Consider the following 242,500-nt stretch of genomic DNA (forward strand, 5'->3'; position numbering starts at 1 on the left):
AAAAGTCAGGCTATTGTCCAATCTAAAGTGCGGCACATGTTTAGGCGACAGCTGTAAAAATAGCGCACATACTATAGAGAAAGAAGAGGAAGAAGCCGGTAGGGATGGCAGAGATATCTAATGAAAATTAAACAAATTATCTCCTTTCTTTCATCTGCGATTCTTCATACATTATGGTGCAATATGTCTTCAATTGTTTTTCACAAATAATAATAAATAAAATATTTCTTTGCTTTAATAGTCTCTCACAAAAATTATTGCAAATGTTACTGGCAATTGGTTGAAAAGTACTAATGAATAATAAATCATATAATACATCGTTGAAGCATTTTTGATTGAGTCATTCAAAATAATTTCTTTCACAATTATTCAAATCTATGTGCTTAACATAAGCGATTTTAAACTGAAAAATGCTGGCATTCGTACACAACACAATTTCAGGAGCAAGGGGTAGTAGTTGCAGGTTGAAGGGTTATCATCATCATCAACGGCGCAACAACCGGTATCCGGTCTAGGCTTGCTTAATAAGGAACTCCAGACATCCCGGTTTTAAGCCAAGGTCCACCAATTTGATACTCCTAAAAGCTGTCTGGCGTCCTGACTTACGCCATCGCTCCATCTCAGGCAGGGTCTGCCTCGTCTTCTTTTTCTACCATAGATATTGCCCTTATAGACTTTCCGGGTGGGATCATCCTCATCCATACGGATTAAGTGACCCGCCGACCATAACCTATTCAGCCGGATTTTATCCACAACCGAACGGTCATGCTATCGCTCATAGATTTCGTTGTTATGTACCGGATGTGCGCGGATTTCCTCATCGTAACTGTTATCGGTTTTGATTTTCGACCTTAGATAGGAGAAATTATCAAAGGCCTCAAAGTTGTATTCTCCTATCCTTATTCTTCCTGTTTGACTAGTGCGGTTTGATGTTGTTGGTTGGTTGGTTTCGGTGCTGACGTTGCGACCAAATACTTTGTCTTGCCTTCATTGATGTGCAGCTCAAGATCCTGCACTGCCTACTCGATGCGGATGAAGGCAATTTGTACGTCTCGGGTGGTTCTTCCCATGCTGTCGTTATTATCAGCATAGGCCAATAGTTGGGTTGACTTAAAGAGGATCGCGCCTCTTGCATTTACCTTAGCATCACGGATCACTTTCTCGAGGGCCAGGTTAAAGAGGACGCATGATAGGGCATCCCCTTGTCGTAGACCGTTGTTGATGTCGAATGGTCTTGAGAGTGATCCTGCTGCTTTTATCTGGCCTCGCACTTTGTTCAGGGTCAGCCTAGTCAGTCTTATCAATTTCGTCGGGATACCGAAATCTCTCATGACCGTGTACAGTCTTACCCTGGCTATGTTATCATAGGCGGCTTTAAAGTCGATGGATAGATGGTGCAACTGTTGTCCATATTCCAACAGTTTTAGATCGCTTGCCGCAGAGGAAAAATTTAATCTGTTGCTGATTTGACTGGAATGAAGCCTTTTTGGTATGGACCAATGATGTTCTGGGCGTATGGGGCTATGCGACCTAGCAAGATAGAGGAGAATGCCTTATAGATGGTACTCAGCAACGTGATACCTATACACTTGCTGCACTGTGTTATCTCCCTACTCGTTGCCAATTGTGTTATCTCCCTACTCGTTGCCAATCGTCAGGCATTGATTCGCTGCCCCATACCTTGAGCACAAGTTGATGAATCTCTTGGTGTAACTGCTCGCCTCCATATTTAACTACTTCAGCTATAATTTCATCGGCTCCTGGCGACTTATGATTTTTAAGCCGATGAATTGCACGGACGGCAGTATTTGTCCGTCGTCTTCAGTTGGCGGGAGCTCCAACTCGCCGATGTTCTGGTTGTTCAGTAGCTCATCAAAGTACTCAACCCATCGCTTCAATATGCCCATTCTGTCGGAAATCAGATTTCCCTCTTTATCTCGGCAGGATGAGCATCGAGGTGTATAAGGCATCATCCTGCTGACTTGTTGGTAAAACTTCCGCGCCTGGTGCGGTTGCTCCTTGTACTTTTCTAGTTCACAGACTTGTTGGTTCTCCCAGGTCTCCTTTTTCCGTCTGTGGAGTAGCTTCTCCGCTCGACGGAGTTCGCGATAAGTCTCTTCACGTGCCCGCATTCTTTGAGAATGCAACATTACTCGGTATGCAGCATTCTTCTGCTCCATTACTAGCTTACATTCATCGTTAAGCCAACCGTTCCGACTTTTCTTACGGTTGGGGCCAAGTATCTTTGTGGCCGTATCAATGATAATGTTCTTCAGGTGGTTGTGAAGATCATTTGTTGATGCTTCATCTCCAGGACCTCTGTTGACTGCGGTTATTGCAGTATCCATTTCCCTCTTGTAGGTATCGCGTATCCATTTCCCTCTTGTAGGTATCGCGGAGGGCTGTGTTGTGGACGGCTTCAGTATTCACTCTCACCTGATTATCAGAGGGGATTATAGGTGGTGTCGTAGTTCGAGCTTGGAGAACCATGCCAACGAGATAGTGATTCGAGTCTATATTGGCCCCCCTATATGTTCTGACATTCATCAAGGCTGAGAGGTGGCGGCGTGCAATCAACACGTGGTCAATTTGGTTGAAAGTGGTCCAATCTGGAGATACTCACGTATGTTTATGAACCGCTTTCCGCGCAAACCAGGTACTTCCAACAATCATTTCGTGTTATACTGCTAATGATGATGATAATGGATAATGTGCAATCCGTTATTATTGGTATCTCTATGTAAGCAATGGGAGCCGTCGTATCGCCTGAATACGGACTCCGTTCCTACTTGACTGTTAAAGTCTCCAAGTATGATTTTGATATCATATTTGGGACAGGCTTCGAGAGTCCGCTCAATTGCCTCGTAGAGGGTATCCTTCTCCGACTCTGCAGTCTCCTCTGTAGGGGTGTGAACCTTAATGGCTTTTATATTTCTAAACGTGCCTCGCAAACGCAGAGTGCTTAGCCTTTCGCTTATATTTACAAAGCCGATAACAGCAGGTTACATTTTTCGGCTGACTAAGAAACCTACTCCGAGCACATGGTTTACTGGATGGCCGCTATAATATGATATATGGTGTAGCGGCTCTTCTCCAGGAAACCGGTCCCTGTCCATCGCATCTCTTGTAACGTTGTTACATCAGCCTTATATTGGGGCAGGGTATCGGCCAGGTGCTCAGGAGCATTCGGTCTGTACAGGGAGCGCACGTTCCATGAGAAAATGCGCAAATCGTTAATCCATTGTCGTTGCCGGGTTCGTCGTCTTGAAATCCATCCTGTACGAGGCTCCTTTCGTGGTTTCGTAACATCGGTTTTACGTGTAGGGTTGTCAGCCCCACCCAACCCTCAAGTTGGAGGACCAGTTGGTACATTTTGTCCTGTTTTTAGGCGGAGGAGAGTCTCCTTCATCCTTCTCCGTCTGCAGTTTTTCATAAAGAAAGAACTCCCAGCGATTACCACGTGGAGGTGGAGATAGGGTTTGGTAGTAGAGCTGTTGGTGTTGATTCAGCAGGCGTTTCCCAGGTTTTATACTCCATTGTGGGTACCAATCCACCTTTCGCCCTGGGACCTATACTACCTTTTGATCGTCTGTTGAAAGGTTATAATAAGTAAAAATTAATGTAATGAATTGTCAAGGAGTGTTTTGTTTCGTATCATTTGCATTTTTTCTCAATTTTGTCAATATTACTATCCGCAGTGGGTGGTTTTCGGGGTTTTTAAGGCTGGAAATATTCGAAGACAAACTAATTAACTTTTATATACCACATTCTAATTCAATAAATGGTTTAATGTACAATTTTTTTCTTTCTTTCTAAGAGAGCCGAAAGGGAGGGAGGGACATTTTAAGCGTATATGACTTTTTAGAGGGTAACACGAGTTTAATTAAAAATTCCAAGGTCGCACCCGATTTTCTGCTGCAGTGACTGGACTATTACTATTTCAAATATTTCTACTATATTTTGGTTTCTGCAGTTGTACTTTTTCCCTCCGTTTTGCACTTCCCCGTCTTTTCCACCCGTGTCGATTTCCCATGCACTTCTCTCATATGGCATTTTCCGTCTTTCACCGCCCATTGGTTTGTCTTTATTTACTAAATGTATTAAATCCGGAGGGATGGGTTATTATTGTTATGGCAACAAAACATCACCTTGTGTTGGAATGTCTTTATCCTGATTCAACTTAATCTGACCTAACTATTACCGAAGAAAACTGAAGTAGAAAATTATAGCTTTGTGCTTTCTATTCAGAAAATGTCACATCCTTATTCCAATAATTATCAATAAATCGATGGTACAAAAAGCTAAATTTGAAAAATAAACATGTCTTCAAACTGAAATTATTGCTTTGTATCCAACTATAATTTGTTTCAGTTTATCAAAACTAAAGAATTTAATATTTTCCATTTATATAAAAAGGCTATTTCGTTAACGGCAAGTCATTCATCGAATCAACCGAAATGGCGTCAAAAGTGAAAATTCTCAAGTTTCGTGACTTTATGGGAATTCCGGTCATTTTCTATAAAACAATGGGAATCGAAGCGTTTGCTACACAAGTGAATTACGGAGTTTTTGAAGCGATTTTTCAGTTCTTCATTTTCCACCTGGGCACTTGGAATTTAATACTGATAATAATCGGTGAAATCATCTACTTGCTGAAATCTTTTGGATCGTTTGCAAACTTCCTTCAAATAACAGCATTACTACCTTGTATTGGAGTGTGCGTTGGTTCCGTAGGGAAGATTATGACTGTTTGGAGTAAAAAGGCACAACTCAAACCTATCCTTCACCAATTAGAGAACATGTTTCCGCGAAATCTTGTTGAACAGGAAGAATTTCAGATAGGAACCTATCGAAAACATGTACCGAGAGTGATAATCCCTTGCACAGCAGTATCAATGTTAGCAGTTTGGGTGTTCAATTTGTATGAGTTTTTCGAGTCATCGATTAATTACTTTCTAAAAGGGTACTTCCGGAAGCTGTATCCTTATTTTGTTTGGTATCCTTTTGATGATCAGAGTAACATCGCCTATCCACTAGTTTATTTGCATCAATGCTATGCAGGTTACGTCGCAGTAGGTTCCAGTTTGGCGACCGATTTACTTTTGTGCTGCGTTATCAACCAACTTCGAATGCATTTCGATTTTATTTCCAGACAGTTTTTGAAAATGATACCGAAAGGTGGACGAAATGATGTGCGCCATATGAAGCAGTTGATTGAGCATCATATTAGGATTTTGAGGTAACTACAACCTATATAACGTAATATTTGGAAAGGGAAATACTCTCCTCAATATATTTCAGGATATCGGACGAAGTGAATGATGTTTTTGGCTTATCCACCCTCTACATTTTTGTTTCGTCTTCTTTGATTATTTGTTTGACTGGATTTCAAGTCTCGGCTGGCATAACTAATAGAGATCTGGTTAAATATTTACTTTTTCTGGCATATCAATCAGTTTCGGTGTTTATGGTGTGCTACCACGGAGATATGATCATTGATTCGGTAAGCAATACTTTTAGTAAGCCCCGGAATGAATAGTTTGGAGTGGGTACTTGCTTGAGATAAATAACTTTATATTCGTATTCCAAAATACTATTTGACTTAAATGTAAATGTAAAAGAACGAAAACGGCCCAGTTCCAACATTTACAATTCTATATTACAAACATATAACGGTCAAAACAATTTTGTCAACAAAGCTCGAAAAAATGAACCAAGGCAGGACAGAAATTGATTTCTTTTGCCCCAATGCAATAACCATACGGAAAAGAAGCTTCAACTTCATAGTAAAAAAAAGTATGTCATTATTAAAAATAATGAGATCATGTGCGACGGGACATGGATTCCACCAGTGTTCAAAGGTAACTTGTGCTAGGATTATTCGATTTTTCGAGGAGTCGCGTGAATATTCCGGTCCAATTGGTCCCATCGTTCCTGCTGCCAATTGTAGCGCACCTAACCCGCCAAACAACCCCAAACCATGATATTTCCACCACAATGTTTGATATTCGCATTCATATTTTTTTCATTAATTGAGATTCGTTAGACTCTTACCTTCCCGTCGCTCCCATATAAATTGAATTTCAGCTCATCACAGAGCGGTTCAGAACCGGCACGTATCAGCGAGCTTTTAATTGCTTGACGCACTTTTTAAGGTTTCCTGTGAAATGAAATCTTATTAGAATCGGGTCGATGGTCCGTCCGCCTGTCTGTCTTTTTTGGTTGGAGAAATCCATTATGGATACAGATCTGGAATCTAGGACACGCATGGCGGATTCTTACCGACTGAAACCTCCCATTTTTTCTCCACATTCTCCCCGCGGAACCACCGTTCTGGTATTGCTTCGCGGGGCTGTTCAGTTCTCAGTTGTTCACTCTAAACGAGCTGCTACCGCTTTACGTGGCGTTAATTGAAGTAGTTTCCCTTCTATGTCTCTGCATTTCTTCTGCTTTTAGCTGCTAGTGGATCCGTTTCATCATTGCAACAACCGCAACCCATGCTGTATTTGATTGCACCATGTACTTTATCAGATTTTCCACCGTTAAACGGATATTTAGCTCTGTTTCAAGCTTTTTCCTTGAGCATTTAAATATTGGGCAGGCGAAGAAAACGCATTTTCGGCTGCACCTTCACACGTAGGACAATCGCGCGATTCATTTAGACCGAACCTATAGAGGTAATTTCTGTATCTACCGTGTCCGGTTAAGAACTGAGTCAGAGCGTAACTCGTCTCAACGTGGTTCCGCATAGTCCACGTACTTGTGTCTAGGCCATTCTCTGCCTGGTTCTATGCTATTTGCCATGCAGTCAATGACCGCATACGCTCATTTTGCTTGTTTAGGCTCGCTTCCTGATTCTCGTACTGACGACTTGCCTCATCGGTTAGAATATCTACCAGGATCATCCCCGCAATCATGCATATCGTCTCATAAGATGTTGTTCGGTAGGCGCAACAGAGTACCAACTCCGTCTTGTGTTCGGCAAGCTCCAGCCCGGGGTCTTTGAACCAAGACTTGATCGTCCGTATAGTCTCGTTCTCATATATCTATACTTCGTCGGGGTGATTAAATGTTATGACCACTCCAACGTCTTCTGTGAATCTGATGACAACGTAAAACGGCATTATACATTAAGTTCCATAGCAGAGGGCCCAGTATAGACCCCTGCGGAACTCCTACCGTTATTATATACATCTTCGACCCTTCGTCCGCATCAGAAAATAGCTTCGGCTGTCGGTAGTATTCGAAGTTGTTTATGTCAAGAGTCACCAGTGCGCAGAATTTCCCTTCGTCGTAGGCTTTTCTGGTTAGGTCAAACCAGTTTGGTAGCATCAACCGCTGACCGAGCCTTCCGGAAGCGAAACTGCCTGTTCGATAAATAACCAGCACTATCAATTAATGAATATAGGCGGTTATAGATTACCCGCTCGGGGGCCTTGCCTATTGTATTCAGAAGACAGATAGGTCTATAGGATGTTGGTTCATCTATCGGTTTACCTGTCTTCGGGATCAATACAAGCTTTTGTATTTTCAGTCTGCGGGGAAGGACCCAGTCAATCTGTAAATACTCGTGTGAATATGCTTGGTGCCATTGTCATTGCCAGTTTAAGTGCCTTGTTTGGGATTCGGTTGATGCCGGGGGCTGCGGTATTCCGGACCCTTTTCACTGGGTCCAGTCTGCAGTTACTGGAGGTATGTCTTCGGCGCTCATTGGTATCATTGGGAAGATTGTTTCCGTATGTTGGGGGGAACAATGCCGAAACTATCTCCCACAATAATCTAGGGCACATGATAGGAGGGGACCTTACGCCTTTTATTGCCGACATAACTGACTTGTACGCTCCTCCCTATGGATCTGATTCTACTTCATCACAGAATCGCTTGAAGCACTAATTTTTACTTTTCGTGATGGCCCACTTCAAATTTTTGCACGCCTATATGCCTGTAAATGTATTCCATCAAGCTCTCGATAACCAACTTGTTTCTGGTTTCTTCCGGCGAGGATGTATTGTTCCGGATCCCTTATCAATAGTAATATATATCGCCTGGTGATCGCTATAAGTGTATTCTTCGCTAACATGCCAGTGTAGGTACTTGACCAGCGAATCATTTACGAAAGTAAGATTTACAACGGAGCCTAGATCTCCACGCCTAAAGGTGTTTACGCTTCCGATGTTAGCCAGGGTGACGTTTAGATAGGAGAAAACCTCGAGTAGGATTCTTCCCCTTTCATTTGTTTTCTGGCTTCCCCACTCCATTGCTCAAGCTTTGCGAACTTTGGCGTCTCTCGTCAGTCTATCTAGGATGTTGCGATGCTCTGGTATTGTCATACCTGGGGCGGCATAACAGCTGTAAATGTAGAGGTCATCGATCTGATAATAATAATAATCGTTGGCGCAACAATCCATATTGAATCAGGGCCTCAAAGTGTGTTAGAGCACTTCATTCAAGACCGTAACAGTACACTACAGGATTACAGTACCCTGTAGGAGACAATGTGGTCAGCATTGCGCTCGCCCGAGATTATTATCCTGATTTGACTCAGATACTCATTCACAGCTGAGTCGACTGGTATCCGAGATTGAGTGAGATTTGAACTGCGACCTTCCGTAACACAGCCTTGTGCTCTAACCACTCAGTTATCTGGACATCGACCATGACCCTTACAAAAGTGTGTTCGCGATGCTTCAATGATTGCTGTAAGGCTTGATTACCACAAGTCCACACCGCAGCCTTTCCACTTATCTCTGTTTCTTAGACGCCCTGATGGAGGCTTTTGTATTGCTCGCAGATAATAGCAATATCGATTTCCTCTTCATATACTTTCTGTGCTAGCAGGTCCTGGGCGGCTTGGCAGTGATTTAGATTCAGCTGAATGACTCTCATTTACGTAGGGTACTTGAAGTTATTCTGTAGACTGGACACCTAGTGCTACCAGTTATGTGGTTAAAATCACGATCTTTGATTTCCTTACATAGAAGGCAGTGAGGGTTTTTACTGCAGTCCATCGTCAAATGATTTTCCCCTCCACATCTTCGACACAGTTTAGATCTGTCAATGGTGCTAGTGCAATCCTTCGCCATTTGTCTGAATCCGAGGCATTTAAAATACTTTTTTAGTGGAATTTGCTCGTGTAGCCTGCACACGTCCCAATCGATGTGGATTTTACCCACGGACAGTGCTTTTATGGTTGAGGTCATAGACATGTTAGGGTTCCTGTCTGCGTTCTGCCGTACGCTTTCCTTAGGCTCTTGGCTAGAACCTATAACCGAAAAAATTCACAGTGGCATATCTAAACGAAATCAAGGCTTCAAAATAAATCCCGTCCCGATATCTGCATAAATAATGTTAATAATAGTAAGTTAGCATATTTTAGAATATTAACCGGAAACTCCCCTTTAGTTAGGACGATATAAGGCACAATTGGTCAAGTTTGTAGAAAATCCATCCATTGCTAACAAAGTTATAGAAGGTGAAACTTGGCCATTTGTTGTGAATTTCGTGCATTCTACAATGGGTATGACACTCGTCAATACACACAAAGAAACATTTTCATTTCATTTTCATTTGCATATCAATATTAAGACAGACAGATAAGTGTATGTAGGTATATATACGTGCTGATGAAGTTTGCGGGTAGTTAATCAAGGTAGATATATTTGTACATTAAATTAGCGGTATTCAATATACGTATAGTATTCGGTAATAGACAGTTTGTTTGTTTAGGGAAAGAAAAACATCTGTAATATGTACAGTGTGTAGTTTGTAGTTTGGGAAAATATGGAGGAATATATTGGATTTGTAGCTATATACGGATCGAAAAATGTGCGTAGAAGTTTCTCGCATAAGATGAACACAAAACCTTTATAAACGAAGCGCGAGCTTCCGGTATTCCGACTTGTTTTTATTATACAATACGTTCCGTTAAGAAAAGAGTTTTTCTTCTTAACTGTTCAGCACCTACTTCAGGATTTCACTGAATTTATCATAGAAGAACTCGCTTGGCCAGCAACGATAGTTTCTCAGGTCAAACAAAGCGCTGTTTTCTATCAGTTCTACCCTCGCTTTTGTTAGCTCAGAGTATCTTATACACAGTACATGATTTCATATGCAATAGTTCTGCAATTTTGTAATCTGACAAACCTTTTCCGGAATTGATTATTTTACGCGTCCACTTGACATAAATGCAATAATATTTTGTTGTGTTCTACAATTATCGGCATTACTAATCCTTTAGAAAACCCCATTAGCAGCATAGCGTCCTAACAATTTCTTATGTCGATATATTATTTTATGGTCAATATAGATTATGCTCTGATTTTCCTACGGTTTCCGTTTTTTATTTTTATTTTCATTTTTTTTGTATTTTGTGCGATGCACAAGTATTCAGAAATACTTCTTTAGTATTGCATATATTAAAGCAAATTTGAGCGCGTGTGTGCGTGGATGAGACGGGGGAGAGGCAAAGCCCCTGAGCACCCCTAGTGGTCCATTGCACTCGATTCCCTCGTCTAACGGAATATACCGGATTCGGTTATGAGAATTTTCCTTAGTGGATGAGATACTACCCACTGCAATTGAAGCACATCAGCACCAAAAATCTGATGTCTGATGCGTCCATAGGGGGTACTCACATAAAAAATGTTCCGTTAATCCCATTTCCTCATTACAGGATGGTCACGTATCATTCTGAAGAATACCTATTCTGAACATATGCCCAGATAGTGAATTATCGTCGGCCAGATTGTCCACAATGCTCCTGCAAGTCTTCCTGCTTTTCGACAGGATAAACTTTGCAGTATGTTTGTTTGGTTCTGATAGAAAAAGTTTGGTGTGTTTAGCAGCATTAAGGCTCTGCTACCTGCCATCATGAGAAGCTTCTTCCCATTTTTGATACCGGCAATAGCCTATGCTATTGACACCCCAATTGCTGGTTTCGCACCGGGCATGGGGTAAATTGAGCCTTCTTTTATTAAAGCATCCGAGATTTCATTTGCCTTTACACCGGGCTGGGTACCCAGAGTAGTTTCACCGTATTGAATCTAGAAACAGAGTTCAATCAGTTTCTACAATTCTGCACGATTTTCGAAATGTTCAAAGGACTGCTCAACACACTCAATGCAGCTTGACTATCGCTACAGATTGCGATGCGCCTATCCTTCAACCGATCGTTAATCAGCCTGGTTGTACCCTTAGGATCGTATCCACTTGAGCAAGGTTGAAAGAGCGTTGCATATTGCCCCAAGGGAAAAGCCAATTCTCGTTTCTATTCGAGAGGTAGACCTCCAGAAATCAGTCTGTCTTTGAACCATCGGTGTAGGCGACGTCATTATATTCTGACACTTTTTGAGTCACCTTAACCACCTATATCACACTACAAATGCATAAGTGAATAGCCTAATGATAGCAACGTATATCCACACTATTACCTGAAGCATAAGTTCCCATTTCGAGGCAAAGGTGCGGTTATACAGCCTATAAGCTGCCAGAGCTCCTTTCATCTTTACCTCTACATATATGCTTCTTCAAAAGGAGCTTTTTGTTTAAAAAACACTTCCAGATGTTTCATTTTTTCGGAGAGTTGAAGAGTGTTACCCCTCATCTCTGGAAAACAAAAGTCATTCAGTTTCCTCCTTTTTGTAAATAATGTCATTGTGTTTTTATTTGGATTAATTGAAAGGCCATGCCTAAGGCTCCAACTGTCAATCAAATCAACGGCTCATTGTGTATTTGTACACACCGTTCCGAGATATTGACGAACAGTTAGCACAGTTCGAATATTATTGAGCTGATCAGCATACTCTACAGAATACACACCTCCTTGGGGGCAGCATTTCTTCGCTTCCGTTGTTGGGTAGCGAACACCACCCACTTAAGGAATCCTTCATTGCCCGCCAATACCAGCACCAAAACCAAAAAGTGAAGAGCACACGCCGGTAAGCGATTCATCTTTTTAAGGACTCTACACAGCCTCCCTTTCTCCTTCCAGTTCCCCACAGTATGTTTTAAAGTAATTTCGTCTCAAATGCTTTACTCACGAAATTTTAATCAGACTGTGTTCTTACTGCTTTTACAAGTGCCATTCAGAAGTCGTTTGGTTGATTTCCTGAGTCTTGCATTTCTCGGTTCCACCATGGGGCCGTTTTACCGCTTTGGCCTCGATAAATAAGACAAGCTCATTCAAAGCGCTCTAAGAATTTGCTATTTAAAGTTTGCAATTGATCTTCTGACGTACAAACTGCCTTCATCCAGATTGAGCAGGCGTCGCAAGATTTTGGGCTGCACATCAATGAAGGCAAGACAAAATGTATGGTGGCAACGTCAGCATCGAAAACCAACCAACCAACAACATCAAACCGCACTGGTCAAATGGGAAGAATAAAGATAGGAGACGGCAACTTCGAGAACCTATCTAGGGTCGAAAATTAAAACCGATAACAGCTACGACGAATCCGCGCACGGTTGGTGGCAGCCAGCAGAGCCTATTGTGGATAAAATGCGGCCCAATAGGTCACGATGGACGGGTCACTTAATCCGTATGGATGAGGATAATCCAGCTCGGAAAGTCTATAAGAATAATATCAATGGTAGAAAAAAAAACGAGGCACACCCTGCCTGAGATGGAACAATGGCGTAGGTCAGGACGCCAGACAGCTTTTAGGGATGTCGAATTGGTGGACCTCGGCGCTAAACCGGGATGCCTGGAGTTTCTTATTAAGGTAGGTCTAGACCGGATACCGGTTGTTGCGCCGTTGATGATGATAATTGGTCTTCTATCCCCAAAGGAGTCCTTAATCGTCTCCACTTCATTGCGAAGAAGGTTATTGAACTTTATCCAATCCATTTTTCTAGATTCTGTTTTTGTATTACAGACTGTTCGCCTGCAATAGTCAGGCAAATTTGAAAGTGACGATGATCTGAGAGTGAGTCTTCATCCAGTACTCGCCAGTCTCTAATCAACTCTAACAACTTCGTAGTGTAGATTGTTAGGTCGTAGGGGTTCGAGGTGATCAGACCGGTTGAAATTATAAAATTTAACATCGTCTCTTCTCTAGGATTGCATTTGCCCTCATACTGAATATTAATTCAACTAACCTTGATGTTCGTTGAAATGAGCGTAGTCAAATGTGAAAATCGACGCTAACTGAAGAGTCTGCTGCGCCCAGTGCGATCTCACGGGAGTTATCTGTTTGTCCTCCTTCTACTAAAAGTTCCGCTTTCTTGCGTTCAATTTCCCTGGATATCGCCACACTTGGTGGTGTAGCAATGTTCATGCCTTCGCTTCGCTTTCTCTCGCAATGCCTTCCATTGTCATTCACTGGGAGCCTTCTCAGGTTCCCGGTGGCCGCACTGGATAAACCTTTCTCCACATACCGGTATTAAAACAGTTGCGTCTATATCACCAGCTTCCCTTTCTTCCACTTTTCCAGGTAGAGGTTGAGGAGAAAATTCTAACATGCAAGCTTGTGGTCCCTTCTCCTTTGCGGCTGAAGTTTCGTTGTGCCCAACCTTCCTCTTCCATTTTCTGGAAGAGTTAGGCAGCGGTGTCACCAACAGGCCGACTTTAGTCAGGTTTCGAGGGGGTTGCTCTACTATCCTTTCTGGCTGACCGTACCGTAGACAGTGGGTGGAGTGAAGTGAAGAGATTCCACAGATTTCTTCGTGGGGGAGCATAAATCTGGTGAAGCCTTCAAAATCCGTGGCCCGGCTTCGAAGACCGCGAAGAAGGTTGTCGAATGGAAAGCCAGGCATAGAAGAAGTCCTGAAGTTGGCTGCTAAAATCAGGCAGACATGGTTTATAAGAACATTTGAATCATGCATGGTGAAAAGAGTGTCTCCCACCTAGTAAATGAGGCAGAGGTTGGTTCTGCTAATGAAGCCCCAAAAACCATCTGTTGTACCCTCTTCATGTCGTACTATCTGTTTTAGACACTATGGAGAAGATGTTAGAGATGGTGATATACAACAGACTGTTTCCGCTAGTTAAGCTAGCGGGCTATCTGTCGGAGCGGCAATATGGGTTTCGGAGAGCTAGAGCAACGGTCATTGCTTCCGCTAGTTAAGCTAACGGGCTATCCATCGGAGTGGCAGTATGGGTTTCGGAGATCGCATTCTATGAATGCAAGAGCAACGGTCGTTGATCTGGTTCAGGAGGCATCGTGCGCGGTGGTGACGCTGGATGTCAGAAATGCCTTTAACACGACCAATTGGGTTTGGATCAAAAGCATTCTGGCTAAATTGGGTGCTCCTGGCTACTTAGCTCGGACCATTGAGATGTACTACTCGGGGAGATTGGTACCTGATGGATGTAGAGCCGAAGGAATATGTTATGAGACCAGGTATTCCCCAAGGCTCCTATTGGGACCCTTGCTGTGGAACATAAGATATGATGGAGTGCTTGGCCTGCGCGTGCCAAAGGAGGCAACGTTGATTGCTTTTGCAGACGAGATTGCAGACAGACGAAGACGTGAAATTATATGGAAATGAACTGGGCCTGGGCGGTCCTTATTACTAATTACAGGAAAACTATATTGTCAAAAAATGGGTTACAAAATCGATCATTAGATACCTGGGGGTAGTGAACGATACCAAGTTGAGCTTGAAGAGCACCTAAACTACCCGCGAAAAAGGGAAGCAAAGGCTAGTTCATCTTTAGAAAGGATGATCCATAATATTGAAGGGCCAAAATCTTGTCGCCCGCTGTTTATGGCGAGGGTGGTGGTTCTGCTATACGCAGTTCCTGTCTGGACGGGAGTTCTGAACAATATGGCGAACCAGAGAAAGGTTAGTTCGGGATACTGACCATATATATGATAGTATTCGGTAATGCAGTGTGGCGGAGAAATGATTCTCTTGGATATTTTAGCGAATGAGGCAAACTGTCTGTACCGGAGATGGAGGGCAGAGGCGGCTGCAGACTTAAGAAAAGCCACTAGGAAGGAACTGTACGGAATATGGTAGCCACGGTGGATAATTCTGAGAAAGGCTCCTGGATATATACACTTATCCCTTGCATTGAAGGATGAGTCGGGCGAAAGTATGGAGAATTGAATTACCACCAGTTCCTTACGGTAACCTCAAATGTCTGCTACGTACACGGTGAACATAAGAAGTACTTGGATTACTGCACCCGAGGACCCGGAGAATGTCATGTAGCAATATCACGATTGAAAAACAGGAGGTTAAATAACGTCCTCAACATAGTTATCGGACCTGATAATCTCGTGGAGAAGATGCTGAGGTAGGAAGCAAATGTGAGCGTGATAAACGCAACAATAATGCAATGCACGAGAAGCTAGAGGAACTGGATTGAATCCGGCAAATGCGACGAGACGTAACTGAATTTTGCTGGTGAAAATCAGAGCCCCTTCGCTTAATCATAGAGTATCCCGGGTAGGCTATTCTGTTACGATTGCGGCGATGAAGCTAGACACATCGGGCAACCTGCGCGGTTCCACAAAGATTGGTCCTCGGTCATCTTCTGTGGATAATAATATACGACAGAATTTTGAGGTTACATTTTCCCAAAGGTTTCACCATTATCGGAATGGCACAAGACATCACGTAAATTGAGATTTTGACAAATGAGGAAATTTTTGAAATTAGATGTTTACTAGAAGGCGCTAGTCTGGTCCCCGTAAAAAACGGAGGACGTTTTGACCACTAAAGGAAGAAAGCAAACATCGATAAAGATTAGTATTGGCGAACATTACACAATCGCAGCGAGTAATCAAATATCTAGGAGTTATGATCGATCAAAAACTAGACTTCAAGCGACATCTTGAAAGTTTTGCAAAAAACAGCCGTAGTTACTACATTATTGGTAAAAATGTTTGCGAATATAGACGGCCCAAGGCAAAGCCGTCAGCTTATCTCCAGAATTGTTGATTCGACTTTGCTTTATGCAGCTCCTGGCAGGACCCTGGCGTGGGAACACACCTAAAACAAATAGCAAAAAGATTGCAGGCCGATGTCGATTGAGTGCATAGTGTCTATGTTTATCACTTCCGGCGTGACAACTTCCTATATTACCCGACATGCGATATGTTTTTGGAGAATGTGGAGCATGTTGTTTTTAAAAGGGCACAATTTTGTGAATTTTTTTGAAGACACAATCAAAATCAATTTTTTAAAAACAATGTTATATTAAGTTATGGCATTCGATGTATATTGTGTAGAAGTATTAAAAAATAAAGTAATTGCAGCTATTATTCAGAAGGGTCTCGGGGAAAAGTAGAATTGCGGTGCTCATCATAACTGGATCATCTAAAATCACAAAATCAAATTTCTTTCATTAGATGATCGCTTTCCTCAGGTAACGCTGGAAGGGTTTTTCGAAATTTCAATTTTTCACTTTCTGGGAACACTTTGAATCGGCTAATTTATTATTGCCACATAAAACACTTTAACAAATTCGAAAAACTTTTCGAACAACAAAATTTCGAAAGAATCGGTCCAGTAATTTTGGAGTTATGAGACGAGCCGACTTTTAAAACGTGAGTTGTGGGAAAAACGTTTTGAAGTCTTGAACACTAAGAAATTTGGAATAAAACTTTCATAAGCGTACACTGAATCGTCGATTCGAGGTTCATAAAGGGTATTGCTATCATCCATGATGGCTAACGCACGTTTTTGCTCCGTTCTACATCGAATCCTGCCTTCTTTAGTTTGTTTTTCGGCCCCCGGCTCCACTTGACGACTTCAACGATGACAAAGTTTTCATTTAAGTGCTTTGTTGAGGTCCATAGAATATCCAAATAAGCTGGTTCAAACTTTCATTGTTATTCTACGTAAAATATCCGACAGACAGATCTTCAAGGATATACGTCTGTTTGAACAAAGCCCATGTATTAGCAACCTCAGCTTTCTGTCATTTGAACCAGAAGTCCGCGCTGAGTCCACTATGAAGCGCGGTTGCTCAGACCGCTCCATAAAAAAAAGTTGAATAACATCGTCGGGACGCAGTTGTCATTTGAGAATATCGTGGACCACATACTAGCTTCTGGAACATTTTGGAGGACAATGGAAAAACTAATGAAGACGATCCACAATATGTAAAGGAAGTTGGAAAAACCGATATGAGCCGTGATTCATTACTGATGATGCCCTGAGAAGTAATACCGAAATGGTAGTCCTTTGGGGTATGCGAAGGAGAAGTAGGTGGTTGCAGTGAGTAGGGTTTTCATATAATTGTATGCCCGGACCCACGGAAGCTTTTGAACTTTTTCACCTTCCAACGACACAAAGAAAAAGGCAGGCAGACAATAAACCAATTTTAATAAGGTTTTGTTTTACACAAAGCCACAAAAACCAACATCAATTTATATGAATCCTATTAAAACATCAAATTCATTGTATGTTTGAAAATAACTTTATTATATAGTTCGAACATATTCCAAATATTGAGAGAAAGATTTGTTTGGTAGGGACAAGTTTCATTGCCATAAGGTCAAATCAAAAGGTCATGGACACCGGTAAAACAGGAAGTATGCGTATCAGTGTATCTGCTCTACCACCCCACATTCCAGTGAAATTGAAGGGTTTGTAATGATTGGTACATGCACTACTTACTTATTTAGATGATACGACAACAAAAACAAACGGCCAAAGGACACCAGATCCTTTTCCTGATAATTTGGTAAACGTAAATATACGTTCAAATTTAAATGGTTGGTTCTCACTCAACTATAATTTATTTTCAATTGAGTTTAAACTTATATGAACTATTATGTCTTCCTTGAATACGAAATCTGAGTAAACATGTTATTGAAGGTAAAGTTATTCGTCGTATCAGTCAAAATGGGTTCACAAGTGAAAACTGTTCAGTTCAGCCATTTCATGGCGGTTGCTCTTGGCTTGTATAAAACTATGGGAATCGACACATTTACTTCGCAAGTGAAATATGGCACTCTTGATAGGTTTATCCAAGTTGTCATCTTGCACTTAGGCACATGGAACTTGATACTGATAATAATTGGTGAAATCATCTACCTGCTAAAATCCTTTGGATCTTTTGAGAATTTTCTGCAAATAACAGCAGTACTCCCTTGTATTGGACTGTGCGTGGGTTCAATGGGAAAAATTTTGACCGTCTGGAACAAAAAAACGCAAGTTAAAACTATCTTAAGCCAACTTGAGGGAATATTCCCGCGAAATCTTGTCGAACAGGAGAAGTTTCAAGTCGAAACTTATAGGAAACATATAACGAAAATGATAATCCCTTTGACTGTAGTGACAATGTTTGCGCTATGGGTGTTCAATTTGTATGAATTATTCGATTCATCTGTTTATTACTTTCGCAATCGGCAGTTCCAAAAAGTGTATCCTTATTTTGTTTGGTATCCTTTTGATGACCAAACTAATGTAGCTTATCCACTAGTATATTTGCATCAATGCTATGCGGGCTACGTAGCAGTAGGCTCTACCTTGGCGACTGATTTACTTTTGTGCTGTATCATCAACCAACTTCGAATGCACTTCGATTTTATATCGAGGCAGATTGCAGAAATAGTTCCCAAAGGAAGACCAAATGATGTGCGAATTGTGAAACATTTGATTGAACATCATATTACAATTTTGAGGTATAGATGATATTTTGAAAGCGATATGTAACGTAAGTACAAGTAAACAATCTATTTTAGAATATCGGACGAAGTGAATGATGTTTTTGGCTTATCCACCCTCTACATTTTTGTTTCTTCTTCTCTGATTATTTGTTTGACCGGATTCCAAGTCTCTGCCGGCGTAACTGACAAGGATCTTGTTAAATATATATTATTTTTGGCGTATGAATTATTTACGGTGTTCGTCGTGTGCTACCACGGAAATTACTTAATTGATTCGGTAAGTGATTGTTACGAATGAACTAGTAGAAGTGACTTTGACCTGAATCAAACATCTTCTTGTTATAAAATAATTATGAAAAGCTACTCTTGAAATTTCCTGTTATGTTAATTTCAGTGATTTTCATTCTTAGCAAGAATGGCATTTCAGCGAAAGCGATGTGAAGCTAATTTATTTGAAGATTTTCCGGCATAGAATAGTCATCATTTCCCGACTAAGGTATGAACATTGGTCTAACCTTCTGGTGTCCAGCCCAAAGCAAGGTCTGTCAGAAAAATTTTCCTAGAAGTCTGTCCAAATTCTCCGCACCTACTTTACCACTGCTGGGTAAATGCCATTCATACCAGGTATTTCGAACATTTCAAAGAATAGTATAGCATTTTCACTTTTCCTCTGGCAACCACGGCGCCCGTATTTTCTCTCGCCACAACTTCCATTAATATACTAAAATTCGCTGATGACGAGTTGAACTGATCCTGGAAATGTCAATATTTGAAAAATAAAAAATCATGTTCAGGGCATTATCGAAAGGATTATATATTTTATTCTAACTATAACCTAGCCAAACAAAAGGACAGGTGCAGGTAACAGTAGGATTATCGGTTATCGAAACGGACATGATTGGTTTCGCTCCTCGACAACGGCAGCGAGGGTCCTCAGAATCCTCGCTCCAACTTGAGGGAGAATTCCAACGATATAAGATGTTGGCATTTTGGAGAATACTCCTTTCCCTCAAACCACACCAATAGCACTACCCTTTCGTACTATGGACACGAATTCGGTGTCGAGTTGTTATTGACGACTATCACAAGGAGTGCCTATTCACCGGTTTCCGGCAGGATTCTGATTAGAGAAATTCTGATCTAAGATAAGGAGCATCGTATGCAACGACCTACTTATCGGCCATTTTGGGAGGGTGGCTTCCACTGCATGGCTTAGCCCGCAATGCAACTATCGTCCATCCGATCACATCGTTCACAGCTAAAGGGCCTGTGCGGTGACAATTTTTTTTTTCGAAGCAGTATCAGGCCAGTGTACTTCGTTGATACCTTTGTGTTAAGATAACTGCATTTCTAGATCTTAGACAGGGTAGCAAAAGCGGATCTAGTGCTGTTAATGCGTCGAGCAACATCCAGATCAACGCTACCGCTAGAAGAAACCACGCTTCCTAGATATAAAAAGTAATTGACGCCTTTCATACTCGGCCCATTAATGTAGATAAGAAGCGTGCGACGACCTGTCAGCTTGAAGACCTTGGTTTTGTTGGTGTTTGTCTCGGTCCAATTCTACTTGCCTCATTTTCCACACCAGAGCCATTTGACCAAAGTCCATGCCCCGGTGAGAGAAGACACTAGTATCATCAGCGCAGTCGAAGTGTTTGAGGAAAGATATCATCGTCCATTCCACTCCTCCACGTCCTCTGGACAAGAACGACGCCGATGACAAGAAGAAATAATATCGGTAACAGGAAGCAACCCTGGTGGTCTCCGCTTGTCACCTCAAATTACTCCAAGTTTTTACCTCGACCCAGAACATGCCATGTTGCACCGAGGATCTAAACTCGCACACTATTCCAAATTAATCTATAGAATATTGATGAGATAAATGCAAGAGGAACAAAAGCGGAAATCTGTCTATTCTCTGTTAATCACGCTTTCGAGGTGTCTTTCAATGCATTCCTGGATTATTGTAGCTTTTATGCAATAGCAAGGAACACACAGAAAGCCCTCCAAATGCCACACTCAAAACAGGTCCCTTTCTTGGAACTCTGTAAAAGGGCTCATATTCCCAAGATATCCATACGAGTGGAAGCAGTAGATCTGCAGTGACTGCAGGTGCAGCGATAAATAACTATGCGGGAAGACCGTCACCCCAGCGGCTTTACTTCGCTTGAGTGCATTTTTGCCCGAAACGATTTCTCTTCTGCTTGGGGGACTAGTCCGTATCCGCATGTTACGGTGATTAGCCATTTTGTCCACAAGAGGCGGAACCTTACTGGATGTGTAGCGGTTAAGAATCGTGGTGAAGTGTTCTTTTCACCCCTCCAGCTACTCGTCATTGTTGACGTCCTTCAGAGGACCATCGAATGATTTGACCATATGCAAGATATTTCGTGATGCGGTATACATTTCTGAAATCATTGCCTTCTGCGGCATCTTCCGCGTCCCTAACCAGCGCAATAGCAAATTCTCACTTATCACGCTGTACCTTTCGGGATTTCGCTCAGTAACGCAGTTCGAGCGCGTCATCACTCGCAGCGTTCAATAGAAGTTCCGCAGTCAGTCCTTCGAGATGTGCTCGACGACCTTCGAAGCACCCGAGACAAGAGCATTTCAAATGCGGTCCCATGCTCATTTTTATTTCGCTCAGACCTAGAATATCCAGCTTGTGTCGATGGAATTCCCACTCAAATTGGAGAAAGCGAACATTTTGAGTGCTCACGTCGAAGAGCGTGCGCACGTTCCAGAAAGCAATCATAGTGCGTTTTCGATAACCAGTCCCTATTCGAGGCGTTCTTGACGTTTCGGTAGTAATAAAGTTTGAAAATTTGTAGGTTGCCAGCCCACAAATGTCTATCCCATTTAGACGTCTCTTACGATAAGCAGGGAGGACTTTAAGAGCATTCTTAACACCCACAGGGCTATTTTCCCGGTCTCGTTGAGTCTGCGGGTGGCTTCTCTGTTTCGTCTTACTACCTGTTTTCCTGTCTTTAGAACTAACCATTTTGCTTTTTCCAGAAACCACTTTGCATTTTTTTAGGTCGATGATTTCGTTGCTGCGACTACCTCTCTGACCTGGCTGCGTTCTTTATGAATTTTTTGAAGGCATTTGATTCTGGGCAGAGGGGCGTTGGATATTCTTAGTTCACAGAAATTCATCCACTACACATTCCATATTAGGCAGCACGAGAGCAGGGGGTCTTCTTGCAGTTGGTCTAGCGTACAAATCCTCACAAGTAAACACTTGGCACATTGAATTACGTTTTTCTGTAACTCAATTCCTCGGAGTTCTGAGTAGCTCTTCTAAGTAATTTTTTCGGTGTAGTAGATATTGTGAATCGAATGTGTTTTTCTTCTTACTAGGTTTGCTCCTATCCGGTTCAATTTCCACTTGATAGATATATAGTTGTCATTATCCCTAAACTCCGCGATAGACGGCCCAAGCCTGCTTGAAAAAAGACCGATGAAGAGTAGCGATATCTTGAGCAGATATGTAACACCACACATTTCAAGGTATTTACCGTTGAGCTGGGATACCAATAGCTCCCTGAAGTAGTTATTCCTATGTGAGCTGGGGGTGTAGAATTCAATCAAAGTATTCCCTGCTTATAGTCAAAGGCTATGGATTTACGAACAAGCAAAGTGCAAATCTCGGCTATTATTATCGTTCAGAAACCGTTACCGTACCAAGGGGGCAGACTGAGTTTTCTAGTTGAATTTTTTGCGAACGCTCCTTGATGACGGTATCGATTCTTCAACTTCAACTTCTGGGCTTAGACGAAGTAAGATGGTGGGACCCTTAGAGAGCAGAGTTTTGCAACACAGAACAAAAGAAGGCTTTCTATGAGCAATATGAGTGATGGACAGACAGACTTCCTCCAGGTGATGTGATAGGTGTTCATAATACTCACGTGAGTTTTTATAATATCTTACTCACACATGTGATTGGAAATATGGTTTGATGCTTTCTGTAGCTTCCACCACCGCCACATTGTCGGTATACTGTTCGAGTACAGAGACTGCCATATAGTTTGTTGGATTTGAGCTTATTGGGACCATATGGAGATCTAATCACAGCGACTGCATCATGATAAGCAGTAAATTTAGGAGTTGTCTTCTATATGTGTAAAACAAAAAAGAGACTGACATAGGTCTTTAGATAGATCAGCACTTAATAGTCACTTGCCTTTTCACAGGGTTAGTTGTCGATATAATTTCTTCTAATCATTTCTTCATAATGCGTTGTTCAGAAGACGTGGAGAGCTTGATTGACCTCGCCCTATAAATGACTCTGGTTCCGAGAAGAAAGCACACAGATGCGGAATGAAGATAACTGGCCATCACTATATTGCATTAAAGGGCATCAATAGAGGTCGTAGATCAATTTGTCCACCTGGGTAGCGTTATTTCCACTGTTGACACACAGTTCTGGGGAGACTTTCTAAAGGTGATATTCTGACGATGAAAGGTGATCTGAATACCAAAGTGACCTTTACCAATACCACGCTCCGTCATGTCCGCAAGAAATTGCCATAGCAACTAGCTGCTGGACATGAGCTTTGTGAGGGACATTAGTGGCAGACTTCCTATCTACGAGGGCTTTGCCATGATTTCTAATCGTAAAACATTCCGTGGAGTTACACCTTTTGATGTGGGAAGTCATCATACTATTATATCGGTCCGGTCTGCTCCCCCAAACAGAAGCGGATTAATTTTTGGCATCAACGCGCTCAAACGGAGTAAAGCCACCGGTATCGACGGTCCCCCTGCACAACTTTCCCGAGCAGCTCGTACAGTATCTAAACGGTTTTTACTTTTACTTATTCGTAACTCCAGGGAATCTGAGATAACTCCCAATGAGGGAAGAAGGTTCCGAAGAAGAGTCAACTGGAGGGATGTTTGCATGCTTCCTGTTTTTGCGAAAATATTAACAACACATTAACGAACTCCTCAAAAGCTGAATTGGCAGAGAACAAGCTAGTTTCCGCTCTGGATCCTACTGTACCGACTGTTAAATTGAAAACAAAAAGAATGCTTTGCGTGGAGAGATGGAACCCTTTGTGGATGAGGTCATGGACACTGCGGCAATTCGCAAAAAAACATGGACGGCGCATTGTGAAGGAAATCTGGTTACACATCCGTGGCTTATGTTTATAAATGTTCATTCTGAAGCTTCTGTTTTCCCTTGAGCTTATGTCGAAAAACATAAAGTTGCTTAGAGACATTGGGTTTGATTTAACATCTAATCTGCGGACTTGAATCAGTTCAAGGAACTAGAATCTTTTACTATGAAAGATTTATGAGATCGAGAGTCTATGTCCTAATGTCGCAATTGTTAGAAGCATCCATGCCCAGACAATTCTGTTTTAAGGACCGAGTTACGGTTATCTTAGAATACCAGATTAATGGCAAAGGTTGTTTGCGTGCACCATTGATGCAATGGCTAAGGCATCTGGTAGCGCATGCAGAACCAAGTGATCTTGAACTCTTAATAGGTCGTGATGCGATCGCTCAGCAAGTTTGTTGCGGAGTAGCAAATGCAATCCTAGGAGAAAGAAGCTGGTCTTGGGGCCAAGAAGAAGTGAAGTAATTGACCTAACAGGCTGCACTTTAAAGATGTTAAAGTTAATTAGAGACTGGCTTCATTGTCAGACCACCGGACGCTTCAGGTACGAAAGGTTTTGTGTATTTCTTAGTACGTAGCACGTAATATGTACATATATTATGTGAGGGTATCCAGTTTCGGCTGATATTGACATTCATAGTTTTGAATTTGCAAAGAAGCAATAACTTTGATGTATTATAACTTTGTTAGTAATAGTACGATTTTGACCAAACTTGGCAAGGTCATGTTTTATATTATAGCCTACATCACTGCAATTTCGTGGTGCTAGGATGGAATTAAGGAGGGTTTTGCAGCCAATTACTAAAAATTATAGTAATATACTATTATTAACTGTATTTGAACGGATATCGGAGTGGAAGGTATTTCGGAGCCCAGGCACCAAACATTGGCAGCCTCTTGATTTTTTCAAATTTTTCGGTTGGGCAGTTTCTGAGAATGGCCCCCTTAAAGGAATGATCACTTTCAACCCCCCGCACTCTCCACTTTCCCAACAAATGCCAAAACTGAGATCGGCTTCGAAAAGTACTTATCGAGACCTTTAATTTGATACCCCACATGACTACATTTGATGAAAAAAATGTACACCCCCCTTTTGCATGTATGGGGACCCCCCTTAAATTCGACGTAAAAGGATGTAACTTACTATATACGTGAGCGTTCACCGTTCCCACCTTTCTACCAAATTTGGTGTCAATCGCTATAGCCGCCTCCGAGAAAAATTCGTGTGACGGACAGATAGACAGACAGACGAACGGACAGATAGGCAGACAGTAAACCGATTTTAATAAGGTTTTGTGTTTACACAAAACCTTAAAAAGGGAATAAATTAAAATTTTCAAAAATTGCCTTGGGAAGTCATAGCGAGGTGTCCACTAAATAGCTGATAAAAAAAATAATTGAATTTGATAAATATTTCTGGAGGAAGTGATGACCCATTTTTAAAAAAGTCAACTGTCGGGGAAACGAATGCAGCGCAACACGATAAAATCTGCAATGCCAGAGCCGTACAGTTCTCCTTCCTCATTAAGAAAATATCCTCGGCTGGCCGCACTTTCCTCTTTCTGTTGAATTCGGGCGCTTTCTGCAGCGTCACTTACCCTAAGCTGGGCATGGTCGGTGCATTTCTCGCCGAGTTGAGTCTCATGCATCTGCTCCTAAGCAATCTCCAATACGTCCACGACTTGCAAAATGGACAAAAATCCTTCGTTGAAGATCATTACTGCTAAGTGGGTGGCAGTTTCAACCACCCGTTTGGCTGAGTCTAAATATTTGGGAACCAAAATCCAAATGCAGCTACTGAGGGATTTGTTGCTGTTTTGAGTGTGTGCATTTAAGCATCTTTCAAATAAACTCCAAGTAGACTAGATTCTCGTATGTTGGTTTCATGTTCAATCTTAAGATCGATAGGAATTTTGTCATACTGTTTCACTTGTCAAAACCCTTGTTCCTCGGCCTGACGACATTTGTTGAGTGAAGCGGTCGCATCCCATTAAGCGCTCGAAGAAGCCGCAGGTGTTCATGTTCCTCCTCCGAAATACCGACGAAGGAACCTGCTTTCAACGAAATTCTATTGATGTCGTTTTTCTAACATCATTTAGTTTCAAAATATGAAAACAAAAAAAAAACGTTTTTTTAAACCACGACGGCAAAAGACCCTCTTAAATCTGTACACACTCTCTTTGCAGCATCCGGGAGAATGGAAGACAGAAGTGAGAGGGAGTGAATTGGCGGTTTCTGCTCTGCAAACCCTTCGACACAAAAGTGTTGTAAGGGTGAATTAAGGCACTACAGGAGCAGCGATTACCAATAAAAAAGCGTGAACTATTATACTGTCCTTTGATCACTTCAAATCACCATGCATGCATGGATGCCATCTAAGAGCGACTACTCTGGTTTACGTACATACTCTTGGAAGAAGGTTAAGGTAACCTTTATACCTAGCCTGGGAAAGATGACTATTCAAATCCAAAGAACTTCAGACAAATCAGCTTAACATCATTTTCGCTATAATGTCTGGAAGGCTTTTTGACCATCCCATTCGCAAGAAGCAGCTAAGGTCGTACCCACTAAAAGAAAACCAACATGCTTACCTGCGTGGAAAGTCCTGTGAGTCTGCTATTCACTCTTTGGTTTCAAAAATAGAGGATGCAACTCTGAAAGGCGAGTACACGATTGGATGTCCGTGGGCATTAAAGGGCCTTTCACTGTGCCCCTTTCCAAAAATTCTGCGCTGCCGGCAGAGAGCAAACTTTAATTAAATGGATCATTACAACAGAAGCAATAAAAGGCTGCATTCAAGTGGGATGTTATCGATACTTGGAGTATGTTGACCGACTCACTACTAAACGAATTGCTAAATTTGCCAATATACGGGCGAGCTTATGCGGATGATGTGGTTGTGTTAACTGTTTATCGAGGTCTAGGAACGGCGTGCAGAAATGTAAAGCACATCGTTGATTTGATTGCCTCAAGCATTGGCTTTCAGTAAATCCATGGTATACTTTACAAAACAAATGAAACTGAATGATTTATGCCTTATACGGACGAGGGGGAAATATTTCAACTTTCGGTAAAGGTGAAATATCTGGGAGATACTGAAGAAGCTTTTTTGCCACCAACAAATAGAACCAAACATAAAACAAGCTTGGTGGTACAGATAAATATTTATCTCGATTTGAGAGCATAGGCCCTATGTAGTAATGTGGATATATGATACATTATATCATTATGTATGTTCCAATCATTAGGTTGATGTTCGCTGAAGGTGAGACAAGGGATGTTCACTCAAAACTAGGTTCATTACGAAAAACTGCATGGCTTGGTATCATTGGGGCCAGGAACACGATATTGGGCGCAACACTAAATGCACTAAATTACAGCCCATTATATGCATTATATGTTCAAAACACTCTACCGAGGCCACCTTATAGACTAATTCGTTTAGATCTTTGGGACAACATGGGACACAGAGCACTGGAAGAGTAATTGGGAAAACTGAATTCAGTTTTTATTCTTGTAATGCCTTTCTAAATCTCGGATCTCCACAATCTCTTTGGTCTTCAACTTCAAACCTAGAGGATCGGTGCGTCGTAATCTGCAGCTATAGTCAAGCTGCGCTAATGGCATTGGACAGTCCTTTGTTCATCTCAAAAACCGATTGAACTTTATTGCAAGATTAAATAGGGTGGATTTGCTTTGGGCTCCTGATCACTGTGCTATATAGATGGACATAAAAGCTCGGATGTCTTAGCAAAAAAGATTTCGGTTACCCGCATGCCGGGACCGGCACAATCAATCGGATTATAAGTAGCATCGGCTAACGCTACTATCAAAAACCGAAAACAAGCCTCTTAAGAGAACAGGTGGTGGAGCCTAAATACAATACCATACCACAGTGTTCATGTCAGAGCCAAACAAACATACTGCAAAGTTCAGGTGTACCATATATTTGTCACCTTTTGATTTCATTGAGATAAAATATTTTTTTATTTTTTCTTAGGCGGACAAACATTTGATTTCCAATTGTTAGTGAATCCTGGCTAAAATGCGCTCTAAATTTCTTTCGCTTTTCCTTTCCTGACCTTCTAACCAGCCTTTTGATTACACATTCAAAAGTAAAGTATTTATTATGAGCTTGAGTTTTGATTTCACCCAACAATGATGTTCTACCCAGGAAATTTGCAATATATTTGCTTCTAACAGTGGAGTATTCAAATCACACTCGTTGATCCTTTTGTTGATAATATCGATAGCATTTCCACCTAAGTTACTTCACCTCATATTTTCAAGTGAAAGAAAGGGGATGGTAATGATTAGTATGCTGCTTGATTATAATATGTCTGAAGCTTTAGCTCATGAACTTTAAGGAGTAAATTATGCTCGATATAAAAGCACGAAAAAAACTACTTGAAAGGGAATATGTTCATTTTTAAACAATTATGTTGCACGCAACCGTCAAACGAACAGGGCACGGCTGGAAGCTATATTCCTATATTGTTATTACAGGGAATGAATAATTTGGAAGAAATGCAACAATCTTAAATCTGCATAAATGAAAACCGTAATTATTTCTTTGAAATTAAATTGTTGGTTCGCATCTATTCATCGGTTGGTTTTAATTAGATTTGGACTAATATAAAGTGATACGTTTCCTTTGTAGGAGACAAAGTTATTCCTCGCATCAATCGTAATGGATCCAAAAGTGAAACTTGTTCAGTTTAGTGATTTTATGGGAATTACTGCATTTTTCTATAAAACGTTGGGGATCGAGGCGTTCATTACAACCACGCAAGTAGAGCACGGAGGTTTTGGAAATATAGTTCAAGTTCTTCTCTTCCACCTGGGCACATGGAATCTAATTTTGTCGATCATTGGTGAAATCATTTACTTGGAGCAATCGTTTGGATCCTTTGCAAATTTCCTGCAAATAACAGCATTGTTGCCCTGTATTGGATTGTGTATTGGTTCAATAGGAAAAATCTTAACTGTTTGGAGTAAAAAAGTGCAGCTAAAACGTTTGTTGCTCGAGCTCAAGCATATGTTTCCGCAAACACGTGCTGAACAGGAAGAATTTCGAATCGAAGCCTATCGAAAACACATACCAAGAGTTATACTTCCTTGTACAGCTGTGTCCATGGCGACCATATGGGTGTTCAACTTGTATGAATTGTTTGATTCGTTGATAAACTACTTTCGCTATGGGTACTATGCAAAAGTGTATCCTTACTTTATATGGTACCCTTTTAATGCTCAGACAGAGTGGGCTTATCCAATAATTTACTTACTTCAGACTCATGCGGGTTACGTTGCAGTAGGCTCTAGTTTGGCGACCGATTTGCTTCTATGCTGCATTATCAATCAACTTCAAATACATTTTGACCATATTGCGAGGCAACTTTCCAAAATGGTACCCGAAGGAAAACCAAATGACGTACGACATATAAAACAATTGATTGAGCGTCATATCACAATTTTGAGGTATAGATATTATACATATATTAAAACTATTATCTAAAAATGGAAACGCTACTCTCACTCTGTTACAGAATTACAACCGAAGTGAATGATGTTTTCGGCTTATCTAGTCTTTATATTTTTGTCTCGTCTTCCTTAATTATTTGCTTAACTGGATTTCAAGTATCAGCTGGCGTTACTAACAAGGATTTAGTTAAATACATACTGTTTCTAGTATATCAGTGTTCTTCAGTGTTTATGGTGTCATACCACGGAAATGTACTTATTGATTCGGTAAGAAATTGTTTTGAAATAATTTGAATTCTGAATATTAAGTTCCGGTCGACTTTTTGGATAATCTTAACTAGTGAATTCTAGTTAGCGCAGATATCCTTTGAAGCGTCGGTTGCAAAGGACGCTCGCTATGGAGTGAAACCTCATCCAGTTTAAGCTGAGTGTCTGAAGAAATTTCTATGAAAAATTAAATTATACATTTTCTATTACATTCGTAAAACTGTTGCTAATGATTCCGTCTATCTGTCTCTCACACCGAATTAATCAGGAAACTGATTTATAGTAACATCCTCATCAAAGCCCCAATAACCGGTATCCGGTTTAGATCTGCCTTAGTAACGATTTCCAGACATCCCGGTTTTGCACCAAGGTTGACAAATTCGATATCCTTAAAAGCTCCTTGTACACTAAGAGCTTTGACCCTATGGTGAAACGATTTTGGCCAAACAGTTTTTTTAAGCCCCAATAGGCTTTTTTGGCTGCCAACAACGTTGTCATAGCTGTTATCGGTTGTGATTTTCGACTCTAGATAGAAGAAATGGCATCCATGGTTTCAAAGTTGTAGTCTTCTACCTTTATAGCTCTCATTTGGCCAGTGCGATTTGATGTTGTTGGTTGTTTGGTTTTTGGTGCTGACATTGCCACCATGTTGTTCGTCTTGCCTTCATTACTGTGCAGCCCAAGATCTCGCGCCGGCTGTTCGATCTGGATGTAGGTAGACTTTACATCTCCGGTTATTCTTCCCATAATGTTGTCAATAACATGAGCATAGGACAGTAGTTGGGTAGACTTGAAGAAGATGGTGCCTCTTGCATTAACATCTGAATCGCCGGTAATTTTTTTCAGGTCCAAGGTAAAGGACACTGATGATCCACTTGTCTTAGACCATTTATAGTATACCAGCGCCATAATACAGTAATCATCTTGAAATACTAACATTCGGGTGGTTGCTTAGGATGAACGTGTTGTAAAAAGTTCTCAGTTATTCAACCACGTATACACGAAGAAACATGTAAGCGCAGTTTCCAATTTGGTGACTTATTTTCAATTTTCTTTATAATGCGCTTTTTCCTGTTTGTTGTTCCATCTGTTTCGCTCCTGGAACATAGGGTCTTTACACAATATTCTCATCGAAACCTGTCCTGTGTTTTTATGGGAATTTCAACAACTTTCGCCACCCATTCTCTCTCTCTCTCTGTCACCAAACCTAGCAAGCGAGTCAGGGTTAGATGGAGCTAAACTCATGAACGAAATCTGTAAAAGCGACAAGACGGGACACACAGCTATATGTGAAAGACGAATGGCTAGGATAAAACTCTCAGTTTCGGTTGGTTCATCGACTGCATTATTGGTCATAATTTAACACTATCTAAATGTGAAAAAGGACAATAATAAGAAGAGTAGCCCCGATGAATATTATAATTACTGTCTGAATCGATTACTACTCCCCATAAGAACAAGACGCGCATTTTCGACACCGGAAAAATTACGATAAACGAAGAAGAACTTTGAAATAATAAAAACTTGTTTCTTTTTCGTTGGTGTAGATATTGATTCTTGAAAACACCGATATTTCGGGAACCACTTGTTCCCTCCGTCAGTGCTAACAAGTCTAGCACTGATAAAGGAAACAAGTGGTTCCCGAAATATCGGCATTTGCAAGAATAAATATCTACACCAGTGAAAAAGAAACAAGTTTTTTATTATTTCAAATAATTAATCGTTGGAAACACCGCATAATTACACTCAGAAGAACTGTGGCACTGCCGACGCAATGTACGCCGCGCAGTTGTTCATAGAAGACATTGTGAAGAGCATCGTTCTCTCTCTCTATGCATTGACATTTTGGGATGCACTGCGGCAATGCCAGAGAGTATGGTCTGAAATCTGGTAGATGCACTTACCCTGCTCCGCGTTTCCATCAGTGCTCCTCATAAAGCACCTTTTCAGTTCTTTGTTCTTTTCATGGACACTGTGCGAGACATCAAACGTACCATTCTACGCAAATAACGCGTTCCTTGCGCCTCACCATAAAACTGACTCAAATTTGAAATCCTCTGCAGCGTCGTTTACCCGGTCAGCTCCTCTTTAATTCTAATGGTGGGCAGCATTAAATGCCGCCTCGCGGTTATAGAGACGAAGATATTGCGTTAAAACGTGGTGGAAACATTTTAGATGATACAGTCAGAGCATACACGATGAAAAAGAGCCAAAAAGCCCACCGAAACGGGGATTCCCTGATACGTTAAATGGTAATGATGATTTAAAGGGCACTCGACTTCCCCCGAACCAAATGTATGACAGGAGAAGTAAAATATAAGATTAAGTCAAACCGATCCATCTATCGAACAGAAAGGCAAAAGAACCTATCCTGTAGTTGTCAATTTTGCTATCTTTATTGATCGTCTTCACAGACTGTGCCCGATCTAGTGCCACTTGCATTTCCTAATTTCATCTTCTTTTGAGTCTGCTTATAGCTGCTGATTTGTTCGTAGTTCCGCTTAGCCAAAATATCCTACCTACGAATATAAGTCTTACACCATTGTAGATAAATACTTGTATTTTGTATTCTTAGTAAGTTACATTATAGAAGCATTGCCTTCATACAAGGGATAGACAATCGGAGCTGCGTTATTTTGTTATTTGAGTAAATCTGCAGACAGTTTTCAATATGCCAGAAGATTAAATATGGGATCGAACCTACTAAAATAATCCAGTTGTTTTCGAAACTTTTAAAGTCACCAAACCTAAAAAGCGAGTCATGGTTGGACGGAGCTGAAACTACGATATCCACGTAAGAGCGTGTGGGAAGTTGAAGGGGTAATCAAATGAATGAAATCAGGAAAAGCAACAAGACGGAACACGCAGCTAGTTATGAAAGGCTAAAAGCAAACCTCTGGTTCAGTTGGTTCTTCAATATACGCCGCACAGTTGTTTACAAAAAAAAAACATTGTGAAAAGCATCGTTTTCTCTCTGCATTGGCATTCTAGGATGCGCTCCAGCAACGCCAGAGGACGGAAAGATGCTTAACTGTTCTACCGCAATCCAATCAGCAGGGTTTGAAATCTGGTAGATGCCCTTCTCCCACTCCGCGTTTCCATCAGTGTTCATCAAAAAGCACCTTTTCAATTCTTTGTTCTTTTCATGGACACTGTGACGCGAGACATCAAACGAGCCGTTCTACGCAAATAATGTTTTCCTAGCGCTTCACGATGAAACTGATAAAAGAAAAAAACTCAATCAGCCTCAATAAAACTGGTATAATCTATATCAACGGCAACATCCTGTTCAGAACTGTGCGATTTATTATCTTGAATTGGTGTTCTCAGGCCATATTGAAGTGTGTTATAAAAATGCTTCGTACATCAGTGCAACCTGGACGAAGGTGCGCTTTTTGTATAATAATTAATTCAGGAACGAATGTGTCAAATCCGCTGCAGCGTCGTTTATCCGATCAGCTTCAATTGGATTCTAAATGGTGGGCGGCATTAAACGCCACTTCGCGGTTATAGAGAAAAAAATATTGCGTTAGAGCAGTGGCATTACTCGCGGAAGACGGAAACATTTTGGATAATGCAGTCAAGTTATGTATCTATATGCCAATGAACATCTAGTTGGATGGAAAAAATCAAAAAGCCCACCGAAACAGGATTACCTGGCACGTTGAATGGGGATTGAGGAGCCTCTCTCAATTTCACGTGAACCACATGTATGACAGGAGAAGTAACGTATCAGATCAAGTCGAGCCCAAAGGGACAAAGGCAAAAAAAGCAAAATAAGATATCGGTTCCATCAGTTAAAGCAAGGTTGTATTATAGCTCAGCTAGTAGAATCCTTCTGTATCTTCTATTGCACTACCGCTTACTATCATTGAGGTCGTCTTTCGTATACTATTCTTGTATTTACATATTAAATTTTCTTTCTGTTCATTTTCAACCCGGGTCTTTGTAGATATATGGCGAACATGCCTAGCTTTTCTTTATGTACTTTCGTGTGCGTGCAATAGCACTATTTTATTTCTATATTCCAAGACTTTCAGTCTGTTGAATTGTATCTAGTTCGGTGGTATCAGCTAGTACTTGGTCCAGTACTGCATTAAACAATATTGAATTGGCCGGACATCATGGTTCGATTTTCACGTATAGTCGAAAAGTTTCCCTTTTCCATTGTGTGACACAATTATGACCAACATAACACGTGAACCACGATTTTCGAAGAAGTTTGCACTCTTCCTCTATTGTTTTCCAACTCGTGGGCCTAAGGCAACCCACTTATTGGCAACTCCGGGATAGTGAATTCCGTTACATGGCACAACTTGCAATGCATTTTCAGATTTTAGACAAAAAAGCACAGTCAAAATAAACACAGTTAATGCGCCAAGCGACATCAGCTTTCGTGCCGGCGTCGGCAAAACAATCTCGGCATTTCGTCTATTAATGAAAATAGGAAAGATAGTGGAAGTGTTTAAGGAAAGATGACGGAGTCCATTCAACTCCTTCAAGTGGACGACTGATGGTTTCGTCCAGGGCAGATACAACTCATGAGAAGCTTACTTCTGCGTTGGGATACATATATTCAGACAGAGTAGGTTCACTCAGTCCATACTCTAATATTGCCAACGGTCTTATCCTCAAAAGAGCAATGTTTCAAGCGTTCTTCTCATTTCTCCTCTGGAATCTCGTGTGATAACTCGATTACGCTTTACTGTATGTCAAAATCGAAACCTTAAATTTATAGTGCCGTTGGTGAGAGTGAACTCGTCGCAGACCTCCAATTCAGGGTTTAAAAGTACTCCTTTGCATTTAGACCCGTCAACGAACTGTACATATAAGTTGTTCCAAGAAAAGGTCTTCTCTTTCGACTGTGCAATAATTCCAGTCAACTCTGGTTTAGCAGTGCTTTCACTCTGAAAGAAATTATCACCCAGGGCGAAACCACTGCTATCTTAACATATGGGCAACGGTTTGGTCCATCGCCCTCAATATCAGTGCTGAAATTCAACGAGATTTTAATTTCGCAAAGATTTTTGTTTCTTTTTTGCCTATTTCCACGAAAGGGTCTTTGTTAGTTCGCCCAAAGGACAGGTGTGACTAGCAAAGTCCTCTATAAAACGACGATACCAACCCACAACTTACAAGAACAATTCAAATGATGAATTGATTCAAGTTTTGCGAATATACACCATCTCTCACTACAGACGCCTACTCCTGATCGATCAATTTTAGGATAGTTTAAACATAATTTGAATTGTCTCCACCAGTCGAACACTTTTTTCTGGCCTCAATATTTTATTTTTCATTTTCATTCTTTTACTAACAGAGCCTAGGAGTGTGTAATGCTGCTTATGGTCAAGAATGGTTTCAAGCCAATCAAGAATACAAGAAAATATTATTGTTCCTACTAACCAGAGCAAAGAAACCTAAGACGTTAAATGCTACAAGCATGCTATCTGTATCTCTGATGACATTTAACCGGGTAAGACAAATTCAATTTATAACAAAATGGCTTTTTCTATTATTTTATATCATTTTTATATTTCAGGTTATCAGCTCTTCGTATCAGTTTTTTGCTCTGGTGAGATCCATGTACACCAAATAATGAAACTTAAAGGCTTTCCTTCAAACCAGGCGTGTTATTTATATAATATAGTACTGTTACATCTAATGCACCAATAACTATTGTCCCACAGAATGGAATATATGTTAGAATGTGAGCAAGCAAATACGTTGTTTCCGAAATATTTTGTCACGATACCGATTTATGGTACTTACTGTATTTTTATTCCTGGCATCGAAACCCTTTTTGGGCATTTGTTTTCTTGATGATCTGCTCCATGTAGCGCTCTTCTGTGCTGTTATTCGAGTACTTCTATCTCTTAATGATTTTAAGTTTTTCCTCCACATTTTTCGAGGTCTATATCTACGAGTACTGTGATAAACTTAAGACAACACAAGCGGTTACATTTTGCTCGGTACGGCTTTGCCCAAGTCAAGGAACCAACCAACCAAACAATGTTGTGCTAATTTCATAACTGAAGGATTTCGAAAGAAACTGAACTTGGCCGATAGAGAGAATAAACCTCAATATTGCTGGCATTGGAAATGCCAAAACCGCCTCAATTTGAACCGCATGGTATCAACACGCTTGGCTCGCTTAATAAGGTTTAGATACCTTGAGTTCCAGGCCAGGGTTAGATGGCAATGAGGTCGGAGCTGGTTAAGAAGGAGTGGAGATGTACTACACAGACCAGAACCAGCACCTTCTGTGGAATAGGAATTGGATTCAATGACATTGAAAAATGAAGAGGAACGGCTGAGGGAACTCTACTCGGCGAGCCTACCAGGAACGAAGCAGTCCAGGGTGTTCATTTGAGGATACTAATTCAAGCGCTCGAAGGATTGTTTAAACCTTACCAAGAAGAGTGAGGTGGCAGAGGGATTTGTTATCGTAAGTGGATGTCGGATACCAATCAACTCAAGCAAACGCAATGCTGATCACATTGCCTCCTACAGTGTACAGTAGTCTACCGGTAGTGCTCTAACACACTTCAAGGCCCTGATACAAACGGAGTGTTGCATCAATAATTATTATTTTTATTATTAACTAGAGCCTCCGGATGATAGTGTGAGTATTCACTTGTCATTGCTGGCTAAACTCTCTCCTTGGGAAGCTAAGGATATCTACGAACATTATCTGCCGATTTTGTGTGGAGAGGGACGAAACCTTACCACATGTTCTTGAACAGTGCCCCGCATTTGTGGAAAGTAGGTTGACGCACCTGAGAGAACACTCATTACCAGAATCCACCAAGTGAACGGCGTCATGTTACGTTGAGTTTAATTGGTCGTAATAAATGCAAACAAGGGAGTAAAATGTATTTTCATCGAAGTCATGTATCAAACGAAGGGTCTTCATTAGCCCTTTTTGATGCAAATCAAAATTCTAGATTAGATGGTAAAAAGAAGGGAATGGGTGTGAAAAATCGCAGTATTAAGTAAAGTGCCCATTCTTAGGAACTGTACATCCCAAAATCTGAAAAAACCCTGAAGCTAAAGTTAGTAATAGTGTATTCGTCATCATTAGCAATGCAATAACCGGTGCCCGGTCTAACTGTCTTAATAAGGAACTGCAAACATCGCGGTTTTGGGCGGAGGTCCACCATTTCAATATCCCGAACAGCTTTCTGGCACCTTGAACTACATCATCGCCCCATCTGAGTCAGGGTCTGACACATATCCCTTTTCTGCCATAGATACGGCCCTTTAGATTTTCGGGGTGAAACGTCAAGTTCAGGTATCGGAGGTGGGCGCACGTTGCCTTCAACCCCTTCCATTCATCGATCCGTTTCCACCATTCCGCAGTCTACCAGATCTTATGACGTCCCTTCAGAACGTAGCCAACGATCTGTGTAGCACCCAAAAAAAAAGCATTTTGATGGTGGCCCAATGCTCACCGATATTCTTAGGTGGGCTAGTGAGTATATCTGACGTCCGACCAGCAAGATAACTATCCCATTGTCGAGCGACAGGTGGCTCATACAAGCGGTCGATGCTGAACTTAGGGAGTCGCAGCTCCCCAAGGAGTGGTGGACACAACACGCAAGCGAATGTAAGCGACCATCAGATGGTGATCTCTTTCGTGGACGATGTCAGGGTCCTTCTCCACTACGTCAAAAGTCTCCTTTGGTACGTAGCATTGTACAATTATGATACTCGTTGACCTGGATTGGAATCTTGCAGTTAGAAGTCTGTCAGAAACCGGCTTCCAGGTCAGGAGAGCGCGCCTTATGGAATTCATCAGAAGCAACCCGACACCGGATTCACGTCTGCTACTACTTGGCTTTCCCGACTACAAAGCACACACAATGGCAATATCACATCTAAGTGACATATGATACATTATGAACCTAATATTCCTACATAAGTAATACACTAAACTTTTAATAGCAAAAGTTTAAATCTTCCGTTTTTCGACAAATTGTCCGTATATTGCTCCTTCTAATACTGACGAATTAGATATTGCTTACCCTAGTCCCTGCTTTACTTCATCTCTCCCCTCTGGTTTTCCTTCCTGTATACCCATTTCAACTTTATAGTCAGGAAATCTGAGAAATTTCCTAAAGTTCGTATGCATCCTTTGATAGTTAACTTTTTGGATATGTGACCGGATCGCAAGAAAGTGACTAAAAAGTACTTTTCCCTGTCGTAGACGAAGAACCTAATAATTGTCTATTCTTATTGTTTTTATAATGTAAGCTCGTATTTTTAGGGTTTTGTGTGAAGCAAAACCTTATTAGAATGGAGTCGATGTCTGTCTGTCATAATCGATTTATTCGGCTAGGCCGATCGTCATGAAAATTGGTAAGAGCGTGTGATCTGTTGTTCCCTTTACAGACAGCAAGTGGCGTCATTTTGTGTTAAGTTTAAGGGGGGAGTGAATGGAGGGTGCAACATTTTTTTTTTATAAAATTTGGCCATGTGGGATATCATATGAAAGGGCTCAATTAGTACTTTTTCCATATTTTATATTGGGTGAAACATAGGGGAGTGAGGGCTCAAAATATAACCGTCAAAAAGTGTAACAGGTTTCGTTCTGAGAACCCATCCAACCGAAAAATATGAAAAAATCACAGTGGTGCATCTCTACGAAATCTAGGCCTCAAATGTACATCCAGTTCTGATATCTGCACAAATAAAGTTAATAATATAATAGTATATTTCCACATTTTAGAAATTTACCCGGTAACCACCCTTATGTCCATCCCAGAAGTACAAAATCTGGCATGGATGTAAGGGATGACATAATGCACGAGTTTGAAGTTTCAACTAGTATTAACAAAGTTATAGGGGGTGAAACTTTGCCATTTTTTGTGAATTTCGTGCATTCTACAATGTGGATGACGTCAACGTCATATATCAATTCATCAATACCACAACGAAGTAAGTTAATGTGAATAAGATCATGAGGAATTATTTTGTTTCAGTTTTTTAGTCATTTGTATATGAATATCAATATGCACATATCTATGTTTTTGTGCACGAAGTAAATCGGGAATATGGGTACGAATCCATATACGTGCATATATATGTACAGTATTCGAAAATAGACAGTTTCTTTGTTTAGGGCGAGCATAATATATCCTATCTAGGGTCGAAAATCACAACCGATAACAGCTACGATGATGAAATCCGCGCACAGTCGTTGGCAGCCAACGGAGCCTATTTCAGCTTACAAAAACTGTTCCGCTCGAAACGTCTCACCATAGGGCCAAACCTCTTACTGTACAAGACAATGATCTTGCCAGTCCTTATGTATTCCTCGGAAACTTGGGTTCTTAGCAAGAAAAATTGCGAACCCTTATCCGCGTTCGAGAGAAGAATCCTTCGAAGAATTTTTGGCCTCCTACATGGGGATGGACGCTTCCGTAGCCTACACAATGACGAAATCTATGAGCGATATCATGACCGTCCGGTTGTTGATAAAATCCGGCTCAATAGGTTACGGTGGGCGGGTCACTTAATCCGTATGGATGATGATCCCATCCGGAAAGTCTATGAGGGCAATATCTATGTAAAGTAGAAAAAAAAGACGAGGCAGGCCCTGTCTAAGATGGAGCGATGGCGTAGGCCAGGACGCCAGACAGGTTTTTGGGTTTATCGAATTGGTGGACCTCGGCGTAAAACCGGGATGTCTGGAGTTCCTTATTAAGGCAGGCCTAGACCGGATACCGGTTGTTGTCCCGTTGATGACGATGATGATAATATCTATGGCAGTAATATGTACGTACGCTTTGTAGTTTGGAAAAATATGAAGGAATATGTTGGATTTGTAGCTATATATGGATAAAAAAATGTGCGTTGAAGTTTCTTAAGATGAACACAAAACCTTTATACTCAAAGTGCGAGCTTCCAGTATAACGACTTATTAATACAATTTATTACGACCTTTTTTGAATCTGCCTTGTTTGCTTTTTTTTCAATCGTTCATTACACGTCAACAACAATTTTTTAACCTTGCAATGATATAAAGGAGGAAGCCTTATAGGTATGAAAACTGTCAAAATCTGAAAATCGACATTTTAAGCATGGGGGCTCTTTCTCCTCCACCTTTTTTTAAACTGTACATTTGATGATGATTTAAGTAATTATAAATCTTAGGTCCTCCGCTGCATTGCTCACCAAAGTTTCTTCTTCTCTAACAAAGGAGCACGACAGCATGCTGCAGTCATCAGCGTGGACTATCATTTGCGATCTTACCTGAAAAGGGTAACATACATCTAGCATTCGCGGACCCTTCCATATTACAAACTAAACAGCCAAGTTGTACTGCATAAGGATCAGTTCTTCTATCAACTTGAAATTGAATTCTGTAATGGTTATTTTGCCATGGTCTGTCTATTTCGGCACCGGATATATGACCATTGTGAATATCACTTGTTTGTAACTACGCACCTCTATACCGTAGTCGACATTTTCTGGAAACTTTTTAAAAAAATGTGAAAGGTATAATAGTTTGTCCACAATTGAGTAGATCGTCGCCAATTGAACATGGACTCAGCATTTCCTAACAACAACAAGAAGAAGTACCAAAATCATTTTTGTAAAAGTCGTTTAATGATAAATAAAGCGTTTGCGATAAATAATGGTGATTCATTCAGTTGAAAATCTGAAATTTCAAATCAATTTCAATTGCCAAACATAGGGCTCATTTCTTGTTATATTGATTAAAAAATCAGGTAGTAAGGCACCACTTTATTAAACCTCCGCGAAAAAAAAGTAATAATAGGAAGTTATTCTATAATGGTTCAAAAAATGAGCACTACTAAATCTGTTTCCAGTACTTGGATAATTTTATTTCCAACTTTTTAATATTTTCGGAATACTTATCCTCAATGCACTGTACACCTATTTAAATACTATATCATTAATTCTTGATAGAATTCAACACAGTGAAAAATTGGTATGAAACACTTAAAACCTGAAAGAATAAGACAATAACCAATTACTTCGAGAATTTTCATAGAGCTAATTTTAATATCAAAGATCCAGCAAATGATTTATTTAGTTTATTCATATACACACATACTTACAATATCAACTGAGGTCGAATTGTATCTACTCCTTAGAAAGTAATTTAGTGTGGGGGATCTTGCCTAACATTAACGTATAAACCTAAGCTGCATACTTTTGCATTTTTTGTCAAAGCGAGATTATATATGTAGGCTCTTCAGTAAGCTGCCTTCAATATTTGCCAGAGGCGTAAATTTAGGCAGCCATATACAAATTACAAGTTAAACAAAATCAAAATACTGAAAACATTCCAAAGTCCCAAACTCAGCTAGACTCAGAAGTAAAGTATCTTAAAAAATTGGGTCACTCTCGCTCTTGGGGGCTCTCTCTGGGACTCTTGAGCTACTACTTCATATGTACTTTTGCGCAGGGGAAAATAACTGCGGATTAGAAGCTTCTTTCGAGGTTATGCAATCTAGGTCGCCAGAAAACATTGGATTGGTTCTCTAAAAAAAACAACTTTCCTGTATAGTCTCCTAGCCTAGATGAGAAGAAACAGGCTACCGATTTTCATTTAAGAGTTGGCGCCATAAGACTCCCACAAGGGGGTCAAATAAACTGATTGAAGGCATGTCCTCGGGGAATTATGCTGGAGCATATGTTTTAGAAGGAGCACTAACTGAAATTATATGCCGCAGAATGTGAACCTGCCATAAGTCCAAAGTGCAAAGCAGCAGCAAAGAGCTTCACCTCCCTCGACTGAGTAGATAAATACTGTTAGTTTCTTTTCTCTCGATGCGACGTGAATTGGACATTACTAATAGAACTGCATATTAAGAATGTAGACGTAGTTTTCTATGGTTTCAAACAGTCAGTGCTGAAAAAGTGGGAGCTACTCTCGAAAATATTTAATTCTGTGGATGTACACAGCAAGTGGAGAAAAGAATAAACTGAAACCTTTATTTTGATACTCTGCATGATTATATTGTACACCACCTTGCGTTCCGAAGCCAGGTAAGACATTGGGTGACCTCTCGTCATGTAGATCAATACCATTGGCAAACTATTCCAACGCGTGTTATACAGCAAGCTGTTCCCAATTGCAAAAAATGAGGGGAGGCCTTTCTGAAGAGCAACTCGGATTTCGCAAGGTGCGATCAACCGTCGACGCAATCAATATGGCTCGGTCATCAGACGATACTACCAGAAACCCCTACGGTGAAGGGAAATATTGCGCGCTGGTAATTCTCGATATCAAGACCGCGATCAATTCTGGTAGTTGGAACCGTATCATCGAAGCGATCATCGCGTCACAAACGCTAAACTATATATTAAATATAATCTTCTAGTAGGGCGAGGATATACGATATAACGACGAGAGTTCCGCTGGGATCTGTTCTGGGCCCTTTACTATGGAATTTATGTATGATGGTGTTCTACAGCTCCCAATACCTAAGCAAGCAATTGTCGTCGGATTAGCAGATGACGTTGGAGTGGTCATAACACCCCGACGGAGTAGAGATCAATGTGGACGACACCACACGGACGATCAAGTCTTGGTTTGAAGACTTCGGGCTGAGGCTTGCAGAATAGAAGACAGAGTTAGTACTTTTTTCAAAGGGTCTCAGCTCTCAGCCATAGCTGAAATACCTGGGGGTAATATCTGAGTCCAATAGTATGCTGGTCCCAAGCCCAGGTAAAGGAGGAGGGTTTGAGGCGACGTACTTTGTACTATCCTCAGTAACACAAAAATAAAATACGGAGATCAGGGAAAGAGATAAATAGAGTATAGTTGCAGTTCTTCCACTATGCTAAATCCTACCTGATCTCTCTTGGTGACAGGTCCCGCGGCAGGCCAATCAACAAAATGGGTACAATATTGTTACAAACATGATGATCGGATTGAGTCACAAGCCTCGGAGGAGCCGACACCGCTTGTGAACGGGACAAAGGCTGAAGAAAAAGAAAGAAGAGAAGTTAAACTTTAAACCCCACTTGAAGCTCACTGGGCAGAAAGTGGCGACTGTCAGCTCAACACTGGCAAAGATTATTCCAAATATAGGCGGCCCGAAACAAAGCCGACGATTGCTTTTATCACGAGTTGTCAGCTCTGTCCTTTTATATGCGGCACAAGGGTGGGCATCGGCAATAAAAATCGTGGAAAATTACAGACAGCTTCAAGATGCATATCAGTTAAGCGCTCTCCAAACAACATCTTATGAGGTAGCATGCGTAATTGCGGGGATGATCCGAGCGAATATTTTAGCCGCTGATTGATGCCGCGTGTACGAGAATCAGGAAGCGAGCCTAAAGAAGCAAACTGAGCAAATGAGGTCATTGGCTGCATGGTGAACAAGTTTATCCAAAACATAACTTTGCGAAACATCTGTGAGATAAGTTGCATTCTAACTTAGTTCTTAACCGGACACGGTGAGTACAGGAAATGTTCTTTATAGGTTCGGTTTTGATGAATCGCTCGATTCTCAAACGTATGAATGTGATTCATGATGGATTTCCACCGGTCAAAAAAAAGGCAGTTAGACAAACATTGAATGGGTTTTCACAAGGCTTTGTTTCACCCAAATCCTTAAAAATGAAGAACTTGCTTCCAGGATTTGCCCAATGGAAGCAGTTCTCGCTGCAAAAGACTTAAGTTGAAAGCACGAAAAAGCTGCAAGTAAACAGTAAAAAACGAGCGCAGAAGGGTGAAATATTGCTTGAATTTAAACCAGGTGAAAAGTCAGAAGATCTACAAAAGAGCATTACTTACATCTTCACTGGGGAGAACGGAAGAAGTAAAACTGAGTAGAAATCGCGAAAGGACTTCGATAAGATTACTATGAAGGGGACAATTTGTCAAGCTTTATGGGCCCAGCTAGGAATACAGTCTACTGACTAAGGTGGACATTCTTCAGCCTAAGGAAGGGTCCGGTGATTGAAAATTGATGAAAATTTTTGAACATGATGAAGCGAAATAAATTGTATATCCATCCGCAGTTGCTATGCAACACCAAACCGTACGAGGAGAAGCTTCAGTGACATGTTAGTTAAGACTACACACACAGTTGCAATTGCCCATAATTTCTAAAATCAAGCACTGTACAAAAACAAATTGGTTCGGGAGACAGTTGTAAAATGAACAGCCAACATGTTTGACGAGGAGACTTGCAAATAGGTTCTGCTGCAAAAGCAACAACAAATGCTGAACTTTTGGTAGAACTCTGAAATCGAGTAACGCCGTAAGGCCAAACATGAAATCAGTGAAGCAGAAATGGATAACAATGTTAGGGTGTAAGAAAGCTGACCTACTTGCCCTAACCTGTTACATAGTGACGAAATTTTTCGCACAATATGTGAGTATCGCTAACCTTTAAATTGTGCAAGTAGACCCTATCGAAGATGTTAAGTCAGAAGCAGGTCCTGGAAGCTGCAAAGAAAATAGCTGAAAATATAGCACCTGGCTAAACTAGCATCCTCAACAAAGCTCTTAAGCCAATAGTCAAGATAGTTGCAAATAAGCTTCCTGAGAAATTTACCACATGTCTTGAAAAAGCAGCACCCTACAGAGTCGAAGAAGCAGAGACCAATACTCATTCTCAGACTAAAAAAACCTATGGCAAATTATTCGATCGGATAATCTATAACAGATGACTTCCATTTACCGAAGAGGAGGGGCGTCTGGTGGCTTCCATAGCTAAATGCAAATGCAATGCAATGACAATTTCCGAAGTGAAGAATCAATTCCACGACAGGCCTTTATGCTGTGATTCAAATAAACGACCCAAACCATATCAAATGACAGTTTATGACATTGTATCCTGTGAGCAGTAAGTAGGAGACAAGACGGAGGTAGTACTTACTACTAAGCACGTCTATGAAGATCAAAGTCGCAACACAGACCATACATCCCTAGTCTGCACTCAAGTATTCACGCGTAATAATCGCTCAGAGGCTCAATTTCAAATTATAATACAAGTAAAGAAAGTAAATGGAAGTAAAATGGGAACCGCGTATTGCCTAAACACACTCCAAACATATTGCACTTACCGAACAATATTTGACAAAGCGGCCTGCGTGATAGCAGAAAGGATCCCGAGAGAAGGACACGCTACCGAAAGATCTTCTACCTGCCAGCGGCAATTCGCATGAAGTTTAACTAAGTAGAAGGAGAGGTGAAACAAGTGAGAAAAAATTCGTTAAGCCTACAAGATCATATGGGATAATGGGGGGGTTGGGTCGAGCAACCCCCTGTGAAGTAAGTTTGGATCTAACACACAGAGGTTTTCGAGCATACTTCTATAATTTTGGACATGACGATTAAATGCTACAACGGGGAAGCACTTAACACCCGAAAACATCATAGAGCATATGTTTCAACATGCAATTAGAAAACAGACAGACGCTGACAATAAACCGATTTTAATAAGACTTTCCTTCCCATAAAGTCTTGAAAAGTTCTCAACATTTTACACAAAGGCAACAAGCAACCAAATCAATTGGAAACGACTCAACAGCCGTCCGCGGCAACGATGGCTTCACACACTAAACAACAACCTGGAAACTACTCTACTCCACCCGGGTCAAGCTTATCGATAGAACAAGTGAAAAATTCCATCCAGACAAGACCATATACACAACCGAGCATAGTAAGGACTGAATAAAAAAAGTCGGAATACCAGAATACCTTAAAAAGATAGACATAGTAACGATAGTTCGTGATTACTCGTACCTTGCGAAACATTTCTAAGGATACCACAGAGAGTAAAGGCGCACTCAATAATGCAGGATGTTGAGAGCGTTGAATTATTCGCAGCAAATATTTTTGATACTCAACATTTGATTTGAAATGGAGGTGATTAAAGGCAGATATTCCAACATTAGTGCTCTGTAAAAAAGTTGAATTTCCATTATGGATAAAATATTTGCCCATTTAATTATTATATTACTTACACATTCAGTTAAACGCATCCCCATATAGCAAAGATTAAATATCTGCAGCATTTGGAGAAAAAGAATCAAAAATTGCCTGAAGAAGTCCACTAGACTTACGCCTTCGACCACACTGAAACCAAGCATGCACAGATTTAGGGAAGATGTTGTTAGGGTCAGCAAAACTGAGATGCTGAAAATATCATTTACCACAGCACTCATTCTGGAATAATCCTTATAGAAACATTGTAGCTATGGAACAAAACACATACAAGTACCTCAAAACTCCATCATGGAAACAGACCAAACTTCGTATCTTCCCAAAGGGATTGGAATCAGGATTAGATGAAACTTGATCGAATTCATTGGAAACGTAGGCAAAATCCATACAAAGTAAAATCACTAGATGAATAACGAAGACATCCGCAGCCATTATTGCTGTACTACAAAAGTGTATCCCATAAGATTGATGAACATAAAGGACAGCGTACACTAGAACCGAGTCTAATTCAAATGTTCTCCACATCGGAACTGGTGTTATATACACAAAATTCCCGCTTTTGAGAAATCCGTAAAATGAACTCAAAAATGAACTTGTTATGAAGATATTAATTGTAGTCAATTGGGAAAATATAGCCATCCGGGAGACAATAGTTCGCTCCTTATAAAATTGTCGAAACTGAAAAAGCTTCCTATGTTCCGTGCTTCGTGGAAAAATCTGATCCAAATCATCAAGAACCTGAATCAATTTGTCCTTTTTTAAGAAGATTGCAACAATCTTCCCATAACATATAATTGTATATAAAATCGCGACGAATGATGGAGATTCCTCTAGCAAATTCGACGAACCGTTAATGAAAATAACGAAAGTTTGGCCCAAAGCATATAAAAACAGATTCACGAGTCCAAAATAGAAAATCCTTTGACTTAGGGATGAAATATTACTCTTTTGGCAAGGATTCCATCCTATGAAAGCAAAACACCGCAAGGGTGTCTTGATGAACTCGTTGAAATCTTCCGGAATATGTTGCCTAGCCATCTTTCTCAAGCGAGCGTTTAGACTATTGTGTAAGATTTAGTGTCCTTTCTGTAAATAATTCAATAACATGAAGCACGTTTCATCGTTTAGTCAATTTTTAATAATGTCGTTAATCACCCATCAAATTATTATCACATTATCTAATGGAGGAAATATTCAGTAGGAAGAAGATACTTGAATGGGAAGGAAGCATTAAGATTGCAAAGAAATACATATACAATATTATAGTACACAGGACGGTCGAGAAGGGGTGATTCCCTCGGGGCAGAAGGTTTCTTGTGGGGCGGGAATGGAGTGTTTGACAAAATTAAGCCAATTGTGCAATTTAGGAGTGGGCCCGCATGATTTTCTTTCCAGCTCTGCATTTTGTTTCCCAGTATATTATGTGTGTATATGTGTACAAAAGGTCTCTGGGAGCATTTCTACCATCACCGCCGTTACTCTATAGCTAAGAACAATCCGGTTATCATGGTTATGTGTAAAACGAATTAAATTCGCTTCAGTATATATCTGTTCTATCACGCACTATTCAATAAAAACCTTTTATCATAAATTTTAATGTATTGATTCTATGGAACTGCCTGAAGTGAGTCGGCTCATTTTCCGCCAAACTTAAGAAGGGAAAAGCATATGACATTTTTCACAATCGATACCCCCATGGGACGTGCCCCTTGGTGTGGACAGAGTACTGATCATAGGATAGTTACGGAATAATGCACCTGGAAGATACCTAAAGCAAACAGACATTATGGAGAATATGGTGCAGAGCTCCCCTTAGAAGAGAAGAAAAATGAGGTCCGTTACTCTATGGTATAACACTATTATGTCTAAAAGTCTTTGCACGGAGTCGCAAGCTAGCCTATCACGAAAATAAATGGAATTGCTCCTGCGTTTGCGATAGATATTCATTACCCCTTCCGGTGAACTGCCCACTCAGATTCAATCAAATAAATGATATGAGGATGCCATAATAAATTGAATAGGTTTTGCTCGTGTAAGATACTCTGGGTTCTGGGCCATACTGGGTTAGTAAATAACGAGACAGCAGATAAGCTGGACAGGAAAGAAGCAAAAACTAAATGAACCCTTCTATGGAATCGGAAAAGCGTTCATGCTCATGACAAGAAGGACGGAATAGAAACGATTGGGAGAATTGGACGAACTTACCAGAAATCGAGCAGTCCAGGCTATCCATGTGAAAATATGAACCTAAATACTCACAGGTTTGTATAAATCTCACCAAGAAGGATAATATTGTGAATACTTAACTACCGCTTGGGGAAACTAGGGTTATATGCGGACAGTGTCAACAGATTCTGTACTGAGGGCGATGGAACCTTCATATATAGCATATATTGGGACAATATGCTAAGTAGATTTAAGACTGGGGCCCTCATAAGGTGGCTACAGCAGTTTCCGCAGAGCGTCCGTCCTAATTAGGACATGCGTACAGGATTCGAGATCCCTGAGCACGTCAGCTACGATTTTCGCATGATTGGTGGGTGGTGGCGGCTTCAGCTTTGGCATTAAGTCCTTGACCATACGCAATAGACCGGTAGTATTGAGCCCCGACTTGATGTCGAGAATAGGGTCGCTGGGGAGTTCTCGCAATTAGCTGTTTGGAGGCCAAGAAAAACTAGTGATAAGAATAGTCATTATCGCGGCCTTCAGCGTCATGTGCCACATTTCGACCATCCCATTGGAGTACGTGTGGTACGCGGTTGTCCAGTGGCGTTTAAAGTCGAGATTTTGCCCAACTCTGAGAAAAGGAGGACTCAAATTGCATTCCCTGGTCGGTGATTATAATTATCGGCAGACTAAAGCGTGGAATCCAATCTCGACAGAAGGCCCCTGCACAAGATTACGCAGTAATGTCTTTCGGAGGTATCGCCTCAAGCCACCGCGTGAACGTATCGATGAAGCCGTGCGAGTCTCGCGCTTCTGGCATGCGTCTGGCCCAAAAGTTATTGTCCTCCAATGATAGCCAGAAATACTTTGCGGTGACTAACCGATTTGTTGTCCGAATGCCTGAGTGCCCCAGATCGTGACCGGCACGAAATACTTCCTTACTTCTTTTCGGAAATCGGCCGGAATATATGGTATTGATCCCTTGTCTCAGGTCGTGCAATAGATACTGGATATTGAGCCGAAGATAGGAAATTCCCTAAATGTGCATTTGGAGTTGGTCTTCAAGTTCTGAAGAACTTCGTCGTCCTTCTGCGCCTCAGCGATTGTAGGCAAATCGACGGTGGCTGGGATCTTGAACTATACAACTCGCGAAAAAGCGTCAGCAACCACGTTATCTTTTCCAGACATGTGTGGAATGTCGAAAGTGAACTGGTTCGTAAAGCTCAAGTGCCGAACTTGGCGAGGACACGCTTTGTTGGGCTTTTGTTTCAAATTAAAAGTGAGTGGCTTATGGTCCGTGAACAATGTGAACGGTCTTCCTTCAAGCAAATACCGGAAGTATTTAATTGCGGGGTACGCGCGAGTAACTTAGGATCATAGGTGCTGAAGTTCCGTTGAGCGGGATTGAGCTGTTTAGAGAAGAAGCTCACCGCTGCCAGATCTGATTCACTTTTTGGCGAAGAACAGCACCCACGACAATGTCTGAGGCATTGACAAATACGGCTAGGGGTGAATCTTGCTGAGGGAATGCCAGAAGTTTAGCATCCACTATCTGTTGCTTAGCTGTTGCGTTTGGACAGTCTCTGGGAACCACACAATCAGACGAGACTTTTTGCTTTTTCACCCGGCCAAAAAGGCATTAAGGATCGATTGATGAGTGGCCTTGGGCAAGAAACGACGATAGAAATTTAACATGCCCAAGAACCTTCTCAGATCCTTAACAGGTTTTGGAAGCGTGGAGCTTGAAATCGCTTGAACCTTGGCTGGGTCCGGTTAGATGCCTTCGGGTGGCCCCTTGCGTTTGTAAGATTTGCAGAGATGTGGAGACGTCTAAAAATTCACTTGGGTGGGGCTTTAAATGCTCGGTCTCAGAAGAAGACGCGACCAGAACAGCATCCTAATATAAGAAACAGTGGAGGTTTCGCAGCACAAACTGGATAAATCTTTGAAAGGTTTGCACCGCGTTGCATAGTGAATCCTAGTGAACTTGAAATCTCCGAAAGTTGAGTATATTGCCCTTTTTCGAAATGCCTTCGGGAACTACAGGTATCTGATAGTATGCTTTGACTAAGTTCAATGTCGGGAAAATTCGCAGTCTGCGATAAACTGTACAAATTCGTGGATGTGTGGGTTGGGGTAACGGTCTGGAGTCAAGGTCTCCATTCGCCATTGGGTTTAAGGATCACGTGAACTGACGAATATCATGCTTAACAAGCTCAGAGAGACCAATCTTAGCAGTAAAGGATCATTTTTATAATAAAGACCAAACACAATTATAATTTATTCTGCATACTACATAAATATTGATATTTCAGGAACCAGATGCTCCATCAGTGCGTTTCACAAGCTTAATTAATTTTTGATTGAATTTAAAACGGTGAAAAACTGATATGCAATACTCAACACCTGGAATAGAAAAAATGGAAATGGTTTTCTTGAAAAATTTAGTGACAAATTTTGTTAAGTTATAATTGAGCCATTTATAAAACAATTCATTATTTTCCACTATTTGTAGCAGTCATGCTCACGCATGGCTAAGAAACTACCGTAATGTCCTCATTTCTGTATGACTTAAAATAAAACAAGTTACCGAAGATTGATGAAGTGCCAACTTTCCTGGATAAACGAAAAGAAGTTAAAAACCGGAAGCTAGCACTTTACTAGATACCATGTGTACGAACAAACATGATTTTTTTCAGATGTTTGAGTTGAGTAGTTCATGAGAACAGGTCCTTGAAATAGTTGGCCCCTTTCGGACCCCGCACTCCCCTCCTTTGCAAGCAGTGTCAAAACTAACTGCTTCGAAAAGTACTAATCGGGACCTTTCATTTGATATCCTACACGGCTATGTTCGGCGAAAAAAATTGTACACTCCCTTTTTGCACTTAAGAAACTCATTGCATGCAACGGGATTTACATAGCTTTCCACCAAAATTGTGTATCAATAGGTGTAACCATTTTTGAAGAAATGCTTGTGACAGACCGGTTGATAGATGCCGCAAGCCTCGAGACCAAAAGACGCCATCGGCGAAATAGAAGCCGATCTGGATATGAGCAGCTGCTTGAAGAATACAAAGAGACTCGGAAGAAATTATATGTGACTATCATAAAACACAAGAGTGAGCAGACTTGTGACCCCTCTAACCACCGACCAATAGCATTAACTTCAATTCTGTCAAAAGTTTTTGAAAAACTTATCAATTCTGAATTAATGACCTATCTCGACTTAAACCACCTTATCAACGACAAGCAATACCGATTTCGTTCTATGTGCTTGACACTTCTCACTTGATGACACTTCTCCCAGAAAAATGGATCATTGTCTTCATAATCACGACGAGGCCAAAATTGTTTGACAGAGTATGGCACCCTGCACTCCTAGCTAAACTACACGCTTTTGGTCTTGATGACAAGTTCGTCAATGGCCGTTCCATTCGAGTTGTATTGGATGGTGTTGAATCAAAACCCAAAATGCCAGGGTACCCCAAGGTACTGTTCTGTCACCCACCCTCTTTCTCATCTTCATTAATAACTTCTTGACTAGCACTTTCAATCCAATCCAGAGCTTTGCTGATGACAACACCCTTGACTTCGCGTATTCGTTTGATGACCGGGAGTGCATGTTTGAGTCATTGAATGAAGACATATGATTTATTATTACTTGGAATAAACTATGTGCTCCACCCTCTTCACAATCTATTCTTGCCGATGGTGCGAATACTCCTGACTCATTTTCACTCAACATACTGGGTATTAACATCTTCAGTAAGCTTAGCTGGACCGAATACATCTTGGACATTGTGAAAAAACTGATCAAATTTTTGGGGTTTCTGAATCGTTCCAAAAATATTTTTCACCATTCGACCCAGCGCAGATCTATAAAAACTTACGTTAGACCTAGACTCGAATACACTTCCTATATTTGGGCATTACATCACAATTTAAACCCACAGCCAGAGCACAGACGATATGTTGGATGTATTTCTCTCCTCTATCGTTATTATAACGATCACTGCTCTCAGGAAATATCAGGTCTTATCCCTTGTAGAGCCTCTCTTAAACGCAACGCCTATCTAAGTAGCCGCTTTCATCCCCATACTCTAAGAGCCAGAGCTAGCCGCACTGTGAAAAACCACGAATCGTTCTTATCTCGAACCACACTAATGTGGAACAGATTACCATCTTCTGTCTTTCCGTCTGACTACAACATACAGATGTTCAGGCAAGAAGTGTATCGCTACTTCCTTCACGCTCAACCCTTTCCTCATTTCAATGCCTAACTCCCTTCCCCTCGCCAAGGCTATAGCATCAAAGGGCATTTCCTAAGCTTTGGCATCACCAGAAAAAAAAGCTTTGAGCGACTAAGTAAAGAAACTGACAGGGACCCCTGTGGTAGTCAAAGCGCTCACAACCAATTTCTTGCCTAAATTTGCTTAATAAAATAGCAATGAATCTTTTCCCACAAAATGTGAATACCGCTGTCGGGGTAGACACAGCCGAAGTTCCGTTGGTAAGTTAGGAGGAGGTCCTAGAAACTGCGGAAAAATAGTTGGAAATAAAGCACCTGGCTTGGATAGCATCCCCAACAAAGTTCTTAAGGCAGCAGTCAAAATAACGCCAAATATGTTTGCAAAGAAATTTACCACATGTTTTAAAGAAGGAGCATTTCCTACACAATGGAAAAAGCAGAAACTAATACTAATCCCCAAGCCAAACAAACCTTTGGGTAAAGCTTCGTTATATATAAGCGCATCGAAGTAGGTGGCGCCTATCGTTGTTGACTTCTTAATTAATAAGCTTTTGTACTGCAAACCAGATAACGAAATGAAATCATATCGAACGACATGTGTAGTCCCACAAGGGTCCTTGTGGATTATTGCTGGGGTGACTTCCATTGGTTTCGCAGACGACATTGATGTGTCGGTTGTTACATGTCCTCTGAAGAAGCCGAGCTTTACGCGAATGAAGCATGGTTTACTGCTTGCAGAACATAAGACGAACGTACTGCTTACTACCAAGTGGCGAATGTGCAGATCTATGAAGATCAAAGTTGGAACACAAACAATATATTCCAAACCTGCGTTTAAGTACTTAGGCGTGATGACTGGCCAAAGGCTAAACTGCACATCACATGCGGAGTGAGCAGCAACCAAAAAATATAACACCGAAACAGTGATTGCAAGAATGCTAGGTGACCCAAGGCCAAGCCAAGCCAAGGGTGGTCAGTTCGATCCAACTATATGCTGCCCCAGTGTAGGCACATGGATCGAAAAATACAACAAAATTAAGAGAAAGATTGGAGCTGCATATCACATATGTGCACTCCGAATATATAACGCCTACAAAACAATATGCAAACAAGCAACCTGTGTGATTGCAAAAATGATCCTGATTGGTACTCTGGCGAGAGAAGAATAACAACTTCACGATAGAACATATCTCACCGGAGAATCCCCTGTCCATCAGCGGCAGTTTAAACTGTCGTGGAATGGCAGGAGAAGCGGAACAAGTGAGAAGAAGGCCGCTAGACCTACAGAATACTATGGGATATTCATAAAGGGATCGAGCGACCCCACCGTGAGGTAGGTTTTAACCAAACCACTTTTTTGAACGGACACGGAGGTTCTCGAGCATATCCATCTACCTCAAGGAATTTAGAATGATGTTTTACTGTATTGCCCGAAAAGTGCCGAATATTGCAGAAGATGCAGAACACATTTTACTATATTGCCCGAGATTCGCAGTGTAGAGTGCTGCATTGGAAGTTACAACATGTTGAATGTTGAAGTCGAGAGCGATATGGACTGAAGTCGAAAAGGTGATAGTAGCCATCCATAGCAAGCTTAGATAGCAAGAAGTGAAGGAGAGGGGAGCACAATTTTTAACACAAGGATAATGCTACATCAACTACAGGAGAATTACAGCTACTCAAGCAGAATGCAGATACTTTTATTATAGAATTGCTAGGAGAGAGAAGAACAAACATCAATACATTAAATATTCCTAGTAAAAACAAAGCTGATTTTCATCCGCTTCGCTCGTTCTTTAATGCAAAATTATGCTTGATTCAGTCTTTTCCTACCGTCACTTACACCAAAGTGGCCTTTTACGACTCCTTGTTGTTCTTACCATGATCACTCTCATATGTTATATCCAACGTTTGTTTCCTAACATCTCACAACAAAATTGAACTCGAACAGCTTGTCCGAATGTGGAATGATCTCCTTATGCAGCACAGTTTACTATTTTATCTGAATAAAACTTGTAAGAATCGACCACAATGATGCTGCCACTGTCAATGACAACGACGAGAACTAAGCAACTTAGGTATCTCGCATCGGAGCGAATAGTGAACTGCGGCATGAAATTGCTTCAAACATCAATGTAAGCTAGATAACGTGGTGTTGCACTACTGCCATCTCTTTGCAATCAATGCATCATCGAAACTGTCAAATCCAGAACCTATCGTATTGTTGTTCATTCGAGTGTTAACCGGCTATCAAAGACAATGCACGCCGTATTGCAGTTACGGAGGTGAAGATGTTACGTTGGATCAGTGGCATGGCATGCTGTGTTCACCCCTAAAATGAGGACATCTACAGTCGATATTGGATTGTACCCATCATATAGAATGGAAGGGATGTGCTCAATGGTATTCGGATTGTTGAGAACCCACTAGCTAAGATGGGCCTGAGCATCGTCGAGAATGATCATTTTTTTCACCGGTCCTTTCTCAGAAACTACAAATCCGAAAAATCTAAAAAAAACAGGAATCTGCCTGGTTGATGCCTAAGCTTCAAATAAGGTTAATAATAATACTTTATAATAATATTTAGTAATTGACTGCAAAATCCCCCTCAAGTTCATCTCAGAATCATAAATGAAGCAATGTAGGCTAGGCACAGAGTATGGTCCTAACAAATTTGGTGGAAATCGCACTATTACTAACAAAGTTGTAATAGGTCAAACTGTCGGTTCTGTGCAAATTCAAAATTAGAATCGCCTTTTGATTTTAGTTATATCTTGATGTAGCCGCTCTCCTTGCTCGCTGCTCATATCACCCAAGTTTTGTGGAAAAAAATCAACATGTCAATGTAGAAAATGTATCTTGAGAGACATTCGAGCTTGACACTGTTGATTACCCGCTTATAATCCGGGTACCAAGAACGTTGTGGCCAACACTTTTAAACGATGCCCATGCTACTGCTTCGTCAGGCGTTAAACACTTTGTGAACTTTACATCAGGTCCGACAAATATTCCTTCTTTGATTTTTCCGTATGACAGTTTTTCTCTGCATTTTCACATTTTTCAAAGCACACCAAGGTCCAACAGATGTTTATTGCATGCACCACTCGCAAACTCGAAAACTAGAACACATGGTTTGAAGATCTGAGTTCAGGGCATTAAATAACGTTAAGAATCGTTCTCATCTATTCGGGTCCAAAAGTCGACCCGAATTTGTAAACTTGTGTAATAGTACAATTTCCACTAAACTTTCCAAGTTGATGCTCAATATCATGGTCTGTGATATTGTCGTAGGATGAACTTAAAGGGGTATGCATTCAATTTCGAAAATATAATAATATACTATTATTAACTTTATTTGGTCAGATCTTACGGCTTAAATACCATATGCAAACACCATTTTGATTTTTTTTTCAGATTTTTCGGTTGGGTAGCTTCTGAGAATTCTGGTCCTTGATATAAGTAACCACTTCTTACCGCGTGATCATGAAAATGCGGCCCTGTAATTCCGACTGAAGTAAACACTCAGCAAGCACAGCATACCGTCATAACAATAAAAGAGTCAGCGGTTCTGCCACAATGTTCGAACGTATTCTACCTAATCTGCTAACTGTTTGAAAATTGCTTTAACTATAAATTGTACACTTTTTTCGAGTGTAACGTAATGTATTACTTAGACAGAAGATGTTCCTTATTATGTAAATTTACTTGCATAGATCAAGTTCCGTTTCACCCTCAATTTTATCAACATAAAGCAGGTCAGACCAGTTACCAGTGGAAGCGGCAGTGGAAAGATCACACATTAAGGGAGGGGGACCACTGCATTGCTGGCTACACCATAAAATGGAACCCACTACCCCAAAATGACCGACTAGAATTAAATGGTGTAGAACATTAGAGGAGGAATGCAAACGTCTTGGGAAGCCGTAAGCGTGGTTACTAGCAACCATACATATAACTAGAGGACGCGGTCAATATACCGAGAAGATTCATAGCAACCACCAGGGGCTTCATCATCTCTTGCTATTGTTGGCTACCAATTCTGAATCCCTGAATACTGTTCTACCAAATTTTTGTGCCTATAACTTTTTATGAAAGTTAAAGCAATTATATTTAGTTGAAAAAGTATCTAGTAAATTTCACCTTTCGCAAAGTTTCCAAAGATACGACTGATAATAAAGGTGCGTTAAGAATTGCCGGACGTTGAGATCTCTGGATTATGCTCAGCAAGTGTTTCTGGTACGCCAGATTCCGACTAAAGATAAGATGATTAAATGCAGAAATACTGATGCTGGTGCTCTGTAAAGTAAATAATATTGTCATTACAGAATGTTTTTTATATATAGGTACTCGGATACTTTACGTACACATTCACTAAGGCGCATGCCCATATAACAAACGTTGAATATTTGCAGCACTTGAAGGAATAGCAGGAAAGCGTGCCGCAAAAACTCAGCTAAACTTACTCCATCCACTACCTCAAAGCCAAGCATGCATAAATTAAGGGACGACAGTGCTAGATTTAATAAAACTGAAATACTGAATATTTCATTGACCGTCGCACTCATTCTGAAATACCCAACACATAATTCTATAAACAAAATGTTCAATTATTTTAAGAACATACCCCAATATCTGATCGTGAAATTCGATCAGAATTTTTATCCTTCTAAAATGCTCGTTGTCTTGGCGCAACTCCATCTGACTGAATTCATTTGAAATGTACATGAAAAACATACAAAGCAAAATAACCAGGTGAATCATGAATATATCTGTGGCCATTATGGATGCATTGCAAACATGAATGCCATAGGATTGGTGAAAGTAGAGTGCGGCATAAGAAAGGAACGAGTCTATTTGAAATGATTGCCACATTGGAATTGGTGGTAAATAAGCGAAATGGCCGCTTTTGAAAAATCCATGAATCGAATTCAGCAACGAAGTGACTATGTACATGTAGATGGTGATAATCGAAGAATATATAGTTAACCGCGAAACAATAGTTCGCTCATCATAAAACCGGCGAAATTTCAACGCTTTCCTCTGCTTTAGTGTTCGAGGGAATATCTGATCCATTTTATCCAAAAGCTCACACAATTCATTCTTTTTCAAAAGAAGGGTTACTATCTTCCCGTAACATATAAAAGTATAAAGGACACAAACAAATGCTGGTGACTTTTCCAATAGCGTTGAAGAACTATTAATGAATATCACGCTCACTTGACTACTTGCAAAGCAAAATAGATTAATTAGTCCAAAATAGAAAAATCCCCGCCAATATAGTGAAGAATGGAGCCTCGGGTTCCGATCACAAGGATCCCATCCAATCAAGGCGAAATAAAAAAGCGGGGTTGAGATAAATTCGTTGAAAGTTTTGGGGAGATATTCCTTGGCCATCTCTCTTGCAGACGGATCACTTATGACTGCATTAAGTAAACCATCTTCTTAGGAACAGTTGAAACAGTCAGCATGAGTGGCACGTGTTGGGGATACGTTTAATTTTTGATATCCTCATTAGTTGTTCGTCTAATTATTATCTCATTAACAAGATGTAGGTGGGAATCATTCCATGCACAGAGCATTTTCATAAGAGAAAAGCTTACGTAGTTATGTTAGGAAATTACGTTATTGACGAATTGATTAATCCATTAATCGTTAATTAATTCATTAAAGTCTATTATCATCCATGAACTTTTGCATCCTATTTAATATTCAAAATTTAATTTTTGTGTGACTAAAAATCAGAAAGTAAGCATTCAGCACAAGGATGTAAATATCTTGCATTCCATGGTACATACATACTTGGATATTATTCTGTTAGTATGACATTTTCATTAGGATCAGTAGGATACAGTTTGTGCCCGCCTCACACTGCACTGCTTTCTGCGTTGGATTTGAACGTTAACCAAAGAGGTGCACGGATTTTACACCCTTGCGTTTGTTTGGAGCGACTGCCCCTAGTTGGTCAAAAGTTAATGCAATAATAATCAGAAAGTGAGTAATTTTTTTTATTTAGGATATTCACAAGTAGGATGGATTAGTCGTTTTAACTGGCTAGTGTAGTTAAGCAAATGGAAATTTAAAGGGTTGAAACTATATTTTTGGTAATTGCAACAGATAATAAAACGCAACCGTTCGCTTTAAATTGTAATAGCAGTTACAATTGTCATTAATTTGTATTAATTTATGGTTGCCTTTATCCGCTAAATGACTTATGGTACGTCAACCATATCCACGCGTTATTGGCGTCAGCTCGCCATAATGTGCAACAGCTCCCCTAGGTCTTCCCGAGAAACCTACACTCCTGCTCTAAACTAACCCACTCATTTCAGCCTGAGATACTGGATTCAAATACATCCCATAGCTAGCAATGGAGCTGCCCCCTATTATAAAGTGTGACTTATCATCCGCAAACCCCACCTTCTAATCAACGCGTCAAGCGGAACCTGACTCGTATACTTCCATAGTTCTTCGTTCGATATTGTGCCGGGCAAGAGAGGAGTTTTTAAGTTAGTGTTACTCCATGTGCTAGTAAAATATAACAACAGGAATTGTATTCTTGTGATCGATTCATCTAATAATATCACAAATCCGAAACTTAACACAATGTCATCCACCTTGTCGCTCTCCATGGTTCTAAGTGTTGGCCAACTACGAAACATAATGAACGATACTTGACGCACCCGAAATGAGGGCATCCGTGTGATCGATATAGAATTGTACTGATCGTGCTAGTAAAGTGTCTTCGATGGTATTATAATGTGATTCGTTCTGACGAGCGAAGATGGACCTAGGTTTATCAATGCGTCCATTAATATTGAATCTCAACTCCTTCTAATCAGGGATAGTCTGCAATCCTTAACGGGTCCTCACGATACGGGGACTGACGTCCTCGTTGAGGCCAAACAAGTAGTTCTAACCTGCTTCTTGCATGGTGACGTTGAGTAAGTTTCTCACCGAAGAACGAACCGTGAGCGGACAGTATATATTGGAACGTACTAGGGATCCTCAAAGCCGCTGGCAGCTCTCTGCGGATGTGTCGATGGGTTAATGTTAGCCTGGTTTTACCAAGGAGGTAGGTCGCGGCGTGTATCTCGGGCCAGCCTCTTCAAAAATTTAATCGGGTAGTGGACATTGAATCGGTATTAGTTGTTCAGGTACCCTAGAGTAACCGCTAATCCGTCCATATAAGCTTAGCTAGTTCGGGATAAGCTTAGCGATGGTCAAACCTCAGGGGTGAAGAGGGTGCACCTAACTATTTTCGCCAGGTAAAGCAATTAAGAAGGACTTTATACTGAGGACAAGACCCTTGCGAAAGTCCTCAACAAACTATTTGAACAACCACAGCCGAGGGGATGAAGGACCTACAGCTGGCACTATCGTTGATTCAGTTAAGTATCTCAAAATGGCGGTCTGCACGGCTTCCATACCCCGGAAGGTATTAGCCGTAAGATGCCGAGCTATCTAACGCGTCTCATAAGCCCCGCCGTTTGGAACAAAGTTCAAACAAATGAGAGAAGCATGTGCCACAATCACAGAATACAGATAAACTAAATAAAAGCAAAGTTCCCCGCTGTCAAGAATTAGTCGAAAAGGTAAGTGAGGATCCATGGAATCTTGGCCATATACTGGTGACCCGAAAAATCGTTCGCTTAATACTGAACAGATGGACCGTATTGTGCGGCCATTATTCTCTATACACCAGCTTCAGATTGGTGCCAAAATAACTAGTCTATGACCAGTAACGAGGTACCAAGACGCAACAGCACCCCAGCGGAGGTATTATACATGAACTAGTGTTTCACTGTCAGTCGGCCTACTGGTCGACGCATTCAGTACATACGTGGAGCGGGCATTTTTGTTACTGCTGGAAGATGGAAATTATCGCGTTAATCAAAGAGAAAGGAGACACTGGAGTGCGGTCTGTTTGCCTATCACTTTGTACGCTTGACATTGCCGGGAAAGTGATTTACGGTGGATGCTACCACAGAGGTCGTGAAGGTGGTCGATCTCGAGGAGTAGTATTTCTCGTTAAGCTAGATATCAGGAATGGCTTCAATTCCATAAGTAAAGCAGATATGCAAGGCATTTTATCAATGTTGAGGAATGATTTGAGAAACCGCTCTTCTATGAGACACTGGAAGGTCAGAAGAGGAAGGGATCTATCCTAGGGCCGTATCTCTGAAACGCTTTCCGACATTGATTCCCACATGCCAGAAGAGTCGCGCTTGGTTTGTTATGCAGATGATGTTACGACACGGCCGAACGCACAGTTCAATCGACGTAAAGCAAACTGGGCATATTAATGCAACAGGTTAGCAAATGAAAAAAAAAAACAAAGTGGTCAACAAATCAAAAAGATAATCCCGACTTTGCGTATCGTTTCGATCAGCGAGACGATTATAAAGTCGATAATCGACAAATGAATAATATTACTGAAATTTGGCTTAAGGCGCCTAAGATAAAACAGTGCATCATAGCTTATTATAATACAGAGCAAAAATCAAAGGGTGGTAACCGGGATGGTCATTACACAGTATATGGTGGACTAGGACACTAATTGGTCCGAAGTAGAAAATGAAGTAGATCGAAGTAAGAAGCAAATTAGAGAGTTTTTAGTAAAAAGTTGGAAAATATTGAAAACCCATTTGTGAGCCTGGGTTAACTTGTCTTAATATCTTGTAAATGATCTCTAGTGAAACTCTTTTAATAGACCGAATTAGCGATCACCCTCTAGACATTTTTGTAGATATTTAAGCAAAACTAAATCACCTTGCAAATGAAGGTAAGTGATCTTTTTATTTTGAATTGAATTACACATTTTGACTCTACTACATACTCTTTACTACTCAGCAATCAAATGGATTTTGCATTTTTTACCATTGAAATGCAGTGTAACATTTAGAATCATTACTGAATCATTCCATATTTAATTTTTCTTAAGGTAATTCTATAATTTAATGCATGTTATCAAAATGTAGTTGATTTCAGCTAGTTGCAACTATCAATTTTCACATTTATTATATGTTCAATGCGTTGAGTTCAAAATAGCGAATATTTTGTAAGAGTATTGATAGACCTGGAATATGTAAGTATATAAAGATAACTAAACTCTAAACTCCTGATCCAAAAATCCATACTTGACCAAACGTTGCGACAGATAAAGTGGTAAACCCGCCCACGGATAGATGAGAATTGTTTTGACATCTCAACAGGATAAATAGCACTGCCTTCCTATATTCCGGCGTTTGACTGTACCAGTTATGATTATATACAGCCGAAGCAAAGTTGTCACTCTACAAAGATGGAGTTCAATAATCTAAGTTCATTCTCTATGCATGATATTCTATAATACATGTAGTATCGCTGATTTGGCTTAACTTACCGCCTCGTTTAGTTTACTTCCGAAGTAACTGATCTGGTAAACCTGAGCAGAAAGGAACAAAAAAGTCATTACGTAATTCGCTGCATGGACTCTTCCCTCTGCCGAAGTAATTTGTAATGCAATGAAACATATCGTGCAAGCGGATATGAAAACATTCATCAAAATTATTACACTGAAGACCTTGCGTAAATCATCGCTTAATCTGAAATACCATTGAAAATGAAAGAAAGTTGTAAATGAAACAAACTTGTAAATGAAGAAAGAGCCCACTACGCTAAGCATATAAAGAACATGATCATGTTCATGTGACGATGTATGCAGACAAACAGATAGGCATTTGAGAGAGATTGACATCCGGATTCATCTTCTAATCTGATGTCTCCCACATCACATGAAGAGACTACGACTCAAAGAAAGGCAGACCCTCTGTCACTGTACCGACATATTTCAAAATAACAATGGCAGGAAGTACATTTCTTATCAAGTCCTTTATTATTCCGCGCAAACGCCACGCATAGATACTGCCATGGCTAGATACGCAGTGAAATTGCTAGAAAGATGTCTCTCATACCTAAGGCTTTTAATCGCTGAATATATGGGGCCTGAAATCGCTGCGGAAAATTTCCTCCGACCAATTCCCACACTGTATCTGGATAGCTGAGTCGTTAGAGCACAAGCTTGTCGGATGGAAGGTTGAAGTTTAAATCTCACTGGAGGCAGTGGCGTTTATATCGTGATTTGACTTCGGATACCAGTCGACTCAGCTGTGAATGAGTACCTAAGTCAAATCAGAGTAATAATCTCGGGCGAGCGCAATGCTGACCACATTGCTTACTCCGTAATCCTGTAGTTACCGTTACGGTCTTGAATGAAGTGCTCTAACACACTTCGAGGCCCTGATCCAATTGGATGCGCCAACGATTATTATTATTATTTCCCACACTCCCTCCTCCCCTACAAGAATCAACCATATATCACCACCTTTATGTCTAGTATGTTCTAATCCATTTCCCCCTTCCCCTCCCCCTCCGATTGGAGGTTTAGGTGCCGCACATTAACACCATATACCTCTAGGTTAAAATTCCTTATGTTTAACCTAAGAAAATTGTACACAGGAGGAGAAAATCCAGCATCAAAAGAGAACGGAATCTTATTGTGTATCTAATAATGTGTCTAAGAAGTGTCGATCACACTTAGGTTTTCTTGTGTCTGTCCCCATCTCATGTAACTAACCATAAACAGCTGTGCAACATCAAATGCCCGCAGCCACGTAGGCGCACACCAATGTACTGCATCACATACACAGAGCTAACGTCAGACCTTATGCGCGGAATTTTTCTCCCGCAATTACCGTCGCTGGATGCTGCTGGGCAGCTAGCCGATACCCTGCCCCAATATAAGACTGATGTAACAGCGTTACAAGAGATGCGATGAACAGGGACCGGTTTCCTGGAGAAGAGCCGCTACACCATATATTATAGCGGCCATCCAGTGAACCATATGCTCGGAGTAGGTTTCTTAGTCAGCTAAAAAATGAAACCTGCTGTTATCGGCTTTGAAAATATAAGCGAACGGCTATGCACTCTGCGCTTGCGAGGCAAGTTTAGAAATATAAGCCTCATAAACGTTCACGCCCCTACAGGGGAGACTGCAGAGTCGGAGAGGGATGCCTTCCACGGGGCAGTTGAGAGGACCCTCGAAGCCTGTCCCAAGTATGATATCAGAATCATACTTGGAGATTTCAACAGTCAAGTAGGGACGGAACCTGCATTCAGACGATACGTCGGCCCCCATAGCTTACATAGGCATACCAATTATAACGGATTGCGCATTATCCAGTTAGCAGTATCACATGAAATGGTTGTTGGAAGTACCTGGTTTGCGCGGAAAGCGGTTCACAAACATACGTGGGCCTCTCCAGACGGGACCACTTTCAACCAAATTGACCACGTGCTGGTTGAACGCTGCCACCTCTCAGCCTTGATGAATGTCAGAACATATAGGGGGGCCAATATAGACTCGGATCACTATCTCGTTGGCATGGTGCTCTGAGCTTGAATTACGACACCACCTACGATCCCCTCTAACAATCAGGTGAGAGTGAATACTGAAGCCATGCACAACACAGCCCTCCGCGACACCTGTAAGAGGGAAATGGATGCTGCAATAACCATAGTCAACAGAGGTCCTGGAGATGAAGCATCAACAAATGATCTTCACAATCACCTGAAGAACATTATCATGGATACGGCCACAAACATACTAGTTCCCAGCCGCAAGAAAAGTCGGAACAGCTGGTTTGACGATGAATGTAAGCTAGTAATGGAGCGGAAGAATGCTGCATACCGAGTAATGTTGCATTCTCAAAGAATGCGGGCACGTAAAGAGACTTATCGCGAACTCCGTCGAGCGGAGAAGCTACTCCAAAGACGGAAAAAGGAAACCAGGGAGAACCAACAAGTCTGTGAACTAGAAAAGTACAAGGAGCAACCGCACCAGGCGCGAAAGTTTTGCCAACAAGTCAGCAGGAGCAGCCTTATACACCTCGGTGCTCATCCTGCCGAGACAAAGAGGGAAATCTGATTTCCGACAGAATGGGCATATTAGAGCGATGGGTTGAGAACTTTGATGAGCTACTGAATAACCGGAGTTGGAGGTCCCGCCAACTGAAGACGACGGACAAATACTGTCACCACCAAGTATAGGGGAAACAGTCCGTGCAATTTATTGGCTTAAAAATCATAAGTCACCAGGAGCCGATGAAATTACAGCCGAATTGGTTAAATACGGAGGCGAGCAGTTACACCAAGTGATTCATCAACTTGTGCTCAAGGTATGGGACAGCGAATCAATGCCTGACGATTGGCAAGGAGGCATTATCTGTCTCATACATAAAAAGGAAGAAATCACACAGTGCAGCAATTATAGAGGTATCACGTTGCTGAGTACCATCTATAAGATATTCTCCACTATCTTGCTAGGCCGGATAGCCCCATACGTCCAGAACATCATTGGCCCATACCAAAGAGGCTTTTCATTCCAGGCAAATCAGCAACAGATCAGATTTTCTCTCTGCGGCAAGCGATGGAAAAACTGTTGGAATATGGACAACAGTTGCACCATCTATTCATCTGTACACGGCCATGAGAGAATTCGGTATCCCGACGAAATTGATAAGACTGACTGGGCTGACCCTGAACAATGTGCGAGTTCAGATCAAAGGAGCAGGATCACTCTCAAGACCATTCGACATCAACAACGGTCTACAACAAGGGGATGCCCTATCATCCATCCTATTTAACCTGGCCTTCGAGAAAGTGATCCGTGATGCTGAGGTAAATGCAAGAGGTACGATCCTCTTTAAATCCACCCATCTACTGACCTATGTTGACAATATCGACATCATGGGAAGAACCACCCGAGATGTATAAACTACCTTCATCCAGATCGAGCAGGCGGAACGAGGTCTCGGGCTGCACATCAATGGAGGCAAGACAAAGTATATGGGGGTAACGTCAGCACCGAAAACCAACCAACCAACAACATCAAACCGCACTAGTCAAACAGGAAGAATAAGGATAGGAGAATACAACTTTGAGACCGTTGATAATGTCTCCTATTTAGGATGGAAAATCACAACCGATAACAGCTACGATGATGAAATCCGTGCACGGTTGTTGCCAGCCAACAGAGTCTATTTCAGGTTACAAAAACTGTTCCGCTCGAAACGTCTCACCATAGGGTCAAAAGCTCCTACTGTACAAGATATCTTGCCAGTCCTCATGTATTCCTCGAAGACTTGGGTTCCTAGCAAGAAGAATTGTGAACTCTTGACCGCGTTCGAGAGAAGAATCTTCCGAAGAAGAATTGGCTCCCTAAATGAGGATGGACGATTCCGTAGCCCACATAACGACGAAATCTATGAGCGATACCATGACCGTCCGGGTGTGTATAAAATCCGGCTCAATAGGTTACGGTGGGCGGGTCACTTAATCCGTATGGATGAGGATGATCCAGCGTCAGTCGGTGAAATTTTGGTGTCATAAACTTACAGTACTTGTACTCCACAATGGTCGACGATTCTGTTGCAAAGTCCAGGATTCGAGTAGCGTACTCCGTAGTATGCGGGACTGAAGTCATTACAGGAGGATATAGATGATCATTTTTGGAAATTCATCGGGAAATTTGAAACTCTGGCACGCTTTGGTAAACTTACCCTCGACCCAGCAACAGTATTTCTAGAGAAGAGTGCAGAATCAAATAATGAGCCTCGGACTGGATGGACATAATGCATATATTCATTTAAACAGTTGGATATGCACTCGGATCCTGAATTCAATTGGTGCCGGTGCTAGAGATTATCGCCCGAAAATAATTGCAGTCGATTTTAACGCGTGGGTCTTGGTATGGGAACAGCAAGATGCAAACACCAGGGGTCACATCCTTATCGAAAGGTGGACATGGTATTAATTATCGTCAAGTACGTGTTCACCTTCCAAGGTAGGGGATAACCCTAAGTACCTCGCACCTTGTTGATGAGAAAAGATAGCCTGATGAGTGACTAAGGACTACACTCAAAGAGACCAACAGGACATCTTTCTCTCAATTGGAAATGAAAGCAGCAATCGAAGGCGCTCTGCAAGCTAAAAATTAGAATGATTTATTGGTCTACAGGGAGTGAGACATTCCCAAAGATTTTAAAAGAGGGACCACTGTCCTAAGAGAACAACTACGAAAGTGAAGTTAGCTCAGTATGTAACTGAGGCATGCGGCGCATGAATGTCGCGACGACGTTTGCAAGGCAGCAAGAAACCGAGCGGGGAGACTTTGTGAGATGGCAAGGGGAATCTGAATACAGCCAGCTGAAAGAGGAATACGGGAACTTCTGAAGTCAATTGGACGAAGAACAATTTTTATCAATATAGGGATTGACAATCACAAGATTGTTTGAAAGTTCAAAATCATGAAATATCTGGGCTGTTAATCGATGGCAAGCTGAATTTCAAGGAGTATGCGGATATTTCCTAGCAAGGGGGGGGGGGGCACTGTCGCAGGCTGCTTATCGCAGCAATGATAAAATCCATTCTCCTGTACGTGGCTCCTGTCTGTGTGGGAGTAGTGGTAATGCTGCGAATCAGAGGAGGATGAATTCAACATGCCAGTCAACTTCATTGATATTGTACAGAGCAGCTAAAGAACCTATTAGCGAGCAAAAACATGGATTGGATAAGCTTCCCGATAGTTTCAAATGCCCCGCCATACCCAAGGACTAGGAGCACATGATGTCCTATTGTCTGCGGCTTTTCGGTGAAGAAAAGGATGATCTCATAGAGGAGATGTTGAGGTCAGGGGAAAACAGAATCACAGTAAACGCCTCAATAGCCCCTATTCAGAAGAAACCCGAAAGGAAAACGCAAAGCACGACGGCTGCGTGAATTGAGTCACCGGGAGTACAAATATTTACCGGTAGTTCCACCATGAGGTTTTAAATATGATATTATTCCACTTGCGATAATATCAGATTTTACAGCAACAGTTGAGCATTATTTAGCATTTTTCTTAAAACAGATATAAGCGCAGAATCGGTGAAAGTAGCTGCTTCTTATGCGAGTCTTTAGTACTACATGTTAACTATTCACTGTAAATATGACATAATTCTCGCATTTCTGTGGATGTAGTATTATACATTCTCATAAAAATTACAAATTGGGGGTACTTTCACTTTGTCACTAATAATAGGATTTCCACAAAACTCATGAACATCGGGCCGACTATTATCAATTACGGAGGCGAAACTATATTCCCTGAAAACATGGCACGCGAACGACGCGGCCGAGCTACAAAATTTCCTTTTGTTCTCTCCTTAGGAGTGCCCCAAATACAGCGAATACTATAAGTTACAGAAGTTTATTCCGTCGGAAGATATAGAAAGATGTAATGCGTAACTTTGTTTCACTGAACACAATTTGGGTGCCGTAGAAACAATCATAAAAACGTTTGAGTAGGCGGACTGAAAAATTCGGCTAACATACAGTAGTATTAAATCCATGATTTTTAGTTAACTCTAGCCTTGAAAAGACACGCGTACAAATTTCACAGATGTTGGACTATCAGTTTTTGGAATAGAGCATTTTGAGTGAACAACTTTTGTTAGCTTGAAGAAAATGGATAAAAACGAGTTTCGTAATAATGCATTGCTTTTTGGCGAAAAAAAAACTGTTGAAGCCAAAACTTGGCTTTATAAAAATCATTCGGACTTTGCACAAGGAAAATTAACTGGCGAGAAGTGGTTTGCTAAGTTTAAACGAGGCGAAATAAGCACCGAGAACAATGCATGCAATCGACGTTCTAAACGGACTACCGACGAAAATATCAAAAAGGTCCACAAAATAATTTTGGATAACCGCAAAGTGAAGTTGATCAAGATACCTGAGAGTGGAAAGATCTAAAGAGAAGGGAAACGTGTTGAATAAGTTGAATAAGTTGAATGAATGTTTCGGTATTTAAAAGCTCTGTACAAAGTGGGTGCCGCGCGAGCTCACAATCGACCAAAAACCAGAGCAGTATTTTGGGATGCGTATGGTATAGTAGTCATCGATAAGCAGGGAAAACCATCAACAGCAACTATTACATAACGTTATAGAGTGAAATAAAACTACGTATTTCGATAGCTACTTACTCTCTTGCTCAGTACTTTAGCCACTATTATTGGAGCGTTTAAAGGATGAAGTTGCGGAAAAATGGCTCCATTTGAGGAAAAAAAAAGTGCTGTTTCATCAAGACAATGCATGAATCCAGGTCCGGTCCCCAGCGACTTTTTCCTGTCCTCAGACCACAAGAAAATGCTCGTTGGAAAAAAATTTAGCGATGAAGAGGTAATCGCGGAAACTGAGGTCTATTTTGAGGCTAAAGACAAATCGTACTATATATAATAGGTCGGCAAACCAGAGATTAGGTCACCTAGTATATCACACTAACGCAGATTCGAAATTTGCACAATACTTATTTAGATTTTTATTACTATTTATAATCATAAACATCTTATCTGGTCAGTGCCTAAGAGCACTACTTTTTTTCGAGGCAACTAAACTTTCGGCTCATCTCACAGCTGATAAAACGGCTTATTTTCTTGTACGCAGATCTTGCAGCCATCGGACTGACCCATAGCTAATCTTTCTGCACCACAACAATCTACCTCACTTACACGTCATACATTTAATTGTATGCCTGCAATACATAGCATAACAACAACGAAGAGAAAAAAAATATTTATGTTTGTAGCAACTGAGAATTAATGAGCTTAGGAAGGTAATAGACGGGAGGGAATTTTACTAACGCTTAATTCAAAAGAATAGTTCCTGGAATTAATTAGGGAATTAGCTATGAATCAAAGGAGATAGGCATTTGTGATAAAAGGAGGGCAAAATGCTAGGATGAAAGGAAGGATGTGAAAAATTAGATGGATTTTGAGGCAACGTCGACGGGACCAGCAAGTCGTCGAAATAACAGGGAACCTCTTGGGCCGTGAACGAGGTGTACATTGCAATACTCGAAAGTGTAAATCTAGTCTCCCCAACAAAATAAAAATGCTAATAGGATAATATACCTTAATAATAACGCAATAATAATGCAACAGTAACATCTTACCTTGTGACAATCCAGTGATACCGTCCCAAATATCGAATCGTTTCCATATCGCCTTGACCCTTTCCCACTTCCGAGAATTGCTTCCCAATTGAATCATAATGCATGCAGACTTGAAGAAGTGTACTTCCCAGCAATAAATCCGTACAAAGAATGAGGCATCCAATCCAATAGACACCCCAAAATTGATGAAAATATACAATTGAATAAATCAAAGGATCTTTATAATAACTAAACGGATAACATGCACGGACAGGCGTTAAGTACGAGAAATTTCCCGTAAGATAGTAGTCAAAACATGACTGGCAAATTGGTACAATTGTGAAACCCATGTGTGCCAGGAAAAAGTAGCTAATCCAATATTTCGACGTTTTCAGGACAGTTGTCAGATACTTTCGAACCTGAAATTGCTCCTGCAAGTAAGCCGTCTTGGGAAACATTGTTTTTAAATTAAACATGAGCTTTGAAATGGTTTTGCGATAAATTGCTATGACGGTAACTTTCGTGAAACAAAGCGCACCGAACCCAACGTGGGATACCACTTCTGTGAAATCTATTACTGCCAGTTCGGGGAAATATTTCGATACATAAGTAACTTCACCAATAAACTGGATAACCGATATCAGGAAAAGGATTACATAAAACATTCGCTCAATTTTCGAAGGGTATTTGAAAGTATATCCATAGTATGGGGTAATAGCTGCAGTTTTGAATAGAAACAAGGTATTCCTCATCAATCGTAATCAATTCAAACTTTTCCATTGTAAGGGACGAAGTCCGTTTAGGTAACCGCGACAGCTTTAAACTAAGGAATGCTAACTGGATTGACTTTTTCATGCTTTTATATCACTTTTTCCTTCCCCATACTGTCCCAAAAGATTATATTAATCAAAATCAAAAATTATAGTCCTGTATGAGAAATAACAGTTGACTGGGTATAGCCGGGGATGGAACTGTGACTGAGCTTGTTCATAATTGTATATTATTTTGTCCTGAGGCCGCAAATTGAATGTAGGATTCACATGAAAATGGGATACATGGGGCTGCCTCGACTTTGTTAAAAAGTGTGAAAATATGAATTTCTCATTCTGGAAAAATGTTGCTTTCACTGATAAAACTACATCTGAAATATTTGGTGAAAAAAACCATCAAACATGTGGAGATCCAAAGGATAAGCTCTCGCTGAATAAAACATCGCCGCAATTGTGAAGCACGGAGGTACCTCAGTTATGGTGTGTCGGCCACTGGTGTTGGAAATTTGGTGTTTATTGAGAAAACAATGAATAAAACAGACTTCCTCAGCATTTTAAAAATGAATCTGCATGAAAGTGTTGGGAAGTTGTGCTTATATTCAACATAGGTCTTCCAGCATGATAATGGTCCTAAGTTCGCTACTAAATATGTTATAGAATGGCTACTGTATAGAACGCCAAAGCAGTTGGATCATCCTGCACAGTGAAACGACCTTAATCCGATTCAGCATTTGGGAGCCGAAAAATAAGAAAGTGGACCATAACGTGCAAAGGATTCATTAAAACATCGTTGATGGAAGAGTGGCATCAAATTCCACGAAAGAAGACTTGTATGTAGCAGTTAACAAAGCCAAAGAGAAACAAATTAAATATTACTATATATATATCACCTGAATTATTAAACGGCAGCCATACAGATTCATTGAGAATAACCAACCCTCAAAATATAGATATTAGGTCTGCCGTAAAGTTCTGTCCGATAATGTCAGTTCAAGTTTCAATCCATATGCAGATGTTGATATGACTATCTCTCTTTATCATTGCATTTACACACATTTACTCTCCTAAATAAACTTAAACGAAGATGTCTCATGTCATTATTAAGTGAGACACGTTCGTGAAAACATGGCTACCGCGGAATTTGTTTTGCGCCTCTGCATTTGGTTCGAGTCCCAACAAGGGAAAATGCTACAGAAGCGTGTCTAAATTTAGTGAAAGTTTTTGGTGCAGGTGCAGTTCCTGATAGAAGATGGTTTGAAAAATTTGAAACAGGTGATTTCCATCTTAGTAACAAGCCACGTTCAGGACGGTCATCTTTAATGATTAAAATGATGATTAACAAGTCGGGAAACCGGAAGCTGGACGCTTCAGGTAGGAAAGGTTTTGTGTATTTCTTAGTACGTAGCACGTAATATATCCGTATATTATGTGAGAGTATCCACTTTCGGGTGATATTGACACTCATAGTCTTCAATTTTCAAAGAAACAACAAATTTGAGGTATTATAACTTTGTTAGTAATAGTGCGATTTCTACCAAACTTGGTAAGATCATGCTCTATATTATAGCCTATATCACTGCAAAATTTCATGGTACTAGGATGAACTTAAGGAGGGTTTCTTACCAATTACAAAAAATTGTAGTAATATACTATTATTAACTTTATTTAAACAGATATCGGCATGGAAGGTATTTCGGAGCCCAGGCACCATATAGTGGCAGCCTCCTGATTTTTTTCAGATTTTTCGGTTTGGTAGTTTCTGAGAATGGCCCCCTTAAAGAAGTGATCACTTTCAACCCCCCGCGCTCCCCACTCTTCCAACCAATGTCAAAACTAAGATCGGCTTTGAAAAGTACTAATCGAGACCTTTAATTTGATACCCCACATGACTATATTTGATGAAAAAAAAATTTACACCCCCCTTTTGCATGTATGGGGAGCCCCCCTTAAATTCAACGTAAAAGGATGTAATTCACTGTATGCGTGAGCGTTCACAGTTCCCACCTTTCTACCAAATTTAGTGTCAATCGCTACAACCGTCTCCGAGAAAAATGCGTGTGACGGACAGACAGACAGACAGACAGACAGACAGACAGACAGACAGACAGACGGACAGACAGACAGACAGACAGACAGACAGACAGACAGACAGTAAACCGATTTTAATAAGGTTTTGTGTTTACACAAAACCTTAAAAATGAACCTTTTTGGGTCGGATAATAACTGGTGATGAAAAATGGATTACATACGAAGACATCGTGAGGAAAAGAGGATACTGCAAGCCCGGACAGCCTGCCCCCTAGACTTCTAAGTCGAGCTTGACCTTGAAGAAGAAAATGCTGTGTATATGGTGGGACATCCAAGGATCAATACATTATGAGCTTTTGAAACCTGGTGAAAAGCTAAATTCGGAGAGATACTGTAAGCAAATTTATGATTTAAATAAAGCAATAAGAAACAAGTTGGGAAACCGGAAGCTAGACGCTTCAGGTATGAAAGGTTTTGTGTATTTTTATATAAAAATATTTGAGTGGACATTTGCCCCATTAGAATCTACCACGTAATATATGCAAATATTATGTGAGACTACCCACTTTCGCGTGATACTGACATTCAAAGTCTTGAATTTGCACAGAAGCGACAACTTCGACCTGTTATAAATTTGGTGGTAATAGCGCGATTTCCACCAAATTTGTCAGGATTATGCTATATATCATAGCCTACATTACTGCACTTTCGTGGCGCTAGGATGAACTTAAGGGGGCTTTGCAGCCAATTACTAACAATTTGCCATCACGCTGGCAAGAAGTCACAAGTAACGATGGAAAGTATATTCTACAATAAATTTTATTCAATGCATGAAAATTGGACAGAACTTTCCGGTAGACCTTATATTTGATGAAGACCATATGTATACATATGCAATTTCGGCAACAATAGAAAACTTAGTCAGTGTTTTCTCAATTTGGTATGTTTCGCGGTATTTACGCTCTAACACTTGCCCATATGGATTGTGTAAAACAAAACCTTATTAAAATCGATTCAATGTCTGTCTGTATATTACAGCCGATTTACTTTAAAACTGCTGAATCGATTGTCACGAAGCGCAAGTGGCACAATTTTATGTTGAGTTTGAAGGGGGCTCCCCATAGATGCAGAAGGGGGCTGCACATTTTTTCACAGAATATAGTCATGTGGGGTATCAAATGAAAGGGCTCGATTAGTACGAAAATGTTCTTATTTCTGATATTGGGTGAAACATAGGGGAGTGAGGGCCCAAAATGTTCGCACCAAAAACTGAAGCAGACCTTGTTCTCAGAACCTATCCAACCGAAAGATTTGAAAAAAATCACGATGATGCATCTATACGAAATCTATTTCTCAAAATACATCGCGTTCCGATATCTGCACAAATAAAGTTAATAATAGTATATTACCCTATTTTGGAAATTTACCTGTACCTGCTGTAAGTTGGGTTTTACATTCATTCTAGAATTACAAAATTTGGCACCAGTATAGGCGATAATATAGGACATAATTTTGGAAATTTGAATTTAAAGGAAATCAAGGGGTCCATTGACAGGGACCTTATGTCTAGTTCATTTGCCTTGAGAATGCCTAAGCCTTTCGGCCAAACTTCCCCAAAGAAGAGACGGCGTTTTTCTGACAAGTCAGATAGAAGATTTCTCGAAGGGTAGGCTCTTACGAGACCCTCACCGGGGGCGCAACTGTAGCAGGTTGACTTATTTAACCCCACAGCCACCTTGAGTCCAACTTCACCATTAAGCGCATACGAAACATGCCTGGACCGCTGCTCAACCCCGAGGCATGCGTTCGCTAAAAATTCCTTCTAAGTCGATGCAATCGTCTGTTCAATTCTTTTATGGATCTGGTGGACTTGGAACGCACTCCAAGCTCCAACAGCTTATGCCCTCCTCCGGTAAACCGGAGAAAAATATAATATTTTCAAACAAGGTGGATGCACGCAATGAGGGTGACAGACCTATAATCGATTTTGGGGCTACTCACGACCTCTTACTTATGAATACATTGTTTATCAAACGTCATTATCTTCCTACATTTTATAGTGAAAGCAATAAAACGCAAATCGATTATATCTACATAAGGCGCCGACATTTTATCACCGTCACTGACTGCAAAACCGTTCCGTATGAGATTATCGCACCTTAACATGGGCCGTTGATTGCCATCATGCTAAACAAGCCACTGATAAAACAGCTTGAGGGGTGCACTGGCCCGTCGCACGTTAAATGGTGCCGAATTCATGAGAAAAAAGGGCTGATTTCATTTACATTTAAAATGCGTTAGAGCACTTCATTCAAGACCGTAACGGTACACAGTAAACTATACACTGTAAGAGGCAATGTGGCCAGCATTGCGTTCGCCGAGATTATTACCCTGATTTGACTCAGGTACTCATTCACAGCTGACTCGACTGATATCCGACATCCAGTCACGATAACAAATCCATCTGCTGCCAGTGAGATTTGAACTGCTACCTTTCGCTGCGACAGCCCAGCGCTCCAACCAGTTGAGCCATCCGGACATGCGATTACCAACGATTATGATTGTTAAAAACGGGATTCACAAAGCGGCCCATCCAACCCTCACAGTGAGCCTGGTAAGTAGTTCATCAACCAAGATACCTGACTTTGGAATGATGATGTCCAAATGAAAGTCCGTGCAAAGAAACGCCTCTACCACAAGTTTTTCGACGATAAAACGCTGGCCAATTGGCAAATTTACAAGAATGCCAATCGAGAAGCAAAAAAGCGATGGCTGTTACACGACCGATCCTTTAAAACCATCTTTACAATAAACTGGACACAATATGCACAATCCAGCGAGAAAGATCTATATTGACTTTTCAAGGCCCGACACCAACGCATGGTGCTTTGCTTACCGATCGACGAGCCGTGACGGATAGATGACGAGAATATTTCGAGCAAATTCCACCTATCAACGAAGAAGCAATCAAAGGAATGAAATCGGGGAAAGTAACATTGATCTGATGATATCACATCTGAACTCTGGGAAGCGAACAGCTGGGACCTAACACTCTGACTCGGTGAGTTCTTAAATCCGGTTATTGTGGAAGACAAAACCCATCTGACTGGCAAGAAGGCTTCATCGTTCTAATACGGAAATAAAAGGTAGTCCAACAGTGTATCCAAATTACCTGATACCAGAAGAACTCGTACGCTGGGTTAAATTGCTCTACCACGGTTCGAAAAGGAAAGTTTGAAGTGTGGCCCGCATATCAAAACTGCTTCATGTTTCGGTCGGTGTTCATCAAGGACAAACTGATCTTGAGTAACTTGTTTAAAAATGGAATGATCGCCTCATACAACACGGTTTCAGAGTGCATCTGAATGAAACAGAATTTTTGGCGACCGATCCTAATGAAAGAAGCACCATCACTGTTGGTGGCAGTCACTTGTCCAAAATTGAGCGATTTAAATATCTCGGAGCAATGCTATCAACCAATGGTGAACCGCCTTATGAAATTGCTTCACACATCAATGCAATATGAATGAAGTAGCCTTCCTTGTGATCGTTGTATCAACGAACGTTTCAAATCTAAAATTTGACATACTGTCGCCCGTCACGCGGTAATGAAGACGAAAATGTTACATAAAACGCAATGATCACATCCGAAATGAGGATATCCCCAATCGATATGGGGTTGTACAGTTCGTGGAAAAATTGAGAGAGGAGGAGTTAATTAAATGTAGTGAATTTGATAAGTTAGGATAAAAACATCGTCAGTCTTCATTTCGAAATCTGGGGAAAATGGTCATCAAGTGTCTGGAGGAACTGGTTGAACGTCACATTCGGAAAAAGTGCTAACGTCGTACCCATTAAATGAAAACCAACATGTTTACCAGCGTTGAAAATCCTATGAATCTGGCTTCAAAGATAGAGAATGAAATTATAAAAGGCGAGTACGCGATGATGGTGTTCATGGTCATTGAAAGGGGTTTTGACTGTGCGCCATTCCAAAAGCTTTGTAATCCCGCCAGAGAGAATGGTGTTGATGATACTTTATATATGTGGATCTATGCTATACTAACGCAGAGACTGCTGAATGCTGAGATAGGTAGGGCTTCCTGACAACAGAAGAGACGAATTATGATTATGTTGATTAATTCAATACTCTGTGAACTGCAAAATCTGTCCGTACACGCACAAGTTTATACGGATGGCGTTGCTGTGCTAGCTGTCGGTCGAGATCTTGGAACTGTCTGTAGAAATATACAATGCGCCATTGATTTGATTGACAATTGGTGCTTGAGGCATGGGTTTTCAGTATAAAGATAGGAGACTACAACTTTGAGACCGTTGATAATTTTTGCTATCTAGGGTCGAAAATCACAACCGATAACAGCTATGACAATGAAATCCGCGCACGGTTATTACAACAGAGCCTATTTCACCTTACAAAAACTGTTCCGCTCGAAACGTCTCAACATAGGGTCAAAGCTCTTACTGTACAAGACTATGATCTTGCCAGTCCTCATGTATTCCTCGGAAACTTGGGTTCTTAGCAAGAAAAATTGTGAACTCTTGCCCGCGTTCAAGAGAAGAATTCTCCGAAGAATTTTTGGCCCCCTACATGAGGATGGACGATTCCGTAGCGTACACAATGACGAAATCTATGAGCGATAACATGACCGTCAGGAGGTGGATAAAATCCAGCTCAATAGGTTACAGTGGGCGGGTCATTTAATCCGTATGAATGAGGACAATCCAACCCGGGAAGTCTATAAGGGCAATATCTATGGAAGAAAAAGAAGACGAGGCAGACCTTGCCAGAGATGGAGCGATGGCGTAGGTCAGGACGCCAGACAGCTTTTAGGGATATCGAATTGGTGGACCTCGGCGCAAAACCGGGATGTCTGGAGTTCCTTATTAAGACAGGCCTAGACTGGATACCAGTTATTGCGCCGTTGGTGATAGTAATATGGCTTTACTAACTTTATTTGAGCAGATATCGTAATGGAATGTATTTTGTTTCACACAAAACCTTAAAAATGCAAAAGAAATTGCTTGGATAGTAGACTCCTCCCTTAATATGTGTATTCGTCTGATGGTTAGCTCTGCCTCTGGCGCATTGCCTTCAGTGGCGCGGATATTTTTTAAGTTCCTTTGAGCCGATTGCCCTCGACTCTGTCTAGAAATTTATTTTTTGCATTGTTCCCACAAATTATATAAATACAGTGCAACTCACTTATAATGAACTTCAAGGGACCGACAAATTTAGTCCATTATAGCTGAGTATCCATATTGTCCGAATGTGTAAAAACACAAATGAAGTTCTAGTTCTTAGTTGAACAAAGTATATGTAACTTTGGATCAAAAAATAAGAAAGCGTACAAACATGACAGTACTAGACTAATCCAAGACGGAGATTTTGGATTCGTAGGGCCCAAAAAACCCTTTGAACACAATTTTCAGCACAGAATTCCGCCGAAGCCCGAGGCATTCTAGTCTAATGCCAGCAACAGGCCAACCTTCAGAGTGAAGACCTCACTCACTAGATGCGAGCCATAGTCCAGACTGCGACACCAAAAGGCAAATCATTGTTAGGAAAATAAATATCTTAAATAGATTTGAAAAAATTTGTTAATTTCGTTTAAACTGAATATGAAATATTTGAATTTCTAGATCGTTTTTAAATTGATCGTTTTCAAATTCGATAAAATATGTTTGCTATTTTGGATATGCTCAAAAAAGTTGATTAATTTTTTCCAACATGCGTAAGCTTCCTCAAGGGTTGTAAATATCCAACCCTCTCTGGTTCGGCTTCGTCGTCATCATCGTCATAATGTTGCGACATTTGTTTTTGATTTTCTCTTGCAAAATAGATTCTACGATTTCCTGATCAGTAAGTTTTTCTTTAGTGAGAACATGGTTGTCAGCGTCGACATACTCGAAGAATTTTTCTGCACACATGGCCAAATCATCTGAATTATTAGAATTCTTTGAAAGGTATGCATCATTGGAATCCGATGGAATAATTGTTATTAAACCGGCGTTAGCGAAACAATTTCGAATAGTGGTAGTTAAAACGCTATGCCATCCATAGCTTAAGATATTTACCGCATCTAATAAAGTAATGGTAACGTTTTTGTAGTTATCTTGCATATCTAATATTCTAAGTAACAATATCTTTCTATAATTAACGTTGCAATACAGATGTTGTATTTGGAGGAAAAAGTCAACTTTATGTTAGAAAGCGTAATATCGGGATGCGCCGAGTAATTATCGATCAGTAATAAAATTTCGCGCTTTTGTTTGAGTAGCTCTAGATTCCATCTCCTCAGATACTTTTCGAACATAGAAAAATCGTAATCAACTGGGAGATTTTCAATTTGTTTGAAACATCTTGAATTTTGAAGTTTTCATAAAAAACCTAAAAAATTAAAACTTGGTCGGAAAGCATAGCGGGGAAAGCACCTATAACTGGCAACCGGCGTTTTTCAGTACAGTCAGGTTCGCGTAAACTTTAGCAGTAATGCGATCTTTCGATAGTTTTCCACCGGTACAAATGTCGTTCGTAAATTTTAACGTTTTGTCAGGAGGTAATTTGTAGAAAACTCCAGTTTCGGCCGCGTTAAAAATATTTTCTGGATCGTAATCCTACGTACGACATTATTGTCAACCGATGCGCTTTCTCGACAAATTCGGCCAATACGATACTATGTCTTCGGTTAAATCTATTTATCCAACCACTACTGCAAGTAAATTCATCACCTATAAACCTTCCGAATTCCTCTGCTTTTAACATATGCATAGTACTACTTGTATCCGGATAGCTGCGTGATTAGAGCACAAGGCTGTCATACGGAAGGTCGCGGTTCGAATCTCACTGTCAATGGCAGTCAGATTTGTATCGTGATTTGACGTCGGATACCAGTCGACTCAGCTGTGAATGAGTACCCTAGTCAAATCAGGGTAATAATCTCGGGCGAGCGAGTTACATCCGGCGTAACAACCTAAACCCACATCCGGCGTCACTGCCCAACATAACATTTTGTCCCATATAAATTTTGCAAATTACGTAAAATAACCTGAATTTAATACTGCTAAATGAAACGTTGCACTTCCAACCAACCTAAATATTGCATCCGGCACATGCCGCAACATAAACAGAAATTCTTGAATAAATTGAACGATTGACTGTAAGCTTTGCGAGTAATTTTTATAACTTTGTCCAAAAATAAACGTCTATATAAATTTAATTCGTTTTTTTAATATTCCTATACCTGGATATCGTAATTGGCGCAGTCGCTTAAACGGGGAGGCAGTGATTTCGTGAACGTGGAAAAAGTTCAAATAGTTAGTGCAACGGATTATCGCGAAAAATTAACTATTTTTAATAGAAAAAGAAGTGCAAATAATTAGTGCGACGGGTTATTGAAAAAACATTAACTATTTTCCGGATTAAGTGCGAATAGTCAGTGCGACGGTTCATCGCGAAAGACTTTGGTAACTTAAATTGGTGCACAATTTGGACTCAGTGCGACGGATTATCGCAGAAATAGTGGAATTGTGATCCAGAAGGACAAACACGGCATGTGGTAAGTCTTTCCTTCTTTTTCTCCATTCTCCACTCTGGACAATTACGAAGGTGATATATATATCAGGACGACTGAAATCGAACCAGAAGTCATAATTCCAGAAGGAATCTATTCATCAAAGAATTGGTTTAATGTAATGGAAGTTATCAACCTTTCAAACTCCGACAAAATCATTCTAATTGAACAACCTATCAAAGTTAAAAAATTCTCTTCAAATACATATGCGGAAGTGAATAATTTTAACATAATAAATCACGAGGCAGATGCAGATTCAGACTTAGAGATGAATTCAAAACAGAACTTTCAAAATTTCCGAATCTCACATCTCAACCCTGAGGAAACAAAGGCGTTGCATAAAATTCTTCATGAGTTTAACGATTTGTTCTACAAAGAAGGTGGAGAGCTCTCATTTACTCATTTAATAAAATCAAACATATGATTAGAACATTTGATGAAATGCCAGTGTATACAAAATCCTACAGATATCCCTATACTCATAAAGAGGAAGTAAAGAACCAAATTAAACAAATCTTAGATCAAGGGATCATTAGACCAAGCTTTTCTCCATGGAGTTTACTCGTTTGGATCGTACCGAAGAAGTCGGATGCCAGCGGGAACAAAAGTAGCGTTTAGTAATAGACTTTCGGAAACTAAACGAGAAAACGATCGCAGATAAATACCCGTTACCCAATATTACTGACATCTTGGACAAGTTAGGAAAATGTATGTACTTTTCCATACTTGACTTAGCCAGTGGTTTCCACCAAATTGAGATGGACCCAATCGATATCCAGAAAACGGCTTTTACTGTGGAAGGGGGACATTATGAATTCATTCGCATGCCTTTTGGGCTTAAAAATGCTCCATCCACTTTCCAGAGGGTTATGGACAATATACTAGGTGATCTAATTGGGACAGTCTGTCTAGTTTATCTGGACGATATAATCATATACTCAACTTCACTTCAAGAACACATCGAAAATCTAAAAAAAGTTTTCAACGGATTTCGAGAAGCAAATTTTAAAATCCAACCAGATAAGTCGGAATTCCTTCACAAGGAAGTAGCTTTCCTCGGACATATCGTATCGAGAGATGGTGCTAGACCTAACCGCGATAAAATAAAAGCTATCAGGGATTTTCCTATTGCAAGAACACAAAAGGAAATAAAGCCTTTCTTGGGACTTCGCGGATATTATAGGAAGTTCATCAAAGATTTTCCTAAGTTAACTAAGCCATTATGAATGCCTAAATGCCTAAAAAAGGACAGCAAAGTTGTTTTAGACGAAAACTATAGCAAGACCGTCAAACTGTGTAAAGAGCTCTTGATGAACGATCCAATCCTTCAATACCCTGACTTTACTAAACCATTTGTACTTACCACAGACGCCAGCAACTTTGCGATAGGTGCAGTGCTATCACAGGGACCTATAGGGAGTGATAGACCCATATGCTATGCTAGTAGAACTCTGACCAGTTCAGAAATTAACTACTCAACCATCGAGAAAGAATTCCTAGCGATAGTATGGGCAACCAAATACTTTAGACCGTATTTATTTGGCAGAAGGTTTAAGATAGTCACTGATCATAAACCACTATTATGGATTATGAATTTGAGGGATCCTAACTTGAAACTAATTCGATGGAGATTAAAATTAGAGGAGTATGATTACGAAATCGTGTATAAGAAAGGTCGCTTGAACAGTAATGCCGACGCACTTAGTCGCATTAAACCCTTCCCTGAAAACATAAGGTCCACATTAATGAAAGTCAAATAGATGCTCCAGGTACATCTCGCATGTCTATACAAGGTACCTATGGTCCAACAATCCACTCTGCAGATGAAGATAACCTCGATGGAATCCCAATTTCAGAAAGGCCACTCAATGAATTCAACATTCAAATAATATTAAAGACTTGAGAGAAACGACCTCCAATTAACCTACAAGTTCTTTTTAGAAACAAACAAAGGTGCACCATTCGTATCCCAAAGTTTACTGAAGATAATGTACTCGGAATTTTTAAAAAAACATTTTGCTCCTAATAAACTCAACGCAATCCATACAGGCGACGAAACCTTTAAAATAGTCCAGGAGGTGTACTCCAAATATTTCTCACGAAGTAAAGTCCTGAAGTTAATACGTTGCACTGAGATACTCCGGGATATAACTGAAGACGATGATCGGGACAAAATTATTACAGACTACCACATTCATAATAATCACCGCGGCATCAACGAAACCGTTTTACATCTGAAAAGACAATATTACTTCCTCTTTTTGAATTAAAAAGTAACCGAAGTCATCAACAATTGCGACAAATGTCAAACTTTGAAATACGACAGAAATCCTTCTCGAATAGAATTTCAAGTTCCGGAAACTCCAAATAAAACTCTCGATATACTTCATCTAGATACTTATACTATCAATGGGAAACAAATTCTGACAATTTTCGAAATTCGGTGCCGCCTATATACTTCTTTCATAATTAAAGCTCTGAAGCATGGTATTCCCAAGAAAATTATAACAGACCAAGGAACAGAATATACTGTCAATATATTTGTAGACTTCTGCAAACAATATGGCATTATTCACCATATCACCCCATATCAACAATCTTCCAGTAATTCACCTGTCGAAAGATTGCATTCAAGTCTAACCGAAATCTACCGAATTATATACGACAAATACAAGAATATGGACAGAGATCATGACGAAATACTTGACGAAACTCTGATAACGTATAACAATGCTATCCATTCCGCCACGAATTTGGCACCCTTTGAAGTATTCTATGGACGGACATATAAATTTAATGATCAACGACAACAAAATAGTGTGCGCGGATATCTTAACAAGCTTAACTCTTTCAATCTGAACTATTTCCAAAAATCAAGGAAAATCTGGAAACTCAGGCAATCAAAAATATTAGCAAACTTAATACGAATAGAGATAAACCCGATAAAATAAATACAGGCTCTATTATATTTAGAAAGAAATCACGCAGAAATAAACTAAACCCTAGGTTTACCGAGCACAAAGTTAAACATGATAATAACATAACCTTAATCACTAACAAAAATCAGAAATTACATAAATCAAAAATAAAGAAAGAACGTAAATTTCAGGCTCCTACTGATAATAATATTTCCGATAACCGGGCAGGAAATCGAGGTACAGGACTTAACGAACAGCAAAGGCTTGCTACCACCTAAAATCGGAAATGCGAGATTGATTCAATCATACAAAAACTTGTTGCATATAATTCGACTCAATCAATATGAAATAAATTATAATATAGATCTTCTTCCTAATCATTTAACAAGTATTACAGAAGCAATAGTTATTGCTAAATTAAACGTAATTTCAAAACAAATACTAGATCCAACTGAGCTCTTCAACATTCTGGAAATATTGAAAGCTCAATATATAGACGTAATATCCAATGAAAATATATAGGAACTATTAGAACTACAGGCCTATTATAATGATACTAACATCATATTCAATATTAAGATTCCTAAAATGCCTACAGGCTGGTATTCTCTTTTCAATATAATCCCGATCCCCATAGAGGAAAACAAATATATTATCACCAAAACCTATGCAATTCTGAAACTTCAGTCAAGCCAATACCTTGACGAACCATGCCAATGCATCGAAAAGACATATTACTGTCACAATACATCGGTAAGCAAAGAAAAAACCGAATCAAGCTGTATCGCGAGAATTATTTACAATAAGCCAGCTCAGTGTATTACACATGATCGAGAGATGACGGCCTACACCATTTTAGTTGAACCTAATCACCTGCTATTCATAAATACTCCGAAAGTATCAATAAATACAACCTGCGGTCCAGAAAATATAACAATTCAGGGAACAATGCTGATTAAATTTCGAAATTTCAGTCAACAGCATCACTTATTCCTCAATAGACCTGGAACATTTAGATCAAATTACTATCTACCCAACGAATTTCAACGAAATCAACGCAACGTCTCACAACCAAATTAATCACGAGAGAAGTCTACAAATAGAAAGTTTGCAACAGTACCAGTTTACCAGAAAGCCATCAATAAACATCCTAGCCGAATTTTGGAATCCCTTAAATGAAATACCAACCTCTGTTATTTCCATTGTCGCCGTTGTCATCTTCACCATGGGAATCCTGATTATCTCATCATCCTATTCCAGACGAAATACAATAGTCGCTCCTGTCCAGGAAGAACCAGTGCGATTCTTCTGGCCATCGCTTCTATTCAAAGGGGGAGGAGTTACATCCGGCGTAACAACCTAAACCCACATCCGGCGTCACTGCCCAACATAACATTTTGTCCCATATAAATTTTGCAAATTACGTAAAATAACCTGAATTTAATACTGCTAAATGAAACGTTGCACTTCCAACCAACCTAAATATTGCATCCGGCACATGCCGCAACGTAAACAGAAATTCTTGAATAAATTGTACGATTGACTGTAAGCTTTGCGAGTAATTTTTACCTGGATATCGTAATTAGCGCAATGCTGACCACATTGCCTCCTACAGTATATTGTAGTGTACCGTTACGGTCTTAAATGAAGTGCTCTAACACACTTCAAGACCCTACCCCCTACTGTTATATTGGCTCTCTTTTGTTGAAACTACATTAAAAGCATGCAAATGTTCGCCTGATTTTGCTCATTTTCTATAGCCGAAATTATTTTCAGTTTCTCTTCAATTGTTAAAGCCTTCTTTCTTATAATTGTTTCAGTTTTCACAAAACAATCTGGTTCACATTTGACAGGTAACGTAACGACGGAACATTTAAAAAACCAGTCAAGAAATGAGATTGTCAAAACGCCGGCTAAAATAAAGGAATTTTAGATGTCATAAAGTGTCGGCAATTTTATCGGGGAATTCCCTAGAAAATGTCCGGTTATAATGGACTTCCTCGTAAAAATATGTTTGAAACTGGTTCAATAAACATAGCCGCGTTCATCTTAAGCGAAGATTTTTGCACAATTTCAAAGAGATTTTTTCGGGACCAAAGAAAAGAGTCCATTATATCCGGACAACCATCTTAAGTGAGTTTATTACAAGCGAATTGCACTAGCCTATGGAGTTTGCTTTGTTTCATTCATGGCCTGATAGGCAGATCAATTATTGCTCAGATTAAATAACACATCTACTATGTTAATTTGTAGCCTTAATGCATGGACGAAATATAATAATGAAAACTTTGAAATAAGCCAATCTACTAATTGAGTAAATAAGTAAATAAAAAATCCTTGGTCAATTTCTAACAATCTTCTTTATTATAAAATTTTCACATTTATAATCCATTCCACAGGTAAAATATTGTGAAGACATCTAGGTAGGTTGTTGGAACATTACACTGTGTACTTGCATTTCAACCAAAACAAATTTCAATTCGAGAGCAGGTCTTGAAACAAAATAAATAAATTTTGATTGAATCTTCTACAAAATAAAGAAGAAAACGATGTGCCGGTTATTTCCCCTTTGAAAAAAGTTTACAGATATCGAAATAAACTATTGAATCTCCACTCGTGATTGGGGCAAAATACGCTTGGAAGCAATGTTAAAAACTATTTTCGTAAGCTTGAGAAAACTTTCTCAAATGTGAACTAGTAACGTACAGTTTGCGACTAGATTACTTGTTGTGTAGTGCTGCTGTCTCCAATCTTGGTTCCGGTTTCTTAGCTAATCCAGAAAGGAGTCGCTTAATTTCAGCGATAGCTAAACCGGGGTTCAGACCTTTCGGACATGTTCGAGTACAATTCATAATTGTATGGCATCGATATACGCTGAAGGGATCGCGAAGCTTGCTGAGACGTTCCTCGGTCATTTCGTCACGAGAATCAATGATCCAACGGTAAGCTTGCATAAGGACAGCTGGTCCTAGGTACTTGTCGCCATTCCACCAGTAAGATGGGCATGATGTTGAACAGCACGCACATAGAATACATTCGTAGAGCCCATCAAGCTTGGAGCGATCTTCGAGGGACTGCAAGTATTGTGCTTTTCCTTTTTTCTCAGTGGTTTCGTTCCTAAATAAGAATTGACATGGTTCAGAAAATATGAGCGAGGAAAATAAATTTAAGAAATATTGTGAAAATTATTACGAACTTGGTAAAAAGTCGAAAGTTTTGGATAAAATACTTACTTGCGTTGCAACCACGGTTGGATCATCTTGTACTGCTTGTAGAAGTTCGACATATCGGGAATTAAATCTCTCAGAACGTACATGTGCGGCAAGGGATAGATCTTAGTTGGTTTCGAGCAATTTGTATCAATGTGGCTGATATTACCAAATTTTAAAATAAAAAATTAGGGTTACTATTGCGAAAAAGTAAAATAAGCATTACCTGATGCAAGCAAGGGTGTTTGTGCCACCAATGTTCATTGCGCATGAGCCGCAGATACCTTCACGGCATGAACGACGGAAGGTCAAGGTTGGATCCATTTCATTTTTAATTTTAATGAGCGCATCCAAAACCATAGGACCACATTCCTTCAAATTAATTTCGTATGTTTGCATATGAGGCTTTTCACCGGGTTTTTCTGGATTCCATCGATAGATTTGGAACGTTTTAATTTTAGCCGCTTCTTGTGCAAGGGCTGCTGATGCGTGAATCGAGCGGAGCTGGAAAAAGAATAAAGAGCATTGGAGAGAAATGTAATAATATAACACCTAGTAACCATTACTTTAAATAAATATTAAAATTGAATATTACGCAACTGCTTCTTGTTCGTTCGTTAGGAAGTATAGGGAATTCATTCAATTCCTTACTTTTTAAGTTATCACTCCATTCTATATTCCTAAATAAAATATGTTTGAATTGTACGTGATAAACTTTCAGCAGTAGGGCAAACATAGAGACAGAATCATCAATGAGCGAAACCAGAAATCTAAACTGCGGCAAGAAACTGACTACCATTAGTTGATTCGATGATCAACTCTCTGTAAGCTTTCCTTGGAGTGCTGCTATCATTCATTCCTTAAGTAAAACACAGCCTGATCTACGATGAAGAGTTATTGAAAATTGAATCTTAAATCATACTAAAGATGAAGGCATAGATGCAAACTTGAAGCCATTGCCTCATAATACCATGAGGGGTACATATAGGAATTCAGCTGGCATAATCCCACACGGGCTCTTCTTTTCGAAACGTGCCCCTCTCGTCCATTCTCGAACATCTGATAATACCCTTTCAGATTCTGTTTGAATCGATATTCCAGTTGTGGATAACTATGCTTCCACTCTTTTCTGAGCGCTACTATCGTGGAAAATTTATTGAATAATAGATTTCTTTTTGAAATAATAATACTAAACTGGCCGTAGCCGGTTCCTATGCCGATTGTGAAAGGAGGTGATGCAGATGGCTTCAGTCTGAATGGCTGTTCGCTGCTGCACCGTATCAGGGGATAGATGAGGAAAGTGCAGGAACTATGCAGTTTTGCAGATTAATCACTGAGAAAGTTATCACCACACCTGGCAGTTAAGGATTAAATTATTATCATCAACGGCGCAACAACCGGTATCCGGTCTAGGCCTGCCTTAATAAGGAACTCCAGACATCGCGGTTTTGCGCCGAGGTCCACCGATTCGATATCCCTAAAAGCTGTCTGGCGTCCTGACCTACGCCATCACCCCATCTCAAGCAGGGTCTGCCTCGTCTTCTTTTTATACCATAGATATTGCCCTTATACACTTTCCGGGCTGGATCAGGATGATCCATACGAATTAAGTGACCCGCCCACCATAACCTATTGAGCCAGATTTTGTCTACAGCCTGACGTTCATGGTATCGCTCATAGCTTTCGTCGTTATGTAGGCTACGGAATCGTCCATCCTCATGTAGGGGGCCAAAAATTCTTCGGAGGATTCTTCTCTCGAACGCGGCCAAGAATTCGCAATTCTTCTTGCTAAGAACTCAAGTCTCCGAGGAATACATGAGGACTGGCAAGATCATTGTCTTGCACAGAAAGAGCTTTGACCCTATGGTGAGACGTTTCGAGCGGAACAGTTTTTGTAAGCTAAAGGGAGGGTAGGACAAGCAACTAGAGGCCAAATAACCCTCTCTCTGCTATATCGATTATGCCAAGGCTTTCGACAGCATCCCGTATACCTGACTAATGGATAGCCTACATCTATACCACATCGATTCGAAGCTAATAAGGTTTTGGCGACAATCATGGAAGGGTGGCGTACCACTTTATCAGTGCATTCATTTGGGGGTATCTCCCAGGATTTGTTGAGTCCTCTTTGTTTTTGCATGGCACTAAATTATACTAGAGGACATGGTTTCGCAATAAAATACGGTCTACGTGCTAAATGCGAGCTGACACATTAGATGTACTGAGATGACATCAAGTTGTATGCTGATACTGATGATCACTTCAGAAGTCTGTTGCGGATAGTAGACATGTGATATTCGGATGGAATTAGGTTCAGACAAGTGTCGAATCCAAGCCATTCACAAAGAAGATGCCGGACATAGCTTTGGTGATCTCCACACTCAAGCTATGACCTTACCAGATTTTCACAGGTACTCAGGAATTCTGCAACTAACCCATGCTCAAGTTGGTGATGTGAAGGATGCTCTGCACTCCAAATTCCAGCGAAGTGTAAAATTAAAATAAAATAAGCGCACTGAACACATTCCTTATCCCTTCACTGGCATATGCATTCGCAATATTGCCGTGGACGAAGACCGATTTGGGAAACGTCCAACGGCGGATACGGACTACTATGTCCAAATTCCCAAATCCTGCGGCGGAACGGAAGAACCTCCCTCGTGACATCGGAGGCATGGGCGTGGTTGACATTGTGGTACAAGATTATCACCAAGTCGACTAGCTACGCGCTCATTGTCACAGCAAAGGACCGGTGAGTCCCTTGCATGCTGCTGTTTTTAAGGCAGCTTGCCGGCTGACTCTACTTGAACTTGAAGCATCGATCTTTCAATCCTTTGAGTAGGGTGAAGTCAGACCAAGACCGTATCGATGAATGGAAGTCGAAGGCAGTGCACGGTAAATACGTGAACTTCCTCTGGCCGCCATTTGTCAACCTGCAGCTGCCAAACAGATGGATATGAGATGGAGGGTTAAATGATTCTTCTTTATTAAAACTTTCTTTGATACGAGGTGTTGACAACAGTCTATGGACCTTGGATCGGTAAACGACCCCCTTTTTTTTTTGTGCGTACACGGAGGTGGAAAATCTTAGAAAGACACGTCCGCCGCAGCTCCGCCGCCCGAACGGCGGAACTACAGCGGGCGCGTGTGGGATTCACATCCACTAAAAACCACCCTCGGTCTCTCCAGCCCCAGCCCCGCGGGACCACCATTGAGGTATTACTTCGCGGGGTAGGTTTGCTCTTAGGCACTCATCCTTCTCCTATTTCTATCTTTTCTCCTTCTTTGTTCCTTCAGCAGCTCCTCCTGCATTTGGAGGAATTGCGTAGCCAACCGAAAGTCACTTCTCCTCGGACTCCAGCATCTCAGTAACCAAGCTCTCCGGGGTCCTGCTCCTGCCCAGCACCTGGTTTAAGCTCCTTCTGTCCATCGTAAATCGTGGGCAGTGAAACATCACATGCTCTGGATCCTCCGGTATGCCATCGCATCTGGGACAGTTCGGAGAATCATCCAACCCAAAGCGGTGCAGATACTGCCTGTAGCAACCACCGTGTCCCGTGAGGAACTGGGTAATGTGGTAGTTGGTCTCCCCATGTTTTCGCTCAAGCCACACCCTAATGTTGGGAATGAGCCTGTCCACCGACCTTTCGTAGACTCGTCCCATCTGCGTTGCCAGAGATCAAGCGACTCTGACCTTGCCGACCAACGACCCCCTTATGTTGGTGTATGTAGTTCGATGTCCTGACAACGGTGCGTTGTAAGCTCGTCGGCTGCTTGTATATGTAAAATTCGATACTATTATTTTTCCTTGTTACTTTGACATCGGGAAAGGGGATTACACAGTTTGATTCCTCTTCCGTCGTGAATTCTGTATTAGGGAGCCATTTGTTAACTTGGTCAAGTATATCTTGTTTATCCTCTCTTTCACAATAGTTCTGGCTATTTGTGGCTATTCGCATAAAGTATCCAAACTCTAGGTTCGGCCCTTAGCTTTGGATACAGTTCCGTTTTCTATTTCCGTCCGGAGTACTATTGTGTTGTTCGATTCATTCTTCTAATTTCCGTAGAGCTTCTTTCATTGCGATGTTGGGAAATAGTTCCTTCACATCGTATGCAGCTAAGCTTACATCGTCCTCTACATGGCGCTCCTTCAATCCCTCGATGACTTCTGATGTGTTTTTTACTGTTGCGAATGTTACCAATTCTCTGCATTTCGCATATTATTTGGCTATGTTGTACACTGGAGAATTCATATACGCTATTATCGCTCTCATTTCTTTTTCATACAAACATACGTGGATTTATCCAGACGGGACCATTTTTAACCAAATTGACCACGTGCTGATTGAATGTCAGAACATATATGGGGCCAATATAGACTCGGATCACTATCCTGTTGGCATAGTGCTCCGGGCTCAAATTACAACATCGCCTACAGCCCCTCTGACAATCAGGTGAGAGTCAATATTGAAGCCATCCCCAGCACAGCGCTCTGAAACACCTATAAGAGGGAAATGGATGCCGCAATAACCGCAGCTAACTGATGTCCTGGAGATGAAGCATAAACAAATGATCTTCACAACCACCTGAAGGGCGTTATCATTGATACGGGCACAAACATATTTGGCCCCAGCCACAAGAAAACTCGGAACGCCTGTTTCGACGATGAAACTTGCAACAAAACGGAAGAATGCTGCATACCGAGTAATGTCGCATTCTCAAAGAACGCGGAGAAGCGAGCGATCATTTGAGTATTTTGATTAAAAACCATAAGTCGCCAGGAGCCGATGGAATTACACCCGAACTGGTTAAATATAGAGGCGACAAACTACACCATGCGGTTCATCAGCTGATGCTCAAAGTATGAAATAGCGAAGCAATATCTGACGACTGACAGCAAGGCATTATCTGTCCCATAGATAAAAAGGGGGATATCACGCAGTATGGCAAATTATAGATGTATCACGTTGCTGAGTACCATCTATAAGATATTTTCCGCTACCTTGCTAGGTCGGATAGCCCCATACGCCCAGGACTTCATTGGCCCATAGCAAAGAAGCTTCACTCTAAGCAAATCAGCAACAGATCAGCTTTTCTCTGTGCAGCAAGCGAAGGAATAACTGTTGGAATATGGCCATCAGTTGCACTATCTTTCATCGATTTCAAGGCCGCCTATGACAGCATAGCCAGGGTAAAACTGCACACGGCCATGAGACAATTCGGTATCCTGACGAAATTGATAAGACTGACTAGGCTGAACCTGACCAATGTGCGATGCTAGATAAAACGGCAGGATCACTCTAGAGACCATTTAACATCAACAACGGTCTAAGACAACGGGATGTCTTATCATGCGCCCTCTTTAACATGGCCCTGGAGAAAGCGATTCGCGATGCAGATGTCAATGCAAGAGGCACCATCCTCTTCAAGTCCCCGCAACTACTGGCCTAAGCTGATGTTATTGACATTGGAAAGAACCACCCGAGATGTGCAGTCTACCTTCATCCAGATCGAGCAGGTGGCGAGGGATCTCGGGCTGCACATTAATGAAGGCGAGACGAAGTGAATGGTAGCAACGTCAGCGCCAAAAAACAAAGAAACAACAACATCGAATCGCAGTGGTCAAGCGAAAACAATAAAGATATGAGACTACAACTTTGAGACCGTTGAACATTTCTCCTATCTAGGGATCGATAACTGCTATGACGATGAAATCCGCGGATGGTTGTTGGATGCCAACAGTCTATTTCAGATTACAAAAACTGTTTTGCCCGAAACGTCTCGCATAGGGTCAAAGCTCTTACCGTACAAGATTATTATCTTGTCAGTTCTTATGTATTCCGCGGAGACCTGGGCTCTTAGCAAAAAAAAATGCGAACTCTTGGCTGTGTTCGGGAGACGAATACTTCGAAGAATTTTTGGCTCCCTACATGAGAATGGGCGACCCCGTAGTCTACATAACGACAAAATCTATGAGTGATACCTCGATCGTCTAAATCCGGCTCAACAGGTTGTGGTGGGTGGGTCACCTAATCCGTAGGGATGAGGATGATCCAGCCCGGAAAGTCTATAAGGGCAATATTTACGGTAGAAAAAGAAGACGAGGCTGACCCTGCCTGAGATGGAGTGATTGCGTAGGTCAGGACACCAGACAGTGGACGACAGCTTTGCGCTCTAACCACTGAGCTATCCGGACACTTTTAGGGGTGTCAAACTAGTAGACCTCGGCGCAAAACCGGGGTGTGTGGAGTGTTTTACTAAGGCACGCCTAGACCGGATACCGGTCGTTGTGCCGTTGATGATGATTTCTTTTCCTTCTTTGTGAATTTTTGGATGACACCAAATTGTCGTTCTAAGGCGTTCTAAGCTGTGACAAGATCGGTATAATCAATTTGCATTTCTTTAGTGACTTTTGCAATCGTTTAATCTTTAATGAGAGAGATAATAGAAGATACGAGCTCTCCGAGGTACAACTTAGCCAAATGGTTTTCGTTAGTTGCGAAAATGTTGGAGGAGAGAAATGATAGTGCCATTTATTTGAAGATTTTTGATGAATTTAAAGAATCGAAGATTGAGAATTTCCTGATTTCATTCGGGTGAAAGATTTCGTCGACTAATTGGAAAGACTGTTTTCAAGAGATGTTCATCGGAGGTTAAGTTTCGATTTGTGCGTCTTTAGTTCGAGTTTATTTGTTAGTAAAAATTCCATGGACACGGTCAAATTACGTCAATCGCAACATATTGATCAACGCTATTAAATGTAGGAAAACTAGAACACAATCACGCCCGACTGAAACCAGAAATTTTCGGATCTTACCTGGTTTCTCAATCTGGAGCAAATTTTTTTTTTAGACTTGAGTATTTGAAGCGATTATTTTGCCAGGAATACATGCTAATATTGTGATTTTGTAGGTCCACATTAAGATAGAGGACACCGGCCCTTCCCTCTGTGTTCACCGCCTTTCGAGACATTTTCGGTCAAACATTTAGAGCACCTTGGGTACCCAAAACAGTGGATTCAACATGCAATGCATCGGATATGACTGCCATTTATGAGTTGCTTCACATATGAACAGCATAACCTGAGACATTTTATGCCAGCAGGACTGTGGAGAGTATAGAATGCTCGCACCACAGTGAGCAGAGACCTGGACAGTGGTTGGATATGGCATGACATTTATTTACAACTGCGCGATAGCAGCCACATATGATCTTTTCTAGATAAAAGTTGCGAAGTGTTTGTTTACAAAAGTGCAAGATAAAAGATTACTTCTATGAGATAATCAGAAAAAACCAGCCACGTATTAATTTCTAATTTCAATTATAACAATTAAATGTTTGATGAGCCGAACATACGTTGTCAACTGAATTGGCCCGGAAACGACCAGTCATTTTATTGCACATTGCGTGCCTTTAAATCAAAATCAAATCTAGCATAAGACACGAAATAGATAGAAGCGCAATTTTTATGTAACCACTCAGCGTTCAAAAAGATAACTTTGATCATCAGATGGAGTTCGGGTCAAAATTAGCGGCGGGGATTGGAGGCAGGTGGATGACCCAATGATTTAACTTAAGAACTTAGAAAGTAGTTTAGAGAGCATCATATTTAATTAATTCATCAAATTAGTTGAAGGATCCGGCCGGGCAGCTGGCGAAGCGACAAATGTTTTTGCCACAAAAGTTTACGTAACCATAATCGCCCGTATCTCATGAACATCTTTGGATTGCATTCGACACTCCCTCGAAGCCAACAACCGGCCGTCCCCCTTGCTGCCAATAATGTTGGTTATCATTACTGCATTTAGTCTCTCTCGAGCACCTGATAATTGCACAATGTCATTAATTACCTGCCCAAATGCGCCACGACAGGAGAGAAGTAACCGGGCCTCATGTACTAGAGCCATCCTGCAACTTTACGGGTGAACAATCGATTCCTCGAACCACAACGAATGAGATTAGTTGATAAATTGAAACGACACTGCGTCTGCAATTTATATGGAAGTAGATTTATTTATTTTATAAATAATTGTCGTTTCAAAACGCGGAGCCGCGCAGTTATCGTGCGAGCGAAAATTACAGACGTCCAGTGCAAATCGGTAAACGTCAATCCCAAACAGGCTGAGAAACGTAACGGAGTGGGTATTGGAAATGAGTTGCCGATTGTGTGAAAGTTGATGAGGTCGCTGTTTGTAGTTAAAAAAATGTGATAGGCTTATTGTGGAAGATTATGAAACCAACAAAAAACTGGGGAGCACTATAGGATTCAATTTAAATCGTAGGAACAGAAATCAACTTTTATCAAAAGTAAGAAACTAAAAATATTCACCTGCGACTTATGTTTGAGAGCCACTGACACAATCCTACCATAACGCTGCCTGCAAAGAAGCACCTTTTAACCACTGACAGCGCAAAACATACGAATGTTTGTTGACATTGCGAAATGTCTTGTTGGGAGGCAAATTGTCACCGGACCTTGATAACGAGTTTTAGATTGAAACATGACGAGTGAAAGTTTGTATATATTGCAATATAGAACAGATGCTGCTACGACCGTAGAGTAGATTTACGAGAACCTTTTAGTCACTCCTGGTAAAAGTTTTATATTACAAATTGCTCAGTGCTCATTGTGCGCCAAACGGTAATTGCCTCACCAATCGCACTTGAAAGTCTTTCATAACTTCTGAAATATAAGTCTCGGGTTCAGCACTCGTGTGAAATGCTGAGCCAGCAGCCGCCCCGAGGAAAATTTAATAATTGGTGCAATCGTTGCGGTATTTTCAGCGGAGCTTAATGAAGTGATTTCTGTGAACGGTGACGGAGATTGATAGCGTTTTCTAAACTTTTCCCGCTTGACTGCACGCGTAAAACGAAACAACTTTATTCTTGTCACTAAACTATCGCCGATAAAACCAGGAGGAAAAGGAAGCATTTGTTTTTTCAATTTTTCACCGCCTAACCTATTTCGGAAACGGATTCATTCAACGTTACATTACGGTAAGTTGGAAGTTAATTTTCCTTTGTTTGATTCCTGTTATTTTGTATTTTTAAAGTTAAAGGAAAATAATATTGCCATAGCGGGTTTAAAAAAATCCAAAAGGGAATTACTTTCTAGATCATTCCTACCTATTGTCCCCTGCTTTGCGTCTAACACTTTCTTGTAGGCAGTGCAGGTCCACGAGAACTTGGCTCTCTAGATTTAGGGAAATTTTGCGTCGCCGTAATTTTTCCTATATCGAATAGCTCATTTCGTGGTACCCTGTGAGTTGGTGCTTAAGAATACACTGAAAGTTTTCCCTGCTTGGCGTAAGAGACGATAAAAAGGAATAGAAATTTGTGTGCTAGCAACAACCTGTGAATTTTCGAAGTTTACTGCTACCGAAATGGCATTGTTACCGGATTGGGACTGACCTCATTGCTGCGACCTTTGGCTATCGAAAACGGACTATGATTGTTTCCTGGATTGCGCGCAGGTTCCTCGACAGCGGAGGCGAGGGTGTTTCCAGTGTGTTCTCCAAATTGTTGCGTAGATATTATAATTTTCCTGGCCGCTCAAGAGGTTTGGATAATCAAATTTTAAATTTGAGTCGTCAAGGCTTGGCCACAGAAGGGAAATTGATCATTGTGGCTGCCCTGCTCTGTTTTGCTGCGCTACGTGGCTGGGGAAGTTGGTTCTTGGTAGGAAAAAAAGGTGAAGGAACGAAGAATGTGTCGACCCGATTCGAGGCAAGCAGACATGGAGTTTTCGTTTTGGGATGACAACGGTCATCACTAGTTATCATATTTTCGCGACTATAATTTTCATTGAAGATACGCCTTTGCATCGTTTTTCGTGATTAGCGCGAGGAATCGTGCAAAAGGAAGAAATCATGCTCGATTTACCATCAAGTGGTCCCAGCTACGGTCCCTCTCCATTCGGTAAATTCGCTAAAATAAGTCCAGACTAAAATTAGTGAGAAAATTGAGTCTTGTTTCGTGTCATGCTCACTGACGGAAATCGCAAATAATTTTCAGTGAAAAGCATAAAGTTGGCACCATCTGCCCATTTTGCGAGGCTAATTATTTTCGTGTTTTGGCTCGACTTTTCTAGAAATTAAAGTACTTGTGGCAGCTGATAATATGCTTGATATTTTTGGCTTAAAATTGCATGAGCAATAGCCTGGCATTCCAATCTCTTGGCCACGTTTGAGAGAAGAATCTTCCGAAGAATTTTTGGTTCCTACATGAGGATGAATGATTCCGTAGCCTACATAACGACAAAATCTATGAGCGATATCTTGACCGTCTGGTTGAGGATAAAATCCGGTCCAGTGAGTTGCGGTGGGTGGGTCGCTTAATCCGTATGGATGAGGATGATCGAACCCGGAAAGTCTATAAGGGCAATATCTATGGTAGAAAAAGAAGACTAGGCAGCCCCTGCTTGAGACGGAACAATGGCATAGCCCAGGACGCCAGGTAGCTTTTAGGGAAATCGAATTGGTGGACATCGGTGCAAAATCGCCTGGAGTTTCTTATTAAGGCAGGCCTAGACCGGATACCGGTTGTTGCGCCGTTGATGATGATGAATCGCCTGGCGTACAGTTTGTTCTTATATTTGTTTCCAATTTGCTTGAAGTAATTACATAGAATATAGTATAGATCCCAGGGCGAAACTTGGATTGGTACCCACGATGGAACATAAAACCTGGGAAACGTCTACTGAACCAACACCCCCAGCTCTACTATTAAACCCTATCTCCACTTTCAAAAGGTATCCGCTTAGAGCTCTTTCTTAACGCAAAACTGCAGACGGAAAAGAATGAGGGCGAGTCTTCCGCGCCTAAAAACGGGACAAGTTGTACCAACTAGCCCTCCAGGTTGGGGTTGAATAGGGCTAACAACCCTACACGGAAAACAACTTTTTACGAAAGCACAAAAGGAGCATCGGACTGGACTGACAACACAACGACGAACCCGGCAATGTAGACGGAATTACGATTTGCGCATTTTCTCATGGAACGTGCACTCCCTGCACAGAGATGGAGCTGCCAAATTTAGAAATATAAGCCCCATTAACATTCACGCCCCTATAGAAGGAACTGCAGAGTCGGAGAAGGATACCTTCTATGAGACAGTAGAACGAAACCTCGAAACCTATCCCAAGTGATATCAAATGATATCAAAATTAGCCGAATGCATTTTTTACATCCAGGATTTCTATCACGCAATATTTGCTGGTGCTACCCTTTCTATGAATTGCACCTTCGGCAAAATCAGTAAACAATTTGGTTGTATCAATGGCTAATTTGGCTTTACGTAGCCCATTCTGTCGTCCAACGTTTTTTTCATAGTGTCCAGGAGACATACGTGTGTATGGGAGAATGGCAAGGCTTGGTCTTGTCAGGCTTAGGCAGCAGTACCAACTTCTGCCGCTTCCATACTGTAGGGAATAGTCCCCCGGACATGCACGCTTCGAACAACTCGGCGAACATGTTTACTCTTGATTCCACGTAGATCATACAAACCGTCTGGGCTAATAAAGGTCAGGTCTACGACTGATGCAGGCCCCCTTGCCAAAACGTACAACGCATTAAAATTGCTTGCAATCAATCATCTTGCAATGTGAAACTCGGCGCGGTATATCAGCTGTACACGTACACGCCGTTTGTTTTGCCAACATAAAGCCACTTACCGACTGACTCATGTTGGATTGTATAGCTTCCCTACTTGTGGATAGTCTGCTCAAGTAAATTCTGGACGATCCTGTAATGATTCAGGTTTATTTGAATAAACCTCATTTTTTCATTGCAGTCAATGCCTTACTGAATTTCGGATATTTACTACTTACGGCAATATGCCGGTTACCCTGTCCCTTTTTTTCTTCGTTCAATAGGCATTTGGGTCCCTATTTCATTCCTTGACAATATGGTCTTTTCCACCCGCACCTTCTGCATAGTTCGGACCAATCGATGCTCTTCGTACATGCCTTCGCGAAGTGTCCAAACTTGACACACTTGAAGCACCTCTTTAATGAATTTTCTTAGTTCACACGGCAGACAACCCATCCGAGTTGAATTTTTCCTGTCGCTAATAGCTTCTGCGCTGACCCCACTGGTAGTCGCATTGTGGTCGTTTGAGAACTACCATAAGCTTTCCTCAGGCTCACCAAAGATTCTTCCCCCTGTTCCTCCAATTTAAATTGCTCTTTGAACGCAGTGCAAATTTCTCCTTGGGAGAGCCTTGCATTGTAGATCACATGTTCTTCGGCCCGGGTCGTGACATTCTCCCTAAATGAGTTTGTAACCTGGTTACGAAAGCTATCAGTTTTGCCTGGCTGGATTTTTTCAGCTCAAACATGAGATCGCCTTTCTGAGTTTTTCGGATTTTGCTGACATTTCCGTCTTAAATCTTTTAGGTTGGGATCAGCTTTGAACTTTTTTAGTATTTCCGCGTACGACAGACTGTCCCTGCTCGAGATAGCAATTGCCTCTGGCGAACTCGAATCTTCAACTTTTTCTTCGTCTTTTTGTGAATGACCTTGGTCCATCCATTATTTTCGGTTCCTTTAGACGATCGCACTAAGGGCTCAGGCTTCCTTTTTTCTTTGGCACTCTTTTATTTGGTGGCAGGCTGATGGCACTACGGTTAGGTATCACTTGGGTCGCCTGTGACACTTTTTGGATGGCTGGTTTCCGCTTTTGCTGGAGTGCTTTTTCCTCTTCCTGCGACCTATGATACGGAATCCTAAAGGCTTTCACCATGTTTTTGATAGCTTGAGGCACGTTGTGCTTGTCCTTGATGAACTCGAACAGCTTAACTATTATATTTTTGCTCCATACTGCATGAAGGGTACTTCCTCCATATCGGGACTCAGTTCTCTATGAATCTTGATCGGATCACTTTTCTTAAGCATTCCGTAACCCTTTATCTTTAATGTGCTTTCCAGACTTTCGGTCGTCTTTGACATTAGTGAGATCTGAATGTGTTAATCTCTTGTTCTTGGAGTATATCCTGTGGCTTTCCTTGGACAGATGCGGTGGGTGTCGAAATCGCCTTCTTGGTCTAGCGATTTCTATTCAGCCCGTAATTTTCCACCTTCATTATTGGTGTTCTTGGTAAGGTTTTGCTTCGCTTAAATACCTCTTTCTCCAAATCTAAATCACTTGTAGTATTGGCCAAGTTATCCATAACTAACCCATGTACAGTCAGAAAAGAAAAGTACATGAACACATATTTACACATCAATAGGTATGCCCCTATCCGCCACCTGGGCTCGCGTATTGGGAGGATTCAATGTTTGTCTGCCTATTGTCATGAAATTTGGTGAAAACCTGTGGTCTGTGAACTGTATATAGCAAATGGCGCCGATGTCTTTTGATGCGATAGGGGGATGTACATTTTTTTTCGGAATATGGTAATATGTGGTATCGAATGAAAGGAATTGATTTGCACTTTTCCAAACATAGGGGAGTAACGGTTCAATATGTATGCCCCGAAAAGTGTAACAGGTCTCTTTTTCAGAAACTATCCCACCAAAAAATCCAAAATCGATTTCGAGTAATTTGTATCGAACTGAAGATACTTGGCAACATCCAATCGAACTCGGTCATCGTCTACCCCAAAAGTCGGCGCTGGACACGATACATTATTGTATGAACACGATGCAGTATCGCTTCATAAAGACTTCTTCCGCACTATGTCCAGAGTTTTATAATGTTCCGCGGCTTGGGCGGCAGGCTACAGACATCGCAGGAAGATTCGCTTGTCCCGTTCACTACTTGCAATTTTGCACTTGGAATTTGATAGTGTGTCTGGCAAATAGCTGTTCGCTGAGGATTATTGTTGTTAATTTTTGTTTCGAAACGAAATAGATGGATATAGATATGGATTTCGATTAGTCAAACAGAAAGAGCTGATGTACAGTAAAATAATCCAGCACTCTTATCTACACATAATGCAATTACATCTAAATTTCATTTTTCGTTATTCAAGGGAGCAATTGCAGTTACGGTTAAGTATTCTTATTTTCTACAATTCATCCATACTAATGAAAATATATTTACATACATCTATACATAGGTCATAGGTATTTCACAACAGACCAAAAACCATTGCGTCATCCAATTCAAAATATTCTAAATATTATTCCTTTGATCATTATTATCAATAACGGCAAAACAATCTGTAAATCGGCTAGCTTTGTTTCAAAAAGGAATTTCAATCATCTCGTTTTGTGCCGAGTTCACCGATTCGATGCACCTACCGGCTGCATGGCTCCATTTGCTTCAGTGTTCACCACGTCTTCTTTATTTTTTTTCCCTTTGGACTTGCCGAGCTGGATCATTAAATGAGGAACCCCCCCAAATCAAACAGTCACTACATCATTTATGGTTATAATATTTTCTTTGTGTCCATCACCTATGCCGTAACATAATTTACGGTTGTCGTTAAATACACGCAGATAGCTGGGTACATCGATCGTCGCCAACGACTTCCATATTAGATTCCAATCTGTACAATTGAATGCATTTCACACATCCGAGATAATCACTGCGCTGCACATACTAATAATAATAATCGTTGGCGCAACAATCCATATTGGATCAGAGCCTTGAAATATGTTAGAGCACTTTATTCAAGCCCGTAACGGTACACTACAGTACACTGTAGGAGGCAATGTGGTCAACATTGCGCTCGTCCGAGATTATTTAAGGAAATCTGCTTTCTAAATCTGCGTTCAAATGGTTTATTATGGATTTTTCCTAAGTTGGAGAGTTGGTAGTCCGTTTTTGCTGGTAATCATTTGGAGGCCATCTATATGTCAGCATACGCCTTTCTGAGATTGACGGCAGACGCTTCTTATAGGTCGGCCAATTTAAACCGTATTACCTATATCTGTCTTTGAGGTGACTTCGGTTAAGTGTTTGGACTGAATGGAGATTTTAATCTTTTAATCACGCACTATGGCATGGTTCCTGGGGATTTTACTGACATTTTCCCTCGGGTATTTTAGTTTTTACCTTTCTTGGCAAAAAAGCATTAGGCAGTGTCCATGCTTGAAATGAATCCTTTTCATGTTTTTTAGTTTTTATTGCCTCACCCTAGTGTCAGTTGTGTTGTCTGCGTTATCGTCAGGGCTTTCTTTCGGTTCTTTTTTTCATGGATTGTTGAACGTCACTTTGCTCGTTTTTCTCTACTTTTAATTGCTTAATATCTTTTATAAATTCAGATTATTCAACAAGTGAAATTATTGGCGGCTCCTCCAGATCAGAACTCGAATTACTAATGATTTGTTGTGGAATGATGATCTCTTTTTCTACCATAGACTTTGAAGAGATTTTATAATCGATTGGTTTTTCTTGAATGTACAGGGTGCGGCAGCATAACTTCCTTTTTAAAAATGCGCGCCACTCAGTTATTTGATGTCATAGCGGAGCGCTAGTGGTCTCGTTCAAGAGGGGATACTGTAAAGTTTTGTCCCGACACGGTTCAGTCGCCATCATGCGTTGGAATAGTGAGGAGCGTGCCTTTGCCGTTGAGGTTTACTTTTCAAGCGGATGTTCGGTTATTGCAACACAGCGTGCATTTCGGAATCGCAAATCAATTGTTACATGGGTCACTACATTCAGACAAACTGCAAGTGCGACAAAAGGAAAAACTGGAGTCCCTCGGCCCGTTAGATCACCTGAGAACATTGAAGCAGTGAGAGCGTCAATGTTGCTAACAAGAGTCATGACAAACGCCAGAAATCGGTTTACGCAATGTATGCAGAATGGGGGACGTCACCTAACAGATTTGATCTTCAAAACAATGTAAATAAAAACTTTAGACATGTACCTACATTATAAAAAATAAATAAATATTTTCCGATGCATACAATAGTTTTTATTGAGTTTTGAAAAAAGGAAGTTATGCTGCCGCACCCTGTATTGTTGGTCCCCACCGTTCTCTCCTTGTTGTTTTCTCTGTTTTTGTTATGGGTTTACTAAGGAGCGAGGATCTTTCCCCAAGCTGCTTTTAGCATTATATGCTACGGAAGCAACGCTGTACACCACACTTCTTCCTCTTTTGTGTTTGTCCCGCTTATTATGTTTGATAGTTGGATAGCACTCTGATACATAGAGAGCGACAGGGCGGATTAGACAACTGTAAATTTTCGATTTGAGTCGTCCGTCGATGCGGAATGCCACTTCATCCAGTTTACAATTGAGTCATATTATTGATACGAGATATGTATTTAAATTGCCCAGTTCTCGGCAGGTCGATTTCACTGACAGTGATAGTGCCTGTTTCGCTAGATTTAGTCATCAAAAACTGTTCTATTTGGATTCAGTCTCTGATTGTACTATGTAAGGCGGTGATTGCATTTTTGGACAAGTTGTTCGAGATCAGCTTTGTAGTGAAACGCTGGGAAAACTTCATCTCTATAGAACACTGTATAAGGCACTGGACGTTGGATGGCTCGCGTGATAGTGTTGATCATAAGAACAAAGAAGAGTCACGGGAAAAGCTTCCTTGAGAAACACCGACAGAGACACGAAGCGGTTTTGATATACCTGGGAATCGCCGTGGCGCTCGTCGCACGAGTTCCATTGGTAACAGGTGTTGCCAAAAAGCATACTAAATTATTTGTTTGGCACACGGTCAAACGCCTTCTTCAGATTTAGAAATGTAATGTGGCGGGGTGATGGTTCTCATGTTTCTCCATGAGTAACCCGACAGTATGGATTGCCTCAGTGGTTCCGCAGTTTTTGAAAAACCCGGTTTGGCTTATAATTATTTGAACGATGTCGCAAATACGGTTGTCAAGAATGTGTTCCAAAATCTTCATGGTATGGGACAACAATCCGGTCGGGAAGTAATTGGAACATTTCGCTGTTTCCAGTCCAGCAGACTTTCCTTTTCCATATTATAACGGTGGTGCTTTCTTGTCAGTCAGATGGTGTTCTATTCTCAATATTGAAGGAGTGTTAGGTCTCAGTTCGCCACTTTCCAGTACTCAGCTGTCGTCAGGTCCTGTTGCTTGTTGGATTGCATCTTGGAATTCTTTGGCGCGAACAGGCTAAATGGCTCGAAATGTCGTCAGTGCTTGTGGAAGCGGAGAATGAGAAGATTCTTTCGTTGAAATCTACTCAATGGTTGGTTTTTGGCAATGATAAGTGGTATACAGCTCTCGCTGTTTTGAGTGTCCAGTTTATCATAAAGATCTTTGTAATGGATCGCTCGGTTTACAGCGATCGTCATATATGCTACATGATTGGCGTTCTTTTAAATTCGCCAATTGGTCTTTTATCGACGAGGAACTTATGTTAGAGACGTTTCTTCTCACAGACGTTCATTCGGATATCGTGATTCCAACAACTATTTCGGCTGATGAGCCGCTTGGTGATCTCGAAGGTTGCATTGACTTTTTTGTAGGTCCAGTTTTTAGCTTAACTCCATGTTTCTTCGACGTTCGTAATAGTCTTCAATCGCGTAAGCGAAATCACATCGTCCCTTTTTTCATAAAATCGCCACGATCTACATCGCAGCGAGCCAGCGCATTCCTCGCGCTGTTTTACCGGTGGCTTGATTCGCAAGGTGGCAATCAACGGTCAATTTTGAAGTGCGATGGTCTAATGGGTAGCCGCTTTGCAATTAGTTACCGTGAAAAAATGACGTCATCTTGCATTTTACTGTTTCAATCATAAAATGTGAGAAGGTGAGACAACCATTTAATGAACCATGGATTTAAAGTAGTGTATGTCCGCAAAATCTACAATATGATCACCACCTTCATTGCGTTTTCTAAATCTCTTTCCCCCACGGCAACTGATGCCCTTTGTCTCTTCATTCTCATTGAAATCAGACGGTATGATAATATAGTCTTCGGCAGATACGTTACAGGTTTTTGTATCAAATAGTTACAAGAGGGCATCTTTCTCAGCATCGTGTGGATCTGTCTGTGGTGCGTATGTGGTAAAGAAATGAAACGTGCGATCAGCTGACGTAACAGTGAGCTTCGGTCATGAAATCCTTCGACTTCTTCAATGGTGTGGCGGAAACCCTCAGAGATGGCTATGCCGATGCCATATTAAATGTGTGGGCTAAAAAAAGTATAAAAGTTTTTACCGCATTCGCGTTCTGTGCCGCAGCTTTTGGCACCGTACCATTAAGATTTTTGTAGAGCGCAGATATTGATGCACATCTTCCGAAGGGCTCTTGCGAGTTCCCCCACCTTATTAGTAAGGTTACCAATATTTGGCGTGCAGACACGGATTTGTTTTGCTTGGGCTAATTTACTTACGTCCTTACATCGTCTATGTGTCAAGAACCCTTGCTCGTTTCTCTACAGGACTGAGCCCTGTCCTGCGCGACGACTGAGGTGGGCGCTCTATCATTTCTCTGAGGGTTTTAATCAAGGCCATTGAATGCGATTTTTTTGGTTGTCTTGTTGCGAGAGCTGTCACCAAGAAAGATCACGTAGAATTTAGCATAGTGGAGTTACTTCTACTAGACTTGATTTATCTCTTTTTCTGATCTCAGGCATCATATAAAACAAAACCTTATTAAAATCCGTTTCCTGTCTGTGAATCTGTCTACCAGTTTGTTTGTCTGTCAGATAAGAAAGGTGGAACCTGTGAATTCGCTTGCATGCAGTGAGTGCTATAGTTTCACGTTTTAAGGGGGTCCCTATAAGTGTACAGAGAAGGGGGGTTTGTACATTTCTTTTTACCGAATATAGTCATGTCGCTGTATCAAATGAAAGATCTTTTCTTGACGAGTACTTTCCAAATCTTACATAAGTATCAGAACTTTGACGCATGGGGGGAGTGCGAGGGCTGGAAAGTGATAATTTTTTTCCAAGGGCTCATTCTCAGAAACTACCCTACCAAAATATCACGTTGCTATCACTACGTAGGCTTCAAAATATTCTCAGTACTGATACCTGTTTAAATGAATTTAATAGTGTATTAGCGTATTTATTATGAGTATATTCTTAAGAAATTGACCGGGAACCCCCTTAAATTTATCCTAGAATCATCAAGTTTCGCAGTATAGTCTATACTTTAGAGCATGATATTATCAGTTTGGTGGGAATCGCACTAGTGCTATCAAAGTTATAATAGGTCAAAGTTCTGACTTTTTTACAAATTTATTGCATTCTAAGCTTTGAATGTATCATATTAAAGTATTCTTATATAAGCAATATTCAAAATCTTTCATAACTGAAGCGCTCAATTCCCGGTGTCCGGACTTGTTTATTTTACTGGAGACAGCACAATTCACGTTGCCTCAAGACGAGGCGAGTATGTTTTGTAAATAGGCGGGGTCGGCTCGTCGGTTGCGCTACCAGATTGTCGACGATATTTTCGAAAACCATGTAGGCTACATTGTCAACAGGACAAAATGTGGCACTCCAGAAAAAAAATAATTTTTTTTTAAATTTTGGTGGGATGTGTAAATAATGCGCAAAACGTTCAACTTCCTAATATAAATGTTTTTATTTCCCTATTTCGCCGATAACGTATAAAATAAATACAATACAAATACAAATAAAATACCTTCTGAGCTAAATGTTCCATTCCTACTTTCAGGTTAAATAAATCTATTAAAATGACTAAGTGGGTACCGACAATGGACTTTGACGAGCAACAATTGGAAATGCAACCTGACTGCGATACTACTTTCGGATACTATGGGCGTAATATCATGGGTTTGCCCACAGCGAGTTCTAATGGAAATGAGGAAATGTACGTCCCTACAGAAAACGAAGTGCTAATGAAACCTGAAGAATATAATTTAGTTCGAAAAATCAAATCAGAAATACATGGAGATGCTATAGTAGGACGACGACTTACCGTTGAGGAGTTGGAAGATACCGACACACGGGAATTAGAAATTGTATCGATGATTCGAAAAGCAGGAATGGGCCCGAGTGTTGACGAAGGTTTAAGTAGTAGTCGGACTATTCCAGCCATTGAAAGCGAGGAACCCCACACCAGGCGTAACTTTCCTGTGCTTTACGACGATAGCTATTTCAAGTTAAGGCCTAAAAAGCCATTATCGAAGTCACCTTCAAGCTCGTGTGCTTCAGGGGAGTCATCTTTTACCGAAAATAAAAAGATAAGTGACATTCAAAATAGAAGTAGTCCTGTAAAGAGTAAAACAGAAAAGAATGTGACGCATTCAGTAGTTAGTCAACCAGTAGAAGGACCTTCGTCACATAATTCTGGAAAGGTGAAGCAACGTTTGAGCCCCTCTAAAAAAGGTGATAAAACGAAACCATCTTCATCCGTGGTCATTGATAACTGCCAACATGGTGCTGCTCATACTGAAGTAAACCCTACCATACTTAAGAAAAAATCAAAGTGTAAAATAGCAGCGAATTTTGATAAAAAAAGTTTACAATTGACACGCAATCCGGCTAGTGAAAATAGAATAGAAAAAGAAAGGAATAGTCTGAATTTTGTCACTCCAGCCGAATTATATAGAAAAAAACGAAAAAGTACTGAAAAATCGCCCACAAAGATTTAAATTTTTACATTTATCCCATTAAAGGTAATAGATTGAATTTTTAGTCATAAATTGAAAGGGAGATTGGTGGGTTTTATGAACATTCGTTTATGTAAGACATTTTTAAAGACAAAAAGCAGTTAGCGCTTTAGCTAGGAATTCTTTATTTTATTCAAAGTCAAAAAACTGAAATGAAGTATTTACGGAGATTTTTAGTTCAAAAGTAGGCTTGTGAATTAATTCATTGCAAAAACTGACAGCTTCTTCGGTTTTTTTTTACTTTTTTTTAACTTAATTCTTGACGAAGCAAAATGATGCACGCGGATTCCCAAACTTACCTTCAAGCTGGTTGGCATTATATCATTCGATTTCAAGGTTTTATTATTTAATAAAGCAGGCAAGTGTAGTCAATATTTCATATTGCTGAGATCTAGTCATTCAGTCATGTGTGCTTATTTGTTTGTTCTATAACAGTTTCTTAAAAAAAAACGGTGATCTATCTATAAATAAGGCAATAATTTTCTTAAATTGCTTCTTTCATGTTTATACTGAGCTTTGCCATATCTGACGTGCCACTGGATATGTTATCTAACTTTGTCCGTTATTGATACTGGCATTCATGATGGAAATTTTCACTTCATTTTCCCGAGTACATCGGTGTGTATAACCGCCATATGCTTTTCAACTGAAGGATGAGCTGATTTTTTGTTTTAAAAATCTTCCCAGTTATTCGGAGCGTTATTAAAGCTGAAATATTTTTTATTGGGTTAGCATCTAATGAATGAGGTGGTCAGTCCATTCTGCTGCTTGTCTTAATGAGCCTAATCTCGATTCGTCGTGCCATATAGTTGTCGGCAAACTTCGCCAAACTAGATTCATAGGATTGTATTACTAATTCTGCGTCTTAGATTTTAGTATAACAAGTCAACTGTTAGTACCAAGAGGCATTTATAAATATGGACTTACGCAGGATGTTTTCGGGTGATGAAGCAATCTTTCACCTTAGATCGTCCACATTTCATCGTGTTGGATAGCCAGAAAGATAATTCGCCTGTGAAAATGACTGTCTCCGTTGTGATTAATATTTTCTTGAGCCCACTGGAATCGTTTTTGTTTTTTTTTTTTCTAAAACTGTTTTTTTTTCCACAGTATGTTTATAAACCAATTTATTTTCAAGAAATAGAAGTCTTGTTATAATTAGGCATGAGGTTTACACCTCGTTCTGACAGAATTTCTCTATTTTGCTCCAACCGCACCAGGTTATTTTTCAAAACTAACTTTGTGGTCAGCATTTACTTGCACTTCAGCGTTGCTCGCTTTGATCTCTGCTGGCTTTTTCGCCGATATTACTCTTATCTACTGGCAACTGATGGTAAAACTAAAATATTTTCTTGTCTTGTCGCTTTGGCTGTTTCATCAAGAAGTATGCTCCGAATTGTTTTTGTGATTTCAGCAGCCATCGTCTTTAGTCCTTTAATAACGCTTTCAGATACCTCTTTTACCATTCAGATGTAGTAACACTATCTGCAGTACAAGGAGCAGAAAGGTTGATCATCCTTAATTTTTGAACAGACTAACCACACTAAATCATTTGCAGACTTTAACGGTCTCCATTATTTTTTTATTTCTTCTCATCGATTACAATATCAGTTTTGATACTTTCTCTTTCTTCTTGCTTCGGAATAACTGAAATACAATATTTATTAAAATGAATGAATTGTGAGGATGCTAATCTTCAGGGAGTTCCGCTTATAAGCTGATAGTTTAGAAGAAATATTTTCTTGAATTGATCTCCACCAAGGTCCGGGTCCGGGTCATAGCCTTTCACAAAAATGATCAGGAAATCAACACGCTATAAATGATAAATTAAAACAAGTATGTCTTGTTATATATGAATCAAACTATGTGAATTGCAATGTGCTCTCGATTACAAAGAAAAACACTTCCAATCATATCGGAAGTACAGCAGAGTCCGCATTTAAATTTTGTATCTTCTTGAATCAGTCATATCAAAACTTGTGCGAAGCGATTACGGACATCGATTGGAGTAGTTGCAAAAATTTGTGAATCTGATTGATGTTGTGAATTCCATCGGCAATTGACTCTCCGCTTTGTTTTCACTAATGACGGAAATCACTTCTATAGTGCCACCTAACAAAACTCGTTTTTGAAATAAAAACTGTGTTTTTGAAATTATCAGCATTTTAAATTTCAACCAAATTCAAACAGACTGAAAAGCCCGCGCCATGTTGTGTGACTCACACCTCGAGCTAAGAAATTTCAATAGCACGGCAATTAACAGTTACTCATAAAAATATAAAACTGTCAATATTAATTCCCCGCGTGAAATGCTAAAGAGGACGGGGAAATATTGTTTCGTGCCTTGCTGCACAAATAACTCCATAAAACTCCAGTTTCTTTGGAGTCAGGTTTAAATTGTGAGGATCATTTCAATGTGAGTTTACATTTTTTAAACTTTAACGCGAGGAGAAGAGATACCGCAGAATATTCAATATCCTGCTCAGTTCAAATCAATTTTTTGCGGGTTGTCAATCTTTCAGAAACATACTTTTTATTGCCGTTCAGATAAAAATGTCAGAATTTGCTATATAGCTTCTTACCATTACTGTCGAAAAGTGAAGTAACTTGAAGGATTGTCCATTCACGCATCAATTTCCCACTTTCCTGTTAAAAACTGATTGATTACTTGAAAAGTAACAAGTAACAAACACTAAACCCAATGCCTTCACGTAGATAAGATTCGAATTGCTCGCTCGATGACGGCACTGCGTTTTCTTTTTCGCCTTGTGAGAATTCAATTTTTGAAGCATTATAATTAACAAATGATTGACGAATTGATTTTTTTTAATGGATACGGTAATTTGGCAGGTGGAATTCTTATTTTGGCGTAGAAAAACATAGTTATTTTCTAACGCGGGGAGTCTATTGGCAGAGTTTTGTGTATTGTGTCGTAAAGTTCTATGGAATCTTCTTCGTGGTCGTCGCTTTCCGGTGATGACACACTTGTCAAAATTTGCTCATCGGATAGCTGCTCGGTACAAATAAGATATTGGTTAACTTGGATGTACTCATATTTTCGCTATTTTGTCTGTACCTTAACTCAGCAAGTGGAAGGCCTTCTGAATCAAATCTATCAGAGTTGTAATCTTCCAAAAGTCCAGCATGAGCGAAACAATTTGCACTAGAATCTACTGAACATAGAGTATAGTAAATCATCATTAGAAATATCCAATCTATTTCGCAAATTTCGTCAAGTTTTTGGAATCCATTGAGCATCTCTCTTTAAGGGGACAGCAACCGGTCAATTCGTAAACCTCGGAGTTATTTATTTTACTAATTCTCTCTTATGAAACCCATTGGAATCAGTTTTATTCAAGTTTGTTCAACATGCATTCCATTATCGAACAAATTTTGAGTTAGGGCTCGAATTCGCTTTTTTAAAAACGGAAAATCCCATGTTTTTTGGTGTAGAAACCACTGGCCCAGTTTTTGGTCAGTTATTGTTATCTGCTCTATTTCCAAATTTTCCGTTTTTAAGGTTTTGTGTAAAACAAAACCTTATTAACATCGATTTAATGTCTGTCTGTCTGTCACACGCATTTTTCTCCAAAACGGTTAAACGGATCCGAAGGAAATTTCGTGGACAGATGGGAGCTATGAAATCCCACGCATACAGCGAGTGGCATAAATTTAGGTGGAGTTTAAAGGGGGCTCCCCATACATGCAAAGGGGGGACTCAAAAATTTTTTTCACCGGATATAGTTGTGTAGGGTATCAAATGAAACTGATATTAGTTTTGGTATAAATTGCAAAGTGCGTGAGTAAGGAGTCAAAATATACGCAATTGAAGTGAGACAGGACCCATTTTCGGAAACTACCCAACCTAAAAATCCGAAAAAAAATCAGGGTGGTGCGCCTAGATGAAATCTAGGCCTCAAAATATGTCTTATTCCGATATCTGCTCAAATAAACTTACTAATAGTATATTACTTTTTAGAAATATACTGAAAAACCCCCCTTAAATTCATCCTAGGACTTCCGAATTTTGTACTAGTATAGAGGACAATATTTTCTATATACGTGCTAAATTTCGTGGAAATCTGGCAATTAACGCCAAAGTTATAGCAGTTCAAACTTAACAATTTCGCGCGAATTTACTGCTTCCAAAGCCATGCAAATAAGATGCTGACGTCATAATTAGCGAGAATAATTGAAATTCGAGTGAAATATTAAAATTCCATTCAAGAAAAATCTAATTCTGCCTAGCCCTTTTTTATATTTGATGTTGGCTAAATTGTTGGCATTTACTAATAATATTAAACTCAGAGTTTGAAGCGTATGAGGTTGACCATTATCGGCACGGCGTTCCATCAAATGATTTATTTAAATGGCTTTCTAGAAAATAGAGGATAATGGAATTTTTAGCTATATTACACGGAGCTATCGTGCACTCGTCGCTCCTCACATCTTTTTCTTCAACCTTCAGTTCACAAGCGGGCTCGGCTCGTGGTGATCGGTTTCGTCATTAATCTGCCCTTCGAGATATTTAAATTTCCAAGTTCTGGCAATGGCAGTAACCTGCCCAGAACCGAGCGATTTCAATATCTTGGGTCAATGCTATAAGCCAATGGAGAACTACGTTATGCTCCTTTCATAGGGAAACACAAAACCTTTTATACCTGACGCGTCAAGCTTCCGGTTTCCCGACTTGTTATTTACTGACGACGTATAAAGAATAATCTACATAAGGAGTTTAATAATGATTTTGTTAAATGTGAAAAACTTTCGTTTGGCATAAAGCATCCAGTTAGATTTTGACCTATTTGATTTCGATGAATAAGTCGATATTACCATACTCAGTCTCTCAATCTCGCTGGGTTCGAATCCCAGTCGTCATGGAAGTCTGTGTTCGTTTGTGTTTCTCTCGCTACTATGAGCTTAGCACTTGCACAGTATTAAGTGTGATGATAATGAAACTGAAGGACAGTTCCATTAAAGACTGTGCCCCTGGTGACTGGTTGCACTATGTTTCATTAAAGAGTGAACACGAAACATTATATTATAGGCTATAATATTCACCCTAAGAAATAATGAATGAAATGTATAACTTGAGATTCTAGCATGTAAGAAAAGTTCTACGCCTCAAGTTGACTGTCTGGTACCTTTGAACAAATTTTCAGGATTTTTCCTATTCATGTCATGTACATATGTACATAACTTCACGTGGGCCATATATGATGCGTTGGGATCGAAAATCGCAAGAAGCTACGGAAAACGCCCCAGAACTTAAGGGGATTTTTTTATTTACTAATTCGATAGAATATGATCTCAAGGATTATCCCTCAAAGTTTCATGTCAAAACTTTCAATGATTAAAAAAAAATTGGAAAGTTCAAATCAGGAAATTTGATATAAGTCACTAATTAACAAGAAGATACAAAACAGCATATTTTCCACTTGAATTGTATTTGTGACACCAAGTTTTTCCGGATATTTTTGAAATTGCTCGACCATTTATTATTGGTTTGGCTTGATTTTTTTCTTGTTTTATTCGCTAGGGTCGTCTTTTAAAAACTGCATTTAAACTTAAGATTTTACATTCCGAATGGTCGCAAACATCTTTTAAAACTTTGAACGCGTTTATCTTGGAAACACGTTTCTCAAAACTTCTCATTTTTCTGAGGAACTGCTGGCTCAATTTTAATAATTTTGTTACTAAAATCTGTGCATTTACACTTTCTTCTTCGAGTTCACGGTTTGATAAAAAACGCAGGGAAAGTTGGACCAAGTCTAAAAAAGGCAATTCCAATATCAAGTACCACTCTGGGTTTAACAACAACAACCGGATAATTTCTTTATTTTCATTTGATTTTTAAGGTTTTGTGTAAACACTAAACCTTATTAAAATCGGTTTACTGTCTGTCTGTCTTTTTTTTTCCGATGGAAGGTGGAAAGCTTCAAAAGCTACCGCAGGCTCCTGCCACACGGTTATGTGGGACTCTTACCCACTAAAACCACCTCCTTCTCCTTCCACTCTCCCCGCGGGACTCCCATTTGGTATTACGTCGCGGGGCTGTATCAGAATTTATTCTGCGCTCATGTCAACATTCGTGTTCCTCTCGCGTTCATTCTTTCGGACGACTTCCTCCTGCTTCTTTCCGATGGCTGTAATCACTTTTTCAACTTCGGTTCATATCCCCTTGGCTTTCACCATAAGCTCCATGATATTTTCGGGTGTAAAGTGCTCCCCGGTTGTAGCTTCTAATGTAGCCCTTTGGGTTTCGAATCTGGAGCAGTGAAAAAAGACGTGTTCTGTGTCCTCTGGAATGTTTGCACACTGTGGGCAATATGGCGAATCATCACGCCCAAATCGATACAGATATGCTCGATAGCCTCCGTGTCCGCTGAAGAATTGAGTTAGGTCGAAACCTACTTCGCCGTGAGGTCGCTCGATCCATTTCCGGATATCCCATATGATTTTGTGAGTCCAACGGCCTTTTTCTGACTCGTCCCACTTCTCTTGCCATTCCGCGACAGTTTCAGCTCGTGCGAACTGTCGCCGACGGGCAGGAGATTCTCCGGTGAGGTACGTTCGATCGTAAAGTCGTTGTATTTCTTTCGCCAGAATCTCAATCGGGATCATTCCTGCTATCACGCAAGCTGCTTCATTAGAAACATGTTCGGAGTACACTTATGCGATACGCAGCTCCAATCTTTTTCTTATTTATTATATTTTCCAGTGTATCTGCCCATACTGGGGCTGCATACAGTAGGATCGAACTGACCACCCTTGAAATAAGGAGTCGACGGCTCGGCCTTGAGCCACCTATATTTGGTAGCATTCTCGCAACCAGCGCTCCGATGTTATACGTCTGTCTGTCTGTCCGTCTGCCTGTCTGGTCGTCACACGCATTTTTCTCGGAGACGGCGATTGACACCAAATTTGGTAGAAAGGTGGAAACTGTGAACGCTCACGCATGTAGTGAGTTATATCCTTTTACGTCGAATTTAAGGGGGGGGGGTCCCCATACATGCAAAAGGGGGGTGTAATTTTTTTTTCACCAAATATATTCATGTGGGGTATCAAATTAAAGGTCTCGGTTAGTACTTTTCGAAGCCGTTTTTAGTTTTGACATTTGTTGAAAAGGTGGGGAGTGCGGGGGGTTGAAAATTACCATTTTTTTAACGAACCCATTCTCAGAAACTATCCAACAGAAAAATCTAAAAAAAAGCAGGGGGCTGCCACTATATGGTACCTAGGCTCCGAAATACCCTCCATACCGATACCTGTTCAAATAAAGTTAATAATAGTACATTACTATAATTTTTAGTAATTGGCAGGAAAACCCCCCTTAAGTTCACCCTAGAAACACAAAATTGCAACAATATAGACTACAGCATAGAGCATAACTCCGCCAAATTTAATGAAAATCCCACTATTACTAACAAAGTTATACTAGGTCAAAACTGTCGCTCCTCTGCAAATTTAAGACTATGAATGTCAATATCACTTGAAAGTGGATATTTTCACATAATATATGCATATTTTACGTGCTACATGCTAATGGGACAAATGCACACCCAAATTTCTTTATAAAAGAAATACACAAAACCTTTCATACCTGAAGCGTCGAACTTCCGGTTTCCCGACTTGTTTATCTTAAAAATGAAAAACACGAATCAATATGTTATTTCATTTATGAGAAATCACAAATTTAAAAACGCTCCTAATTGCGCTCTGAGTGGGCAAAGTGCCTAAGGTAGCAAAGTGTTACGTTCGAAATTTCATTATGATTTTTGAACATAAAAATAATACACGATCGTTTTGAAATTTTAATATGATTTCAATGGAGAGGCTTTTCTACCGTCAAGCGTTTTTTTAATTTGTACACTTGACTTTTTTTTTTGAGATGTATCCATTATTTTCCTAATGTCTTTGAAACGTCTTTACTCTAGTCCTTGCCGAAACGTCATGGATGACTTTGTGGCACCTGAAAGGTCAGTTTATCTATCCGAAATCAGAAAAAATATGTTTCTTATTAATAAATGTTTTATTAGCTATGTTTTCCCGAGGGAAATTTTAATTATTCTGAAACTTGGCAAAAATATGCATCATTTTATAAAAAAGTTGTGTTTTGCACTTTATTTTTAAACTTTTAGAGGGTGTTACAACAGAACAAATCAAAATTTTCAAAAACTGACTCGGGAGGTCGTAGTGAGATGTTCGCTGAACAACTGAAAAAACAATTTATTGAATCCGGTGAATATTTCTGGTAGAAGTGATGCCTCAATATTTAAACAAGTCTAATTTCGGAAAAGCGCACATGATTGCGGAAACTTACGATCCGATCTGCAATGCTAGGGTCCAGAGTCCTCCTTATTCAGTAAGAAATTGCTCTCTGTTGGCCGCATTTTCCTCTCTCTGTTAAATTCAAGAATCCTTCGGTGAAGATCATTTCTGTTAATTGGATGGCAATTTCAACCATCCGTTTATCCCAGTGCAAATATTTTGGAGCCAAAATTCCAAATGCAGCTTTTGAGGGATTCGTGGCTGTTTTGAGTCTGTGCATCCAAGCATCTTTCTAATTAATTATCAGAAGTCATATCCTCGTATGTCGGTTTCATCAACTGACTTTGAAAAAATAATTTCTCTCTACTCTCAAGACTTGTACCAATATGTGAAATCTCGAGTAGGTAAATATGTTTCAAAAATACTAAAATGGCGAACTTATGAATTTTTTTTCAAAATTGTTTTTGTTCATGTTAAATTGTTAAGAAGAAACATTTATTATTATAAAAATAAAATATTTCCGAAGTTCCACACATCGGCATGGGGGTATTCAAATTTCAACTAAATCGGTTAAGAAGTTTCTTGTAAACTGTAAATGTGGTTTTGTGTAAAACACGTTAAAGTTTTGACAATAGACTTTTCGTAAAAAATTGACTGATAAGATATTTCTAAGTTCTTTCTCATATATTGCATATTATTTTCTAATATTGATATTTCACCAAGAATATTATATAAAAGGGATGATTGGAGCAGCTCGTCCCGGCTAATTTCAAATCCTACTGAGGAGTGCTCCAATCTTTGCGATATAACTTTAGAACTATTTGGAATTTCAATCTGAGATTTTCATGATTTTTTCAAACTGTCAAAGTGTGATATTATCTTAAGGTGGAGACTGAAAAAATAATGACTCGACTGCGCGCTTCATCGGCATCGGAAGCAGAAGAAACATCGGATGAGTCGCGAAACCACCACCCTCAACCGCGACCTAGATCACGAGTTCCGATGCCACATTCGCGGTCAAATTGATTTTTTTTCAGTTTACTTTCGCATGCATTTCTCATAAATTCCCACTATTTCGCCAAGTGGATATTTCAGATTCTCGTGCGATCCCAACGCTTCATGTATAAGACATGTGAAGTTTTGAACGTGATTTGAGAGGAAGAAAGAAGAAGAATCCAAATTCCACATTCTCGAGCCAGGCTAGCACGAAGGCATGCAAACGTGTGTCGACGAAACATTGCAGTCGAGCTGCATTTAGCCCCTAGTGGATCTGAACAAGCAATTCTCGTTACTTCTACATTCGGAGTCTTTCTGCTCACAAACTTCACACAAACGTGGCTTTTCTTATCAAGAGCACTTGTACCGAATTGACATACCTCTGATTAGCTCGGACAATTTAAGCCGACAATTTTCGACCCATTTTTTTGACGTAATGTACAGTCTGCAAAATTCGTATTCGAACACCTCAATTCGGACATTTTCAAACAGTTTTCTTATCTCACATTACCTAATATTTCAAAAATTAAATAAGGGGAGTTTCATGTTTTGATGAAACCAAAATTTGTATTCGTCCTCTACCCTGCAAAGGAAGCCTCATAATGCTATGATACTTTAAAATACTATTAACACTTCGTTGGGTCGCCTCTCTGTTTTAGAGCGGCTTTCAGATGATTTGGCATCGATTCCACTAAAATCCTTCTCAATTGGCGTTGAATTTTATTTCAATCCTCCTTCAAAACGTTGCTTAGGCCTCTGATGTTATCTGCAAACGATTACGTAATAACCACAAGAGTTTACAAAAAACAAGACGGTTTTACCTGTTATAATGTTTTTATTTTCTCGTAGAGGTTCGGGCTACATGGTAACCATGGGTAACCATGCTTAAATGTGGGTATTAGATTTTTCACACTGAAACGTTAATTCCGTTCCCACTAAATTCTCACTCGTCAATCTGATATTTTAACGTTAAATTTAGGCTCGTTAGGCAAAATTACATTCCGCCAGAACCGAAAATTTCTATTTAAATATTCTTTTGAGAAGAGAAATCTCTTCCTTCAATTGAAATGACTTACGAAGAGTTTGCTTACCGCTATCCTGTTTCGAAATTCGAATGTAATTCGAATGTAATTATAAATAGTTTGAGGTGTAACAGTAACACATTCTCTAGAAGAGCAGAAGAATTGACCGTATCATCCTTGGTAATCTGGCAAAGAAGACTTCTGTTATTTCCAAGGAAACATTCTGGATTTGTTTAATACTTTTTTATTCTATAACTGTGTTAAGATAGTCTGACACTTAATCCAAATAAAACAGACTCTTTGGCAGCCGACCCCAATGAAACAGGCACTTTAATTTTTCTGTGGTAGTAACCTGTCCCGAACTAAGTGATTTAAATATTTTGGATCAGTGCTATTAGCCAATGGTGAGCTACGTTACGAAATTGCTTCACAGATTAGCGCAACTTGAAGTGGCATTCCACCTCTTTTGAACGCTTCAAATCCAAAATTTACCGCAGTATCGCCTCCTATGGTTCTGCGTATTGGCAGATTGTAAAGGACAATGCAAAGGATTAAGAACATTTTTTCTGTAATTCTTTTTAGCTTTTCCGGTATTGAACATTTTTTTAATAAAACCTTAGATATAGGAATACGAATTTTGTATACTGTACACGTCCAAATGTTTTTTCTATTAGTATATAGAAGGCATGAGCATCCAGCCGTTTCTTCAAGCAACATCATGACTTTTTATGTCAGCTTTATCATCGGTTGTACATTCATTTCTGAAAATATCGACGGTTAATGCTAGTTCTAAGCCTGCATGGATTTATTGTGAAAATATTTCATGGAATTTTAAAGGTCGAAAATGTACATTTATAATTCTTGGTCCATTATGTTTATTCATGGAAAATATCAACTTGTGCGTAAAGGAAAATACATTTTCCGGAATTTGTTACAAAAAGGTGAAAGTTAGTTGATATTGGAAGTGTAGGTTTTTTAAAAACAAAGAGCTCTCTTTTCATTTACCTTCCTTGATGAACCGCAATTTCGTAATTTTACACATAAGACAGGAGGCGGTCGTATTAGCATTTGCACATAGGACTAGAAATGAATTTTTTTCAAATAATATGGCTCGAAACCAAATGATGGGCACCGTATGATTTTTCAACATTTTGTTTTTTTTTAAAGTATCAATTTTTGAAAAATTAACCGAAAATTGGTCATATGTATATCTTCTTCATTCCTTAGTACTTAATGCTGTCTACTCACACTTAATGTTGTGCAAGTGATAAACTTATAGTAGCAAGATGGAACAAAGGCAACCCCAAGTATCCATGACGAATTGGAATCCGAATCCAGGGTAACGGATTTGATAGGCTAACATTCAACAAAATCGACCAATGTTGACTATAGATTCGTCAAATTTTTTTGACGTTTGATTAGAGTTTTAGCTCAATCAGATGAAAGCAGAATCTGCCGCAGCAACGATTTCGTCATCGTATACCGCATCACGAAAGAGCTTGCAACTGGTAATATGCCGGTTTTTGATGGTCCTGCGAGGAACGTTAAGAGCAGGTTCCTCATACACGATGCTAAGCAGTTGAGAAGGTGGATGAAACCATTCCGCAGGATCCTGAATCATGTAACATTCGGTGAAGCTGCGTTTCTTGTGGATAATATGGCAAGCCGCCATAACATGCGAATATGGGCCACTTCCCCACACAGAAGTGAAATCATTACAGCCATCATCGCACTCAAATGGAGTAAAGCCCCCGATCTTGTCAGGCTTCATATGGAACTCTTCTGTGTAGCTCCTGCAGTTTCTGTGGAGTTGTTACTTCCAATCATCTGCAAATACTGGGCTGGGAAGAAGGGGATAATCGTTAAAATTCAGAGAAAGGGCATCCGCTTGAAGGGGTTTGTCTTTGCTGCTGAGGGGAAGATATTAGCTAAAGCCATCCTAGAACGTATAAAGGAATGCCTTGAAAGCCTGATTGATAGAAATCAGGCTGATTGTCATTCTGGATTCTACTGTACTAACCACATTAACACACATTGTTGTTAAGGTTTCATCTTTTTACCGATACTTTTTCGTTAATTATCGGTTACATTCTTTTGTTGCCTTGGCAAGACAACGTCGATGGATTTAATGGATCATGTTATTTTTCCTCAAACACTTCGGTTAGGCTGATGACATCTGGTTGCTCTTTTTTCGAGGCATGGACCTTGGACAAATGGTTTTAGCTTTAGAAAAGGAGGAAGGCAGAGTTAGACTGAAGATAAACATATCTAGGAAGCGTTGTTTCTGCCAATGAGGACACCGAACTTGACGTCACCCGACGCATTAACAGTGCCAAATTCGCTTTCACTGTTTTGTCCAAAATTTGGAAATGCAACTATCGCAACACTAACATCAAGCTGAGGCTGAGCTGACAGTAATACATGGAAAGTGACCGTCGCTTTTATACTGGCCTAGCCTAACTAACCAAGAACTTGATGGGCGTATGAGCCAGATACATGTGGGCGTGTTGATCAGGAAGCGGATGTAGTAGTGGATAGGGTTTATATTAAGGGAAGACGACACCTTCATTATGGATTATGCTATGCAATGGAACTTACTATCCCAGGATGGCCTACGTAGAATAGTGATTCCTAAAGGGAGTCGGAGTACATTGCCACATTGGTTGATGCCTTATCCCTTACATGGGGAAATATAGCAATATTATTTATATATATATAGATGAAAATTGGAGGCACTAATGGTTCGTTTGACTTGCATCATATCTTGCATCCTTCCAAATGACAATTATTATTTCTTTTCATCCTTTTTAATATCTCTGTGTCTCTGCATATGATCGTTCAATCCCTAACCTCACAAACCGCAAAAATTACTCTAGAGTTGTAGAGTACACAACAAATATGTATTTTTCGGCTTTACGACCATGTTCGGATAATCAACTTTTTGCATCACTTTAAAATGTTTTCTTCATATAATCAATTGTTTATATTTTGTATTAATAAAAAAACATTTAAAAAGTCACAAGGTGACACCAGCCGAGTGCAGTTTAACCATCAAAAATCACCTGCAGCCGTACAAGTTTGTACTGCGCGAACATAAATAATAAAATCATCAGCATTTCTTTGAAAAATTGTTTCAAATGATATCAGAAACATTTAAATCTCTTAAAGACGACAACTGGATAGATAATGCATGCACAATCAAAAACGGTTGATGTTAGCTAATCATACCGCACATCATCTTCATTTATTTGCACCTGCCTGTTTTCGCAACAATTCGTAAATGTTAAATCACTTGATTTTTAATGTTTATTTGATTTAAAAGCAAGATTTTGGACTGTTTGATGATAGATTTTCATGGTTGCCCTTTTCAGCACTTTAACGCTACTAAATCACGCGTGAGTCCATTAAGAACCATTATCGCTTCTATTCACACAGTCGTCACCTCCCAAAAAACCAGAATTTTTACATTTTGACGGTATAGTATTCGCGTCTATTGCTATCTTCTCTGCAGTTTACTTTCTTACTTAAGTTTGCGTTCCATATTTCACTGGGAACTGTTCTTCAACTTCATTGCTATTACAAGAACAATAAAGAACACAAAGATCGATGACGAAACTAAGATTTCTATTCTGCACACGAGATCGAGATGCGGACGTTCAATCATTTTGGTCGTCACATCTGCAATTTCAATGGTATAATAATAATAAAATTATATAATACTTTTAATGCGCCTTGTGCCTCTGAAGTTCCAACAGGAAGGAAAAAGCGTTGAAAAATATATCCTCCAGAGTGTATTAAACCAAACAGCATGGTTTATCAATTTATTCACAATGATTGAGATAGAATTGTTTAATTTGCAAAAAAGAAACAATCCATCTATTAACTACTTACATGCTATGTTTATTCTAGCTAATCAGGCCTGTTGGATTGATGAAATTTAAAATTACTCCGTTGATCAGAGAGCCAAAATGGTAGTGGTTAGGTTACACATTATGGAATGGCAAAAACTCCATTGCTGTCTACGCCATGCAATGATCCACTATCCAAGTCTTGGAGCGAGCTGAACCGTGTTTCAGCAGACAATGAACGATGAGGCGTACGTATAGGTTGTTGTCTATTGGGGAATGAATGACCACCATATAAATAGTTTTTTACTTTTCAAATGCGTCAAATTGTTAGTCATTTGTGATGCAATGTACCGATGCGTAGTAGCTCAACTATGAAATTTCAGCTAAGATAGCTGTCAATACAGAGCACGGCTTTCGAGTTGATGAGCTCAAGATACAATTGGACATCCAAAAGATGAGTCAAGGCCTGTGACCGCGTTCTCACTGCACAAAATGAAACGTCACTTAATATAAAAAAGACGTAGCTTAGGGTGACGTGAGAGTTTAGTATAGGCTTTGCAAGTCTGAACTTCAGACGTCTCCAAATCAATTTCAAAATTTTCCATTTCAAATTCAGAATTTGATCAATATTTTACTATAAAATTTTATACTTACTTTTTACCACTGGGTAATCATGGAGCTTCCCAAAAATGTTCTATCATTATTATATAACGAACCCGTCTGAGAATATAATGGTCCAATCAATTGTGTCTTCTAGGACGGGTAAGTGTTTGAAAGTAATAACAACGCTACAATTTAAATCTCTTAATACCTGGAAAATCATCTCGGTTTTCAGTGGTATTAATGTTCTACAGGAAACGGCGGAATTATTTTTTTTCCGAATTTTATATCTACAGATCATAGAAAAAATAACATATTGAGGAGATTGTATTTTTTCCCAGATCGACCATGATAGGTCCATTAAAACAAATAATAATAGAAAATTGATGAGTTGCTCAGTTTTTTTTCAAAGGACCCCATATTCATCGTTGTTCAGTGGAAAAAAATTGGTATAGTAAAATTTTGAAAAAAATGCTAAATTGGAAACGAAAAAAATGAATTTGAGATGGAAAATTTTGAAATTGAAATAGCACATCGTCTTATGCGCTAAGGTAGTAGTCCAGTGTGATGCCCGAAATTTCAACGTTATTTCATTATTTTTTTGAACATGAAAATAATACACAATCGTTCTGAAATTTGATATAATTTTATGAACATTTTTTTTTTTACTTAATTTTGCATTAATCAATGTATGTGCTTTATGACAAAGTAGACTCCTTGATAAAAAGATGGTGTAACTCCGGGAAGCATACAGCCTTCTGTGGTAGTTCGACTTAAAAAAAAGAATTTCTTTCTATTCTGTAGGCTTGTCGCAATATGTGAAACCTCAAATATGGAAATATTTTTTAAAATAATAAAATGGATAGTTTGTATCATAAATATTTTTTTCAAAGCCGTTGTATTTTTTGTTGAAAAAAAGTATATTATTATAAGGAAATGAATTTTTTTTGGCGCTCCACATATCGATATGATCTCCGAAACTTTGAAAATGTGGTTCTAAGTAAGGTGCGTTTGAAGTTTTGACAATAAATTTTTCGTAATAAAACTTACTGATGAGATGTTCCGAAATGCTTTTTTGATTTTTTACTTTTTTTTTTATATTTTTAAAAATACCTAGACCTAGCTGACTACAACAATATAAAATCGAGGATATTATATAGAAGGAACGATTGAATTGGATACCTACTGCGGTGAGCTCCATTCCTCGTGCTATAATTTTGTAAATATTTCAAATATCAATCTGAGATTTTCACAATACATTTCCAATATGTTATACTTTCAAATATGTAAAAAAAAAGGATTTTTTTCAAATCGTTACACTGTATTCTACCTTAAATAACGCTTTAAGTGTGGCCGTAGCATTCGTCCGTTGCTTCATTTAATGGTATTTTCCAATGGATTTGCTCTTCTGGGTTTACCAATCCCTTTGAGGCATGATCTTTTGCTTTAAAGGTTAAGTTACTCTCCAAAAGGACAACAATTTATGAATAAACTCACTTTTTCATGATTTCTGTTTTGTCAAATAGTTCAAGAATATTTCTGACAAATTGACGGATTTCTTTTATTAGAAATAAACTTAGTAAATGGAGATTCAGTGTTATTTCGCAACCGTGTTAATTGTTTTATTTGTATTGGATGACGAAATAATTTGATTTAATTTCTGTTTAATTTGAGGACCATTCTCTCATTGCCATAACTCTCAGCCTGACTTTTTATTGCAGCGGTTCCATTTTGTTACGATACTCATAGGTCTGCTCTCAACTCACAAATAGTCTTTTGACCAACCATACAAACCCATGTTCATTAGAACTTCTAGAAATAAGGGATTCGATGAAATATTTCTGGGCGAAACCGCCAGTAAATGCTTGTCTGTCAGGCCATCCGCCTGCCATATACAATTTATTTCATAGTGGTGTGGAAGCTGGGAAATTGAATTATGCGAGTATTTATTTAATCTTCGTTTAGAGGAGAATTCTCCTAAAATGGGTAATATCGATGCACAATTTTTCCTGAGAATATACTTATTTGGGGGTATCAAATACAAGATATCTATTAAAACGAAACGACTCACTTTTACCATTATTTAGAAATGAAGAGAGTGATGGGAATGTAACAGATCTGACCGTAGAAAATATTATTCCGGTCTGAAATCTAAACAGATTCTGATGATGATTTCAATCCAAATTAAGGTTTCATAATACTAGCTAACTCGGTATTTTCTCAAACAGTTTTATACATCATATTTTTCTTTATTTTGGAAATTCAATAATAGATAAAATAGAGAAACTTACTGAAAGCCCTATCAATAATAAAACTATAGTAGATCAGAAGCCCGTTTACAGTTGGAAATTGGAATGCTAATCTTAAATTGGCTATAAAACGTATCGAAAGATTATTGGAGTCACATGTCTAGTTATGTGAATACACAAAAGTTTCACATCTGAAGTTTTCGTAAGAAAATCATAAAATTTTTCATGTGTCAGGCGGAAGATTTCTGGAGCTACTTTAGCATAAGTGGTGCAATTAATGTTGACATAGTAGAGCTGTTGGTTAGGTTGGACGGATGTATACTTATATCCAGGGAATATACTCGTTTTCCATTCACATGTAAATATATTTTTTTTTTTCAAACGTTCAAAAGGCCTCTAATAAAAATAAACAATGTTAAAAAGTATTTTCCAATATAAACTGTTATGTTGTAGAAAGGGTTCCAGCTGACAATCCGGTCGTCGGCATTAGCTCTCTACTTTTGGACGTTTGATCTTTTAGTCGGCGACACGAAGGTTGCTATATCTAATCTTGCCTTTTGAGAGACCTTAAGTTAAGTTTAACATGCCTTTTGACTTTGCATAGCAATTCTCATATTACGTATCTTAGTTCAATCAATTGGTAGCCGATGATCTCAGTTTTCAATAGTTGGGAGCTGAAACCAAATTACATCCAGAACTGCCGAGATACGATAAATTATTCAAAGACAAGTCTGATCTATAATAGTTTTATGTACTCGTAAGGATTTTCTGAAGAGATATTAGACAAAGCATTGCCCACTATGTTGAGGCATTTGCAAATACATTTGCTCAATCATCAATGTTGCCGTAGTTGTAATGAAACAATGTTTTCAAAACTAATTAAAGGTTTATTAATCAATCAAAATAAAATACAATTAAAGGTTGTTATGAATATGCGTCAATTGTATTCCATAAAAGTATAAGTCAGTGGCAGTTGAACTAAAATCTAGATTGAGATCAAATTGTTCTAGATTAAGTTGTAAGCTTCAGATTTGAATACAGTATTTCATAAAAGAAAAGCTATCTAGCAATCAATTTGATGATGGAGGTCGAATTTAATTCACAATAATCAATGTAATTCAGTAATTCAGTAATAAATATCTGGAAAAATTTCAGTCCATTGAAATTACATTGATACAGATGATCCAAAAAAGGTCGAAAATTAATACAGAAACCAAGAATAGCCCGTAAGTTTAATCATAACATCTAAATGTCTATTGATGTGAATGCAATATTTCTTTGATGTGAATTTCCAAAGGACACATATTTTTTGTTGAATAAGTGACCAAATGAGGCTGTGGCACTTCGAAGAAAAAAAAATATATATTTTGGAGACAATACGTAATATTTACAAAAATTGGCGGAGTTGTAACAGCCTTAAATCTACATAGTAGACACTTTCAAACGATTTATGTGAAAATAAATAAATATATTTTTTGAAAAATCCAAATGATTTCGTATTTATTTCATTAGTTATTTAAGGGGAAAGATATTCCGAAGGGTTTTATTCAAATGAGAGGTCCATAGTTTGAATTATTAAGTGGAAAATATACTAGGAGATCACGATCCGCCTGCTCGAACTGGATGAAGGTAGTTTGTACCTCTCGGGTTGTTCTTCCCATGATGTCGATATCGTCAGCATAGGTCAGTAGTTGGATGGACTTAAAGAGGATCGTGCCTCTCGGATTTACCTGAGCATTATGGGTAACTTTTTCCAGGGCCAGGTTAAAGAGGACGCATGATAGAGCATCCCCTTGTGTTAGACTGTTGTTGTTGTCGAATGGTCTCGAGAGTGATCTTGCTGCTTTTATCTGGTCACGCACATTGATCAGGGTCAGTTTAGTCAGTCTTATCAATTTGGCCGTGTACAGTTTTACCCTGGCTATGCTATCATAGGCGGCCTTAAAATCGATAAAAAGATGGTACAACTAATGTCTATATTCCAACAGTTCTTCCATCGCTTGCCACACAGAAAAAATCTGATCTGTTGCTGATTTGCCCGGAGTGAAGCCTCTTTGGAATGGGCCAATGATGTTCTGGGCGTATGGGGCTATCCGGCCTAATAAGATAGAGGAGAATATCTTATAGAGGGTATTCAGCAACGTGATACTTCTATAATTGCTGCACTACGTTATATCTCCCTTTTTATGTATGGGACAGATAATGCCTCATTGCCAAGTCGCTGACGGTCTGATTGTTGAGCACCTCATCAAAATACTCAACCCATCGCTGCAATATGCCCATTCTGCTGACTTCGTAAAACTTGCGCACCTGGTGCAGTTGCTCCCTGTACTTTTCGAGTTAACAGACTTGTTGGTTCTCCCAGGCTTCTTTTTTCCGTCTGTAAAGTCGGTTCTCCGCTCGACGCAGTTCATGATAGGTCTCCGCGCGTGCCCACATCCTTTGAGAATGGAACATTAGTCGGTATGTAGCATTCTTCCGTTCGTTGCTAGGTTACATTCGTTGTCGAATCAGCCGTTCCGATTTTTTTTGCGACTAGGACCAAGTATGTTTGTGGCCGTATTAATAATAACGTTCTTCAGGTGATTGTCAAGATCATTTGTTGATGCTTCATCTTTAGGATCTGGTGGAGGACACACGCTTTTTCGTTTACCATTAACTTGGTATTGTAAGATGATTGTACTTAGGCCGTGGGTACAGAATTGTCTCCGCATGGTTGGTTCTAACATATTTGTCATCAGGAAACATGTTGTCGATCTTGAGTATCGCAGAAGATAATAACCCCCTTTACTAGTTCAATACCACGGTTTTCGTTATACTGATCCATGGGTCTTGTTCAAGAAAGATAAATAAGACAGCTCTTCAAGTTTTGCAGCCTTGCTGTGAGTAGCAAGGAACTTGCTTTGGCATGCTGCAAGTTTAGCGTGCGCCTCACCGGGGTCGCCAGTTTGTCCCCGCCTTCCGCAGAAAACTCTCAGTCCGAACTCTTGATATTTCTACATATGGTAGTGCAACAGCGTCCAAGCCCTCATTTCCAAGAATCTTTGTATTTTTTCGCAGTACCTTCCACTGTGGTCGACTAGGAGCCTTCCAAGGTTCACGAGATGCGGGATTAGACTAGTTGTGTTGAAATCACCGGCTTTCCTTTCTTCCGTTGCTGTACCTTCCTTTTGGGCTCCTCCACTGACGTGGAGGGCAAGTGTTCCATAGATTTGTCTATGTGGTAACATGAATCTGTTTCCTCGGCCGCGGCTTGATTGCTCAAATGAAAATCACCAAATTTGAGGTCTGTAACTCCTTTGCACTTGGACAGTTAAAATCCATAGCTTTTATATCTAAGTGTTGACACACAGCCATTGTAGTAATGACTCCCTTAGTAATGGCACCCTTAGTATAGTAATGAAATAATACAGGCTGTCCCTCTACGACAAGGTGTCCAAAGGAAGAATTACGAACGATAATTGAGAATTTATTATTTAACTTCGTCCGTATAACAATATTTTTGAAAATTAATAATAACCGCAAGGCGGAAGCGTCCTTGACCTCGTCACTACAAAAGTGTTACAAGCGACTCTCTCTGATCGGGGTAAAGACACTATCAAACGAAGTATTTTCCGGAAATAAACATCCATGACAAAAGGTGATTGGAGATTAGAATAATAATGTCCGAAATTTAGAATAATTCAAAGTGAAAACATAATGCTCTTAAAATAATTTTTATTTATTTGAAGATGGAGAAGTAATAGAGTAAGAATAGTATTATGCAACTCGTCGCTCATTTTACCTTAACAGTTATAGGTGGAAGGATGATTACACAAAGGATGAATACAAAATGCAATGCCTTACAAAATGTGTACTGAAGGTTAATGAATGCATGTAAATACATAATTTACCATTTTTCTTTAGCTGCCGACATTTCCTCGATTTCCTTACTACAGTTATGTTTATTATTTTGTAAATTGCATAAGAACAATTTTACTTTTCTGTTAATATTCTTAATTCTCACACTATTTATCTCCTTTTACAGTTTTCTTTGTTACAGTCGACAAAATTGCTTAGCTCTGTAGAATTGGGAGGTCCTTCGCTATAGAGGTAGGTGACAGGCCACAAGCGTGCAGCAGTGAATTCCGTTAAACTATGTAATCCACCTGGTCGTGGAGGTTGTTGATAATGTTCAGGTTTCCTCTTGTCTCCGGGAGCATATGTTATTCCTTGGTGGGTATTGTTGCCTGGGAAGTAGCGATCGCTGCATTTACGCCATTGGTCAGGTTCGTCTCCGACAAAGCACCTATAGTTTGGTGATATTTTTTTTTGTTAAAATAAGATTTGTTAGTTTTTTTTCGTTAGAAGCTTTTTACAAGCTCTTACCATGGATATTCGAACCCCTTAGAGTATCCGCAGGGGTGATCAGACTTACAGCAGTAGTCCCAGGAACCGATTTCTCCGCTTTCGATTTCGCATGAATAGAATCCTGTGACCAAATTCTTTTCGCAAGAGCTTCCCAGGCGGCAAGGTTTGCCCGAGACGGTGTAATGGCGCCATGTTACTTCTCCTTTTTCGTGTCATTTATGTATAATTTTTATATCATATTTGCAAAGATATCATTTTTTTGCTTAATTTTTATAAATGCATATTTCATTTTTTCGAAAAACTACAACATCTACTATAAAAATAATATTTACAAAAATATTAAACTATAAATTACTCGTATTCGAAGTAATCATAATAATATTCCCCTGTTAATACTGTACAGAATGTTTGAAAGTTCCATAACCGTTTTTGGATAGCGACATTTGCAGGCATTACTCGAAAGGTTTAGAGCTTAGACTATTTGTTTTGGTACTATTTTTGTAAAATCCGAAGAAACAGCCATACTACACGCTAATATCTACTACGTGCATAAAGTGTGAATGTTAAGTTTACCGGGCTCTCGGAATATGTCCATTCGTCGATCGTTATTCACACGGCTGCCACCAACTGTAGTGACCTTATCACGGCAAGTCCAATCGAAAGGATTCCATGCGAATAACCAATAATCGCGATTATTGGTATGTCGGTAATGAACGTTTATTTTAAGTTCGGTTTGATCTAGGTCGGACATTTCACAATTGTAAGTACTAGCATGTGATCTAAAAAATAAATAAATATGTGATTTTTTGGAACATCGTGTATACATCTTTGAATAATTGGACCTCTTTATTTTATACTTGGTATGATACTTACCCAAAACTGAATGAGTAACATTTAAATGGGGTGGTCTCTCGCAACCGGACACATTCCTTTTTGCATTCAAGTTCTGTAGGGACTGAAATAGCTTTCTTTATTGCTGGTGGAAGGAGTTTAGCGGCCGAACCATATCCTAAGTAGCACACTGAAAAGAAATACAGTGGATATAATATTTATATAATAACAGAATAGAGACCTGTTTTTCTATAAATTCAAAAGATTATGCTTCTCGTTTCAGTTATATACAAGTGAACCTCATGAACTTCTGGTTGAGAATGGGTTTTCATTACTTTCTTGCTATATCACCACATTAGAAATATGAAAGTAATTTTGCCAGATTTTTGGTATTGAGTAGTTTTTAAGAGTGGACCTATTTACAATTCCCATCCCCTCGCTTTTACAACCAATGTCAAAACTTAGACCTGTGTTGTAAAGTACTCATCGAGATCTTTCATTTGATATCCCACATGGTTATATTTAGAGAAAAGAAGTACGCACCCCGGTTTTGCATGTGGGGACCTCCCTCCTTCCTCCTTAAACTTTGCGGTGGACCGAGCAACTTGCATGTCGGACTCACCCAAGTGCGATTCCGGTGGCCATGACGTCGAAAAACAATAAACTATTTTTGATAGCGAAAATTGTTTTTGGTGTTGTGACAGGCGTCAGTTCGAGATAGAAAGAAGCGAGGAGAAGAAGAACTCCTCTATATTTATTTATATTAAAATTTATACTTAAATAAAAAACAATAATATTAATTTAATAATATAGGAATTTCAGTTACCTACAACTTCAGGACATGCATGGGGTTGACAATTTCGATATTCTCACCATATTTCGTTCCGAATAAACCGCATGCAAGTGACAAATGGATGGACAAATCAAAATGATGAAAAAATGTGGAGGAGAAGGCCACATATTCAAGGAGTGCAAAGCCAGCCTTCAATCATGTTGGTCAACCTCAACCATTGAGAGGCAGTACAGCACCCATTTTTACAGACAATCTATGAGGAGAAAATCAAAGTGACCATAGTCACCTTATGTCTTCTAAGAAATTAAGGACATTCACAGCTATTGTAACTCGACGATAGCTGAATGTTAGATGTGTGAACACGAGATTTCGTAACTTCAAAAGCATAACAGGTGATTTTAATGATTGAGCTGCATTCTGTTTGTGCCTTTGGGTGAGTTGGATATAATGCATAGTGTCCGGAGAGTTGAGTGGTTAGACCACAAGGCTGTTGTAGGGAAGGTCGCGGTTCAAATCCTACTGGTGGTAGTGGAATTTGTATCGTGATTTGACCTCGGATACCAGTCGACTCAGCTGTGAATGAGTGAGTCAAATTAGGGTAATAATCTCAGGGGAGGGCAATGCTGACTACATTGCCTCCCATAGTGTACTGTAGTGTACCGTTACGGTCTTGAATGAAGTGCTTTAACACACTTCAACGCCCTGATCCAATTGGATTGTTGCACCATCGATTATTATTATTAGATATGATGCAGAAAAACATTCGAAATGCATCCATGTAGGAAAGGGTCAGACTCAATAGTTGATTTGACTTATGCGGCATATTACAAGAAAACATGAACCTAGTGACTACGCGAAATTAGCCAGAAAGAATATTACAGTAACTCCCTTAATGAGAGGAATAGGAAACCTGTATCTGGCCAGCATGTCGATGACACTGTTGCCTAATTCTTCCAGAAAACGGAAGAGGACGACTCGGCAGAAGGAGACTCCAGCTAGAAAGGAGAGGGGACTACAGGCTTGCCTGTCAGAATTTTCTCCTCCGCCTCTATTAGCGGAGCAAGACGAAGCTAGTGATGTAGGCGCAACTGGTGTTATTTCAGTATATGGAGACAGATCCATGCAGCCCGGACACCGTGAATCTGGGAGGTCTTCCAGCCGACGATAGCAGAAGACACTACGAAAGAAGGCATGGTTTGTTGGGAATGAGGAACTGAGCGTTGCTGCATCACCAAGTATGGCGATATCTAGAGAAATCGGATGCAAGAAAGGGGAACTTTCGGCGGAGAGTGAGAAGAAGCTGCTACTCCCAGTGAGATCTACACTGTGCGTAGAAGATTTTTTTTAGCTAGCGGTGGTTTTCCCATTATTATGTCTATAAACATAAAGGTTAGTCAAATTAGCCTGCAGCATGTCAAAGGCTCTATCTACTAGCACAGCTGTAAAAAGGACTAGGATCATCTTCGGTGAGAAATCTTGGAGACCAAGAGCCTGCGTCTTGATGTTAAAATTTCTAGAGGCCACCATTCTGAGACAATTCTATTCCCAGAATCTAGTTGTGGTCAACTTACAATACCAGGTCAATGATTCTTCTTGTCCTCCGCCGACGCATGAATTAGGAAATCTGGTAGTGTATGCAGAATCAAGTGGCATTGAATTCTTCTGAGTCGTGCTTGTAAAAACAATAAGAATGAAGACTGGTTACTGGACTCATAAAACTTTCGAAGGGACACTTCTTAAGGGTATGCTGTGAGAAATTGGAAGGGGAAAGCGCCCGGATGGAACTTTCACGAACTCCAGAGTTGAGTCTACACAGACTCTCTTGGAAGTACACCACCCGGGAGAACAGATATTAGAAGTGGGAGGGAAAGAATTGGTGGTTTCTGCAAACCCTTCAACACGAAGGTGTTGCAAGGGGAATTGGGACACTGCGAGAGAGGTTGTTATCATTGAAAAGGCGAGAGCTGCTATCCTATCATTTGAACACTTCAAAGCACCTGGCAAGGGTGGCCAGCGATGCTAAAGGAGGGTATTTTTCGAGGATGTCTTGCTCTAGGTTAAGTGCCTACCTCTTGGCAGAAGGTTCAATTAGTCTTCATACCTAAACCTGGAATTCCTTCCCAATTCATTTCAGGTAGCTAGGAATGGATAAAGAGCTCATTAGTTAAACTGAAAATTTCTCATTTCTATGCGAAGCGAAACTCGCCTCAACGAAACTCTTTGGGATAATATGGGAAGAAAGAGGATACCGTCATAACAGAAGTTTCAGTGCTCAGTTCTCTCACGTGGATCATGATGTGCAATGGGGTTTGAATCCATCGTGTACCGACAAAGCCTACGATAATCAATTTTGTGGATAATTTGGCTATAGTTGTCATCGCCAAATAACCTGAAATTAATGAAGTGTATCCTAATGAGACCAACAATGCTATAGAAGCGTAGCTGGAGATCGTCAAGTTTCATCTAACGGAATAAAAGACGGAGGCAGTTCTGATCACCGATAGAAGGAATGAATTTACCTGAAAAATATATAGAATGCCAGCGAGTGGCAAGACAAAAACCACTGAAATAGTGCCAGTCCCCCAAAGGTGTTTCATGGCCTAACCACTGGGTGTCCCTTTTGTGGAGGGGGCTTCGCGATAATACACAATGCCTGACAGGGAATGGTGGTTACAAGAGGTATCTGTACCGATTCAGGTTGAATGATTCTCCGTTTTTATCCTGAATGTGGTTGCATAGCTGAACACAGAGAGCATGTCATGTTTTGCTGTCTATGATTTTGCTCAGATGTAGGAGACGTTGCGAAAATTGGTTGGTAATGGAATGTATTCGGGGAAGTAAGGAGCAGAGAGTGAAGGCCTTTTTGGTTTTAGTGGACGAGAATCCGAAATACTGCTGCAACTTGCTACAGTACTGTCTTTCGGGATTTCCATTTCTAATCGTCAAAGAAAGACAGATCATCGAAGAGGAAATAATAACCGAACAACCTTCTTCTTGCAACAGGAACTAGGGCATCAATTTTTCGTTTGCGACTTATGGCTATGGTCATCAATTTTTCACATGCTGTGCTCTCCTGTCCCAATTAGAGCTAGAATTTTATTGTTGTACATTAGCAAATTTAGGGAGAGTAAATAAAAGTGGAAACGTTTTAAGGTCCGGAAGAATGTACTCTCTGGATCATATGTTTGATGATTGCTGCTGTAAATTACCACAACAATAGGAACGCAATAAAAGCGAGCGTATTAGCTTTATAAATAGCAGACTGGGATTTTTCGATTTTAATCGGACTTTAATGGACTTCTCTGGAATTCACATGGAGAAAATGTAAAGGGTCTTTAGTGCGGACTATTTACAGTTGGCTAAATTTGAAAATCGGAACCGATTATTTAGCTTTAGTTGGATAGTAACGTTGAATGAGTCCGGGAATTAGCAAGAAGATATCTGCTCAAATAAATTTATAATAGTATATTACTATATTTTGAAAATTTATTGGTGGAAATCCCACCATTATTAACAAAGTTATGGTAGGTCAATGTATCTTTTTTAGCGTCAAATTGCTCCCCCCTAAAAATTAAATATTTCCACCACATCGAACTGAGTAACGGATATAATAATAATAATAATCGTTGGCATAACAATCCATATTGGATCAGGGCCTTGAAGTGTGTTAGAGCACTTCATTCAAGACCGTAACGGTACACTACAGAACACTGTAGGAAGCAATGTGGTCAGCATTACGCTCGCCCGAGATTATTACCCTCATTTGACTCAGATACTCATTCACAGCTGAGTCGACTAGTATCCGACGTCAAATCACGATACAAATCCCACTGCCGCCAGCCAGATTTGAATAACGCTGTCAATCGAATTAACAATATTCGAAATAAAGTTCGAATGTTGTTCACCCTGCTCCGCCACAATAGTGCTAAATCACAAAAAAAAAAAGTTTAACAACGCACCAAAAATGTTGTTTTTAATCATCATCATCAACGGCGCAACAACCGGTATCCGGTCTAGGCCTGCCTTAATAAGGAACTCCAGACATCCCGGTTTTGCGCCGAGGTCCACCAATTCGATATCCCTAAAAGCTGTCTGGCGTCCTGGCCCACGCCATCGCTCCATCTTAGGCAGGGTCTGCCTCGTCTTCTTTTCCTACCATAGATATTGCCCTTATAGACTTTCCGGGTGGGATCATCTTCATCCATACGGATTAAGTGACCCGCCCACCGTAACCTATTGAGCCGGATTTTATCCACAACCGTACGGTCATGGTATCGCTCATAGATTTCGTCATTGTGTAGGCTACGGAATCGTCCATCCTCATGTAGGGGGCCAAAAATTCTTCGGTGGATTCTTCTCTCGAACGCGGCCAAGAGTTCGCAATTTTTCTTGCTAAGAACCCAAGTTTCCGAGGAATACATGAGGACTGGCAAGATCATAGTCTTGTACAGTAAGAGCTTTGACCCTATGGTGAGACGTTTCGAGCGGAACAGTCTTTGTAAGCTGAAGTAGGCTCTGTTGGCTGACAACAACCGTGCGCGGATTTCCTCATCGTAGTTGTTATCGGTTGTGATTTTCGACCCTAGATAGGAGAAATTGTCAACGGTCTCAAAGTTGTATTCCCCTATCCTTATTCTTGTTCGTGCTTGTGTTTGACCAGTGCGGTTTGATGTTGTTGGTTGATTCGTCTTCGGTGCTGACGTTGCCACCATGTATTTTGTCTTGCCTTCATTGATGTGCAGCCCAAGATCTCGCGCCGCCTGCTCGATCTGGATGAAGGCAGTTTGAACGTCTCGGGTGGTTCTTCCCATGATGTCGATATCGTCAGCATAGGCCAGTAGTTGGGTGGACTTGAAGAGGATCGTACCTCTTGCATTCACCTCAGCATCACGGATCACCTTCTCGAGGGCCAGGTTAAAGAGGACGCATGATAGCGCATCCCCTTGTCGTAGACCGTTGTTGATGTCGAATGGTCTTGAGAGTGATCCTGCTGCTTTTATCTGGCCTCGCACATTGGTCAGGGTCAGCCTAGTCAGTCTTATTAATTTCGTCGGGATACCGAATTCTCTCATGGCCGTGTACAGTTTTACCCTGGCTATGCTATCATAGGCGGCTTTAAAGTCGATGAACAGATGGTGCAACTGTTGTCCATATTCCAACAGTTTTTCCATCGCCTGCCGCAGAGAGAAAATCTGATCTGTTGCTGATTTGCCTGGAGTGAAGCCTCTTTGGTATGGGCCAATGATGTTCTGGGCGTATGGGGCTATCCGGCCTAGCAAGATAGTAGAGAATATCTTATAGATGGTACTCAGCAACGTGATACCTCTATAATTGCTGCACTGTGTGATATCTCCCTTTTTATGTATGAGACAGATTATGCCTCGCTGCCAATCGTCAGGCATTGATTCGCTGTCCCATACCTTGAGCACAAGTTGATGAACCACTTGGTGTAACTGGTCGCCTCCATATTTAACCAATTCGGCTGTAATTCCATCGGCTCCTGGCGACTTATGATTTTTTAGCCGATGAATTGCACGGACTGTTTCTCCTAAACTTGGTGGTGGCAGTATTTGTCCGTCGTCTTCAGTTGGCGGGACCTCCAACTCGCCGATGTTCTGGTTGTTCAGTAGCTCATCAAAGTACTCAACCCATCGCTCTAATATGCCCATTCTGTCGGAAATCAGATTTCCCTCTTTATCTCGGCAGGATGAGCATCGAGGTGTATAAGGCTTCATCCTGCTGACTTGTTTGTAAAACTTCCGCGCCTGGTGCGGTTGCTCCCTGTACTTTTCTAGTTCACAGACTTGTTGGTTCTCCCAGGCTTCCTTTTTCCGTCTGTGAAGTCGCTTCTCCGCTCGACGGAGTTCGTGATAAGTCTCTGCGCGTGCCCGCGTTCTTTGAGAATGCAACATTACTCGGTATGCGGCATTCTTCCGTTCCGTTGCTAGCTTACATTCATCGTCAAACCAGCCGTTCCGACTCCTTTTGCGGCTGGGGCCAAGTATATTTGTGGCCGTATCCATGATAACGTTCTTCAGGTGGTTGTGAAGATCATTAGTTGATGCTTCATCTCCAGGTCCTCTATTGACTGCGGTTATTGCGGCATCCATTTCCCTCTTATAGGTGTCGCGGAGGGTTGTGTTGTTTTTAATATTTTCTAATAATCCTAGTTTGCGGACTGTAGTTAAGTCTGCACGTTAAAATGCCGTTTACTTTTTTTTAAAATGATCACAGCCCCTATAGCGTGGCAGCAGAAAACCTCCTTTTTTTGAAGATGGGTGCATAAACTGTTCTGTATTTCAATGATGAACTATGCTATCGGGCTGGAAAAATTATTACGGACGCCCAAGATATTAACAAATATATGGTGAAAAATTCGTATTTGTATCTTGAAGGTTGCTTTGTTTTCTTGACAAATCATGGACTTTGGCCTAATGCCTTTTGATTTGAAAAAAAAAAATGTAAGGAGGGTTGCACAGCTCTTCATGTTTTTCCCATCTGCATTAATAGATGGAATTTCAAAGGCATTAAACAATTTGTATATCTTAGTAGCGTTTCTTCTGCCGATGATAGCATCGAGTTCGATGTTATTCACCGCGTGACAGCATTATAACTGTTTATATAATATAATATCTCGAAATTTAACCATCCCGAGCATCAGCATCCCATCACTTCGATTACTTACATCAGGTTGAGGCTGATCTCCGCTAAAATTTTTCCTCCCTCCCCCTATCGGAGAGAAGAGCAAGAAGCAATGGAAGCTCTCCACTTTGCGAGTAGTGGGACAGCTAATGATTTCCTTTTCATGAAGATCTCAAATAACTCAACCATGCTATTGAGGGAATCTTAAGTCGGAAGGGAGCCAAAATTTCGAAAAAAAGTACTCTGCCATTCTTGTGAGATAAATGGTGTCAGTGAAGGTTGAAGGAATAAGATGTAGTGTATCATAGTTTGCAAAAATAATTTGGCGGCACTTTAGGAATGGTGGATAGTAAAACTCGTGTCAGTTTCCTAAGTCCACTTTTCATTGAATATACATATGTTCTGGGATATCAAATGAAAAGTTTCAATAAATACTTCATGGAGTTAGTTGTAAAGTGAGGAGAATAGCGTGAACAAAATCATGAAGCTGCATCCATTATTTTAGTATTACTTTGCAGTATGTCATTAAGCTCACATGACTTATACTCTTCGGGTTTTCTCGCTCTTGCTTCTTTCAATAATTGGTACCATATTTTTCTTACTATTTCAAGCTAATTTCAGTCCCTCCTTTTGTGTTCGTTTCAGCTTTAGTCAGCCCTCTATTTCTAGTTTCAGTCTCTCTTTTATTTCTCCTTCCGTCTTTCTCTCAGCTCGGAATCTGGATGCATAGAAGAGCATATATTTTCTGTCCTCGGTTTCCAATCGCATCTAGGAAATAGCGCGGAAAAGCGCGCAGGGACTGGTTCTGGCTTTTATGATAGAACTGGTTGAGGTAATAGTTTCTTCTCCTGTGACTCTGCTTTACGCATTCTCTAATAATTGGTGCATGTTTAATGCTGCCGTTGCCTGAATTCACTGCGTCAATTTCTAGGCCAATAAACACACGTACTGAATCCACCGTAGAGTGGAGAAATCCCCATGGCTAGGCGAAATCACTATTTTTGAAGAGAAATCTGCTGTAAATAATGCTTTCCAATTTTTCTCTCAACATCAACATCCAGTAGGCAGATAAAGCGATATGGTGGTAGGTTTCCTGGGTAGTTTTTAGATTTCTTTTTATTGGTGGGAAAATATATATTTTTTTCAGGCATGCCGTAAGGACATTTGCGATTATGGCGGGACAACTCTCCACTGTCAGCTTCAAGCCCTCACCTGGAGCCTTATAATCGCCCAACAGTACAGTACTTAGCAAGTATAGTCTAATTAATATATGACGCAAGTCGTGCCAAAATAAAGTAGTATTTTCGAGCATGACATTGGAATTAGGCTTTAGGATATTTGGAGGAGTAGACAACTAATAGGTATTTTAAAGTGGAAGAAAGTAACATGTGAAAAACAAGGGAGCGATTTGTATAGCGGTAATTTAGGTAAGATGTTACGTTCTTCTTCTTTTTCTTCAGCCTTTGCCCCGTTCACAAGCAGGGTCGGCTCTCGTGATCGGTTTCGCCATTTAGCTCTATCGAATGCCTGATCTGGGTGCAATCTCGAGGCTTTTAAATCCCCATCCAGCGTATCAAGCCACCGTTGTTTCGGCCTGCCTTTTGGTTGTTTACCATCGACTTCGAAGATAAGATGTTACGTTATTGTCCTTAAAGCCTTGGTTAACTTTTAGTTTCATGAGTATCTATTTCGTCCAGGGCTACTTAAACGTTGTTTCCGCCATGTCAATTTTGTACGACACGTTGTGTGTTACATATGCTAGAATTGATAGCCGGGGTTGTCGCTATAAATCTAGTTTATGCATGTATACATACATCTTAATCTAATTGCGTTAATTATATCCATATCTATAGAAAGTAGAATTATAGCTTGCCTCCAATACTTACGTTTTTTATGCTTCTCATCAACGATGGGCTGTAATTCACATCCATGTCCATAGCTAGCCCTTTCGAAAACATCAAATGATGTATCCAAAATCAGATGACGCTCCTTATCCATATCCCTTACTGGCCAATCACTGAGTTGGCAATTATCAATTATTCCACCATGTGTCCTTTGACCATATCGAAAGGCGAAAGCCCGACACGTGAATTTCGACGACTTTATACACTCCAATTCGCATTCGCCAATTGAACGTACCGTCAGTGAGTCACGTACGATAGATTTGAAAAATCGTGTCGAATCGATTGCACGGAAGAAACATTCTGCAAAGCATTATTGGGCATTATTTATATTTTAATTAAGAAAACAGTTATTACGCATATTATTGTTCCTTGGATCAGAAACGGCAGTACTGCCGCCACCGCTACCACCGCCGCCACGTGGAGTATAGCTGCAAATTTTCATATCATCAGCCATTGAATAAATATCATAATCTCTGTCAGGTTGTAGGTCAATATAATAATCCAGTAAATTAACTGGACGATCACATAGGAGGCAGTTATCGCGTCCATTCAATGTGTATCTGGAATATAAAATGAAAGACTTAAGCTAGCAACTTGAATATCAATAAACCAATTTTTTTTGGCAGCATTTGAGTTTCTCTAATTTTGAACACTTTTATTATATATTAGGAGATAGATAATTTTTCACCCTACCGGTAGCTATATGTGTGACAGGAAAATGAGTTTTCCGAGAAGCACATGCGTTCACATTCTGTGATGGATGGTACTTGAAGGGCAATCCTTACTACAGCCTTATGAAGTCGGAACCCTTCACCGGATTTTACAGAACATTCTGAAAATTGAATAGAAATTAGCACTACTGTATGAAAAAAATCTCGTTCATTTTTGCTTACCATCAGGACCTGGCCGTCTTGTCCACTGGGATCCGTAGTTCGGACGATCCCTCGGAGGATATTTGTCACCGTGACCATACTTGCCTCCATAGTTCCATACAAAATTATCGTTGTAGTCAAATCTGTCACGATCATGTCCATAAAGATCAAAGTAATTGAATCTGTTCCCAACATCTGTTCGTCGATTATCTCCTCTTAGGCCCCAGTAGTCAATATTTTTACTGTAAGAGGATGATCCTCGTCCATAGCTTCCTCCATAAGAACCCCAAGACCCATTGTCACCAATTAAATAGGGCACAAATCTAGAGCTGGTATCGTACCTTGATCTATCTCTTCCCGAGTACTCATATGATGAGCTGGATGGCGGGAAGTATCGATCTGGTTCCCGATACGGAGAATAATCAGATCCAGGTCGGTAAGGTGGACGATAATTTTCATGGACTTCATAACCAGAACCAGAACTTGTAGGTAATTGCACCTCCCATCTACTTGGGCGTGGGTAGTCATCAGGTCGCTCTATATCATATCGGTCAATGAAACCGCCGCCAAAGCTAGTTCCGTGATATTCAGATCCATAGGAGGAATGAGACGAAATTGACCCTTCATAGTGATGCTGATAGTCTGTTGGTGGACGGGGAGGTGGAGGTGGGCGAGGTTCATATATTGGTCTGGGTGGCCGATATTTGTCAATTGCAGTATCTTGACCAGGCCGGAAATAATCCGGTCTTGGTCCATATCCACTAGGACCGCTTGGAGGTGATGATGGAGGGAAAGGTTCGCCGGGATATGGTTTTGGATCAGGGCGGTAGTAATCGACGGGACTGAATGGTTTTGATCCGCAGTCATTACATGATGGGCGACAACTTGATGGAGCATTGCGGTCTCGTTCATAATAGTCGTAATCCGGATGTCTTAGAAGATTTGAATCGCGATTTCTGGGGCTAGAGTAGAGATCCATTTGTGCAAGTGGAACTTCAATTAACTCACAATCACCCTGGCCGTGACCTGACGGGTCAAGTCGATAGTTGAATCCTTCGCATGTGAATCGTTTCTCGTGCCCACATTCTTGCATACAGTCCTCAACTCGTTCACAAGCTAATGTCCGCCGCACCCAATGTGGAGCTATTCTTTTACCAGCTAAGACACGTCGGAAGCATGCTAAAGTGGAATGAAAAATATATGTATTATTCAAAAAAATATTTGGTAATGTAGATGATAAATATTTTTCGGGATAAATTTGAATTATACGATAGAATTGTAGCAAAATGGATTAAACGAATGAAAGGTCAAATAAATATTACAACTTTTAATATCCTATAGTCCTCGCTATTTTAGTAAGTAGTTTAAGTGGATAGCACATCTATAACGAAGCGGTAGAAGTGAACTTGGCATTGAATGTATGACAGTGTCCCGAAGAAAATTAATCTTTTTAAAGTCACACCTGATTTACTCGAAAATGGCTAAAGCTACGGTTTCGAAATTTGGTGAGGATATGTGATCTGTGAAATTCTTATGCAACGAGTGGCATCATTTTGCTTTGGGTTTCTGAAGGGAGCTACCTCTATATGCTATCATCAAATGAAAAAGCTCTATTAATACTTTTCGAAGCTGATCTTTCTTCTGATACTGAGTGAAACATAGGAGAGGGACTTAAATATGTGCTCCAAAAATTGAGCCAGGTCTAGTTCTCAGAACCTATTCAACCGAAAAATCTGAAAAAATTACCACAGTGCATCTATATAAAATCTAGGGCTTAAAATACAGCCCATTCCGACATCTGATCAAATAAAGTTAATAATGGAATATTACCCCAATTTACCCGAAAATCCTCTTGAAGTTCATTTTAGAAACAAAAAATAGCTTTAATAAGAATGATAACATAAGACATAAGGCAATCCAATTATTATTACACAGTTATTGAAGGTGGAAGTTTTCTATTTCATGTGAATTCATTACAATCTAAGACTTGTGTGACGTCATCATCCTGTTTTATTCCTAGGTCGGGAATTTTTCAGGTAGTCATTGTAATTAGATTTTCACGTTCTGTAAATGGTGCCCTGGTGGCGCGACACACTCTTTAATTCTAGCAAGCATATTTTATAGATGCAATTACATAGAGACTAGGAAGAGGGATTAACTCTAATTCTAACTCTTTCTTTTACTGGTGTGAAAGTGCCCGCATTTGTTTTGTAAACGACCGATTTCCTCCTAAGAGTAAGTCACGCGGACTGTGGTATGGTTGCTATTTATCACTTAGTTGGGTAAACAACACGTAAATCACACTTACGCGCCATCGTTAGCAGTTCGCTAAAAATGCCCCTCAACTTTTTTCAGGGCTTCCAGAGGCGCCTGCGCTCCTCCTCTATTGTTCTGCGCCAAATGTGCTTGGAGCGGCCAACTTGTCCGCCATCTTGGGAGAATGGGTTTCATTTCATGTTGAAGCGAGCAATGCAATTCGTCCCTCTTTAATGTGTGACCTATCCACTGCCTCTTCCGCATTTTCAGATTTTAGACAAGGCAGTGACAGCGGACATAGTGCTGTGAATGCGTCGTGCAACATTTAGTCCGGTACCACCGTCGGTAGAAACCACTCTTTCTAGATTCTCCCCTCGCCTTCGATGCTCTGCTCATTGACACAAAAAAGGAGAACGCGATAACCAGTTAGATTGAGAACTTTGGTTTTGTTGGTGTTTATCGTCGGTTTAACTCTATTTGCCCCTCCTTTGCAAATCCAAAGCCATTTGTCCAAGGCCCATGAACACAACCTGGTCTCTATCAACCAAGCTTTCGAGATGTTCCTTGACCTTATTCAGGATTATTTTAGCCATTATCCTTACGATCAAAAGGAGCACGCAGATACCCCCTCCCCCTCCAACTCTGACACTCAAAACGGGTTCCATTCTATGCGAAAGGACTCGAATTCGCAAGATTTCTTTAGGATTGTAGCAGGTCTACAAAAACTGCAGTTGCAGTGGTAAATAACTCTGCGGGGAGTCTCCAAAGTTCAGTGGCTATACTCCTATTGAGCGCATTGATGGTCTAGATGATTTCTCTTCTGCTAGGCGGATTAGTCCGTATTCACAAGAGGTGGAAATTCACCAGATGTGATATGGGTAAAAACCGTGGGGAAGTATTTCTTGCACCCCTTCAGCTGCACGTAATCGTGAATGGGGAATTAACGTCCTTCACAGGAGCATCGAAAACTTTGTGACTACATGGAATTTCTTCCGTGATGCGGTATACACTTCTGAAAACATTGCGTTTTCCTGACCATTGCAACAACAAATTCCCTTTTGTTATGCTCCACACTTCATTGAACTTCTCGACATTACGCACGGTATCGGTTCGAGCCAATTCCGTTCTTCAATGCGCTTCCGCAATCAACCAGATGTTGGGATGCCTCTTCGAGACGTGACCGACAACTTGCGTACCGCCTGAGAAAAAAGCATTTTTAATGGCGGCCCAGTGTCATCAATGTGCACAGGCGGATTACTCAGTGTAACTGCAGGCCCGTCAGAAGGAATGTTCTCCCATTGGCGAGTGATAGCTGGATCATACAAGCGGTACTTATTCAACTTGGGGGTCGCATTTCTCCAACCTTGCGAGAAGTGGTAGGCGCAACACGCAGATGGTGATCCCTTTCGATGTGAGCGCCTCTCCTGTTACGCACATCCAGGAGCCAACTTCTAAATCTACTTCTGTTCGCAAAGTGGATAATTTGATTGCTTGTACGGTGTGTAGTTGAAACCCAACTGACCTTATGGTAGGTTCTGTGCTAGAATAATGTGCCACCAATGGTGAGGCGGTGAGAGCGGAGGAAATCCACAAACCTCTCACTATTATCGTTAAGATCGCCAAGACCGTGTTTCCACATCACATATTTGAGTAAGGTGTAGTCAACCTTGGCATTCGGATCCTTGGGAAACCTCTCCTGAATTGCATGTAATCGCTCATAGAAAGTATCATTCTCCACTATATTGGAAATCCCCATTGGTGCATAGCATTGTATAATTGTGACCCGATACCGGGTTCGCGGCTACTACAAATTGGCTTTCAAGAGTACATAAGCACATTGTCATCAGTGCGCCTAGAAGAAGAGAAGTACCATTGAGAGTCATCATCATCATCAACCGGCAAAAACCGGTATCCGGTCTAGGCCTGCCTTAATAAGTAACTTCAGACATCGCGGTTATGCGTCGAGGTCCGCCAATTCGATATCCCTAAAAGCTGTCTGGCGTCCTGACTTATGCCATCACTTCATCTCAGACAGGGTCTGCCTCGTCTTCTTTTTCTACCATAAATATTGCCTTTATAGACTTCCCAGGCTGGATCATCCTCAACCATACGGATTAAGTGACCCGCCCACTGTAACCTATTGAGCCGGATTTTATCCATAACCTGATGGTCATGGTATCGCTCGTTATATAGGCTACGGAATCGTCCATCCTCATGTAGGTGGCCAAAAATTCTTCGGAGGATTCTTTTCTCGAACACGGCCAAGAATTCGCAATTTTTCTTGCTAAGAACCCAAGTCTCCGAGGAATACATGAGGACTGGCAAGATCATTGTCTTGTACAACAAGAGTTTTGACTCTATGGTGAGACGTTTCAAGCGAAACAGTTTTTGTAAGCTGAAATAGGCTCTGTTGGCTGCCAATAACCGTGAACGGATTTCATCGTTGTAGCTGTTATCGGCTGTGATTTTCGACCCTAGATAGGAGAAATTATAGCTCTGAACCTTGATATCGAAGACAGGACTAGGGTGATCGATGGCTTACCATGTAATCGACAAACACTGCAACGATCACTGATGTGCTTCAGACAACGGAAAACCACTCGAAACATATGTAAATACAAACGCGTGGCGTTCCCCACTCGAATGATCCATTATTAGTAACAAGTCCGTATTAATGAAATTGTGCACTTAACAACGTTCTCAGTGGTCGTGGCGAATTCTGAAAGTACGGTTGAATCTGGCGCTAGAAAATGTGATCCATGATGTGATGTTTGATCTAACGCGAAAGCTACCATCCTATGCTACGAAATCGACATTATGAGAACAATAATCAGCGATGTAAAAACTCTTCTCATCTAGATCGAGTAGGCTGCGATCGGCGCGTTCACTTTGGCTGTATCAAGAAGATTATACACAGAAGGAGCGACTATAGCAGCAAAGGAGCACGAAATTTATTGTGCCCAGGTAGGGACAAGGTAGGTAATTGGTATTGGTGTGTCGATGTCTCGATGTCGCCTAGATGGTTTTCTTGTGGTGTTTCATCATTCTATGCCGGCAAAAAATGGATGGATCCGAAAGATTGACCTTAGATTATTACTTATTTCCTCTTCACTTCTTAAGAGAGCAAACTTGGACCTACTGACGAGGTTGTTGCGCGTATTTGCTTCCATAAAGAAATTTTGAAGCATTATTCGCTCAGTGAATCCATTAAGATCCATTACCACTAATCCGAAATGAATTTTTAAGAAAGCTTTGCCTTTGGTTTCCGCTGGGATGTGTCATAAACAGCTTTGTTATAACAGGTGCTGCTACGTGCTCGCAACAACTCGCAGCTATATGCTGGCAACCACATGGGCGCACACCAATGCACTGCATCACATACATGGCCCTAACACCAGCCCTTTTGCGCGGAATGTTGGTCGCCCAACTCCCGCCGCGGTCGAAGATATGTAGGACTTTTTCAATTCCATAAAATTTCAAAGAATGTGATGGGACTTGAATCTCCTGTGTATAGTCCTCTTGGGCTGCATGTTAATGAATGTAAGGTGAAATACATGCTTACAATGTCAACACTGGAAATGGAAAAACAATGACATCAAATACCACTGGTCAAATGAGTACAAAGAAGATAGGAAAATGTAATGTAGATACCGTTGATAATTTCTCCTATCAGGGGTCGAAAATCACTACTGATAACAACTATGACGACGAAATCTGCGCATGATTGTTCCTAGTCAATCGAGCCTATTTCGGCTTATAAAATCTGTTCTGCTCGAAACATCTCCCAATAGCCAATCCTTATGTATTCCATTGAGATTTGAGTTCTTAGCAACAAAATTTGTGAACTTTTGATCGTGTTCGAGAGAAGAATCCTTAGAAAAATGTTTGGTCTCCTCTAGGAGGATGAAAAAATCCGTAACTCATATAATGACGAAGTTTATAAGCGATACCACGATGGTCGAGTTGCGGACAAAATTGGACACTCTGCCTTAGATAGCGGGATAGTGTAGGCCAAGCTGACAGACAACTTTTAGTGATATCAAATTGGTGGAGTTCCTTACTAAGCCAGGTCTAGACCGGACAGCGGTTGCTGCGGTTTTGATGATGGTGAATAAACGTCTTTACGCATTGTGGTAATTAACAACTAGAAACTTAAGACTTCCACAAAAGATTTCAGAGTTTTATAAAATTGCATGAGAGGTGGTGGGTAGGGAAATTTCTATGAGTGTGACTAATATGGATTCGATTCAGTCGCCAGCATGTGCATATTTGTGCCATGAGGTTAAAAAAGAAATATTAAAACCACGTATGTCGAGATACTTTGGGAAGTAACAATTAATTGCGGAAACAGTAAGAAAGGAAGGGAATCAATCCATTCCAACTAACAGCGTTATGTTTAAGATCAATAATAAAAGATAAAAGAACAGGGATTCCTAGTTGATAAATTATATTGGAAGTGATGCAGTTTTTTTGCATTTTTTCATTGAACCCGGAAAATATAAAGATCCACAATATTTTGTTGGTGTTCGCTACAAATCATTAGAATACAATGCATGATAATTTATAAAAATTTCCATGAAAAAAAAGTTCCGGAATCATAAAACAACAAATGAATATATTTGCAAAAAACAATTCGCAATTAGTTTCATGAAAGCTATTTTATGCTTATAATAATTATGTGTTTTTCGTTAGTGGGCGGGAGATTAAGTAATTCAAAGTTTTAAGGTAAATGAACGTCTAGTGAATTTTTCCCGGCAAAATGTTATATAACGATACCCATGTGCTGAGAAAATTTGGAGGCAACAAAGTATTGTATTACAAATTCGATTCGGTAGGTTTCCTGGGATCTTTGTTCTAAACGGTATAGTTAATAATCTCAATCATGAAAATTGTCTTTCAAGAGATTACGAGTATTAAGGAATGGTTTTGTACACGCAAGTCGAATTATTATTTGGTATTCAAATGTCTCATTGTCAAAAATATGAAAATTATAATTATGAGGTGATATTACATTTTAATCATGCTAATTTTGAGGAATCGTGAAAAACCGAAAAACTTGTAGACATTCTACCCAAGCTTAATTTTTCGACCCTGCATATTATATCATATTTCAATCAACTTTAAAAAATAGAATTATTGCTATTAAACTGCAACAAAAAGGTGAACATATACCAAATTTGATGTCGAAACTTCCAACATATTCCAAATGTGAAAACTTCACAGTTTATCAATTACCATTTCTCACTTCTTACTTGCGTTGTTTAGTATCTACGGAACACGAAAAATTGTTGTTTTTTATTACCAACCTCCCCGTATGAGTGTCTTTGAAAAACTTCAGCAAGCGTCACGTGTTAAAGTACCCGCGGTAGTCACCCTTTTGCATTCTTTTCAGGACCCAGGTGAAACTTTTGGTGACAATAAAACGTCTCGAGTTGTCCGAAGGGGGGAGTGAAGCTATTTTTATTCTGCCTACATCAAAGTCGGCTTCAAGCTCAAGTCTAGCGGGGGAAATCATATTAGAAAGCTTGTATGTTTTCAGGCTTTTTGTTAGTCGGAATTGGAATTCAATAAAATTTGGACACTACATGTATTAGCCATATTCTTTTTTAAATTTAAGCGAAAACTAAGAAAGTTACGTGACATAATTCCGTTGGAGCTCATAGCTAGAGTTCTTCAACTACGGGACGTGTAGCGACTGCAATTTTTATTTGAAGCCAAAAAGCTTTTAATTCTACATTATTAACTTATTTTCTAAGGATATCAACTTCAACTGGAATGAAAATAATCAACATTATAAATTTTGGAGTTGTTCAAAGAAAATTTTTTAATTTTCACCACGTTTTTTCAAAAACACCTTCAAAAATATGATAGCATCCCAAATGTTGGTTTATATTTTCAGTCATTTTATAAAGAATCAATCAATCATCAACAATGATCGGCTCATTTTGAGAAAAACACATTTGAAAAAAAGATGTTTGAAAAGTCCCCTTTCGGATAAGAAGGCATTTCTCGCTCGTAATTACAAACAAGATACAGTTACAAACAAGTCCGGAAACCGGAAGTTAGAGGCTTCAGGTGAAAGGTTTTGTTTGTTTCTTATGTAAATATATTTGAGTGCAACTATCCCATTTGTACGTAGCCCATAGTGTATATATGTATTTATTATTAACTTAATTTGAGCAGATATCGATGTGGAGGCCTGAATACTGTATAGAGGCACCTTCATGAAATCATCACTTTCGAAGCCCTGCACTCTCCACTATTCCAACAAATGTCAAAATATGGACTGGTTTTGAAAAGGGAATCGAGACCTTTCATCTGATATTCAACATGACAGCCGTTTCTGAGAAAAGTGCGTGCGACAGATAGACAGACAAACAGACAGAAGTTGACCCGATTTTAATTTGTTTGCAAACAAAACCTTAAAAACCCAAATGCACTCGTAGAAGGGACTGACGCAAAATATTTATACGTACGCAAATAGCGTACCTAGGGCTACAAGTTTACGTAAGGAAATAAAGTGACTACCTCCTGGGCGTTCGAGTCTGAGTCTGCGCCGATTATCGTTCGATTCTAAGCTCAGAAAATCGAAAGGACCAAGTTAATAGCCTCAACAACGGCTACTCTTATTATCTGAGTATCAGTTTCACAGGCCAGGAATGTTTCCTACGGGCACCACTGTCATCGTGATAAGACATCGGAATTCTAAGGGGGCCATGCCAACACCTTTCTCAGGTATGTGATGGAAAGTCACGATGACTGTAACAGTAACTGGTGAAAGCTTTGGGGATTTCTATGACTCTTAATGCTTGTCGTAATCAATAGTTGAATTTCGTCTGCCCGGCGATGATCATCTGACACTTAGATACTATGATAAAACCCTAAAAAAGCATTCTATCATAAGTCCTGGAAATTTGCCATTTTGCTGGTTAGAGGGGGAAAAGCGGCACCAGGAAAGAACTTGCTTTGATTGTGGGCTTTTCAACGGTCTGATGAAGGACATTGATAGCAAGTTTATCACCCAAAACGATGAAAAATGCACTTTGTCACGATCCTAAGTCATATAATATCCGGTGAAGTGCTATCTATCGTAGATGAAACGGATAAGAACTGCTCTACCCAATAGAATTAAAGTTATAGTTGGCGCAAGGCAAGTGCAGTAAAACTACCAGTTTTCACTAACCTTTGCTGTTTCTGCAGGACTAATACATTCACTTACTTAGAAATGAGATGAGAAACGATGATCGTTTAAAATTTAGAAGTAGAGCACCTGTCTTCAGTGCGATGATTTGAAAGGTATATAAAATAATTTTGGAAAGTATAAAGGAACTCCTTGAAGGCTTTTCTCTTCTGTGTCCTCTTGGCCTAACCGCGTTGTTTAGAAAGGCGCAGAGTTTGGATGCTTGTTCTACTTGCTTTTAATTATATTCAAGAAGGCTTGCGATAGCGTCAACATGGAGTCAAATTGCTGCTAAGAGAGCAACATATGATGGCACGAAATCTCACGTTGTATTCTGCCACCGATTTCCTCTTGTTATCTTCGTTGTATTAGTTTACGTTAACCAGAGAATGAAGCAGTCCAATAGACAGTGCTATTTTTTCTCAAACACTTGCATTACGTTGATGACGTCCGTTTCATTTTGGTCATCAACAAACCTGTCAGCTGCTTACGTTCATTGATCCCCTTCATATTTCCACATTCAGTCAGGTCTTATCAGGCAATTTAGGGACGTGGTTTATGATTTCATTATCCTACGTCAGGCGGGTTTTTCAGAGTTTATATTGTCTGTTCAGAATTTATATCGTTTGCGCAACAAGAAAGTTTTCCGGAAACGGCCCGTATTGAATTTGTTTCCCTGTGAGCATATGCAGTAGTATTGGAGTATGATCCCTTTCGAGGCCGATGTCAGTATCTCTTTTGTTAGGTACATTCGGGTGACAACTCCTCAAACTACTAGTGATCCCGATGTGGTCGATCTGGTTAGATATTCGTGGCCGATGCTCGTAGTCGTAGTTTAGAGGTCACCCCTTATCCGGGCATTTTGTTGTTTTGGTAGCAAACAAATTTCGAAATCCGCATCCTGATTCCTCTTAGTTCACTTTTACGACAAACAGGGAATATATTGAGTTTAAACCCCAGGTCAATGAAATATTCCACTTAGATACTAATTTCTGCGAAACAGATAAACACTTAAATTGGGCGGGGATAAACACATGCCGTTTAAAAAGAGAACTGTTAAATTGTATAAAATGTTAAAATGAAGTTCACAAACGAAGAACAAAATAACAATGCGCCCATTATGGATAAGTTATTCAAGCCACTAACTATAGTTGAGAATTATCTTCACAAATGGCATATATAACAACTTCGATGTAGAGATAGATTAAAGCAATATCTGATGACTCCAAAAATCCATGAAAACCAGCTCACCAGCTCGATTGAAGAAATCGTATATAGAATCAAGGAGATGAAGAGCTGTTGCACCCTCCCTTCAACACTTCGAAAAGGATAGCTTTCCTGACAAATGAAAAAGTGGAACCGTTGTTAACGTTCGAAAAAAAGAAGACATTACAGTCGAGGTGCAAAGTCTTCAATAAAATCCCACTTAACAGTACGTTTAAATTATTAAAAAAAGCTTTTGGATGAAAATAGGACAAATCCCGACTCAATCGATCATGTATCATTTGAAACCTGTGGAATAATTATAGAGTATTCTCTTTGGTGGCCTCTATAGAGTGTCCAAAAACAGCAACAGATCTGAAGTAACTTGGAGATGGTTCATCCTTGACGAGGCAGAACCCAGAACAGGCTAGAACGCCAAGAAACACGAATAACGGAGGCATACGTTTCAAAAGAAGTTTCTTTGGTTGAAATACTTTATGTAGTACCGCTTGATATACTTTCCAGCAAGTATGGAAAACATGACGTTATTCAGATCTGGTCATTCATGTATAATCATATTTACTACTAAGATGCAACTTTATCGTCACTGAAGACGGATTTTAGGGAGGTTTTGACCAATCGATGACCTACGAGCTGAAATAGAGCAACACGAACCGTTGAACCAAACAATCCTTCTTTTCGTGGTATAGTTTTTTAACAAGTCTCATAAATTCCTATATTTTTGCCAATTCTTTCAGTTTCAGCTTTTGGAATGATTAAACGTTTTTAGCGATTTATTAAGAAGAAAATCCTTCCGATAAAATATACAATTTTACTCTGTGCATCTACAATATGCAGTAGAATGGAATGCCGCAGATCAAGTTCAACCGGAGGATAAGTGAAGTAATGAATTGAAGGTGCTACATTTATAATCTAAAAAGAATCTTAAAGTGTAAAAATAACAACTCAGGCGCCTTACAATTTCAAAATTAATGAACATATCGAAGAAGGCGAAGGTGAGTTAACTTAAGAATAAATATCAAACCTCATAAATGTTATATATTGCTTCTTTGAAGGTTTAATTAATTTGCCCTTATTGCAATGAAAATTAATTTCATTATAAAAGGATATTAATTTATTAGGATTGTATTTGACTCATTCTAAAACTTCAGCAGATTTAGTAACGCAAACTCCTTGAAAAAAGTGCACCGAATTCGCAGGCCATGAAAAGTCAAATGAATGAAATCATAAAACAAATCTACATGAGAGTATTCCTCCAAAACCTTCAAGGACATCTTTTTTTATCTTTTTATAATGGGCGCTTGGACTTTCTCGGAAAAAGTTTGTCCTTTTTTTCTATTTACACGAATTGAATGCTTGTTAATTGTAGGTTTAAATTCACATATTTTTTATAAAAGTATTTTGTATAGAGATAAGTTTCCAGTTTTATTATGGCTTTTTAATTGGATGGTAATTTAGAAGTTAACACCCACCTTTAGCATCCTCCACTATAATGATTGTACTGCCGAATGCTTCGACAGAACATACCGTCAATAACAATAACTGAACACTTGATATCACAAAAATCTTCATTTTTTTCACACAGTGGCAAAGTTCAATAGAATCATAAAAATCTACTTGTTCTCGCGTAACGTTAACATCTGTTTAAAATTCATTCAAAAAACTTCACTGCATTATTCCAAAAGTTACGAAACAACTATAAAGTTTTCATACAAGTGATGACGGTCATACGAACATGAAACAACAAAACGAACAAACGTACTATTTCCACTAAATAACAATAAATATTCAAAATTAGGCGAATTTGAAATTCAAAATTATAACGATTGCCATTCAACCGGGCCAACGGGCTAGCCAGAAAGGAAGTGTGCGTTTGCGCGGCCGTAAATCTCAATAGGTGTCGTCAATACGCTTTGAACCTTGGCATGTTCTATCCTTGGGGGTAACCAGATTTTTCCTCATCGCTGACAATTTGACAAAAATATCTGAATTGTCGCGAACAATGGATGCGCCCTTTCGAGCCTAACGACGCGCTTGCTGTGAGGATGGCTAGCGTTAGTGATATTGTTCGCTAAAGCGCTGATCGCAACGCTAGCTTGGGGGTATCTTGTAACTGAACTTGGTGTAATTTTGCTGATGATTTTATATGAGACACGGTTTCGTGTGATCTAATCGCAAAGTGGGGTTGGGTATGTTCTATTGAAGAGTAGATTTTCTGAGGTTTTGGGTGGGACAGTCAACGAATCTATTATGATTTCACTTAGCATTAGTGCAATTAGAAGCAATAATGCACTGGGTTCTATAAAGTCGTCGTTTTGCGATTGTGTTGGGAGTTCGTTTAACGTTTTTATCTTTGAACTTTTCGAGTATTCCTATATCACCAAAAATGCAACGTGGGGCGCAAAAGTAAAATTAATTGTGACAACACAGCTTAAATATGGTTATTAAACGGATTTGTTGGTAAAATCATAGAATTTATTTTACGGATAATGCCCCACTCATCGTCTCTGCAAAAACAGCGAGGGAAAAGTGTAGTTAAAATTTGCTCAGCGATGTTAGCTTACATGGATAAGGCAGAACACATTGTATCTTCACCATCAACGGCGCAACAACCGGTATCCGGCCTAGGCCTGCCTTAATAAGGAACTCCAGACATCCCGGTTTTGCGCCGAGATCCACCAATTCGATATCCCTAAAAGCTTTCTGGCGTCGTGACCTACGCCATTGCTCCATCTCAGGCAGGGTCTGCCTCGTCTTCTTTTTCTACAATAGACTTCCTGAGCTGGATCATCCTCATCCATACGGATCAAGTGACTCCCCCACCGCAACCTTTTGAGCCGGATTTTATCCATAACTAGACGGTCATGGTATAGCTCATAGATTTCGCCGTTATATAGGCTACGGAATCGTTCGTCCTCATGTAGGGGTTCAAAAATTATTCCGAGGATTCTTCTCTCAAATGCTAAGAGCCCAAGTCTCCGAGGAATATATAAGGACTTGCATTGTCTTGTACAGTAAGAGCTTTGACCCTATGGTAAGACGTTTCGAGCGGAATAGTTTTTGTAAGCTGAAATAGGCTCTGTTGGCTGCCAACAACCGTGAGCAGATTTCATCGTCGTAGCTGTTATCGGTTGTGATTTTCGACCCTAAATAGGAGAAACTATCATCCTATTTTTATTCAGAGCAGATTGTATACCAGCACGATATAAAGTTCAGTTTGAAAATAATTGAATATTCGTCCGCAAATCTTTGAATCTTTTAAAATGCTGTAATGGCATATCATCGTCATGAATGTCGTGCACTTCTTTTTTCTGTTTTTTCAGTTCAAAGGTTCTAACATGACTCCTTCACTCTAGGCCTAAGTATATACCGCACAGTACAATTACGAGGAACAGTTTTAAATTTCATTCCTTGCGACCAGTTCGAAGTAAGGAAGGATTTAATTGGAATTCGGGTTTTGATCGCGGTGACAATCGCCCAAGAAAACGAATGTATAAGAAATGCTGCTACTGGAGTTTATTTTGACTTTCATAAAAATTCTTGGAAAAATATTGTTTATTGGAAATTCATGAATGTACAATGTTGGTGACAAGGGAGAAGACATTGAAGAAGCCAGACAACATTTCGATTAGTAATTTTGAAGTAAATTGATAAAGCATAATTCTGGAAAGGATAATTATTTTTGTGGTTTCGCAATTGAGTACAACGCTTTCCTTTCCTTGGGTCCTCCATGCACATGCCCATGGTATGGTTTTGAGATAATTATTCTTATATTAAAGCCGGAACGCAACCTAATTGACATGTAGATTGTAAAAAAGTGTTTGCTGACAGTTTTATGCCTCAGGGCAGATCAGTAAATGGATGACTGAGCACCACTCGATTCCCAAACAAAAATATAAATGTAATTCATATTTTTGGAAAGTATTCGATATTTATCACTTTCTTTTTTGATGAACAAATGTGCTATTGTCAATTTTAAGTATGCAAATGGAGTTTGGTGAAAGGAGAGTAACACTGATCTTATCCTCTTTTGAAAAAAGAGAGAAATTATTTTTAGTGACGATACTAAAGTTATGGTTATAGAAAACAAAATAAAGGGGTAGTATATTGTCAATAGCTTGCATGAACATATCCCTTAAAAAGAATTATCAACTCATCACTAGAAATGTTTTTTGAATGTACCTCATTACTGTGGAAGCTAACATTAACATATCAAGAAACCGGAAGCTGGAGATTTCAGATATGAAAGGTTTTGTGTATTTCTTATATAAAAATATTTGAGTGAACATTTGAGAATACCCACTTTCGCGTGATACTGACATTCAAAGTCTTCGATTTGCACAGAAGCGACAGCTTCGATCGATTATAACTTTGTTAGTAATAGTATTATTTCCACCAAACTTGGCAGGACCATGTTTTATATCATAGCCTAAATTGCAGCAAAACTTCGTTATGCTAGAATGAACTTAAGGGGGGTTTTCCATTCAATTATTAAAAATCATAAAATTGATAGACAAGTAGTTTCCTCCAAACTACAAATTTTAGTTTTTAATGTAGATATAAATTTCGGGAGCAACTTACCCCCTTCATCAGTACAAAGTTTTGTAAGTTGGTTCCGGAATATATATCTACATTGAAAATTAAAATTTGTAGTTTGGAGGAAGCTGTTTGTCTATCCATTTTAGGCTATACTACAAATAGCAGACAATATCTAATCTCTTAAAAATTATTTGAACAGATATCGTTATTTAGGGTATTTCGGAGCCTAGGCATCATATAGTGGCAGCCCTCTGATTTTTTTCAGATTTTTCGGTTGAGTAGTTTCTAAGAATTGGTTTGTGAAAGAAGTGACTACTTTCGGTCACATTTGATGGTAAGCACATTTATATTCTGGTCACAAAACAAGGCAGAAGACTTTTGTTCTCCGGAAGACAGTTAATCAGGGTAAAGAGCTGCTCAGAAAAGTTATCAAGCGGATTAATTAAAACAATAGCTTAAAGTGGAGGTTATACAAAGAGTCATTTCTTTCATGTTTTATTAATTAATCTTTCAAAAACTATCAACCAAGAACTCAATATAAAGCGATATTTCGAGCAATGGCTTTATTTTAGCTCAGATAATATTTGTTATAATCCGTTGACTTAATCATCGTTTTTAAAAAATGGCTACTGTAGACTGGAAATTATTTACTACATACTCTTTAAGTTTATTTTAATCCTGACCTGACTGTCAGATATTTGTCGATTTGACAAATAATTGTGTGTAATTTGGGTAAGTTAATGATGTTAAGAGGTAAGTTTAGGCTTAACCATGAACATTACACATTGAAAATCTCCTGCAAACGCCTAGTTTTAGCCAAAGGGTGAGGATTTTCCAAGAAAGTTCTTGACCCGCTCCGAAGAGCAAAGTTCGAAGAGTAGCGACCGCTTCGTCTCTTTGCCAGTGTTCGTTAAGGACGTGCCTTTGCAGCGTTCCTCTTTGTTTTTGTCATGGATTCTACACGTGAGATATTGAACGTCCAGTGCCCTGCACACTATTTTATGCAAGTGATGTGTCCCTGGCGTCTCACAACCAAGCTGAACTCGTCCAAGCAAGGTCTACAGTTGATGATGATTGAAACAGAGTTTCTGATGGTGGATCAAAACAGATCACTTTCATTGCTGAAGTTTTGTTTAGAACTGATCACGCCTAACTGAGGTATCTAAGTAGGATCGGCGCTGTCAGTGAATGTGAACTGACCCATAGAACTGCTTCAGATATCAGCCCAGCCTAGCGAAAATGACGTGCTGCAACGGACATTTTTTGCAATTTTTATTTCAATGAACGCCTCACTAATATACTAACGCGTTGTTCGCATCTCCATCCTCAATGCTTTCGATTGTGGCTATGCAGACGAAAATGTCGCGCTGGATCGGTAACATAATTTGCAATGATCGTATGAGAAGTGAAGACATTTGCGATCATTATGGCATTGCAGAGTTAGCTAAGAATTATTGTTGATTTTTCAGTTCGGAAATGACCCAAAAATTAATGCGTGACGTGATAAGCTAAATAGTAATTCGAAACGCCTACGCGAATAAGAGAACCTTATTAGTCAAACCCAAATTACATATCTGTAATTTACAAATATTTGACAGAATAAGATTCCTTTAACAGAGAAACACTTTACTTTTTACGGTTTTAGATAAAACAGAACCTTATTACAATCAGTTTACTGTCCGTCTGTTTGTACGTCTGTCTGTGACACGCATTTTGCTCAGAAACGGTTGTACCGATTGGTGGGAAGGTGGGAACTGTGAACGGCCACGGAACGGGTTACATCGTTCTATGGGGGTTTTCATACATTGATGCCATGCAGGGTATCAAATGAAAGGACTGGAATAGTACTATGAGGAGTGTGGAACCTGAAAAGTGGTCTTTTTTTCACAGACCTATTGTCAGAACCTACCCGCCTAAATATCTGAAAAAATCACTAACCTGCCATTGTTTAGTGCTAAGACTCCAAAATATCCTCAATCCTTAAAATAACAGGACAAATGAAATATACAAAACTCTTCATACCTGGGGCGTCCAACTTTTGGTTTTTCAACTTGTTTGTTGATTACAAAAGTCCTGGTTCCTTCCACCTCAATTCATACGAGAAGCAGAAAACTAGAGAGATAGAATTGGTTGAAGAACTAAAGCTAAAAGATATCCGTTTTTACAGGACATTAACAGCTAAAAATGTGTTAGCCCAGTGTTACAAACAATTACTATTCATTTTATGTTATTATTCATTAACAAATGTTAAGGGGAAAAGCTTTTGAGAGTCGTCCCAAAGGTTTTTATGTATTCTCGGATGCTTTTTAAAGAAATTCCTTGCGAGATATAGCACATTAAACAAACCACAAAAACATCAGAAACCAGAAACTTCGCCCTACAGGTATGAAAGCTACCACTTACGAACAATCGCAATCAGGCGAGATAGCTTTGTGGTCAGGGTTTGTTGACAGTTGGAGAATAGTAAACAGAATCATAGACTTTGGAGAAGGCTGTGTCAACATCTTTTATATTGTTCAGAGTTTCAGCGACAAAGTTACTAAACTTTGATAAATTAGTAACAGTTGAGGGCTTCGATTTCTTTCACAGCGAGGTGTCCAAAACGACACGAGAAGCAGTCTTTTACGTACCTCTCGGAAATCTTGGTGATCCAGGGAAGGATAGATACTGGATTGTGGTTTTCAGCCTTTTTAATGTAAAAAAAATGAGATGTGAGATATGAGCCTCATTCCGGAGAATGTTAAAATGATAGAAAGGGGAAAGGAAATGTGAGATTCACATTTTTAAGAAAAGATTAGGAAAGCCATCAGGACCACATCCGCCGTTAGTAGCAAAACTGACGATGAGACATTCGGCAAGGAGAAGATTTAGAAGAGCAATGGAAGACCTGCTGGCCAGGGAAGGATCACTAACGTAGTAAAAGGAACGGGATGGAGGAAAAGAAATATAAATTGAAGAAGAATAATGTCGTAGAAAGTCATAGGTGGATTCAGGAGAATTGTTAACAGTCGAATTGGCGAATTTTATAACAGCAACGGGAAGAATGGGCGAGGAGGATGAACCGGAGGGGTCTGACCAGAATGGTCTGAATTTCCGACGTCCAAGTGAGCCTTCTACCCCCGCTAAATACTGTGAGTGCATTTTTCTTTGTAAGAGTTTGAGTGGACGAAGGCTATAAAAAACTTGGTGGTATTTATTTTGCTATTAACTTAACGTCTTTATTTACGGTGTAAGAAGGAGAAACATAGGCGCTCGAGCGAGGCGATTCATAATTACTTTTGAACTATGGGAGGAGTTATAGACAACAGACTCGTATACAACGAAAACTGAGAAGTGCACTAGATTTATATGCAATCAGCACACCTTCGAATATTGTGACTATACCAGTCTAATGTACCAAGCATTTCTATGCAGAAAGTTCTTTATATAACACAGTGCATGGTAGCAGCATGTGACGCTTTAATGTCAACCGAAGTAAACTGGATAACCTTTGATCGGCTTATCATTGAACTCGACGAGTGGCACAGAAGGAGGTTGCTAAGACCGGGTTTACAAGGTAAACCAGCGGGGAGTGCCTATATGGATAAAGCTGTAATAGAACAGCTAAGAAGTCATTTACCTCCGCTGATCACATCCCGAAGTGTTTGACTAAAAGTTATCTATAGTTATTCCCTTAGCAGGAGACGAGGTGCATCACCTCTGGGCAATAAGGCTCTCCATCTGGAAGCTATGACAACTTATGGATTTAAAACTAATTGTAAATACAGTTTCCTGCGCTAGAAAAGTGCTTTTTATTTTGCAAATACTGGTATTTCGATAACAACTTGTTTCTTTCTTCAGTGCAGTGTAAGTTATTCCCGCAATATTAATACATACTCGATAATTCTTTTGATCAAGGGGTTGACGATTTGCTACGAAATATTAGGACTACCAATTATCGGGAGTTCAAAATGACGAAAATTAACTCTAAGGACTGGCAGTTTTGTATGAATTAGCCGAAAATACAAACTATCGGGATTCCACTGTATTTGCAAGATAAAAAACACTTAACTAGCGACGGAAACAATGTTTGCAATTGTATTTACTTTCGGCAGAAACACCGAAAACACACACGAGCTACGTCACTAAATCAAGAGTCATAACCATAAAATCGTTCAAGGCGTGCATTTCTGAAGGAATACGAGTATTTTCTCATTTATGTGAGTGCAAGAAGTCGGTATTGATCATGCACTTGATGAACTTCGAGGTGAGTTCTTTTTCTTCAGGTCCACATTACATGAATGGCTATTTCGGAGAAAGATATGTTTTTTTTGTTTAGGATTGAGGTATACCTCAGTCCGCCATACACTTGATGACGAAACGGACAATTTGGGGGAACTTTCTTCGATTCTTTTTGGCCCACGGACCCCTATTCTTGGGCTGTGTCGAGCTTTTTAGAAAAGATGTCTTGCGTTTGCGTTCAGTGCGTAGACAACTCTTCAAACGATATCTGAATTAGGTAGTTTTCATCTTCGATATGTTTCACACCCATGTGCTGTCTACGGATCTGAAAAGATTAGGCAATATTTGAAGAATTGCTTCTGCCCTGGATGAAATCGCAAGTCTGGATGGATAAAATTAAAACATCGGACTGAAAAATCTCATCCACATTTTGGTATAGCAAGTCGTGATCTTTTCGGGGAATGTAGCAGACCGCGAACAATTGGGGCGCAAATTAGTCGAGTAAATTTTCTTAGGTAACTGAAACTACTTGTTTGTATTTTGATGATGCTAGATAGGCATTCTTTTCAAAGTTTCAATTTTGAATTTACTGAGAAGTATACGTAGTTAGTGCTAAAAATTCGTATCGAATAAGTTAGATTGGGCTTGTAGATTACAGGAAAAGGAGGATGTGTTGTCCTATTCTTCTGATGACTTTCCTTCCTAGAAATACATTTTTCTCGGCATATTGGGTTTTTTTAATTCCCAATTGTTTAATAAATCACGTTTTTGGTAAAGAAAGGGAGAAACGTTAGAATAAAAAACGGTGATCTCCAATGTCTTGCATTGTTGAAGGGGATAAATAGTTCCCAAAATACTGCGCGTGAAATAGAAAAACATTTTTGGCAGAAGGACAACAATCGTCTACTAGTGTTTCTCTGCACAAATGTTACTGATTCGACCCAAACTCCAATCAGTGTACTTTACCAAACTAGCTAAAAGGCAAATTCAGAAAACAGAACATACGAATCACTCTCGATTTCATCTGTTAGGTGCCAAAGAGATATCGCACCGTCGGAATCTGCGTGTTCAGAGTGTGGAACGATTTTGGTTGAGGTCTAGAGTAGGCCGCAAAAGAAGTGTGCGTCCGGTGCTTCGATGCTTTGGTCGGATGTTTAGATCTGAAGACGATCCAAATTCAGATTTCAGATAGTGAGTTGCTAAACATGCGTTCTTGAAGCTGGGAACGATTAGGGTAATAGCGTGTATGTGCAATTGTCTGACGAATTGGACATTTTTGGAAGCGATTATGAATTAAAAGATGCATAAAAGGCTTTGTTTCAAAAAAAAAGTGGAAAAAAAAAACAAAAGGAAAAAGCCCATTGCCATGCATAAGACTTTTTTCATCAGAGAGCAATGATCTTATAAGGGAAATTGAGGATGATTAATGCCATTGCGGGTATTTGGATAATGCGAAAAACTTGACATATGACCTTAGCTTGTGCAAAAATGCGTTAGTTAACTTTGAATTATTAATTCTGTCTTGCTTTTGGAGAGTAGCCAAAGGTTGCCATTGAAGGGTTTGTGGGAGAAGGTAGTGGAACATGTGTTTGCTTTTAATTTGTGATTGACATTCTATTTTTTTGACGCATTTTTGGAATGGAAATGAAATCTACTAAACGGCTCCTTGAAAAATTTATTACCTTACCCATGTGGTGGAAATATAACGTAGGAGGTACAAAAACGTTATTTCACACATATTTTATAATAACTTCGCAAAAACGGAAGGAATCTTCCATTTGAATCAATTTATCATTCGCTTGATTTCTGTATCATTCAATTTTTGAATTTTCATGAATGAGGAGCAATCAATTGAATATAATAAACTACCAGTAAAATATGGCGTTGATGACCTTGGAAACCATCTGCTGATCTTGATTCTTGCCAGCCAGACTGGCGACATTGCTACGTTATTCATAGAAAAGGTATGGCGGTTAAAATATGTAAATGGACAAAACAAGTAAGTAATCAATATTTTCAAAAAGCGCAACTCTTCAAAAGTAAATCGCTGGATTTATAGGTTCTCAAAAAACTGGAATAAGTCATATACATAAATTAAATTAGAAAAAAGTGATTTATTTATAGCAAGTTCTGAGATCATTCGATTGTTCCATCGTTTTTGATTTCCTTCGAAAAGTTGATAATCTTTTGAAGAAATACTTATAATTCCTGAGTTTATTATTTTCTCTTCAAATATTTGGAATTTAACTTTGACTTACTCATTTTCAGTAGTTTTTATTTGGACATGTTGATAATATATTTATTCGTTTTATGAAGAAATGTGGAGTATTGGACATTTTTTTATTTGATTTTGAACGCCAACTATGTTTCAGTTTCATTATTCATTATGCTTTGTAAGTAATAAGCTCATAGCAGCGGGAGAACACAAAGATAAACACGAACATCCATGACGAACTGGGATTCAAAATAGGGACAACGATATCAGGAGGCTAACACTCAAGTATTTTCTTATATTTTTTCGATAGCGGTTAACATGAACATAGACTTTTGGAAAAGGTAGTTGTGCATTTGAACATTTTCTACTTAGACTAAAAATCGCCTTTAGGGTTCAAAATACCCTGTGGTATCTATTTCTTGGAGGCTAATGTGAGCTTGGAGATTTTGATTGGAAGATTCCAGCTGAACATCGCAGCGTTACAGCACCATTATATAACAAGTCGAGTGAGACCCTATTTCGATCCATAAACTTCCTAAAAGGAGCTTAATGCTTTGCAAGAGAGGTACTCTAATAGCGAGACTGTGTGCATTTGGAATGCTACAATCCGTTTTACTTACATTTCGCTTGTCCAGACATTTGATGCGCAAACACGGTTTTAGTGATAGTAATTTTAAACGTCGGTCGAAAATCCTAATAGATAGCAACTATGGCGACGAAACCTGCGCGCGGTTGTTGGTTGTGTATCAAATTTGGTTGAATAGCGTACGACAGTCTAATCACCCATTTCGTATAGCCCTCTCCGGAAAGTCTATAAGGAGGCGTAACAAACCCTTCCTGCGATGGAGCAATGGTGTATACCAGGACGCTATTTTTTAGTGATATTGAAATGGTAGACTTCGAAGGTCTAGAATTCCTTATTATAGTAGGCATAGTCAGTATGCCGGTTGTTTCGACGTTGATGATGCTGATGAATTTGAGATTAGAAAAATATGATTCGATTGCCACCTCTTGCTTGAAATGAAATCATTTGAATTCAGAGCCTTTCGTAAAGATAGCTGAAATTAGATGTACGTAATGAAAGAATCAAAAAAGACGGTCTATACTCGCATCCTATTGTGCACGAATTGCATCGGAACATTTAGATGAAGTAGCTGGGGAACATTTCCTTATGGAAAAAGAGACTAGAGCATTGAACTGCCATCATTAAGTGTATCTAGTTCACATATTAGCAGCTCAAGAGGTTATTGCACGGTTTTAAAGCATCTGATGCGGGGTTGAGATCAATATGAACGGTTTGGACGGTTTGAGGGAATAAGAAATTTTATGCTGTTAGGGGAGCAATCGATGTCATGGAAGGCAATGGTTTTTGTTATGTGAGTAAGAAGCTTTCAGGGGGTGGCCAAATTTCTTAAACGATAGTAATGAAGAAAAGGAGGGACTCTACTCGATTACGTCAATAAATAATTAATGATAAATATTATATAGGGTGAGACGAGATAGCAATGATACTTTCTCTAAGTATTATGTTTCTGAGCTGTCAAAGTTACCCAAGTTACCAGCTGTCAACTTTGTCACGTCATTATGAATTGTTGCATATTATCAAAATTCCAGCTCAGTTGTATATACGCAACGTTAATTTCTTTACGAGCTCGGTCTTCATCATGACTTTAGTGGGCAGGAAATTCGTTGCAAGTTTGGACATGGATACACTGTTTCGGACCTTAAGGGGGAAAACCACATTAGGAGGTTTTTAGAATCGACCTTTTTTTATTGCATAGACCGTTAGCCTAGCTATCCCAGAATACGTTGCGGAAATTCCAAAGCGAAATTCGTGGCTGTTTAGATTTTATAGGGGTAGAAGCGACCGATTATCGGGTACAGGCGCAGGGTCTACCGCCCAAGAGGTAGTCGCTTTACGCAGTGTATTTATACATACTTAAACGGTGTATTTATACATACTGCGCGTCACTCCCTTGTACGAGTGCATTTGTAATTGTAACTGCATTTTGTTCGAAATAGACAAAGGTAAAGGTGTGATTCTTAACAAAATTATCAAGAATATGAACTAACATTTGGGATGAAATCACATTTTTAACGGTCCCTTTTTTCGCATAATTATTGAAAAAAAAATTGTGAAATTCGAAATATTTTTTTTTTAAACGACTGCAAAATTTTTGATTTTGATTGTTTTCAACTGCATTGGGGTTCATAATCTTAGAAAATAACTTAGTAATGTAAAATTAAAAGCTTTTTGGTTTCAAATAAAAATTTGAGCGGCTACACGTTCCGCAGTTGGAGAATTCCAGTTACGACTTTCAGCAGAATATTATCAATATTATCGGGTAATTGTTTTATTTGTAGCTTGTACTTTTCAAGAAAAAATTCCAAAAGTTGTTCGTAATATGGCTAATACACTCTCCAAATTTTATTGAATTCCTAATATTTCTTCCCTTTAAAAGAAATCCTCAACAGAGGTCTTCTAATATGGTTTCCCCCTTTAAACCACCAATCAGTCAAAATCGGTGTGAAGTGATAAAAACACTCCAGCCGTAGGCAATATCAAAGTAGACCCTGAAATTTCGATTTGGCGTCAATCGGTTAAACTGGGCGTCGCCAGAGACCTACCTTAGTCTGTTGTTGGGTTTGGGACTACAAACTTATAATATTCGCGCAGCAGAATTGAAGCCGAACGACAATGCCGTGAGTTCCCTAATTCTGCACTGGAACTGTTAGTAAAAAAAATGGATTTTGGCCAAAGAATCATTTTTTCGGGCAAGTCTTGGTCTATGCTAATAAGTCCTTGGTCTGCGCTAACAAGCCAATCACTTTGAACGATATTATGAAATTATTTCACACATCAGCTTAATTTGAGTTAAGTGGGGCTCCACAACTTACGTTATTTTTCATCGATGTAACAACGAACGAGCCAAATCGAAAATTTACCGCAATCTCGTCCGTCCTACTATCCACTGTGATTCTGAGTGCTGACCGAATATCACAATATCGCAGTAATGAAGACAAAGATGTTGTGTTGGCCCAGTGGAGTAACACGCCATGATCATATCGTAAACTAGGCCATCGCGATCGGTATGTAGTTGCATCGATCGTGAAAAAATTCGAGAGATGCGGATTGGACGGTATGGAGATGTAATTTGTACTGAGGAGAACTCATAGACCTAGTGAGATCACATCTAAAGCGATTTATTGCCTTACGGGAGAAATGCAGGCTGCAAAACATATAGGAGACTCCTGTGGTGGCCGTCAGGAAGGCATATAGTGGCATATGGACGCGACCATACAACCGCCTACAGAGGATGTTTAGAAGCTCCTGAACATAGAATAAGTCTACATTGAATGGGTTATCTGCCTTCTTAAAGAGCTACCATATTTGAGCGGACGCCTGACATGCCAATGCGACGGTATGTACAAGTAATATATCATAGATCAGTTCAGCTGATGCATAAAATACGAGAAAGGTTGTGGGTTTGTCAGAAACTGTCAGAAAAAAATGAGGTTGATTCAAAACAATCACAAACATTGTAGAGCCGTGTAGGACTTGTTCTCATTGGCCACCTATGAATCTGAGGTGCATATTACTACAACAAGAGGTAATTAATTTGGCAGGTGACATATACCTCCATGGTTAATATTATCCTCCAGGCCTCACATTGGCATCGTTCGAGTATAAGTTAAAGATTCTGGTTTTGGATGCAAAGGCTGTTGTCGCTGATTTCAGTGCGGGGCTTTAGAATGGAAAGATTAAATTACAAATGCAAGAGTTTGTTGCCTTTTGGAATGTTATTGAAGGCGACTCTAAAGAGACTTGAAGTAGTCCCAAGTTAGCTACGTCAAAAATTAGTATTGCCGCCTAAAGCTGGCAAACTTCTGGAACAACCATGGCTGAACAGTGCCTTGAGAATTACTATCAGACGAACATTTTGGACTTCTGCAAAATCAGATTAACCAAATTGATTTCTAGCTTGGCTGAAAATGTGATACGTGGAGAAGATATTGCATCATGATTACACATAACGTACGAAATGCATTCATTTCAACCTATCGGTGCTTGATGGCAAGAGGTGTATTTAATCATTTGGCTCTTCTCGTTAACTGCTACCTTATAGGAAGGAGGCCTGGGTACAACATGGAATCAGACGAATCAATTCATTCAGCGCTAGGTTCGTTGTTGTGAAATATCATATTCTCAACATTCCGGTTTGTGTGGTGAGGTGTGGTGAGAGGAGGTTGCGCTGAAAATGTAGGAGTGATTCCAGCAACGAAATATTTCGCAGATGTAAGTTGTATTCTCCCCAAAATAATTCTTATTAGAGAGTACTAGAGAATAAAACGGAAGCAATACTATTCATAAAGTGGCATAAGCAGTGGGAAGCCCATTGCCTTTGATCGACACATGTAGAATACCAAAAGGGAGTATTCGCCAAATAGATGGCAACAAGGTCGAACACGATCTGAAAAGAGCTGTTGGACTTACAGACCGATCTCCAACATTAATATCTGGCAGTAGAGGACGCACGGACTGATTAACTATAATCTCACCCATTTTTTCATGAGCATGGAGGATACCTCAACTACGTGCTTGGGTTTTAGCTGAATTGTTCACCTAGCTGTAACACCAGCAACAATGTCCCGAAAGACACGTTGAGGAATTGCTTGCTTGCCAGGAAAATTGAAAAATAGTTAACTACATGGTAACTGTAGGTATGTAGATTGTGGGAAGCAGAAGAGGCGTGACATATGCAGTTGCGAGAGCAATCCACGGGCAAGACGTTAGGTAGCTTGAGCCAAGTCCCACTAATAATGTGATAATTTGAGTTATTTCCAAACGGAAAGGGACGTGATTTAAGGTAATTTTAGTGGGTAAAAGTACCAAACGCTGGTAACACACAGGTCAGTGTGTAGTAGACCGATGTTAATATGATTTGTGTAATTCAAAATCTTTAAAATCACATATGCTGACTGGACAACCACTTAGGTTATTTAAACATTTCGGAACTCTTTTCGCCTTTATAGATAAGACGGTTAGGTAATGGCAAAAGGAGGTTAGCGGTAAACATAAACTTTTGTTGCATGACTAGAGAATTTCAGTAGACGAACTTAGTGTTAACTGCGCAAAATGATGCACCCTAGAAAGTATCTGGGCTAGATGAGATATTATACGGCTGTTAGAACAAAGTTGGGTTGGTTTATTTTTATTTTCAACCTCTGGTTCGAAGAAAAACTGACAGTACTTGCCCTTGCTTTTACCATTGACAGATAAATCGTTTAGTGATCTACCCCCTGTACTGTTTATTTATAAGACATATTACCGTAATAGAAGGCGGCAGGCTGAACCCGATTGTAGTGGAGGTAAAGGGACCATATGTCGGAACCTTAAGAAGAATCTTTTGCTCTTCTCGATCAACGCGGGATATCATCAAGGCTTTGAGTAGTCTAGCAGAATGAACAATCGGGAACGTAACTAAGGAGCACTGCAAAGGAAATATGGCGTTGTTATCATACTCGATGGTAAAAGCGCCTTTAATTCAGTACAATAGAGACACATTCTACGATTTTCAAATGAGCTCAATGTGCCTGCTGAACTTTAAAAAGCATATCATGAGCGACAAAATGGAAGCAGTGGTAGCGGTAGGATAAACGATTGCGTAGTTTATATAATGACATTTAATCCGTGTAGGTCAGAATGACCCAGAAAGTTTATGATACAAAAAGAAGACGTGGTAGACCCTGTCTCAGATAGAGCTGCTGTTCACTCATCTGTGGAATGTAGGGCATCCATACAGTCTCAGTTTCTTCAATGCGACGCAGTTTTATTATCATTATGTCTAGAATTCTGCAAGTGATAGATCTACAGCAAAAGGTGAACACAAACATCCATGATGGGCGGCAATATAGAATTGCTGAACCTCGGCGCGAAATTTTGGGACAATTTTGGAACTTCTTATCAAAGCTGACCTGAATCGGACGCCGGGTTTCGTGACTTTGGTGATAATGATGAAGGTTGTGTTTGAAATGCAGCTCAATTTTCGTTATAACGATTCTTCCTTTTGCTTTCAATATTTGATTGAATACGAAAATCCGGAATACATATTCTCTACTGCTCAAGTTTTGCTGGACAGAGGATACTACTGCATGTGATTTTAAGGAGACCCATATACGAAATATAGTAGGAAAACATTTATGCCATGAATGTTTTAGTTTCAAGGAAGATACAATGCTTTAAGTGGAATTATAGCCAGACAACTTTGGAGGGTGGAGTGCCTACGAAAAAGCAGCAGACAGAAGAATTCTCTTATCGTCTCAGTAGGGCTGGTGAGGATGTGATATTTGGAGATAGTTCCGTGCGGCCAAATGAAGAAGTTTATGTCTGTCGATCCTTTTCACTTTGGTAAAAAAACAGGGACACAAATTAGCAGGCAATATATGAAAAAGATAAGTTTTACACAATGCGTTGGAAAGAATAAATATTATTTTGAGTAATCTGTTAAAAACTTCTTTCTTTTTCTTCTTTTTTTACAAAATTATGGTATAGCCAGACATATGCACCATTCAATTTATTGGTTTATTTTGTTGTCTTGATGACTGCTTAATATTAGCGACAGAGAGCATGTAATAGACTGTTATATAGACCTAACTAAATAATAGCCGCAAAAAATTGTCATTATAGGGCTTAAAAGGAATAACAACTAAAGATTGATTTTTCAACCCCATTTCCAGCTACGATGATGAAATCCGCGCACGGTTGTTGTCAGGCAGCTACGATGATGAAATCCGCGCACGGTTGTTGTCAGCCAACAGAGCCTATTTCAGCTTACAAAGACTGTTCCGCTCGAAACGTCTCACCATAGGGTCAAAGCTCTTACTGTGCAAGACTATAATCTTGCCAGTCCTCATGTATTCCTCGGAAACTTGGGTTCTTAGCAAGAAAAATTGCGAACTCTTGGCCGCGTTCGAGAGAAGAATCCTCCGAAGAATTTTTGGCCCCCTACATGAGGATGGACGATTCCGTAGCCTACACAATGACGAAATCTATGAGCGATACCATGACCGTCCGGTTGTGGACAAAATCAGGCTCAATAGGTTACGGTGGGTGGGTCACTTAATCCGTATGGATGAGGATGATCCCTCCCGGAAAGTCTACAAGGGCAATATCTAAGACGAGGCAAACCCTGCTTAAGATAGAGCGATGGCGTGGGTCAGGACGCCAGACAGCTTTTAGGGATATCGAATTGGTGGATCTCGGCGCAAAACCGGGATGTCTGGAGTTCCTTATTAAGGCAGTCCTAGACCGGATACCGGTTGTTGCGCCGTTGATGATGATGATGATTTCCAGAGAGGGTGAGGATAAAAGCGCGTGGCAGTGACCGCATCCTCCCCCTCAAAACTAACTTAACTTCGGACTCCATCCCCACTGTCTCAAACTTCGTTGAATAATAACGGCGGTTACCAGCCTTAAAAAGTTATGACGCTTCGAATGGGGGGCACTTTGGTACTATTAGGGTAAAGTTTGATTTATGAGCGCCGGTAAAAAGGGATTAGAGTTTATCGGTATATCTAAATCTAATAGAAAAGGTCTCAATTAAAGTAATAATTATAATCGTTGGTACAATACTCCAATTGGATCAGGGCCTTGAAGAGTGTTAGAGCATTTCATTCAAGACCGTAGCGGTACACTACAGGGTTACAGTACCCTATAGGAGGCAATGTAGAATGTGGTCAGCATTGCGCTCGCCCGAGATTATTATTGACTCAGGTACTGATCCACAGCTGAGTCGACTGGTATCTGACGTCAAATCACGATACAAATCCCACTGCCACTAGTGAGATTTGAACCGCGCTCTTTCGTACGGCAACGTTGTGCTCTAACCACTGAGCTATCCGGACACAATTCAGTTAAAGTAAATTGTTCTTTAAACCAATAAGTTTACGTCTTAGGAATCAAATAAATACCGTGTTGATACGAATTATGGAGAAAATGGTTACTTAAGGGGTTAACCCCACTTGTAACTGCATTTTCTTCAAGTATAGCTATCTCAGAATAGTTCCTTAAAATTCGATCCGAATAAAATTGACTGAGATATGATCGTTGAAAGAGAAGAAACCATACCGTAAACAAATTGAATTTGATACTTTAAACGCGTTTTTCAACAAATGACACTTTTGAAACTGTTGACCAAAATTACTCGGAAACTACTAAACTGATCTTTTTCAAACATGGTAGGCTGTACTGTTTAATCATTCGCTTCTTTTCCATAAAAAAGTCCGTTATTTAGCCAAAAAACGATCGTGTTTTTAGTAAAAAATCTAACCTGACTGTCCGCTATTTTGTGAAAAAAGAATATTTTTTGAAATCCTTTGATCAAACGCTAGTTTACTGTTGTTTGACTAAATGCATTCCATTTTTTTGGTACAGATGATCTAGTTCGTTACAAAAATAGAAATACATTTTATTGAAGGCCATTTGTAACATAACTGTACACCATTTTTCAATAAAAAAATTACTGGAAGTTATTCAATATATGCAAGTGATACCATGTGTTATAATGATCGTTCAAAAAGTTTTGTAGTTTTCCAACTCCTTAAAGTCGTTTTTTCAATGAGAATGTTCCACGATATGTAAATAGTAAAGGTTAGCAAAATGTTCCCCTTGAATTAATTAGGAATGATAATGCAACTTGAAGTTGGTCAGCATACCGGAATATTTATTTGCATATTCCAACTATTCAGAATTAAATCCGGTTCTCATTCATCTCCTTCCCGTCAAAATCCACATTCAGTTCAACTCATGCCAAAAATTTCAAGAAAATTGAATTACATCATTCAGTTTAAATTGTACTATCAGCGTATCTAGTTGCATACAAAAAACTACGTTCATATAATGTAACTTTGTGAAAATTTCATTTTTAAAATCAACGAAGCATGAATACAATTAAAACTTGCAGACAAAGATATGTTAAGACTTGAAATTCGTCATCTTAGAATAAACAAAGAATTAATCATAGAACTCCCTAGACGAGCAGCACTTCTAAAGATTGTTACAATACAATATATCTAGAATATGGTTTTACTGAGAACATGGCGAATAATATTTTACGGTTATTAAATTGAGCAGAAAGAACATTCAGATGTGTCAATCTTAATGTGTATCAAGCAGCTCGTTGATGATACAATTACTTCAAAAAAATGGAATAGCTTCCTACTGTTCTTGAAGTCATCCACCAGGTAATTGGCCATATCCTTAACATTTTTTCCGGAGCTTAGATGTGGATACTCATGTGTCACACATGCGTGAATACTTCGCGAAATGATTTATATTCTTGTGATTGAGGTAGCGAATCAGATAGATTATTCTCGCGATGGCTATGATGCTTTCAGTGTATATTCTGACGTGGAATCTAATCCATATGAGTAGTTTTCATGAATTCAGTCTCAAGTTTTGGAAAACTTGCCAAAGCTCCTGGACTACTGGGGCGACTTACGCCCTCATCCTAAGCAAGGTGGATAATATATCGTGAACTTGGCTTGTGTTTCCATCAAATTATTCATAAATTACATGCATTTTGAAACTTCAATTATGAAAGGCATAGTTGGGGACTTGTTTTGAGGAAAAAAAAAATCTAAATGACTGGAACGCCAGTATGCGACGATGGCCTTGATGATACGGTGACATCTTTAGTCAGGTATTCTAAGACTTAGTTGATCACATTGTGACTGATTACCAGACGCAGCCAATTGTTAAATTGTTCTAGCCTCGACTAATTTTTTGTAGCAACTAATATAAAAGAATTGCTGGTGCTTTTTATTTTTCTGCGGTTTTTAGATTGCCTATTGGCGTCACTGCGATCAGCTTGAAGCATAAATTCACTTGCTGCTTTATATGCATATCTGTAACTGACCCAGATTCTATGAAGCTATTTAAATGGATTAGTAGCTACTCATTGATCCGACAGAAACGGAAGTAGCACTGCACTGCTGCGTGCTCTCGTTTTCCACTGAATTCTATGCAGAAGCTAGGGTTAGTCTCATTTTCCCTTTCGTCACGAACTAGATCTTGCATTAGAGATTAGCTTTTTACACCCTGATTAAATACACGACCTTCAGATGGTCATCTGAGATGAGCACATTATGTTTACGTTTTGTGTTGAATTGATTTAGGATATAGAATGGAAAATTATGTTTTTGGCGATAAAAATCGGATTACACATAGTTTGGAAAAATGGACAAGATATTGATGTTTAGTATGTTAATGTTACATCTTCTAACTTTTTGGAAACCTTAGGAACCAGGCATCAAGTTGCGTAGGCTCTTTTCACGTGACCATTGAGTCTTTCAACATGCTGATTGCAAAATATACGTAGAGAAGATACAGAGATAATACAAGTTCAATTGCGCTTCTTTAGACTTATCTGCATATCAGAATCTACGTGCCCGTAAATACTTCAGATTGCGGCTCTAACATGAGGTGTAATGTGTAAACAATAGATTCTGCCTATTCTACACCAACATTGCGAATGCAATAACATCGATCATAAAACATCTTCCAACGGATCCATGTACATACTAGATACAAATTTGCATTTACAATGGTACAAATATTTTGAATAGAATGTTTGAATAAAGAGCTGTGCGTACACGGTTATGACCATCATCACTGTTTGTAGAAGAATTAAATTTTTTTACTGGGCAATAACAATGAGTTGTTACTTAATGAAAATATGCAAAGCGAGTATAAACCTTGGCGTTTTGTATTTCGATGGGAGAACTATTCAGATTCAAAGGGTTTAAAGTTGATACTGTTAACTTCAGATTATTAATTATGCACTGAAATAGGGATTCGTTCAGTGAAAAGAACAAGGCCTTAAATGACGGAAATTCGATTAATATTTCTTGCTACACTGGGAGGACGTTGATAAGTTTCAGGGACATGCGCATCTTCCCGGTAGGAAACTCGTAGCTAGAAGAGGAGAATGCTCCTTAATGTTATCTGCTACGTAGTTAAAAAGTGGCTCTCTAAGGGTTCGAAGGCAAAAACAATAATTTGGAGTAGAAATTAGAACCATCACAATGCAGCTATTATCAATAGAAGATTTGGTTGTTGCCCTTTGAGTGTCCTTGATAGGCACATGATGATATTGACCTTAGAGGAGATCATTGTTTGCATTTGCATTTGTTTGCATTGCATTGCCAATTCTTCGAGACGCTTTCAACAGTACGTAATATGTTAGTTATTTTACATTATGTGGAAGGAAGTCATTGTTTTCAATAACTGACCATCTTAAAAGTGTGTTGGCCGCTATAAAACCTAGTTGCTTCCGAAAGTATATCATTGAATGCAAGGACAACAGACCCAGCTGAAGCGGAAAGCAGTATCAAGTGAGAATGTAATCTACCCGAGTTTTTCTTCATCGACCGATCGTGGCATACGGTTTCACAGATGCTTCAAGCAGTATATTTTCAATTTTAATAGTCGCCTGCCTTAATTGGTCGCGATACTGGCAAATGTTCTGGGTTAGAGGCCTATTTTGGTGGACCTTTAGAAACGGCGGGTTTGAGTAGACATTACGTGGACGATATATATGAATACCCCAAAAAATTTAATTTTGTACTTATTCCAGTTGGCAGTTATGTGCTTATCAATTACGACGTGGCAATGCCTGATCCTGCCGAGAAATGTACGTCTGCATCATCATTATCATCATCAACGGCGCAACAACCGGTATCCGGTCTAGGCCTGCCTTAATAAGGAACTCCAGACATCCCGGTTTTATGTCGAAATCCTTGGTGGATCGATATACTTAAAAGCTGTCTGGCGTCCTGACCTACACCATCGCTCCATCTCAGGTAGGGTCTACATCGTCTTCTTTTTCTACCATAGATATTGCCTTTATAGACTTTCCGGGCTGGATCATTCTTACCCATAGTGATTAAGTCACCTGCCTCCCGTAATCTATTGAGCCGGATTTTATCAACAACCGGACGGTCATGGTATCGCTCATAAACTTCGTCGTTATGTAGGCTACGGAATTGTCCATCCTCATGTAGGGGACCGACAATTCTTCGGAGGATTCTTCTCTCGAACGCGGCCAAGAGTTCGCAATTCTTCTTGCTAAGAACCCAAATCTCCGAGGAATACATGAGGACTGGCAAGATCATTGTCTTGTACAATAAGAGCTTTGACCTTATGGTGAGAAGTTTCGAGCGGAACAGTGTTTGTAAGCTGAAATAGGCTCTGTTGGCTGCCAAGAACCGTGCGCGGATTTTATCATCATAGCTGTTATTGGTCGTGATTTTTGACCCTAGATAGGAGAAATTATTAACGGTCTCAAAGTTGTATTCTCCTATCTCTATTCTTCCCGTTTGACCAGTGCGGTTTGATGCTGTTGGTTGGTTGGTTTTTGGTGCTGACGTTGCCATCATATACTTTGTTTTGCCTTCATTGATGTGCAGCCCAAGATCTTGCTTCGTTGACGCAGCGATCCATTTGGATCAGAGCCTTGAAGTGTGGTAGAGCACTACAGGATTATAGAACCCTGTAGGAGGAAATGTGGTCGGCATTGCGCTCGCCCGAGATTATTATCCTAATTTGACTCAGGTACTCATTCACAGCTGATTCGACTGGTATTCGACGTTGAATCAGGATACAAATCCCACTGCCACTAGTAAGATTTGAACCGCGACCTTCTGTACGACAGCTTAGTCCTCTAACAACTGAGCTATCTGGACGAATTCCGCTATTAAAGCGCCACTCGCCAAAATGATGGATTACTTATTCCTTCGTTTCGCTTCACTTTAACGATACGATAAGGCAGGTGCCTTGCCTTTTCGTATTGGCACCTGTTTGCCCCAACTGCTATTCGCTATGTGTTGCAGGTGGTTGAAACTATAATTTTGCATAGTCAGACAGCACATCGTGCAGATAGTCTAGATATTTTTCACGGTATGGAAGGTTAATTTACTGAATTATCTGTCGGGTCACACATTCCGTACTATATTTTGAGGCATTGGTCAGTGATCATCATAATTATCGCGGTGAGTTCAAATTACCATAAATCGACTCATTATGTCAATCTAGAGTGGTTCAGTATTAGATAAATCCATCATCGATTCCACCTAGGCATCGGCAATGTCGATATGCTTACTCGTTTCATCAAATCCTCATATCCTTTCGTTTCATCTTTCTAGTCTGGAATCACGAAAAATTTCTGGATAATTGAAGAAGTCATCCGATGCACTACAGGTTTTCTTTGTTAATGAGAAGATTACTATGGGTTAGATTGTGTTTAAGCCTGCGATTACAGGAGTTTCTTGCACGCTAATTGTGCTCAATATCTTGGAATAAACCGCACTTTTATGAGCGCTTGCGGGAATACTTAGAAAGACCTTTTCCATATTTTTTCTCTGTGGCTTATCTACTATATTTGCTAACCAAATTTCATAAATAAACTTTTGTGAATTCGTAAATTGTGTTCAGGTTTGATTTAAAATTTTGCTACATAAATGAGGAAAAATGTTCCAAATGATAGGGCGCCTCTCAACACCGAAATTATTAAATACGCCAAGAAGTATCTACGCAGGCCATTATTAGCTAAGGGAGATGTAACCCCGTGTGCAAGCTTTTATTGTGTAAGACTATCATATTATATATGAAACACGCTACCAATAAAATAGGAAAGGTTTCTTAGAATTACGGCATAAGAAACGGTATGTGGTGTTCAAACCACTATCCCCCGGTTACCTTGGGAGCGGATGAGAAAAACATACAAGATTCCATGTGAGTCATGCAAGAAATCCCTGTATCTAAATATCAACGGGCGTATTGATAGAGGCAGAAAAGTGCTTCTTCAGCAATAGCGAAACAAGCAGTTACTGCAGGTTACAAAGTAAAATGATGATATGATGAATGTGATATCAGGAGAGAAATGTGTATAAATTTTATAAAGAAAGAATCCCGATATCAGAGAAGGAGATGAGAATAATTTTTTTTTAATTTTGTAATTATATCGGACAGTTGCATTTATGGGGGACTTCCAACATATTGAAACAAACCATGGGAGAAACATAACTTCATAGCGTTCTTCAATGTCTAATTAAATATCATTTGAATAGTCTGTTTCGAAGCTAAAGAATAAAAGAAGAAATAAAAAGTCGACAAAGAAGAATTATTCATCAGGAAAAACTTACCCCGTTGATCAAAGCTGGGATATCGACCGCCGAATCTATCGCCTCCGCCATAGCTTCCTGGTTTCACTATAATTATACACAAATAGATAATTAGAAACTAGAAAATAAAATTAACTTAGAATTAATGGTATCTGTAAGGTCTACAAGTGTGAAAAGCAGCCGTGGCATTGAAATTAGCTCAAACGCAACGAAAACGTAATGTGTTCAGTACAGTGGAACAATCAAAACACTACTATGAATGTGATTATAATCTTTAAGAAATCTTATGTCGTTTAGATGTGTATCTGATGGTTACAGGTTTAGTAGAATTGTGACGTCACATAATGGTGATTTACTTTTATTAGGAAATTGCCAAAATTACTATTTACGTGAAATAATGATGATCATGGATTAATTGAGCTTTGTATGGGGGATGACTTGGAACAGAATGCGGAAGATTTTTTATAGTACTTGGATTTGAATTTGAAGTTTTTGCTTTTTATTGGAAATGCTATATATCCTAGTATTAATTGTAATTAATGCGGATGCTTGAATTTATCAGTGAGATAATTTCGGAGTAAATGAGTCTACTTTGGTTGAGTCAGCAGTCGTTTTTAATGATCCGTCATATTTATGACCAGCATTTACAATTCTTCGTTGTTTTTTTGCATACTACCATTCGATTTAGTAATATTTCGATGCATATTGGGGTGAATCATACTGGTGAATACAGTCTGAATTAATTTCCATGTATTTAATTTTGCTTCAACTTTTAACGACTTTATTATTATTTTGTACATTTCTACAGAATAACTGCTGAAAGTTGCCTATTCTTTTCCCAGTGTTTGACTGAGAGGGCCACGTAACTTTTCCTTTATGATTATACCGAATTCTCTTCTTAAATCACCGAAAAGGAAAATTGCATGGAATTGCAAATCATAATATTGAAACTACACCTTTTATATTGTTGACAAGATCCTCAGCCTAATTTGAATGAGACAGTAATTGCAACATAGATTAAATGCTACTTTTATTTTGGATGACATCTACATAATTCGAAGCTATTATAAAAAAAATCGTGAGGTAGATAGTTCGAGGCTTTCGATATTTCATCTAGATAGTGCCTAAATACTAAAATATCTGCTACAGACGTGTTATCTTATATTGTGTACTATTTATCCACATGGTAACAATGTAGAATCGCTGGTGGAAACACCATGTCAGAAGATATGACCGATCCTTAAAAAGTAGTCCACGAAGTTGAAATTCATCACTGACTATTGACAATATTTCAAGCATATTTTTTGACCTTGGAGTATTAGATCATAATTTAGGGGGGATGCTCTGGAAATAGTTTTAAGGAAAGCTTTAAGATACAAGATCAATCCTCTGGAGATATTGCTAGTGGTTGAAATTGGTTTTACTAGTCAAAATTCCTGAAATCACGAAAATGAAACAAAACTACAAATTTGAGGGTTCTATCACCAAGAGTGTCCGGATGTTTCAGTGGTCGGAGCGCTAGACTATTCTACGGAAAATCAAATCTTACTGGTGGTAGCGAAATTCGCGACTGAATTGCGGACACCAGTCGAATCAGGGTAATAATGACGGGCGACCGCAATGCTAACCACGTTGTCTCCTACAAGGAACTATTATCCTGCAGCGTTACGGTGTATTTTTTTAGCGAACTTTTTGTCCCAATTGGGATCCCCACGTACTCGAGGAGGGCGATCAGACCCGAGTCTGCAAGGGACTCATGTGAAGTGGCTCTGCCACGAAGCCTCACCGGAGGTTATCTGGTACCATGGGAACCGGGGTGGCCCTCTGAGAGCATATGCTCCAGGAGAATTCCCGGAGCATGTGTTCTCGGCCCGGTTATTTGCGGTTGGCCCCATAGTGGGAGTTTCATGGTGGTTGTGGTTATGCCTACATCGCGGGCAGAGCTCCTCGGAGCTCGAGCGTGGAGTTGCGCTGTACAACTCGGGTGCCGTACTCCTTAGTTGCGGCAGAGGTGTTAGATAGGCCTCGCATCCACTGGTATGAATGCTGAGCCTGCACTCAGTATAAACCAGGACCGCTATGCTTACATGGCGGGGCTCTGATTGTGGTCCCAAAAACAATCCATGTCCGAAGAGGACCGTGGGATTATGCCTTCACGGCAGGTACTCACGTTAAACCCCCAGGACTTTCATGTCCCAATTGGGAGGTGCTCAGAGATGGCGGTGAGGAGGAGGCGGCAACCCTATCGGCCAAACCAAAACCAATGTCGTATGCCAAGCACTTTTATAACTAAACAGTGAAGAATACTTTGGTTAAGAAGAGGGGAAAATACCTAAAATTTTTAATAGTAAAATTGCGTATAACGTTACATAGTATAAATAGTCGATAATTGTGAATCAGCTTATTATTATGCAATCATAATATTTGATGAAACAGTTAATGTGATTCATCCTTATAAAATTACCGAATGAAAATTGCTAAATTTGAGAGGTTTCATAATAAAATAAAATCATTGAAATACGGCGAACCAACTCCTGTAAGGGGGCTTAAGAGTAGTATGTGCCTCAGTGGTATTTCCAAACTCGAGACTGTATTCTTGTATAAGTAACTGGACAATAGAGCTTGATTTAATACCTACAACGTTACTACAAAACCCTATCCTTACCACCGCGCTAAACAGAGCAAAGCCGTGCACAACGGTAGGTAAACAGTGCGTTCTCTGCGTCCCGTCGACAGGTCTGTACAGAATATCGACAACTTGTTTACAATATAATAGTGGCTTGGAATCTGAAACTAAGCTTCAGATTGGATGGAAAATAAAATGGCGGTACGGAAAAGCGGCTCCAAGTTTGGAACCTGGAAAGTGCGCTCTCTGTTCGGAACTGGCGTTCTTAGAACACTCATCTTGGCGGTTCGGGAAACAAAATTATTAGGATGTGAGTTACTTGTCTCTGGTATGTATATTGAGAAAGGCGCTCACATAAGCTATGAACAGAACTTTGATTGATCATGGACACGCTATGCGGATGGGAGACAGTATGGTTGAAGGGAGTCGAAGAAATGCCACAACGTACTCTTGATAATTTGGTGGCCATTCAAGGCAGAGTAAAGTAAGCGTAAGTTAATGATACATAAATCCACTAAAATATGGTTGTATATTATAAATTTAGGGTTTCAAAATGGAGGTACTTTTAAAAGTTTTGGAAAGAACAGTAAATGAAATAAAATATCTGGTATACATTCGACAAATTGCCAGACATATGACAAGAAAAATATATATTCTTCTTTGCATTTTCTTGGTTAATTTTCATGCAATTCATGGTGATAAATCAGTGTATACAAATAAAATAAAGGTAAGTTATGTAGAGGTCATAAGTTCTAATTTAAATGCATAGTTGATCAGCTTTTAATGTGATGATATCTGCTTGTTGCTTTTCCGAGACATGGGCGCTGCCAAATGGGTTGTTCGGGGCAAGCCAATCTGCTCAGTCTGGATGGCTATTGCACTTTTTCTATTTCACTGTTTTGTTCAAAATCTCAAAATGATACTATTTCAAGGCCAATCTCAGGTTGTTACGCTCCAATGTTCTCTCTGTGCTATTATATTGGAAAACTCGAAAACTCCAATACTTTGATAACAATCTGCGTCATTTTAACGGGGTATTCTGATCCGCCGGAACTGTAGATGAAAATCTTGTTTAGCGTACGAGTCAGATATCTGGGGCAGTGTTGATAAGCAGGCAATACTGACAGTGGATAAGATTGAGAAGCAGAAACAACTCGATTGCGGGTTATGTAGTACAATACAGAGCTACGTGACCTAGAAAAGTGACGGATGAGTGTAAGCTTCTCGGAAATTCGTGGGGCAAATGCTAAATTTTGCCACCAACCGACGGCGATGACGCATAAGGATGGTTGATGCCATTTGCGTCATAGAGGGGTTTATTGCTACCACATATTTAAGCTTCCTGGTCTTTTCTGTATAGAGTATACACGCTTTATGTTTTATTTTACTTTATTTTTTTGTAAGACAATGCTTACATTTTTTTGTCTTTACTATTTGTTCTGTGAATGTAAAGGGCTTAGAGTAGTAGACAAGCATAACTCAAATATCTAAACCAATAAAAAGTTTAAAAATTCAAACATTCTGATGGAATTGCTCTGTGTTACTGCCATTTTATCAGAAAGGGTTCCATTGTAACGAAATTTGGTAGAGAAGTAGGAACTTTGAAAAAACTTGAAATTTTTTTTCACCGACTGCAAATGAAAGGTCTTGGTTAGTACTTAGGGTAGGAATGCGGGGTTCCGAAAAGGGTCAACTATTCCAAGAACCCATTCTTAGGGGTAGCTTCTGAGAACGGGAACCAAAAAACTCTAAAAAAATCATGGTGGTTGTTGCACATGATACATAGGGCCGAAAATACTTCCCATTATATTATTTGCTCAAATAAAGTTAATACAGTAGAACCATATTTCATATGGTCAACTAACGATTTGCCACTAAATTCAGTAAAATCCCGATAATTCGTATGGTCAAGCGACTGACGATTTGGTGCGAAATATCCGGATTACCAATAATTTGGAGTGCAAAATGAAGAAAATTGACTCTGGAGACCGGCAAATTTGTATGAATTAGCCAGAAGTACTAACATTTGATGAACGAATCATCATCATTTTGAAAATGTACTCCCTTAGTTATCCAGAGTTTTGCAGTAAGATAGCTTTTAATAGTGATCGTCATATTGAAACGCTTGGTGGAAATCCTACTACTTTTAAGGTGGTACCGTGAACATTTTTTGAAAAATTGCCTTTTTTTCGCTTTTTTTCGATTCTATATAATTTCAAAAATCACTTCCTACATTTTTATAAAGAAATACAGAAAAATATGAAAGTTACAATAGTTTTAGTAGCCAGGCATCTTTGTTTTCGTGCTTGCCTCAGCAGCCAGTGCACCGCAACATGAGAACTGTAATCTAGATTGGTGTAAATTCTTACATGCGAAAAGGGATATACATACACCAACTCTTGGCCTAGCTGAACAGGAGTATTTTAACGTTGTTTTTAAAAGTTTTATCGTCAACCATTTACCCAAACGTTGTTTGGGAACAAGTACCCAAAATAAGAACGGGTGTTGTAATAAAACGCTCTAGGCGATCATTCTGAAACAAACGTTTGCGAGTAAGAAAATCGTCAAATTGGGTGTGCATATTTCACTAGCCAGTTTCATTGTAGGCCGGATAACCCTGGTAAAAATTCTAGACATAATGGACCGGTCAATTGACTTTAAATCCTACAAATCCTACGAAAATAAAGTGCAAAAGTAAAGAGCGGCCGAAAAAGCGATAAAGTCGGTTTTATCAAAAAAGTAGCGTAGTAAGAAGATAAACTGGAGTATGTAAATTCGGAGTACTTTGGTGTGGTCTGGGGATAGCATATGTGCCAATTGTAAGTGCTAAAACTTATTTTTTTAAAAATATTGTCTAAATAAATAGCGCGCGATTTTCTCGGGTTTAACTTTTCTAAACTGCGGACAATTATTCTCAGGATTTTAATGTTGTTGAGTTTTTTTTATTATGGTATCCTACGTGATAATATAATATATCAGAATATCACCAAGAAATACAGAAAAGAAGAAATGTTTTAACGAGGGGAAGAAAGTATAAAAATATGGGGATTTTTTCGACATTTACTTCAATCATTCGCCGTTTTAAGGTTTTGTGTTAAACACAACCTTATTAAAATCGATTGACTGTCTGTCTGTTTGTCTCATGCACTTTTCTACAAAACAGCTAAACCGATCCAAACGAAATTTGGTGGACAGATGAAATGAAATGAAATCCCACGCATACAGTGAGTGATATAAATTTATGTGGACTTTAAAGGGGGGCTCCCCATACATGCAAATAATAATAATAATAATCGTTGGCGTAACAATCCATATTGGATCAGGGCCTTGAAGTGTGTTAGAGCACTTCATACAAGACCGTTACGGTACACTACAGAATAGCTTGTAGGAGGTAATGTGGTCAGCATTGCGCTCGACCGCGATTATTACCCTGATTTGACTCAGGTACTCATTCATAGCTGAGTCGACTGGTATCCGACAGCAAATCACGATAAAAACTCCACTGCCTTCCGTACGATAGCCTTGTGCTCTAACCACTCAGCTATCCGGAGCTATATATGCAAAGGGGGGATTTAAATTTTTTTTCAACGGATATAGTCGTGTGGGGTATCAAACAAAAGGCCTCAATTAGTACTTTCCGAATCTGATATTATTTTTCACGTGGACTGCAAAGTACGCGACTAATTAGTCAAAAAGGACACATTTAAAGTGAGACAGGACTCATTTTCGGAAGCTACCCAACCCAAAAATCAGAAAGAAAAATCAGGAAGGTGCGCTTAGATGAAATCTAGATGCAAAATATGTCCCACTCCAATATCTGCTCAAACAAACTTACTAAAAGTATATTATCAGCTTCAAGAAATTGCCTGAAAACCCCCCTTAAGTTCATCCTAGGAGTACACCAGCATAAATGACAGTATCGTGCATACGCATGCCGAGTCTCATGAAAATCCGACAGTTAGTGTCAAAGTTAAAGCATTTGTAAACACAAAACCTTATTAAAATCGATTCAATGTCTGTCTGTTCGTCTATCCTAAAAAGTTTGAAAGCAATCTGACTATTATTAGCAAAGTTATAGGAGGCCAAAGTTTCACATTTCTGGTAAATTTATGGCACCCAAGACATATATGATGTCATCATCATATAAAGTGAACTTAAACGGCGGAGTTATGGGAGCGTTTTAGTTTTTCTTTTTTTAACTTTTTTTAGTTATTTGCATTTTAGTGTATTGACACTCCAGGTAGACATGTATATGGCTAGATACAAATGGAATCGTCGTGTAATGAAATATTCTCGCATATAAAATACACGTAATCTTTCATTCCTGAGGGTCTGAGTTCCGGTTTATGGTTTGTTTTATTATGACTTACTCTTGATCGCATTGATGTCATGATCAACATTACTCGTTTAAGTAGATTAAGAGAAACTAACTGCAAAATTTAAAAGAACTTCAGCACTATTTTGTTTTGTTGTATTAGCAGCTCGTTGTATCCGACTTGGCTTTTCAGTGGCCTAGCAGCAGCAATAGCCCAACAACAACACAAGGTAATTGAAACATTCACTTTATAAAGAAAGCGTAAGGCCACCTAACTTAAAATTACATAAAAATAAGGAGTAAATCATTAGGTAGTCCGGCAAAATTTTAAAACTATTGTCCGATCCGGATGCTGCCCCATACCATAAACATTTTTTAACGCATTTTTCGGCAGTCAAAGGGAAGTATGGAGCGTAAAACCTGGGAAACGCCTACTGAATCAACCAACAGCTCTACTACCAAACACTATCTCCACCTCCATGTGGTGATCGCTGGGAGTTCTTTTTTAATGAAAAACTGCAGAGAGAGAGGGACGAAGGCGACTGTCCCACGGATAAAAACGGGACAAATTGTACCAACTGTCCTCTAGGCGGAAGGTTAGGTGAGGCTGACGACCCTACACGGAAAATCAAAGTTGCGGAGTTACGAAGGGAGCCTCGGGTTGGATTGACTACACAACGGCAGACCTGGCAACGAAAACGGTGCAGGAAAGAACTGCCAAGCAGCTGGCCAATATCCTGCCCCAATATAGGGCTGATGTAACAAAAACGACTTTACGGGAGGAAAAAGGAAGCGTGGTAGAACGAAAACGTATTATGAACTGGAACAGTACAGGTAGCAATCGCAGCAAACGAGCAAATTTTACCAACAAGTCAGCAGGATAAAGTCTCATTCAGAGCGATGCTCATCATGCCGACACATGGTGTGGTTATATTGGTGTGATGGTTTGAGTACTTTGATGAATTGCTCAACAACCAGACTGTCGTCGAGTTGGAGGTCCTCCCAACTAAAGATGACGGACAAATGTTGTCACCACCAAACATAGGAGAAACAGTACCTGCAATCATAAGTCGCAAGGAGTTGATGCAATTACAGTCAAACTGGTTAAATATGGACGCGATAAACTACATCAAGCGGTTCATAAATTAATGTCCAAGGTGTGAGAGAGCCTGACGATTGGCAAGGAGGCCTGATGATTGATAAGGAGGCATTATCTGTCCCATACATAAAAAGGGAAATATCACGCAGTGCTACAACCGTAGTGGTATCACGTTTCGGAGTATTATCTATAAGATATTCTCCCCTACCTTGCTAGATCGGATAGCTCCATACGCCCAGAAAATCATCGGCTCATACCAAAGAGTCTTCACTCCAAGCAAATCACCGAAGGATAAGATTTTCTCTTTGAAATGAGCGATGAAAGAACTGTTAGTATGTTGCATCACCTTTCCGCCGATATCAAAGTGGTCTATGATAATATAGCCATGGTAAAATTTTACACGGCCATTAGAAAACTCGATATCCCGCTGAAATTAATAAGACTGACTAGGCTGACCCTGACTAATGTACGAGGCCAGATAAAAACAACAGGATCACTCTCTTTGGCGCGAAACCGGGGTGTCTGGAGTGCCTTACTAAGGCAGGCCTAGACCGGATGCCGGTTGTTGCACCGTTGATAATGATGATGATAATTTGCTACATCGTTCAAATAAGCGTGAATCAAGCCAAGTTTGTCCCCCTCAGGGGTCGTTAGCGATTTTTAAACGGGTCGCTTACGATACGGGGTGTGACGTCCCCGAGGTGCCCGAGTAAGTAGTTCTGCCCCCTAGCTGGCAGCATACCTGCGTCCTAGGTAGTAGCCTCGAGAAAGCTTCTCGGTGAAGAGCGAACCGCGAATGACCGGTACACGTCGGGACACACTGGGAGTCTCCGGAGCCGTCGACAACTCTCTGTCGACGTCGACGGGGTGATGTGAGCGTAGCTCTGCCAAGGTGGTAGTTGCGACGTGTATCAGGAGCCAGCCCCTTCGGGACCCTGGTCGGGAAGTGTGCATTGAACCGGTGTTAGTAGACCGCGTTGCCCCGAGCGAGCGCTGATCCGTCCGTGAATTCCGGGATCAGCTAAGCGTAGGTCAGGCCTCAGGGAACTGGGGTAGGGGCTGTGTCCCCGAGGGTATACCCGTTCTTGACTATTGCGGCCCGCTCCCTTGCACACGATGCGCTGGTACCTTTTTCATGGAGAACATTCTGAAAACTATAAAAAAAAACGACGAAACAACAGACAAGGAGGAAGAGCTGGGTGCGTTTGGGCGGAGCACAAAGATGCGTCGTTCACCGCAGCGACCAGTGAAAGAGGCAACGAGGGCTGATATACCCGATGAGACACCGGGGCGCCCAAATAAAGAGGAAGCCTCATCAAGTGGTGCGACTGACCGTGCGGGGATGGCAACTCCATTACCTTGCAGTGACCCTGTCCTGGAAGTAAGCTCAGTGAGAAACGCTAGTCCTGAGCAGATGGATTTGGACACAAATCGAGTGGAAATGCATTCGACCGTCCTCGCTAGAGCCGAAGAGGAAAGGCTCATCCGAAAGTGCGCAGCAGTGGTGAAACGTATGCGGTCGGCAACGTTCCTTCAGAGAAACGTCAGCAAAGGCGTCAAAAACGGGCTGATGGAACTGGAGGAACTACTGGACCGCATTTCCTTTTATAGACGCGCGTGGAGAGCAGCGGAAGACGATTGTAGAGCAGAAACAGTCGCACTCCCCGCTGAGAATGCTGCTTGCGTCAAACGGACCGCAGATAGCCCTCTGCAAAGTGAACAGGGGAAAAAGCGGAAAGAGGACGACGTGCCTGAAGGAGACTTTATCGAAGTAGTCTCCAAGGCCCAAAAAAAGAAGGCGAAAAAGGATAAAAAGAAACAACGGACTCCGGCGCCAGAGACACGTCTGTCCAAAAACAAGGAGGCTGCCAACCCAAAGCCAGTAGCGGAAAAAACGAGGAAACGAAGAAGGACTAGACCGTCGGCTCTGCTCATTAAGCCGACGGAAGGCAAGACATTTGCGGAAGTCCTTAGTGAAATCCGCTACAGGATGAAACCCGAGGAGAACGGAGCAGAGGTGTCTTCGATACGGAAAACGAGGAGTGGTGGAGTTCTCGTCGAACTGGGCCCAAAGACGACCGACAAGAGCACGTTCTGCGAAGCGGTCAAGGGGCTATTGGGGGAGAAGGCCCTTGTTTCCAGCCTAGAACCCATGTGCTCTCTGGAAATACGGGATCTTGACTGCCTCACAGAAAAGGTCGAAGTAGAGGAGGCGCTAAAGCGTGAATGTCCAGAGGTAACCAATGCCCGGGTAGGTATTACCTCTGTAAATGCTCGAGGCCAGAAGCTTGCCGTGGTGGATGTCCCCGAGCAATATGCGAGGAAACTCCTTAACAGCGGGAAAATCAAAATCGGATGGGTAGTATGCAGGGTACGAATGCGGATAGTCCCCACCAAGTGCTACAGGTGTCTGGACTATGGACACACAGCAGCAGCTTGCAAGGGTCCGGACAGGAGGACAGCATGCCGGAGATGCGGCCAAGCGGGTCATCAAGCGAAGACTTGCAAGGAAAGCGAGAGTTGTGTTCTCTGCAGGGATCGTGGCGCATCTGGCGAAAGCGTCGCACACACTGCGGGCTCGGGACGGTGTCCGATCTTCAGGGCGGAATTGGAGAGGGCTAGGGTGCGAACGCCATGATCCGCATTTTGCAAATTAACATGCACCGGAGTGCAACCGCTCACCAGTTGCTAGCGCAGTTCGCTGCGGAAGTAAATGCTGATCTAGTGCTGATTAGCGAGCAATACCGAAACAAGGACCCGTCCTCATGGTATCTCGACTTATCGGGCACCGCTGCCATCTGGGTTCGGGACGACGTTCGACTTCGTGTTCTTGCCGAAGGCCGGGGGGACGGATTTGCCTGGATCCGGTGTTTAGGGATAACGTTTTTTAGCGTTTACCTGACGCCGAATGAGTCGATTCCGGACTTTCAACGCCGGCTTGATGCTCTGGAGGACGCCGTTTCGAGCACGGAGGGACGAATCCTGGTTGGCGGTGATTTTAATGCCAGGGCTCTTGAATGGGGCATGCCTCAATCAGACTCCAGAGGGAAACGGATTCTGGAAATGGCGGCGAGAACCGGGCTCGTAATTTTAAACACCGGATCCACGCCAACGTTTCGGCGCTCAGGTTGTGAAGGAAGCATTCCCGACATAACTTTTGCGTCGGAATCTCTGGCATCATCGGTGGACGGGTGGCGAGTCCTAGAAGACTTCTCGGCAAGTGATCATCAGTACATTGCGTTCGAAGTGTTTGACGCTACTTGCCGGCGAGCACCAACACGACGTTCCCCCTGCGTGTGGAATGTCGCGAAGGTGAACATCGGAAGGTTCGTCGAAGCTCTTGGAGCAGGTAGGGCCGCACTGGGGGGCACTCCGGGGGGTGGTGGTGTCGCAGCTGACACCGTCGTAAATTCAGTGATGAATCTGATAACGACGGCGTGTGAGGCTTCCATGCCCCGGAGAGGCCCCAGGCGCGACAAGCCTTCTATGTACTGGTGGACGGCGGAAATTGCCGACCTACGGAAGGAGTGTCATAAGCTCCGCCGTTTGGCACAACGTTTGTACGCCAACGAGGAGGCATGTGCCATAAAGGCACAATATAGATCAGCAAAAAGGAGACTCCGCAGCGCTATAAATAAAAGCAAAGCTCGCGGCTGGCAAAATCTTATTAATGAGGTAAATGATGACCCGTGGGGACTTGGCTATAAGCTTGTCACTCGGAAAATCGGGGCTCTGCGGAAGCCCTGCATACTGAGCACCGACCAGATGGACCGCATTGTGCGGGCATTGTTCCCCAGACACCCTGTACGGCTTGATGTAAACAGCGCGGAAAGCGTCGTGGATTGCCCCCTTTTCACAATGGGAGAACTCGAAGAAGCGGTTCTCACTATGAAAAACAGGAAGGCGCCAGGTCCTGATGGCATCCCGGCGGAAGTTTACAAACTGGTGTTCCGCCAACGGCCAGAATTGCTGCTCGAAGCGTTCAACGCGTGCTTGAAGGAGGGCATTTTTCCTTCTCGCTGGAAAGTGGCCAGACTCGCGTTGATCCGTAAGGGTAAAGGAGATCCGGAGCTCCCGTCTGCATACCGACCGCTGTGTATGCTTGACACGGCCGGAAAAGTGCTCGAGAAGCTCATCAGGGGTAGACTCGCTGAAGCGATCCGTGCTGCCGGGGACTTATCCGCAAGGCAGTTCGGGTTTAGAACAGGGAAATCTACAGTGGATGCTGTTATGGAGGTCGTAGATGCGTTTAATCGAGCCGGGGCACACAGCCGCCGATCTCGACGGATAGTGCTCCTCATAATGCTTGATGTCAGAAATGCCTTCAATTCCGTAAGATGGACAGATATGCTGGGCACACTAGAGAACTCCTTTCACGTGCCAAGCTATCTCTTGCGGATATTGAGGGATTATCTGAAAGACCGCTCCCTGTTCTATGAGACGCTAGAGGGCCAGAGGAGGATGGAAATCACGTCGGGAGTAGCGCAGGGATCCATCCTAGGGCCGGACCTCTGGAACGCTTCCTACGATAGTCTGCTGAGACTCGATATGCCTGAAGAGTCGCGCCTGGTCGGTTATGCAGACGACGTTGCGGCACTTGTTGCCGGACGCACTGTTGAACAGGCGCAAAGCAGACTTGGCATATTGATGCGACGGGTAAGCGGATGGATGACTGCTCACGGTTTCAACCTTGCGCTGGAAAAAACCGAAGTAGTCATCCTGACCAGAAGAAGAATCCCGACCTTGCGTCCCATATCGATCGGCGAGTTGACTATAGAGTCAAAACCAACGGTTAAATACCTTGGTTTAATGCTCGACTCGAAGATGAGCTTCTTCGAGCAAATCAAAGCAGCAGCGGACAGGGCTGCAGCAGGAGTCGCGGCCTTGAGTCGGCTAATGGCGAATGTCGGCGGCCCTATATCAACTAGGAGACGTCTCCTCATGGGAGCAACGCAGTCCGTCCTTCTCTATGGTGCGGAGGTATGGGCTGATGCCCTTGACAAGGAGGTGCATCGTAAACGCCTCGCTCAAGTGCAGAGGCGGGGAGCTTTGCGAGTGGCGTCTGCTTATCGCACTGTCTCCGAACCGGCTGTGATGGTGATTGCGGGAGTGATCCCCGTTGCCCTCCTTGCCAAGGAGCGCAAAGCTATCTATCGCCGTAAGGGCGAAAACTTAAGAGAAGTGGTTGCCCGTGAAGAACGTCAACGCACCCTTAACGAGTGGCAACTTTCTTGGCAAAATGAGCCAAGGGGCAAGTGGACTGCGCGGCTCATCGACACATTAGACCCGTGGCTGAACAGAAAGCACGGTGAGATTGATTACTTCCTTACCCAACTTCTAAGTGAGCATGGAGGTTTTCAGTCTTACCTGCACAGGGTTGGGAAGGCGCGATCTCCTGACTGTGTGTTCTGCAATAGAGTGGCGGATGACGCTGAACACACCTTTTTCTCTTGCGAGAGGTGGGACGGCCTCCGCCAGCAGCTTTATGCAGACACAGGGGAGCTCTCTCCAGACAACATTGTCAGAGAGATGCTGAAGAGCGCTGGCAGCTGGAATCGTATTGCGCATTATGTTCGGGCTCTTCTTACTACGAAGAAGATTGAACTCGACCGGCGGAGGGATCGGACGGTAAGGGGTTCCCTGAACTAACAACTCCCTTCCTCCCCTCCCCTCCCGTTGGTGAAAGGAATTCCCTGACTTGATGGCTCCCAAGCCGGGAGAGCGGGAGGGCTAGCCCGAAGTAATGTGTCAAACGGTTCCAGGCTAGTTCTCTGATGACAGGGAGGTGTTTAGTTGGTAGTCCGCCAGCGTGCTGTTGCGGGAGTCCAACACTCTGTGCGTAAACGCATTCACCTACCCTACTCCCAAAAAAAAAAAAAAAAAGCCAAGTTTGTCAAGTAATACGACCTCTTTCTGACCACCACACTCCACCACTTTACAACTAATGTCAAAACTAAGATCTGTTTCGAAAAGCACTAATCGACCTTCTAATTGATATCCCACAACCGTTTTCAATAAGGTTCCGTTTTCCACAATATCTTAAAAATCTGTAAAATACAAATTCCTTAATCTGGAGGAATATCTTATTGCCGAACAATTGTGACATGTCCTCTATAACTTCTATTGGCTTATTTATTTTTTTTTTCATTAAAGAATTGAACTAAATTGTCATGTGCATTTAAAACTCTTAGAGGAAAATCTATTAGTTCGAAATACTTGCAGAGTTATTTAAATCTATGGCCTAGAAATGTTTGATTTTGTGGCCATGAAAAGGGCTGCAAATTCAGTTGAATGAAAGAAAATTTTTCCAACAGTACTATTCAATTGAGAAATATACCTCTTTTTGCTGTATAGCCCATTCAGATATTGTTGGTGTCCACATTCTCATGTAATACTTCTTAATTTTCAATAGGCTCATGTTTCACATTCATTATTTTGACACGTGATGATGTGCAAGTGATAGGCTTATAAGAGCAGGGCTAGCATAACGATAAACGTAGACCCTCTTGCGCAAACCAGAATGTCATCGTAGGGTAGGAGAGTGGAGACCACCTACCACCTAGGCCTAGGTACAAATTGTAAAACGGAAGACCATTTTACTCGTAACACAGTTACATATAGGTTCAGATAATGCAAAAGCAAAACTTCGGTGTAGAGGGTGATCGGGAACTTATGTTTCTGGTTTGAAATGTAATATGAAATCAAAGCCTACACACTAATTATTTTAGAAGTGGTATCTTGTGTTGTTAGCATTTCTATCACTAAATGAAATGAACGACTAAAAGTTGATACCCAAATCGAAACCCAAATATCTTCAGTGAAATCCATCATGCATCATGTCAAGGTAGAATTTCGTCCTTTCACTTACCAGTCCATTTAGCTTCTAAGTAATCATCAGGATTGAAATAAGTTTCAATAGGACCCTCCGTTGTGGAATATTTACCTTCTGGTGTGGTGCCATAGCCAGGTCTTGGTCTGTCATCTGGATATGGTCTACTTGGTCTGTAATCACCTCCAGATAAAGGAGTCTGCGATGGTCCAGGTCTAAGTGGAGTAGTTCCATAGGTACTAGGCTCACCACTTGTAGGTCTATTACTATATTCAGGATCAGGACGGTAGGCGTACTGGGTATCTGTTAGTGGACGCTGTGGTCTCGGATGGTATGTAGATGGTCTTTCGTTATCGTAGCTTGAAGTCGGCCGTGGACTGTAATCTGGAGAATAAGGAGAAGTAGGCCTCGACTGTGGCCCACTTGATCCCGGTCCATATGGACGAGTAGAGCCATATTTAACGGGCGTACCATAGCTATATCCATTTCCATATCCTAATCCATATATTGGACGTGGGGTCGTGTTCGGTGGGATGGGGTAGTAATCACCATCGCTTGGTAAAGGTTTGTATCGATCTTCCAATGTTGGAATATTTGGAGCGTATGTGGCTGGAAATCTTCTGTCCCCATTGGGTGTTGGAGAATTGTTTTCATAAAGCGTCGGATACTTATACATCGGAAAACCATCATGTGAGAAATAAATAGTATCTTTGTTTCGATCTGAATAAGAGGTTTGCGCTGTAGGGAAAGTAGTTTCGAATGGTCTTGCTGAGTAAGTGGTTTCGAATGTTCCTTCACTGACACCATAGGCACTACTTGGATAGGAACTACTCCCAGGGAAGCGGCCATTCCGATCGCCACTGGGTGATGGACTTGGAGGCGACGGCGAATACCGATCGTCTGGTGGATTATTATTTCCTCCATTGAAGGGACTACTAGCTTCAGAGTTTGTGGAAGGTGGTAACCCGTTCGTTGTAACTACTGTACCAAAGGGAGGTGGTGGTGGTCCACTCGTTTCGGGTCTTGCTTCTGTTGGTGGTCCAAAATTTCCAGGAGTTGGGCTTCCGTTGAAATTCCCATTCGGATCGAGGCAATCGCTCCGCCTTTCGTAGAGATCAAAATCAGGATCAAATATTGTCCCAGATGGCCGTCGCTGTGATTTATCTAAAACTTTTGATGATAATTGACATGTGCCGTTACCGCGACTGCTGATGCTGTTGTGAAATGAAGTAAAATTAAACATTATTTACGATAATTATCATAGTATTGAGAAAATTCATTGATTGTCTACTTACCCAAATGCTATTGTGTTGCATTTGCCTTCTTCACGCAAGCATAATTCTTTGCATTCACTGAGTGAGTTCATGTCCACATTCCGGAAAGCGCTCTCAAATGGAAGCATCGAGCCCAAAACGATACGTTCAAAGCAATCTAAAATGAACAAATCGTTGACTCGGTAAATAGTTGTCTTATTTAAAGGTTGGTGGTTATGTAATTAAACCAATTACTGTATAATTTGAAGAGGGTATGTCTATGTTTTTTGTATGGTTCATTTCTCACGGTTGTCAAATTATTCCTTTTCCTTTCCCTCAAGGAGGAATAACTCGTTCAGATTGTACTGTAACTTTCATATGTAAAATTCTTATATGTAAGTTATAAAGGAATAACTGCATTATTTATTAATTTCAAATGAATTTCGGGAAGTAACCTTGCACGAACTCAATCAATACATAATAATACAAGAAGATCAAAAGTACACTCTGTGCAGTACGTAGACTTTAATATTTTCTAAAGCGAAAATTGGGGGTTCAGCGTTATAAAACTTACCTATAGTAATGAAATGATACAGCGCAAATCCTGATCAAACTTTCTACATCAAAAAATGGCGAATAAAAGAACATGAATAATAATAACTCGCAGCGACACAATCCCGGCCATCATCAGGAAGCGTGTGACTTGAGGTCATCGCGGAAACTGGTGACCAAGAGTCGATGGCGACAGAGGCGGCGGCATCAACAATACCACGCTGCATTGCAGGCAACAGTTTTAGTACTCACCGAACTATACTTTTCCACCGTTTAGCTGAGGTTTCCACTCAGGTTAGGGACGAATTCCAAAGAGCGTGCATAGAATTCTCGGAAATGGATCCTTTGCATCGATCAGGAATTCCCAGGCTCTATGCATCTCTGGTAACTCCGAGTATTTTATCTTAAATCAATGATGAGATTGTGTCTCGACTGTGCGCTGATATGTCGCTTCTGCAATTACAATCACTTGTGTATTGTGGTACAGTTGCGGCTGTCAGATTGCACGATCAGAAGATTCGCTATTGGTTCGTTATTGGTTTGAGTGGCCGAAGAGATCCACCATGGAAAATTCGTCTGGAACGTCGGCGGGGCTCACTAAGGCAGGACATTGCTAGGCTGATTCAAATCATTACTGGCAATGACAGCAGACAAGACCCATTACTTGCTTACCAACCCTCTACAAATTCATAAAGTCCATCAATAGTGGAAGAGGCAATGCGTGCCTCGAGACCAACATCATTTTGTCCGAGGAGCAAAAGGTTGCCGAGTTGGTTCAAGGGGTTGCAAAGAGCAACTCATTATCGACTCGGTAGTTGTAGGATAAGCAACTAGAGGCCAAAGAAATCTCTTTAGTTGCTATGTCGATTATGCCAAGGCTTTCGACAGCCATTTGTATCGCATTGATCCGAAAGTAATAAAGTTTTTGGCGTCACTCATGGAAGGGTGGCACACCATCTTATCGGTGCCTTTATCTGAGGGTGCCAATACCTTAGAGCCTATCCATGTACGTAGAGGCATCTTCCAGGGGGATTCGTTGAGTCCCTTTGGTTTTGCATGGCACTCAACCCCCTTTCATGACTACTGAATGATGCTAGATTTTGCAATAAAGTATGGCCTACGTACTCAGTGCGAACTGACACACATAGATGGCATCAAGCTGTATGCTGGTACTGTAGAAATGCTGAACATTTATATGATATTGGGATGAAATTTGGATTAGACAAGTGTCGAATCTAAGCCATCCGCAAGGTCATCACGACACGCATGCCGGACATAGCATTGGTGACCTGCATATCGAAGCAAAGACCGGGACAGACTTCTACAAGTACCTAGGAATCCTGCAAGGAAACCATGCTCGAGTTGCTGATCTGAAGGATGCTCTGCTGTCCGAATTCCTGCGACATGTAAGGCTGGTTCTGAAATCGCATCTCTCGGGGAGAATAAGATAAGCGCGTTGAATGTATTCGTTATCCCTTCACTGGCTTATGCATTCGGAATATTGCCGTGGAGGTCGATCTGGAAAACGGTAAGTGGCGGATACGGACAACTATATCCAAATTCGGAATGCATCATCCAAACTCTGCCATGGGCAGAGGGGAGGTGAACCTGCCTCGTGACATCCGAGGGAGGGGTGTGGTTGACGTGGTCGCACACTCGTTGCGCGCTTATTTTTATAGCAAAAAGTAGGCATGTCCCTTGCATGCGGCTGTCTGTAAGGCAGACTGTGTGCTGACTCCATTTAACTTAAAGGATCTATCTTTCAATCCTCTGAGTGGAATGAAGTATGACCAAGAGCAGATCAATGAATGGAAGTTGAAGGCAATGCACAGTAAACACGTGAATTGTCTTTGGGAGCCATTTGTCAATTTGCATTTGTCGAACAGATGGCTGTGTGCTGGGAGCTTTCAAAAGGGGGGGCGTAATTGTTCTGGAATAACTTAGTGTCATCTGGATGCTGTTAGGCAGCAAAGCAGGGGAAAGAACCAATGAGTCGGGAACTTTCCTCACTATCGGCGTCGCCGGCTCTATGACGGGCTTGTGAACGTCATATTACAAGCGCTGGTTCCTAAAACCATTGAAGGGGATGTGCAGCCCACGTCATCTTCATTTGAATCCTAGATGAGGTGCCATATCTCTCAAATAAATTTGCTTACAATGCTTTGTAAAGTGGCGATTGCACTTATCAGTCTTCGAATGAAAAGCTGCAAGACAAGTATATACCTCATACAAGAAGCATGGGTTGTTGGTGGAGAAATTACGGGCTTAAACTTACTTCCGACATGCTGACCTGTTGTGTGCCAATGATAGACGCCGCTCCTAGTGCTTTCAAAAGTCCTCCAAGTTATCTTGGTTAACCGCCTATGTGATGGCGACATCACAATGTTCAAATTAACCATAAAAAGTCAACAGGGAGATAAGCACATTTTATGGCCAACTCCCCGCTCCTGCCAAAAGTACATGGATAGCAATGATAGCAGGATGTGATGTTAACGCCCGTCATATATGCTGGGAAAGTTCCCACATCAACGCGAGAGCATCGATACTACTGAAGTTTCCGATATGTACCGAATTGCATATCCTCAATTTGGGTAATGCACGAAATATATACAGGTAATATTTATTTCCAAACCAGGTAAACCCACCTATATAGACGCAAGAAGCTTCCTACTGAACAATCTAATGGCAAAAATTGACAAGGTGATGTCCGATAAAGAATACGCCTTAGGCGCATTCATGGATATTGGAGGCGCCTTCAATGATGCCTAATTCACGGTGATTTATAACCCGGCAAGAGGCATGAAATCCATCCGCTGCTAATCAGCTGAATTCTTCTCATGCTAGAGTGGAGGAAGATCCACATATTGGTCAGACAGAAGTCTCTTGAGGCAAGATGCCTTATGGCTTGCCAATCGGGGAGGGTTCTCCTTCCTTTGTTATGTCTTCTAGTTATGGATATCTTACTATGGATCCTGGGGGATAGAAAGAACTTCGTACAATCATTTGCGGAGGATCTAGCCGTGATAATTATCGACAAATTAGCGGGCACAATATGTGATCGTTTGAATGCAACACTGCATAATGGTCTCACGGTGGACGTTTGGAAAATTGGACTAGTCACGGTTACTAGGAACGTCAAGTGGAGCAGCTACACGCTAACCACCTTAGCATAGAAATCCAGCTGGTACAAGCAGTCAAATATGTAGGAGTAAATTTTGACTCCAAGTTAAGGTGGAAGCACTATATCAAGGAACAATACCACAAATCCTACAGATTGCTCTGGTACTGGAGGACTGCGATAGGTAAGACCTGGGGACTTTTACTAAAACGAATTCATTTGGGATTACAGGTTTAATTATCTTCACCGACGGATCAGTCACGGAAGATGGATCGGGCGCAGAGGTGTTCTCCGGAAATCTGATTATGGAGCTGCCTCTACCTCTCGGAAAAATGACGACGTTATTCTCATTTCATTGGCAGCAGAAGAATACTTGCGACAAAAATGGCGGGGTCGCACCATTCGAATCTGTTTCGATAGTAGGGCAGCTAAACAGTAACGACATATGAAACAGTTGGTGTGGAATTGTCCTCAGGTGTACTGAAACTTGGTCGACTAAACGAAACAGTCCCGATGTGTGCGCCAGGGCACTCAAACACACTGGTAATAAGGAAGCCGACAGATTGGCTCGCCAAGGTTCTGGGTCCACACTCCCTTTTGGCATCCGGACATCCACCATAAGTCCACTCTGCAAGGGAAATTGCAAGGATTTACGCAGCCGAATTTAGAAATTCGGGGGTAGGCGAAAATGCTGTGAAGTGGGCCATGAAAACGCTAGTAGGGCTTTTAACGGGACGCTGCTCTTTAAACTACCACATGGAAAAAATCGGAATGGTGGTCTCGGCTATATGCAGCTAATGTGAGTAGGAGGAAGCGTCGACCTTGCACTTCGCATGTAGTTGCCCGGTCTCCTCAGACCTCAGACGAAGATACTTCGGTGGGATTTTCTTCAACCAGTCTGCGCATTCTTTGTCTCTGTCTCTGGCTCTGTCCCTGTCCTGTTCTGAACGGATTGCTATCCTGGTACCGGGGCTCCTACTCCGTCGCTTTAAAAAACTTGCCTCACAGTACGTTCGTCTTGATTTTTATTGATGAAGTCGGTGCCTGATCACTTTGGAGCCATCACCATGTTATACACTTTTATGAAGTCGTTCTTATATTATAGTTAATATGAAGTGACAAGTTTCGTTATGTCAATGCAAGTTAAACAACGCTCCAAACTTCATTAAGCGTAATATTTTCTTCCGGAGGCAACGGAGAGGAGGGTTTTACTTTTATTTTCAGTTTCATCAACACTGGCAATAAGTGACAAGCAATTGGGCTCGGGCGATTCTACCTACTTGAAGATATAAATGGGCCTCTCGAGAGACCATTTTCTTCTCGGCGTGTTTTTACCATGAGTGGATAGTGTACGAAAGGCTCTGTTTTGTCAGCAAACCTATCCCGAACTATCGTGTACTGCCTGCGATTCATATAGGTAGACTGGACATATTTCTGTAATCACACACTTGTATGCAGTGTTTTATATATAGCAATATGCTTGGATGTCAACTGTGCCAGCGCGACATTCTGCATTGACCGTTTTCCAGCCCTTCTTTCATTATCAGGTTTCTATAAGCTTACTAGGTGAGTGTAAGAGACACGATTTCAACACCGGCTGCACATCAAATGTGTTAGCTTGCATTTTGCACGTATGCCATAATTGATTGCTAGGCCATATCCTCTAGCATCATTCATAATGAAAGGGAGTTGAGTGCCATACAAACCTAAAAGGGACTCAATAAATCCCCCTGAATGATGCCTTTCCATATGGACATGGTTGATACCTTCAGATGAGGACACGGACAAGTTGCTAAGTCACCCTTCCATGACTGTTGCCAACCATTTCAACAGTTTTGGACCAATGCAATACAGTCTAAGAATATCGATATGAAGACCTCGGTCAAAACATTGGCGTAATTGGGTATATTTGGTCTACGTAAAGTATTCATTTCCAAAAATTCTATACAGGCTCGAAGCAGAGACTTCAACCGGACGACGAAGAGAGTTCTTCGGCGAGTATAAAAACTATTGTCCCAGGGTGGTGTGATGTTGTTGATGCCCATCTACGTCTATCGAGTCTTGGTTACCGGTTTCCCCGATGATCTTAAATTGAACACGTGTCCTAATAATGGCCGGGATTATGTCGCTGAGATTAATAAAGCGCTACTGATCAGGAACCTACTGCGGCCATTACGAGTGCACGGCCTTAAGTCAGACGACTTCAACAGGTTATCTGTACTGGGCCACAAAGTTTCTATACGATCCTTGCTTGCCCTCTACGAAGCTGATCTGGATTGAAGTTAAACTTAACTGCTCATTTTACAACCAATCTGGAGACCGGCTGCGATGGAGGTTTTATTTCCGAGGGGTTGTAAACTTGGCAGGTGCCAGATTTTACCTGAAACTAGCATGAAGTTCCAATCAGTTAGGCTCCGAAGATTTTACCTACTCTTTCTTTCCTACATTATTTTGATTATTGATTTTATTGACACTGTTTCAATTTATATTTTTCTCTTCCTTATTATCACTATCTTTTTTTGTTCCATTCTTTTGCCTCTGAATGGTCCACTTTTTAAGGTTTTGTGTGAAACAAAACCTTATTAGAATGGTGACGGTGTCTGTCTGTCCGTCTGTCCGTCTGTCTGTCTGTCTGTCTGTCTGTCTGTCTGTCTGTCTGTCTGTCTGTCTGTCACACCCGATTTATTCGGAAACGGCTAGACCGATTGTCACGAAAATTGGTGAGAGTATGTAATCTGGTGATCCCTTTACATGCAGTAAGTGGCGCCATCTTGCGTTAAGTTTAAGGGGGGCTCTCCGTACATGTGAATGGAGGGTGCAAATTTTTTTTTCACAGAATGTAGCCAAGTAGGGTATCAAATGAAAGGTCTCAATTAGTACTTTTCGAATCTGGTTCAATATTTGATATTAGATGAAACATAGGGGAGTCAGGGTTGAAAATATGACCCACAAAAAGTGTAACAGGTCTCGTTCTCAGAACCTATCCAACCGAAAAATCTGGAAAAAATCACAGTGGTGCATCTCTACGAAATCTAGGCCTCAAAATATATCCGGTTCCGATATCTGCACAAATAAAGTTAATAATAGTATATTTCCACATTTTAGAAATTTACCCGGCACCCCCCCTTATGTTCATCCCAGAAATACAAAATTTGGCATGAGTGTAACGAAGAATATAATGCACAGTTTGGTCAAGTTTGAAGAAAATCCAACTATTATTAACAAAGTTATTGGGGGTGAAACTTTACAATTTTTTGTGAATTTCGTGCACTCTACAACCCGCATGACGTCATCATCACATATCAATTCGTCAATACCACAACGAAATGAATTTTTATGAATTGGGTCGCAGGCAATTATTTTGTTTTAGTTTTTTAGTTATTTGTCAACCAGACATGTGTGTATGTAGGTATATAATATATGCGTGCTAATGAACTTTGCGGCTAGTGCCTAATTCAGATAGATATAAGACGTAAATCGGAAATATGGGTACGATAAATTTAGATATGTGCATATATGTGTACAGCAGGTAATAGGCAGTTTGTTTGTTTAGGGTGAGCATGATATCTATGGCTCTAATATGTACGTATGTCTCGTAGTTTGGAAAAATATGAAGGATTATGTTGGATTTGTATTATAGCTATATACGGACAGAGAAATGTGCGTCTCTTACATAACACAAAACCTTTATACCCGAAGCGCGAGCTTCCGGTATTCCGACTTGTTTATTTATTTAAATTAGTAAAAATTTCCATAGCTAATTTCTTCAACTTGAAGATTCTTCTTCTCTACCCCACTTTATTCCTCGCAATTCTCACAAACCATGGGAAAATTTCAATAATTAAAGCCCGGAAGATACCTCATTTAAACATTGAAAAGAATATGATCCGTCATTGCCCTTCCTTCCTCGATCGTATAGACACGTGGCCTTTTGTACACAACGTGAGAGAAACTGAAATGTCCTCGCCTCCCATATTACTGAGCCTAGCACAAAGGCGCGAATTAACGCGCACTTCAGTAAAATCGCTGGTGCTTGTCAGAGGCTCGACTTTCATTAAAATCTGAAAACCGAGTTAATTTTCGCCACCATTAGGATTACACGGTAGAAGATACTTCAGGCAACCACAGCGATCCTTTCAACAAGACGGAATGCCTTCTAATTTTCTAAATTTCGCGATAGTCAAAGCCAGCAACTAGTATTTGAGCCAATGAACTTTGAATTCGTCCAACCGCAATCCTCGAATCTCTGCTAAGAATTATCAAAGCAGTAATCCAAACCAATCCACGCACCATATATGTACAATTTCTAAATTTCACACTTGCAGTGAAGGGGTTAGGGTTTACTTATCCGTGTGGCCTAGGTTTAGAAGAATAATTTAACTCATTATCCCTTATTTAGGTTTTCTTGCATTAGCAATTATACCCCCTATTGCTACCCTATTAACCATCCGTTGTTGTTTATAATGTAAACATGTGTTTCACAATTTTCGGTAAGTGGAATTAAAATTATTTTTATTTATGGAGACTGTTGTTTATAGGCCTTAAAAATTTATATCAATCAGTATTTTGGGTTTTTTCTTTTTTTTTTATATGAAAATGCATGTTATATTTGGTATTACTGTTTTTGCCTTAGTCTATTATTTAGCGTTTTAGAATTAATGACAAAACATGATAATGGCATTTAGTTGTTCATCAAAATATGCATCTGCATTACACTAATGATCCATCAAAAATCGCTTTCATCTAATTACGTACAACAATTACAATATTTTGCTTTATCTTTTTTTGTCAAAATTAATCCTCAATGACAAAATCTAGCCGAACATTTTTTTTAACGTTGGCACGTATAAATGAAATATACATATTCTTTAGCAAAGAAATATCTGGAAGGCCTCCAACCTTTAACTTTTTGTCATTAGATCTAAAATCACGTCCTTTTATTAGCTAATTATTATAATAATAATCGTTGAGGCAACAATCCATATTGGATCAGGGCCTTGAAGTGTGTTAGAGCACTTCATTCAAGACCGTAACGGTACACTAGAGGATTACATTATCCTATACGAGGCAATGTGGTCAGCATTGCGCTCGCCCGAAATTATTACCCTGATTTTGACTCAGGTACTCACACAGCTGAGCCGACTGGTATCCGACGTCAAATCACGATACAAACACCACTGCCCCCAGTGAGATTTGAACCGCGACCTTCCGTACGACAGCCTTGTACTCTAACCACTCAGCTATCCGGACACGACACGAATGATTATGATTAAAGGAAATAACTAAAGAAGTCTAATGTATCCACATATAACTTTTGAACATTGAAAACTGCAATGAAATCTTGGAACCACCCCAGGAGAAAAATTGCCATACAGTTAGATCGCTAGCATAAAGCAGTGTGTGGATTAGTAGTAAGGAGGAGAAATTCTTGAAAACTTTACTGAGATATGTGTTCTAGCACCGGCATTTCCACAGCCTACGTTGTCTTTCAATGGAATTGCTTGGTTGTTGCTTGGCAATTACATGTACCTGGCTTCAATCCGTCTTCCGCCCTTATGCAGTATGATGGGAAGGAAGACCGCACAACAGGTCCTGATGAAGATAGTCCTCTTTGCTACATGGGACTAATAAAAGCTCCAAGCTTTCGTCAACACTTGTAACCGCCATGCCATCGGATCCATCGCGACCTCTACCCAAACACTTCGTCGGTATACGGCCAGGTACAATGGATATGTTGAAGAGAAGGCGAAATTGGCTGGGGATAGTTACCACATTAAGAAGGAGCCATGCCATGCAGTAGGAACTACTATCTCGGGATGACCGACAAGTGGGTCGCTCTAAAAAACCTTGGCGTAGACCAGTAGGAGAACAATGCAAGCTCCTCAATAAACAAAATGAGACATGACTTGTCTGGAATAACATAGGGGTTAGCCCGACTTGCTTAGTACATATGCATGTCTGTGGAAATAGTATGCTAAAATTGCATACAACTGGCTATTTTACGCCTGTGTAGCAAAATGACATTACTTCCACCATCAGAATGGTTCGCATTTAAACACCTGAAAAACAGGAAGCATATTTCTTAAGAAGGAATCATATCTTTGATGTGCGTCGATTTCGAAATCTCATTTTCAGATTTTTCAACCAATAGAAAATATCTTGTAAAAATGTTATGCTCCGATATGGCATTTTGTAGAGGTATTTACCTTTCCATTCAATGAGCAGAGAGATAGAGGAAAAGTAGAGATTAGATCTTGAAGGCAGCATTAAGATTCTTTTTAAAAGTTGCACAAGATCATCATATTGAACCGAATTTTGTCCAAAATAGCCATGGTGTCGCTCAAAGGTTTCGTCGTTATGTAGGCTACGTCGTCTATCCTCATGTAGGAGGTCAAAAATTCTTTGAAGGATTCTTTCCTCGAATGGAGCTAAGATAAGAGCCCAAGTCTCCGAGGAGTACATGAGGACTGGTAAGATCATTGCTTTATATAGTAAGAGCTTTGACCTTATGGTGAGACGATTCGAGCGAAACAATTTTTGTAAGCTAAAACAGGCTCTGTTTACAGCCAAAAACCGCCTGCGGAGATAATTGTCATCGCTGTTATCGGTTGTGGTTTTCGGCCCTAGATAGGAGAAATTATTAATGGTCTCAAAGTTGTATTCTCCTATCCTTATTGTTGTTGCTTGATCTGTGCCATTTGATGTTGTTGGTTCTTTCTTTTTTGGCCTTCATTAATGTGCAGCCCAACTCATTTCGGGTTGTTTTTCTCATAATGTCAATGTTGTCAGCATAGGCCAGTAGTTGGGTGTACCTGAAGAGAACGGTGCTTCTTATATTAGCATTAGCATCGCGGGCCACTTTTTCCGGGGGCAGGTTGTGTTAGACCGTTATGGATGTTGAATGGTCTCGAGAGTGATCCTGCTGCTTTTATTTGGTCTCACATATTGGTCTGGGTCATGGTCAGTCTTAACAATTTCGTCGGGATACCGAATTGTCTAATGGCCGTGTACAGTTTTACCGGGGCTATAGACGGCCTTGAAGTCGATGAAAATATAATGCAATTGATGGCCATATTCCAACAGTTTTTCCATCGCTTGCCGCACAGAAAAAATGTGATGTTTTGCTGATTTGCCGTAGTGAAGCCTTTTTGGCATAAGTCGATGATGTTCCGAGCGTATACCCAATATAGATAGCTAGCTATCCAGCCTAGAAAGGTAGCGCACAATATCTTATAGATGGTATTCTATAGGTCACTCCGCGTGACCGCATTCTCTAAGAGTGCAGTATTGCCCGGTATATAGCATTCTTCCGCTCCGTTGTTAGCTTACATTCACTGTCGCATCAGCTCTTCCCACTTTTTGGCGACTAGGGCATGTATGTTTTTGTTTATCAATGATAAATTTCTTCGAGCGGTTGCAAAAATCATTTGTCGATAGACGGGGGAAAAGTCTAAAGACGGCTGAAATTGACTTTTCGGAGTTCTTAGGCAGAACACAGTAACCCATCTGCGGCTCTATAAAATGACAGTCGGAAAGCCTTAAGTGATTCAAGCTTGCATCCTGAAAGAAAGGCAATTACAGGATTAGGATATACCGTGCAAGCGCCATTTCGGTCGAAAGAACACATCGAAGCATTATGTTGCCAAACTCATTGCTTGTTGCTGTGGATGGGCCATAGCGTAGTGCATTCGATTGCCGATCACTTTTTCATCTACTTCTTGTTTGAAGGTTTAAGCCAACGTTCGTAATAGTTTTGTGCTGGAAATTTATTTATTTAATTACGACAATATACAGAAAGTGTCCGCAAAACCGAGTGGTTAGAGCACAAGGCTGTCGTACGGAAGGTCGCAGTTCAAATGTGACTGGTGACAGTGGAATTTGTATCATAATTTGACATCGGATACCAGTCGACTCAGCTGTGAATGAGTACCTGAGCCAAATCAGGGTACTGTTATCCTGTAGCGTACCATTATGGTGTTGAATTTAATGCTTTAACACACTTCAAGGTCTTGATCCAATTGGATTGTTGCGCCAAAGATTACATGTTGTCCTCAGAGGGAGGACCATGTAAATGGCTTACCATACGCTTGAAGCTATAAAACGAAATACAGTCAAGGGACCCAACCTGTAGGACGTTGTAGAGCCAGCATAGCCTCGGGATCGGGGAGTGAAAGTGGATGTCGAGCTCCACGAAGAGTACTTCAAAAATATCCGTACTATGTGTATTATGAGTTCGGAAAATAATATCAGAGTTGGTAGAGCAGTTCATCAGGCAGTAGCAGAGTTTTGAAAGGGAGATACACACATCAAGGATGATAGAGTCTTGCTGCAGGGAAGGGAGATTGAGTGTGCGGAGCCGTGACGGATAGTCAGCTCGTTGGCGGTTCTTTTTTAAAAAGAGTGTCTATGTGAATTTACGTTGTACAACTTCGACAGCGCGATAGTCACGGGTGCGGAAGGAGCACCAGAATACACAGCAATATTCAAGGATATTTCTGATAAAGGACTTGAAGAGTGTTAAGGAGGGCTGAATTGAGTTAAAGTCGGAGGAGGTTCGTAGGATAAAAGGTGGTCATCGAATATTACAGCCAGGCCTTCAAAGAGGGTCAGTAGTGAAAGGGGTTGCCCACTAAGAGAACAAGACAAGGATGTTGGGCGAGGTTTAAGCGGTGTCAGGCTGTTGACCGATCACCAACGGAGCAAAGTATCAAGGTTAGACTACAAGAGAGCGGAGGCAAAACAGAGGCAAATAATTTATGGTCGTCTGCGTGCAGAAAACATGGGCAGGTGAGGGTAGAGGCGAGGTCATTGATGCAAAGAGGAAGGGTAGGGGGCCAAGTATAAGGCCTTTTAGGAACACCGGAAGAGGGAGAGAAATAACGAGATGAAGAACCATGAATAGAAACTCTGCTGGAACAGTATGAGAGATAGGAGGAAAGCCAGGATATGATTGAGGGAGGGATGTTGAGAAGAAAGGTTTTTGCAAAGGAGAATATTATGGTCAACGGTATCAGATGCTTTGGAGAAATCAATATAAATAACATGTACCCTCTTCCGTAAATTAAAGCATTTAGCAACAAAGTTGGTAAGGACCAGAAGATTTGAAACCGTCAATCTATGTTTTAGCAAGAGAAGGGTATCCACTCTTTAGGATAGGGCTGATAAGAGAAAGTAGCATTCTTCTAGACTTTTGTTGTAGGAGGGAAATGTGTTTTCTACAATTAAGAAGGAAGAGGTTAGGAAACCCATCGGGGCCAGGTTCGTGATTCGAAGCAGTTGGCATTTAGAAGAGGCGTAGAGGGTGGAGTGGTTGAAGGAGAAAGCACAGTGTGGAACCAAAGTGGTTTCAAGTTATTGCGGCTTCGACGCTCAACAAGTACCTTTTATGACCTTTTTAATCATCGACTTCACAGTGGAGTGCATAGCCTTAGAAACCCGGAATTTCTTCCGCAGTGCATGTTTCAGGCAAATGTTATTAAAGATCACCGCTGTGAACTACATAAGTTGGGTATGAACGCCTGCAAGCAGGGAACGAAGGGACAAAACAGGAGAGGATATCAGACAGGATGTGTGAACCCAGTTGATAGACGCTAAAACTGAGTTGAGACCGACAAAGTTGTCTTTGAGTAAGTTGAACCTAGTAGATTCACGCACAGTTTTGGAGTTCGCACGGGGTAGCTTCAAATTCAAGGGGGTGGTGAGCGTCAGTTTAGATGCATGGGGATGTGCAAGGAAATACGGGGAAGTGGTGCTAAGGGAGGTTGAAAAGGAAGAGATCGACGGTGCGGTCAAAGGGGTTTTTGGTGGTATTGAAATTCAGAGCAGAGCAAGTATTCATAAAAGAAGAAAGTGGAAGTGAAGAATGGGGAAGGCTGTTGGAAGGAATTGGAAGGCTAGGATGATTAGTCCAGTGGGAAATAATATCAACTATGGTGATAACGATACCATCCTACAATTCAGTTCAATTTCACGAGAAGTCTTAGTAGCAAAATGCCTCAATAATTGTTAGAAGCGGTACTCTAACATATTATATGGTTGGATAATTTGGCAGGTTTCTTCCCTTACGCTCAATGACTAATTTATTTTTCTGGCTATTCGGACCCAATACAAGACATGGTTTAATTCTGTAATGCTTTTCTTTGGTTTCAGGGTTGTGATTTCAACGTATGTTTTTTGTGTCAAGATCTGCGCTCCACAACCACGAGGTACAGCGCTGTGAAGTAGCAATACAAGTTTCGGGAGTCATCATAAGGAAAGTTAAAAAACCAAAAGAAAAGCGTAGTTTGTTTATGAAATATCGGCACGTTTACCAAATAAAAATTATTATTTCGGTATCACCAAGCCATCATCACAAATTTGAAAATAATTGTGGTGTATTTTTCCGTGCTTTTTCACGAGTATGTAATAAAATGGAAGGAATAATATTATCAGAATAATATAATTTGGCATTTCGTTTTTCGCATTCTTAATTTGCAACCAACCAAAGTTTAAGTGATAATAAACTGTAATTTCATTCACTATTTTTGCCATTTATTCATCAAAAGAATGAATTTCGGTTGGTCACTCATGTCCCCCATTTAAAGAGGAAATTACTGGAGTCCGCCTCAGTCAGTGCCTTAAATAGGAACGAGTGACAATAAAGTGCTGCAGCTGCCTCTGTCTACTCGTACTTATACCTGTAAAAGGAGTTCGATAGAGCACCAAATTTAACTTTGTTTAACACGACCTCGGAAACTATGGCGTTACAATTGTATGCCATTTTGGCGCTAGCATCTCTATTTAAATTCGTCGTTGGGGGAGTAATTTTTAAAGCTTTATCATGTCGATTCTTAAATCTAAATTAATAATTTTACAGCCTCTGAATTCTTTCCAGTGTAGCAGTTTCGATTGTGAAGGGAACTGTTCATATTTTAAGGATACGAATTGTACCTTGAAGGCTTATCGGAATAAGTCTGTGCTTATATATGGGCGAACCATCATCAAAACCCCTCTCAAGGCTGTAAATGTTTGTATTAAATCAATTACGTGTTGAATGATTTGAGTGCACAAATTAGTGATTACGTTAAGATACATTTATTTAATGTTTAAAATTTGTTAATTCTAATTATCAATATTTCCACATTTGAAGGTCCGCTTTCAAATTTTTCGATGGTATAATGGTTTTCGGCCTTATATATTTGACATTCAAGTGAATAATGCTTGTGATTTTGTAGCCAACCCAAAAAGAATGAGCTTGACTGTTAAATTATTTTGGGACATACTAAAGCATCACACAAATATGAACCATACTTGCCCATATGAAGTGAATGAACTGGATCCAATATGAGTATATTTGTATGTATAGTACACAATGTGTAATTTTCATCCATGACCTCTCTAGGGGGAAATAATCGTTCCGGGAATTGCACCAGACCTGTCTGCGTGCAAATCGATAATGCCAACAGGGACTTATCGTTTTCACGGTTACAGAAGGAATTTCCAATACATGGTTATATACATTTCGAGTTACAGGCAAACTTTCAAGTGCCCTACTTGAGTGATTGGAGTATACAAGGCATATATCCTAGATTACGATTCTTTTATTATCACTGTATATACAAAAGTATATTCGAAAAAGGGGGAATTAGACATTAAGTTTGGCAAGTGGAAATATACACAAAAGATCGAGATGGGTTTCACCAATACTGAATAAAAACGAACTTTCATTGGGCAATGTGTCTGCGTTCGATTTATTGATGAATGTATTATATCGTATGTCGGATATCTCAGTGGCTAGAGATCTAGAACCTCGTCGTAGTAGGTTGCGCTTCAAATCTCACTGATGGCAGAGCAATTTGTATCGTGACTGTCGACAGTCGACTCAGCTGTGAATAAGTACCTTAGGGTAATAATCACAGACGAGCTCCGAAACATTGAGAGCCAGATGATTACACCCAAATAGAGAGAAGGGGCATCAAGCAGTGGACACTGACCTACTGCGAGGGCTACAACCAAAAAAGACCATTACTTAAGGAGCAGGGACAATCAGAAGAACATCTGAGAACAGTATATCAGACGTCAGGAAGGTGATAGGCCTTAGTGGCGCAGGTGCTAAATGGTACCTGCGTTATCTGAAGGAAGGCCTAAAACCAGAAGAGGCTCTTAAGAAGGCTCAGAGCAGACCTAACCCATCATTATCGGAGCCAAGAAAGTGCGTAGCAGTGGAAAAGAAAATACGCACAAAAAACCCAAACCTGAACCCAAGAAGGGGGAAATCTCGGGTAGGTCCAGGGTGAAGGCAGGAATCAGGAAGTCCACCATTAGCTATGCTAGTGCGGTCAGGGAGATGTCCAAGGGATGGAGTGCGAAACTTGTGTTCATCAGCATACATTTTCGACCAGGGCATATACTGGTCAAGTCCGCGAAGAAGGACACTTCGAAATGCCTTCGAACTATAGTCTCCAAGTTGCCAAGCTGGGAAGGAGTAGAATTGTGACATGTGCTGCACATACATAGGGAGAAGCCGAGGAAAGATACTTCGGAGAAGATGTCAGATGGAAAATCTGCCAAGGTCCGCGTAAAGGCTAAAATGACTGGATCAAGCAAGGAAGTAGACCTGCTATCCAGTGAAAGGGAGGAAGCTGGACGACCTAAATCTGGATTTTCTAGGGCTTGGGGTGGACAGTGGCATGCAGAAAACGGCCATGTTGGAGGAGGAGAGTGATACTACGACAGTGAAGAAAAAGTTGTATTTACAGTAATCGCAATGGTAAGTTCCCAGGGTGTACCGGGATCAAATTTACGATATGAAAGGAGAAAGTAGGCAATTTGGAACTTATCTTACGAAAAACCAAGATATTGCAAACTTCTTAAACAGAATTTACAAAATGTATGTGGAAGGAGGGCACTACCACTCTCCCTCGCCTGAGATGCCAATGCCGATCACGAAGTCTGAGGAAGCAGCGAAACTAATCGAGGAGGTGAGAACCTTCTTGAATTTATTCTTAGCAATAAGCTATAAATATATAACATAGGGAACACTCCATCATTCGTGAAAAGCATTAGACACGAGGGGTACTAGACATAACTGTAGAGAATACTCTGATGAACGAGCTGTTTGACCAGCCCGGAGGTTGTTCCTACGCAACGCACCTGAGCAATAACATGGCTGACTTACAAAAGCGTATTTACAGGAGCAAGCTGAAACTGGAAACATTGGTGGAAGATTTCTACAAAGCCGCCATCGACGCGAAGATGGCACATTTATCGAGAAGGATCAGGATAGAGTACATCTGTTTCTCAGAACTCATTTCCTGAGGTCCAACCCCGGTGGAGGGCAATAGCAGTCGGCCTGACAGTACTACAATGGACAGAAAGGGGAAAAGGAAAATTGGAAACCGCAAAATTGTTATGCTCGGAATCTAGAGTAAAATTGGCAATGGGAACTTTCAAACCACCAAAATCACTCAGAGTAGATGGCATTTCCCATCACTATTTCAGAGAGGCCTAGAAATGATCTTAGAGTATCTTCTAAGATTGGTAAGAGAAGGCATAGCCTTGGAACATATACCAATGGCACGGAGACAGGCAAAAGTGGACTTTATTCTGAAGATGATGAAAAATGATCCTTTTCACCATAAATGTTTCAGACCAATTGGCCTAACATCGTTCGTACTCAAAACGGTGGGGAAGGCCATACACAATTATATTTGAATTAACGTTCTAACGCGTATAGGGGATTACGCATCAGTGTCTACACACTTACCGGGTAGGACGGTCAACCGAAACTGTCCTATATCTAGTGACGGATGAATTAGGGGATGCCATGGAAACAACAGAAGTAGCACTTTGTGTGTTTTTGGACATCGAAGGGTCATTCGATAACACATCGGACACAGAGATAGAAGATCTGCAAGGAAGTGGGAAACACCCTGGCCTTCTGGATGAGCAGAATGAAGAAGTACCGACTGGTTGTGCACAGGACGGGGTACTACCACCGCTTATGTGGAGTATGGTGGTAGATGAACTCCTAGGAGAGATAACCGGAATACAAGCTCTGTGGGGGAAAATATGAGGATACCCTATATGGTAGAATACAAACTAGACTAAGAGCATAGTTCGTTATTGAAATACGGAGCAACCTATACATCCATCTCCAAAAAAAGGTGTTTTTCTACTGCCGCGCTAGAGGGCGCTGTGGTAATCTTAAAAAAAAGTAAACGGCATTTTAAGGTGCAGACTTAACTACAGTCCGTAAACTAGGATTATTAAAAAATATTTAAAGTTAAATTTTTGGTGCCTTCTTAAACTTTTTTTGTGAATTTTGGTATTTTTTAAGGCTTCTTTAATGAATAAAAAAACTACTGAATGAATCGCAATTATCCTAGTTTGCGGACCGTAGAAATATGCTCTGTATAAGTCCTGAAAATTTCCAAGAATTTCGTAGGATATATTTTGGGCCATGGTGGCAACAGATTTGCAGTTTCGAGAAAAACGCATTTAAAAAGTAAAATGTGATTTTTAGCCACAAAATCTTAATCTGCTATACCTAGTCCATAAATCTTAGGTTTCTCCAAGGAACACAAGTACAGCCATGGCTTCAATTCTTGTCCTTTTAGTGAAGTCATTCGAACGTCATTCGGACCGATTAATATGCGCTTTATTAGGGCAATCGACATAAATCTGGCATGTGACTTGTTACTGTTCAAAACTTCGATTTCCGAACGACTCCGAATATCAAAAAATCACGTTGCCCATATATTCTACATTATATCTAGATACAATTGATGCGAAAAAATTGATTCCGTGGATTCGACACACAGGATGACCCCCTTTCGCTTGATTGTCTGAGAGCCATTAGGGAACATAGCATGGAGGTGATACGAGAAACAGAGGTCAAATATTTGGGAATTAAACTAAACCAAGAATTACTCTGGAAGACGCATGTTGGAAACACTTGCCGGAAAGCCACGGTGGCTCTGATGACTTGCAGGTCCATATCACGGGAAAAATGGGAAGTTGCACTTCGAAGATACTACTTTGCATATACATTGCAATAGTAAGGTCTATTACCTAAGGTGCGGTTATCTGGGCAGAAGGGACTGAAGTACAACAGCAAGGAAGTTACACAAAACTTCAAAAACTGGCTTGTCTGTGTATGACTAGGGGAATGATCATGTACAGCGGCATCCCTGGAGGTCCTTCTGGGATTGGCTCCTCTCTAACTATACATACGATGCAGGCAAGGAAATCGAAGGAAAATTTATATTCCTTCTCGGCACAATCCCGAATTACTGATGCCAAGGGAAAACATGACAACGAGGTTTCACCTCGATAAGAAGTTTAGAAGAATTTGGAGCAACAGAACAAGCTTCTTGGGATGACCAGCCACTGAACCGTCCTAGAAAGATAAGACATGGCTTGCTTGAAGTAATATAGGGGTGACCCCACTTGCCTAGTATTATTATATGCATATCTGCCGAAATAGTTTTTTTTAAATTACATATAGTCTAGCATATTAGCATCTAATGTTCTAGGAATATACAGAAGGAAAATTAACTGAAAATTGCTAGTTTGCATCTGCGTAGCAAGATTATATAATTACCATCATGAGAATTGAGCTCTATTAAACATTTGGAAAGCAGGAAGCATTTTTCTAGTGCGCATGGCGCATTGAACATTGGTCAGGGTCAGTCTCATCAACCTCATACCGAATTCTCTAATGGTGGTGTACAGTTTTACCCTGGCTATGCTATCATGGGCCTTGAAGTCGATGGGAAGATGGTGCAACTGATGGCATTTTCCAATAGTTTTCCATCACTTGCTGATTTACCTGGAGTGAAGCCTCTTTTGCACGGACCGATGATGTTCTGGGCATATGAGGCTATCCGGTCTAGCAAAGTAGCAGAGAATATCTTATAAATGATACTTAGCAACGTAAAACCTTTATTGTTGCTGCACTACCTGATGTCTCAATTTTTATGTCAGGGACAGATTCTCCCTCTTTGCTAATTATTAGGCAATGACTCGCTTTCCAACACTTTGAGTATCAGTTGAATGAACCACTTGGTCGCCTCCAAATTTAACCAATTCGGCTGTAATTCCATTCGCTCCTAGTGAATGATGTTTCTTAAGCCGAAGGATTGCAAGAAGTGTATCGTCCATTCTTAGCGATGGCAGCATTGTTTGTTGTCTTCAGTTGTGCGGGACCGCAAACTCGCCAATATTCTGGTTGTCGAGACTTTTCTTTTTCTTTAGCCTTTTTCCCCTTCAAAAGCGGGGTGGGCTCATCGTGATTGTTTGTGCGATTTTCTTTTGTCAAAGACCTGATATGGATGAAGTCGAGTGGTTTTCGAATCCTTGTCCAAAGTATCAAAGTAACGTTGTTTTGGACGGCCTTTTGGTCGCTTACCATCGACTTCGATGTTCAGACCAATCATGGCGAGTGAATTCTCGTTAGAAGGAATTATGTGGATACATCACACCTCTCCTCAATTTTTCCACAATCGGGGCAAACCCATATCGATCGCGGATATTTTCATTTCGGATGTGATAAAGACGTATTACACTGATCCAACGCAATATCTTCGCCTCCATTACCGCGACACGCTGTTCGTTGTCCTTTATAGTCGGTCAACACTCAGAACCATAGAAGGCATCAGGAGCCAGTATGTTTTTGGACTTCAGGTGGTTACGAAAATCATTTATCGATGCTTAATCTGCGGACCTCTGTTGACTGCAGGTTGTGTGGTATCCAAACAACATCAATGGTGCTTCAAAATGCTTAGAGTTTGAATCCCGTAGGCCGGGCTGGGGTAATATATGGGATCAGAATAAATTGAAACTGTCGTTAAAGTGTGTTATCTCGACCGAAAGTCAAAACTTCAGATAAGATTCAAGCAAGATGGGACAGACAAATAAAAATCATACCATTCGAGTTAGACAATGAATAAGGAATGGAAATCGGATCAACAAAAAACAAGTCAAAAACGGGAAGCTCGCCGTTTCATTATTTGTGTGCACAGCTATTCTACATGTACGCCGCTGGTAATGCATATATATTATTTAGTCACACTATTCACTTTAGTGTGATTTTAAAGTAAGGCAAAAGAAAAACTTTTGGCTTACTATAGCTTAATTAATGATAGCTGAATTTTAACTAAAATTTGCTGTGTGCTCCGATTCACGATAAATGTTACTGCTAAATCTTATGGTAGGATTAATGTATTTTGACATGGAAGTTATTTTGAGGCCTAAATATTGTAGCTCGCAGCTTCGTATTTTTTTTGCAAGTATTGTTCGATACCTTTCATTTTATAGCTGACAGAGCTACAAAGCCACAAGCAAGAAGTGTATATATATGTTTACCTATATAGTCATTCGTTAATTCAACGTAGAACGATCAAATCCACTGCATAGAAAGATGTTCAGAGATCGACCTTGCCACCAAATTTAGTGTAAACGGACATAACCATTTCTAAGAAAAGTGGGTGTAATAGACAGACAAACTTTGTCTGTAAACAGATTTAGATCTTGCTGTACACAAATCTTTGAAAATGAGTTCATATTGTTAGAAAAAACCTTCAAAATTGCTAAATATAGCAACGAAAAGGTTTTACTAAAATTTTCATGGAAGAGTATAGAGCAATGAAACTAGCACTATCATTGGTATTACAGGAATGCTGTCATTTTAGTTGAAATCTACGTTATCTTGAAGACCATCACGAATTTCTACGAAAACTCAATGCACCTATTGTGAAATGTGGTTACATAATAGGTTTTGCAGAATATAGTCTCAGTCTGCTGACGGCTACTTATTAATAGCGCCTTTCGGTGCGCCTATAAATCAGAAGAGTGTACATGATAATCGATTTCAACAGAGGAGATTTTTCCTATCTGATAAATGAGGGATTAAAATCGAACAGCCGGGAAGTCCGAAAGTTTATCAATGAACTTTTCGTTATTGTAGGCTGGACAAAGGCGGAGAAGTTAAAGCATTCTCTTATATTGGTATTCAAAAGAGATTATATGTAATAAGTTACTCATAAATAGTAGTCCTAGGGGAGACAACAGAAATAGCAAAAATAAGGTACAACAGCAACTAATATTACGAAAAAGCATGCAAATGATCGTAAGTCTTTCGTTTGGTCCTGTGAGTTGACAGCAGTTTTCTCATCCACAATGATGAACAGTTGAGCCTTGGATGGAGCCCCACTTCTTCTTGATAATATGGCAAACCACAGCAACATGCAGATAAGGACTACTCGCATAAATTGAAGTGAAATCATCTTTGCCTTTTATGCGTTAACGCGGAGTAAGAGCGGCGAGGTTAACGGTCAGCCAGTAGAACCGTCCTTGGCAACCTAGACCTCGGAGGGCCATTTTGAAGAATCTGTTACCAAAGTGGCAGATTAAGGCATCGAATACCCCATGTTGAATCGAGTTGAAATGCGACTTCTGTCAAAACGATTCTGAGCCTGAAGAAGAAGACAGGCAGAGTCAAATTGAAGACAAAAACAAGATGGTCTACATTATTTGTCATAGAACTCTCTTTATATTTCAATGAAAGCTGTCGAATAGTTTGCGTATCTGGGAAACGTTGTATCTGATGGTGATTGCGCCGAACTTGGACGTTTAGCAACGTTAATCCGCCTTCCACTGTTTGTTTCTAAAATCTATAATGTAATTCCCTCAACGACACTTTTGCCAAGGTTATTCCGTGTCAATCTTCTCGTCTCTGACTAAAAACAGTAGCAAATGGAAAGGTGGCACCGCTGTTACTCGAAAGCTCCAAGATTTCTTAACTCATGGCTACGTCGTGTCATCGGGCTCAATAATAAATTAATAATGTCATCACGATTTTTCAGCGAAAAGGCTTAAGGAATTAAAACGTAACACCGGTCTCCGTCGCCAGTAGTGCTTATTTTATTAAGCAAATATCGATATTTCGGGAACAACTTGTTCCCTTCTTCAGTGCACGGGTGTATACCACCACTACGTTTTAATTCCTTAAATGAATTAATTTTTTACGGTAATCACGCGTAATATGTATATATTATTGTCGAATTTTGAAACGTTATAGATTTTTGGGATTCGAAAGAATGTGTCAGGTATCGATAATACGTGAAGTTAGTTAGTTGCCAGATAGAAGACACTAATTTTGTATGTTGATTTAATAACTGTATCATAGTCATGAGCAAAATTTTGTAAGTATTGCAATGATATAAATAGTTTCCGATAATGCAGTATAAATTGCAAATCAGTAATTTGGAACGAAAAGACTTCGCCGTTTTTGCAGGTGATACTACAGATTTTTGATGCTATATCGATGCACGTGAATAACCATGCTTACATGGTGGCGCTAGGTAAATATCTCTGATTTTATGTCGAATATGCTTTAGTTTAAAGAGAAAAGTACCCAGTTTTACTTTTCATAAATCTTAGGCAGAGCATAGTGACCCATGATCATACATATTTTGTAGGATTCTTCTCTTGAACGCGGCCAAAAGTTCGCAAGTTTTTTTTAAACCCAGGTCTCAAGGGAATATATGAGTAAAGTCATTGCCTTGTATAATGAGAGTTTTGACCCTATGTTGAGAAGTTTCGAGCGAGTTTTTGTAAGCTGAAATAGGCTCTGTTGGCTGCCAGCAATTGTGCGCAGATTTCATAGTTGTTATCGGTTGTGATTTGCGACCCTAGATAGGAGAAGTTACCAACGGTCTCAAAGTTGTAGTATCCTGTCTTTATCATTATCGACCAGTGCGATTTGATGTTGTGGTTGATTGATTTTTGGCGCTGACGATGCCACCACCTTGCCTTCATTGATGTGCAGCCCAAGATCTTGCCCGCCTTCTCGAGCTGGATGAAGGCAGTTTGTACGTCTCGAGTCGTTCTTCCCATGATGTCGATATCGTCAGCATAGGTTAATATATACCTATGTCTCTCTAAAATGACGGAACGCTTTGAGTGATTAAAAGGTAGCCTGTGCTTTGAGGACAAGCTTGCTGCAAGTTCAGAGATGCATCTGCATCTGATGCAATTTCAGGATTGAGGTAAAGCGTACAATCGCACTTCGGTCGAAATAACACATCAAAGTATTTTATTGGCAACTCATTACATGAATGATCGATTACATACGGCTATAGTGTAGTGCATGCGATTGTCGATCATTTTTTCTTGTTTGCCGGGTTTCAAATCCTAATTTATTTTTCCGGCTACTGAGACTCAATACAAGACAGGGTTTAATGGATTTCTTTCGTTTCAAGGGTTGTAAATTCAACCGGTGTCTTTTTGTGTGAAGAAGTATCTGAAGCAATTATAATACACAAATGGCATTTAGCAGGTTGCACTGTTCACCACAACCACGTGGTACAGAACTGTGGAGTAGGAATGTAAGTTTCTGGGGCCGTCATAAGGAAAGCTAAAAGGGCAAAATAAAGGCGCAGTATGTTTATGAAATATCGACCCATTTATCAAATAAACATTATTGTTTGAAATAGTCTTTCGTATCAAAAAAACATCATCACAAATTTGAAATAATTGTGGTGCAATTTTTCCGTGTTTTTTCACGAAATATCAGAATAGTGTAATTGGCATTTCATTTTTCGCATTCTTTTTGCAACCAACCAAAGTTCAGGTGATATAAAACTGTAATTTATTATTATTTTTGGTTATTTATCCATGGGATAGAGTGAATTTCGGCTGATTATTTATATCCCCCATTTAAAGAGGATATTACTGGAATCCGCCTCAGTCAGTGCCTTAAATAGGAACGAAGTCAGAATAAAGCGCGTCAGTTGCCTCTGTCTACTCGTACTTCGAAAAGGAGTTCTATTGCACATCAGATTTAAATTTATTTTACACGACCTCGGAAACTATGGCATTCCATTGTATGTCATTTTGACGCTAGGATCTTTATTTAAATTCATCATTGGGGGAGGTAATTTTTAAAGCTTCATCATGTCGATTCTTAAATCTAAATTAATAATTTTACAGCCTCTGAACACTTTCCAGTGTAGCAATTTCGATTGTGAAGGGAACTGTTCATATTTTAAGGACACAAATTGTACCTTGAGGGCATTTCGGAATAAGTCCGTGCTTATATATGGGCGAACCTTCATCAAGACCCCTCTCAAGGCTGTAAATGTTCGTACTGAATCAAGAGAAATTAAGGTGTTGAATGATTTGAGTGCATAAATTAGTGATAACGTTAAGATACATATATTTAATATTTTTCCATTAATATTCTTTACTTCAAGGTGCGCTTTCAAACTTTTCGATGGTTTAGTGGTTTTCGCCCTTATATATTTGACATTCAGTGGAATAATGTTTGTGATTTTTGTAGCCAACCCAAAAAGAATTAGCCAGCCTTTTAAGGTCATTTGGGACATACTAAAGCATCATACAATATCAACCATACTTGCCCATATGATGTAAGTGAACTGGATCCAATATGGGTATACTCGTATGTATAGTATACAATGTGTAATTTTCATCCATGTCCTCTTTAGGGGGAAATAATCGTCCCGGGAATGGCACCAGATCTGTCTGCGATCAAATCATTGGTTCCAACAGGCACTTATCGTTTTGTTTTCACGGTTACAGAAGGAATTTCCAATACATGGTTATATACCATTTCGAGTTACTGGCAAACTTTCAAGTGCCCTACTTGAGTGATTGAAGCATACAAGCATTCATCTTAGATTACAATTCTTTTATTATCACTTTAAATACTATGCAGATATATAAGTATATTCAAAAAGTCTGTAAAACGGAAGCCAGACGCTTTCAGGTGTGAAATTTTTTGTGTATTTACCACATGAAGCATTTGAGTGGACATCCCGGTAGGTTCTGAGAATGGATCCGTGAAAGAAATAACGGCTTTTCAGCCCTCGCCTTCCGCTTGTGTACATTAAATATCAGAACTAAACCCAGTTTTGGAAAATACTAATCGAGACCATTCATTTACACCTCAGATGGCTATATTTAGCGAAGAAGAAACAGTTTCCTTTTGCATATATGGAGGCCCCCTTTAAATTCAACTCACTGCGCATAGGTGCATAGATAGACAGATAGTAAACCGATTTAACAAGGTTTTGTTTTACACAAAACCTTAAAAAGAGACATTAGACATTAAGTTTCGCATTTGCAAATACACGCAAGAGATTGACATGTGCTTCACCATTGTTATTATAATATAACTAAACTTTCATTGGGCAATGTTTCTGCGTTTGCTTTCTTACATTCTGCATCGGAAAGCGTTTACCAGTTAGAACAGAGAGAAATGGAATGTAGCCTAAGGTTAAAAACTTCATTACATAACCACGACATCTAGTTGAGTATCTCTCACGCTCACATGGATGGAAGGAGAATAGAACTTCCTAAACAGCTGCTAGTTCCGCTACCATTGCGGTTGCTAGCCTACAATCTCTATCTATATTCCAGCCGTCTTCTACAAAAAGCGGAGAAAATTAACGTGAATTCTTAGATCTCTAAGTCCCAGCGTGCCTACCTCAAAGGAAAATCCACTGAAACCGCTCTTCACGAGGCAATTGGCACGGTTGCGCGGTCGCTGCAGTACAAGCAGTACACCCTAGCTGCCCTTCTTGGATATAGAGGAGCTTTTAACAACGTCAATACCAACGCCATCAAAGAAGCCTTGACTCGTATGGATTAGAGGGGTATCTCACGAATTGGATTATATCCATGCTAAGTACCAGGATATCCAGTCGAATCTGGGAGGCAACCACTTGGCCAGAGCTGTGAACAGAGGCCCAGGGTGGCGCCATCTCACCGGTGCTCTAGTTAATAGTAATGGCCAAAACTTTACGTACATAGGACAGCAGTGGGGTGAAGGTGGTGGCGTATGCCGACGACTTGGTGATATTAGTATCAGGGATGATTCTATCCATTACGAGCGACATCATGGAAGGAGCGTTGCGAAAGTTTGCCTGTGGGCCGCAAGATGCGGATTCAGCATAAACTCAACCAAAACGCAACTGATGCTATTCACCATCAAGACAAGGATACCTGAATTCTATCTACCACGGCTGAATGAACAAAGATTGGTTCTTTCCTCTAATGTAAAGTATCTGGGTGTAATCGTGGATCCTAAGCTAAATTCGAGATTGAACATATAACTGAGGGTTAGGAAGGCCTGTATAGCTTTCTATGCCTGCAAGAGAACCTATACAAAGAAATGGGGTCTCCGGCCGAGGATGGTTCTCTGGATGTACACTGCTGTAGTGCATCCGATCTTAACGTACGGCTCTATTGTATGGTGGCAGGCTTTGAAAAAAAAATACAATGGGACGAAGCTTAATAGGATTCAAAGAACCGCGTGTGCAGGAGCTACTGGGCCTCTGCAGTCCTGCCCGGCAGATGCTATACCTCCACATTAAATATGTTGCAGCATGCAGTGCCGTCAGACTACGTGAGTCCGGATGCTGCGCAGCGAAGTCCTACGGCCACAGCAACATCCTAGATGAAATATCTCGGGAAATCTGGACATCTCCCACGGGACTATGCAAGCTGAACTTCACGAGAAACTTTGCTGTGGACCTTCCAACCAGGGCAAAGTGGAAGACCGGCGGCGTGTTATATATACCATGACACAGTATTCTTTACGAACGGATCAATGATGATGGCCTGTGAAGTCGCGCGGGGTTTTCTCGAATACACACTATGTATGAAAGTCGTATGATCTGCCAGGTTTCGCCAGTGTATTCCAGGCGGAAGCACAGGAAGGACATTGGAAGTCTGTCGACGGCTGGAGCAAGATTCGAGCCCCAAGCGTAGCAAGCCATTCTGACCGACAGCCAAGCGGTCAATAAAGTCCTGTATTCAGCGACGACATCTTCCAGGCTGGTGGGGCAGTGCACAGACGCGCTGAGCCATCTGGGCGGCAAGGTCAAGGTCCTCTGGGTTCCCGGGCATAGAAACATAGAGGGGAATGAGAAAACTGACGGATTGGCCAGACAAGGCTCTGCTCTTGGCAGTCCTTCGGCGAATACAGTCGGTGTTCCGCTGGCGGCTGTCGGGGCCGAGTCTACTTGCACTACCTAGCAGCCGCTGGCCTAAGATGGCCAAGGCTTACGAGCTGTACCAAGTCAAGAAGAGTTTGGCCCGCATATAGCATAGCCCGATCACGAGAGCTCCTGTGCCAGACGCGTGCAAATGCATTCAAGATTACGGTGGTCTGCACGGGGCACTGGCCCATAGGGACCATTCCGATAAGCTCGGCATGCCCTACAATTCCCATTGCCGAAGCTGCGAAGAAGGAAGGGAAAACCTCATGCACTTTCTCTGCGATTGCCCAGCTCTGGCTTGAGTCAGGCTACGGACACTGGGGTAAACCATTCTTTGGGGACCTTAGGGAGATTTCTAACTGCAGGGAGGGAGAGCTGCTTTCTTTCATGAATGCTGAAAATCCGAGCAAGCTGGACTCTGCCTCCCTGCTGACGACGAATGAGACGTCAGGAAAACATCATCTGCATAAAGCAGTGTACACGCCGTTGGACGTTGAATATCCATGTGACAGTGTCCATAACCAGAACGAAGAGAATAGAGGAAGAGGGCACTTCCTTGATGAACACAGACATAGATAGTAAGCGGCTTTGATATACCCGCCGCACTTCCAACTTTAGTTTGCCGATCGTAGTAGAGCGTTTCAACTCTACGCACGAGTTGTTACCGCAGAGCATACCAGATAACTTTTTGTGACACACAGTTTAGCGCCTTTTGTAGATCCAGAAATGCAATGTAAAGACGGCGATGCTTTTCACGATGTGTTTTCATGATTAAGCGAGGAGTGTGTGTTGCGTTAGTAGTCTCGCAGTTCTTGACAAATCCGGCTTAGTTCACGGTTATTTGAACGATGTTGCGAATACAGTTTTTCAAAAATGCGTTCAAAAATCTCCATGGTATGGGTCAGTAACCGGATTGGCCGGTAATTTGAACATTCTGCTGGACTACCTTTCTTTTTCCATATTGGAACGGTCTTGCTTTTGTGCGATTCAGATGGGTTTCTGCCCTCCTCAATAACCCAATTGAAGAAACCATTGAACCACAGTGTTGGGTCCCAGCAATTCGTTTTCCAAAAATTGTGCTTTCCTCCTATAAAGTATTGCTATTTGACCCCATTGTTCTTTAGTTTTAATATACACAATGTACTAATTTTTTTTACAAAAACTTAATCTCTGTTTCAGCGTAATGTAAATTTATTAACGTCAAGGACTCACTTTATAGTTGTAATAGGTTAGATCATTGAATCATCATCGATCATTGAAAAACACCAAATAGCTGAACCCAAAGACATAAAATAAGTAAAACCTTCCATAACTGCTGGTTAATCGATATAACTGATTTTTGTTCTCTTTGATTCATTGGAACACATTATTAGCACTTCTGTGTAGTTGGGGTTTTCAATTACCAGGGGTTCGTTCCGAACCGATGAACAGGTGCGTGATGTTGCGCTCGATGTACCGAAATGTACCAACTGGTCCTCCAGGCTGGGGTAGGGGTAGGGCTGACAACCCTACACGGAACATCGATGTTACGAAGCCACGAAAGGAGCCTCGGACAGGATGGATCTTTCAATGACGAACCCGACAACACCAACGGATTAACGATTTGCGCATTTTCTCATGAAACGTGCGCTTCCTGTACAGACCGAATGTTGCTGAGCAGTTAGCCGATACCCTGTCCCAATAAAAGGCTGATGTAACAGCGTTACATGAAATGCGATGGATAGTTACCGGTTTCCTGGAGAAGAGCCACTACACCATATATTATAGTGGCCATCCAGTAAGCCATGTGCTTGGAGTAGGTTTCTTAGTCAGCCAAAAAATGAAACCTGCAGTTATCGGCTTTGAAAACATAAGCGAAAGGCTATGCCCTCTGCGTTTGCGAGGTAAGTTTAGAAATTTAAGCCTCATAAGCGTTCACGCCCCTACAGAGGAGACTGCAGAGTCGTTGAAGGATACCTTCTACGAGGCATTGAGCGGACCTTCGAAGCCTGTCCCAGATATGATATCAAAATCATACTTGGAGATTTCAACAGTCAAGTAGTGACGGAACCTGTATTCAGGCGATACGTTGGCTCCCATAGCTTAAATAAGGATACGAATGATAACGGACCCTGGATTATTCAGTTTTCAGTATCGACCAATGGTTATTGGAAGTATCTAGTTTGCGCGGAAAGCGGTCCACAAACATATGTGGGCGTCTCCAGACGGACCATTTTCAACCAAATTGACCACGTGCTGATCGAACGCCGCCAGCTCTCATATAGATTCGGATCACTATTTCGTTAGCATGGTTCTCCGAGTTTAAATTACGACACCGCCCATAATCCCCTCTGACAATCAAGTGAGAGTGAATACTGAAGCCATCCCCAACACAGCCCTCGGCAACACCTATAAGAGCGAAATGGATGCCGCAGTCAACAGAGATGCTGGAGATAAAGCGTCAACAAATGGTCTTCAAACCCGCCTGAAGGGTGCTATCATTGATACACAAACATACTTGGCCCCAGCCGCAAAAGGAGTCGGAATGGCTGGTTTGACGATGAATGTAAGCTAGCAACGGAACGGAAGAATGTTGCATACCGAGTATTGTTGCATTCTTAAATAACGCGGGCACGCGCTGAGACTTATCACGAACTCCGTAAAGCGGATAATTGACTTCATAGACGGAAAAAGGAAGCCTGGGAGAACCAGAGAAAAGTATAGAGAGTAACCGCACCAGGCGTGCAAGTTTTACCAAGAAGTCAGCAGAAAGTCTCCAGCAGTCGATGGAATTACAGCCGAATTGGTTAAATATAGAGGTTACCAATTACACCAAGCTCTTCATCAACTGATGCTCAAGGTATGGGACAGCGAATCAATGCCTGACGATTGGCAACGAGGCATTATCTGTCTATTACATAATAAGGGGGATATCACACAGTGCAGTAATTATAGAGCTATCACGTTGCTGAGTACCATCTATAAGATATTATCCGCTATCTTCCTAGGCTGGATAGCCCCATCCACTCAGAACATCATCGGTCCCTACCAAAGAGGCTCCACTCCAGGCAAATCAGCAACAGATCAGATTTTCTCTCTGCGGCAAGTGATGGAAAAACTGTTGGAATATGGACATCGACCTTAAAGTCGCCTATGACAGCATAGCCAGGGTAAAACTGTACACAGCCATGAGAGAATTCGGAATCCCGACGAAATTTATAAGACTGACTAAGCTGGCCCTGACCAATGTGCGAGGCCAAATAAAAGCAGCAGGATCACTCCCGAGACCATTCAACATCAACAAGGGGGGTGCCCTATCATGCGTCCTTTTTAACGTGGCCCTGGAGAAAGTGATTCGCGATGCCGATGTAAATGCGGGAGGCACGATTCTCTTCAAGTTCACCCAACTACTTGCCTACGCTTACGATATCGACAACATGGGAAGAACAACCCGGAATGTATAGTCTACATTCATCCAGATCGAGCAGGCGACTAACGCGAGATCTTGCGCTGGACATTAATGAAGGCAAGACGAAGAACATGGTGGCAGCGTCAGCGACAAACCAAAACCGAAAGAACGAACAACATCGAGTCACAAACAACGAAAAGGGCTAGGAGCTAGGAGCTAGGATGATGAAATCCGCGCACGGTTGTTGTCAGCGTTCGAAACGCACCATAGGGTCAAAGTTCTTCCTATACAAAATAATGATCTTGCCAGTCCTCATGTATTCCTCGGAGACTCTGGTTCTTAGCAAAAAAAAAATTGCGAACTCTTGGCCGCGTTTGAGAGAAGAATCCTCCAAGGAATTTTTGACTCCCTACATGAGGATGGACGATTCCGTAGCCTACACAATGACGAAATCTATGAGCGATACCATGACCGTCTGGTTGTGGATCATCCGGCTCAATAGGTTATGGTGGGCGGGTCACTTAATTTGTATAGCTGAGGATGATGCAGCCCGGAAAGTCTATAAGGGCAATATCTATGGTAGAAATAGAAGACGGGGCAGACCCCGCCTGAGATGGAGCGTTGGCATAGGTCGGGACACTAGACAGCTTTTAGGGATGTCGAATTGGTGGACCTCGGTGCAAAACCGGGGTGTCTGGAGTTGCTTATTGAGCAAGCCTAGACCGGATAACCGTTGTTGCGCTGTTGATGATGATGAATACGCAGTTTCAGTAAAAAACTCTCCTACTATTTGACCATCCAGGGTGGTTACTTCGAATATTTTCGAAAAAAAATTAAATAAAAGCACTCAGAATACAACACCTTTTAATTTTTATTCATCTCAACCGTTGCAAACATTTTTTTTTATTTTGGGAAATTTAGTGTTTTTTTCATTATTATGGTTTACATTTTGGGGCCCGTGACTGCCACTAATTGTGTAGTTAGGATGAAATGATGTTAACAAGATTTTATGACGGTGAAATGAAAATTAATTTTTTGCAAGAAAATTAGTACACTGTGTATGTGTAAATTCTAGAAAAAATGAGCTGAGCAACAAATTTTTGTGGCGGAGAAAAACACAATTTTTGTATTTGGAAAGCTATTATTTGTAGGTTAGTCTATTTTCAGAAATAAGCTTTTATATTCTAGAGTGAAGTCCTAGCTGCAACATCTCATATCGTAGTTTTTGAATTATTATGATTTTAATGGTGTAAACAGTGCGATTTTTTAAAAATTAAAATGTCTGTGGCAACTCGGAAGAAATCGAAAAAATTCACTTAATAGTTTTTGTTTAAAATGGCATATGGCATATAAAATGGCATGGCCCGGCATATAGTTTGTCTGGTAATTTTGAATCACCCTGTATACGTGAACGACATAAATGCGACTTGTCAAAATACTTTTTAATAAGAAAATTCATGCGTTTTTTGGCAACATTAAGTTTTCTGGCAGCACTTTATCTTCTACCTGGTCTTCTGACAATATTTGTCCTGTATTTATAGATCTTTACTGGATATTTATGCAAAAATTCAGCCGCGCAAGAGTCAATTTTTTTTTTTTTAAATTTGACGGGTTTGCAGCTTGCCCACGTCTTAGTCTTCCAGCGGGCCTTCTGACTGTTGCTTGATTGGTAACAATCCAAGCAGCGTGCAATGAGTCATGTAGATTTTCATGTACTCAGCTCTCCGTAGAGGTTAGCAAATGGGAGTTCGGTGGTAAAATTCTGATGAGAATAAACTACACAAACGATTAAGAACTTTAGAAATTGAAAGAAATTAATAGGTCACACATTAAAGAAAGGCGTCCACAACTGCATTGTGAGTTATACCATATAATGGATCTCATTATGCTAGGATAGCCAACGAGCGGGTCGCCTAGAAATATGTGGCGTAGAACAGTGAAGGAGCAACGCAAGCTTTTCGGAGAGGCGTGGAGTCAACTGAATTAGGTGAGGAGGATGTAGTTGACGCACTATGCTCTACAAAGGGGTTTATAACAACTAAACAGAATTGAAACAATATTGAAAAATATGAAGATCATGCCTCCCCGCATTACCACGGGGTGGTAGCGATTCTATGTTATTCAAAGAATCATCAGTCCGATAATAATTTTTATTCAAACCATGATATTGTTAAGCAATATGATAATTTACATAGTAGGGTCTGCGTAATAATTTAGTCTCAAATAATTCAATTAGATTGGTTTTTATCGATACGCTTTCCGCTTAATGCAAAGTCGCTCAAACCTAGCAATTAAATTTGGCTTTCAATATTAGTTCCCGATGTCATATTTCTAGTGGTCGCTCTGTATGAAATTATCTTTTAGTCGATGAACTTGATTCCGAGCATTTCCCTTATATGTACATATGTATATCATCCAAACCCTCGTCACTATATATGACATTGAAATATCCAGTAATTAAACTCACTTTTCCATTATTTTTCATTGTGAGCACTTCATCGGAACAATATAAGTCATTAACATTAGTCAAATGAGTTCTGCGTCCATTATTGTGGCCATGTTAAAACTCCACTGAAGACTGGTGCCGTCTAATATTCGGATATTCTGGAAAACTACAAACTCTGGTTTGATTTCTGCGTGTAGATGGTGTGGATTTTGAAATTTGCATATAAACCTTACAATGGTGATGAACACCTTTCCAATTGAATTGTCGCAAAGAAAGCAAACTTTGTATTATAAAGTCATTGGCATTGACGCTATGCTGCCTGTAGTAGTCTGCTCCACCGCATCACACCATCGCTCATTTCGTGTTAGCAAGTGTAGCAATTGCCCTAAGTCAGGCAGAAGCAGGTTCCATAGGCAGAAGCAGGTTCAACACTCTGCTGCTCAAATTCTGTAGTAATACAAATAATGAATAGGTACGAAATCGTCTACAATTTTATAGGTAATGATAAAAGGGTGTCAAGTTCGTGTGCGAGCATTTTTGCGATTCGCTGATTTCGAAAGCTGAGTTAGTAACATCTATAAAGCTCGAATGGAAATAACAGAGTTTGTTTCAAATACTGAGGTCCAGTAAAATGTTTCTTTAATATTTTGAATGAATTGACAATTCAATGTATTTACCTATGCACGTATATATTTGCATATGTAGAAATTATCGGAGAAATATTTCAGTTATGAATGAAATTTGTGATGCAATTTAAATGAATGATGAAAAGTGTTGCTTCTAGCGAAGAAAGTTACTAAATTGAATTGTGGACACTTGTCCCTTGAAACACCTCGTACTGAAGAAGGGAACCATTTCTTCCCCTTTAGGGCGGTTTGGTTATCGTTGTAGATTGCGTTGCACCCGCCCTTAGGATCGCATGAGATTCTGCCTGAAAGACCCAATTGCCCCAAGGGAAAGGTATTTGAGTGTTATTTCGTTTAAATGCATTTATCTGGTTTGCTTATGGAAGAGAAACTGCGTTCATATTTTCTGGAGTGAACCAGCAGGCAGCGATGTACTTAAAAAATTTTTTGAAACAAAAGACTTAAGCCAGTAACTTCATGAATTCCTTTTTGGTTATTTTACGAGTGAAATGAAATGTTATTGAAAGGTTAATTCTCCAAAGTTTGTACTTGATGACTTTGTCCAGAACCCTATAATATAAATACGAAAAGTTCTAATGTCCACTCTTGATCTTCTGAAATTTTTGCTAGAATTGTCCTTGGTCGAGTGTGTGCCCCCTTTGATTGGTGAAACCGAGGGATCTATGGCTCGCGTCAACGGCTGAGTCCTCCTGTTTATCCGATGGTGTTCCAGGTGAAATATTTCCTTTCATTCCACCTTTTTCCGTTTTCATTTATTTTTACGATAATTTCAGCAACCACCAGATGACATCAATATAGTTGAAGTGTTTAATCTATCAAACTCTTCCGGCCAAGGCAGAAGTGTCAGCGGTGCAACTTTAAACTTCAAATCCTTTTGAGATTTTCCCTCGATGAATCTCAATACTCCAATTTTCATGTTCGATCTACTGTTGACATTAATATGCTCACAATATTGACGCATTTTTACTTAGAACCGCACCGTTGCATATTGTCTATTCGAAAACTAGACTCCTGTACCAGAACCTTGTTTTGCTTTTGAACAATCGGCGTAGGAGACCTTAGTATATTCTGCTATGCGTTCTTCTGGCTCCTCCCAGTTTTCTCTACGTTTGAGGATAAATTCATATCTCCTATCAAACAAATGTATCAGGCTCCGAGAATTAGAAGGTATTTCAAAAACTGAATTCAGTTGCAACAATAACCCTTTCAATGCTCTGTGCTCCTCACGTCTGTTATTTCTCCATAGATTTAAACGTATTAGTCTATGAGCTGCTCTCATTCCAGTTCTCTGAATATGTATATTCAAGAACAGCATATTAAGGGGGTCATCCCGTGTGTCGGATACATGGAATAGAATTTTTTGGCATCAATTGTATCTAGATATAGTATAGAATATATGGGCAAAGTGACTTTTTGATATTCGGAGTCGTTCGGAAATTATATAGTTAAACACGTGATAAGTCATATGCCAGATTTATGTCGATCGCTAAAAGGCTAAAAATCACATTCTACTTTTTAAGTCTTTTTTCACGAAACTGCATGTTGAAATCTGCTACCACCATAGCCCAAAATCTATCCAACGAAATTCTTTGAAATTTTCACTATTTCTACGGTCCGCAAACTAGGATAACTGCGATTCATTTAGTAGTTTCTTTTTATTCATTGAAGCAGCCGTGAAAAAACACCAAAATTCACAAAAAAAAAGTTTAACAAGGCACCAAAAATTTAGTTTTGAATATTTTTTAATAATCCTAGTTTGCGGACTGTAATTAAGTCTGTACGTGTCATGATCACAGCGCCCTCTAGCGTGGCAGCAGAAAGACACCTTTTTTTGGAGGTGGGTTTATAAATTGCTCTGTATTTCAATAACGAACTATTTGATCGGGTTGCAAAAATTACTAGGCGCGCTCAAGATATTAATAAACCTATGGCGAAAAATTTGTGTTTGTATCAATATCCATGATGACACCCTTAAATAGCGCATTTAGAACTCCGCCGGATGCTGTGCTTATGGCAGTGGCATTCTCGAACATACAGTACTTTGCAGTAAGGCCAGTTTACGACGAAGACTCTTTTGTTTCACCTTAATTCACGACCACACTACAGATGCATTAACGAACATCGACCTAATGATACTAACATACATTCACATTACTATATGAGGCGTAAGTTCCCATATTGAGATAGCTCGTTTCGTTTCTACTGCTATGGGCAGGTTCACAAAATTTTTGGAAAGGCGCGCAGTCAAGGCTGCTTCGATGTCCAAGGACAGTCCCATTGTCTACAAGACTGTCAGAGTTGCGTTTCCTTTTTTTAAAGCCAAAAATTGAAGGACAGTATCATAGGACTTACCATGCTGGTTAATTTTTATTTAGTGCCTGCAACCAGTCTCTCCTGACATTATAGTGTAAACCCTCCCTTTTGGTCTCAGAAAGGATTATACTATTCTGAACGAAAACGATTCAACTATGCTTCTGATTTCTTGGAATAGTGCAGCCGGTTTTATTTCGGAGTGTCAAAAAATTCGTATCGAAAAAGGAATATTTGGAAAGGTTCTCATATACTCCCTTTTCTTGTTGATGCAATGACCAGTATAAAGGACCAAGAAATCATTGCTAAGATCTTTGGCTACATTCCGGGAAAAACGTTTAGACACCGATTGCCTGTATGGACAACCCTCTCCGTCTTAAGCTCAATAGAGGAACATTTCACTTCCCTGTATTCGCGGGAACCAACACCCCACCAAATTTCTTGCCAACGGGTAAAACCGTTTGCGAATATATTGGATGTAACAGACAGCTAGACAGACATCTTTTACGAACCCGTCTTAATGAGAACTAGTGAATATTTGCCATTGATATTGCAAAAGTTTGTAGATTCTATAATACAACTGGTGGCACACTGTTCGAGCTTATGATTTGTCATAATGTCAGTTGGGTTTTAGCTAACCAGCAATCAATATCAAACCATATCGATATGGCTGTTTCTTCAATGGGAAGCCTCTTTTTTGCTTTACTAGTGAGTAAAACCCGAAGGAGAATGTCCATGAGCACTGATGCGTTTTTTTATCTCGTCGTGGATCATCTGCAAATTGTATGGGTCAAAGAATAAATTTGAAGGGAAATATGCCCCAGAATCCACAGCAAGGCTTAGTCGACATAATGCATATTTCTCACATAAAGAACTTTATAAGATTTTGGAAAACGGTAAAGTAATAAGACCCATTATAATTATTTTTAATGGAAATGGACCTACCCGCCAAGCCCATTAAGTAATCATTTACAAAATTACATCATTTCATATTGTGACACTGGAAATTTAAGAAAATACAAATCAGGAAGCTAAAAAACAGTTGTTGTCGGAAGCCGGGAGCTCCCCAGTTCAGGTATGAAACGCTTTGTTGATTTTTTATGTAAGGATATTTTTGCACACGATAGTTCCATGTGGAATTGGCATTTTATCTCTTTGGGAGTAGTAATTTGGAGGGCTAAATGCCATGTGCATAGCCCACCGTAATTTTTCAAATTGTTCGGTTGAGTAGTTTCTTAGAATAGGTCCTTGAAGTAATTAACCCCAACCCTTACAGACGCAAAGACCCATACTCTAAAGACGTATGAGAGGCTCCCCTTGCGAATCCTGAAACCACAAACACAACATCAACAACGGTATATGGAAAACAGTTCCAAGGATACGAACGACAGTACCTTTCAGCCTTCAGCCACAAAGCATTATATTTTTTGGAAGGCCCCTTTTGTTAAGCCTACAGATTAACCAGAGGGTGAATCCAAAACATTTACACTAAAAAAAATAGTTTTCGTAGTATACTAACGCATGAATGAACAGAAAGCTTTACTACACGAAATGATAGAAATTAAGGGGTAGTATCATGGTAACATTTTCTTGAAATCGAATTTTTTTATTGAAGAAGATCAAACAATAAATGAAATTTCACAAAAGAAAAAACAAACAATTTTTTGACCGAATTTCGAGTTTTTCCTATAACGCCCTGAAAGGTTTTCCGATAACTGTGACATCTTTAAATGCATTCTCGTATCATTATTTTTAAGGTTTGGTGTAAATCAAATCAAAGTCTGCCTGTCTGTCGCACCCGACTTACTTGGAAGCTGAAGCTAGCCACGAAATTAAGTGAGAATATGCACTCTCTTTAAGGGAGGCTTCCCATACATGCGAAAGGGGAGGAAGTCTAAATTTTCTTCTTTACAAAATCTGGTTACGTGGGGCATCAAATGAAAGGCTCGATTAGCGCTTTTTGAAACTTATATTATGTTAGGTACTGTGTGACTGGGTTCATTCTCAGATCCTATTCTTCCGATAAATCTGGAAAAAATCAAAATGGTGCCGTGACCGATGCGTAGGTACGCACCAGATTTTGAAAAACGAACACACAAATATGGGGATTCGCACGAGTCTAACCAAATAAACAACACAGCTAAAACCTGAAAATGAAACTAAAAAAATTAAGGGCTCGGTCGGGAGATCCACGAGCGGGAAGATCCACGACTGATCACATCTTCGATTCCTATTCCTCCAGGATTGGGTGGGAACCTCAGAGGCCGCGCCTCAATAAACATCTCAGACAGGAGAAGTAGGGATCGAGGTTGTGATCCATCATAGATTTTCCCTCTTGATCGCGGCACTCGGGTCCGGCGATTTACTACTCCACGTGTGCGGTCGAGCCGTTGTTTTTTTATTTTCATTTTGAGGTTTTAGCTCGCGTGTGGTTTATTTCATTAGGCGTAAAGGAAGGAGGTTTCTGGTAAATCAGATACAACCACGACCCATCAGCATCGATATTAGTCAAAATCCGGAAATTACAATGGGCTGGTCACACCGAACGAATGCACAGGGAAGGATTCCGAGACGAGTGCTGAAAGACAAAGTCGATGGTAGCCCATCAAAAGGGAAGCCAAGGAAACATTGGGAGGACTCAGTAGACGCAGATTACAGATCAATTCTAATCTTTCCTAATTGAAGGACGCGTTCTTTAATAATGATAATAATCGTTGGCGCAACAATCCATATTGGATCAGGGCCTTGAAGTGTGTTTGAGCACTTCATTCAAAACCGTAACGGTACACTACAGTATACTGTAGGAGGCAATGTGGTCAGCATTGCGCTCGTCCGAGATTATTACCCTGATTTGACTCAGGTACTCATTCACAGCTGAGTCGACTGGTATCCGATATCCATTCATGATAGTAAATCCCTCTGCCACCAGTGGGATTTCAAGCGCGGCCTTCCGCTACGACAGCCCAGCGCTCTAACCACTTGAGCCCACCGCCTAAACATGAATGACAAACATTTATTTTTGGATGGAAGAACTGATATTACTTTGATAGACTAATATAAGAGAAAGTACAACAGCTGAATTCCATGATTCTGTACTAGATGATGCTAACCGCGGACGTTAGCTGTATCGTTATATATGTTCGGATGCATTAGCAATTAGATAACTAACATTTTAAATCTATCCTGTGGTAATGGAGATCATATCGTAGGTTGGGTGTCGGATATCAGTCACTTCACCTGCGAATGATGGCTCAAACCAGGGAAGTACTGGCAGAAGTTATAATACCGTCCTTATTGTCTTCGGTTTCTAGGTTCAATTTGTGCTGTTGAGCCATTTGGACCAATACCAAGTATTTCTTTTAGGAAGAGGTAATCGATTATTATGATCAGCAAAGTGTCAATAGTTTAACAGAACGCCTAAACAAGAGAGCTTCGATGAGCTTCGGGAAGATATGTAATTTAAAGAAATGCCTGGAAATAGTATGCATAAAAATTTTAAAGGTGGAAAAGAAAGCTCATTTGCAATTCGTTTCGATGTAACTCAAAATGTTATAAGGGTTGGTTGGATTAAACTATATCTAGTATCCTAATTGTACCAACTGGTCCTGCAGGTTGGGGGTTGGGTAGGGCTGACAACCCTACACGGAAAACAACTTGTTACGAAGCCACAACAGGAGCCTCGGACAGGACGGACTTTAAAACGACGGACCCGGCAACGACAACGGAATAACGATTTGCGAATTTTCTCATGGAACGTGCGCTCCCTTTACAGAGATGAAGTTGATGAGCAGCTAGCCGTTGCTCTGTCCTGATATAACAGCGTTACAAGAGATGCGATGGACAGGGACCGGTTTCCTGGAGAAGAGCCACTACACCATATATTATAGTGGTCATCCAGTAAACCATGTGCTCGGAGTAGATTTTTTAGACAGCCAAAAAATGAAACCTGCTGTTATCGGCTTTGAAAACATAGGCGAACGGCTATGCACTGTCCCAGATATGATATCAAAATCATACTTGGGAATTTTAACAGCCAAGTAGGGAAGGAGCCCGTATTCAGGCGATACTTTGGCTCCCATAGCTTACACGAAAAAACAAATGATAACGGACTGCGGATTATTCAATTAGCAGGGGCACACGAAATGGTTGTTGCAAGTGCTTGGTTTGCGCGGAAAGCGGTCCACCAACATACGTGGGCCTCTTCAGACGGGACCACTTTCAACCACATTGACCACGTGTTGATCGAACGCCGCCACCTCTCAGCCTTGATGAATGTCAGAACATATAGGGTGGCCAATGTAGACTCGGATCACTATCTCGTTGGCATGGTGCTCCGAGCTCGAATAACAATACCACCTATAATCCCCCCTGACAATCAGGTGAAAGTGAACACTGAAGCCATCCACAACACAACCCTCCGCGACACCTATAAGAGGGAAATGGATGCCGCAATAACTGCAGTCAACAGAGGACCTGGAGATGAAGCATCAACAAATGATCTTCACAATCACCTGAAGAACGTTATCATGGATACGGCCACAAGCATACTTGGCCCCAGCCACAAAAGCAGTCGGAACGGCTGGTTTGACGATGAATGTAAGCTAGCAATGGAACGGAAGAATGCCGCATACCGAGGAATGTTGCATTCTCAAAGAACGCGGGCACGCGCAGAGACTTATCACGAACTCCGTCGAGCGGAGAAGCGACTCCACAGACGGAAAAAGCAAACCTGGGAGAACCAACAAGTCTGTGAGCTAGAAAAGTACAGGGAGCAACCTCGCCAGGGGTGCAAGTTTTACCAAGTCAGCAGGATGAAGCCTTATACACCTCGATGCTCATCCTGCCGAGACAAAGAGGGAAATCTGATTTCGGACAGAATGGGCATATTAGAGCGATGGGTTGAGTACTTTGATGAGCTACTGACCAACCAGAACATCGGCTAGTTGGAGGTCCCGCCAACTGAAGACAACGGACAAATTCTGCCACCACCAAGTGTAGGAGAAACGGTCCGTGCAATTAAAAATTACAGTCGAATTGGTTAAATATGGAGGCGACCAGTTACAGCAAGTGGCTCAACTTCTGCTCAAGGTATGGAACAGCGAATCGATGCCTGACGATTGGCAACGAGGCATTATCTGTCTCATACATAAAAAGGGAGATATCACACAGTGCAGCAATTATAGAGGTATCACGTTGCTGAGTACCATCTATAAGATATTCTCCACTATCTTGCTAGGCCGGATAGCCCCATGCGCCCAGAACATCATTGGCCCATACCAAAGAGGCTGCACTCCAGGCAAATCAGCAACAGATCAGATTTTCTCTCTGCGACAAGCGATGGAAAAACTGTTGGAATATGGACAACAGTTGCACCATCTGTTCATCGACTTTAAAGCCGAATATGATAGCATAGCCAGGGTAAAACTGTACACGGCCATGAGAGAATTCGGTATCCCGACGAAATTAATAAGACTGACTAGGCTGACCCTGACCAAATGTGCGAGGCCAGATAAAAGCAGCAGGATCACTTTAAAGACCATTCGACATCAACAACGGTCTACGACAAGGGGATGCCCTATCATGCGTCCTCTTTAACCTGGCCCTCGAGAAAGTGATCCGCGAGGCTAAGGTAAATGCAAGAGGTGCGATCCTCTTTAAGTCCACCCAACTACTGGCCTATGCTGACAATATCGTCATCATGGGAAGAACCACCCGAGACGTACAAACTGCCTTCATCCAGATCGAGCAGGCGGTAATCGGCGCGAGATCTTGGGCTGCACATCAATGAAGGTAAGACAAAATATATGGTGGCAACGTCAGCACCGAAGACGAATCAACCAACAACATCAAACCGCACTGGTCAAACACAAACACGAAGAAGAATAAGGATAGGAGAATACAACTTTGAGACCGTTGACAATTTGTCCTATCTAGGATCGAAAATCACAACCGATAACAGGTACGATGATACGGTTGTTGTCAGCCAAAAGAGCCTATTTCAGCTTACAAAGACTGTTCCGCTCGACACGTCTCACCATAGGGTCAAAGTTCTTATTGTACAAGACTATGATCTTGCCAGTCCTAATGTATTCCTCGGAAACCTGGGTTCTTAGCAAGAAAAATTGCGAACTCTTGGCGGCGTTCGAGAGAAGAATCCTCGATTCCACGATTTTGAAGCCTACACAATGACGAAATCTATGAGCGATACCATGACCGTCTGGTTGTGGATAAAATCCGGCTCAATAGGTTACGGTGGGCGAATTGGTGGACCTCGGCGCAAAACCGGGATGTCTAGAGGTCCTTATTAAGGCAGGCCTAGACCGGATACCGGTTGTTGCGCCGTTGATGATGATGATAACTCAAAATGTTATAAGGGTTGGTTGGATTAAACTATATCTAGTATCCTAATGGTCAATAACAAACATAAGTAGAGTTAAATAGATAACACGTGCTCATAACTTTTACCTCGATCGTCGAGGTGCTAATTTGAGTGGTGCAACTAATGTTTTATAAAAGGGTAGTACGCACTTCTTAGCAAATTCTAGAGCAGAGATGTAATATCGAAAGAATGACAAGTCCTTAAAAATTGTAATCTGAGAAAGTTTCGCTGTATTGTCTGGCAAGTGATATGATGAATTATATTTTAAAAGAAAATGAAATTATTGTAGAATTACTAAATCATTTAATGCACCTTTCTTGGGGAGTAATAACTTATGAGGAGTTCTCTCCTGATGTGCGAAAGCATAGGTAGCAATTATGTCCCATGCACTAATGGAATGTGCGTACTCATAGTTTTTATTGATACGATTTCTAGAACGCTGATTTTACCATAGAAATCTTTACAAAATAAGAGAACCGGTGTCTACCCGAATTTGGTAGTCAAAATTTCGATCCATCATACTTTTGACCGTATTCCGGTCCGTGAAAGGTTTTTCTTCCATCGTTTGATTGGTTTTTTGTCCATTTAATAAACATAACATGCTTCTGAATTAGGTTAATCGGTGGAATATCACAGCATGCAAAAATTGGTTGTATATAGATTACATTTATATATATAGAAATAAAAAAATGAAGGAGCAAAAAAGAGTTGATATACTCACCATTATTCCCCGATACCAGTTGGTTGTCTATTGTTAAAGCGTCGATTTTAACGGTGGCACTTGTGATAACCCATAAAATCACTGATAGAGAGGAAACCAGTTCTCGAGTTCTTAATTGGTGCTTCTGCTGCAGACACATTGTTTAAAATCTTTGCCTTTCCAACTTTTTCTTGTGAATTTTAACAGCCCGGATTCGTCGAAATCAGTTCGTAATTAACTATCACCATGCATTTATTCTGATTATCTCCAACTTTAATTATCTTTCATTGCCTTCGATCGTAGGTACACAGTGTTTACACGAGCTAAAAGTATAAGTCATTATACTTCTTGTAACGGTGGTAAAAGAACATGGAATCACGAAAGAAGATACTCTCGCTGAGTAGGAGGAATTCGTAAGGAGGACAAATTTGCAAAAAAATCTGAAATTTTTAGCATCACGTAATCGCAATCTTACTGGATTAACCGTTAAGATAGTATTCCGTCTTGGCTGGTGCTGGTCTGATTGGATATTCATGTACGTTTTTATCGTTTTTAATTATATATTTTATCTGGTTTGTTCTGTTTTTATTGGCGTCTTCTAGGTCTCATGGAGTCGACATGAATTGGCAGGTTATGATTGAATTCTGAAGAAGTAAGAAAGTGGGACCTGTGAAAGAGGTTCCTGGATTTTCATTTGTGGCTGGTTTATAAAAAAAATGTTCTCACTATGCTGATGAATTGATGGCTGTCCGAGCAGTTCGATAGCTAATTGCGATTATGATTCATTCGTCGATATTTGCTTGGATTTGATTCAAAATTCTTTTGCTAAATTTCAATTATGTTACTATGATTGATGTTGGAAATGTGACCTCGAATTTAATGAAAATCATGACTAGCAACTCGACTAGAATAATTAAAATTGGATATCTTATGCCCCCCAGATTCTTTATTGAGAGAAGTAGAACGCCAATTGGGTGTATGTTCCTCTCGGTAATTACAATGACGCAAATACCTGATTTGTCCAGAAAAGAAAGAGCTTCTTAGGTGAGCATTCTAGGTCGGTTACCATAATTAGTTGGTTTTTTGTGACATAGGACCTGCCATTAAATATGTTAAGCTTTTGAAAACTTACATATGGTAACTAAATCCACGTTACCTTCAAGAAACGAAGTCAGGGTTTCTTTGCTCAGCTCCAATTTTTCAAATGAGCTGCTTAATCCTTATTTAAATTTCATATGCATAACTTTCAAAGTTCACGCTGAGAATTCATACATAAATGTCCTGTATATTTCGTCGAGGTTCAATAACATACTACAACCCGAAATCGGGATCTGTAGTTGCGCCCTCCAAGCTAATGATGCCATCATTGCGTTTGTTCGGAATGATTACTCTGATTTGATTCAGACACTCATGCACAGCTGGCCCCCATTTGCGTAAATGGCCCAATTAACATTCCTTTTCGTTTCAGAAAGGAAATCGATTTGCTAACCATAAAATTACAAGAGATAGCTTGGAAAAGCTGGGCATTACGGACTAAATAAAAAATATACTGCCTGCCCTGCAGAGGTCAATTAACTAATGGCAGAGAAACCTAGCGCACCCCAACTCTGCAAAGAAATCGCACAGCGGAAAGGAAAGAAGCCTTGCCCTACCTACCTAATAAATTAAAAGCCTCAATTAGTAAATATGAGAACTGGTCTCTCATATGTTTCAAAACTGACAGCACAAAAACACACACAATTAAAAAGGCCTACACCATAAATCTGTAAAGGATAAGACCAGGACCATAGCGAAAAATCTGGGCCTGGGGTGAACAGTTATGTGGAAAACTGGGCCAGCACCGAAAATTGCGGACACACCAGAAAAATCCGAGCCCACGGAGAATTTCCTACCTTCCACCCTCTCTCTTCACGTTTGGATGAAACAGATTTCTTCGCGAAGCATCTAGATACATACTTACCCAGTCCATAAAGTTTACCCAACGAGATGTATAAAACTGAATGAGCTTAAAAACTTGAACCAAAGCTCCTTTTCTTTCGCATACCAATGATATGCTTTTCAGGCCCGGAATATTTTCTTGTAGGTTTAGAAAGGAGGCTTCAATGAAATGAAGGGACAGCAGCGGGGTTTCTTAGGACTTCTCCTAGACACATCCTCAACTGTACTATATGATGTTACCACAGGGGAATTCACTCATGAGAAGCGCGTTGTTCTTCGTCTTCTACCACTTTAATTCTGTAATTCTGAAGGAAAATTCAGATGCATTTTCGAAGTCTTAAGAGTTTCGGACGCTATATTTTATTGTCTACTACTACCTGTCTAGTGAAGGTGATTGTCGACAACAAACACAGAATACGTCTTTATAAAACAGGCACTATCACTGCCAGTGGCCACTGCCCAAAACTGAGTGATTTAAATATAATATTTCAGATCAATGCTATCGGCTGGAATCCGAAACTGCCGTTCTTTGTTATCAACTTATCAACGAACGTCTCAAATCCAAATTTATCGCAGTACGTCCGTCCTATTGCCCTCTATGGCTTTCAGTGTTGACCGACTATAAAAGACAGTGAACGGCGTTCGCGGTAATGGAGACCTAAATATTGCGTTGAACCAGTGGGGTAACACGCCATGATCATGACCAAGATTGTCCAAAATATAATACATATCAAGACGAACCCTCAGCCACGCATGTAACTTGGCAGAATACCGAATAATAAAAACACTTTCACTTTCACAACAAACAAACCAGAAAAAAGAGGGGTCCGTGAACCACAAGAGAGGAAGTCAGTTGCTTCCCAGGTGACCCGGTCCATCATCAAGTGGATGCGGACCCAGGACTCCCTGCATTCTCAACAAAAACAAAACCAGAAAGTCAAATAACCCGCCAATGGTCAGGTATGCTAAGGTTGTAAGATCTATTCCAAAAGAGCGCCGCATCTGCAGACAATGGTTTTCAGTATCTAGAGGAACTTTTCGTACCGCTTAAGGCAGCAATAACCCACTTCATATCGTCAATATGTTTCATGACGTAATACGTGTAGTACTAGGCACCACAGCGAGACAACTCTCAGAACTTACATATTGGTCAACTAAGCAGCAAAAACCCCAGACTTTGGATTTCGATATTATAAGAACATTAAATTTTAAAATACTAAGCGAGCTATGATTTTCCTTTGGACCATTGTCAAGTGATGATAAAATTCCCTAAACATTTTAAGCGGTCCCTGCAGATTCAATATTATGGCGCAATATTTTAGTTTCTGCAAAATATGTAATTCATCGTATGTGGGCATTATAGAGACCGTCGGTTAAATATTGAGCAACTCACACTGCACAATCATAGGGTAGAAGTTTGCAAACTGCCCAATTGACTGACCTTTCAAAAATTTTGGATTGAGTAAAAAGAGATTGTGTTTTTTTTAAGAGATGGGGCTGATACTCTGTTGGCATCACTAGGGTACTTCGTCATATGTAGTTTCACGATTGACCGATTAAGCATTATTGTTTAGAAAAACTTGAGCAATTTAGTTGAGTTTTATAGACTACAAAACAAGCTGAAAATGAAAGACTGAACTGTGCATTTTAACCATCTTCTTGTTCTTCTGTCTTTGTCCCGTTCGCAAGTGGGGTCGGCTTTTTGTGAGCGGTTTCGCCATTAGGCTCTATTAAAAGCCTGATCTGCAGCAGGCTTTTGATCAATGGGAATTTGCTTATGAAAAATGCTCTTTTTCTACGGTTGAAACACGTTATTGGTCAGGATGTCCCACCGAGATTGTTAGCGATAAAATCGTGGCAGGGATCAAGTGAAACCTACGTTACGTGGCACAAAACATGACAGAAATATTCAAGGTTAGTCAGAAAAGTTTTCACTTTCTCCTAAAGCCGCTTCACTAGGCCAAGTTTGATATACGGATTTTTCATGAATTCAAGAATATTCACTCAGTGGGGCGGTTTTTGAAAAGGATGACAACTGGTGATAAGATGTGAATCGTCTACAAGAGTATGTAACGCAAACGGCCTTTCTCTCGACGTGAAGATCCGCCTTAAACTATTTCAAAAGCAGAACTTCATCAAAGGAAAGTTTTGCTGTCAGTGCGATGCAATTCGAAAGATGTGATCCTGATCAATTCGGAAGAATATTGTCGGTAATTGGACAATTTGAATGCACCTCTCATCGACCCGCACCTACTTAATCGTAAAGGAGTTGTGTCCCATCACGACTATGTTGTTCGCTTTTTCAAAACTTTTCGAATGGAGTAACGCTAAATTCAGTTGAGACGGTAAATCATCATCTTCTTAAGTTTTCCGCCAATAAACACAGGATCTTCTAGGAACGGGAAATTATGAAGTTCAACGAAAGGTAGCAAAAGGTCTTGAAATAAAACGGAAAATATATCATTGATTGACCTTTGCACTTTATCAAATTATATAACTTTAAAAAACGTACCAAACAGACTTTTCATTCGACCCGAAGTGAACAAAGTTCAAAAGGGTTTCAATGAGGTATTTATCCTAGTAGGAAAGCACTGTATCCCGTAGCGAACAAGCAAGACAAAGTAAATACTTAAATCATTTGATGAGATTCAGTCCGGCAAGTAGAAAGAGAATATTAAACAAGTCGGGAAACCGGAAACTTGACGCTTCAGGTATAAAAGGTTTTGTGTTTCCCTATGAGAGGAGCATCACGTAGTTCTCCATTGGCTTATAGCATTGACCCGAGATATTGAAATCGCTCAGTTCTGGGCAGGTTACCGCCATTGCCAGAACTGAGCGATTTAAATATCTCGAAGGGCAGGTTACTGCCATTACCAGAACTGAGCGATTTAAATATCTCGAGTCAATGCTATCAGCCAATGGAGAACTGCGTAATGAAATTGTTTCACGCATTAATGCAACCTGGATGAAGTGGCATTCCCCAACTGGTGCTCTTTGCGATCGACGTATCAGCGCACGTCCCAAATTTAAAATTTACTGCAATGTCGTCCGTCTACTGCTCTTTATAAGTTCTGAGTGTTGGCCGACTATAAAGGACAATGAACGGCGTCTTGCGGCAATGGGGACGAAGATGGTGCATTGCACTGGTGGCGTGACACGTTTTGATTTCGTCTGAAATGAGAATATCCGCGATCGATATGGGTTTACATCGATCGTGGAAAAACTGCAAGAGAGGCGTTTTCGATGGTGTGGTCACGTAATTCACGCTAACGAGAATTCAACAACCAGTATTGGTCAGAACATCGAAAGCAATGGTAAGCAACCAAAAAGCAGAACAAAACAATGGTGGCTTGATACGCTGGATGGGGATTTAAAGGTCTCCCGATTACATCCTGATCAGGCATTTGATAAAATGAAATGACGAAATCTATCACTACGAGCCGACCCCGCTTGTGAACTAAAGGTTGAAGAAAAATAAAAGGATGTGAGGAACGACGAGTGCACGACAGCTCCGTGTAATATAGCTAAAAATTCCATTGCCCTCAATTTGATGGAAACCCCTGTATTGATGATAATCAACCTCACACGCTTCACACTCTGAGTTTAATATTATTAGCAATTTAACCAACATCAAATACAAAAAAGGGTTAGGGAGAATTAGATTCTTCTTGAATGGAATTTTAATATTTCACTCGAATTTCAATTACTCCGGGTAATTATGACGTCAGCATCTGATTTGCATGGCTTTGGAAGCGGTAAATTCGCGCGAAATTGCTAAGTTTGAACTGCTATAACTTTGGTGCTAATGACCAGATTTCCACGAAATTTAGCAGGTATATACTAAATATTGTCCTCTATGCTAGTGCAAAATTTGGAAGTCCTAGGATGAACCTAAGGGGGCTTTTTTAGTAAATTTCTAAAAAGTAGTAATATATCATTAGTAAGTTTATTTGAGCGGATATCGGGATGGGACATATTTTGAGGCCTAGATTTCATCTAGGCGCACCACCCTAATTTTTTTCGGATTTTAAGGCTGGATAGTTTCGGAAAATGAGTCCTGTCTCACTTCAAGCGCGTACAGTTTGACTCCTTACTCACGCACTGTGCAATCTATGCCAAAACTAATGTCAGTTTCGGAAAGTACAAATCGAGGCCTTTCATTTGATGCCCTACACGACTATATCCGGTGAAAAAATTTTTGAATCCCCCCTTCGCATTTATGGGGAGCCCCCCTTTAAACTCCTGCTAAATTTATGCCACTCGCTGTATGCGTGGGATTTCATAGTTCCCATCTGTCTACCAAATTTCGTTGGGATCGGTTTAGCCGTTTTGGAGAAAAGTGCGTGCGACAGACAGACAGACAGACAGACAGACATTGAATCGATTTTAATCAGGTTTTGTTTTACACAAAACCTTAAAAAGGATCGATGAAACTGTAGTTAGCAGCAGCTACCAAAAAATTAATATGGTTCTCAAATAAAATCTCGATTCGAATCTTGAAACACATTTGAGTCATTTCAGCAGCGTCCGACTGCTCAATTTAGAAAGTCCACCACAATGTGAATCTCGTATAAAACTGAAGGATAACTCACGAACAGCGGAAGCCCGAGGACATGACGTCCTTACAGGAGAAGTAATTGTAAAACTGGCAAGCATAGTGGTAATTTACTTAACTTACGTTTTCAATGGGTTACTGCGGTTCTAGGCTTGGAAAACTTTGAAGATTTCGGTTATTCAAAAATTCGGGGAACACAGGTTATTTCCTCCTGAATAAAATTGAGCAACTCCGCTTAGGTGAATATTGCCATCCGAAATATCTATCTGAAAAAAAACAGTATCTCCATTACCAGTTTTTGATTTCAGGGAAACAGGTTCATTCGTTGCTGTCCCCGAGGTCAGCGATGTTCAATATCTCGAGATGAATCTCAGGGTGACGAAATTCATCGAAGCCAACTATGGCAACTAAATCTTAAAGCGACAAATTTACATTGGCTCTCTCGCAAATACTCTACGCTTACTACTTTTTTGAAGCCTGTCTGGACTCATAAAGCTTAACTCTGGGGACCGGCGAGTAAATACTCAGCTACTACATAGCTCAATAAAAAATATTGCCAAGGATAACCGATGCCTCATGGTAAATGGAGAAATCGAGACCTAAAACTTCCAACTGTCCGGTATTACACTGCTAATATAATAGAAAGATATTAAATTGAGTTTTGTAGGCTTTAAATTTATATCACATCCTTGAAAGGTTAAATCAGTGCAAGTGCAAATCGTTGACATAACCATTTTGGCGCTTTGGATTTTTAGTCCGAAGGAAACTCTAGTCAAACTCCAGAGTTCAAGGAAAGGATTCAAATGACGGATTGAAATTAAATGGTCCAAATAAAAAAACAGGAGCCAACTAGATAGAATATTGTCTGGCTTAGAAAACTAGCAACATGTCCGGACTTCCCAAAGAGCACATGGATCCAGGGAGGAAATAATTTAACTGACTCATTATAAAACGAAAACAAACTTAACTATCTATAAAACTAATCTTAGTTATTTTTTGCTTCGATTATCAGGATTGTACTTCAAGATAAACCTCCGGAAAAATGCTCAACACTTTTGAGAAAGAATGAAAAAAAGTTCTAAGAACAGAATTTTCATTGATTAGGGAGGAATCAGTCAAAATATACCCAACACAACAAAATGAATACTTAATTGTACCCTTCTTCAGTGCTTTCAATGGGGTTGGAAAAAGGGTGTAAGGATACGTTATCGCAAAAATTCTACCATTTTATAGTATGTATATGAAATTGGTGGACTTTGACTATCCCAATTATTTAGTGGTTACATACATACATTGGCACTCTATTTTCAGATTATTATTTTAGATGTTATTCATTTCTGTTAATATTTTATTTCTTAAAAATCATAATTCTGAATCAATTGACTAAACATATTTCGTCGCGCGGAATTTCAAGGTCCGAAGATGACAATTTGTTCATAACATATACATTACAGTAACAAAAACCAGGTTTGGATATGACCAATTTGGGTAATGGTTTGATCATCCTTGAAAACATGTAACTGACCATAGCATTCCTAACTTTTGGTCACAAAAATCTACTAAAACCGATGTCTGTACGCTCCTACAAACTGCCAAAATATTAAGATTTGATCGCAAAAATGAAATATTTAACTTTTCGCTAGACTTGCAATTAAAAAACAAAAATCATCCCACACTACGAGAGAATCTTCAGTGAAATTGTTCTGGTGTAATAATTAAAATGTTGTTGTTGGAATAGTAGCGCACATGTGTACTGAAATGCAACCCAACCGTAAACAACTCACTCAATCGCAGTAAATCTAGTAGTGTACGTACGCGGCGGGGAATATCATTAATTAAAATTGCACCTGTATGAAAGAATGAAGTCACTCCGGCGACACCGCTGATATCACTTCTGCATCACTAATCCGACAGATATGATGCGCACCATTCATTAATAACTAAGATCGCGGACAAAATTTCAGGTTATCGGGTAGGAATTGTACACTGAAGGAAAAGATGATATTAACTGGGTTCTATATGCAGAATCTGGATCGCGGTGAATTCAGTTTGAATTTAAACCGTCCGCGATCACCTAACAATAACGACTGATGTCGGCTTGTTACCTTTGCGCACCTTTTACACTTCAAGGTACCGACCATCAGCCCCGTGTTCATGCTGAGATTAGATTGATGCTGAGCAATGTTACGCTGGCCAAGAGCTCTGGAATGACAATTTTCTGTCCAACGTCCGTTCTGAGTTTTGGGCCCCCTATCAAACTGGCAGATGATCGATTTAAATAATCTACAAAGTATGGATATATACAAATTTTTTTGG

At 40.3% G+C, this 242,500-nt stretch overlaps 8 protein-coding genes and 1 long non-coding RNA gene across 13 annotated transcripts; 4 read left to right on the plus strand and 5 right to left on the minus strand.

The window, feature by feature from the left end:
* Positions 1-17,799: 17,799 nt before the first annotated feature.
* On the plus strand, positions 17,800-28,230 carry LOC119650969 (odorant receptor 85c-like). Its single transcript, XM_038054258.1, has 3 exons — positions 17,800-18,581; positions 18,642-18,843; positions 28,195-28,230. The coding sequence occupies exons 1-3, from the start codon at positions 17,800-17,802 to the stop codon at positions 28,228-28,230; spliced, it is 1,020 nt and encodes a 339-aa protein (XP_037910186.1).
* Positions 28,147-35,120, plus strand: LOC119661175 (odorant receptor 85c-like). The gene is made up of 5 exons (XM_038070392.1): positions 28,147-28,249; positions 28,349-29,166; positions 29,235-29,436; positions 34,757-34,912; positions 34,979-35,120. Exons 1-5 carry the CDS (start codon positions 28,241-28,243, stop codon positions 35,033-35,035), a joined length of 1,242 nt encoding a protein of 413 aa, XP_037926320.1. The 5' UTR covers positions 28,147-28,240; the 3' UTR covers positions 35,036-35,120.
* A 14,717-nt stretch (positions 35,121-49,837) lies between these two features.
* LOC119651028 (odorant receptor 67c-like) lies at positions 49,838-56,570 on the minus strand. Its single transcript, XM_038054376.1, has 4 exons — positions 56,416-56,570; positions 56,156-56,357; positions 55,932-56,087; positions 49,838-49,948 (listed from the first exon to the last, which is right to left on the minus strand). Exons 1-4 carry the CDS (start codon positions 56,568-56,570, stop codon positions 49,895-49,897), a joined length of 567 nt encoding a protein of 188 aa, XP_037910304.1. The 3' UTR covers positions 49,838-49,894.
* Positions 56,571-60,585: 4,015 nt separating this feature from the next.
* LOC119651099 (putative odorant receptor 92a) lies at positions 60,586-69,257 on the minus strand. Its single transcript, XM_038054493.1, has 4 exons — positions 68,821-69,257; positions 61,174-61,375; positions 60,929-61,084; positions 60,586-60,867 (listed from the first exon to the last, which is right to left on the minus strand). Exons 1-4 carry the CDS (start codon positions 69,255-69,257, stop codon positions 60,817-60,819), a joined length of 846 nt encoding a protein of 281 aa, XP_037910421.1. The 3' UTR covers positions 60,586-60,816.
* Positions 69,258-84,448: 15,191 nt separating this feature from the next.
* On the minus strand, positions 84,449-93,223 carry LOC119661265 (succinate dehydrogenase [ubiquinone] iron-sulfur subunit, mitochondrial). The gene is made up of 4 exons (XM_038070520.1): positions 93,167-93,223; positions 85,543-85,820; positions 85,341-85,475; positions 84,449-85,224 (listed from the first exon to the last, which is right to left on the minus strand). Exons 1-4 carry the CDS (start codon positions 93,221-93,223, stop codon positions 84,828-84,830), a joined length of 867 nt encoding a protein of 288 aa, XP_037926448.1. The 3' UTR covers positions 84,449-84,827.
* Positions 93,224-93,770: 547 nt separating this feature from the next.
* On the plus strand, positions 93,771-106,319 carry LOC119646959. Of its 3 annotated transcripts, none has more exons than XM_038047656.1 (3): positions 93,771-93,957; positions 94,101-94,313; positions 104,873-106,319. In XM_038047656.1, the coding sequence occupies exon 3, from the start codon at positions 104,892-104,894 to the stop codon at positions 105,810-105,812; it is 921 nt and encodes a 306-aa protein (XP_037903584.1). In that variant the 5' UTR covers positions 93,771-93,957; positions 94,101-94,313; positions 104,873-104,891; the 3' UTR covers positions 105,813-106,319. The 3 variants fall into 3 exon arrangements, with proteins under 3 accessions (XP_037903584.1, XP_037903585.1, XP_037903583.1); XM_038047657.1 differs by having other exon boundaries at positions 93,771-93,908; XM_038047655.1 differs by having other exon boundaries at positions 93,771-94,313.
* Positions 106,320-126,513: 20,194 nt separating this feature from the next.
* LOC119646246 lies at positions 126,514-242,258 on the minus strand. Of its 2 annotated transcripts, none has more exons than XM_038046641.1 (13): positions 241,969-242,258; positions 233,713-234,014; positions 190,189-190,324; positions 189,008-190,107; positions 174,046-174,111; positions 138,230-139,387; positions 138,030-138,168; positions 137,691-137,896; positions 137,319-137,636; positions 128,040-128,187; positions 127,740-127,945; positions 127,185-127,368; positions 126,514-127,104 (listed from the first exon to the last, which is right to left on the minus strand). In XM_038046641.1, the coding sequence occupies exons 2-13, from the start codon at positions 233,849-233,851 to the stop codon at positions 126,828-126,830; spliced, it is 4,077 nt and encodes a 1,358-aa protein (XP_037902569.1). In that variant the 5' UTR covers positions 233,852-234,014; positions 241,969-242,258; the 3' UTR covers positions 126,514-126,827. The 2 variants fall into 2 exon arrangements, with proteins under 2 accessions (XP_037902569.1, XP_037902568.1); XM_038046640.1 differs by having other exon boundaries at positions 188,933-190,107; positions 241,931-242,258.
* Positions 214,629-215,221, minus strand: LOC119646247. The gene is made up of 2 exons (XM_038046642.1): positions 214,790-215,221; positions 214,629-214,732 (listed from the first exon to the last, which is right to left on the minus strand). The coding sequence occupies exons 1-2, from the start codon at positions 215,182-215,184 to the stop codon at positions 214,669-214,671; spliced, it is 459 nt and encodes a 152-aa protein (XP_037902570.1). The 5' UTR covers positions 215,185-215,221; the 3' UTR covers positions 214,629-214,668.
* LOC119646249 lies at positions 214,912-215,497 on the plus strand. Of its 2 annotated transcripts, none has more exons than XR_005248705.1 (3): positions 214,912-215,052; positions 215,139-215,250; positions 215,305-215,497. It is a non-coding gene; the product is annotated as an uncharacterized LOC119646249 (long non-coding RNA). The 2 variants fall into 2 exon arrangements; XR_005248704.1 differs by having other exon boundaries at positions 215,139-215,226.
* Positions 242,259-242,500: the final 242 nt, after the last annotated feature.

This window comes from Hermetia illucens, chromosome 1 (assembly GCF_905115235.1).
Source record: "Hermetia illucens chromosome 1, iHerIll2.2.curated.20191125, whole genome shotgun sequence".
NCBI classification, from domain to species: Eukaryota; Metazoa; Arthropoda; class Insecta; order Diptera; family Stratiomyidae; genus Hermetia; species Hermetia illucens.

Coding starts and splice junctions, on each gene's coding strand:
- LOC119646247 (XM_038046642.1), bottom strand. CDS start 215,184: ATGTCCCAAATGACCTTAAAAGGCTGGCTAATTCTTTTTGGGTTGGCT. Junction 214,733..214,789: donor CACTGGAAAGTGTTCAGAGG/CTGTAAAATTAT, acceptor TTAAAAATTACC/TCCCCCAATGATGAATTTAA.
- LOC119661175 (XM_038070392.1), top strand. Junction 29,167..29,234: donor CGTCATATCACAATTTTGAG/GTATAGATATTA, acceptor ACTCTGTTACAG/AATTACAACCGAAGTGAATG. Junction 29,437..34,756: donor GAAATGTACTTATTGATTCG/GTAAGAAATTGT, acceptor TTTTACTAACAG/AGCCTAGGAGTGTGTAATGC.
- LOC119651028 (XM_038054376.1), bottom strand. CDS start 56,570: ATGGCCACAGATATATTCATGATTCACCTGGTTATTTTGCTTTGTATG. Junction 56,088..56,155: donor GCATGCGCCTTAGTGAATGT/GTACGTAAAGTA, acceptor TTTACTTTACAG/AGCACCAGCATCAGTATTTC. Junction 49,949..55,931: donor CTTTGGAAACTTTGCGAAAG/GTGAAATTTACT, acceptor TTTCTATTCCAG/GTGTTGAGTATTGCATATCA.
- LOC119646246 (XM_038046640.1), bottom strand. CDS start 233,851: ATGTGTCTGCAGCAGAAGCACCAATTAAGAACTCGAGAACTGGTTTCC. Junction 138,169..138,229: donor AAGACGGCCAGGTCCTGATG/GTAAGCAAAAAT, acceptor TTCAATTTTCAG/AATGTTCTGTAAAATCCGGT. Junction 127,105..127,184: donor AAGGGGTTCGAATATCCATG/GTAAGAGCTTGT, acceptor ACCAAACTATAG/GTGCTTTGTCGGAGACGAAC.
- LOC119646959 (XM_038047655.1), top strand. CDS start 104,892: ATGACTAAGTGGGTACCGACAATGGACTTTGACGAGCAACAATTGGAA.
- LOC119661265 (XM_038070520.1), bottom strand. CDS start 93,223: ATGGCTCTAGTACATGAGGCCCGGTTACTTCTCTCCTGTCGTGGCGCA. Junction 85,476..85,542: donor AACACCCTTGCTTGCATCAG/GTAATGCTTATT, acceptor TGGTAATATCAG/CCACATTGATACAAATTGCT. Junction 85,225..85,340: donor CAACCGTGGTTGCAACGCAA/GTAAGTATTTTA, acceptor ATTCTTATTTAG/GAACGAAACCACTGAGAAAA.
- LOC119651099 (XM_038054493.1), bottom strand. CDS start 69,257: ATGTTTCCCAAGACGGCTTACTTGCAGGAGCAATTTCAGGTTCGAAAG. Junction 61,376..68,820: donor TATCACTGGATTGTCACAAG/GTAAGATGTTAC, acceptor ATGGTATTTCAG/ATTAAGCGATGATTTACGCA. Junction 60,868..60,928: donor CTGTCGCAACGTTTGGTCAA/GTATGGATTTTT, acceptor TACATATTCCAG/GTCTATCAATACTCTTACAA.
- LOC119650969 (XM_038054258.1), top strand. CDS start 17,800: ATGGGTTCACAAGTGAAAACTGTTCAGTTCAGCCATTTCATGGCGGTT. Junction 18,582..18,641: donor CATCATATTACAATTTTGAG/GTATAGATGATA, acceptor AATCTATTTTAG/AATATCGGACGAAGTGAATG. Junction 18,844..28,194: donor GAAATTACTTAATTGATTCG/GTAAGTGATTGT, acceptor TTGTTATTACAG/GGAATGAATAATTTGGAAGA.